This window comes from Athene noctua, chromosome 15 (assembly GCF_965140245.1).
Source record: "Athene noctua chromosome 15, bAthNoc1.hap1.1, whole genome shotgun sequence".
Taxonomy (NCBI): Eukaryota; Metazoa; Chordata; class Aves; order Strigiformes; family Strigidae; genus Athene; species Athene noctua.
Window position 1 is genome coordinate 10,792,127 of NC_134051.1, and position 243,793 is coordinate 11,035,919.

Here is a 243,793-nt window from a genome sequence, read left to right on the forward strand (position 1 = left end):
AAGGACTCAGTTTTACAGGAGGAAAATCTCCATCAATATACACTTAACTTGGGTTCTTTAATGACTAAGACAAGAGAGGGGCTCAGTTTGACCCCAGCAAAACAACTTTCCAACACAAGGCAAAAAAAGCAACTGTAATTCTCTGCCTTGAAACTCCCTAAACTCAGGACTAGTCTCATGGCATGGAGGGAGAAGAATATGCTTTGGGTGCTACTGTGCTTCAGAAGTCCCAGACCTGCTACAACAGCCTCTCTGGGTTTCTTCCCACAACAAAAAGAGATTAACACTTCATTATTCTTCTGAATTACCTTGACACCTGACAGGCTAAAAATTTACAGAGGTTAGTCCGAAATGTTCTGCTCAGGATGCAAAAATAGTAACCAAAGGTTTGATTGTCTAATTGAATGAGTGAGTGTGAGTGGATGGTTGCACCCCACCCTACAGGCAATAATTCAGACTATCCAAGAAGCTCTTCAGATTCTGAGGTTCTGAAATACATACAAAACCACTTGGAAACTGATGCTAACGTGGTCCCTGGTACATCTGTAAAGGGCACCATAAGGTATCCACAACAGACATTTGTCACAAAGAACTTTTTCCCCTCATCATATAGTCCTATGGAAGAGCCCTTAACTTCACCTATAAATTAGATGAACCTGAGTAGGATCCCAGCTCCCAGAGGTATGTCCAGTGGGACAAGGAAGAATTAAGTTCAGAAGATCTGCTCTACATAGCTCATCAACAGAACATGATCAGTCTAGGAGGAAAATCCAGATGTAATTCTAGGTTAGGTACCTCTGATCTGGTTCAACATGTGCAATTAAAATGGGCACTACTATATCTCTGGTTTTGCTAGTCTTATAGATACCATCTCTGTTCTGATCACCATTCTGAGGGTCAAATTTGGTCTTCCAAGGACGTAAGTGTGCCTACTGCACAGGAATACGGACCATGCTGGAAAGACACCTCCTGCACCCCTAATAGACACTGGAAGGATATATCCAGAACTTTCTGCTTCGCGGTAATCTGTTGTTTTTCATCCCAAGAAAGGCATAAGCATAGCAACTGTTCATCTCAATGTGCTCCCAGACTGGTAGCTTTCCTTTCAATGGCATTCAATGCTAAATGATTCACCCAATTCTAGGAAAAGAAGCTGTCAGCGTCCTATCAAATGTTCAGGACAATGCACACTTTGCCCCAAATATTTATCTTTTTCTCACTCAGGTTTTCTTTATCTGTCCCAAATGAAGTCTTACAAACTTTTAAAAGACTGCTCCTTTAGCCGAGGAGAGCTTGTCAGACTCTTGTCCATCCCTTGAGAGATATTTTGAAAATGAAGCATCTTAGACACAAAGGAACCCATCATCTAGCTACAATTAGATTCTCCATCCAGCTCCTAAGAAATTCCTGTACACCATTCCTTGCTTTCCATACATTTCAACAAGCCCTTTTATTTGATTTTCAGAGAGAAGCTGGGACATGAGCTAATCAATGCTATGCTCAAGGTAAAAGCATCAGACAGCTAATCTATATAAACTACTGAAAATAGCATGGATGCTTCCTAGCATCAGTGGCAGTGAGCTGTTTGGATATGTCACATGAGAGTAGTTGAGGAAAAAAAAAAAAAACACAAAACAAGACAACCATCTCTGAATATGAAGCCTGGCCATCACCTAAAGAAACGGTTTGTGTCACCAGGGTGACAGAGGGTGCTATAGGCTGTCCTGCAATGGACAACTTTTCCCGGGAAGTTCAAGCACCCCTGAGGTAGAAAACATCTTCACACATTTCCTCTGTCAGTCTTAAACCAACAAGAGCCGGAAATCCCATGATGGCATCTCCTGGCATAAGGCTGATCACCTCCTGTAACCTCAGTCTCGCCCTTAAAGCAGCGTTCACAACTTCCCAAAATAGAGCATGTGAGCAGATGTTTGGGAGAAAAGTAAGCAAACATCTGTTCTGTTAGAAATGTAAATCCTTCATACCCACCCCCTGCCGCTCTGCAGCTTGGCACCAACCCACCCTCAACTCCTGCAGCACGTGGGCAGACACAGGGAACAGCCCAAGGCCCAGGGCACAGCAAACAGCTCCACACTGGATTTTAGGTAATGCACAGCATTAGGCAAAGTTCAATATTGCTAATGCAGACCCAGGCTAGCATCCATCTCATAGGATCTAAGCAAATGCATTTGGGGTTAGCTGGATGTCCTACGTATGTTACCAAAAGGACTTTTGCAAGAAAAGGAGATAAACCATTTGATCGTATGATGCCACGTGCACACGTGAACCATGCATGTACATGTGATTTGCTCAGTTTTTTGGGATGTGAAAAGCTGAACAAGTGCAAGAAGTCACGGGAGTGCCAGAAGGAAAATCCTAGCTGTTACTTTAATTGAAAGTGTGCTTGTTTGCTATGTTCTCTGCTGGCAGCTCGAGCATTTTAAATAAAACATGACCAGTAATTTATTTAGCAAGCAAGTCTTTGAAAAGTTCTTTTTCACAGCTTTTACTAATTTATGCCACACAAGATTAACCCTCCTTTCCCTCTACATGTCTGTGTGCTTGAAGTGACTGGGGTAAGATCCATATTAAATATTGCTCTAAAGTACATTAGGGCACCTTTCTAGTTCTGTTCCAGCCACTTGACTCCCTCAAAGAGCTTCAGAAAAAATACGATCCAGCCAAGGATTCACCCACCCCCTTGTTCCCAAGATTCAATTTGATTCTTATACCAGTCAGTGCTTTTTCTTCAGGAATATACATTATTCATTCTACATATTATAGTGCTGATCAAGTGACTGTAGAGCACAGACACCTCTACACAATCAGTACAGCTCCAGCTGTATATCTGAAATAAGGTGAAAGATTTTATGCTGTATACATGAAGTATTTACACATGCACAGACACAAAGCACGTGCCAGTATCAGATAACCCACCACACTAAAGGACAGAGTTCCTGTGGTTACTTGGAAACATTCCTGTGGAGTTTAGCCATAGCTCTGTGGGTGGGTTTGCACTGCCAGAGTAATTTAAAGTAGATATTGAATCTCAGTTTCAGTCGCTCCCTCTTCCCACACGTGGGGAAGTGTGTGCATACTTCCATGTACACAATTTTGTGTGTGTACTTACATGTATATATGTATAAAATGTGTTCATACAAGTATACACACAGAGAATGTTTACATACACATAAATTTTCCCTGAAAAAAAAAATTGTGAGAAACAAATTAAAAAAAAAAAGCCACAACACACCACAACATACTGTAAGTCCAAAGTAGTCAGTTTATCCTTCCTCCAATGGCACCAATGTCCAAGGTAATGACCACAATTGACCAGCAATTTCTTTGGCATTTACAGCCTGGTTCATCTTCCAATTTTATATTCTATCCTGCCTATATTATTATCTAAATATACGTAGCCTCTCTTGTGCTGAGGAGGAACCTTAATATTTTGAAAAATTTATGATAATTTTATGCAATAATAGGGTTAAGTCATTACAGCTTAACCTTACTGAAACTAAAGAGATGCATACTTTATTTGTGTGCTCAAGCCTTGATGTAACAGCAGCAGTTGTTTACAGCTTCAGAAAGTTAATTTTAATCACAGTAGTTTTTCACCTCTTTAGTAGAACTTACAATATCATGCTTTCTTTGACCAAAATCTCAAGTTTGGTCAGCTAGTGTCAAAGTGTCAAATGGATGATCAAAGTACATATGCATGTATATATGTATATATATACACACACACAATATATGTTTGTAAGGGTTATATACTATAAAATACTATTTTTGTTTATATAGTTATACAGTCATATTTTAAATTGTGTCTCACTTTTCATAGCACTTCTTTTCAGATCATATTTTGGGAATGTGCAAGAGCTGATTATTTGGATTTGTGTTTGTTGTAGCATATTTTATAGAAATAGTAGAAGGAGGTTGTAAATAAATTTAAAATAGCAATTTATAAAATTATAAACAACAATGTGGTTGAAAGCGAGAACTGCCACTGAGAAGAGCTCATCAAGATCTGGAGTCACCTCCCACCTCTCATGTCAGTGCAGACCATGGTAGTCACGTCAAGAAAAGCAACCTTCTAAATAAATTTTAGGCAGAGTTCAAATTAAGTAGAGAAGTGTAAAGACCTGAACTGAAATTCACTGAGCCCTAAGTCTTAACGCAAATAGACCATCTCTCATACACAAATTCCTATTTTGTTGGGAAAAGTCAATTTGTTTAAGCCAATTTCAAAGGAGTATGGATCTCATTAAAATGCTTTTTAGCCCATAAACACTCTAAACTTTTCAGGCTTTGTGTAAAAGATGCATAGTTATGAACACTGCATTTCTTAACCATGCTCTTTCTGATACTTCTCTTCTGTGAACAGAGAGCCAGTTTGTGTACAGACACAGCACAGCCAATTGCTGCTACAAGTCATTTCAATATAAGGGAGCTTAACTGGAGGAAAATCAGGTCTGGGGATGTTCAAGTAAAGTATCAAATCCACACAGACCAGCTGGTGAGAACAGCACATGAATGCTTTCTTGGACTGTAGCAAAGTTTAAAACTATCATTAAGAAATTAATTATATTTAAAAAACAGTTTGATAGCCAAAGACAGTATGGGTTTTCAGAATAACATAAGTTAACGTGTCACTCAAATCATGTCTTGATGAAACCAAGAAGCAATTTTAGGACCTAAACCAACTAAAAGGAAGCTTAGTTCTCACTGCAGAGATGTCTTTGAGCTTCCCAGTACACAAACAGGCTGTACAGCCGCCTAGCTGAGAATACATAACATAGGTCAGCCCTTCATGAACAGGAGCTGCTAACAAGCCAGCTCAGCCAGGTGCTTAACTAGAAAAAGCACAACTGCTCCATCTGAATTAAGCCTGCTCTTGGAAAGCTTTGGTCATCTTCCATTTGAGGATGCATTAAGTCCCTCTCACTCTGCAGCACTCCTAGGACAACATCTACATGTGTCCAACAGCTCACTGGCTCTGACCACACTCCCAGTTCTCACCATTTGAGTCTGTGCTACAGCTACATCTTTTCCAAATAGGATAAGCAGCACTGAGCCATGGTGAAATACATTTTCAGCAAACTGCACTCGATTATTAGCCTGGGTGTCAGCGTGAAACATTATTTCTCTTTAAAAAAAATAAAAGTCTTTATTAGCAAACACAAGCTGCTAAATATTTAAGGCAGAGTTACATGATCTATTGCTTAACGTAAAGGGCAAAGAGAAAGCAGTACACTAATCTGTTGAACACACAGCTTGGTTCAGCTTAAAGGATCACTGAGTAACAATCAAGATACAGCAGAGCCGGGCACTGGTTATTCCACAGCACAACAGAGACCATATTTAACAGTAATGAAACAACAAGGAGGCCCATCATTTCTGTGGCTTCAATAGCTATTTGTGAGATAGTGGTTGGGGAGAACAGGGTTCACCTGTACTTGGAAAAAGTTGTGCAAAGCCTGATTTAGGAAAGATTAAATCTCACTGTAATCTCCCCAGCCTAGCCAGCTGCAACTCCACTGAAGTCTTTATAGCTGTGTAGCATAAAACTAGCACAGAGATCAGCAGTAAGGACTGCATTTATAAATTATGATGGAAAGAGGAGTTAAGAAAAATATCATCCATCTCTTCTGAAGAATCTGTTTCTAAAATCAGGTGGGTTTTATACTGTAAAGTAGTTATCAACTCAAAACGCTATATTTAAAATGCAGTGTTATTTTAGACATACTTTGTTTGTGGAGTTGGTGGGGATGGAATAAGAAGGGAGAAATTCTTGGATCTGTACACCCGCAGACATTTAAGTGCCCGAAATATACACTACTTTCTCTTATTTGATTCCATGGCAGCAACCATTCCTTCTCCACAGCTACTGCGTTCAGAGGCAGCAAAATCCCTTGGTTCCCTCCAAGCATCCAGCCCCCACACTTGTACTGCTGATACCCAGAAAATAAACCTACTTCATTGTGCCCATATTGATTTTGTAGAACTAGAACATCCTTGGGAAACAGAGTCTACAACTCGAATAAAGATGATCTGATTAACTCTGCAATTGTACTTATTGCTACTAGACCCCTTTTTTCTTCTTAGCGGTGTTATTGATTTAGAGTTTATAGCAACTTAAATGTAACAACAAGACATGGTGTGCACAGAGATAAAGCAATGAAAGAAACATTCACTTTTAACAAGGAGGACAAAATAATACTTCTCCGAACGTATAAATGAAGATAGCACAGCTGTTAAGTGTTTGTCAAGTATCTTCTTGTATAACCCAGGGATGCATATACTTGATAGAGGGCCAAAGAACAGACAGTAGCTTTCACCTCATAGAGCAACACGTCCCTCCCTGAACGTGCTTCTGTGTTCCCCAAGATGGGTGGCTAGTCCTGGTTCTGCTAGGCCTGGCAGGCAGGCAGGAGGCAACAACTGCCTGTAGACTGAGGAAAAGGGCCTTAGCTTGGACACCAGAGTCCTCCCAGATTTACACCGGCACAGAGAATACAGGTCAGTCACCTTCCCTATGCCATAAACAAGATTTGTAGAAAATCTGAGACTTCACAAATAAATGCACATGTAAGAAAAACATACCATATTTAGCAGTCAACACTAGTATTATTGACCCTTGAATTTTTATTTTTCAAACAAATACACACAATAGCACTTTAACACAACTGCCTCTGGAATAAGGGATAACAACCTGATAGTATACATTGTGCGCATAGGAAATGCAGCAGAAAACCACCAGTTCTCCTTGATGGAGACATTCTGCAGAGTAATTACTCTAAATAGAACTTGCATTGCTTTGCAGAGCAAAAATCCAGGTTGGGTCTTCTAGGAAAAAAAAAAAAAAAAAATCACCCGACCTGATTTACTTTCTTCTCACCCTCATACTGTTGCAATTCGTAAAGAAAAACATAAAAGCCACAAAAAACCACACCTTGGAAATTATGCATTTATCCTAACAAAATACCAGCCTCCAGCCCAGCTCTACAGTTAAGGACATGATAAAGTGCCTGAATTAGGCTGGGGCTATTTACTAGAGATGCAACATAATCCTTCTATTTCAACTCCCATGAAATACAAAGGTAACATGTATAACACAAGAGTTTAAAAAAAATGAGGTTCAGAGACATATTAAAGAGGAATTCAATGCTAAACTCTGAGCTTGATGCAGAATGTCAAGAACTACCTATTTATAGGGAAATTGTATATGCTTTATTGAACAGTCTAAGAGATCCAACCCCTAAATAAAGTGGGGAAACAAATAAAAGAGAGAAACTAAGAGTGAACAGGTATTGATCAGCTCTAGGGAAAGAGCTGGGAGGAAAGACCACACACATACATTAGGCTGCTGAAGACTACTGGGATTTCAATTTTAAGGTATTTATTGTACCACTTTGTAGTTTCAATTAAAGTCCATGTTAAATGAATTAAGAGTCGGGGAAATGACAGATTTCCAGAAGTCAATGTCTACAGGGAAGTATCAGCAAATGACTATGTTCCCCATGGATTCATACCAGACCTGGCATACTCACCACTGTCATTTATGATAATGAAATAAATATATATTCTACTAGCAATGAACTTACAGACAACACAAAGGACATCACAGTAGTAAATAAGGATGGAAAGAGGCCAATAGAGTGGCAAGGATGGCTTAATAGATTGGGCTGTTTCCAACAAAATAGGCTTCAATAGAGCCAAGACACAAAGCTATATGTCTAGGAATAGCAGGCATTCAGTATGAGAAACTACATCCTCGAAAGCAAACTGAATAAAGGATTTGGACAACATAAAGAACAAGCAATTTGTTAGGCATTCCCAGTGGCAAAGCTATTTAATATCATCCCTGAATATATGAATCCAAGAACAGCATCAGGGAGCAGAGATAATATTTGACTTCTCTACAGGGTATTGGCAATAACCAATTCCTGCTTCAGACCCGATGCTGAAAGACTCATGGTAGCAGAGAAAAAAAACACAAAAGTGTTAAGGGCTGCAAGAAATACCCCAAATTGCTCCAAGTTGTTTATGCAACAGGCAGGTTTACTTGAAATGAAGAAAGATATCTAGGAGATAAGCATGACAAGGACCAACTAGTGAAATCTGAAATCAGACAAAATCAAATCAGGAAAAAAAAGCATTCTGTCTTAATCCTGAGAGAACTGACTGGAACACACTGCAAAGGGAAACGTGGATTCAGTGCCTGCTGACATCTTCAGACCACTTTCTAGGGAATCCATTTTACAGAGCAGATTACAGGCTCAGTAGAGAAATAACTGGGATGTGTAAGGGTCCACAGAACTCATTACTTGGTACATGTTTCAAGTTGAGAATTGCAATTTACTTTTCTTTGGTAACTGTTGGGAATAAGGAGTTCTTATATTCCTGTGCTACAGTTTTCAAGAGTACACAGTGTGCAATAAGGAACGTAGCCCTTCAAACTCCTTCCTCTGCCTATAATGGCTCAAATCCAGCCCACCTAATGTTAGGTGCCTTCCGCGTTGCCAAAGTTAAGAACACACTCAGAATTGCCAATCTCAGGAAAAGAAAAGTTGTTTCCAACTAACAGTTCAAATCTTAAAGACATCTGCAGCACATCTCCTTTCCACTCATTAAGGACAGTTTCTACAATGACTACGTTATTAACTTAGAACCCTTTAGAAGAACTACTTCTAATGCTAACTACCTGCAGGGGACTAAAAGGATGCCTCACCGTGCCCCAGGCCACCGGGCCACACTTGGACCAGGCTGGTCACCTTGCTAAGATTTCTGAAGCTGCAGCTTTTTTCTAAAGCTTTTTTTTTAAAGTGAAGTCAAATACTTCAATTTCGTTTTTAACCCTTGTGTAATGACATTTTTTCCTCCATAGTGCACCCCTCTGCATTATTAATTTCAACACAAGACAGTGTCTGCTATTAAAAATTTCATAATAAATAAATATTATTGCCAAGTGCTGATGAGCAGATGTTAAGCAGCATTTAAAGATCACAGGACCAAGGTAGGTCAAGTTATTTTAGTTCTCTCTGGAATCTAGAAAGCCCTTTTAAGCTGATTTTAAGACAAACCTGATTGCCTGCTTTCATTACTAGAAATTCACCATATCTAATCCCCTTGTTTTATGTAGCAGAGCATGCTGAGTGACACATGAGTGTTTCTCTTCGTTCAGTTTAATCAACCAGCTGCAGTTGCATTCAATCACCTTTACTGGAGAATGAGCCTTTACTCACTATGGCTTCATCTAGAGGATAAATTGGTATGCACAAGGAGACCAGGACTGCCAACAACTGTACCGCAATGTTGATTCAGACCCATAATAATAGTCTGTTTGCATCAGTGACCCAGGATACACACAAACAGTTTGTGTAAGCCGGAAAATAATGGGCAATAATGCAAACTAATTCAGCTTGAAGCTGAACGTAGCAGTACACTATCTGAATGCCAGGTTTTTTTGGTGGAGCATCTGATTAAAGCTAGTAAGAACTCACTTTAGCTTTATGAGCCTGTTTCTCCTGTCCCTAGTCAGAGGGCAGAGAGGGGGCACCCTCTAAAGGACGACTGAGCAAAGCAGCCAGCAAACATACTGGATACAGCTCTCTGCGGGATGCCCAAAACACACATCCTTCCAGTCTGGAAGCTGACTTTTGTGACCTGTGCCAAAAATCTCAGTTTCAGGTGGACTGCATGTCCATGTCCTGAGCATGTCCTGCTCAAGGACTCTTACTGAATTCCTCCTTCCTGCTTTTAGTCTGCATGTAGCTTCCTCCTAGTTTAAGTTCTTACCACCTGCTGTGGTTAAAGACTGTAATGACACATCTAGCTCAAATAGGAAGGGAAGGAAGAAGCAGAAATGGGCACTACTATCATCATTTTTGTACCAGGAGGAAGTATTGAGGTCTTTTAGAGGCACAAAACCTTTGAACATTCAAATCCAAAGGAGATGTTACACTGAGATTTGGAAACTTCACCCACTTGCTCTAATGGAAGCAATCAAGAATCGCAATGAAGTTTCCCTTTACCCATCCTCAATGTGTTTTAGAGGAAGACAGACATCAAACCCAAATTGTATGCATTAAAGTACAACGTCTGCAAAATTTGTGACAGCAAAATATAGAGCAAACCAGAGCTTAATGGCTCTATTCAAGTATTTTTTATCACTTAAGGAGATGTTTCAGAAACACAGCTGAACTCAGAGGCATGGGCTTTGATTTCTTTCTCCCACCCTTCCAATTCAGAAAATAATTTAAATTCCATGAGTGCCAAATTGACCTTGCATTCTCCTCTGCTTGCCTGCTAATTAGAGTTTAACAAGTGGTGCTTCCAGCCCTTTATAGCACAACCAGAACAGAAACTGATGTAAATGTGAACTGATAGGATCAGAGAGCTTTACCCTACCATCAATTTCTACATAAATCCAGATGGGACATCAATGGGAGTTCTGCAGACAGGGGATGGCCCAAAGCCAAGATGAAAGCAGCACTAATAAATCTTACTGTGGTCATGTTGTTCTGTTACACTTCCATCCTTTTTGAGGCTTTAAAATAATACAGCAATTCCCATCTGGGACAAGGCCCAGAATGCAATTTCATTCTCTTCTAATGCTTTCAGCTGACAAGACTGTCAACAGGCAAGTTTCAGTCAGTGAAGCCAACACAGCTTCAGTGAGCCAGGAACATTTACATCTTCAGAGCTAAAGTATGCATTAGAAAATACAATATGCCTTTAGCGTAGCTCTTAATTAAATCGATTTGCAGTTGTCATTTCAGCATTGATAGTGCAACATACTACAGTGATTCTTCTAGGAAGAAAGCAAAGTGCTCTAAAAATCTCCCACCAGTCTTGATTTTCTGCTTCAGCTGGATTTGCAAAGTCCTATCTGGAATTCACCCTCCTTGTTACACAATATCCATGTAGACTGTTCTTAGAGGTATAATTTGTTTAAGCAAAGATTTATGGGCTTTTGGTTTGAATTTATATTTTCCAAAGCCAAAAAAGCATACAGAAATGTTTTAATAATGTCTGAAATGCTGCTCAGAACACAGTCAAATAACAAAAAGCTCATGTAACTAGATTTGTGCCATGCACTATTATAACAGCATTGTTAAACCAAGAAGATGCAAAGGTATCAAAGGGATGCTGAGGAAGCGCCATAGCAAGGTTTCAGAATCAAGTTGTGTCTGTCAGCTCTTTGAGAGGCACAACGTATATACAATTGTCACCAACAGCCTTTTATGCTTAGGAGGGAAAGGAGAAGGCAGTGCTATAGAACAGTTTCCAGAGAGTTTTTTCCCCCACATCAACAAGCCCTTACTGGAAGTTAAAAAAACCTGGGATACATTATGTTGCATATTGCACAGACTCCAGTGAATAGGGGCGCTAGATCCAAAGTCCATTAAAGCTGATGGATGGTTCCCAAAGCTTTAGTAGATTCCTGATCAGCCCATCATACAGTTTCCTAACTTTCTAAACTGTAGCATACACCTTCTGCTAGTTCCAGCTGGTCTTTAGTAATGAATAATCATTTCTCTATACCACTAAAAAAGTAGTAATAGCTGAAGAGTCTTTATTGCTAACATAGCCTCAGAAGCACACGAGAACCATTTGCAAATCTGACACGGGTTTCTACAGCAACCTGTTTTCACCTTGGCATTTAATTCAGCTGCTCTAGAGTACTTCTGGCTGCATGTGGAAAAAGAAATTACTGTATTTCTGGTAATGAAAAGGGATTTCATACACACCCCACAGGACAGTGGGATGAAAATGAGCATGTCTGAAGCCAGTTGATGTAGTCCAGTCTCCTGAAACACAAACTTGACTTTAGGCAAAGTCTGAGGGCAAGATGGTTCTTTCTGTATCTACAGTGATCACAACAGACATTATTTCTAACTTCTACTGCTGAATTCAAAGACAAGTTTCCCCTCACCACACATATTGCAATGGCCACATTTTCCTTCCACTTCTCCCCTTAAGTGGTTTATGCTATTTCACCCTCCTCTCTGTCCTCCTTCAAGTGCAAAAAGTCTGCTACAATGAACAGGGAAAAATAACAACACAGAGAACTGCCCTTCTCAGCTCAATAAATGCCATAGAAATTTACATCCTTCAACTGAAAAACAAGGATAGGAATGACCAGCCTTTGAATTCAAGTACTGAATGGAAAACCAGAATGCAATCCAAGAGATGTTAGTAGGATTCTATTACTTATTACAATAAAGGTGGATTATTTTTACTTTTAGTCCCCACCCTCAGCTGCAGGGAACTTGCCTCCAAGGGCTGGTGCAGGGGGGAAACAAAGAAATCTTCAACACAACCCACCCACCAAAGAGGCTGCCCCAAGATTTACTGTGACAAGCATCATGAAGTTTCCCACAGAAACAATCAAGGAAGGAAGCAAAGTTAATATTTTAATGAAAACAATAAATCAATGACCTTATCTTCTGAAATGGTTTGATATAAGTTCTTATATATGATAGCTTTGCCATATCAGAAAAGGGACCTGCTCATCTAGCAGTCATATTTATTGTGCTTGGCAAATGCTAATGCATTCCCCCTTTTAACACATATAACCCATCTCTAAAGACTTATCTTCTCACTGTGTCCTCAAAATTACTGAGTGAAAATTAAAAAAATAAAATAAGCACATAAACTCCAGTGATTCAGAGTAACCCACTCCAGCTCGTGCTTTTAAAAATAGCTTCAAAGTCACACCAGATTTTTTTGTTTCATTTTTACCATTTATACCAGCATGCTCAGACTTGTCTCAAAGTTTCTTATTCTTCTCCCATTCAAGCCTAGGGAAATTTTGCCTTCGGTGTAATCAGAAGAGGAAATTCAGTCATATTCATTTCTCCAGGGTAAAGTAACCAGAAAGACATTAAAGGGCATAGCCTAGTGCGGGCATAACTACACATGTCTGCAAAGTCATTTTACAGTGATCCTTATACAAATTCTGCCCATGGTGCAGTACAAAACAGATCTCACTAAATTTCTGGGACCTAAACACCACCAGTGCTAATTCAGCTCACAGATTTGATCAGGTTTAGAAGATTAAAATCATGACTACTGCCCTCAACAGGTCATCCTTGCAGCATGCTGTATCTTCATCACTTGAAAATCCCAGCCTCGGTCTCCAGAAACGAGAAGCTAGCACCTTACCCCTAAACCATCAGACAGCAACGTGATGTTTAAGAATCATATATCAGCCCCTCCCACTTCCCAAAGGTTGTAAAATTTGGCCCTTGAAGTTTGTGCAGGTGTCAGGCTGTGGTGGAGATCTGCATTCAGCCCCGTCCCCATCAGCGGAGCCGTGCTTCATTTGCACTGACGCAGCTGAGGAAGCCTGTACTCTTCAACAGGCTGCTCTGTTTTGTACATCCTACATCCACTTGTGCGCACAAAGCCCCGCCGGCCTTCAGGCAATTCCCAGAACAAATAGGCTGGTATCTATTTTCAGCAATAGCCACTGTTGTTGCTTGGACTCACGTCAAGGCAGTATTTTTCTTATGTTTTTTCCAAATCCCAAGTGCAGGGAAAAAAGAAAGACATTATCTGCTATGTAATTTGAACAAACTGATGTGCTAGGTCTTAAATTAACAAGCGAGAGCTGCATTTTGTCCCAAATACTTTGTTTAAAGCTCTTCCAAGCTGACCTATGCAGTCAGTGGTGGCTGAGTAACCATAGCAGCATATTTGAACAATGCCAAATACTTGTGAACAGACACACTAAAATTCAAGAGGTGGAACACACTGAGCATGGATCTTGGTAAAAAGCAGAACAGCCACTGGAAAAAGTACTGGAGCTGCTGATGAGCATGAGAGTGATTAGATCTGCTGTTTACTGAGACCCAAATGAAAGTAACAATGGGGGAGCAAAAGTGCTAGTACAGCCTCAGAGCTAAGATGACAGCGCAGACCGAACCAGCTCTGGAAACCACCTCAATTGTCTGGGTATCTGTGGCCAACATAGTTACCCAACTAGCAAGTTCTGATCACTTCCTTGTAAAAGCATTGCAGGTGCTAGTTTTCCACTTAAGAAGAGCCCCCAACAGGCCAGAAGACCAAAGCACACACTGACAGTTGTTTTTCCGTTACATTAAATAATACTTGATGCAGAGAGGTATTTACCTACTGCAATTATCCCTGGAGCTGAAAGTAGCTCCAAGACCTTAGAAGCTTTGAAAAAGCTAATTAATGCACTGCAATAAATAATTTGATCTCTTAGGAGGATATATACTCTCCACACAGTAAGAAAGAGCTTTCTTTAATGGAAAAAAGGATGATTTGCCAAGGCACATCTGTATTTTATTATAGGTGTTTATCAGCCATTTATAATTTGCCATAAAGAAAGGAAAAAAAAGAGAAACCTTAGACTAAAACACAGCACATTCCTGTGAGCTATACCATCCCTGGAAAGCAAATCTAGGTCTGTCCTGTTTTGTCAGACACAAATATCTCCTGCAGGGAATTCTCACATGAAATTAAGAGACAGGGCAGATAATTTCTCCCAGATCCTTTTGCAGTTGCAGAGATAGAAGGAGGACAATCTCTTTCCAGTTCTGCACCAGAGAGGAGGTAACTGCCTGCTCTCTGCCCTCTGAAACAGGAGGAAAACAAATTGCTTGCTGTTGCAGAAAAAAAATAGCTATGGCTGGGATCACAGCATGATGGCATGGCAGGCTTCCTACTGTGTATCATCAGTGAACACCAATTATAATTTCTAAAAAAGGGGGAAGTTATAAACCACCAGGCGGTTTTAGCATACTCTTTTTAACACATAAGGTTGCCCTTTAAAATAGGTCGGATTTTGTCTGGTGAGGTTAGGAGAGCAATCTTCTGTTGTGGAGATAAGCCTAGGTGACCAACTCTGTTGCAGTAGCATAGGGATCTTAAGTTACTCCTAAGCTGGTTTAAGTGTTTTGAAAGATATAATGTAAAAAAGCATCTAGTACCTTAAAAACCACCTAAACCCTCCTAAGAAATAGTCATTCAGTTCACTTTCTGAATCCTTATTCTTAATGAGCACTCCAGAACTGCTCATGGGAACAGCTTCGTGATCTAAAAACCAGGGCAAAACTCTTGCAGACATCTTTTAGCACAGAAGAAAAGCACACAACGTGCCACAGGCGCTCGAGACAGCCCTTTGTGAAGTAAGCTCTGCTCCCTGTGATACAGTACAAGCTGACCGGTAGCACGGGAACAAGTGGGTACCGCAGAGGAGACTGCTCGGCATCCTTCACATGGCGGGAGCACCCGGGAACAGCACAGCCAGGAGCAAAACTGCTTGGACAGACACGTGCTGGGAACCACCTCAGGTGAAACGCCAAAGCATCTTTAATAAATAAAACTACTTCTCTCAGTGGCATCAAGCCATCAGGGAGCTTCTGTATTTGAAGCTTTGCCAAAAAAATCAGCCCAGCCCTCCTTTAGAGAAAGAAACAGACCTTTGAACTCCTTGTGCAAATTTATACTTTTCTAAGTGCAGCCTTTTAGAAACAGCTATAGCCAGGGGTGCAATTAATTCCATTCTTTCCAGGAGATTTTTAGCTCTGTGAAACTCATGCATTATTTAAGCTTCACAGCTAAACCATGAACATTATCAAGGTCCAGCTTTTTCTCTGTGCACACACACACAAAGGCACCCCCAGATTTTGGTGAAAGATATCTGCAAAACTCCCAGATTCCCTGGCTACCAAGAGACCTTTCATTTCATTTCTGCAGTGAGTTTGATGGTACCTGACCCTCTCCATCAGCAGGGTCCTTGCTGTGCTCAGCCTCATATTCCTACAGTGGCATCAAGAGGACATCATCTGTGGTAAAAGCTTCAGCCAGGCCATCTGCTCATGTATTGGCACTCCTAGCAAGATTTGGGTCCCCACAAGTATGATACAGCAGATCTTTCCTCCCAACCTGAGTAACTGAAATCAGCTGGATGAAGAATCCTCATACACAGAAAAAGGTAGCAGAGAAGAAATAAGGGGTTTTTTAGAACAACAGTTATCTTGATTGAAAAAGAGACAGCTTTAAACACCAAATACAAAGCATCAGCTTTGCTACTGGCCTGCCTTTCACCTTCAAGAAAGTCCTGAGGGAAACCAGCTCTCTGGAGCAAAACAGAATCAGCTTCTCCTTGGCAGTCTCACGTATTCAAACACAGAGGAAGTGTGTATAAAAATGAGGATAGAGCTTTACTAAAAAGAATTTCTGTGGTCTTTCTTGCATTTATGAGACCTAAACAGTTCAACAAGCAAACACCACCCAGCAGAAAGTCACCTGCAAGACAGAGTCAGTCTCCCTCTGACGACGGGATCCCAGAGGCACAGAAGTGATCCTCCCCTCGGCAACTCCCAGCTCTAGTTAAAACAGTGAGGGTGTAGCTAAAGCCTTCAAGCAAATACCAAACATATGATATGATCTAAAGTTTCTAATGGCCAGCAAGTTAGTAAAAAAACCTTGACCTTGAAGAAATATAATCTGGATTTAAACATACCAAATGCTAGATCCCTTGTTGCTCAACAGCCATTAAATGCATTAAATATATACAAACAGAACAGTGCAACACAGAAGCTGACTGAACAGTCCTCACACCCAAGAAGTCATCTGGGGACCTAGCCAGTTCACAGCTCCCAGGAGGCTGGCTGACTTGTTAGGATCACTGATACCGCTTTTAGGAGTCCTAGCTCTGTCTGTTTTTAAACAGACAGATTTTCTAGAAATCTGCATTACTGCATGTTCCAAGTGCTGTAGCTGTCAGTCAGCTTTCCATAAGTTATTACTTCTGTGTATTCAGAGCAGTTTGGGAACTGAAGGTTGTCTTGTCACTTCCACGCTCCATAAACAGTATAGATGCTGGAATATGGTAATATTTACTCCTGTTTTGCCATCTGCTTATATATGCACATAAAACATGTGACTCCCAGAATGTGGAGCAGGAGAATAACAGCCGTAGCTTTTCATCACAAGATAAAGGTACAAAAATCAATACACATCTTTTCTTTTTAATGGAAAAGGTACTATTGCATGAAAGAAAGAAGTATATATATATATAGAGAGAGAGAGAGAGTAAAGAATAAAACCACCACCTTTTCAACAGAATATGTATTCCTTACCTTTGGCTTTTACTAAAGATTTGGTGTCTAAAAAAACCCACCCAAACCCCTCCCCCCAAATCCCTAGCATCTTGGTTATGTAATCAGCAAAAAACAAACCCAGAAACAGAGAACTAAGTTGTTTAGAAGAAAAGATTCACCCCAGCTCTAGGTCAGGTTACAACAGGATGAACGTCCCCAAACACCCTCTCATCTGAGCACCTTGACATACCTTAGAAAAAAAACAACTTTTAGTATTGATTTCCACAGTGAAAAGAACTTCTGCCACACTTCCCCCTCACAGAGCCTGAGCAGCACCCAAAGAAAAAAGCAGCCAACCACGCAGCAGACCAGCCTCACAGCTCCAGACCAGGTGTCCCCACTGTGCACAAAACAAAGGGATTACAGCCCGCACCCACAAACACCTCCCCATGTAGGTGGGGATTCTTACTCTGGTGTTTATTGTTAAAGTCAGTGCTAAAGACAGACCTAAGATTGACACCGTGTTTAAATAACTCTAAATAAAAGATCAACATGGCCAAAGTGTAAATGAACAAATAAATGAAGCCAAATACTTAGTGTTTAAAATGATAGATGGCTCCCAGGCATTGGGGAATGGGTCTGAGACAGCTTCACCCTTGCACCTGTTAAGAACAGAGTGAAATATGCAAAAACTATTTCCTGAAAGAGCAGAGTGCAGCACAGACACCTAGACTTCAGTTCCTTCAGTTCATTTTGAAAAAAGCTGATAGAGTGAATTGACTGGAGGGCTGATACCTCTGTTGGTCTCCAGCCCACATGAGGTGAGAATTTTGCACTTCTCCGCTCTTAGGACACAGATTCTTGGATAGTGAGGGCTTTTTGGTTTGTGGGGGATTTTTTTCCCTGGAATAGGGAAAGTACTGTTGTGGGTCAGAGGGGCAGTGTCTGCTTTAAGACACATCAGAATAGGAACATCTGATATCACATTGTGTGCTGTTTCACAGAAACATCAAACTCTTCCTGGCCAGAGGAGGATGTCAGAGCTGGATAAACACTTCTGTCCCAGCTGGCTGTTTTATTACAGAGAGCACTATCAACTTGTTAGTTCACCAAGCAGAGCACATGGTTTACTGTCAGACTCCATGGATGCTGCACTTTTCAACTTGCAGAGGTGTAGTGCCTCTGCTATCACATTTCAACTGGTTCTTCCATTGCTGAACAGTTCTTTTCACCCTGGTTTGGGATACTTAAATCACCTACTACTACTTTCACCCAGAAGGGCTCATAAGCTTTCAGTTTCTCACAAGTGAAAAAAATAACTATGAACATATGTTCTGTGTCCCATCCCACTCCCATTAAACAGCCATACCCCAGGCCCTGCCATAGACCAGCACCAAGGAGATCTTCAGACACTCCACCACATCCAAATGCAGGGACCCTCTTCCCAGTTAAGGTTACACACAGACCAAAGCCCCTCATGGTAGAAGATTGTGATTTAAGACATTAGGGAATAAAGATAACTTCTTACAGGACTGTACTTCTCTCAGTCTAGAGAGACAGTAGCTGAACTCCTAGCAGCCATGAAAAACAAGATTCAGTGTCTTGTGCAACTATAAAGGAATTAAAAGACTCATTTTACAGTGCATTTTAATTAAAAGTTCATTATAAGAATTTTCTTTTAAGAACAGCATACTACATATTAATGGAAATGTGTAACTTTATCCTACAAATGGGACTGTCACCATATTATTCTTACAATTCAAACATATGAAAAATAAAATATGATATTTAGCTTTATAAATTCCCCCTCCCCCCTCTTTAAATCCTTTTTCTTTTAAATAACAAAAGTATTAACTCTTTCCCAGTACAGTGCATTTGCTATCTGCGAGCCACGAACCAAGTAGTCACATCAATGCCAAGGAAACATTGCAACATTGTGTGCAAAATATCAAGAGAAAATAATAAAAAAATATAGTAGTCAGCCCAGTGCTTACAGAAGAGACAGTCAACAAGAATTGAAAAAACCAGCACATTTTCATATTACATAGGACCATTATAACATAGAAAACAGTGCAGAAGACTTATGCTGGAAAAATATATAGCTATTCTCAGCAAGCAGAAACTGAACTTTGGCACTTGCTCATAAAAAGGCCTTTCAAAGCAAAACAAAATGGAAATTCACTTAATCACAGCTTGTATATTTAAAAAAAAAAAGACATTGACTAAAGCAAGAGAAACAATAGAGAAAAGTTTACAAGCCAGGTCACTACGAATTCAGTACATTCAGCCTACAGAAAATACAAATACAGTCTTTCATCCATCCACCTACGCTGGGATCCTGGCTAGCAAAAGACAGGCTTTAGGACAGAACCTTACCTGGAACATCTCTATTTCAGTGGAGCTATGCTTATTACACAATCCCCTTTCTTCAAATTGAACTACAATAGCATGGCTCAAATACATTGCCTCCTTACAATAAAATAAGGCTTTCTAATTGCAAATTAAAAAGCAAGACCCTTGCACTCAGACAGTGGCTGTTCTGTTCTACCCATTGTTGCACCATAACCACTGTAGTGTAAGGATTAACAGATTTCTTTTAAAAGGGTTAAAAAAGAATGGCTTCAATTCAAAGGGGAGATGATAGACTGGAAGGAAAGATTCACATTTAGCCTGTTAATCTTAGTGCTTTGTCAGCACTGCACATGATCAAAAGGAGACCTATAGTTAACATGTGCACAGCTGTTCCCCCTCCCTGCCAGAAGTGCTGATGTACTGAACTCGGGCCTAACCAACAGGCTGCTGTAGGCCAAAGCATATTTTTGGATCAGGCCATAAGAAAGCAAGGGCTGCTCTAGCCAAGAAGTGCTTCTTTTCATTGTCAGGCTCAATGCCCCAAACTAGCAGCTATCTTTGCACCAAGGCAGTTTACTAATTTTTTTTTTATTCTTTTAAGGAGTTAAGATTGGGGAAGGGCAGAGAGAAAAGTAAGTGCTTTAGATTGCACAGAATATTGTCCTACTAAAGGGGGCACTTGAATGGGAAGTGATTGCAGCTATAAATCTAGCAGACGCTCTTCACATGTCTCCACAGGCCATTTAGTAGCACCTCCAAACACATCAACGTTGTTATCAACCCAGGGTATGATGTTGCCAGGCATGTTGGTAGAGCAGTTAGCAATATTCATGATGTCTTCAGCTTTTAAGACCCTGTCCCATATATTGAACTGGCTCATCTCCCCAACGAAGGCTTGAGTTGCATCAAATCTTCCTCCTACTGTGTCCTTTAGGCACACAAGAGTTAGGATTAGATGGGAAGGTTATTGCAGCATTTTTTTCTTCAAACTTGAAGACCCTCCCCCCCAGCCACACTGATAGAAGGAGGTACAGAGCTAGGTCAGAGACAAACAACTTCACGTTTCTAGAAGGGCTACCTTGAGCAAGATGTTCTGTGTAACAGTTAAAAGCCCCAATCTGAAATGTGTCAAAACAATTCAAAGCAAACAGCAGTGACTGTGTACCATCACAAAGGCCATACATAACTAACCCTGCCCCAAGCACTAGAGCAGGAAGGCAGCTTTACATACTGAGGCTACTTTAGGAGCCGTTTTGCAAGCCTGGCACAGGACATCTTCAGCAAGAACCACAGAGATGTGTAAGATTACTCCAAAAGCTTTATGGCTATAGATTATACTGTACTGCAGTCTTTGACCAATAACCTGCAGGGCCTGTAAGATGTGATCTTCAGATCCAAATACACAGGCTTCTTCTGGTTGTACCAAATGACTAACTCAAACCACTATAGCATAAGCCTAGAAGTATTTGCTTTCTCCGTCCATTACTCAAGGACAGCAATCACACATTTTGTGCGGGCACACTAACATGACACTGATAGCACAGGATAGAACCAGGCACAGTACAGGCAAATGGCGTGAAAGAGTTACAGAAAACCTTCCAGTCACTTAACAGTGAGCTGGAGCATCTGCTATGCAGAGCGTATTAGGATTCTAAATTCACCATTCTGTCATTTATGTGACAGATAAAGTATCTGCTCAAATCAGTGTCGGGACAAAACTAATTTTTAATTGCCCCATTGTGAACCTGGGAATCCTGGAGAAAGGCTATTTCCTCATTACAAATTTTTTTTTTTTTTTAGTATAACCATACAAAGAGCAGGTAGAGAAAAAAATGTGACGATAAGCCACACAATTCATAGGCAATAGCTTAATGAGATGTCAACTAGAAGAGCAAGATTCAAAATCCTTTGGGGTTTTTGTGTTTGGGTTTTTTGGTTTTTTTTTTTCAATATTCAGAAAGGACTTATCCTTAATCTCATGAATGCCTTCTGTTGGAAGTACCAGTATTCAAACTTTATTATTATAGCATTTGCAGTAGGAGAGTTATTTACCTACATCTTTAATGAGAAACCAAATGTCTGATTCAGAGTTTGTCCCTTTGACTTCAGACTCATCTTTAAAGCAGACATCCAACTCCGAATGAATGACAGACTCCACTATTCTAAAAATATGTTGCATACCTGAAAAGCTGCAGAATTGAGTCTGGAGGTAGTTCTCCATAGCGGGCCAAATTATAAGAGACCCTGATATACCCACAAGCATTCCAGTGCCCACAGTTGTTGGTTCCCTCACCCCCAGACACCACACTCCTTGGTCTGTTCTGGGGCTCAAGGACTAACATCTTGCACCTCTTGGGATAAAGAGGAAAGGAACAGAGAAACCCAGTACACTGTTAAGGGAGACAGTGAACTTGGCTTCAGGTAAAAAAAACTAATTAGAATGAATCAAAGCAATTATAGTCAGTTTGCTTTCAGCAAGCTCCTTTTTGACAGCTCATACAACAGCACTGGCCAATTCTGTCCTTTTCTGTAACTCCAGTGGCCACATGGCTAGTTACCAGCAATCTAGCTCAAAGGCTTTAATTTAAGGCATTATTCACATCACTGACAAAGCACACTGTAGCATTAAGAGTGGGAATAGGAATAGCTGCAACATGAATATTCTGAATATTTAATAAATGAAACAAAATATACAAATGTGTGATTGCATTAAGTATTTGTTGCTTTGTTTTAGTCTTTCTGATACTGTGTATGCAACAGGACCAAGCATTTAACAAAGAAATTTTCTTACAGCTGTTATTTGTTTGGGGCATTTAGATTTTTTTTTTTTTTAAAAAACCCTGGAACACACTGTCATTCACTCACCTGTTCCTGACCCAGGATCAAGACACCTCCAGGTTTAATTGGGTGCCAAGGAGCAAGATTCTCCCCAGTGCCAAGCTTCTCTCCATCCTGAAAAGCCTCCCACATTCCATCTCTGGTTGTCCATGTTATACAGATGTGATGCCATTTTCCGTCACTGATGAAGAGAGGGAGCTGGGCAACCTACAAAAAAAAAAAAAAGAATAACGCACATTGCAAACCCAAGTCTACCAGTTCAAGTACAACAGTTTAAAAGGGACAGTATTTACACCGTCCCCAGAAGCAAAAATTTCAGCAGCAGAAATTAGTCTACATTTTTCTACTTTGTCCCAGCTCTCCTGTATTCAGGAATACAGTCATGCTTTTTATCCTCTATGTGAGCCTTTGCTTCATCTAGAATCAAGTGACACAAGTACCAGAGTCTAAGCTGCTATCAGTGCACTGATCCTGCATACTGATCTGTGGCATTTGTTGTTTAAGTCTCAGCATTTAGTCCTAACTTTCCATCCAGGGCTCATGTTAAGTTTCTCTTAAAATCTGGGCACCATTTGCAGTAACAACTCTGACAAATGGATCTGATGCTTCTAGTAAAACTTGTGGAAAACTTTTACATAGGGCTCCAAAAAAGGAAGAATTATGCTCCTTTAGGAATTTGATCTGTAAACTTACTCAAGTCAACATAAAGACACAAATGCAGTGGGCTATGGAGCAGCTGTGATGTGGGAGAAAGAAAAGCCTTATAGAATATTAATAGTACTGACATAATATTGAAGAGAAAAAGTTATTGCTAAAGATAAGCAGACTCAAGTTTCCTTCTCTTTCACAAAACATTAAAAATAATCAGCTTCCCACTTTTATTGATTTGGGAGCATGATAGGACTGTTAAAAGTCCTTAACTAGCCACATGATTGAACCACCCAAGTTGTGTTGTAGATCTGTAAACACCAAATTCCTCAGAGAGCAGTGAGTTACTAGGAAACCTAGCTGAAGGTGAGGAGAAAGGAAGCATTTATAATCTATTTTAATGCCAGGTTTCAATGGGTTTTGTTTTCCTCAAGGTTCATTCTGAAGCTTGTCAGAAACCATCAGTGGGTATGAAGTACTGACACAATTGTTACTGTTTGTATCTGAAGTCTGAAAAAATGGTATTTAAACTGATGTTCAGTCACTATGCACAACAAAACCAGCCTCAATTACATGCCTTTTGCTCTCCGTTTTCTGCAAAATTAATTTTAACCCATCTGAACTTCTAGGATTAGAAAGATAGAAACACTGCAACTGGCTTAGATCTCACAGGTTTTGCAATAGCATGGCTTCAAATACTGCTTCTGTTTCATAAAACAGCAAGAAGCCAAGATCTCCTTGTAAATTCCAAGGACATGCATAAGTGTGTGCACATCTAGGTGTCATGCTGCTTTGTTTCAACACAAAAATACATGTACCATTTGACTTTGTTTTGAGTACTTTTATGAACTTGCAACAAACAGATGGACAACAGACCAGTAGACACCAACATCTCAAAGGGCCAGAGCTGGCTTCTCTCAGAGAGAATGGAAGACTTACTACAGAGGTAACAAGAGTTCAGGCCTTATCTTGATTACGTAGACAATAAAAACAAGTTAGTGGATTCTCACCTTATCATTAATTAGCAGTTCTATTGGATTATTCCCCCATTCTATGAGGACAATTTCATTAGCCTGCCCAGGAACAGCATATGAGAACGGAGTACCAATTCCAGGAGAAGCACTTGATCTCAACCACAAGCATACAGTAAAAGCATACAGCTCTGGCAGAGTCTTCTTGATCTTCCCATATAAGTAGTTTGTGCGAAGAGGAAGAGAGACTTTGAATTCGTCAGGTGACTTAAATGCACTGTTACCTAGAATTACATTGAGGAAGAAAAACCCTTAACATTAAACAAAACAACCGATTTGCAATTCAGGTTAAGAAACAATATAATTGATACTGAGAATCTCTGGAATTTTAATCACTTTAGAGAAGTACACACCAAAAAATATTGAAGTGGTATTGCTGAATGTTGATTTTGCAGCACAGAAAAATACAACTAGATCGTATACACATCGTGCTAATTACTTAGTTTATTTTTTCTGCTCATTTAGAGCAAAAGACTAGATACCAGACAACTAATGAGAGGCTGATAAGTATTTTCTTTCTTCATTGCTTAGTTCATGGCTGGAGGCCTGAGTATTTCAAACAATTCAAACTGTTTTAAAAGATATTTACTGTTGCTAAACATGGATTCTCTGGCATGTTCATTATTAAAGCACAGTGCTTTAAAACCAGTATTTTTTTCCTACTACTGCTACGCACAGAGCTATCTCCAGCATCTCCATTTTACAGATACCAGGCTGAGAAACAGGTTGATGCTCATTTTGTGTGGCCACTCTGAAATAAGAAAATTATGACATATTCCAGAAAGCAGAGTTAAATTCAGTAGAACTGGTTTCTGTCCCACAGACAAATCAGGAGGAGATCTGAACAAAAACATGAAGCTGAAGCTCAAAGTGACCTGAAGAAAAATGCAATATAGAGTTATGAACTATGAAAACATTAGACATTTGGTTTGATATAAAAGCAGAAATTATTTAGCTTTTTCTAAAACATGTGATAAAACCAGTGAGATACTCCAGAGATGTTTATGAAATTGAGAACTATTAAGACCAAAAGTTTCTAAAGTTGCAATACTCTGTATTACATAGTTTGTGTATACTTCTGATATCTGCTTACAAGTAATTTTCTAGAACTAAATATTAAGAAGAGAGATCCCACACTGTGCCACAAAATGAAACCCCACAGTTCTGTAGTAGTGTCACCCTCAACCTTTTAGCAACCTGTTCTGAGTCCCACTCATTTCCGTTACTCACATTCCTCAAACAAATTCAATCCCCCTGCCAAAATTCACACTCCAATCCAAATGAAGAGCTGCTGTCACAAAAGGTTGCCACAATTCTCATATGTAATTTTTAAACCATTGGCATTCCCTCAGTTCCCATTCTCAGAAGCAAAGTGTTTTGACTGCATTTTTCACAAAACGAGGGGGTGGAAGAAGAAAATGCTTGTGTGATGCTTTGCATCTATCTTGAGGAACTTACAGACCAAAACCTGAAATATTCTAAATTCTAAGCAAAAAAACCCCAGGGTCTTAAGGCTAATGTTGAGCAACCTCTACCAGTCTAGCACAACCAATCTCACATACAAAAAAAAGAAACATACTCCATTAAGAGCATTATTCACCCTGTGAAGGTGCTTAAGGAAGCAGTAACATGCTGGAAAAGAACAACAAAAAAAAATCTTTTTTATATTTTTCAGTTTGTTGTTATGACTTGAAATCATCCACAACAAATGATAACAAGAACCTCTTGCCCTGGGCAATGGGCACATACACAGATAAAATAATCCTTTTCCTAAAGAATCTGAACTCTTTTTAGACAAAAGGGACAAGAAATACCATTATTCTCTTTTAGAGACAGAGAAAATAGATGTAGACATAGCAAGTGACCTGTTCACATCTCCAAAGCAGGTATCACATTAAGATCCAGGCACTATTAGTTGCAGAGTCATTCCTCTACCCAGTCCTGCTTTTTAATGCATCATCTACTGCTGTCAATAGAGACAACGAGTGAAGGAATTAGCAGAAGACTTTGGCAATCACAACAGTTGTACAAACTTCAAACCCTTCTGCCCCATTGGTAACTAAGGACAGCTGTAACAACTACAGAGAAAAAAAAAATCCAAAGTTCATAGTGTCACATTATAAAGTTTTTTTTCCTCCATTCATTTAGTCTCAGGAAAACAAGGAGCTTATGACACTCTAGGTAGCTGTCAGGAAGATGCTAAACAATATGGCATTTAAAATAAAAGCACAATAGAAATACTATTTTCAAAAGAGGTCAGATCACTTCAAGTATTGTCTGTATTTAATCTACAAAATCACCAAGTCCTCAGATCATTATTACCCTCACTTTGATGTGACAAGAGTAACCAAAGGCATAGAACAGTTAAGCTGCACTGTAATAGAGAACAAATTACACAACTAAAAGAGCATCTGTGTCTTGGTTCCTGGCCCAAATTCTTCACTTTCCTGGAGACTTAAGACAGTCCTCTCTCCCCACACACACAAAAAAGGTGGGAACGGGCTATTTTTAACCTAAGTAAATTACACATTCTTCTCCCACCATTCCCCTTTTCTTTCTGATGGCTTGCTGATATGAGTCACATCTTTCAGAGACAAGGACTAGCAATATTTGCCACAGAAGACATTAACAGGCCACTAATGCTCCAGAACTTTAGTTGCAGTTTAGGCTTTATCTTGGCTCTCATGAAATACTAAAGGACAGAGCCAGCAGAAGATCTCTTCTTTCTTCTTCCCTTTACTCTTCCTTCACACTTTGTAAATGAAAAAAATAAAATATTACACAAATGGATCCATTAGCCTGTATTTTAAAATTCATGAGATGCGTATGTTTGCACCATTTTGAAAGCATGTCCATTAAACTGCTTTTAAGCAGAGAGCCTATTCACCTTGGAAAATCATTTAAAGACTGGGCAGTGATATTCACTGCTACTCTAGCCCTACACAGTTCACTCTGTAGGTGTACATAGTCAATAAATAGTTCTGTTCTTTAGCTCACTTCCATGGGCATTTGAAATTCAAATAAACAGACTCTACTCAAGCAGAGAGATCTCTAATAATTAATCTAAGTATCTGAATAAATGACTAGGATAAAGAGAGTGTCCCCCAGTGGCACCATGTCTAATACACTGTAAACTCTGAAGGCTATACACTTGGGACAGGACACAATTCAAGTATCTGCACTTACCCAAAGTTATAACCAGAACCAAAGGAAAGACCACCAGCAATACTTCCAAAGCAGCAGGAAATGGTTTTGGTATAAAATACCATTCATTACACCAGAGGCAGCTGTGCTCATTAAATTTAGCCCATATGATTTTCAGTCCAAAGAAAGGCAGCTCTTCTCAGATGCATACCTGACATTATCTAGGCATTTACCTGACACCAATGTCATACTTGTTCCTAATTCTGTTTGCCTCCTTATAGATCTTTCCATCCCACAAACTCCAAGAGCTTCATCCTAACCACCCACATATGCCAAATTAAGAGACAGCAAGACAGAGCCATGCAGAAGCCTGTCAAGCAGGAAGGCTGTGACAAAAGGAAAAAGGGAATCCAAGTATTGGCACTGTCACCTATTATTTAGCCCAGTACCTTAACTGTCTTTCCCTCTGGACACACATTTAGACTACTGCACTAGAAGGAAGACAAACAAAATTAATCAGCGTAGGGTAGCATTTAGATTCTGTGCAGATTACCTTTTTCTAATTCAGACACTCTTTCTAGCAATGCATTCAAGGCAGTCTCTGTCTTCTGCCGATGGGCCGACGTCTCGTTATGAAGCAAAGACTTTTCATCCTCAAGCTCAGCCACTTTGCTCAGGAGTTGGCGTTCCAGGTCTCCAAGCCTCCGTTGAAGCATCTCTCGAAGGTCACTAGGCAGTGCTGCATACGAGACGTTGGCTCGGAGTTGGTGCTTTAGGGAAAATGAAAAGAAAAAACCTGTCATTTCTACAACACAATCCGTGAAATGTGGATTGCTCCAGATTCAAATAGTAGAATGCAAGATCACCGAGTTCTCCAGCAAGTACAAAAGAGGCATTTGTTTTTAGTGCTTGTCATGTCCAGTGCTTCTATCAACACTGTAGCTAAACATGTCCTGAAACAAAAGGGTGCTTTTGTTAGAGGCTTCAGTGTTTTGTATGAAGGAATCTTCATACATTTAAGTTGAATACAATAAATGTAGGGAGCCAGGTCTGATGCCCTTCCATTAGTATGGGTACATGTTGCACATTAGTCAATTTTTGCTTTACTTACTACAAATGACATTGCCAGTGTAAGTAAATAGAAAAACTATTATCTCTTTTTAAATAGAAAATTAAGCTAGTCCAAAAGCAAATTTACCAAACAAAAGTTTCCTCAGTTTTGATTTGTAGATAAGGAAGTAGATGTTCTTTAGCTCAACTGTAAGTATCAGCCAATGAAAGTATTTTTATTTAAACTGGAAGAAAAAAAAAGGCCCCCACTCTCTCAAATATAGTATCTTTAAGGATACTAAAACCCCAACAGTTCCACCTACTATAATATCCTAATGGAGTTTCTTTTCTACAATCCTAAGAAAATTATTCAAAAAGACGGCAACAGTAATAGAAGGATGTTACACTACTAGATCATTCCAAACTGTACTTGAAAAATAGTCCAGAGTGTTTAGACCTCACAGAATAACCTTTAAGGAGCTACTCGCCATCCTCACATCATCACTGACCAGAGGACAGCAGGAGGACGTGCATGTAGCTCTCAGGGTGTGGAAAACAAAACAACATCCAGCATGATTCCTGTGGGAATACGCTCTATAAAAATATTTCCATGAGTGCCACTCAACCATGGGCACTGTCCAAAGGCTCATGGAAATCACTTATCAGTGGGCTCGGACCAAATCCCCTTTTTACTCGCAGGCATAGAGAATCAGGTTCGGTTTATTCTACGTCAGCTCTAAATACATCATCTTAGCTTCACAAACTGCCCAACACAATCTCATCGTTACCACATTTCAGCACCATATGCCAAGGACTTACTGCCCAAGACGTCAGCTTTATACCTCAAACCCCATGAAGTCACATTCCTAGAGAGATTTAAACATATTAATACGGAGACTAAGCTGGCGACAAGCAGGAAAACCACTATCTTCCCCCACGCAGTGGGAGAATACATTCAGAGAAGCTCATCAGGGTTTTTTAGCATAAAAGCAAACAGATAAATAATCACGAGAACAAGACAAGCCAACCAAGCAACTCACTCCCAGGGCTCGGGTTGGATTTATCTCCGTAAAGACTAAGTTGTGTCCAAAGCCCCCGTTACACGTTAAGTCGTTCCAAGTTTCCAGGAGGGCGGGTAGGGAGCCTGGCCCACCCCACGCCCCGGCCCTACCTCCAGGCTCTCCAGCCGGTCCTTCAGGGTCTGCATGGTGCGGCTCAGCTGGTCGATGACCTGCGCCGGGTCCCGCGGCAGGTCGCCCATAGTGTCCTTGCCCTTGCCCAGCTCCTTTTTCCACGTCCCCGTGGCGGACCTGCCGTCGGCGCCCTCGCAGCGGCTCAGCTTGCCGGTGAGCTCCCGGATGGCCTCCCGCTGGCTCCCGATGGTCTCCTTCTGCTGCAGGACGGTCTCCCGCAGCTGCAGCACCGTGGCTTTCAGCTCCTCCTCGGGGGCCAGCGCGCCGCCCTGCATGGGCACCGGGGGCAGCGGGCAGCCCGCGCCGGCGGCGTCCAGCGGCAGCGAGGTGCAGACGAAGCGGCTCCCCGGCGGGCTCTCCTGGTCCCCCGCCGCCGCCCCCCGACCGCCCGCGGCTACGGCGAGCAGGAGCCCGGCGACCACGGGCAACATCCCGGCTGGCGGCGAGCGGGGCGACGGCTGGGGCGAGGGGGACGCCGGGGCGGGGACGGAGCCGCCGCCGCGCTGAGAGGGGCCGGTCCCGCCGCCCCGTCCCGTCCCGCCCGGGGCCGTCCCCTCGCACTTCCCGCGCCGCTCGCGCGCCGGCCCCCGGCCCGCGGCTTTTATCGGCAGGGCGGGCGCGTGGGGGCGGGGCGGCCGGCTCGCGCCGCGCGCGCTGATTGGCTGCGGCCGGCGCTGACGCCGCGCGGTGCCGGGGGCTGAAGGCGGGCGGGGGGGATCGGGACCGGGACCGGCCGCGGGCAGCGCCGGGCGGAGGCGGGTGATGCGGCCCCGAGGGCAGCCCGGCAGGTCTCCGGGACATCCTGAAGCGGCCTCGGCCCGCCGTGCGGCCGGGGGCCCGGAGGCGCCAGGGCCGGAGCTGCGCGGCCTCCCCGGGCAGCCGGTGCCTGTGGCGCGGAAAAGCCCGGCCCTGGGTCCGGCCCGGACCTCTGGGGCTGCAGCCGACACCCGCTGCCCCGCGGCCGCCCGCCCGCCGAACCCCGCTGACCTCCGCTGCCTGGTTCGCTCCGGCTTGTCGGGGTCTTCCTCGTATTGGGGCGGCGGGGGGGGGCAAAACTGGGCACCGCACCCCGATGTGACACAGGGCACCCACCGGCTCTGGACCATCCCGCTACGCTCCCGCAGCCCGGCAGGCCGCGGGCCTGGTGCTCTTTGACCAAAAGACATTGCCCTCAGGAAAACGAGACACGGTGCAAGTTACAGACCAGCGTCCAAATTTGGGGGGGGGGGGGGGACGGGGGACGGAACACGACGACAGGGACATTTTAAGAAGAAGCTTCAGAAATTTTTGTAGAGTACCACGAGACTACTGTTGGTCCCGGAGACCATTATGGTTTTAGCTATATTGTTTGTGATATCCAGTAGTATTAATGCTGAGCACAATAAATTTATAATCCATGAAGTCTTGTGTATTTTTCCAAGGGCCATACAAACATCAGCTGACAGTTCTTGCAAACTTCTTATGGATATGCAATGAAAACTGTTACCTCTACTGGAAAAATAAAGGAACAATTTCCTTATGCATCAGCAGAGGCTGCTCTTAGGACTCTAAAACCTTTCAACAGAAAGCTTATATATGGAAATTAAAGACATTTTACCATAGGGTGAGTAGCTCTTACTATGAAATACATAACTTTTTCAATAATAATTAATAAAAAGCAATAAAGAATACATAATTTAAAAGATTTTTAGCCTTTTTTCAGTCAACATGGGAATCACTTTGTTACAGAATGAGCTAGCAAGTTTCAAGGAGTGTGTACCACAGTGACAGATAAATCTGATCGTTTCATGAGGTCCAGTGTATTTGTTCAACTCCTCTAGCAGTGTCCTGGTTGAAAATCATGTTAGGCAAAGCTGACTGCAGCCACTGCTAAGGCACACAAGTGAGAGATGCAGCTCATGTTGCTTATTCAAGGGGAGAGAACACAGAACGGACAGAGTTCAATAAGCAACCAGAAGCTCCAATTTCTGTCTGAACTCCTTTTGCCTAGAAACCAGGTCTCAAGAGACTCTCTCAAGAGACTGTACTACTTCCTGGTGCAATGAAAAAGAAGTACCCGCTCGCGTACAGAGGCTTTGATTCCTGGTTAGACATTTAACTCCCACTGAAATGATTTCACTGATTAAAATTCTGGGTGCTGCAATGAGGAGGACCATGCAAGTACATTAGGAACATCTCTTCTGTCAACACACTGTCTTACCAGTACACATAAATCCAGAAATATTAAAGCCTACATGCAATAACGTACCAAAATTTTTTGCTCTACATGTAAGATTTTTCTGTCACATCTGTATCACACTGTAGCTCATTTCTCCTGAATATCATGTGAAGCAGTATGAAAAAACTCAATAACTGTAAAATGCTGGGTTTGCCTGTCTTTTAAGGCCTGTCACCCTACTGTAGGACAACAGTAGACTATTGCTTTTATACAGCTTGATTCCATTCTCTGTAATATGAATTGTGATGGTACCCTATGAAAATAACCTCACATTACTTAAAAATAAACTTCAAAACTCTGATCCTGATTTTAAAACCCACTTTACAATTCAGAGCTGTTCCCAAACAGATTTTGACGCAATACATGACAGTGATAAAGGCATTGCTTCTTTTTAAATTCAAGCAATGTATAGCTTGAAGGTTTTGCTTAATTACAGATAGATTTGTGTCATAATCTCTTATTCAGGCAAACTGAGAAGTAATACAAGCAGCAGCAAGCAATAAACATCTGACTTCCAAAGTTCTGTAAGGTATGTGGTGGTAAATTGCTCATGACAACTAAAGTATTGTCCTTTATTACTATACTGTTTCTTTTTGACAGGGGAGGTCAGTAAAACAGGAAAAAATCCCAACAAAGACACTCAGAACTGTCAGTTACTGCACAGTGGGGGCATAAATGTGGAGGAAGGGTGGACTGACTTGGAGAAAGGCAGGTATTATCCATTGTCCTTAACATCCTTAGTATTTTTCTATGGTACTTCAGTGCTTTTTTAAAAAAAACCAAAACCAACAAACCAAAACAACATAAACTACTCCACTTTACCCCACTTCCAGATACTGAGACCAAAATTTGATGCATGTAATAATTTATTGAAACACTGTTTGTGACTGTAGCCAGTGGTTTTTCATGTTGAAGGCCCTATCAGTCTTCATTTTGAGTGACTAGCATGCATCAGTACAGTAACATATATAATAAATCGTGAATCGTTAAAAAATTGAGAAACTCTTTAATTTTTACACCAATACATTACATGATAAGGCATAAGCAAGCTGAATACTTGGTAACTTGAGATGTTTAAAAAAGAAGGGTTTTTTCCTTATGACCAAGATAAACAGTTCATTAGGTACAGTGACTATATTTCACTGTAGCATAAAAGTTGATTGGGGTAGAGGGGGAAGCCCAGCGAGTACAAATAACCTACTATTGCATTTGAGAGATTTTTTAAACTTCCTAGCTCTGTGGCTGTCAGGCAGCCTAGCATCTCTGCAGCCCACAGAATGGATTTTTAATTTTTAATTTAACTTTGACAGTTTCTACTGCCTTCAAAAGAGCTTTATTCTCTTTGGAAACACCATTTGCATGCTAGCTGCTATCTGTCTTTATCTTTGATGCACAACTGTAATATCTAATACTGGAACTTCAGAATGTATGTAAAATGCATTGGATTCTCAATAATACAAAGTTTTTCTGTTTAGGATGAAGGATCTCCTGGAATTCAGGAGATCTGACACAAAACTTTGCTAATGCACTTCTGTCTGGCCACTAACTACTAACACAATCTTTCAAAAACTTCTAAATAAATTAGGAGACTGTGCCTCAATTTTAAAGCGTAGCTTAAGAACATGAAAGGCAGTGTGCAAATGACTTTAGATGAAAGCTAGTCTTCTTAATTTTTTTAATACTTTGATTTTGTTCCACTCATTATTGTCCAGATGTTCAGTGAAATATTGGCCTAAATATCTGAAAGGCTCAACTTAACCTAGACCTACAGATGCAGGATTAGATCCTTTTTATAGGTCACTTAGAAATTCAGGTCTTATTGCAATGGAAGTTAGGCATTTAACTGCCTAGTGAAATTTTCAAAAGTGCTAACTGTCCAACTTTTTCAGTAAGTACATAAATTTTACAGCCTGGCCCTAGGGACATTTGAAAAAGTAATCTTTTAATTTCTCTACACCTCATTTCTCTGTTTATAAAATGAACATATTATTCCCTTTCCTCTCTAGCCTTACTCATATTACAAACTCTCACCAGGGCAGAAATTGTCTATTCCTGTATGTCTGTGCATCGCAATGGGACATAGTCACCTGATGCTTACTATTTGTATCAGGGTAGTGCTTATATTAACTAGGTTATACTTGTTTATTTACTCCATTTGCTTCTAAGAAAATGCTATTTGGGCTGCCATTTACAGCTCCCAGAAGTTTAAAAAAAATAATAATTTCAATAATTCCTTAAGCATGTATCACTTTGCCAAAAAAGACCAATTTCACTTGTATCGTAACAAGTCTAGCAGAACTATAGAACTATTCACCAGCAACGAAGCCTGAAATTATGAACGTCGTTCAGTCTCCTACTTAGCATTGTTTGCTGAAGTAATCTGATATGAACAAACTCTTTACATAATCTTTAACATCTACTTCTGACTGCATAAAAGTTTCCTGGCTACTGATTAAAGATGTGCCACAAAACTGAAATTTTTAAGCATGTTTCAAGAAACTTGGTATCTGGCAAGTGTTAGTACCAGGAAATTGAAGGGGGGGGGGGGGGGGGGGGGGGAGGCAATTAGCCAATTACAGGAAAAGAAACATGAAAACTGTTTGCCTACAGAAGTTAAGTCACAGCATGCAGGGATATTGCAGCATGAGGATTTTGTTCAACATACTTTAGATGTTCTTATTATTCCCATCTTATATAGCTTTTATGGATAAAATACAGATAGAATATTAGAAGGAAACAACTGTTGAGACATACTCCCTTTTTCTTTCTGTATCCTACGCTGTTCTGTGATAATCTTACATTTAAAATGTACTCCCTTTCAAGTCAACAGGATTTTTGCCATTGATCTGAATAAATTCAGGATTTCAGTAGATCATGATACATTTCTGAGAATTGTTAATTAGGATGATCTTCCTTCTAGGAGAAGGAAAATAGAACTTACTGTAGAGGTACTCACTGTAAAAAATGTAACTTTGTCAGAACGATTCACTGCAGGAACTTTCAAAGAACATCAGATACTTAAAAAAAGAGTTTACTGCCTCCAGCATTCCCATATGCTGCTGGTGACTAAAGGGCAGGAATAGGAGACTTTTCCAGGAATACACACAGGCAAGCAAGCAAAACAGCAGGTCAGCCACGGCAGGACCTGTTATCTTTCTTGTACTCCACAGGCATTTAGCCCAAAATGCCAGGCTTAGAAATACATTTGAGAAGTGAAATGGTTAGTTGCATGGAGAACAGGCCCCAAGACCTTCACCTTTATTACTCAGTTCTTATTAATGCATATCTCCCTGAAGTTGGAAGAATTTTGCCCAATTCCAAGTGCAATACAAAACAGAGAATTTGGCTAGAGATATGCAAAATACATGTCAAAATAATTTAAAGTCTGCATATATATAAAATATATTGCAATGCATCAAGTGCTTTTACATGTTCAGAACTGGATATTTATTGCTCAAGTTTCTTTCCAAAACACTTAGTCCACTTAGATTTGGTGGTTTTGCAAAATAAGATGCTACTGTGAAAAGACCTAATATTGCACTTTTTTCTGTAGTAAGTGAGATGCATTTCGTCTCTGCTAACTCCATTAGCACCACTTCCCACACAGACTACGGCTTTCAGTGCAGTAACTGTGATACACAGTTATTAAACTCCATTGCAGGTGTCTCAGTGCTTTGCAAAGGCGGAGGATAAATTACCTCCTCTTATATCTCTGAACACTGCAGTATGGATAATTATTAGAGTCCACATTTGGGCCTGCTTTGGTGAGTTTCTAGAGTCAACAAGCTTATGGAAGACCCTTGAAATCCCTTCAGTCCTACAAACTTTAAAATCCATTAGCAGGTGAATAGTTTCCCTGTTATTGGCCAGGAAATTGTGTCCTTTGAGCAGATGGTTGACTGTCATTACGGTATTGGAAAGCTCTTTCCTTCTTTCTATGATATAGTTACCTAAACCACAAATACATGTTTGTATCAGTCATTTGTATTACTGCATGTGTGTACTAGATGCAAGCACACACTCACATATGTATGTTAAATTAAATGTATTTTTGAAGTCACCATGCCAGAAATACACACTCAAATTTAGAGCTAGAATTCACAGAATAGAAGGTAATGTACCCGCCTTGTGACAAAGAAAGAAAGAAAAGAATACATGAGAGATTAGAAATCCAGGACAAAGGCAGAAAAACTTTCAGTGCCTTTCCATTAGAGACCATTACTATAGGAGAAGCTCAGTCTTTCACGTTGGTGAGTTAGTTTTTCAATTCTGTCAGAAATGGAGTGATAACCTCGAGTTCTCCCTACAGGGATTTCCCTCCCCCTTTCACCATTTTTGTGTCTCATTCTGTGGCTGATAATTAGAAATGCTATTATGTCTTGACCCATATGACATGTGAAATGCCAAAGCACCTGGTGTTCTGAGATGATGTTAAGTCACCTCAATAGGTTTCATCTCAAGTTCTAATGAGTGTGACAAAGTAATGATCCATGGAGACGCTCCATAGAGTTCTGGTAGGCCAAGAAAAAAAACAGTCATTGTCTGTGGAGATAGTTTTTGCAAGAAGCTAGAATGTGCACAGATGGAAGAAGATTGATGCAAGAAAATTACAAAATAAAGGGTTATATAATTTTAGCTAAGGATTCTGCACCAGGTATGTTTCAGACAAAACACCTGAGGCCAGGCTGTAGATTTGACAGTGAATCTGGAGATTAGTTTATTTACACTGACAGTTAGATTGTGAAGTACTTTGACCTTACAGTAATCACAGTAGCTCCGCTATTGACCTGTGTAGGGTATTTCATCCCCTGGCTCTGGTAAGGTTATTTGCACTTGAAGTTACTTGTGTGTGAGAAGAGTTAACCAGCCCAAATCTTTGCAAATTATAATTGTCAAAAATGCATTTACTTATCATTGTACTAACTAACTCCAACTGGCCAGGCTGTAATAATATTTTCAGGGGGGTAGATAAAATTACCCCCCTGAAAATAAAATAATAAAATTACTTGACTTTAATGCTTATAACAGATTTACCTTACCCTTGCTGGCACTTGCCCAGTTCCATTTTGACTTAACCTGTCATCTTAAATGATGAAAAGATAACAAGGTCTTTGGGGAAGTGACAGTCCATTTTCTATGTGCTTCATAGTACCCAGTTAACTCCCCACTAACATCAAATACAAATAGTCAGTATTGCAATGGTATTAGCCCCATCTATATTTTCATTATCCAAGATCTGAATTCACTGGTAATTTTATATATAATTGCTTTGCTCAGTATCTTTCACGCAGTATGCCATCATGAAATGATGTCACAGACTAAATTTCTTTCTTTGCAGACCGATAGATGTTCATTAGAAAACATATACCAAAATAGCAGTAATGCAGTGTAAAAATTTTCAATACTTTGAGTTTAAGTGGTTAACAATATTTTAATATTATGAAATGAAGGGCATTAAGGTAATTCATTTGTGGAAAAGATCCAGCTTCAACATTTTCATTCTATACTGCATATCAAAAATTTGCAATTGCAAATTACATAGATTGCATTTTCAAGTAAAATGGAAAATATTTTGCCCATAAATCCTTAATCTTCAGCCTTTGAAAAATATCCTGGACTACAAAAGCACATGTTCTACATCCTTGCTGTGCCTCAGCCAGTCTGAACAAAGGTCTAATGAGTTTGCGAATAGTGTGAAAAAATCACTGATTCTCTGACTACCTGACTGTAGAGCAGGAAAAAATCCTATTTGTCTAGATTTGATTGAAACTTGAATTAACTCTCAGTGCCCACACAAACCGGAAAAAAAGGATTAAAGGCCATAGAGATATTAACAGTAGGCATGTTGTACATCTGCTTTGACAGATGATTTTCACACTTCACAGGTTTAACTAAAGATCACTTTTGCAGCAGTTCTTATGAAGCTAAACCCCTTCTAAATAAAATGATTAAAAATCAACTGAGGATTAAAGCATCAAAATCTAAGCTCTCATAAGACTATCCAAAATATTAATAGTAATGATAAACAAAGATAGAGCACTTACAAATTTTCAAAATAATTAGGTATCTATACATCAGAATCTAATCAATCTGTCAGAGCCTTATTTTTCCATTTATTTCGCTACTCCGTGAATCATTAAGCACACACCAAACTAATTTTTGTATGTGATTATGGAAGTACAATATGATTTCATAGGCTGTTAAAACTGTAAGGATGAGACTGAGAGAATCACCTTAGGTTCTTTCTGCTTGTAAAATGACTGCAACCAGATACCTTCCAAAAATTATGACTTGACACGCAAGCTTATGTATGATGCTGGTTAAGTCTGGATCAATGGCACAGAATTCAATACAGAGCCATTGAGCTACCACAGTCAGATAAGTCAAGGAATTTCTTTTCTGTTGTTTGATCTGATAAAGGGCTTAGTGTCAGAGCTGTTTAAGGAAATGCTACAAATCCAAAAGTGAAGTTCAAATCCTGATCCTGGGTTGTGTGCCAAAGACCACACTCAGTCAGAGCAGTCGTAGAAGAGTACTTCACTGTTTGAGCTGGGAAGACAAAGGCACCAGGCACAGTAGTGTGCCACAAGTTACAGATGTGCCTAGCTTGATGTGCCATCACCATGCTGTGAGGAGATGAGTGAAATTTTTAAAATCAGGAGGAGATTTTGGAATCTCTTGCCTAATATATGAAGAAATGGCAAATAGTTATTTTTCTGCAAGAATATTTTTAACCTTTTTGTGCCACAAACATTAGGCTGCAATAATATTTAGTAATTTGCATCCAGATTTAATTTTTAGTGTTGTCCTGTCATACTTACATAAAATATTGTTTATGAATGAAAGCCCCTAAAGGGAATATTCTAAAAATAACGGGAAAAGCAAAGAGAATATTCTTGTCTGACTTACTTGCCACTGTGCTACAACTCAGAGTTCTGGTTTATAACACACTGCATTGGGCTTAATCACCAAGCCTGTTCCTCCATTTTCCAAGCTAGAAGATAAGAGCTAATGCAACAGTGATGAAACTAATTGCTGGGAAAACTAAACATCTTCTCTTTTGATGATTAAGGAACTCTTGTTAGAGGTTGTAATATTTCTGCTTAGTCAGAAAGATAGTTCAAGTGTAGAATTAGTTATTGGTAATTATTTTTTTCTTTTTCTCCTAGACAGTTTTGATAGAAGCTTTTGATGCTCAGGAGCTGCAAAGATAAACTAAAACAGAATGAGCACAAACGTAAGCACTGCTCCAGAGCAAGGCAGAGGGAGGAAGCTCTTGTGAGTGAGGTTCATTACAAAATCTGATCTGCTCCACAATTTCCCTCCAATTGCAGTAAAGGCAAGATTTGTATATCATTGCTGACAGCAGCACTGGGACTCTTGAATAAATGGCTTGATATCTATAGTAAGTGTAACTTTGATACAAAAAGGATTACTGAGTAACAACCAGAGGGCTTCAGATTATGACAAATAGATTATTCCAGTAAGAACCACTTAAAATGTAACTGCCATCAAGACTTTTTATCTACAGCACAGTTCTTCGTGGCTGCTAAGAAGTTTGGGCAAAATTTATGAGATGTTTAACCACACAGAGGAAATATCACAGCTCAAAATTCAGTCTTAACAGGTGTACACTCACAGTTCAACATTATTCTCCTGAGCTACAGTTTTCATTATTGCAGATGTTTCTTTTCAGTTTGATCAAAAATAACGAGTACTGCCAAATGGGAATGTTCAGAGGAACTCCATAAAAACGGGAGGTGTATTTGTCTCTGAACTGTATTCATCAAACTCAGTGCACACACACACATGTCCCTGAGTTACTATGCCATAAGCCGCCACCCCACAGGATAGGCTAGGGTTGGCCTAGTCTAAGGCCAACTCTGCAATACTTGTACCTAAACTGACATCACAGCTTAGATCTTTTAGTGAAATACATTGTTTTATAATGTGGTTTATTTGCCTAGTGTTATTCATTCAGAAGCACTCCAGTCTTCTAAAAATAACTCAGTATATTGTACATATTTCTCAACAGACACTGAATGAACTTAAACATACATCATAAGAAAAGCAGGGTAGCTCAACTGGGCAAGAAGAAGAGTCCCTAATTTGTCTGAAGCTAGCCTGGAGTATGTGGAAGCACTTGTTGGGAGAGGTTTAAAAATTCAAGTACTATTTAAAAATCACACGAGAAAATTATTTTGGAATAATCTGTTTCACAGTATACAAGCTGATGTATCCTAGATGCATTACTGAACTGTCAGAAAGTACTGAACGTACTGCAGTGGCAGCCTCTAATTAATCCACTGAGTACCATTAATCCAACTGCCGATGTGTGTGTATTGCTTGCATAACAAATACTTTGGAAGCAGCAGCACCTTGCGTTTCAGCATAATGATGTGACTGTATGAGATAACCTGATATCATTTTAATAGGGTATGTTTATATTTGAAAGCCAATATACATCACACTAAGGAGTAATGTGCATATTTTGCACATTAGCTTTCTGGAGAACTATTTTCCACATTTAATTGAAACCTCTTTATACTTCTGTTAATTTGTTAACTCTTCTATATACAAGTCTTATCTGGAATGCTCTACTCATTATTTCTTTCCTCCTGAGCATTCAATGGTCTCATGCCGTATCATTTATCTGTCAACTCTCCTCACCATCACCAATTTATCTGTGGGTCATTTTTAGAATTTTCTTCCAAATTTTTAGCATCATAAATTTGACTCATCTGACTTAATTCTTCAAAGATATGTTTTCTTTTTCATGTTGAAAGGACGAAATTTATAACATCAAATCTTCCATGTGGATGCTGTATCTTATGGAGACTATTGTTGTGCTTACAAAGGTTATGCTGTGATTTTTTTTTTTGGTGAACATTCCCACTCATAAATCCTGTTGTCTAGAATATTTATAGAAAGCAAATGCAAGAGGCAACAGCATGGCTAAAATAAATTCAGTTCAACATTCAAACAGTCGCAAAACACATTTGTTTAAAGTCTACTCAGCTGCATGTGAGATTTCTGAAGCATGTTAAATTTCTTTAGAGTGAAGTCACTACACTTCATTGTTTAAATCACAAATTTTAATTATTTCCCTTATTGAAGCAATATTTCAATAATCTAACCAGTCCAAATACGTCCCTGATTAAAGCTGTACCAATAACACTTCTGTGTGCTATGTTTGAATAATCTGTAAGCATATTAAGACATTATCTTATGTGGCATTAGTAATGTATTATGCACATAGATGAAAGTTGCAAATGTTTCAGCCTCATCAATGAAGGCACAAAGGAGCAGTTGTGCTATAACTACATGGTCTCAGCCAGATGTAACTCCTTGGGCTAAAAGACGAAAAAGCCCACAATGTATTCCAAGTATTAATTCTCAAGTCTATTGCTGTAGGGTTTGAGTGCATCCAGGAAATAATTTCCTGAACCAGAATTAAAGGGCAACAAATAAGATCTATCAAGGAGTCCTTGTTTGGATGCAAAAATACATTTTACCCTTCAATTTCAATTAAAATTATTCCCTTGAGGACCCCAGCTTAAGAGGGATTCTTGTTGCTTTGAAAAATCAGTTTTACAAGAAAATCAAATGCTCAAAAAGTAAGCTCAAAAAATCATGAATGTATGTCATTTATGGGAGACCAGATCCTTTTATCATTTACACTTGTGTCAGGATGAGAAACTACTTTGTCAACAGCTTTATACCAGTTCTGAAGAAGCACAAAGTGAAACTAATATAACACACTAAATTTCAGTATAAAAATATAACCCTCTTTGCCTTGAACACTGTTGCGATTCCACATAATCTGCAGGATTTTGTAGTGGAATTAATTTAACTGTACATAATAATTCAGTAATAACTGTACATAAGAAAGCATTTTGACTTGCTACTTTGTTTTTCAGTAAGCATAGCTCCATTGACTTCATTTTCAGCAGTCAGTTCACTAACTTTCCTCTGTAAAATGAATGGATGGTTTTGTTTGCTTTGGTTTTGTCTGCAGAGCTAAATAATCAGTCTCTTATACCCCTGTGGATAAAATCAAAGTCCTCTCTAGTCAACAAGAGGGTGATTAGGGCTTTGAGCATGCAGATAAGCTTATTACAGCAGACATGGAATCTGTTCCCAGTAACAGCTGAGAATCTGCTCATGCACTTACAACACTTGATAGGTGTTCATCTAATCTGTTGCCAAGGACTGAAGCCAAGTGTAGATCAGACATTTCCCTATTATTTAAAACTTTAGGTACATATTAGTAATCTAATTACTATCTACTTAATGGCCCTGGAACAGCCTATTTGTCTATGCAAAAGATGTCTGCATAAAAGAAAATCTAGCAGTTTTCCTTTAAAAATATTTAAAGAAATTAAATCCTTCAATTGCCAAACGTGGCTGATCTCCAAAGGTCAGTAAGGATCCTGGTTCTGCCTCTGGCTCTGTACTGCGTTAATAATGTGTTCTTGCAGCTCTGTCCTAGGAAGCCTGCTCAAAAGTTATCCTTCCACAGACTTGTTTTGATAGCTTTAAAAAAAATTACATTTTAATGTATTTACTAAAAGTATATTCCAAAATATCTGGAGACAGACAAAAGAAAATGTGCATGAAAACTGTCCTTGATGGCTCTTTTCTTTCAAAGACTGAAAAATGTGTACAATTATAATTCCCCATGGAGCTACAGAAAGCTAATGACTGAGACACATCAGACTGTATTTTAAAATAAGTATCCAGAGTGTGAAGAAAATCCAGAAAGGGAAAGAATACAAACTTTGAGAATGAACTATCCAGTGTGCAAGCACATCTCAGAAAGCAGTCAAGTAACATCTACTTTTGAATGGTCAAATGGTAGGAATTCACAGAGAGCCAGCAAGTAATTCAGTTACCTGGAGAAGTAGTCTTAACGTAGAGAGGTACGTGCTATCCCGGGGGATAATTGGGAAGTGACTCAACTACACTTCTCCACTATTAGTTTTTCATTCTCTAACTGCAGGAAATATGATAAGAACTATGATGTCCAGATTACTGACATCACAAAAAATAGCATCCATGCAGTAGCATCAAAAAAGTTGCCAAGGTCTATTAAGTGTGTTGAACAGAGTACTATATTCCCTAATACCCACCAATTTTCTAGCTGTTTGGGCTGTGCAGGATAGCCTGTTACATATGCCCTGTATATCACTGTATGACTAAACAATATCTGTCTTAACCATGCCATTTTTAAGCTAAATTCCTACAACTATAAGCACTCACTCCCTTGTATATTGTACTGATATAAAACAAGATTTACAGATCCTACATTAGATTTCCAAATATGCCTCTGAGATACCCTCATAGCATTTAAAAGGTGTTTTTTCACTGTACACATATTAGCATATTATGAAATAAATAATTAGCATATCAAATGCTGGAGATCAATTAGCTGTCAACGCACCAGTCTAGACAGCAGCACCCGACACTTGTAATAAAATCAAAGCCAAGCTGGCCAAATGCTGCTGCTCACTCAGTATGGCTTCTCAGAACAGAAGCAGTAATGTTCATTCATTGCCCTCTGCACCAACTGTGCAGAAGCTGATTATCATCTGCTTCCGTTTTACTGCTATTGTTGAGCCAAATTGTAAATGAGTTCACAAATTCAGCGACTATTCTTTTAGTGTCTATGTCTATTGAGTGTGTGTTTTTATTTCACAATTACCACTTGGTTCCAGTGACTCCTGCACTTACTCTTGAGCTCTCCTCAGATACAGCTAACTATTTTTCCAGGCCTCCCCATGGTGGAAAACAGAAAGGTCCTGTAGAGCGCGAGGGGTGCACTCCTGGTGCACAATACAGTTCAGCTGCAAAACTTCTGCTGTGTCAAGACTCTTTGAGGGTTTGAAGGAGTCTGAAGAGGATTTAACTCCTGATGATGAAACAGGGCCAGAACACTGCACTGCACAAAGTAGAGATCAAACACATTTGCCCTCAAAAGAAGCGTAAGAAATTGTGAGAGCTGCAATGCCTTGGAGAGCTGAGAATGAACAGCCTGAGGCAATACATGTCCAGCGAGTAGCAAATACAGCAAAACAGCAGCTAAGCACCTCATTCTGCAGTCTAAGTATGACCAATTTCTCATGAGATTTTCCTATACCTAAAAAAGAGAAGGAAGCCTTTTCTTTTAAAGGAAAATTAATCAAATCAGAGATCAAATCTCTACTCTGAATTCACCATACAGTTGTATATCAAATGCTTTCTGACAGCTAAGATTTTTCATTCATCACTGGAACTTTGCCTTCGTTGAAAAAAGTCTTGCATTTTTGCCTTAATCACACCTCCAGTGATACAGATGGCTTAAATAACCATTTACTTCCCTGGGACAATAATCTTTAATGTGCCACTATAAAATTTCTATCTGCAGATACTATTTAATACAGAAGCATATTATATGACTGTGCATTCAGGAAACGAAGGCGACTGTCTCTGACTGGAATTTCATCCATGTGTTAAAGCAGACAAATTCAGGAAAGAAACTGCAGACAGTGGTTCAGCAATAGATTCATTCACATTAAAAAAGGGAAAACTCTGCAAAAGCTTAAGCTTGGTATGACTTGGTTACTTTGACTCCCACAAAATATTCTCCAACACACAGCATTTTTCTCTTACCTCTTTTCACTTCATCCGAAGAACAAATGCAGTTCAGCACAGAAACTTATCATTGGTTTTATATGCTTTGTTCTGAGCTACATCTCAACAGGATGCTGACAGAAAGGAAATAACTAGTTTCTAGTCCTCAGCTGGAACTTCTTTCTGAAAAGACTAGTCATACAAGTTGACTACTTTGAGAAAATAACTCTGTTTTCACCCTTAATTAAAACGTGCAATGCCCATGTTTTTATTTTTGTATGGTGCAGACCCACCATACCATCTTACCTGAATGCCCTATATGTATATATTCAGTATTATGTACTGATACCACCACTATGAAATATAGAGATGAGTTAATGCTGCCATTGACTAACTCTCAGATCTATGCAAAGAAAGTCCACTACAACAGTTGCCAAGAAAATCCAAGATTAACTCAGCCTTTGCTCCTAAGATTTCACTTTGTGGTTTTCTGATAGGCATTACCTTTTCCACTGTTAGAAAAGTCAGTGTTTGCCTCCTAAGTGATAGCTTGAACCTTATCAAGATTCATGCCATGATTTTCAAAGTAATTTATGAAGGATAGCTAATTTATATTTTTGTGACAAAAATATACTAAAATGAACCTTATAAATTAAGGAAGCAAAACTGGAGTGGATGAAGGACTTCCAAAGGAATGGAAGTCAGTGCCACAACACATCCTCAATTATTTGTATGGTTAGAAATGTTGGGGGGTGGAGGGAAGGCATGAATTTTGATTTCACTTACTAATGTCATTAGTGTGGATCTAATGTACTACTTATAACTCAGGTAAGATAAATTCACAGACATTATCCTAGTAAGAAAATACATAAATATATTCATAATTTAGACATTTTGAACAAAATCATCTATTACTTGTCAAGAACTGAGAAACTCCCAAACATCTGTACTGAAATACAGAATACTACAAATTGCTAAGAATTCCCTGAACATTCATTTGTTTAATTTTCAGCACATGATGATTTTATATAATTACTAGCATAAAACAACAGTTAGGAACACAAAGACCTTCACAGAGTCTAGCAGAAAGCATAGTACTTTAAATGTAATCCATTTAAACACCACCCCCCCCCAAATACTGGCATCATTTCACAAACGTAAAGCACTCTGTACAGCTGGAAGAAGCATTTATTATTTATACTCTGGATGCTCTTCATTCACATCTACCAACATGTTTACCATTTGGAATGAAGATGAATTAACAAGGCAACAGCCAAAGATAATATTTTTTTCCTCTGATAAACTTCAATCCAGTAATATTCAGGCTAGCCATTCACATTCTTTCTCCCTAGTGACTGCCAGAGATTTGAGAGGCTTATTAAGATATGCTTGGATCAGGTAGATGCTATGTCACACTATAATTTCTGGATTTGGATATCTATCTGAGGTTAAATGCTGGAAATACATTTAAGCTTGCCAAGGCAGGTTGGTGTCATGAATAATGTATTGCATTCTACAACAGCGAAGCCACCATAAAGCCTTTTACTTCTATCCATTTAGCTGCTGGTCCAGCATACAGAGCATGGATTTTTCATACAAAAACCTGCCTGGGGGTTTTGGATGTGGACACATGGCAAGTAACCATTCAGAGCACCATTCTGTCTAAGTCAACAGTATAAAAAGTTATCAAACTTGCAGAAAACCACACAGTTGTTTTACAGTCTGCCTGCATAATTTGTATTATGTTATACTTTTATCAGACACAGCAATAAAATATGTGCACTGCAACTATGGATGTACTCAGATGCGCAGAAAGTAACATTTCAACAAATCACTGAGAACCATTCAACTGTCTCTCAGTGGAGATAATGGCTGCTGAAAAGCACTTGTCAACCTAACTAGTTTGTCTTCACCTTATTTCACACTGTAAAAACACAAATTCTGCTGTGACCCTTAAGACAGTACTGGAATACCCCAACTTCTATAAAATAAGTTTATACAATCTGGAACTATTTCTGCATATACATCTCAAACTACAACCAAAACAGCTTTGCCACAGTTGCCTCCCAACCAGTGATGACCCTCTGCTTCACAGCCATTTCACTTTTGACCTTAAAGCTCCCTGAACACTTAGAGCTTCTCCTCTGTGCACAGCTCTAACTACCCACTCTGAGCAGTTCTAAAATCTACTTTGCTGAGGGGTCTAATCTCAGAGTATGTCCAAGACATCCTGTAGCCAGGATAATACAGAGTTGGTAAGATTTTTCTTCTAAGATACAAGTGTTTATGTTGATATGTGTATTTTAATAATAACCTGGAGATTAGAAAACTCTTCCACATAGTGGAAGACCTAATAGATTCAATTTCCTCATTAGCCCAAGAGGCTGCAAACCGCATCTCCCACCATCCCAGGAAAATCTTCCAGGCTGTGACTGTTTTGGAGAGCAGGCAGCCTCCTCCTTTCAAGTACAGCAATTGCTCTGCTGCACAGGAAGGATGCAGGATTCAAAGATGAAAGTGACAAAGCAAACATAATGCTATTATTCATATAAATTATTAAATAGAAATCTAAAACTATTTTACCATTGGTTATTTATCATGCACAGCCAAACTATGTGCCAGTTAGTATCAGCTGGAGGAACAAAGCAACTATCTCACAACTAATAACATTGCCAGAGCCAATACTCAGTCCCAGTTTCAGCTAACACTATATGATCAAATTCCTGTCAACAGATACTAATGAAGAGATCCTACTAATGGTGTTGAAGCTTCTAACTTGACAGCAATCTGCCTCCACAAAACCAAAATGCATATACAAAACATGCTGAGTGGGTATGAGAAAGTATCTGTTTACTGATTACTACTGAATAAATTAAAAAAAAGTAATTGCTCTGTCATGTTCTAGTTTTGATGTACTTCAGAAAAAAAAATTTCACCCTTCAGGCAGGGAGAAAAAAACGATTTAATAAGGTATGGTTTCCCCGAATCTGATAAACACAATCCCAAAGCATGTCTTAAAGTCAGAGCCTGTACTTTACAGATATCTATGCTCCTGGCAAAACACCAAATTACACTTAGCTGGAAAGCAAAATCTACACTGGGCATCAGGGACTAACTTAAAGATGTCACTGAAATACTTCCGAAGGGGAAAAAAAAAAAAAAAAAAGAGAGAGAACACCATGTTTGGCTTCATTAGTGCTCAGAAACAATTACCTTCCATCACATAAACAGTGGATGAAAAAGACTGTCTCTAAATATAATATGCCATCAGAAGGTGTCTGTAGTTCACACTGTCTATCTAAAAGGGCTCAAGGTGCAGGAAAATGGAGCTCTTTCCACAGCCATTACTCTCTCACTGATGCAGGCAGGGAAGAAATAGCCCAGGGGAAGAGCTGGTGGACCTCAATCCCATCAGCAGCACGCCATTACCAGCAGACAAGCTATAACGAAGAAGCAACCTGTAACACTGCATAGGCTCAGTGCAGATTGGTCTGCTCTGCAAAAAACAGTGAGCTAGCAAAGAACTGCAACTGTGAGAGACAAGTTTGCATCTTCCTCCTGCTTCTGGCATAGCAAATCTGTGTGTAGCACCATGCCTCAGAGCTGATCGGCCAGCTGGTACTTGGAACGGTCTCCCCTGGCACACCAATCGTACTCCCCTCCATGCACATGGACTTTCCTTCCTCACACACTATGTCTGTTTATATGCAAACACAGATATGCATTCACTAGAACAGAAAACCTAGCTTAAACAGATGCGATGCACTTCAGATAAAAATGGTGCAGTCCAATTAATTGAAAAAAGAGGCTCATCCTGATTCTGTTCACAGTTCACACCATATCAAGGTAAGGCAGTTCACAACATTAAGATCACACACAGCTTTACATACTTAATCCAGGCTAAGAGTGAACTGTCACTGAAAAGGTGGTCCTGTGCTGCCCTTGCCCCATGCACAACCATCCCCCAGATGCTGCAGAGTCACCTCCTGCAAAGGATGCAAGAGCAATGTACAGATAAAGATGGAAAATGGGAGAGAATGGTTTGAAAGCAGCTTGCAGTTACATCACACTAAATGTAACACTGAGCTGCGTTCCTAAAACCTTGGTGAAGCCTTGCATATACTTTACAGACCTTTTAGCATTTGCTTTATTAGTACATAGTAACAAAAAACCCAAGCCATTTTAAATTGGGAATTATAATAGATGTGACTTCCTTCCAAATTGCTTATAAATACTGTCCTTAAAACCGTAAGGATCAACTCAGTAAAAATCACAGGGTATGACTTATGATCTCACAAACTAAGCAGGATCATCCTGCTTAGTTCATAGATGTGTAGAAGACCACAGAAGAAAATAAATCACAGGGCTGTAAAAACTCTGTCAGTGAAGTATTGCTCTTCCCTCTGTCAGATCCACACATCTGCTGGCACATCGAGTTCAAGTCCTTATACATACCACAGGAGCTTTTACTGGACTTAACTGTGTTACGCTCATGATCTTGAAGCAGTTCTTAGGTGAGCTGTTAGGGGAAAGCACATGGACATACACATGTGTGAAGACAGTCTTCTTTTATTGATAAATAAACCAAATTTAAAAAAAAAAAAAAAAAGGTCAACTTTGGCACTGAATTGGGTTTCCTAGACTCTAGCCCAGCAAGCCAGCAAGTATAAAGAAAAAGCACTGGATATTCTAGAATCCTTGAGTATAAAAGAAAGGTGTACATTCACATTAGGATGGATGTAAGCATTTTGACAGAAGCTGAGTGATCAATACACATCAATATATAGCTGGATCCCAAGGACAGAGGTAAAGAGACAGCATCTGGTTGGCTAACTGGGGGGCTTTAGGAGTTAATGTTTAAGCTGGGGAATAAGTTATGAGCCAAAGTTTTCTAAAATATGGACAATGGAGGGAAGTACCCATGTTAAAAGACTAAAGTTTAAGTAAGAATGCTTTAAACTGGAAATAACTATATAAAAACAGGACAACAAGTCAGAACATGGACAGCACTTTCTTTAGATAATGTTAAAAAGAGATAAGCCCTTAATAAAGCTGAAATAGTAAACAACAAACAAGAATCAATTTAAACTCCTCTGTCTGATTTAAGTAATACTACCTCAAGTTCTTTATACTGCATTATGCAAACTTCTTTCCATTGAGCTGACAAATCAGATTAAATGTTTCAAAGCATTTCCCAAGCTGAAACTGAGGTCATGAACAAGATTATTCTCTACAAAAATGACTATTGCATTACAATAAGTCAAAGCAATGCAGTGTGGGTATGAACAAGCATATATATTCACTAATGTTGGATCAAAATATTAATGTTAGGATGGATGTTGATTCAAGGTTTCCAACAATCCAATTTTATTATATCTTTGTGAAAAACTCCGTGTCTCAAAACCTAGTAAAACTTTCTAGGGTACAAACCCAAAAGCTGTCCCAGGGAGGACTCTGCAGAAGATTATTTTTTCAATATTAGATGTCTCCTGCATTTCGCTGTGCAAGAAGTGAACATGGAGTAGAGAGCTGGAAAAAGTATTCTTAAAACATGCAATCCCTCTATGGGACTTCTGACACTAGTACAAGTTACAAGTACACTAGTACAAGTCTTCTTGTCAGGGGACAAAAGGTTCAACACTAGAATAGCTTCAGAATCATGGGCTGTGACTGTCATTTAAAGCTGCCTTCCACACCCTCTCGGGAGAACTGAGCAGAGTTCACAGTGGGACATTGAGGGTCCCACTGCAGCTGTGCTCAAGTCTGGCACGATAATTGATGCCAAGGTTTTAGCAGCTGTATGTATACTATTTCTCACCAGTGAAGCAAGGTAGTTGATTTTCCAACTCAAGGATTTTTTACTCATCTATAGGAAAGAATACAATAAGTAAGGAACCTTAACACATGTTAAAAAAAAAGACTGGGAAATCTAGGGAAGCTGCATATTCTAGGGAAGCCATCAATGACTCACTTATGTAGGGAGGTCTGTATCTCTGGGTGTTTCAAACTCTGGCTTCAAGCACTGTTGATAATCTAGAAGCACAAGTATATGTTTCTTCCCAGTCTTCTCCAGAGTTTCTTTTCATTGCCTACAAAAAGGCACCCTGACAATTATGGCAACATAAACCTCCAGCATTAATATTAAAAACCTGTTAACCATTAGTATTCAAATCTATTCAAAAGGGAAAGAAACAGCTCATAATGCTCTGACAGCCCAGCTGAATAGGTATGCTTTGCTGCATTTAAAAAAAGTCACAAGATTGTTATGGTACCTCCAAAGAAGTGCCAGGTTCCAAAAGCTCTATTGGCAACCCCCCACCAATGATTGTTTCCTAGTCAAATTTACTAATGCCAAATCCAATTCAATTCTCTCTGCTGTTGCAGAATGCCATCAGGAGACAGATAGCATCTCAGACATGTCTCAAGATATATTTTTTTCCTGTTTATTCAATTTCAGAAAACAGATATACTTCCTTTAGAATAAATCTGTCTTGGAAAAATCCATAGGACTAGAAGAATTTCATTGTTTTGTCAATACTTCAAAAGAATAAATAGTGTGACTCGTACTGCTATGAGTCATCTACCTCAATATTGATTTCAAGAAACATCATGCAATATCTGATTAAAGATTATTACTTACTCTTAAAGGATTAATTATTTTTTATAGTACTCAACAGGTTTTGGGGGAAGATAAGTCTTGTCAGATCAAATACTCCCACCAACAAATGACAGAAACTGTTAACAACATATTTCTGAACATGTTTTAAGCTTTCAACTCAATACCACACAAGTTTCTGATTCTGAGAGACAGGAATACTCAGAAGTTATATGGCAATATCAAATTGGAAAATACTTTCTTGATACCACATTTCTTAATAAGTAATTCTCAACTATTTAGGGTGAAAAGCTACCTAGAGGACTGATTCTGAGCCCATGACATAATGTGTTCTTTTACTACAAATACAGAATTCAATCTGATAATGTTAATAAAAGGAATAAGGATGCATAGAAAAAGTGAACAGTAACACAACAATACAGTTTGCTTGGTAAACTAGACTCAAACAGTTCTTCTAAACAGCCAAAACCAAGGCTTGCAACGTCAAAATTAAATACTCTAATCCTGACTCTTAAAAGGGCCTAAAGAATCGTCAACAATATACGAGGTACCAGTTTGCAAGTTGAACCAATAGCTGAAATTTATGATCTGTGGTTTTGTAGAGAAGCATATTAGATGGTCATTATTCTAAATGTAAAATCTATAAGTAACAAGTGCTACAGAAATCATTTGTGCTATTTCCCTCATGTAATCTTACAATATATTACATCAATCATACTGCTGCTGCTGCACTATTGACAGATTTGTAAATTGGAGTTTGTTCTTTACTGTGTTTGCAATTCTAACTTTGATACCTGAAGCATATCAGGAAAAAATCTATGGCAGACAGCTATGGGCTTGTCAAATTTCTCACATTTGATTTAAAACAAAGCTGCAGTGGGTTTGATCAATGACGTACTATGCTGATCCTGGACACAATTATTAACAACATCACTAGCATTTATATAAATAAACTTTCACAATCTTCCAAGTAAAATTACAAACCTGTAGTAACAGAAACTTACAGGAGCCAAGTCAATGTCAGCTTACTTCACTGTATTTTATGGCTACACAGAGCTCACATATCACTTCTTTGTAAACACTCTGTTGGCCTTGATGCAGTGTGGCTTCTCACAGTACAAAAATAAAAACCATTTTTAATTATCACAATGAGAGGCAGAAGTAAGGAAAAACAATGCTATTTGTTAAACCTTCCCGAATTATTTTTTTATTATTTTTTACTCAGTAAAGAACAACATAAAAACTAAGTATAACTATTACTATTATTCAGTTTTAAGATTACCAAAGAAGAAAATGTTGCAGAATTTGTGTGTTTGAAGAAAGGATATACAGCTCTTTCCTGACACATTTATGGCATAAATAGAAACAGACTAGAAGACCAAGCTCTTTAATTTGCAACTGTAAAACAGAGATGGATTGAAGAAATAGGGGGGGGAAAAAGCACTTTCAAACCCTGAAGATTGTGCTTTGGAAGCGTCTTTCTGGTAATATTTCATATTATAGTAGATACTTGGAACTGATACAAAGCAAGTCTGTTCTTTTTCCTGGACGCAGGATACAATGTACAGCCGTGATGTTTAAAAAGCAGATCAGAGTATTCTCATCTTCCATTTTAGAAAAAGGCTAAAGGGATTTGCTTGCCTCCAGTGGAATCTCCACTTTTTCTAATTCTATTAACAGAGCTCTGCCAGAAATTATATATAACATAAACTCGGTTATGAGGGGTAAACATTTGTCTTTGTAATAATGCAGCGTACACAACGTGCCAGGTATTTTCAAAGCGTTTTCGCAGGCACATCACTTCTACCAAATTCCACCTCACCCTTTTTTCTGATTCTGTATGTTTCTCAGGATCAAAGACAAACCATAACTATTTTTTGCATAGTACACAAAAATGTTCACTCAGGAGCTCTGCTGAAGGTTATAAAAGAGTATCTTTGTTAAGGGCAAAAACAAACAGTCTGTTCGGTTCCTTTCTTTTCTCTGTAACTGGATTATAATGGTTAATTTTGTTAAGAACTGATTTCTAAAATAGTGGCATTATCACTGTCACAGGATGAACAAAGTACAAGGTAGAAGATACTGTCAGTAAGGCTCGGTATACTCTGTAGAGCTTGGAAACACGAATAATAATTGAGTAATGCTTTCTGGGACAGAGCAACATGTACTTACCAACAACTGGAATCAGTGAAGTTTTGCAGCATATTTTATACACCCACTTTTGCTGAAGGGTATTTAAAAAATGCTTCTACCAAGTTTTAAAAAGAAATAGCTTAAATTCTGAGTTTACAGCAAAAGATTTGAAGAGTACCATAGCACACTTCACACCGATATCAATGACAAATGTTTAAATCCCACTGAATTCCAGAAAATACTGAAGCATTTCTTTCATTTGAGCTGTTTAAAAGCACACATAAAAGGCATGTAAAAAGCATATAGGAGATTCTTAAATGGTTTCCTGACAAAGGAAATGATCTTCAACTCAGAAATAAGAACTAAATTCCAGAATAGGTGTAATTATACATTGAATGTGAAATTTTAACCTAAAAAAGAAACCATTTTCAATCTGTAAACAAGAAAAATGATCCAATCCAATTGCAAGGCATTACAAAAAATTAGACAAAAAGGAATCCAAAGTTTAAAAAGATGAAATGATCACAAAAAAACATTTGTCCAAGGGTATTCTCATACAATGAGAAGCAATATTTCGAACTATTATAGATAAGTAAGAACAGGATGAGGTTTTACTAGAACAAGTATGTTGAATGCTAACTCCTAGCAACAAAATTATTGAACAGTATCCTGTAACACTTATATTTTTGCCAGGATCAGTTGGGATCTTCAAGCAGCTCTGTACTACTACCCTTACTTTCAATTAGTGAACTAAACACAGAAAATTAGGTGAAATGCCAAACCACTCAGGAGAGCCAGGACTAGTGACCTTGGTTTTAGCTTAGTAACCAAACCCTTAATTAAGCTGCCTTCCAACATTTCTTATAAAGGAGTAACAAAGGGCTTTAAGAGGCTTCTGATATTCAGCCTCTCTGGTCAGAGTTCATTAACACAACAGCTTTTATTTTTAGAAGTAGGAACATCTGGTAATAGGCTTAATAATACAAAGTATCTCACAAAAATACTGTATTTTTATTGCATGTTGGTAACCAGTACTAACACTGATACTAGAAAACATTCCTTCTTTACACATTGCTTTTTCTTCTTGTATTTCCACTTCTTTATTATCACAAATTACCATAATTCTAGAAAGCATTGATTCCTAAACTAAAATCAGTATCATATACTATAGTAAAAAAAAAGTCCCTGGCAATTGAATAAAAATTGAGTTTTAAGAGTCTACACTGCAATTATTATGGAAAAATTTTTATTCCTAAAAACAGCGGCCCTAAGATTTTTTTAAATTCCAAAATCCTGTAATTAGGTTATGTTCAACTGATTATTTTGATTGATAAGGAAACAGTAACCCATGAAACTATTAATCTCATGAACTAAAAAAAAAAAAACACTCAAAAAAACTGTATGGCATTAATCTCATGAAGAGATTCTAAATTATACATTTTATTATCCTACGGAGATTTATACTCCCATTATCTCTTACACCCACATAAGATAAAGCAAGTGTAAATCTGTCTTTCCCCATGCAGGGAATTTCTTAATGCTGTATTAGAGAGATGATTATTCTATCCTCACATTTCATAACACTGTTTTCTTAACAACCAGAAGCACTCTCATTTAATATTAAGACAGATGTTTTGACTGAGAGAGACTACAGATATGTGCTGAAACTAAAAATGAAAAACCCGCATGAATAAATATTGAACTGCACATTAATCCTTATTCTAAGGGTGATTTTCCACCCCCAAACAAGATGCTTGGCCAAGATTTCCTTTAAGTATTTGCAGCAGCCAAAGGGAGTACATTTTAATGCAACTTTTATAAATTGCATTTACACAAATTGCAAAGCATCTAATTCTTTCTCCTTCTATAAACTGTACATAGGGTAGGCCCATCACATCTGTGCCAATTTACACTCCTGTAAACAACAGAAGTAGAGGCTGATTACATCTAAATTCAGGCACTATTTTTAACAATGCAAATGGTAGATAAGAAATTTTTATAAATATGTCAAATTTGTGTTCAATATATTTTCCTGTATCATCCCACAGTATGACATACATCACCAATTCAGCTGTGATGGGGCTTCTGACTGAAAAGTTAGCTGCCATCCATTTGCATGTGGTAACTACTTGCGCAAACTATTAAAAAATTTCATCAGTCACGATGTTCCCTGGAGAACAAAGTGGTGCCTCGGGTAGATACAGTCAAGACTTCTGGGTCATTAAGATTAAATTAATACTGTGACTTAGAGATTTAATGGGTAAACCAGTTTAACCATTAGAAAATAATATGAAGAACTCCTAATAAATTCTGTATTGGTATTGGAAATAGTTGTAGGAATATTATAATAAAACCACAATTTTCATAATTTGAAACATGCTAGGTTTCTTTCAATATCACTAAAAGGGCATTCTTTGTTCCATAACACTTGATAAATTCACAAATTGCATAGTAACTGAAATGTAATTAATGGAGATGTATTGCAACATGGTTATACGTGCCATTTTAGAAATGTACATTACAGGTTTTTTATATGAACTAACATTTTCATGCAAGAGAGCAGAGTTTAATGAATTGCAAAACCATGTACTTGAAGCAGCACTAACACACCTTAGAGAATACTCTCATCCTGATGCTTGAGAAGGTTTGCATACAAAACAGCACTCCTCAAAAATGAAAACATAAAACTCTGGCTTCTCAAGTAAAAATTATAATTCACAGACTGAATTTTTCCTTGAAGCTGAGATGTACCCTATATAGCTAGGAGAAGAGGGGGCACATTCCCTCTATTAATCCCACAGCCTTCTCAGACCCAGCACAATAAAGGACAGTTTAGGGATGCTCCACATTATGCCAGCCCCCCCGGTCATTCTAGCAGTTTATAATCACCTGTGCCCAACAATACTCTAGCCAAATGCTTTTCAGTACCTCTCCAACCAAGTAATCCCCTGTGCTAGTGCTATGTCTCCCCAGGATAGCTTTCCACAGGGAAATCCCCAACCATCTGGTTAGCTCAGCTTTCAACTAGCTTTGATCCAACAAAGTGGCTCAAAGCAGTAAGGGAAAAAGAAAAAAAAACAAAACAAAACTATGCCTTTCAGTATTTTGCATATATTGAACCAGATTCTGATCCTAGCTTGACTAATGTAAATCCAGAAGAGCTTCACCAAGGACAAGGATGCAGGTCAGGGAACATTATTTTGCTGTTCTGTCCAAACAGCTGGTTTTTAAGTAAACAAAGAAAATACCACCACTGTGCAAAAGATACTCAGCTTTTATAAATCAGTGTAGCTTCACAGAAGTCAGCTGGGTTATGAAAACTTACATCCAACTACAGATTTTCTCTAGTATGTAATGAATAGCGTTGTGTTTGCTCCCTTGGGTCTCAGCACAGGCACTGTATGAATACAACTGGATTTTTTTTCCAAAATGAGTATCAACACATTTTCTCCTGAGTCACATATTCTTAGCTTCTACACACTGCACATTGTCAAGATGACTAAAAAAAAGCTTTAAAAAGTAATTAAATGGGTTTTTTTCAATAAAAAACATCAATGATACGATTTTCTTATACAACTTGGAAATCTCACTGCATTTTATTGCCATTTATTGCACCAGAATGCTAAAAAAGCAATTTGCTGTAGAAAATAGATCTCAGGATAATACACACTACTGAATAACATGAAGAGGAAACTCTGAGACAGAACAAACAGCACCTCTGAAAAGGCCACACAAAATGATGTGATAAAACTGATTTTAGTCATGAATTATAAGGAACAAGATACCAATAAAGTTATGATGAAAAAAACAAGAGTCTGAACAGATGTAACTAGCTGTGATCTTGGAACCAAAGTTGTTCTTACATTAATTTTATGGATTGAAATTTATGTACAAATATTTGGATTTCAGAAGAGAAAATAGACTAAGATCTCCTCCATTAATAAGCAGGATACACTACATCACAGAGTCCTGAAGTTGGAAGCCTGTTTTTCAAAGAAAGTAAGGTCATACCTGGATGCCAAAACCCATCACTTTATTATGTTTTCATAGAAGAAATGAGAACGAATCTTTTCAAAGCATACACAATACATAATTTGCAAATTTCAAGAAAAAGTATACATGCTAACAAGTCCAGATATTTCTGTGTATATTATTGCATTGTCTCATGAAAAAAACTTCTAAGCAGACAAGAAAGGCACCTATTCAATTTCAGAAAATGTACACATAGTCTATCTTGAAAAGTATTATTGACTTGTAAAGTCAAGTATGCATAAGTTAGAAAGCATCAGAATTAGATGTTTGTGTTTACTCCATTTAGCAAATTTTTGTGTATATGCTGAAACCCTGGGTTGTTACCTTGCTTTTCACATGATCTCAAACAGCCATTCCTCATTGTTAGGCCTGCTGCAGTAATGTGAAGGGTATCTCTTTAATACAGAAAACGTCTGATTCTTAAAGGCTTATTTCTGCTGCATGGAAGCCATTACTGAAATGTCAGTCAAATCCAGGGGGATCATGATTACTCATATTAAATCCTGCTTGAAAGTCTGTAGATCTTTGTGGTTTACTAACACTGCTTACAACAGGCGAGTGGTCAGTGCAGGGGACAACCCTACCTTGTTCCTAGTAAAGTCATCTGCCAGCCCATTAATACATACTACTCGTGAGTCACAGAGTGACGTAGATAAATGGTCTCAGTAGACCTGGAGACAGACTAGCTAAAAGAAAGTAAGTTTTTCAACCAACTCTAACCAGCAATGCTTCCTTCAGAAAATTTAAAATGTAAGTGCAGTTTTTGTTAATGTCAGACCAAGCACAGCATTGTCTTGAGGAAACAGATCTTTGAAGTTAAGATTTAGAACAGCAGCTCTAGTAATTCACCAAGGAGAAGGATACCATTCACAGAAATAAACTGAACAGTTTCATCTATAGTCAAGAATTAAAAAGGGAAAAATAGAATTAGTTTTCTTATTTCTTTTCCTTTTTAAATAATCTAAATCTGAATAAGAACTTTACTTAATGTAAATGTTTACTTAAGGCCTTTCCTCTGCTTTTGCTTTTGGTACAATTTCTATTTATATAAACAGATTATAAGATAAATTGCAGCAGGAGACATCTCTCTAAATACAGAACATTAGGAATTCTAATGTAGAAAATTTGGGCTAAACTACCATCACTTGTATTTGTAAAAATATACAATAGCTCAACTAATTTCAAAAAACAACACTGAAATTACAGTGGTATCAACTAGTAATAAAATTAGGCTTGATATGGTTAAGAGCATAATGTTGCTAGAGGCAAAAAATACAACTAGAAATTCACAGCAGACATTTTCTTAGAATACTTACCACGTTCTAGTTGGAAACTGTAGTGGAGATGTTTGTTTTCTTCAAGAAATTAGGAACAGTTGGAAGCAAAGGAGGCAGTAGAGCACTTGAATAGAGAACTGGCCCAGACCTCTGAATTCATTGGTTTTCCTTCCAGCCATATCGTTAGCTTTCCAGGTGACCTTGGATAAATTGCTGCTTTTCTCTCTGTCTCAATCTTCTCATCTGCAAATAGGTACAACAATCCTTTGTAAAGCCCTTTTTTTAAATCCACAGACAGAAAGCACTGTAAGAATTATCCTTTCCCACCACTAACGAGTGTTCACAATAGAATGGAGCCTACAAGATCTTCTAAGCAATGTTTTCATGCTCTTAATTTATGTTTAAGTTTCTTAATGCATTTCTGACCTATAATCATGTGTGTTATTTTAAAAGATATATGACCACAATTTATGATACTTAATGATTAAGGAATACTAATATGGTTCTGCGAAACCATATGCAACATACCTCAGTGCCACCTGGCACACCTGGGTCTCCATATTTGATTGCAAAATAAGCAATAAACCCACATTAAATAGCTAAAGCAGAATGGCAGTTATCAAATAAAACATCTACATAAATATTTAGAATATATACCACAACCACAAGGGCTTTTTATTCTACCTTGTCCACCATGCAGTGATCAAATATACATAATTTTATCTAGTAAGCAATACATTTTGCTGAAATTACCAGAATATACTCATAGATTTGAAAATCCACATTAAAATGGCAAAATGCAAGAAAAAAAAGCCCAGATTGTACAAAATGCATCACCTAATTTATAAACACAGATGTTTAAATAGAGTATACAAATACTGGAGATTGAGAGCAGTGTACTGCCAAGTCTTTCAGGCAGTCTCTAAGTAAGCTAGATTCAGAGAGGGTAATGATCGATGAGAGCTGGCAGTGGGATGGTTGCACAGCAGCTCTGCTCAAACATCTGTAACCTGTGGCCAGGAAACCAAGCTGGGATTCCCCTGAAGTTTCCATACTAGTAGAGTTGAGCATGTGCAGGTCATCCTATGTAATCTTCACTGCCATCTCCACAGTGCAGAGACCAGCAAATTAATCTTTCCTTTCCTTTTCCAAACATTCCTCATTGTTCAGTCTGATCTACAAAGTTCTACTTTCAGTGTTTCTAATAATAAAAATCAAATTTTGGTCATTTATGCCTAAATATTAATTTGTTTAGCCACATCCTTTGAAAGTAAAGTCTACAATACCATTTAAAAGGCATTTATTCTTAATGTTTCTCTTCTTTTTAATTGTTCTGAGAAAACAAAATGGATGCAGGAAGGAATGCTCTCTAAAATACCCAGAGTTGTAAAACAATTCTGCAAGGTGTCCTGACTGCACTGCAAACAAACTGAAACAAGAGACATCACCCCAGAAAAACCCAATACATGAAGAAGAGAGAAAAGTAATTTTAAGCTGCTCAAGTTTTTAAGCACCCAGTGGGCTGTAGCAGCAGAATTGTTTAAAGCAGCCATATACCTGCTGAGATGCTTAAAATGTGAAAATAAAAAGATTTCCCCTTTTATTAGCATAGGCAAGTAAAATATTCTGCTCCCTAATGATTTGGCAGTTTTGCAAAGTAATTATCATCCTGTGAGGTTAGGAGATAGAATGAAAAAGCAGATGACCACCCAATACTCAATTTTCAGTGATTTGTTTCAAGAATTAGAATGTAACGGTATTTTCTATTTTAAAACTAAAAATGTACTCTCACAACATCTGAAGTAAACAGCATGTTACCAATATATCCATTCTGAACTTTGGGGGTCTTGATTCTGCTTTTAGTGACTCTAGTTACTTAATTTGTTCTACATTTATTCAGCGCTGGAGTCTACATCATTAATTTCAGTTCCATGATTATAATTTTGAATACTGCATGGAGTATCTTCATGGAAAGACAGACCTAAAAAAACTTCAAGGTTGCTGCAATTGTTTAAGACCCAAGAAAGCAGGTTTGTAACTCATGATCAGAACCAAAAAGAATACTAGCTTTTGTAAAAATAGGGAGAAGGTCAGAAATATCCCATTACGATTTGGAAGAGATTATAGGATCATATGCTTAGGTGAACTAACATTATTGAGCATCTTCTATCAGGACCATTTATGCTGTGCTCTTTTTTGCTTGGAAGTCCAATTATAGATGCTGTTGATTTGTAAAGTCTAGGCAGAAAGTTACAGACTGTTTTTGGCACAGAACCACCGAACTTGGAACATTCTCTGACCCAAATTTCTTAATTTTCTCCTCTCAGCATGAAGCCCATTTCCTCCCCAGAATTTTGCATGAAATGGATTTGGACTGGAGGCCAAAGTCGTGATAGCTGATGGTGGTTAAGTCATCTTACTGCATTTGTTAAAAATAGGGTTGAAGGATATCTGTTCACACAACTAACAGTTGTCATTTTGACATAACACTTTTTATGATGTGAAAGTGCTCACAGAATTGGGCAACACTTCATTTTTAATATGTACAGAATCAAGAGATACTTTAATTTCTTCTTTTAAAGGATGAAAACTTTAAAGTAGTTGTAAAAAGCACTAAAAAGTAATTTTATTCTCTTTTAAAAGTGCTTTCAAAGAGGGTGTTAACAGCTGATTTATTTTATTCCTCCTACATTCGTCTGTTTGTCTTCATCATTACACTTTAAGGAAAAGCTGTTCCACTGTTTTAACTTGTGGGCTGTTATTTTTTTTTTAGACTGACTCGCGTTGTCACATCCAGTTTCTCTGTAAATCACTCCATAAGGCTCTGCACCTTTCATGAGTTAGTTCTGCTACTGTTATCTGTAAAGACTGTATCAGGACAATGATTCTGCTCGTCTCATTTAAACTGTTGTACCATGTGTCAGTGATATGGTTCCAAAATACATTTTAAGCTTTGTATCCTAGATAAATACCCTCACATGTGTGTATTCACAGCAGCAGCTGCTTCAAGAATTACTGCTGTGTTGGGCACCCAGAAGTATTCAGCCTTAGACAGGAGTGTCAGTGATAAATATTTCCTACTTATTTGTATTTCCTACTTATTTGATGTGAAATTTGCTGCCACTTCTACCACCCATCAACAGGTAAGCCAAGCAGTTTTAAAACATCCATTTTCACATGCCCTCCTATCTTCTGCTATACGGGACTGACTCCACGAAGAAGCATTATTAGCCTTCTGTTAGGCAAAAGAAAACAACGCAGAATTCAGGAGAGCCACTCTGCCTGAAAATGGAAGCAACTAAGTTGAATGGAAAAGCCCACAGCAGCCATTCAGTTATAAGAATATCTTTTCAGTGATACACTAGCTGAATCAAGTTAAAGAACTTACTGATTTTAGTAAGTTTTACAAGTACACTGGTATTGCTGTGAAGAGCATCCTACTTAGAATGCAGTTCTTACTGTGTTACTTCATTTGATTCAGTTCTACTTTTGAAATAAGATAATGTTGGAGTGTTATCACAAATATGTCACTGATTTTACTGCCTCTAAGCATTAAAAAAACCCTGCTTTCTAAGTGGGATGGAAGACATTGTCAAGAATTAATAATTTGGATTCACTTCTTCACTCTAACAGAAAAACTATGCTATATTCGTCATATGACGTCTCTTTGCCTTAGTTTTCAAGCTGTGAAAGAAACAAGAAGTTTCTGCATTTACCACACAGTACTACTGGAAGGCTTTATTAATTCTGACCTTGTTTTTTCATTCCTTAAAATAAGTATCATTTCTACGAGCCCCATTAATTCTAGTGAAAATTCTCAGGTGGACTTCTATAGCTCTTCATGCAGGACATAGAATATTTTTTTATTAAGAATCAGCAGTTGCTTTCCCTCCTTCAATGCTTTTTCTAATTAAAAGTACATTAGCTACTTGAGAGCACCAGAAATAAAATTATGTTCTCCTCAAGTTATATTTCTTACCTGCCCTTTTTAAAGGGGAGAAAACCCATCTTTCATTTAAGTTAGTTGGAGCCCTGGCAGCAGAAACAGAAATTTTCCTTTCTGCACTATACTTAAAAACATACACAAGTTCCCTTTTCTTTTTCCTTTAGCCTGAGGCTTCCAGTATGCAGAAACCTGCTACCTAAAATGAAACTTATACATTTAATAAGAATTCAAGGCTGTCTGAAGAGAATTGGCTCTTTTATTAACTACATAAGTCTGAAACTCAGTTAAGATACTGTTCTGAGTTCTGTAAATATAAGTCTATATTTCACCATGGACATGTTCAGTGACTTAACAGCAATATAAACAGGGTAATCCCCAAATGAACATGGCATCTTCTTCTCAGTGCAATCATATCCATCCCAGTTACTGGATACTTGGCCTTACTATACTTTATTTCTTAAAATGTTCTAGCAGGATTTTTTGGGTGTTTTTTTTAAATGGGAAAATAAACTTGCAAAGAATAAGCAGCATGTGAATACCAAAGTTGTTTTTTATACTACATACAACATTCCAATTTCTATATAGACAGTGTTGGTGCAATACATTGTTTTGGTTATGAACAGAGTTACATTTCTGTGCCGCCTAAAAAAAAAAACCTCACTGAAAGAGACTGAAAAGGGAAAGAAATTCCTCCCCTGCCTACACTGTGGTGCCATAATGGTTCCATAGCAGGTTATCATGCAGATGCCACATCTTATTACAGCAATCCTATCTTCATTTAAAAAAACAAAACAAAACAAAAGAGAAACTTCTTAAGCCTAATGCTTCAGACAGCTGTTGCCATTGACAAAATATTTTTGGGTGCAAATATTGAACAATTCTTAAATCTAAAAACCGCCTCACATGGTTCTCCTCAGAAACTCAGGGAAAAATACATATTCTTTTCTAGACATACTGGAGTGGCAATACTTCCCTAGGGAAAAGCTCTGAATCTGTCTGAATCTGGAAAAGATGTGACACCTTGACCCACAGCCAGAGACTGTGTATGTGGAGGACCAGCAGCATGGAAGCAGTGTGTTGGAAAGATAGAACGTGCAACCACTGGCACAAGCACTTTACCAGCTCTGGCTGTTTCTGCAGCCTCCATGGAGAACATCTCCTTCTCACTGGCCAGCTTTACATACCCATTGATGATTGCAAATGGCGACGCTGATGGAAAGAGGCAGCACCTCCCAGTTCCAAGTACTCATTTCCATCCCTGTGCCTCTAATCTCCCTTAAAGCTGACACAAATATCTGTAGCAGTGAAACACAGCCACGTGACAGATTATGACTAATGATCTGAGTCTGCTCCCTGATCCAATTTGCCACCTGAACATTGTACCGTGCCACCAGGGACAGAGAGGCGAGAGCATGGGATTTCACAGCCAGAAGTTAACACATGGCTGTGGCCTTCAGTAGTAATGCTGGTTTAATTTGCACAGCACTAGAACTAGACATTAGAATTAGCAAGGAGAGAAACTGAGCCTAAGACTGATTTGACCCTCGTGACTTGAACAGGCACAAAAATTACTTCCATAGAGTCTAAAGATAAAAAAGATACAACATAAGCTCTACACAGCAAATAAAAAGGGTATAAACAGGGACCACACAACATGGAAAACATTTGTGGGCCTAAGATTCACAGTGTTAAAGGACAAAGACTGTAAAAACCACAAGAACATATGTTTCCTACTGAATATGTACAAATAACTGCAAAACACAGACCCGTAAAGAGGAATATCAAAGGATTTCAATTAAAGATAGAAAGGATTTATTGCTTCCATAATTTTACAACAAAGTTATCAAAGACAATGTGTAAGAACAAAAACTGTAAAACATTTTAATGCTTCTGAAAACAGATAAGAGAGGAAACCTTTTTCTCCCAGATAGTATTAAAACATGTAACAGTAAGCAGTCTATATTAATCCTCTGGTTGCAAAGCAAGCTGGTCATGTATTATTTGGGAGTGAATGACAGATTTAGCTGTACTGGTGAAACAAAGTATAAAAACAACAAACTCCATCAAAATTATGTGAAAAGGCAACCAGTCATGTAAGATGGCATCAAACCCTTGCTCTAAAAACTGTTCCCAATTTTTTCAAATATCCAGAGAGAACCAAAAATAGAGACTGAACTTATTCATTATAAGGCTCCGGAACTATAGCCAAAATTAACTGAGTGACTAAGCATACTTTTCTTGCCAGCAATGATAGGAAAAAAAAAAAAAAAAGGACATCCTTTATCAATCATGAGTTGAGAATAGTTATTATTAACACAGAACTCAAGTGATCATTGGCCTCTCTCTAAAATACAGAATTTTTCATATTAACAGGTGATAAGCATTTGACAAGGTGAGCAATCTTACTGGAGCCCAAGTATAAATGGATCCTGAACTGCAAGGACACAAGAAGTCTGCTGAAGAGTTGTAGAGAGCAGAAGTTTTCTCCAAGACTTTTACACAGTAGGTAGGGATTGATAAAGCAATGAAGAACATGTCAATAATGTCAGAATCATCAACAAACACAACAAGCAGACTATTACTTCTTCAGTAGACAGTAAATCAATGTATATACAAGGCTGCATGATTTAGGGGTCACATTATCAAAGGTGCTATTATGCTCACCTAAAGGATTGGGAATTTCGGAATATAACGTGGCAACAGAATTACATGAACATAGAGGAAATTTCCCAATATTTGTTCATAACTGTATGCTTTGGCTTTCCTTTTTAAACCCATCATCATGTAACTGGGATTGTTTCACTCTTCAGTTTAATTAATTTCTTATGTATAGATGAAATACATTCTGCTGCTTAAAATATATAAATTCGCATGTACTAAATATCAACAGATAAAATCCATTAAAAGTTTCTACAAAATTATGACATACTCCATATAATTTCAATTATATATGCACCCACAGCATACATACTCTTAAGACTTAAAGAAAGTAATGTCATGTCTACAGATTAGCCTGAACCCAATACAGATTCTGAAAAACCTCCTCCTGGATTTAAATCCAAACTCTGCAACTCCTGAAGTAAACTATGCCAAAATGCTCAGCCTTTACATAAGATTCCAAACATTAAATTGAACATGCAGTCCCATCTTAGCATTATTACTAATCTCTTGTGAAATTCAGTTTCAAAAACTAAAGTAAGAATAACCCCAAACAATTTGAAAACGCTTTATTTTAAGCCAATCTTACGATTTTGGGAGGTCTGTCTTGCTTCAGAATGCCTGAGACTAGCAGTACTATACTTGGACCTCACATTAGTGTTTTGATGATAAACACTACCAGTGCAAGCACTATGCATTATCCAACAATATTGCATCAGATGGAAAAACTGAGCTGGCACTTAAGTTCTTAGCTTAATGCCAGAAAAGAGTTATAGCTCCTGTCCTAGATTTTGCAAACATAAATCTGTAATTTTTCCTCAGCCAAATTTCTATAAATGTTTAGAAATTTCTTACTGAATGTATGATTTTGCATGAGAATTTTTTTAAACGGTCATTATTTTTTTCATCGTAGAAACATCCAAATCTACTCCTTCCTTTTAGAGCTGTTGCTTTTGCGAGATGTTTAAATGTACTGTTGTTATTTCTATTAATCATCTATGCTCCCTCATGTTATCTATAGATGAATCAGATCAGCAGCATAGCTTCTTCCCACTCTACTTACAAACTGGAAAGCTCTTCTTTCCCTGGTGTTTTGGATTTGAATGTTCCACCAAATGAAAATACATTTTGAAATTACTTAGTTTTTCATTGGCAGTGTAATATACAGAGGTTTTTTGCATAGAAATGTCTTCAAAGACCTGAAGACAACCAAAAATTGATTTTTCTACTGTGTATATCACTGTAGGTTTAATAACATTCATTCCCAAATAATGACCTTTTAACTTTCTTTATCATGGCTCTTCTTTCCCCTATTGTCACTGTGGTATCAGTTCTGCTTTATTTCTATAGACTGTGTTTCATACTAGTAGATTAAATATATTAAATATGAAAGAGTGTAACAAAACATGGGCAGTAATATAAAATTTCCATACTTTGCCCTTTTTAGATTTGCCATTAATTATTTTCATATAAATAAGCAATAGGTAGAGAAAAACCTAGAGGAGATATATAACTTAGAAATGCAAACAAGAAATCAAAGGAAATACATAAGCAAATGTCTGGTTTTGGGGTGTTTTTTTTAAACAACAAGGTTATATAATTTCATTATTTATGTTTGGCTGTGGTAATTTTCCAATTCTACAAATTTTGCTCCTTTTCAGGGATATTTTTAAAAGCTGAAAGAGCCAAATGGCAAATAACCATGTACATAATGGCTACGCATATGTATATGTAATACAAACATTTCCTTGTGAAATCTGACGGGACATTTTAGTCATGTCAAATTTGTTTCAGTTCACTTAAAAACACTTTTCTCATTGTATAAATATCTAATGTAGCAAGCAGCAACAAGCATCATAAATGAGAAAGCACAAGGCTAAATACTATCTAAATGTCTTTATATTGTTTTTTTTCAAGGTAAGAATACCACAGACAAGATTTTAAATTGGATTTGCCTTTGCTCTCCAGAGGACCTACACTATATACAAGTAGAGAACTTAGAAAAGACTTGGGGTCAAATCTGCAACTATTTAGTTGTAAGCGCTCTTACTGCAGATACTTGATAGCAGCTACAATATACAGATTATACCAGAATTTTCATCATAACACACAGGTCTCTGACTCTTGCAGGTGATACCCTGTGCTTACCATCTGCAGCAGAGTTAAACAAGGCTGAAAAATACTGATATTCATCAGGCGGCCTGAAATTTCCCAGTCTTGGTTTCAGTTCAGGGTTGTTATTTTTAAGCATTCAGAGATATGAATTCAGCCATCTCTTCATTATGGAAAGTAAAAAATGATGCTTGTAAGGCTGTACCCTGCTCATGCAGCTTGACATTTTGGAACTTGCACATATTTATGGAAATAGCCTCCCCAAGCTTGGTTAAATCCAATACAACTCACAAATTTGTTCTCCAGCAAGACTAAAAAAATATAGGCACCTAAATTCAATCAACACCCATGTTTTGATCACCAAAACTCAGACAGGTTCAGAAGCATTTCAGTGCCTTCTCCTAGCTAATTACAATTCAGAAATTATATGTAAAGATGCTGCCACTCTGCCTACATCTCTGCAGAAGCCAAATACAGCAAGTTCCCTTCATAATGAAACTAGCTAGGAAGGGAAAGATGTTGGTTGCACTCCCAGATTCCTGGATTATTTGTGTTTCCTGACTAGTCGTGATAGTTTTGGCTGGGACAGAGTTAATTTTCTTCATAGTAGTTAGCATGGGGCTGTGTTTTGGATTTGTGCTGAAAACAGTGCTGATAACACAGGGATGGTGTTACTGCTGAGCAGGGCTAACACACGGTCAAGGCCTTTTCTGCTTCTCTCACCACCCCACCAGCGAGGGGCTGGGGGTACACAAGGAGTCGGGAGGGGACACAGCCAGGACAGCTGACCCCAACTGACCCCAACTGGGGAGATCCCACACCATTTGGCATCACGCTCAGCATGTAAAGCTGGGGGAAGGAGGAGGAAGGGGGGGACGTCTGGAGTGACAGCGTTTGTCTTCCCAAGTCACCGTTACACGTCACGGAGCCCGGCTGTCCTGGGGATGGCTGAGTGATGGGGAGTGGTGAATGAATTCCTTGTTTTGCTTTACTTGTGTGCAGCTTTTGCTTTACCTATTAAACTGTCTTTAGTTCAACCCCTGAGTTTTCTTGTTTACTCTTCTGATTCTCTCGCCCATCCCACTGCAGGGAGTGAGCGAGCGGCTGTGTGGGGCTTAGTTGCCGGCTGGGGTTAAACCACGACACCAGTGAACTCCCTGCACACGTAACTCCTGAATAAATAGATTGCAGAATCAAGTCCTTCTGTTCAGGCCTTCCTTCTGGGCCCATTTTGCATTGTAGCCCAGCTTCAGTAGACTGATAACCTCTGGCTGCTCACCACACTGCCCACAGTCTGCGACTGCAACATCCCTCATCTGGATCTAAGTTTTGCTCATTTTGGGAGCTTTGAAACAGCCTATTACTGTAACTAGTTATCATCACTGAATACCATAAATATAATTTTCAGAACAGACCTATTTTTCTGGTTCAAAGATTATGCCAATCTGCATTTAAAGCTTTTACCAGTGAGGTGATACACTTTCTGTTTAGCTTTGAAAGTCTACAGACTGAAAGGTCTAATGTCCCTTTGTCCACCCAGGAGCCAAGAACTGAGCCCATGACTGAAAGGAGAGACCTCCGCTAATTTCACAGGTCTGGTGTCAGAGCAATAAGCTTTGGAAAACCCATGATCTCAATATAGTTTGGATTTTTTTTTTCCTTTTGTGGAAAAAAATCTCCAAAATCTACATTAACATCTGAACCTTTACTTTTAAATCTACGAGCCAGATACCAGGTTGCTAAACTGTTCTTTGTGAATGGGACTTTGTGTTTGTACCAAGCAACTCGAATCTGGCATGGGCTCCAGCACCTGGAATGCTTTACAGAACCACTTTAATCAATGATAAATAATCAAGAAGTGCAAGAATACAGCCCAAACAATTTTAAAATATTTATGCCTTTCTAGCACTTTTTACTATAATCCCTACTTACATAATCAAAACATTGTTTCTCAAAAAATCCAATATAATATCATGTACTTTTCTTAAGGACTAATTTAGAACTGCACACACTGAAGTGATTTATATTTTAATTCCCATGCACTCATCTAAATTGAATTTAATCTGCCATCTTATTACCAAGTTCTATTACATTCTTCTGGAGCTCTCAGTAATCTTTTCTAATATTGCCTAATTTAAATAAATTTATGATATTACCACGTATTGACATCCTGCTTTTTACCATTACTCTAGGCAGGTAACATAGTAAAATATCAGTTAGTGTACAATGAGCCAAACAACCCCAACCTTTGACTGCTTTCTAGTCCTTCCCAGTCAGAGATCTTTCTCTTTATTTTTCCTACCTCTTCATCCATTCTTCAAGACTGGCAAAACTTTCCCCCTGCCTTAGTTGCTCCAATTTTCCTTAATAATTTTAACAAAAAACTTTCAAATGTCTAAATATATTATAGCTCTCAGATTGTTTTTATTCTATGTTACATTAAATCCGTCAAGAATTTGCAGCAGTTGAAAAGATGTCATTTAACTTTATAGAAGCTGTGTGTATTTGTCCTTTGAATTACTTTATATAATATCACTCATAAATACATATATAACAGATTTTTGTTATCTTTTATGATCTGCTCAACTGCTTTACTGGCTCTGAACAATTCTTCATATTCTTCTAAGACAAACTGCTATCTTTTAGAAGAATGACTACAGACCTGAGTACCCGTCAATCTGGCACAGACACAACTGGTAATAGAAGTTACGGTCTTGCTATAACTGTTACTCTGAAAAGTCCTCTAAGACTTTCACCAAAACTTTCACTAGAAGTTTATCACAATATAGATTTTAAGCCTAATTTCTTCATTTTTTCCCTCCTTTCTCTTTTCTCAATTTTGCTCCCAGCAGAGTAAGTACTATCCTCCCGAGTCAAACCAAATGAATGAAATGTCTTCTAACGTTTCTATAATGTCTTGAAGAACAGTTTTATTCTCCTTAACATGCTTCTTTCATCCTTGCTATGACTTGATGAGCAAACAGTCTTCATATCATGACTGAGCTCAGGCTCCACTCGCTACTCTTGAAACAGAAACAAATTTAAATAAGCCTATTGGGCCTGTTTTTGAAACAACTAAAACCTGTGGAGTTACTCTAAAATTGCACTGTTGAAGTGAGAACCAACTGCCTTCTACTGCCATTTTTAATTAATATATCTTAAAGTTATCTTAAAATGACAAATTTTCCTTAGCTAGAACACAGCTTATGTCAACATTATATAAAAAAAGCCTCTAAAAGCAGATCACTGATATAGTTATTACTGTGGTTATTGGTTAACACTTTAATGAACAGAATAATGCTGGTACAGAGCTTTAAAGATGAAAAATAACTTCATTTGTAGAATATTGAGGCAAGAAATATTTTATACGTATCTGGAAAAAGTCTTATTTAAAGATTACCTGATTGAGAAGGATAAAAATACTAGCAATTCAGAGATAAACTGTAGGTAACACCATATGCAAAATGTTATTTTATTCTGCTAGACATTAGATGGCTTGATAAAAGCCAAAGGTATTGTAGGTTAGTAAAGGAAAAAATCATGTTAGTACAGAAGGATAGCAATCCAAAACATATGCAGCTTCTTCTATACATAACAGAAAAATTTTCTTTTGAATCATAACTGTGAAGATTTTAACCATTACTAAACATGAGAGATGATCCCACATAAATAGAATAAATTATAAAAGATCAAGAACTTACAAGTTCCTTTTCTTGTTCTTGACTTTGCAGTAAACTTTGTATGAGTTGTGTAAGTTGCTTAAAATAAGCTTTAAATTTCCTGTCTTCAAAAAGGCCTTCAGAGGCCTAAAAAAGGTTTTTACTGAAAACATCTGCATTTGTAGTTAAGAGATACTACAGAAGTGTAAAGAATCACTTTACTGTTTCCGTCAGTGATAGTGGAATTAATACAAGTAAATGGATTAGGAACAAAGCTATCCTACAAATTCCTATGAGAGAGGACAACAGTTTTCTTACCTAAAATATAGACTTTGAATTAATTACATTATACTCTTACTAGTAGTTATAAGAGTTTTGGCCCAAAGAACAACTGTATTACCTGCCTCAAAAGGTCTCTGTTGATGTGGCAACACACTGTCATTAACTGAAATACAAAAATATCATCAAATAAATCCAATGCTACTATAACAGATCATGCTGGATTTTCAAAACGTTCAAATGAAATTGCAAATAAATATGGAAAGGCAAAAATCCTATCTTCCTGGGAAACACTGTGCCTGCTGTACAGATAAGATTCTTCCATAACACAGGACAGATGCCTACACATGCTGGTCAGCACTGAAAAACACATTTACTTGGCTTTATATACTATAAAAGCCTGTCAGAGGAATGATTCCTCAGAACAACAAATATGACAGATGCTATACTCATTATTCTAAGATTGAGTAAGCAGAAAAGAGAAAAGGGTGCTGTTCTACAAAACAGGCTACAATAAGGGAGAAAGGATGCAATAAAGGACTCAGGAACATACAACCTAAGCATAGCTACCTTTTAGGGGTGACCTATGTCCATATAAAAAATAGAGGGAAAGTCAGACCCCCCCCAAAACAGCATGCAGAACAGCAATATGCTAAGCACAGAGATGCCTAAAGTCAAGACTTGAAGCAGTTGCCTAGATCAAAGCACTGGAATCCCTGGTGCAATCCCTGTCTCAGTAAGGGGGCTGCAAAACACTGCAGCTGCAACCGTATTTATAATAAGAACATGACATTACATGGTATTAAATGAAGAACAGATATAGAAGTTAAAGATACTCAGGTATTTCTCTCATACTTTCAAAGAACTGCCATCACCTAAATTCTGCTAGGTTTCTTTCAACAAAATTTGAAAAAAGGGCTATATACATTCTTCCAAAAAAAGCTGGAAAAACTGTGCTCATTCCACTTTCAGATGTACAGCAGAGCCAGAGCCAGGTTCAAGTCCTGCCTCGAGGTGAAGTAACTCAAAGCTATAGTTGACATCTCTCATGAGAAATTTTTTATGCTCAATTAGAGTATTAACTGTTTCTGTATTTCATGTAAAACAGTTACTGGATTAGCATTAAGTAACTAGACAAAATATAGAAACAGCTCTAGTAATAAGGTCTAGATTCAAAGACTCTCCACTCACAGCTGACTTTGTGAATCCCTAGAATATTACAATCTAGTTCATCCCATCCTTATGTTCAGTAATAACAAATCTCAAATATTTTTCATGGATAGGGCACACTTCTGACCACAAGAACTGCAACTTCAGGTGTCCTAAAGTTGAGGCCTCAGAAAGTTTTAAGATCACAATTTTAGACAGGAGAGCCTACACTATAGCTAAATTTACTCAGCTTAGACTCTTTTTTGGCTCTGACATTATATTACTGAATAACTGAAATGCATTAACTGTCATTTTATAACACATTCAAAATAAATGTCATCTCTAGACTTCATATCATTTGCAGACTAGAGTTCCTCAAAGTTAGTGGCAGTTGTGACACTTGGCACACTAAAAGATGGCTGGTAAATGGGGGCTGAATTTGCACTTATTTGTCTTCCCTCATCTTCTCTCTTGAAAATACTCAAGGTCAATGTTTGGGCGTATTGTAAAGAAGACAGATACCTGTAGAGAAATGTTTCCCTTGGAATTCCTAAAAATACATGATAAAGAAAATAACAGTGAACATTCTTTGAATGTAAATTCAAAAATGTATTTCAGTTCTGTAAGTTAATCAGACTTAAACCTCCATGGGAAACTTGCAACACTGTTCTCAGTTTAAATGCTTCCCAACAATTTACAGCTTCATTTTGCAAACTTTTCCCCAAACCACACTCCCCTGAATTTACATGACCTAGAAGGCTATGCGTACAACAGCTGCCCAAAGCATGTGAAGAAGAGGTTTAATACGTTGATGAGAAATAGTGCGGTAAAAATCAGCAGCAGTTCCTGAAGAAATAAAAAATAATGTATTATCATTGTAAGTATATTCGGGTAGATTAAGTGTCACGTATGTTCCAGTGCCCAGTCACTTCCAAAAAGCAATGCAGAGCACAGGTGAAGCTCTGAGCAGGAAGCCACCTTGAGCTAACCCATGGGAAAGAGTACGGCACCGAGACTCAGGTGGGATCAGACCATCTCAATACAGTATCTTCTAGAAATAAACCACAGAGTATATGTTTACTATGTTATTTTCCTGCACTCTAGATGCTATCTCACCCTCAAATGCCACCTACACATTTTAATCTACATCATGCCAAAACTTACGCATGTGTTTATTCTTACACAAATATTTACACTTTATTATAAAGAGACTGAAAAATAAGAATAAGAGATGTAAGCAGGTTACAGTGAATGTGATCTAACCACGTGTAGGCCTAGACCCCTTCCTCCTGCTTTCTTGCAACAACACTTGGAATGTGTCAGTCAGAGCCACTGATTCAGAAAGTACAGCAGCCAAATTCCGTATCCTGACACAACTGCAAGACAAAACAGCATCCTGAAGAAAGGCTCCAGGTGTCCACGACTAGGAGCTATATCATAAGTACCTATCTTTGCCAAATCAGAACAATCTGCCTCTGACTTTAGACTTGATTCCATAGGAAGCAGACTTCACTACATGTACAAGCACAGAAGTAAGCACTGCAAAAGAAGTAAGTGCGTTTAGAGATTAAGGACCTCCTAGTTAAACGAACAGTGAATTGTCAGCTTTGGCAAACAACAGGAAATAACGTATATACATTATCACGTTATTTTCAATGTTTTCAATGTATAGTGCAAAAATACTAGCATATCTCTTATCTTACACAAATAGTATTTTACACAAATATCCAAGTTGCATACTACTTTTAAACTGCAATTCCGTGTGTCAGAAGGTCTATCCATTTCAGTTCTAGATAAAATTAAAGCTCCTCCTCTTTATTCAGATGAAAGTTACCTTAGTAATGCATCACTACTTTCTACATTTTAGATCAACATTGGCTATCAATTTTGTCCTTACATTTGCACATCTCTCTATGACCAGGAATGTTAACTAGCATTAGGTTTCTCTGACCTAAAACCTATCATTTGCATCAAGGTGAGAAAAGTATTAGGGAGGGGGACAGACGGAATGACGCAAAAGCTACTTAAAAGATGAACAAAACTTATTAGTTTCTCGCACTTTGTGTAGATCTGCTAAATTGATTCGAGCTGTGAAACTGTCGTAGCATACAATTTGTTCAAAATCTCTGTTATATGGAGACTAGGTAAAGAGGAAGTGTGAATCAACAACATACTCTATCGCTTAATCTATTTTTCATTTTCCTCTCTGAGCCAAAGCATAAAAATGTATGATGTTGGAGTAAATGCCAATGCTGTTAGCTTCAGTACATTTTACTTATGAAGTACATAGGATTGCCATAGGAAGGCAATTCTGCCAACAGATCAACAAGCTTGGAGGATCTTTGTTCCCTCCCAGCAAGCAGAAGCAGAGCCAGTATAGGCTGAATTTTCCTAACTGACCCCAAGGAAAAGTTAATTCTAAAAGACGAGTTTTGCACTTAGATACTGTTTCAGTTCATGAAACCACCAAAACTGAATCAAACTCTCAGTGCTGAATGAACGCTGTGAAGGAAGTGGGCCCCTGCACCCTGAAATCTACACATACACCACACTGCTGGAAAAATTTTTTCTCTTCATGTCCCTCTCTCATATGCAGTCAGCGTTCAATTTCCAGTACAATACAGTTGTTATATAAATGTCTAAGTACAGAGAGAAAGCGATATAGCAGGAATCATGAAGATGGATGAATATTAGGATGTGGTCCTTAAACATATGTTTTGCAGTAAAAAGGAGAATATCAGCTGTATTTTCACTACAGATTTTGGGGGTTAAAATGCCTGTTTCCATAGCGAAACAAGACAAAAAGGCAAAAATTAACTAAAAATCAGGAACTGATAATTCTGTTCCCAGCCAAACAGAACTGTATCCAGCAAAAAATTTCTGATGTAACATAAAATGTTTCAAAATATTTATTTCAGATTTTTTCTTGTTTTAAACAATATGGAGAAATACAAACATAAGAAGATCTTGTTTCATTATAATAAATGACATCTAAGAAACTTCAGGACTAAAAAAAAAAATAATCTGTTTTTTTCAAAAATTAAACTATCTCTCACATAAAAGTTTGATTTCAACTAATTAGCCTTTTTAACAAACAAACAAAAAGTACTCAGAGAAAGAATTAACTGTTCCAGGTATCAGTAGCTTATACACAATTGGCAGTCATTTGATGGCTTTCTTGGCCAGGATACAGGGAACTTCATATATATCCACTAGCTGGTGAGTGTTACAGGCAGCTCTTCTGGAATTGCACTTTCATGATCGTTCCTTCAACAAAAGACTGAATTTCATTACCTGCTTCATCACTAGTTGTATTTGGCTATTATTCTCACTTTCTTTGCAATAACTGTACTTAAGCTGAACAAACTTGCGTTCCCCAGGAGCAACTTCTGCTACCAGTCAGTCAATAAATTAAGTTCCTGTCTCATTTCAGAAACCCTGTGTGACAGCACAGTATTTATAACTGCAATCCAGAAGTCTGCATTTATATACAGTACTAACACTATTGCACTGACCTCTGATGATTACTTTTAATTTATATACAGGTTAGTCCTTTTTCACCTTCTGGTCTTGTTTAAGAATGTAACACCACAGTTACCTTTACAAAATTGGAATCAACTGTTAATTAGTATTCCATTTAATGGAGATGAAAGCCAAAGCATTCTAAGAGGATAGCACACAATGCATTCTGACTAAGAGGATACTACACTTATTACATTACATTAAGCTATATATAACTGCATCAAATGGAATATTTAAGCATTTTAACTTGAGCATTTTATGCGTTAGTAATTCATTTAATTATTTTCTCTAGAGAACAAGTGGTATAACATCATGCTGATGCATGGGGAGTTACATGAATAAATCTTCAGGCAGCAGGATAGGATCAGATACCCAAGAGCCTCACTTAAACCAATAAAAGCAGGAGGAAGTAGTGAGAAGGATGCTGTTTCCAGCTTATTTCACACCAATGTACAGCAGGTACACAAATCATGCTGGAGACCTAGTTGCCTTAATAAAAATATAACTCAAATTGTTCACACTTGCATAAAAATAAAGAGCTACCTATCTATCTTACTTTCTTACTTAAAATGTATCTGCTAGCCCTGCTGCTTCATGATAATCATGTTTTAAACAAATTGAGCTATTTAGGTCACATTATATTTCTACATGGTCATTCTCAGAAAACAGGTGAGAATGAATCAGTAGAAAGAGTGAAAAGACATAAACGAGAAACTTCACTAACAATTCCCTGCAGATAAATAATGTGTCATGATTCTCCAACACATAACCTCACTAACTCAGCTAAACCAGCCCCTCTCTAAAAAATTTTCTGTACTGTGGCCTATTTTTATAGCTCTGAATTTGATATGGGAAATACTACATCTGCAATCAATGAGTGCAGAGAGAAACTGAGATGGGAAAGAGCCATAAAATGAGCAGGAAAGGCAAGGAGAAAGGGAACATAATGTTAAAGATCTGAAAAGGGGGAACAGGACTTCTGTTAGTTTGTATGTGGTTTTTTATTTTAGACAATATTTTAATTTTATTGTATTGGTAAATAGTACCTGTAGGTAGGGCAGGAGAAACTGAAAATTAAAGAAATAGAATAAGAGGCTGACTCAAAATTGGCAAAGAAAAAGCTCAGAATTTGAAAGGTACCTGATCCCAGCTGCATCTGATACTACAGGCTGGGTGGCAGCCAGGGAGCTCCATCTTCAGACCTCAAACTCCATGGCAGCTGTGGTAAAATCTAGCTCACAGTGTGAGTCAGACCAGCATTAACATCAAACAGAATTCAAGCTACAGTGTTGCCCTAATTCATATGCTGCTATTTTCTTGGTGGACTGTGCTGATAGCTGAGACTAACTCAGAAGCAGAAACAAATTTCCAACTCTTGTTTTGTTCAGGAATTTCAACAGATTGGACACATTGGAGAAAAGTTTATATTAAGCTGCTATGGTAGTTGTCTGTTACCTAGGGATTCCTCCTGTCTTAAGTGGAAATCCTACCTAGCCACTTTGTCTGCCTTTTCAACTACTTTGTGTTGCTGCTGAAGAAGAGATGTGATTTTGGCCACATTGTCTAGAAACGTAAGAGCTAACAAAATATTACACATTTTTACATTAACCCATTAACATTACACAAACAGCACAAACTGTTGGCTGCATTTAACAAGCTGAATATTTCTGAATATTTTGGGAAAAATATCCAGCTGCTAGCTGGTGAATCACCATAGCATAATGTTCATTTCTCTAAAAAGTTATCCATCAATGTAAGCAACGCGTGATTTTAAATTCCCAATTACACAGCCCACTTGACTTGGTCATTTTGACACCATTCCTGATATGATGTTAGGTAGTTGCCATAGTTCTCTTGAAGTCTTGGAAAATTCCCCACAATGAAAGAAAATAGAAATAAATTAACGATCCTTTTTTCCCTCCTTACCTGCAGTTATTCCAGTAATTAGTTTCATTGTTGCTGCTAATGAAGGTGTTCAAGATCTCCTTGTCCATTTGCTACTGTGCTGCCTATCTTTCACCCTTTTGTTTTCTGTGAGTACAGATTTTGGTCCTTGACTGTCAAGGATGCTTTTATTCTTTTTATAAGCATTGTTCCATTATGAATACATAGCCGACCATAATAAACACAGATTTCAGCCCTCCCTTCAGCAGTCCTTGTAATGTTGTCATTGTTACACATTGTTACAGCTCTTACCTTACTTCCCTTTATAATTTGCAACATCCTTTTTTGCCAAAAGAGCCATCCACGGGATATAGATGGGCATAAACTAGTCACACTCCCCACAGCTCTCACAGTAAAGTGGTCCTGCTGCTGAAAGGCTATGGGCTTATACAATAAAGTTTGGGGAAAAGACGTTGTAGATACTCTCCCTATAAGCTTCCCCTGCAGTGCTGAATTACTACTTGTGTTGATATTTTCAGCAGCAGTATTAATTCTACACACATCTCATCCCTTCAAAATTTCCAGAAAAATCAACAAAACAGGTTAATACTTGAAGTGTTACTTGAAGTGTTAGCCATGAAGTTGAGAATTAAAATGGACTAGAGGTATAGGACTTCATGAAAGAAAGCCCTATCCCCAGTTCCTCACAGTGTGGATTTTGAAGGATTCAGAAATTGAAGATAGATGAACCATCTGTTCTGTCAAGTGGGGGAGGAAGGGGACTTAGTATACTGATCTGGAATAAGCTCCCAGTAAACTATTACATCGTCTCTGGGTATTCCAAAAAAGGGGACAATCATAATTGTCTTTTTTTAATTCATTACTATGTATGGTAATACTTTTGTTTCATCCTTGAGTCTTAGTCTGTAAATGCTATATACAGAACACCCAAAACTAGAACCAGGTCACTCTGACGACTTTTCACACTTAAAAGTATAAAACTGATGTCAGATCCCTGAACTTCTGAAAATTTCAGATCCAAAGTGATACCTGAATTTTGCAGCTTACGGCCCTTTTCTCTATTGTAAAAAGGGGGTTTGAGTTGTTTTTCGTTGTTGTTCTTTGGATTTAGTTGCTAAGCAGTATTACAATAGTAACGATGTGGGCAGAGAGATAAAACTTTATATAAGGCTTTAGCTGCAAAGTATGTATATTCCTTGATACTAATGAAAAACAGCTTCACAAAGAAATTCCATCTCCATACATAGCACAACCGATTGATGAAAAGCAGACAATAAAAATGTGGCATGTACAACAGCTATCTCCTGATTTTTTTTAAGAGTCAAAGAAGGAGGAAATAGTATCAATTTGTTTCACAAATCCTACCAGTATAAGAGTGTCTGAGGAACTGTTTTTTCTCTTAGAAGTTCGCATTACTCAAAGTTTAACACAAATCACAAGAATAAAAATGAAAGCTGGGCTTCACAAGAATAAAAATGAAAGCTGGGCTTCACTGAAATAAATCAAAAACTCTCATTGATTCTATTTCAAGCAAAATTTTGTCCAAAACTTAACAGAAAGACATGAATCTCACAGACAAGTTTGGTCAAAAGAAGATCTACATGCCTTCTTCCCTAGTTTGGACAAGCAGTTTTGTACAGACTTTCTATATGAAAAAAGAGCTTCAAAATTTAACACATTATTCATTTAGAAACACCTGAAGTTAATGAGAACCTCGATATTTGATTCGGTGAATTCTAGGAGGTTTTTTTCCCCTCACCTTTAAAATTAAATTAGAGCTGCCCCCTGAGAAAAGCTCATTGCAAGGACCCACCTTAAAGGCCAAACATGTACAACCACACTGGATGTAGCTGCCTCCACTCAGCACACCGCTGGAATGCTGGGGAGCTAAATCCGCCCTCAGACTCTCACACCCCTGGTGCCAAGGCCCAGGGCATGTACCACGTGCCTGCAGTATCATTCCATGCAAATGCCACTCAGGCAAGCTACAACACAGTCCTCAGATTAGTTCAGACTCTTTGAACTGAAAAACACAAAACAAAGCAATGGTTAAGGGTTTACAGCCCTTCGGGTGGAGCCCAGCCGTGACCGAAACCAAGTGTTGGCCAGCATGGCTGCAGTCGGTATGCCCTAGAGCAAACCCAGCAGGAACCAGGTGGATTTGAGCCATCCCACACCACTTTGCCTTGAAGCTAGGAATCACTCCTTGTGATACAGCCCACATTTTTACTTTCAGATGAGAAAGCTGAGCAGAAACGATGAACATCAGGCCAAACTCTTTCAGCAAATCCATAGGAACTGTACTACTTCAATGAAGACAGTTAATCAGGAGCTGAAAAGCCACCCGTAATCACTCTAACTTCCCTAATCATGCTATTTTCCTCATCTCACCATGACTGGAAGCGAGGGAGTTTGACCCTTGGAGCTCCCACCTTTCAGACAGCCAGATTAATCATCCTCTCCATCAAAACCTCCAAGACTGCCTTTGCCAGCCTGATCTAATCATCATCTTCCCATCTTTGCAGAACAGCCCACTGCCTCCAACCATCTCCCTTCTCAGGAGGTTTACAAGCTAGATGCAAGACCTCAAGTGGAGACTGTCAGCATCCACTTTGGAGTCTGCTATGGAGACACACTCAGCACACACCACCAGGCTGGACGCACGCTTCTGAGAGGCATGATTATAAATATCCATCAGAGGTTGCACAGACTGCTCCCAAGATTTGCGTTGTTGAGCATCAACTATCCCTGCCCATACATTTTCTAGAAAGCATTACTAGTATTGCCATTAGCTAGTGGGCGTCTAGAAACAAGGAGTGGGCAGGCACAGCCTTGTTATGTTCTACAGCAGCTTCCTGGAACAGCAACTGAACATAAGAGGAGAAGGAAGGCTCATAAGGAGTCGATACAAAGAAACCTCAGTATGGTTCAATCCAAAAATACCCATGTATGGTTTTGGAATCATCATATTTTTATTACCAAAAAAAAAAAAAAAGGATTGCTTTTTTGGTATCAGTACAGCTTCTAAAAAATGCTCACAACTAAATGATAAATTACAGGAAGAATGTAATGGCATTTTCTTTGAATTTTGTATTATTAATACAATCTTCCCTGAACGTTTTTCTAGTAATTCCTCATTACATTAAGGCTGCATAAAAGAGAGGGGTTAATGAGCTACAAGTTTCTTTTCAATATGGAAATGCAGTTCTAGGATTTTTGCCATGTTTAAAGTACAATCAAATGACCAGTATTATATACTTATTCTATCTTTTTCTAGCTGCAAAAAGGAAGAGGTAAGGACAGCCTCAAAATTTATGTTTGAGTTTATGAAAATACTCACAGAAATACTACTTTACACCTGGTGCATGTTTAGTTCCCAGCCCAGCAGTAGTATCACATTCCAGTTGAGGTCTTTACCTTCTACCCCATAACAAACATGGATAATTCTTACTCTGCTTATAGTATGCAATCTATTGGTATTACTGAGATCAACAATGTGCAGATGCTATGTTTAGCTGCAGTACTCTACCCTCAGCCTCAGGCAAAACCAGTTTATCCATCTGGAACAGAGTACACGTGTTCTTAGTTAATCCCCAGTTGACAAATTACAAAAGGGAGAATAACAAATATGTAGTTATTTAAAATACTGTGTTTTTGGCATGAGTCACCTCACGAAACCCTGGAACCTAAATGGATTAGGAGTTTCTAACAAGAGTTCTACCGGGATGTCAGCTTGCTACTAGTGCTGACTTACAAAATAAAGTTCCAGATCCCGAGGCGTATTTAGATTTCAATAACATGAACATCCTAACAGCACTTACACTCTTGAGAAAAAATTCCAAGGCTGTGTATGAGCAATATAAAGGCTGTTCCATTTGTTTACCACTAATATCTATCTTGTTACATTATAAAGCACTTTGAGAAAGCCTTGAGCATAAAGATTATGCAACTTTATTTTGTTCCATCATGCATAGCTTGCTTGCCATCTAGTGGACACAGTCTATAAATTCAAGTAAACATATCCAGTAAGAAATGAGCAGTCACAAAATGTGTGGGTATAACAGTTTTGAATTAAGTATTTCAATTAGCAGCAGAAAGAGATCAGCATTGATAAAAGCACTGCCTATTAGATTTCCTTGAACGCTAAATTTTGTCTAAATCCTAGGCAATCTCAAAACAAAACCCTTTTAAAAATGCATTCTTCTATACCCCACATTATTTCCAATCTCAAAAAATAAACCACAATTAAAAAACCAAATTATAATTCATCTTATAATATTGACAAAATAAGTTGCAACATGAGGCAACTGAGACACATAATACAAGCCTTGAAAGCATTCAATCTCCAAGACTAAATCATCATTCCATTTTTAGTCTACAGAAAAAAAAGAGTTCATAAAAAACATTTTGTACCTCCTTGATTTCCCTCCCTCCCCAAAGTACAGTGAATTACTTATATGTTTAAATTAAACATTTGATTAAATGTCTTCCTTGATCAGAAATCTCAGTACTGAACTGATCTGTGGGTCTGAGTTACAGCTCATTTGCTCTGAAACTAGCTCAGGACAATGAATGGCAGGGAACAAAATGATTTTGTGCTTGCTTGCATCAGTTTAAACATGGAGTAAATCCATTTAACTAACCAGAGATGAATCAGACCAAAAGGTTCAGTAAGCCTTCAAAAGTTTTATATACTTCTTTCAAATGGCACTTTGTGTGAGTTTTAGTGTGCTTTTCTACTGTCAGCTTGAAGTGGATTAAAATACTTGAAAAATTCCTTGTAAGTGTCCACAGAGAACAAAAAAATATGTATCCATCGCAAAAACAAGCTGATAAGAGTCACTTTAATTTCCTGTTCAGAAAATTTTATTCTGACTCTCAATGTTGTTTGACATCACTAAATAACATGTTGTGTACATTTTTATTTTCTTAATCAAGTTAAACGTCTGCTAATGACCACAGGGAATGAAACAGGCTGGCTATATCACGCATATGCAATTGCTGTTTAGCCACAATTTATGTAATTAGTTACAGTCATATTAAACTGTTTAAAACACATGTTAAAGATCTAATGATGAGCTGACAGTAATGGGTCATTACAGCATGCTTAAGCCGTTGCCAAAGAATATTTGAAAATACCACTGACACACAAATAGGACACTTACAGAAAACATACATCAAAATATTACTGATTTTAAAGACATCTATTTACTCAAAGGAATATTTCTGAGTACTTACTTTTTCAAAAGATGTATCAAAAATACCATTTTCTCGTTACAATTTCAATTCTATAAAACTGGCAATGCATGGGGAAATATTTCTTGTTGCCACTCGTGTTTCAAAGCTTAAATGCAAAAAGGAGAACTGGCCTTCTGTATAGAATAAAAATAAGCACTTATTCTGAGTTAGGCCCTCAACAGCAGTTTTTTTAGCAAATCTCTGTGATTCTGCCTTTGGCCAACATGGAATCAACTGCAGGATTCAGACCCTGAGCGTGCACTTCACAGGCACACACACAGGAGAGGTTCAGATATATTCGGCCTCAGCTCCAGGCCAGTCCTTGCGCCTGGGTGCTCCTGTTAGCTGTGTACCTGTGAAAGCCAGAACCATCTTACCCACTGCAAGGACAGGAACAGGAGATGCTGAAGTCCAAATCATCTCCTAAACTGCCAGTGTCAAGGGGGTCTGTTGGAGATTACGCATAACCACAGGCCTACAAATATTTCTGTTGGACATGAGGAAAGGGCAACGTGAGGCAGAATGACAGGTAGTGAGAAGGAGAGGATTTTCACCTTCTCAACAGGCAACGTGTTACAGTCTAATATCAAAGCTGTAGTTACAATATGGAGGAAGCCTGTTAAGGATAGGCAACCCAGTTGGATGGGTAACATACCTCAGGGCACAGCCCCACATAAAACATAACAAATATTGCCTCCTACAACACTGTAGAGGATTTTCTTACTTGCTGAGTTACAGGTTGTTTCAAATACAACTGTTTCAGTTCTGTTCTTCAACTTTTGTTTCCTGGAGACTTTCAAAATACAACTGGACAAAGCCCTGAGCAACCCAATGATGAAATTAACCCTACTCTGATGGGAGACAGGACCAGGTAAACTACGACACTGCCAGGTTCCCTCTAACTTGAATTATACTTAAGATGCAGTTACTGCTTGAGATGCAGTACAAAGATAGAGTCAACAGACATAATTATACCACAGGATGGGTTCACCACCAAAGTAAGAATATGTCCTTCTTCATCTTTTCTGGCCAATGAAATAATGTATGTTAGGAGTCAAAAAAGGTAATCAGATTAGTTTTAGTTCCAATCAATTCAGAGAGCATACGCGATTAGTGGTCACAGCTAGATTCCTGCTCTGAACTCCTCCCCAGGGCAGTCAGCAAGTACTCTTCCGAGCCTTAAGAAACAATACCAAAATGCACAACCTGGAGTACTCAAATACTGCAGCACCCAAAATTCAGTGCTATAGATGAATACGATAAAAGAGAAACTTCTAAATAAAAAGAATGTATCACATATTAGTATGTTTATCATAAATGCTCACAGTAGTAGGTAAGCAACAGAGCATAAAGATGTACTCATTAAAAGTTTCAGGTTTGCAAGCGACTAAATATTCCATCCTGATCAGACAAAACACTATGGTATGATACTAGAGGACTGCTACACACACATTTAAATTAAGATCATCCTTAAGTAACTGGCAAAAATGAGATCTCGTCCAACCGTTCTACATTCATGTTGTTTGCACACATCAGGATTAATTCCAGCTAAGTCAGTAATTTAACACTAATCTTAACACAATGTAAGATCAAAAATCTCCTATTAAGAGAACACAATATTTGCATTTATATTACAAGCTCAAGCAGACATTTTTTCTGAGTGAATTTGAAAATTTATGATTTATAGCAAAGGTCTGGATGCTTGCAAATTAAGAATTGGATTTGCCTGTCACATTTCAAGTTTTTCAGTCACATGGTAAAACACAGTAAAACACTAAACTAGAACAGAGCAGTACTACTAATTATTATGATTGATACATAAAACAATTCTAACATCACAGTAGAAAATAATACAGAAAATGCTTCCAAATGCTGTATACACTTGTAAGAGTCACAAGATTTGGGAAAAACAATACAAAACTGTGGTGGCAAAGCAAAATTTGAATGTATAAAAATTGTTTTTACACTATTGTTTTTATACTAGCACCTAACTTCAACAATAAACCAGGTTGTTGCTTTTTTCTTTAATAAACACACAATCTAATCTCATAATGGTTCTGTAAATTATTACTTCTATCATAATACTCATTTCTGAAATTTGAAGAAAGCATTGTTAATTCTTTAAAAGAGAGGTCTATCTGTTAACATTTTTTCCTATGTTGTCTCAACTGTTTATGGTCATTTTTAAACTGTACATAGATGAATTAATAGAAGCAATCATTACACCAAAATACAGATTCTTCCTTGCTAACTTTATTTCCCACTTAGGTATTCTTTAAAAACTGCTTTTTCTTCTTTTTTTTTTTTCTCCATTACCTCACAATTGTATTACTGATTTCAAACTTTATCTTCCTCTTTTTAATAGTTACAGCACTAAAAACTTAGGAAAGATTATGTAAAAATTCTAAAAATTGTGTATACGTGCAGACAGCAGAAATTAATACCAAAGGTCAAGAAGAACACAATATGAAGTTCAACAGACCTTTAAAAATATTTACATCTGCTTAAAAAGTAAAGACCTTTAGAAATGTATATTTTGAAATGCTGAGCATCCCCACAAATAAAGTATCATAACTTTCTTAAACAATTCTGCCTACATTAATTATCCATATTGTTTCTTTATGCTTTGCATATTTCAATAATACTTACATTGCCATTTACTGTGACTGAATTTAGCATAGGAATAATACACCCCCTACTACACAATATACTCCCAGCTCCTTTAACAGGAGTCAGGAAAGGAAAAGTCCTTTTCTGCATCTTCCTTTGGGTACCTGCTCCCCAAATTTGAATGCCAGCCTGCTAGGGAGGAACATCCTTTTCACAATATTGGCATATGGTAACACAAAAGCAGTTGTACCCAGGCACAGTCTGTTTCCGGATTTGTAAAAAAACTCTTCAGACAAAAGACTTGGGAATAAACAGTGTGCTGCTTCATCCCATGATCAGGCAAGCAGCCACATCATATTCAAGAGGACTGTCTGTATGAACAAACACTGCTCAGTGGGAACATAAATTGCAGACTTGGGCCCAAAATAATTCACTATACTTATATATGACATTATAAATTGGTTTATTACAGAAAGGCAATTAATACCATAAATACTAGAAGTCTGGAAAGACTTTACCTGAGAGTATGAAGTCTCATAAAACTCCCTCTCTGCCCAGCATTTTAGCTGTATTCAAGATAACACTATAAGTGCCCACTTTTTTCCCAGAAGGTAGATTGTAGTTCTAAAGGTATAAACACCTCCACGTGCTTGAATGAAAACATTTTTACAGCTCTCGAAACCTGATAACAACCTCCTCCCACACCAGAGTCCAACATCTAGGGTTCTGTTCCAAGTCCAGGTTTTGTTGCTTTCCTGCCATGATTTTATTGCTGCAATAAAGTGGAGAGGGAGCAACCAAGAGAAGGATGTCCAGTCTGCAAGGATGTTGACTACACCTCACACACTCAATACCTAGCGTTGCGTCTGAGTTTTAAATACCCAAGATTATGAAATTCCCACAAAGTCCTTCAAGATAGTGTTGGTATTACATTATCAGAAAGATATGCCAATTAGCATACTTTAAATTAATCTCACAATCTCTGGACAATTTATGGTCCACAGAAATTTATAGCTTACTCCTGCCTTCCTCCCCCCCCCCCCCCCCCAGGCTTTCTGAGTCACATCACAGAAGAAAGATGACTGGGGGCAGTTTTATTAGTGTATTTTTCAAATAAATAGAAAAGCACGTAGCACGATGCTGTGGTGGTGCACTGGACCAGGACTAAAAGACACTTCTGTCCTTGCCTGAGGTCCTGAGGAAACCCCCACACCTCTCCCTCACGTGGGGCTGCCGTGGAAAGGCGACCAGGGCCCAGCCTCACCAGCACCGCTAGGGCTACACTAATTAATTCTGACGGGCTAATTAATTAATTAATTCTTACAGGACCCTCACTTAATTGCTGGGAGGAAGAGTTTACCTCCTACTTCGCTGGGCACTCAGAGCCGAGCTGCCTCCTGAGAGGGCCGCCACCCGGCGCGGGCTGCGCTTCGGCCCCGGGGGGCTCCGCGGAGGCCTGGGGGCAGGAGAAGGAGGCGGCGGCGGCTCAGGTAGAGGCGGCGCGGGCCGCCCGCCCTCCGCGCTGAGGTGAGGCGATCCCCGCCCGCCCAGCCAGTCCTGCCGCGTCAGGCAGCCGCGGCCCCGCAGGCCCCGCCCCGGCGGCGCTGCCCGGCTGGTTCCACAAGTTTTTGACAGCTTCGTAGCGGCGGAGGGGGCAGCCGAGCCTGCGGTGGCGGCGCTGGGCTGGGGCCGAGGCGCTCTCCCGGGGACGAAGCTCTTCCCAGCGGCCGCCTCCCCGCCGGCACCATGTCTCGGGACCCCGAGGAGGTGAACAAGCTGACGGAGAGCACTTACAAAGTGAGTACGGGCCGGGGAGGGGGCTGCGCGCCGCCGCCTCCCCTGAGGACACGGCGGCCACCTTTGCCCCCGCTGGCCGGCACCGGAGGCGGCTGAGGCGGGGGCCGCTGGCCGCCTCCCCACAGGCGCGGCCGGCGGGGGGGCTCAGGGCAGCCGCGGCTCCTCACGCAGAAACCGAACAAACTTTTTTTTTTTTTCTTCCCTCGTTTCCTCCCTCGTGAGCGATCTCGCCCGTCCCAGTGTGTCAGAGACTGCTCGGTGCTCGCTTGTAAATAACGCGAAAGGGTGCGGGGGGGCGGCAGCGGCGAGGCCCGGCTCCCCCCGCCGCTCGGCGCGGCGCTGGCCGAGGCGGGTCGCGCCCCAGCGGCCCCATCCCGCGGCCGGAGCCCTCCCCCGGGAGGCGCCGGGGCTCGGCCGCAGCCCCCGCGGGCGGGCGGGCACACCGCGGCCCCGACCGCGCGGTTGGGCCGCTGGGCGCGACAGCGCCGGGACAAGGCAGGCTCTAGGACTGGCGTCTCCTTCTCTGGCAGGCTCGGTTCTCCAGCGAGCCGGAATTCCCTCGGTGTGTTTTGATGACAAGGTGGTTTGGAGATCTTGGTGCTTGTGGCCCTCGGCTTGAACCGTTTCTGCATATAGGCCAGAGCCTACACAGGGCTTAACGCTGAATTAAGTTGCTTGTCTGTGTCCCAAGCTGATAATCATGTTTATGATGGTACACCCCAGCACTGCCTCAAAGCACCGACCACTGAGGGTAGCCTAATTTATGTAGGTAGACTTTTAAACTGTCCAGAATGCCTTCTTATTTGTAGAATTAAGACTATTTTGCATATGAGCACTTGTTTTGAACTTTTTCTCCCTATAGACTCAGCCGTTTCAAAACACACCAATTCTAACTGGGCAAAAGTCCCATAATTGTACTTCTGATTGAATAGCAGTGGTAGTGTTAGATCTGTAATCTTCGTTCTGAACAGTGTGTTGTACTAGAGAAAGCACTTAAATTTGCAAATGCATTTAATCATGCAAATGAACTCACAGCTGCAATACATATGCAGCTCTGAGCCCAAAGGAAAGCTTTCTGGGATTTGTTCTATTTTACTGTTTACTAAATCTTACTGGTTTACTATTGTATGTTTTCATATTTATGAAGGTTGTTGTTATAATTTAAAGGTCTTTAAAAACCACTTACTGGAGGATTTTGCTGTTAGTTTTGTTTTTCTCCAACATTCTTAAGTCTAGTTCTTCAGTTAGTCCAGTTATATTGGTGTCATGTTGTATTTGCTGTTTTGTTTCTTTGGACTTTGCAAAACTACTGAGAAAAATGAGTTGACTTGGCTATAAATTTTGTCCCCTAGAATTGGTGCCGGTCATCTGAAATGGTCTGGTAACTTTTGATATCAGTTACATTCATGGTAAGGCCATAAGCAAACATAAATTCCTCTCTTTCAGAAGAGCAGCCTGTAAATGCAGGCTCGCAGAAGAGAAACCTGGGAAGTTGACTGTTCAGGGCTGTGCTGACAAAGGAATGTCGTACCCTGTCTATTGACTTCCAGAGTGTAGCTAAAACACTTTTACAGGGGAGGGGGACGAAAATCTCCTGTGTGTTTTAATGGATATAATACAAAATGGACTTTAAAAGAATGATAGACCTCTAAATAAACAAAACCTTCCTTGTTACTCAGTACTTATTTCCTGGGAAAGTTTACACTTCATTAAAACTAATTCAAAGGGATACTTAAGACTGAAACAACCAGCAAAAACACAGTAATACAAAGTCAAGGTTGACAGTGTGATGAAATGTCTTCTATGTGGGTATTTCCAGAGGTCTGGTATGTCGCATCACATAGCTAGTACTCACAGGCCTGGAAACCCTCCTGCCCTCATTTAAAAACTGAAACTTTATCCAGATAAGGTATAAAGGCTGCTTCAGATAGAGAATGGGTTCTGGGTCTGCTTTAAAGCAGTTATTCCTATATCAGAGTTTAAATCTTGAAATAGTTCTTTACTACTTAAGGGCAGAGAGCACTAGCCTGTGTATTCAGCATTTGCTGTGACTGTAATCACAGCTCCCTCATCTAAAACAAATGAACACCTCTTTGTTCTGTGCTTTAGTCTGCACAGTGAGCATGCTCTCCTTTGTTTAACAATGTTCATGTAACTTCTACTCTTGCTGTGTGCCATCTTAGCAATACGGCGCTTAAAACACTGTGCTGGTATTGATAAAATCAGGAGCAATGTTTGTGTTTCTCCTACCAAGAAGAAAGGCTTGGCCTGGGAAAATCATTTCAGTAAAGTGTGGTGATGGCATCTGTGTGCTTCAGGACCAAACACAGGCTTTTGACTTCTCAAAAAAAAAAAAAGACAACTTCTAGGTGACAGGGAAAAATAGTAGAAAATGAAATTGAATGCCTTGCTCGTCTGTTCTCTCTTTTTCTTACAGTGCTAATCCATTGGATTTATTAAATACGTAGTAACCTGTGTTATACAAAGCTTCAGAATATACTTACAGAAGTCATTAGGTAGCTCAGTAATGCCCTTGTATTTTTATCTAGTTCATCCTTCTTGTTGGCAACAACATCGGAAAGTGAATATCTCAACATTTTTTAGCCAACCTGACTAAATAAACAACATAATCCACAAATACGTGTATGTGTGCATACACAAAAATCAAGGCTGACATTTACTCTTTATGTAATACCTGAAGAATCACTTCAATGCATGATACGAATGGCACGTGCAAAATGAAGCCTAAGGGTGTGGGAGCCTATGACTAAAGAGGGCCACAGCCTCCCTTTTACCAAGGAACTGCTGAGAGGTTCACTGGTATGACATTGCCCTGCCCTTGTACCTCACTGCAGGGATGTGGCATGCTGGGGGGCGCACTGTGTGAGCCCCTCACACACAGTCAGTCCGTAACCCCAGGAAAGTTGTTACTTGTCGGTGTCTCACCACAGCTCATACGGTTTCATTTTTATCTGCTGTGTATGGGGGAAGACTATTTGGTGTCCAGCTATGATACACACAATGCAGGGGAAAGGGGACAAAACAGGAAAGTACTGAGTTACAGACCTGTCATTCTGCCGATATGGTCTAAGGGCTGGGCAGGCAGCTCGCATATTACTCCTGTGGTTTGAGGTTTCCGGAGCTCTGGATAATACTGTCATAGCTGTAATTCATTGGTGTTGGTAATCTTGGATTTGAAAAGTATTTTTCTCTGTATTCAAGTAAACCTTACCCAGAAATTTGGATTATTAACCAAAGTATAATTAAAAAAAAAAAAAAAACAAACAAAAAAACGCAAACAAAACCCACAAACCCCAAAACCCCAGCTTTGTTCAATGGAGTGCTGTGTTCTCTGGAGGGGCGTGTGTTCCCTACAGGGGCATTCTGAATTATTTTAGTAGGCTGTATTGTTTTATCATGGAAAAATATTTGATAAATTCAGTTTAAAGCCTAAATCCCATGTTTCTGTATTTTAAAAAGACTTGCAATTAGATTAAACTACCAGACATTCACCAAAATTAAAATTCACCCATGGTCTTAGCACATGCTGCAGTAAGGGTGGCTTGCATCCCTGAAATATAAATCTAACCTGGGGGAAGAGGAGCCTTTGGGAGTTTGGGTGTGTATAAAGTCCAGTTCTATTTTAGTGCAAATTATCTCTTTTGACCTTATTTAGAGTTATGCCTACTTAGACTCTATCCTGGATCATGTGTTCATAACCTGAAAAAGTTTGTATTTGAAACACGGTGATGGGTGATTTATTAATGTTTCCCTTAAACAAGAGATGTTCCATCAAGCTGACTAATAATTAGTCATAAAAATCAGTCTTTTTGAATACACACTGGCATCCTGATTTATTTTTTTCCATTCTGTTAAGCAAACTTACAACTGAGACAGCTTAATGTGAGATTTGTTGAGGGTTTAATCTTGCCCTTCTGAAAACTGTACTGTAGATTTCAAAAGTTAAAGGAGGAGATGAAATACAATAATGTACAAAATGCTTCCAGCGCAGTATGATTTACTTCCTATGTGGCTTTTCAAATATTCTCAAGTGGGTTCTCAGACATAGTGTAACACTAAAGACTTTTTCAAAAAATTTAATTTTACCATTTTCCAAATTGAGGAATAACAATTTAAACTAAATTATTAGTAGCTATACAAAGGTTGTTTATAAATAACTATGGTGATGGTAATATGAGTAATGTTAGACATCAAGATCTATTTTTCTGTACTAGTTCTATGACTTCAGATTTCTACCCAAATACATTGTTATCCACTCTTACAAAATGCCTGCAGGATGTAAACTTGAAACTACAGGGAGTCTATGCATTGTTCAGTTGTATTCATACCTGCTGAGCTATTGTTCTGTGAGGTGTGTCTTTAAGCAAAAAGCAAAGCTGAGCATTTACAGGAAGGCACTTTTACAATGGCTGTCATTTGTTTTGAAGATTAACGTTGTTTATATGACTATCAGGAACTGAACTGCGGAAGATATAATACCTATACGCAAATGGAAATACAAGGCTTGTTCCTCTTCAGTCAGCTCCTTGCTACCAGGCTGGTTAACTCACATTGGTTTCGTGTGGTGAAAAGGTACACAGTGACTCTTATACCAGATTATATGAGGAGTTAATGACTTGAATGACCAGAATAGGTTTCTTATGCTTTTTCTTGGAAGGTCACTTTTGCCAATTCTAAAATTCTCTGCATAAAAAGATGTTTTCTAGCTGCCTCTTTTGAAAGTGTTTCCCTTTATTTCCATTCATCCTAAATAATAGAAAGCTGTAGGATCTGATCATGTGCCTCCTCTTCTCTTCTAGTTAATTATTCTGTTCATGAGAGGTAGTGTGTCACTAGAATATAGGACACTAGATCAACAATTAGGAGGCTGAGTTTGGGTCCCTCACTGTACAGGCAAGTGATGTGTTGTGAACCACTTTCTCTCTTCTTTTTTTTTTTTCCACTTTGTGATGTCTGGATTAAGACAAAAGTTTTTTTCCCATGTCTTCGTACAGCATGTCAGATAATGAGTTTGTGATATTTTCTGAGTATCTTGACAACTTTAAATTAGTGGTTCCCTTGATCAGAAATTCATTTTTGTTCTTCTGTCTCTGCTTTTTTTAGAAGTTTTGAGATCTGGCTTTAATGTATGACTTGCAGTTTTGTACTGGTGTTCAGTCCCACTCATTTTCATGACCTTTTCCTTAGACTGCAAGTAAGAGAAGCTATAAAACTGTAAGACATCATAAGAAAAAATAGCTATATGAATTGATTTCTGAGTGGCTCTTTTCCCCTGTAACTTCTGAAGCTGAACAAAATACCACAATCATTTTAACTGATATGAAATGTCTTGGAAATATCAAATTTATAGCTGATCCTGAAGAGGGAGTTGTGTGTGACAGTCTCCCTTTTCTGAAAAAGTGCTCTAGATATTTCTTCCTGGACAGTACTTCAAAGACAGAAACAGTGGTTAACGCTATAAAAAGAGCACTAGAAGCACGGCCAGGTTTTTGTTTGCTTTGAGAATCTAGTCTTCAGTAGAAAGAAAAAAAAACCCCACCATATCATGCTTCTTTCTAATGTTGGAGAGGAAAATCATGTAAGAATTATTTCGTTCGATTATGTTGGAGGTGGGGGGAAGGGGGAAGCTAAGTCTTTCTTTCTATCAAACATAAAACCTTACCAGGAAAGTGGATGAGCCTTGCACAGTGCCGTGAGGAACAGCTAACCATACCCTGTGTTAAACCAAGAAAATTCCAAAGGGGAATTTCCATTGCAAAGGTTTTTGCTGCTCCTTGGGCGTTCACGTCTAGAGACTGGTGCAGACGCTTCTGCTAACAATCAACTACTGTGGCAGCTCAGAGACTGAAAAGCTTCCAGAGACTGCTTGGTCTAATGGCGAAGAGATCCATTAGTTGTACGCCTTCCAGCTACTGAAGGCACTGAGCTATAAATTGTTTCTTCATCTTTCCCAGCAGTTTTAAATGTGTTGAGTAGATGTGATGTAGTGGAACTCTTCCTCAGGGTTCTCTGTTTCAGCGGACCCGTTGTGTTTCCACAGCATGGTCTGTATCTGCTATACTTGAATACCTGATACGTATCAAGTTGGCTAATGAAAATAAAGAGCTGTGGGGTCTGGCTTCAGAGAGGGGGGCTGCTGAGGGCATGTTCTTATTGACTTCCTCCTAAATGGAAACAACTCATGACACAGGTGCAATTACTGTTTTCCGTTTCAAATTTGAATTAGAAGATGTTGAGAACTGGAATCTTAACCCCTGAATCCTTAAGACAGACATGCCAAAAAATCAGTATTTCAAGACCTATAATTATCATGTTACTGTTGGAATTTTTGGGTAGGTGGCAGTAAGGGTTTTACTCTAAGTTCTTGTTGTGAGGAGCAGAGTAAGCAGGGACAGGATCTGCCTTTCAAGGAAATTGTTTTCAGTATAGGGTGGCACTTCAAGGTGGCATTGGGATTCTTAGCTGCCATGGATACACACAGTCTCTGTTATGAACACATTTCTTCAGAATACAGGACTCTATCCTAACACAATTGCCTAATTCACCTTTTTTTTTTTTTTCTTATGATTCACTGACTCCAAGTATGGCAACAGAAATCATCTTTAGTACACTGCTGAGAAGAAATGGCAAAAAGTTGCAATAGGAAGCGACAGCTTGACTCTTGGAACAAAAGCCTCACACTTACAATACCTTCTGCTACGGTGAGGGCAACAGTGGCACAGCAGCAACACTTAGTAAATTAGTGTTGGGACAGGAGGAGGGATGTTCCCAGACACTAGAGCTTGAAAATCCATACTGTTAAATTGTTAGAATAGCCCTTGGCATTCTTGGCACAACTTGAAACACACTTTCCTAAATGATTTCTGGATGTGGTTTGTGAGTAGACACAAATCAAGGGCCTGGGGACAATAGGTAGTTTGCTTGCAGTGATCGTGTTTGGGTGGTTAAGAGTTTAGTGGTATAGACCAGAAAATAATCCCAGTTGTACTTAATCCATGCAAACAAAGGCAGTGGGGCTAGATATTATTATTTTGTATCTGGTTTTGATGTCATATATACTATACCAGTATCAGAACTTGAGTTTTATACGTGTTTTAACATCTGTATTTTTTTACTTGATATGACTGTTAAAGTGTTATTGGTGAAATCTGGAGTTAATTATTTTCTCCATTTCTTAAACCAACTGGAATTCAGGTATAACACTATATTTGAAAAATAATAATAAAGTTCTGTCTGACCTTGCCTGAAAATAAGACAAATGTGGTAGTATTCCTGTTCTTTCTGCGTCCATGTATGTACTAAATATAAATATTTTCATTCTGTTAGTAGTAAAAAGCTTAATATTATTTCATCTTGTGTCTTCTAATTCCTGTAAACAGAAAGTGTCTGTTTTGAATTCCTTGAAGTTGAAAGTTCTGCTGTGTGAACAGTATCTAGAAAGATGTGAGTTGTCATAAAATATTGTCATAAAAATAGTAAGAATAACAGAATGGTCTCTTCAGGTATCTCATGATCTTCTGTTCATGATGATGACATTTTAGAGTGATGTCTCTATAGTTGTGTTAGGAAGATTCTAGGAAAAGGTCTAGAATCTGCAGAAACTTTAAAGGTTCTCAGGGCTTGTATTAGATTTATTTTTAAAAGAAAATATTCATTAACAAATTGTTCCTGAGACATGGCAGTTGGTGTTATATGAAATTGTATTTTTTATGGAAGAGAGAAAAGGATTAGAAATGTTGTGGTTACTTGACTATTAAATGACTGAACTCATACAGCAAATTCTAGAATACTAGTTCAGAGGTAGTTAATCACAAGTGTACAAAGGGGTTTTGTTAAACAAACATGCTGTGTCTTTAATTCGGATAGCGATTCTACCTGAAGAAATCAAGAAGCTGCCAAGTGAAGCTCAGAGGGCTCTTTCAAACGTAGTGTTGTTCAAAGGTGAATTGCAACATCCAATATTTTGGAATACCTCTATTTATGCTACATGTGTTTGAGACATCTTAAAGGGCATGATTCTGAGGAGTGAATAATTTACTGCATTTATATCAGCATGTCAGCTTTTTTCTTTTTTTCAGTGTTCATAACAAGATAAAAGTAACTGGAATATTGACTGGCCTTGGGGGGTAGGGCTGGGGGGAGAAGAGTTACTGTCTTTGAAAAGAGGAAAATTGAAGCTTTCCTGTGAGCAGGGCCAGCTCAACCTTGGTGGGTGATTTTCATTTCTGGAGTGGGCAAAAGCTGCTTCGCTCTTTTTTTTCACTGCCTCAGTTCTGGGCAAATTCAAATTTGGATTCATGCTTCATGGCTTAATTTGCTTTCTACTTTTTGCAAAGACTTGAAACTTTTCTGTTTAATGGTGTAGCTATTTTCTTGCACTGTGAAACTGCCAGTCACAGTTTCTACCACTTCATCAGTTTATAGAATCTGCTAGGTATGAGAGTAGTCATGCTTGGAGCTGCTGGATTTCAGATTCTGGTTGTTTCAGCCAGTAATTGTATTTAACAGCCAAAGCAGCTGCACTGGGTTTTTTTTTCCTCCTATTTAAATAAGGTCATCATTTTTGTTTTCTTCCTGAAAGAACTATGGCTTCACACAATAAAATGCAGCATTTCCAAACAAAACTATTAAAAAACCCCAACTGATTTCTCAAAATGCTATCTGTAACCTAGAAAAGATTAATAAAGTGCTTAGTCTTCCCTTAATCAGATACCTGATGAGTGTCTCTTTTTTCTTTTTTTCAGCACGGGTGGGAGAAGAACTCAAATCCTGAACTATTGTCAGAAAGTTTTTGTTATTGTCTGACTTTATAAAACAACTAGTGGATAAAGTTTTTTCACTCATTTCACTGTCACTTACCATAAAAGAATGATCTATGTCAATTTTGATCACATAATTGACATCCTTTTGTCTTATAAACAGCCAGATTCCTTTTTTACTCATATTGAAATAGTTTACCTTTTTTCTTGTTTGTTTGACATTAAATGCTCAGTTTCTTCTCCCTTCCATCCTTTACTCTCCCCTTCCTCCCAAGTCTTCTATCTTTCATCCATACACAGTCTCTTCAGGTGTATGCTGTACATATGAAACTTAAGACTAGACCTAAGTGACACTGAGATAAATATCTTCATCCACTGTTGAATTGCCTTGTTTATAACACAAATTTTGTTTTCTCTTCTAGAATGTTATGGAACAGTTCAATCCAGGACTGAGGAATTTAATAAATCTGGGGAAGAATTATGAAAAAGCTGTTAATGGTAAGTCTCTTAGGTCCTAACTTTAGAAAGAATGTTTCATTTTCATTTAAATATACATATTGGCTATAAGAGTTGGAAATGAAGCTTATACACATGTTGAACTTCGGATGTGTGTTAATTGGGAAAAAACCCTAAGAAAAAAGTGCTAACACCCAAACACATGTACCTTCTCTTTTTTTTTTACTGTCCTGCAGAAGTTGCATCCCAGACACTTAGGCACAGAGCTACTGCAAAATAAACTGAACATAAAGTGTAAATAACCCACATTAGAATAATAATACAAATGGAAAAAAAAGATATGTAAATTAGTCTCTTTTTTGTTTCCCCTGAAAATGTCTTCCAAATATATTTCACATTCTTAGATCTGTTCCTGCTCACCTATACATATCACTACCTAAGTTACCCTGTGAACAGAACAACTTGAATGAATGAGAGTTCCAGGAGCAGATTAATCTTTTTCTTGTCCTGATGGTATCTTTTTAATAGAGTCAAAATTAGAATGAATAAATTTGAATCTAAGGACCCAGTCTCAAACTTTTTATAATGTGGTTGTTTACTTCCATTATTGATTTCAGAAACTATTTAAGAATGGGATTCCGAGATGGGGCTCTAGATTCCCAAAGTTTATATTGTAGGACCTGTTAGAGCTTGCACCTATGCAGACCTGTTGAGCTGCTTGATACTATATTAAAGCAATGTAAAATCTCTCTAATTTTGCTTCATTCACGTCTGTTGCATATCTTTCCCCTACATGTAATCTAGTACTCTGAGAAATGTGATACTGTCATAGTAGTGCATAGCCAAATAGACATTGAAATCTCTCTTCATGCAAATTTTAGACCAGGCTTGAGAAAAGATTAAAACAAAGCCTGCTAGAGATGGAAATAGGGAAATGTTAACTTATTTGCAGTAATGTCTAACCTGATGGGTTAACATTGTGGTTACCTAATGCCTAACCTTAGGGATTATAGGTAGTACCAGAAGTAATAAATGTGTTCATATTTGGCTAAAAGACATTTATACTAGTTTCTGAGGGTTCTGCTTTTCACATACTTTAATATCGATACGTTACATTGTGCTTCTTTTAATTTAGTTTGTCATCAGTAATTCACAGTATAACTGCACGGCAACACTGGAGAGGCTGATAGGTTTTGTGTTCTAGCAAGTTTGCCTTTTAAGACATGCTTTGTCAGCCAATCTAGCACGAATGCTTAATTTCAAATGAATAAATGTTTACAATGTTGCAACCACTGTTGAGAAACTACATTAAAGTCATCTTTAGACTCTCATAAATTGTTAATCTTTTCTCCATAAATCCTGAGTGGTATAAATAGATCTGTAACAAGGAGTAAATACTCTGTTGCTAAACAAATACTTTGCAGCTTTCCAAACAAGTCGGAGTAGTCTGACAAGGAACATAAAACTTACAAGCACTTCTGATAGGTTTGTAATGTGTTATTATACGTTTTGAGGATAAAAGGTTAAAACTCCTTTTCTGTAGAAGTTACTAGCCATGCTACTGGTGAAGAGACTATACAAGTGGAGTTCTTGATTTAGATAGGAGAAATCACACACTTTCTTCTGTGTTTTTTTTTTAGTGCCTGCTTTAGGAAAAAAGATAGACTTGGGGTTATCTTGAGAAAACATTAGATAGGAAGAGTTGGAATAGCTTAAAAATCTTTGCATACAGGTGGCATACTGTTCCATCAGTATAATTCTTCTGTTCAGAAGGTTTGAATATAGAGTACCTGTGAGACGCAGCTTACATAGAAATTTCTCTTGTCTAATGCACAGAGCTTCAAAAAGAATCTGTTTCATTTGGAAGGGTTTTAGACTTCTCAGTGAATATGCTGTTAGGCAACCAAATGTGTCACCTTTGCTAGTAAAAACTATAAAACACAGACCTAAAATACTATATAGTATTTTAGCCCATAATTGGCAATTGCAAATTACATTCCTCTCAGAAAAATTTATTTAAAGTCAACAGTGAGAGCCTGCTTGGCTTCTACTTTAGGTTAAAAATATACTACTACAAAAAAATAATGAATACCTACTTCAATCAGTATTTTTCACCGATTTTTACAATAAAACCTTGCCATATGTCCTTGTTACTTTCCTTTGTGGTGTGCAGATCAGTTCTAGATGCTGTGAAGATGCAAGGCAACCATTGTAGATCTTCTACATATGTAAAATGTTTCTCACTACTGGCCCCCCTGCAGTTTGAATCTTGATGTTTCCGTGTTCATACTAGCAAAACTGGCTTTGCTGTTTAAATTGGCTATAACCAGGGAATGATTAACTGAGAATAACTGAAACCTCAGTGATCTATATTAAGAGCTTATTGGTTCCTGTAAAACTGTAATTGAACTGTAAACAATAAAAGGGGGGCAGCTGTCTGGGTGGGGGTATATTAAACCTTCAGGTTTCTTCTTGAACTGTATATGCACTTGTTGCCTGGAGGTTTTCATCGCTTAAAAGTACTTGGAATACAGATTTCTCTGCCATCCTGAGTTCAGTGACGAATCCTGGAGTGTCAAAATAACTGTACAGAAATTGTATATATCAATGCTGATTTTCCATGTCTGTCCAAGAAACCAGACATCTTCCAACATTTAAGATCACTAAGTTGCTGAGCAATGTAATTTTTAATGTCAGGAACATTGATGGTATGTTGAAAATTGAGAAAAGAATGCCAAATGAGTCATCTCCATAACCTGAACATCATCTTTCAGAGACTTAGTTTTTGAAGTTTTAGCATTTATGGCCTAAAATTTCCTTAAAGTGGAAAAGCTGGTGTTTATATGTAAGATCCTCAAATTTCAGTGTACTGTTTTCGTAAGAAATGATGTTTGTCATTGCAATATATGATGACTGTACAGCGTTATCCATAATTGTAATTTTTAGAAGTGGCTGTATCAGATGTGTTGAACCTTTCACATTTCACTTGTAAATATGTCACACTTGGTGAACTGTATTTAACCATAGCTTTTTTTTTTTTGAAGTAAATTACTCTTTCAGCCAGTTTAAACAGTAAATGATGACTTGCTTTTGAAGGGCTCCATCCATGTCCCTTGTTGCAAACTGTCAGTCCATTGTCTCATGGCCAGTAGCCATTTCTCAGATCAGTGGTCTGGCTGTCCAATACAGGGCAGAGAGACTTTGGCATTTCTAATAAGTTTGGGATTCAGTTCTTTTTTCCAACAATTTTATCTGTTTTCCAACAGTTTTTCTAACACCTTTTTTTTCCCCACCCACCAGCTATGGTAGTGGCTGGAAGAGCATATTATGATAGCCTTGCAAAGATTGGGGATATATCAGCCGATTCTCCAGTTTCTAAAGAACTAGGTAAGTGAAATCTCTTTTTTTTAAAAAAAAAACAAAACTACTTCAAAATATAAACTATAAGTAGAGAAGGATTGGAAGAAGTATGCTTTACTCTTAAATAATGCATGAATGGAAGGCACTAGATTCCCTTAAGGTATGTTATTTCTCAAGACACTTAAAAGGTGATTGTCAAAACACTGTTTTTCACTTTTATGAATATATTTCCGCTTATGCATTCAAAAACATGTGTTAAGTGGTTTTTTTTCCATATTTATTTATTATAGAATTATGTGTAGTTTGAGTTTTAGTAGAGATGAATGTTGAAATATTTCTGCAACAGGATATTGGTATGAGGAGTCCTAGTGTATGACAACAGTTCTAAACTGAAATTATTCTCTTGGGTATGAGTTCCATTACGAAGAGTGAAGTTCTACTTCACTGTATTTGATTGAGTCTATCACTAAAAGTTCTCAGATGCATTAATTTTCTAGTTGAGCTTTTGAAAGAGAAACTGTAGAGTCAAAGATGTACTGCATTTACATTAATGTAAAATTAATCCAAGTTCTGTACTTTCAAAAATTCACAAATTATTTTCAGGAAAGATTGTCATCAGCACTGTGTTTCGTACTCCTTTGGCTAGCATTGACATGATACTGCTCAACCTACAAAAGTGAAATTATCAAAGTACTTGTAATATTTCTGACAAAAGGTTCGAACATTGCTACAAAACAGTGTGAACTATACTGTAAAGAGCAAACGCTTGTTTAAAGCCTTCATTCGCTTTTTGACAAAAATAACTTGATAAACTGTCTTGTCTCTGAACTTTTGATTATGGGCAATGTAGGATTCTTTCAGTGATGTAACATGCATCTGCTCCTGTAAGTCACAATAGTATGTTAATTCAGGTGATTAAAAAGAATGGTTTTAGTAAATGTTTTTTAATGATTCTGCTGAAATAGAATTGAGGGGAAAGATTCTTCTTGAATAGTGGCTGCTGGTGTCTATGTGCCTGCATACATTTTTATGATCTGTTCTAAAACTACTTGTGAGTATTAACATTATGTTTTGAAGGTTGGGAGCGGCAGAACAGCAAACAGTACAAAGCAAACAGTCCTAATGTAGTTGCTTTTTTTTGTTTGCTTTGCAGGTTGTTTACAGAAAGCACAGTTGCTGGTTTCAAACTATAGAACAAAAGTATGAGAAAGTTTAAAAGTAACCATGCAGAGTCTTATAAAAATCAACAAATGCATAATTACAATTTTTCAAATCAAGCGGTTGGTCAAGTGCATAGAAGTAATCCGTTTATTGACCTTTGTATGACTGGGATATTATCTGCTTGTTTGAAAATATTCCCAAGCTGACTTCAGAAAATAACTGTTTTTCCCTAATATTGGGGATAACACAGAATTGTGACTGAAAATAACTTTTTCACTGTGAGTTCTTCCCTGCAACTATAAACCTTTTCCTAGCTTTAATGTATTGAGAAAACATGGCCTTCTTCAGGGTCAGGCCTGTAACACTGCTTTCTGTTAATCTTCTACTTAAACTGTTACTGCAGAAAAATCTTTTCTTCTTAAGGAAAAGAGAAACTCTGGATTTTTTCCAGTATACTCTCTGATAGAATACTAAATTTAGAGATAAGGAAAGTCAGTAAACATTGGAAAAGGCAGGATAATGTGGTTAGGAGTCTGTGAGAGACAATTTGCATTTTCTTGAAAAAGTCTTAATATTTCTGAAGCTGGGCTACAATACTGAACTACTTAGCAAACAAATATGATATGCCCCAGACATCTCTGAAAGTATCCTTGCTTAAAGAGGAAAAAAAAATTACTGCACCTTTTAGTATTTTAAAAATACAAAGATGCATTCTGAGCAGTATTGGATGTGGAAAGACTAGGTTAAACTCCTGTGATTTCCTCATTTGTGGACCCTATTAACCTCAGTGCAGTTACTGTAGGCACAGCCCACTGTGGAATTGTCTTCTGTGAGTTTCTTTAGACCTGCCAAAAGACATGTTACTGACCACTGACAGCTCTATCATGCATAATACTTCTGTTATCTTTGCCAAAAAAAAGAGGTCAGGAGTCATCAGTTAAGTTTTGTGATATGTCTGTGAACTACTTTTCTAGAATGTATTCTCTTGAGCATCAAGTGAGCTGACACACTAGCTTGTTTTATAAGAGCAATAGTCTAAAGGTGACTGGCAAAGAAGCAGAGAGGAGTGATTTCCATAATTTTATGTGTGTGTTATCTGGGATATTTTTGTAACTTGTTTAAAATTATATTTTAAGGCCTTATCCTCTATTAACAGAAATCAATAGCAACATTCCCACAGATGTCAGGAGGAGATCATTATAATTTTTTAATACTTAAGATATTATCCTGGCTCTTCACAGTGAATTAAGTAAACCATCAATGACCAAGTTCTAAAACATTTTTGAGTGCTTTAATATTTGAGCATAATTTGAGATACTGTGATCTGGATTTCCAGTGTTTAGGTCTTTGGACAACCAGAATATGTTAATGTTTTCATCTGAGTAATAAAAAAAATTTAAACATCTAAAGTAAATGTTTAAAGTAATGCTTGAAACCAGTCTGTTTAAAAACAAACAAGCACCTCCCCTCCATGGTTTACCAGTTTAACCACAGTCAGGACAATTGACTTATGGATAGCAAGACTTCATAGTAGTCACAAATCCATGGTGCTGTTTTTTTACTGCATTGTATCATTTACAGCAGAAACAAAAGGAAAGCATATCTGCCAATTGATTATCTTTTGACTCAAATGTACATGCCTCCTCCATCAGTTTTGTTTCACCCATCAGCCACTAGGTACTTTTCCCCTCTTGCCCCCTTTGTCCAGTAGTTAGTATATCAGGCTGTAACCTTTGCAGATAAAGTTCATATTAAAATCATTTTTTTGAATAATGAACAGGTGAATGAAGCAGGAAACAACGTTTCAGATCTTTCCTGTGGCAACTTCACCATTAGTAGTGGCAGATGGAAAATAATGTTTTATTCTAAATTAAGTCTTGTTGCGTTAAACTTAGTTAGTTGTGAAAGGACTGCAAGGCTCAGATGGCTAAAACACAATATTCTTTAGAATTTATGAAGAATCTTTACTGCAGTATTGCACTGAGTCATTTTACAGTTCAAACCCAAACCTGCTGGGTGACCTAGAGCGTATTTACTGCCAAGTGTGATGTAAAGATTTGTCAAACACAGTCAATCCTTCCTTCTCATAAGGAAATGCAGAACATGGTCTTCCTGTAATGACAGAGTAAAATGGATACTAACCCTACAGCAGGGTAGAAACAGAAATGGAAAAGAAATAGCAAAGAAAATTTCATAAAGTAGAGTGTAAAATGCATAGATGGCAGAGTTTGGGGCACGAAATCAAGTAAAAATGCCAGAAAGTGCTTTCTTCTGTCAAATGACATTGGAGCAGAAGAGAAAGAAACAGACATCTGGATATTCCAGCTGATTCAGAGCTGTTGTATTAAGTATCTGTATCTTTCAAGTCTGGTTGAAGTTCTCTGGATTATTTTAATACAGAATAATATGAGTAAGTTGAGGAAATAAAGAACACACTACATTCATAATACAATCCTTATGAATAAGGTACAAATTGATTTAGGTAAACATTCTTTAACTTTTTATTTCCTTAAATTTCTAAGTTTGTAGCCCTTCAGACTTGAGTACAAGCATTTAGGAACATAACCTGAATTTATGTGGTTTAATTTATTCTGCAATATGGAATTTGCATATCTTTCCTAGGCATCTTTTGGAGAACCCACTAGGAAGAAAAGACAGGAAACAAGAAACTGCACATTTAAAAATGTTAAGATTTCACACTTCAATTTCAGCATACCACATCAGCACAGTAAAATCTTGGGTTTTAATAATGCACTAAAAATAAATTCATGTAGATACTATACCACTGATACAGTGTTAAAGTAGTAACTTTAATGTTGTGTTGCTAATCTTTTTTTGTCTTGCTCCAAATATGGGTTTATGAGGCTTTGTCTTACTGAATTTTAGTGCTTATAATTTTAATAAACTCTTTCTGGTAGCACAGGTTGTCTTTGCAACCTTCACTTATTCAAGGAATTGGGCTCACTCATTGAATACTACTTCTCATATCTTCCCAACTAACCTCTTTAGCACCTGCCAGCTATTGTAGGTACAATTAATTTATTATATTGTGGGTGTAAAGTCCCGGGTTGTTGTGTGGCAACTGTATCTATAGCAGCTGCCCACAACTATATTATGGGTATGTACCTAGATCTTATTGCTCAAGAACTAATAAATGTAAATTATTCATTGCTTCTCAAAATATGAAAAGTCCAATTGTAAGAAGAATATTACATTGTGTGGTCTTGACCAATGGAACTAAACTCCAGAAGTTCAGCATGTTAAAAGGAAAATCATAGATCAATCTCTTTCCTAATCTAACCAAGACTGATTATTTAAAGATTACTCTGTGTTACAGGCTTATTGTTTTCATAGTCTTATTCTGTTAAAACTTATCTGGAAACAGGTGTGCAAAAGCTTATGCTCATCTATAGTCTGAAATGTAAGAATTTGGAAAAATTTTGGGTTCTTTACAAGAAAAATATTCTGGTTAAAAAATCACTACAGGTGATCTAGAAAAGCAAGTGCTGGACTAAAAGATTGCTCTGGGTTGTGGTAGTCACAAGATAGGGAGAGGTGGGTAGGTAGAAAAAAAAATAAAATTTGTAATGATGTGCATAGTAAGTGGAATTCTTGCCCGACACAGGAAGAGCCCTGAACTTGATATTCTTCTCAGGAACAAAAGAAAGGACTGTGCTTTGAGTCTAAAAGTATTTGAATGTATTCACAAAATGGAGGTTGCTCATCAAGTGGTGAAACTTTAAAACTCTTCACAACTTTGTCATGCTTTTTCAAATACAAAATCTCACATGTGAAGTGATATAGTAATACATGTAGTAATATAGTAATACTACCATGTGGATAGCTGAGGGCAGGCATTATTTATATGCATGTTTCTTTGGGGAGCCCTTATACTATTCTGCAGTTAGCCAAATGTCTGTAGTTATTGGGGTAACCGCATAATAGTTTGAGAGTCAAGGTTGATAAACCATCAGTTAGTTAAGAGAATAAGCTAATGATTAGTGAACAGGCTAGCAATTTATCCAATTGTTAGCATTTTTATGAATCTGTATGAGTAAGCTAGTAAGTCAGAACTTTTGAGTAACATCTAACAGGATAACAGAGATCCTTTGGTAACTAGCTGCTTTTAAAGCAAACTAATAATTAACAGTTTAATCATGTAAATTTAATACTAATGTAATCAGTAGTTCAATCCTTAGGGTTCTGATTTTTTTTTGTGATAACCATTTTATGTTTGCAACTAAGAAATCCTGTGGACTTCTCTCTCCTCACTTCTATTTGCTGAAATAAAGTTTCTGATATAGAAAAATATTTAAAGTGGCCAACTTGTATAGAAAAAGTTTTGGAACAGAATTGGAAAAGTTTAATTTTTTTAAAAAGAACATATCTCCTTGCTGAAATTTCTAATCAGACTGTAATGTAAGGCAATACCATCTTTTTAAAATGCTATCTTGCAAGTATTTGTCATTCAAAACTGTTTATTTCCTTCCTGATTAAGCAAAATTGCCACTTGAGCAGGTACTTTTCAAAGCTAGAGCTCTCTTACTCTATGATAGTAATGAGTGACACTTAAGTGCTATTGAGAAAGCCAAGCAGAATAAGACAAAATCCTATCGTTTAGGATCAAAGTAGCTAGTTGCACTTCAACATTAAAAAAACCAAAAAAAAACCAAAAAAAAACCCCACAAAAAAACAAAAAACAAACAAACAAAAAAAAAAAAACAACGAGGGAGAGGGGCAGGCAGGCAGGCAGAGTTGCTGGCTTGCTTTAGCATATAAATTGACCGACCTTTTCAGCTGGAATCCTATTTCATTTGTTTTAGAAAGATGACACCTACCACCCTTCCTTCCACCGGCTCATTTAAACTAGAGAGATCTGTCTTCTTGTCACATCTTGCTTACTGCCTTGGTGTCCTCCCTTCTATAGTGGAAATGTTCTGCTTTTGAAATAGATTATGTTGGAGAGAAAGGCAAGTGAAGTGTGCCAGCAACTACAGAACCTCTTTAGCACCTCATCTGGTGGAAACTTCTGGGAAACTAGCTTAGAGGCTGCAGTTTAAGTAGTTAGTATGTCAAGCCAGCTTTTCCTATGGAGCATTAATAAACTGCTCTTCTACTATATTTATAACGAGATTGCATTGGAAGAAGCCACTCCATTCTCTGCTTGTGAAAGGAAAGTACACAGAGACCTATTTTAAAAAGGAAATACAAAGTACTCGTGTCTTTTCAGGAGAGAAGTTTTCTGTCTTCTAATCTTACAATAACATTCTGGGCTTGTGCTATATAGGCCTCCAGTCTGCCACAGAAAGATGGAAGGAGATGAGCCAGCCTTTCTAGATACATTTATACTGATGAAACCAGTAACTGGATTAGTGGAAACTTTCTGCTATTTATAGTTCTACTTTTCAAGGTCATTTATAAGGTTAAAACAATCATACTGACAACTTTATTTTCCTCTAGAATCAGTACTGTGGCTTTTGATGTTCAGTATTCTGCATGTAATCTTTTGATAAAAGTCTGCTGGAAGAAAGAAAAACTTCAGTCTCAGATTCTTAAGTATGAACAACTTAACTCTGCATCTAATAATTTGCCTGGCCATCTATTGCGGAGCTATTGGAAGCTGTATATGTTCACTGATTTATAAATCAATTTAACTATTCAGATACTCATAAATACGTGCCCTGTCAGTGGCCTAGCGAAAGCTCATGCAAGTTAGTGTACATGAAGAGTGGAGAATACTTAGCACTGTGCTATTAATAAACCAAAAAGAAAAGCAAGAGAAACCTGTTACCATGTTGATATCCAGAACCATAATTAACAAACAGAAATAATCAGTGAAGAAGGTTGCCACAAAACATGTCCTGGATAATGAGTGGTCATGTGGTGTCATACAGTGAAGCTGAACAAATAGTCATTGGCTTGAGATCTTTTGGTGATTGTTGCTCCTAAGATCTATAATTTTTCCCTGCTAAAATATAAAATGTTACTACCAAGAAACGGATTGAATGAGGTGTGGGTTTGTTATTAAGCATAAAGAATGTAAATGCTTAAAAATCGATATTGCAGCTTGTTCTTATTGGACTACCCCAAAAAAAGCTGCTTCTGTATATAATCATGTTGTTGTAACTTCTGTTATGAAAACTTCCAGATAAGGTACAAATTTCTGTTTCTAGAAATGGCTGGAGGGAGGAATAGAATATGAAAGACTCTTTGAATATGTGAATATGAGGTTCTTCAGGAACAACTGCAGTAGCACCAATGGAAGAAGACATTTATAGGACTCTGATATTTTTCCAGTTATTTTTTCAGATTAAATTCTAGATAATTGGTCATATTATTCAGTCAATTTCAGTATTATTTTTTTTACAGCAACCTGTGAACTGAAGCTGATTCTCCTGATTTTAGTCAGTTATAAGGGTTTAACACTCTTACAGTATATAGCCCTGAATTTCTCAGGGCAGTTAACAGTTCACGGGTAGCATTGGCAGTACTTATGCTGCATCGTTACGGTGTTAGGGTTGTAGCGTGGTAGCTTAGACCAGGGTTGTGCCTCTGTACCTGCTGCTGTAAGAACACCTCCTTGGGCACGATGACTCTGGAGTTTAGCACAGAACATCCATAATGACACATGTGGTCACACACCTTCAAGGGAAAAATTAGATATTCAGAACACCTACAGTGAGTGTGTACTTGATATCTTCATGCTGTGCCTTAAAGGCCTGAGAAAACACCACGAGGGGCATCCTTTAAGATTATCTGACTATATTGGAACAGATGAATTTCACATGAGTCTCATAGGTAGCGAAGACATTTTTCATCTTGCAGTGGAAGCCCTGGAGAGGATGCTCCAAACTTCACCTGTGTGTACATGCAATATGTTGTAGATCGTGGCTAGTATGTCTGTCTAGAAAAGAGTAATTTGGAAGTGTGAGAACTGGCATTCTGCGTGCATGGCAGGTGTGTGTTCTTCAGCAGCTTTCAACTTGCCCAGCATAGTACAATCACAAGGTGCTGGGGTTAGTACAGCAGGCAGGAGGCCGTTCTCCCTCAGCTGACGCTTAGCAATGAAGAGTTTTAATTCACTGTCACCCCCACGTATGTCTGTTGGCAAAGAAATAAGCCTGAGAGCCTGTGTAAAGAACATATGCTTAATTCTTTTCAGTGAGAGAAATAGGTGGAAAATAGAAAGTAAATGACAACATTGTGAAGAAAGTGACATCATATATGTCACTAGCTTGTAAATCCTTTAAGGTCTGACTATATTTTGTATGTACAGTCAGGTCTTCCTGATGAATTATTCCTAAGCAAAAACCCCAGTATGTCATGTGTTACTAACATTCCGAAGACAAGGGGGCCAAAACCAGTTGTTTTGGACTTCTGAGAAGACTTCTATCAAAACTTTCAGCTCAATTTAGGTGTGGATTTTTTTTTTTTGGACAGTGCCAGGACTCTGAAATTTGGTGGCAGTTCCAAAATGCTGTAATAAAAATTGCTGTGAGTCCTTGCATTTTATTGAATTTCATGTAACATTTATAATAAACATTTATCCTCTAGTACTGGAAACCTGTAAAGAATTTCAGTTTTTGCTGTTTAGCATGATTTGTTTGTCCAGTCCTGCTGAAAAACAGATTAGCTCTATTGTACAATCTTCCCTAACTAATCTGCCTAAAACCAGCAGAGCTTCATACAGGCAAGTTCAGGCTTGTGGTTGTATTGTAACTTACTTTCTTTGCACCTGACTTGTGTAAGGATTACAAGTCACTTGTTTAACACCACTGCGGCTGAAGTATGAAAAGCTATTGTATGTAAGGCTTTCAAGGCCCTATGAAAGATCAGTCTCTGAAATACATACCTTAATATATTGTGGTTTTATGTTTGGGTAAAAAAAATAAATGCCTGCAGCAGTCTTTGTATATATTGGTAATGGAGTAACAGGTGGAGAAACAAGTTTGCCATTTTTCATGCATTATTTATGTGGCGTATGTTTTTCCTTTCCTTTTTTTAACATTAAAATTTAGTTACTATACTTACCAATCATCTGAAATAAGATGTGTATTTCATGTTAATTAACATCTGTTCAGTGATATAGTAGGTTTAAAAAAATTCTAATCTCTGAATTTTTTTGACTAAGATCAAAGCAACTTGGGAGAAAGGGGAATTAGACTAGCAGACTGAACTTTGCTAAAACTGTAATCAAGTCACATTCCTCTTTAAAATATAATGTAAGCTAATACTTTTGTTCCGTTTAAAATTGTAAAACAGGAGCATCACACCAAGAACAAACTTGGAGTAACTGGAAGTTGGAATGGTCTTGATAATTTCTTAAGTATTGTCTCTTGTAAAGTCTTATGGGGGAATAGCTATTTTATGAACAGTTCATGGCCCACTCTACAGCATGTAGTGCGTGGTATGAATTTAGTAGTACTTTTTAAAATCCCTTGTGTCAAGCTAAAAGAATTTGGCATTAATTTTAGTCAAGTATATTTTAAAAGCAAGTTGATCTTGGGTTTAACTGAATATGGCTTTTTTGTAAACAGTCGTAGACTTTCTACGGTATAAAGAGCTGAGGAGTTCTTTGTATCTTTCCATACTTAAATATTCCAAAGTTTTAAAGAAAAGTCATAATTTTAATTCAAGTAATTTTAATTGTCTTATGTACTGGGAAAGTACTTCATTATGCAGTCTTACACTATTTATTTTTCCCCACATGACCATCAGCAAAGTTTTAGGACAAGGAAAAGATTACTACAGAATTTTGATCCTGAGCTACAAAAGCAAACTGTATCATAAATAAGAGGTGCTAGGCTACTACAGTAGAAGTGAACTGTGATCTATCCCTTCACTGTTTGTCTAATTATGAAATGGGAAAAGGATTTTTGAATAGCAGGTTTCTTTGATTATATTCCTCATGCTGAGAGCAATTGTAACCTAACAGGGGAGTGTTAAAGAGCATTGCCAAGTATGCATTCTAACAAATTTTATTCCAAATAATACACAGCTAAGCTGCTGAGAATTGGTGGTTAGTTTTTTTGTTTTTCCCTTTAGAGATGTAAATTAATTCTGGTTAAAATCCCAGCCATCATCATAAAGCTGGTCCTGAATGCATTTTTCCAGCCACTTCCACAACATAATAAGCGTGTGACTGGAAGACAGAGGTCCTTGAGAAGGTGGTGGCCACGGCTGAGCTGTTGCCACCAGTGCAATTTATCCAGTTAGCTGTATGCTCCTGCCTGGCTCCAAGAAGCTTGTTAGGAGAGAGGATGACTGAGAAAATAGCAGTGGTAGCCTGTTACTAGCCACCTTTATTTTCTAATTTTTTTCTCTGATGTTATTTGGCTCCAGTGCAGAGGGAACAGGCTGTCAGTGAGATATAGATACGTATTTGTATGTATGTTATATGTGCATTCGAACTTGTACATATCCAAATTAAGCAAATATTTTGGGAAGCACAAACTTGGCACTTGCTGTAAAAGTAAAACAATGAAAGGTCCTCTTTTTCCAACAGAAGAAAGTATGTTGTACCTAGAAAGTAGTCTCTGCTGATTAAAACAGCTGTGGAGTCCTGTTAAAGTATGCGGGTATGATATAGCTGGAAAGAAATTATTTGACTGGAAAAAAAAAGGCCATAGTCTTTCCCCCCCCCCCCCCCCCCCCCCCGCTTGATTTTTAACTTAAAGCAGATGAAGTTTTGACTGTGGTCAAACATATATAAAAGCCTCTGTGCATGCACTAGAATTTTTATTTTTTTTTCACTGGAGAGCCATGTGAGGAACACAGGCAGAGAAGCCCTATGAGGAGGAGAAAGTACTGTGAGTTCATCACCACCTAACACGACAGGTGCCCAACTCACAAAATTAGCAACAGTGTCTTCTACAATCCTATTTGTTGCTTACTGGTTTTGTCTGGACATGGAGGCAAGATACTTAGAGTCTTCCAAAATTCGTAAGACCCTGCATACCTCTTTCTCCTCTATATCAATGAGACCATAAAATAGCTAAAAAGATTTTAAATATTTAGGAGTAATGGAACTTGTGAAAAAAGTGGTAAAACTGAGCTATGGAGAAATGGAAACTTCTTACTGAGCATTAAATGAGTTTCAGATAGTTACTTGAAATATTGTGAGCTAACTTTAGATGAGAAATGATGCTTTGAAAGCAACTTCATATAAAATGCTTACATAAAGGGGAGCTGAAAGCATGAGACTATTTTTGTACGTTAAATGAATAATTGCTGCAGTTTATTTTGTATGGGAGCCTAACGTAAACAACTTTGACAACACATGCTATTAACAGGACTATATTTTTATATCTAGATATCTTTAACTGTATAGCACTTTAATTTTTACATGTCCAATAGCATCATAATGTTCACTTTCATTTGGTATGGTTCATAATATCACCATTGGATTTTATTTTACTGGACTAGTACATGAATACACAGATTTCAACTATTGTGCTGTGGAGGTTTTTTCACTTCCTTTAACCCATGTTTAATCTGTTTTAATTAACATACTTGCTTGTTATATTGCCAAAACATATCTGTTCTTCACAGCCTGAGTGAGAACTCCACATATTTTAAAATAAAAATTGATCTGAGAATGCCATTTAGAATGTGAAGTTCTCTTTGCTTCGATTTTTGTTTTATTTACAGATTATTTTTTTTAGTTTATTTGCTCTTCTAGTAAAACAGAACTCAGTATTTGGAGGTGCCGCTTCAGGGCATCTAGCATGTATAGTGAACTTAAAATACTTTATTATACTCTGAAATCTCTTCCCCTTTTCTCTGTTGAAGGTTTTATTCCTTTTTTTTTATTCTTCACCTTTGGCAGTCACCTTCATAAAATGACATTTCATGTATCAATGCCGTTTTGTAAAATGAACTACAGAGAGATTTACTCCTTGCTTCTTACTTCATGTTCGTTCATGCAGTAAGGAAAGGCAGACTTGACCTAGTCCTATTGATTTATGTGCATATTGGTATTAATTCTACAGATTGTGGGTTTTCTAAAGCATTCTAGACAAATTGTATTAGAAATAAAGTACAGTTAGAGCTTGGGAAGTTTTACATTACTTTGTCCTTCTTTATGATTTTATTCTTTCACGTTAAATTCCATGAAGACTTTTGGCCTTTAAAGGATCTGTTGTACAAATAAATCCTTCCTATAACAGAACGGTACATTTAATGCATTTGAGGCTTAACAGATGTTTTGTTCAATCATTTATTTGTTATACTGTATTTCTTCTATTTTATTACCTTTCAGGAGCTACTGGCTTCAAAGCACTTTGTTTCTAACTTTCCCTTGTTATATGTGCCTTTCTTCTGGGCAAAGGGTAGCTTGGAAGAAAGAGCATCCTGACAGAAATGGCATCTAATAATATACTTGAACTATATTGTCTCCAAGTGTAGCTTTGACTCAGCCTTTCATTCTCTTGTTTAATGTAAATAATTGCATGGTTTCATCTCCAAGACATGAAGTTACTAGACCTGCCCTGAATGCAAAATAGGACAACAGGAGATAAATGATATAATTAAGCACTTTGCTCCCAGACATCTAAGTCTGTCTTTCATTTAAGAGACTTGAAATTTTTCAAGAGTGACCTCCTCTAAATAAAACAAAATTGAAGTATATTTCAAGTAAGGTGATGCAATTAATACTTCTAATGTAGCTATTTAGTATTTTACAAGTTTAAGCGATTTTGTTAGTAGCTGTTAATATTTTTCTATGACAGAACTCTGTTGAGTTCAATTTTTGTTTCTAACGTGAACTAATTTTTCTAGTCTTCTGTTCATAGGTCAACATAAACTAAAAAGATAAATAACCAGTATGATCACCCAGTGCAAACAGTGAGGTTGAAATGTAACTGCTGCACAAGTTCTGTATTCTGGCATTACAATGAGTATACCTGTTAGAAATTGCTTTTCTTGTTCATCTACTGTGAAAACAGTCTTTTAAGGATGTCATCTTGCTTGTGGGATGCTGTGTATGGGGAAATAACTTAGACATTTTGGGTTAGTGATTATTTTTGTCTTTGGTAACAAACCAACAGCATTAATGGAATTCTAGTCTGTCCTCTTTTCTCAATAGAAAATATAGAGACAACAAACAGCCTTGGTTAAGCTTAAAAATATTCCACAAATTTCTGAAGTTTCAGCTTAAAAGATCTTCCTGTCTGTGTGTTGAACCTATTTCAAACTAAAATAAATTTACTGTGGAACTTGGTGTTACTCTTCCTGGTCATACTTTGAATTACAGCTGTATTACAAAGCATGGTTTCAAAAATCATGCACGGGAAATATTTGTGTTATTTTTAAGTTATCTAAGACATTTGATATGTTCCCCCCCCAATCCCTATCTGAAAGAGTTTCTTCTCTTTCCTGTACTGCACTTGTAAGGTAATAGAAAATAACACAACAAGTATCTATAAACATTTACAACTACATTTTTGTTTTCTAAAATAAATGTGGGAATATTTAATATACCCCTACTCTTTTAGTCACAAAGATTTCATGTTCAGGGTGTGGAGGAATGGAAAGCAGAAAAAAGTATCTTTGAAAGGCAGGTGTTTTAATAGTTATGCTTATCAAGACCGGTGGTTTTGGTTTATTAATTTATTGCATAATATGATGCCTAAACTGGTTCAGGTTTATAGTATGTCAGCCACAAATTGGACTAGTGGTCTGTTATCATGCAATCTACTCATGTCACTATGTTTGATAGGTGTGAGGTTTTCCAGTAAATGATGAAAAGGTTAATATGTGGTTGTTGTCTTACAAGCTCTCATATATAAAACCTGATCATGAGCAGCTTTAATACACAGCAAAATTATTTTTACTTGAGGTGAAAAATACATATTTGTCTTTAGGTAGTTTTCTCTGCTTTTTTAGAAGTTACATAATTACTGAACATTAGAGCCTGGCTTTGAGTTATGCTGTTGTTAATTCAGAGTAACCAATTGTCTAGAGCTATTCTATAATTCACCATTGTAAATAAAATCAAAATATAATGAAGTCATTAAGTTTCTATTCTACTTGAACACTGTTACATATAAGCTAGGAGTTGTTTTGGTTTTCCTGAATTACATAAACTTGTCTCCTTGTATAAATCTTATTTGGGAGGCACATCAAAAAGTGGCTAACCTATTATCTTAAAGTGGCAGTAAAAACCCATGGTATATGTTCACTGTAAAAACATTCTCTGTTTAATCAAAGAGAAGAATCTGACCTATAATGTAAACTATAATTTAAATCTTAATAGGTTAGAGTGCGCTTACTATGAGTTCTTTTCAAAATGTTGATTCAAAACATGAAAGAGGAAATTAAATGGGTGAGCCAGTACATGCAGTGTCTGTGGGTTACCAGTGGCAGTAAGGAGATTCCAGCATAAAGTGGTTTTTTGCGCACAGGGAGCCTTTGGTTGAGAGAAAAAGAAAATGCAGTTAGAGATACAGTCACTGATATCTAAAAATACTATTTAAGTGTTCTAGAACACTCTAAAATAAACTTGTAAAATAATCCAGCACAAACCATCTAGAAGGAAGTATAGTTTTTAAAGTTCTCTTCATTTCAGGACATGTTTTGGCAGTATCCTTTGTAATAAAGATGAAAAAACCTGTTTCTAACCAAGCATTCAAAGACTAAAGATTTGAAGGCTGCAGTCAGTTCAAGTGCTGTGTGAGACAAAAATAACAACCTCCGAGCGTCAGGTTTTCCATTCTTGACACACCAGGTGAATGGGTTGTTTTATTGAGCGTTTACACTGTGGTGGCAGGGCAGGCCAGAGGAAGGGAGTGTGAAAGAGCGATGCGAGAGCTGAGTCAATACCCGACGTTGTTAGATGTCTGTCAGTACTTGGAACGCTGGGGTTGGCGGCGTTGGCGTTGCCAAGTATTAGTTAAGTGTGCTGCTTTGGCAGCAGATTCTCAGAATGTACTTTTCACAAAGAGGGAGAGTAAGTTCATTTTAGAAAGAACAAAAATCCATAAGGGCAATTATTTTGAGGGCCGTTTCAACACACCCTGAATTTCTATAACTTCCGAAATAGCTCTCTAGTCTGTGTGGTTAAAACCAAGCTTTGTAATTTTATTAGTATTTCTTGACTATTTTTTTCCTGATTTAACTATTTTCCATTTTAAGTTGCAGGTAAGTGTTTACAAAACTCTTCTATTTTAAAAGGCCATTATGGTCTAATATGTATCTTTACAGCTGAGTGTGGTGGAACAGAAATGCTATGGAGTGTGTACACTTCTACAGCCTTAAAATAACAGTGGCTTACTCATGTCTGTTACTTCAAGTGTTTGTGTAACTACATTGTATTTACTTTTCTATTGCACATGAGCAACTAATGACTATAGCACCTCTCACTTCTCATAGTATTTATATTTCTGTAGTCCCCAGCAACTTTATAAACAAAACCAGCATAGCACTCTGTAGGCTGTACAGAAGGACTCAGAAAAACAGTATCTATATCAAATAAACACTGCATCCCTCTCTCTTTCCTATCTACCGTCCTGAGTGAGAATTCCTTTTTCTTGCTAATCAAGGGGTTGACTGTTTTCACTGTGTTTTGATTCCTTCTGCCATGTCTCCTCTAGCCTGGTGTGCAAAGAGACATAGAGGTGGGTCTGGGGCATGAAAAGGGATCCCTGAAAAGCCAGGAGACAGACATGTTTTTTTCTTCCTGAACTGCTTCATCTTTCCCCTTGGACAATAATACAGACCCCCATTTTACATTATTTAAAGATCTGCTGTGTCATACTGCTTCACAGGACACTTCTCACTTCAGAGACTCTAAAATTTTGAGATATCCTAACTTGAGAATGACAGATAAAAAGGGAGAAAGGTGGTAATACATACCCAGGCACTATGGGAATGCGTCTGCGTTATACAGGAAGGTTACCAGATCACCAGCATTATTATGGGGAGACAGGTTTTGATGGCTGGGGAGATGTTGAGAAGGGAGAAGATAGAAGGATCTCATGATAAGTTCTGTAATTCATTTTACACAAATTTTTTATTTATCTGTACCTTTTGGGAGCTTTTGTGTGCACCTGAAGTTGCTGAAGCATTATAGTAAGTCTTGGCTGACTGACCCAGGAGGTGTTCTCAAAGAATATGGATAGTAGAACAGATTTGTAAAGCAGCGTGTTGAACAGTTAATGTGTCCTTTTCTCTTTTCCCTTTGAAAAAAGGAAACAGAATCAGTTAAGATAACAAATAGGAGGTGTCACCCAGAGCAGTCCCTTGCAGGGACTCTGCTGGTGATAAGTAATCAGAATTACAGAACTGTGTGTAGCTTTGTAAGGCCTGCCTGTACATTAGGACAGCACTATTGCAGGCTTAACACTGCAGGCACCTGTATGGCAAATACTTCACGATGGGATAACGGCAGGGTTGACTGAGGAATAGATGGGTTACTGGAGGGGGCATGCCAGTGAACCAGCTGCAGAACTGAACCTGCTGCTCATGCTGTGGGAATGAAGTGATAGTAAAATACATCTCTAGTCGAGACTTTCAGATGTGACACAGTTTGGGAATCTGATCGCAGCCCAGGCACTTCTGGTTTTTTGTACTAGCTCCTGGTTGAGACCTGGTAACTATCTACAGGTCTGATTTGGGTGAAGTGAAACTGGGTGCTTCAGGACACTTCCAACGACTCCTCTCAGCAGTTATGTTGCAATCTCCTGGCTGAGACTGGCACACACGCAGCGTGTGGTGCCAGCACAAAGGAGGGAGTGGGGCTGGTGTGGCCATCTGGATCCACAGCAGGGTGATGTGGCTGTCTGCGCACAGGGCAGGACTGCGGCAGGCACAGTTTACATTGGTTTGCACACAGAACCACACCCAAAGGATTGAGGTATTTTTTCCTCTATATCCTCCTAAAGCAAAGTGAAGCAGTTCAGTTTTTAAGTGCTTGCCTTTAAAAGTAAGCTGTGTAACTGTGTGCTGGGAGACAGCAGAGCATAGTAGGCATGTTTAGGATCTGCTGAGAAATCTGCTTTTTGGCTGTTAGTTAATGCCATACAGTCAGGCTGTAATTGCTGATAAAACAGCACAGAAAATTAATCAGCATATGTATTGGATCTGTCTTAGCAGGTGTGCTGTGAATGAATGTGAAAGGTTACTTTGTTAATTCCGAAGGTGCAGTTAGTTAATAAACATTAACATTTAATTTTGAGACTAAAAAATGAATAGCAACTATTTGGATAGTAACAACTATCTCTAGTTCTTGTGTACTGTTCTCTGAGTTGGCAAGAAAGGAGGCTCTTACTAAATCAATATGAGCTATTCTGGAGAGAAAAAACTATTTATTTTGTCTGGCACTCCGTGTTCCTTTTGCATAATAATGCATGATTAATTAGTCTTCTGTCACTTAAGAGCTTCTTGGTTTGTCTGTGGCCAGATCTAGTTAGTTATTTAAACTGCTATGATGAGGAACAGTGAGAAATTTCATATCCCTCTTAAATGTATTCCAGTTAATGAATATATTGGTTAAACTATTTTATTACCGCTCTTAGTTAACTAACTTCAGAACTTTATGAAAGAAACAAATGTGGTTGTATATTTATCAACAGGCCAAGTTCTGGTAGAAATTTCAAGAACACACAAGAAACTTAATGACAGTCTAGAGGAGAGTGTAAGTTAAACAATTCCTTTTTTAATGTATTTTCCGTTTGAAATGATAAATTACTTTTGCCAATTTTTAATAACCATTCATTTGCTTTTCAAGTTCAAAAAATTTCATAAAGAAATTATATCTGAACTGGAGAAGAAAACAGACCTGGATGTAAAATATATGAATGTAAGTACATTCAATTCTAAAAGTCATATTTTATCTATTTCTAGTCAAAGAACTTTTCAGAAATTTTTCCCTAACAGTTAGTTAATGGATATGTTAGAACCGAGCTTTAGATACATAAACACGGCAAAAATTTTCATGCTTGTTTTGAGTTAGAGGGAACCAATGCATGACTTAATAGCATTTTTAAACTGAAGTCGAGAAAGGTGAAACTCAATTTGATGTGTATTAGCAATATCTTGCAGATTATGGTAATGATTTTTAGTCACTTACCCACGTACATGGCCGAGTGCATTATGAGATGTTTTAAATGCTTTGATTGCAGGCAACTTTAAAGAGGTACCAAACTGAACACAGAAGCAAATTAGATTCTTTAGAGAAGTCTCAGGCTGAGCTGAAAAAAATCAGAAGGAAAAGCCAAGGAGCACGAAATGTAATGAAATATGAACATAAAGAAATGGAGGTCAGTGTACTGTCTCTTACTTGTTTCTTTCTTTGTATGAGAACTGGTCAACAGAAAATGTTAAGCTATTACAGGTCACATGAGAGTCTGTTTTAAAATTTGACTTCTGAACCTTACCCCAATTTTTGTATACGCAGTGTTATTAGTTACTACACATAATGCCTCCAAGTTGTTTGGCAACAGTTAAACTCTACAATTTCAAAGAACATGCATTTTTGGTTCCTCAAAGTTGGTTTATATTAAAGGCACTCCTAGAGTATGTATTCCAGTTGAAATTCAGTGGCAGACTGTTCTGTACATATTCAGAGAGTTCTGCTTTAGTTTCTAGGTTTCATCCCTTGACCACTGCTTGATTATTTTTTTAAGTACCTCTGTAAGGACACCTTTATGCAGAGGTTTACACAGGGGGTCAGCTGTGCTATGCAAATTCAGTAGTAATTTGCTATGAATTAATTTCCCAGAGTAGGCAAATGCCAACATCTGTAATCACTTATTACCTCTGCTACTGATCTTGAAACAGCGTTGCCATCTTGAGGTGAAATAAGAAATGGCAAGGCAATGAAAACTTAAATTAGGAAGTCATATTCTGATTGTCAGGTATCTCTCAGAAGATACCTGCCATTGGTATCTTTACTTGCACAATACTTTAACCTTATGCTAGCTTATATATATTTTCCCTCATATTTTTCTATTTGAATTTTCTTTTCAAAGAAAGCTTTGTTTATAACAAGGTATAGTAAAAATAAATACTACTAGCTCCTGTTTCTTACTACCTGTCTTTTAACCTGCATTCATAACAGGTGGGTTTTTAAGGTAATGGACTGAGAATCCAGAGATTAGCATTTAATCACAGCATTTAATTTAGCCATGAATCCTCATAACCTCAGACAAATATAGTTTAGTCTTTTTAGTAACTCATCTTCCCCTCTCTAAAATGAGGCAGAGATTCATCATAGTTTTGTGAGGGTGAATGTAACTGCTATGGAGCAGATGAAGGTAATTAGTCTAATTAGAACACCTGTGGCCTCAAAACTGCTCAGCACAGTTGCTTTGATGTCATTCTTATTTACTGCAGCATTTTATTTAGGTCTAAAAGACTTCCTTGTTTTGTTTCACTTCTGCCACCCACTATATAGATTTTTGATTGCCTGTAATGAGAATATACATTTACCTGATGAGATTAGGGAGGTTAGGTGTGTGCATGAAAAGAGGCAACCTTGGAAGTGGAGCCACCCTATCCCACCCACCTTTCCAAAAACTTTTTCTAAGGCTTTTGGAGTTTGCTTCAGTAATTGGATGTAGTGGCAAATAAAACTTATGAGACTGTATATTTATTTTTTTTTCTTTTTTTCCTTAGTATTTGGAAACCGTGAGCTCTCGACAGAGTGATATTCAGAGATTTATTGCAGAAGGCTGCAGAGAAGCTCTCCTTGAAGAAAAAAGAAGATTCTGTTTTCTGGTTGACAAGCATTGCAGCTTTACCCAGCACATGCACTTCTATCACGTTCAGGTCAGTGGTGTGAGTGTAAACAGAAATGAAACTCCTAAAGTCTAATCATGTAGGAGATCTTCAGTATTTCCTGTGGTATGGAGATCAGACTGCTGTGAATAGCCAAGATAGCACTTAAGAACACTGCAGTGCCAGACAGGTGTTGTGATCTGTTCACAGAAAATGTTTACAATGCAATATTCCCTTAAATGTATTGTAGCAGCAATAAAGGGTTACTGTGACTTTTTAAAAAATCTTATATTAAGAAAAAATATATGGACTGATCCGGTATTTCCATTATCTGACCCTGGAAAAGGACACTCTTTCTGCAACATATTACGTGTTTCAGAGAGGTATTACTTAAAAAAAATCCTTGAAGAGACTTCCATATTGCTAGTGTTGTTATTTTGTTATAATGAAAATTAACCACTAGATTTGTGTGATTTTATGGAATAGAGTATCTTTGACAAATACCTTTTAAACTTGAATGCAGTGTGCGGACTTCCTAAAATCCAAGCTGCCTGGGTGGCAGGAAATCTGTAGCGATGCCACCAAAGTGCCCGAAAAAGTCAGAATGATGATAGATGAAATAAGGACACCTGGTTCCACTCCGATATCAGGAACTCCACAGCCTTCACCAATGATAGAGAGAAATACCATGGTATGTTCTTTGAGGTTAAAGGTTCTCTCTTGAATGGGAGTGGCTGCACCAGCTGCTTTTGTGCTGAAGCATTTGGGATGGAGTCTGTAACGTACCTTGGTTGGACTATACGGGTTGGGTATGAAAGCAACAGCGTTACACTAAAGCTTTGCTGCTGGAAGAATACACAGTGCAGTAGGCAGAAGCACAGATCCACGCAAGGCTCAGTTTTCAGTCAGGTGCCTGGGACTCTTTTCTACAGAGCCCAGCATCAGGACTACTTTTGTTCTAACCAATTTACTTCCTACGTTCTTATCTGCAAGTAATAGTAATTATGGAATCAGTAGTTCAATATAAACTTTAACAAAATGTTATTTTCTATTTTCTTTCCTTCTTCCTTCTTCCCTCCATGATTCTTATTAGCATATTAGAGTACAGGTTAAATTCTAAATTCTGCCTATTTGTATGTTGTGTCACCATTACTTATTGAATTTCTAAATGATATCAGTAAACTTCTAAATAAATCTGGAGATTATCTAGGTGTAACTGCACTATTTGTGGGGGAAAAAGGCTATCACAGCATTCCCAATAACAAACGTTTATTGAGGGACAGAAGCCTCTTACAAACTATTCTATGAGCAGTTTCACAGGAACATGAGGACTTTCTGATGGGTGTAAATATGTATCATTTGGGCATATTTAAGAATTGCTTTCTAGAATTTAATGTTGCAAATAAGTTATAAGTGTCTCCTCAGTATTGTGATACTGTTGTTTTTGTGACTCTAGATTGGAAATATTTATCCACATCATGAAAATGCATCGAAGGTGCCCCCTGCCCCTACAGGTAGGGCGTACACTAGTCCACTTGTCGATATGTTTAATAATCCTGCAACGGTTCCAAAGACATCTTCTGAAAAACTGAGTAATTCAGCAGGTGGGTGTTATGTTGTTGCAAACTATGTAAGTGTAAATCACAGAATCATTCAGGTTGGAAAAGACCCTTGGGATCATCGAGTCCAACCATCAGCCCGACTCTACAAAGTTCTTCCCTACACCACATCCCCCAACCTCTCATCCAAACGACCTTAAACACACCCAGGGATGGGGACTCCACCCCCTCCCTGGGCAGCCTATTCCACTCTCTGACCACTCTTTCTGTGAAAATTTTTTTCGTAATGTCCAGTCTGAACCTCCCCTGTTGCAGTTTAAAGCCATTATGACGTACTACAGTGTTTGAAATTATCTTAGGACTTCTTGACTACTATGATGATGTGAATTTCAGGATGTATAGAGAGTAAAAAAATGGTCTTTACAAAGTATTTATGTAAGTTACCTAACTGAAGAAATGTGTTACAAGAAGAGTTGTTTGCAGCAGAATGCAGGACAAGATAGGTAGATTCTATTTTAACCACTTCCTGGCTGTCCTGATTAACCCAGCCTAACTGCTCTTATGAATTCAAATCTTACCAGAAGAATACATTCCCTAATTTTGAACAAGATACAGCCAAGTGATTATTTCACTGCATACAAATAACCATAAACTAGTTTTACAGTCTTGTTTTGGTTTCCTTTAAGGTCATGTAGCAGCTAGGGAAGAATGCACATGGGATAAAATGAGCACAGTCTTTTATTTCTCTCCTGAAATGTAAAATCCTATTAAGATTTGTTTTCTAAATTTCTAATATATTGATTTTTTTTTTTTCTCTGCTGTAGGGAAGGAAGGGAAAGAACTAGGCCTAGATCACGACATAAGAAATGTGGAACTCTTCAATGTGATAATAGCAATTGCAGCATTTCTTCCTTAAAAACACATTTAACAATATACTGTACTGGTCAAATAAAATATTATTTTAAGACCTCCTTTAAGGTGTTTTCTGGTAAACATCTGGTGTCTGCAAAGTGCCAGGTATCTGCAACTCTCATAGCTTCAGCTGAAGTTGAGTGCTAGGCACATTTGACAACGAAATCTTGGACTCTGTACAGAGTTATGCTTTTTTAGAATGGAAAATTTTCAAAGGTCTCTCACGGCTGTGAACATTTAGCATTTTTCATGCCAAAAGAGGAAAGAAGTAGCAAGTTAAAACTTACATAACTTTTTGTCTGTTGGTTCAACTTCATTGTGATGGGGGTGTGTGTATATAAATGCACATGCTATTGAGAACTGCATGGTGATGAAGAATATTGGCAGATAACTGAGAGGTGTCTAAGTGGAGACCAAAGCACTACAAAGTTTCAGAATTTGATTTGCACTTGACTATTCCTTTATCTACTTTTTCCTGTCAGACTACTAATTGTATCTAATTGTATTGGTGTGGGGCTAATTTTTCTTTTTTCTTTTTGACAGAGAATTCCGATGATGCCAGTTTATCACGTTCAACTTCTGTTGCCACAGGACTAAATATAATGAAAAGGCAAAAAGTAAAGACAATCTTCCCACATACTGCTGGAAGTAACAAGACGCTGCTCAGCTTTGCACAGGGGGATATCATCACACTTCTTGTAGCTGAAGAAAAGGATGGTTGGCTTTATGGGGAACATGACTCCACTAAAGTGTAAGATAATCAATATATTACCCAATCTAAACATGAAAGAAAAATGTCTCATCAGATTTTTTTAGGAAATATTAGTAAATGTTTTCCCACCTTTTTTGCTGGTTGTTATTGACTGGGGACTTGGAGTCTTTCTGTAAGTTAAATCACTGCACTTATTTTGGGGAGATTTTATATATAGAATTTTGTATCATCAGAAATCACATCTTTAAAAGTTAAATCTCAGTTCACCAAGTCTACTGCTTTGTCCACTGTTGTCTTTTGAAAGATCTTTCCAATTTTACACAATATGAAAAACTTTCCCATTACAGAAAAGGATGGTTCCCATCATCATATACTAGACCACTAGAAGAACCAGCAGAGGAAAAAGCCTTTGTCCTAACGCCAAGGTAACATTTTGGGTGGGGCTTGCAGAAATGCCCAAATCTTCTCCTAACATTTATTAAAAATGCTGTTTTTCTGCTCATGATGTTGTTCAGTAACATATACAGTAAATACTTTCTAACAGTCTGTGGTATGATGCTTTGATTACATTAACATGTTTTAATGGTTTACACGAAGACCCAAGAACTAGCTTCACCCCAACTTTGAATCCCACAGACTTCAAAGGGATTGTGTGCCTTTATTAACCTTCAGCTCAAGTTCAGTGCTTTCCTGGGGCTAAAGGTAAGCAAGAGGAGATGTATTATAACCACTGAAACTGTTACTTGTTGCATTCTGTCTTGCAGCCCTGCACCAATCCGAAGTATTAGTTCTGTAAATCTTGTGGAAAAAGGTGATGTTGTCCTCCCACCACCAGACTATCTGGGGTCTTTGCCTACAGATAAAAGAATGGAGCCTTCCAAAGGTACTGCTGTTAAAACACCAACCGACAGACCCGAACATGCAGGTCTGGTAAGTAATCAATACCATGAATCCAAATGTTCTGCCCTGCTTGCTTTTCTTGACCTACTTAGCTGAGCTCTTAAATGACACCCTGGAATATTCTACCTTAGCTACTTGCACTTGATTTCAGCAGCCCCTCGATGCCGCTGTCTTCAGGAGTACTGTATGGTTTTGGCACTTCAATCCATCTGTAGTAATGGGAAGGGAGAAGAATTGTTCAGGAGTATAACTAAGAGTACTAGGAAATTTACTCTGCATAGCAAACTTCTTGGGAATGGAATCTGTAAAACATGAAAAAGGAATTCTCACGGAAAGTAGTGCAAATCTATCACCCTAAGTGATTTCAGAGGTAGAGGGGTACAGGGGACTTAAAGCAGCTTAAACTGTGTATTCAGGAATGCTTTACACAACCCCATGAAAGTTAGTGTTGGTTTTGTGGATGTTGCTGAGGGATGTATGTACTAATATCTATATTCAGCAGAACCACAGCTGAGTAGAAATACATTTTTATGAATAGCTAATGGTATATAAAGCTAGTATTTCTGCTATTAAGTCAGCATTCAAACTGATTCAAAATTAAGGTTAATCTGACCAAATTAAGCAATTACTGTTCTCTTTCTTGCTGCATGTTTAAATATTTTGCTGATGTATATCTAATGGTGATAAATGTTTCTGAGACTTTCTTCAAAAAGCCTCTTGAGGCAGAGATCACATTTTGATGGCGAAAGACTTTGAGATATATACACACACATATAAAAAAAGTTGTCACTGGTAAAATTGAGACACTGTACCAAAGAAAGATGCAAAGTTCCATTAGTAGGTACTATAGCAAACTTCTCAAGTCAGGAATCCTATACTTGGCTGCCAGTAGCTAAAAACTTTTACATTTTGTTACTTATTGGCATGACTAAAATATTTTGTATATCAATATAACATCTGAACAAACTTTGGGTTGTCCTTGTGACAGACATTTCTGCTTTCTAAGTAATCTGTTGAATCATACAGTAGAAATTGAAGTGGCCTTTGTTAATTTGTACTTTATGGAAGTAAAATAAACTAAAAGTTTAAAAGCACAAACTGGAAGTTGGTTGCATCACATTTTCACTAATGGTGAAAGAGTCTGTTTAAGGTTAAAGGATGACAGAATAGTTTTAACAGTACTCCTGTAAAATGGAAGAGCACTGGGAAACAATGGTTGTCCTTAAAGAAGCCGCCTCTCCTGCTGTTTCATTTCAGTCTACTATTAGGATGTCAGGTATTGCTACAACACTTTTCTTGGGTCATTAGGCATTGGAGGTGTTTAACAGGTCTTTGTTGTATTGACAAGCAAAGAGAATGAACTGTGTTTAATTAAAAACACTGAGTAACAAACACATAACTTCTAATACCTTACTAACTCTAGAAAAAAACTACCATTGGAAAAACACAAGCATGACACAAATTACATAAACTGTCAGTAACATCTGAATTTTAAACTCTTATCTGCATATCAGAAGCATGGAAAAAGACAGTTTTAACAAATGGGAAGAAAGGAAATTACATTTTCTTTCTTGAGCAAATAGTGTAACTTCAAAGAAGTCACTGTGGTAATCACATCATAGACTTGTATCTAGTTTTTAAAAGAACAGGTCACCTCAACTTTACAAATACAGAAAATGTGAAAAATTGCTGGAGGTTCAGCTATACGGGCCTTTTGGAAATGTTCCCTCCAGTTGTACTTGGCTTTGTAAAGCCACTCCACAGCTATTTCAGAAGATCAGTTATAGATACAACCCAGGCACACACTTCTGCTAACTACTGCCAATATATCTCTTGCAGATGCAGAATTTGAAAGAAAAAAGTATCTTTTCTCTGGCAGGGAGGGGAAAAAAGGCTAGTGCTTTCCATTACAGAAAAATCTGTCTTGCTTAACATGTATGAAGAACTAGAAGCAGAGCTAAGTCTTTCATAACAAAAAGGATGAAAGTTGCTTGACAGGGACTTGTAAAGCTCTATTCTCAGATTTTTACCCCATTTAGACTAGACTGGCAATGTTTGGGGTTATTAATTTTTTTAATCTAAATATTCCTATTAAAATATCTCTTTTTGTCAGAACAGTCTAAGATTAGCATATATATATTTGAATATAGCATGTTTGAATCCACATTCAAGTGGTTTTATTTATGAGTATCTGGTGGAGGAAGTATAGAATTTGTGCAGTGATGTTGTCTTTCCAGGACAGTGTTTTTCTATGAGAAATAAAGCTTTCGAATGCATGGAACTAATATCAAGAAATAAGATTAAATTTAATCTTTCAGTCACTTTCTAATCAAGTATCTGGGAACTAAAAGGATTGTGAAGACAAGCATCTGTATTGACACATTTGCAGTTTCCATTTTTGGACAAAGAAGCAGTGAGCCTTAAGAATCACATAATATCAGATTTATATGTTGGTTCACTTAGGCTCAGGCTAGCTGCTGAGACCTACAGGATCAACATGTCCTTCCATGTATTTATGTTCACAATAGTTAAAAGATCTATCAGCCTGTGGAAGTTGCCAAGCAAGCAGTACAGTGAGTTCTTTGCCCTGTGACAAGGTGACTTAGTGTAGAGATTAAAAATTATTGAATCCATTGAGTTGTCTCAGTATCACTGTACTGTGCTACTTTAACCTGGCTAACTGTCCTCAGCAGGCTCTCGAGTAGTCACCTTAAGGGTTGTTTTGTTTGTCCTGTGGCATTAGTTCAGGGTTTTAGGAATAAATTTAAGGCTTGTGGGTTAACATTTGTGTTGAACTGCAAAACCAAGAAGAATGGCAGACATTGGACACTTGAGGTTCATCTGGACCCGGTGATCATGAGGTCCCTTCCAACCTGGAATTCTAGGGTTCCTTTGATCATTTAGTTAACAGACTAGGACAGAATTCTAATTAGAACAGTATATTCTCTCTGGAGGCCAGAAAGGGAACTTACAGCTGCTTAGAAGTAGAAAAGAAATATATATTTTTTGCAATCCTAAATTGCCACAGAGAAAACAGATTAAAAAAAAAAAAGGAATTCTGGAGTGTAAAATAATGATTACTCTTGTTGAGGTACCCCGTAACTCATAGCAACTATGTTGTTCCTGTGACCCCATGGTGGTTCTTACCTGTTACCATACAAAATAAGGACGAGAACAGTAGAGGAGAGTTACTGCACTTGCACCCAGGTGTTTCGTTCCGAAGTCACTATTTACTCCCATTCTTCTGGAAAGCTGCAGAGCTTCCTTGTCTTTCCTGCTTCCATGCAAGTCACAATCCCGCCCCCGTAAGGCTTTGGAAGTAAGCTCAACAATATATCAGGCTGCTTTGTACACTTGTACAGAATTTACATACATGTGAAACAGTATGCTTACAGTGTCTTTTATGCAGGAGCAGGAAATATTCATTGAGGCATTTTATTTTTGTTTCAGAATACACAGAAACAATAGCTCGGGATTTCAAGAAGGGAAGATGAGGAATGGTTCCTGCAAGTTCAGTTGTTCGTGCTGTGCTGTGTTACATAGGACAGCACTAGGCAGAGCAGTATCGACTGAAAAAAGGCTTAGTAGTTGATGGAGCTTTGGGGGTTGGTGTTCAGTAAGAAGTAGCGTGTAATTCAGGCATTTGTTCATTCTAATTAAAGGGCTAATTAGGCCTAATTCTAAGGCCTAAGTCTGTCTGTGACTGATGTACATGAGCAGTTTCACTGGAATCACAAGTCAAGCACGTGCTTAAGAATCATGCTGAGTTAGGTCCTAAATAAATAGAGATTTCTTCACCTGCAGCATGCTATTGTGAATATGGTAGAGAGGGACTGCTGGTACAGTAGGCGGTGTACCTGAGCCAGAAAGGCTTACAGGCCTTTGTTCAGCACTGACATTTTAACTAGTAAAACAAAAATGGCCACATAGACTGAATAATTAGTACAAGTCAAGCTCCTACATAAAAGGTGACTGCATATTCCTGCTTTTACATGCAAGAATGTGTACTCAAATCTTCACTTTGAACTTTACCTGGCATCTATTAGAAGCAATGCAATTAGTCTGCAGTTTGAAATATGTCATTATGATTATTACTAAAAGTTGGGGGGAAGTAGAAATGAACTGTTTGCCAAAATTTCCATGTAGTGCAAGCGGCTGGCGGAGGGTAATACTTTGCAACAGTTTCCATTTAATGGCACCTGAAAGAAGGCCTCCTGCAGCAGCAGTGAGCCAGGGGTTAGGTGAGCTTTGCCAGCAGGAGGAGGAACACTTCTGCACGCAAGTACAGTGTGAAGTGCAGCTATAAACCCAAGTCTTTTCAGATTGTACACTTAGACATGGCAGTTTCATTACAGTGAAATATTAGCAACAGCTATGCAAAATTATTCCTCCTTTTGTATCACTCCTGTACAAACAAGGCAAATCATATATGTACACACCATCGGCTGTTTTCTTGCCTTTTCTATTCACCACCACTATTAGTAAGTCACAGGTGCTACCTGAACTTGTAGTTTGTAAATCAACAATAGCTAAACACAGGCTGTGTAAAAAAACTCTACATAATACTGATCAGAAATCTGCCTTCACTTCAGGCCGTTAGTTTAAGTATGTCACTATGCTGGCTGCTGCCTTTAACTTCATGATTTTACAGTTACATGAAGATACACTGACTGTGTTCACTCTAAGGTCTGCTCCAAGCCTAGTCCTGGCCTCTGGCTGTGACAACTAGCAGTTTATAAATGATGCTGTAGAAACACTATGATATGTTACTTGTGCTGCAGGTAGTTCTGTTCTTTTTCTTTTGATGACTGTTGCAGTGACATTTCATTTTATATTTTCATCTATGAAATGCCCAGCTAGACATCAGGTGACCACTGATCTTAAACCTGGGAGGGGGTTGGGTGGTTACCACACAAAAAAATCCAAACCAACTAATGCTAACACCATTTTTTAACTTTCTAATTTTGATGTTCTAATTTTCCCCTCTACAACTACCTCTCAACAGTTCAGCTGAACCACATGATTATTCTAAATAGCTAAATATTTTAGTCTGCTTGAATGAGTCTCTTAGCAGGGTTGTGAGATCACCTGTAGCATGCTTTTGTAAATCTACATGAGTATCTTCTTCTTTTACAGAAACCTGACATGAATGGCATTATAAAGCCACCTTTTCTAAGGTATGTTTTCTAAAGCTTTTAAACTAATTCAGTTGTGATGATTTTTATATTGGCTGCTTATTGTATTGATTGTGAGGGGAAAATAAGGATGTTTTTCCCAAATTACTGTGACCTTTCCTAGGTATTGGTAAAACGTTATGGCTAAAATTGGTTGTGGTTTTCTCAAGGGTGGCATCAGGTAAAATACATTGCATAGGCCCTTCTCAGAAACAACATGTGTATCTCCAATAGTCTGACAGGGAGCAGGACTTAAACTATGTCTTTGAGAGTTAAAAGCAAATCTTTGGAGACTGGGAGCTGTTAAAGTCTAAATCTAACTGGACATTAATTTCCCAAATATCACAAAGGGAGCCTTCACATGTAAGCTTAAAAATTCAAGTTAAAGTAAGAGTTGCCCAGAATCCTTTAGTCTAAAACCATAACTTAGTCTTCAAACAACTTGGATGAAGAAACTGCATGGATTAAATTTGGTTTTGTATTGCGGCAAGCCACCTAGTAACTTTGTGCATTTCTTTTCAGTGGAGAAAATCCTTTTGCAACTGTGAAACTCAGACCAACTGTAACAAATGACAGATCAGCACCAATTATTCGATGAATATATGGTCCATACACATGTACTTCCTCCTCATAAACACCATTTTCAGTAATGACAATTACTATCTAAACTTGTTTGGAAAATTTATTTAAATGTAATTACTGTACAATAGAATCATACTGGAATGAATTTTTTTTTAACCTATAATTTCTAATGAGGTAGCTGCTTTGTGCTAATATTTGAGCACTTTGGCTTGATTCTACAGTATGCCTTTCTGGTAGTAGAAATTGTGAAAATACTGGAGATAGTCTGGATATTCTAGTAAACCAGTGTAACAGGTCACAAATCTGAATCTTTTGGCATTCATTATTTGGAAACTGCAATGGTAAGTTCTAGAATATAAGCCTGCATATGCCACTTACTAAAGAAGATGATGATTTTTTTTTTTCCAAATAGAACAATGTAACAACTGCCTTATTACAGAATAGAGAACTGCCTGTATAAAGTGATTGTATGTTAAGAAAGACACTCTAGGTTATAAATAAATATTTATCCTTTAAGAATAGACAACTTGTAATGCTTTGCTTAATGTTCAGATATAAATTTAAGTGTTAACATAGACCTATTTTAAGTCTAATGTTGTACTGTCAACACATTATTCAAAGATAACGTTCTTTAAAACACATTGTCAAACTTTAGTTTTATAAAAAGTCATAATAAAAGTGCCATGATTTTTTTCTCAAATTCTAATATAAAAAGCTGCCTTTGAAGTTACTCCACTACTGCAGTCTTCCACAAAAGAAAAACAGATTAACTTTGAAAATTTTTGGTTAAGGAACCTAGTACTGGCATAAATACTGGCATAGTGTCTCATTTAGGTGAAATAGTTTTTAATTCAAGTCACAAGTAGAGCTTTACAGTTTATCTCAGGCCCCAATTTTCTAAATCCAATGGTGCTACCTTGTCTGAAAGACTTTCCCCACAGCAATAATCATGCCTCTTCACTCTGCCTCAGCATTGGGTGCTTTAGCACTGTGCTGGTCAGGTGCCATCTCCTACCTGCTCTATGAACTCTCATGGCTAGTGCCAATCCTTACCCTGAGTCATTCTACCTTACATGTGTACATGCTTCCTACATTTTGTTGTGCCTGCTTCTACTACTATAAACAGTGAATTCATGTCATGTGAATTGCCTTTTGGTTACTTAATATCAAAAAATAGTATATGAGCATGTGATGTCTGTAAGTGCCTCCTCCTCTCACACTGCCTTTCAAGTTCAAGCCCGAGGACACTTTGTGTAAATACCCTTCATCCCATTTTGAATCACCAGCTTTTCAGGAGTAACTTACACCTGAGCCCATTTTCTAAAGCATGTTAGAGGCAAGTCAACCTCAACTCTATATAGGCTTTCAGTAATTCAGTATCAGCATTAAATAACCTAAAATGCAAAAACCCTTACTTAGGGCAGTGCCACAGCCTCTCTAAAATTTCTGCCAGTCAGATGTTATTGTTGTCTGTGAATTCAGACCAGCTGTAGCTGTTAGGCCACTACTCCTGCAGCCCCAGGACATCACGTGTGGCCCTATAAACAAAACCTTTGCTAATTAAAATAGAGCTCTTACTGTTTGTTATTACTAGTGCCTTCGGGAGACAGAGAGGGGCCATTAGCACAGTGGCAGCACATACAGCACTTGCAACACTTTCCTCAAAATCAGCTGCTGTGCTCAAGCAAGTACAGCCTTAAACCATGTTGTCTTTTTATCATAAGGATTCTGGCAAATATTTATCCTTCTTTGTAGCTAGGATTACTAACTCCACTTTCAGAGTACATGTTATCAGACATGTTAGTCACATACTTAATAATCCAGCCACAAATTGAGGATTGCAAAAGGAAAAGCAGTTTTATTTAGTTTTCAACAGGTGCCACTAAACATGGAAAACAAGTTGGGTTTTCATGTTTTGCAATGCACATGCTCATAAAAGATTAAGTTTAAATTACATGCAAGAGACTAAATTTCTTCACACTTTACAAAACAGGTCTGAAGCAAATAAAATGATTGTACATGACATTTACATTAGAAAGAGTATGCTAACAGTTGTAGCTTCCATAAGCACGTCCACGTTCATCCCCTCAGCCAAAAGCTGCCCCACAATTAGGGCATCTTCTCTGCCTCAGTGCAAGACAGAACAGAATCCCAATTGGAAAGAATACAATGGCACACAAAACACCAAGACAGGTGAAGGTGTCCTCCAACACGCCAACCCTGTAAAAATGGAAAACAGACTTAGTCAAGGACACCCCCACATTTGCCCCAAAGTTAGCACTTTGTGATCTGGCAGTCACTGAAAACCACACCATTTCATATAGCAAGATAAAGTACAAAGGTCTGGGGTTGGTTTTCTCCCTTGAAGAGGCCTTTATTTCATAGCTTGCAGCAGAAGGTTTCAAATTATACCACTTAAACGGGAAATTTGCAAGTGATCAGACTGTAGGTAGGTCTAAAAGGCTTAATTCAAACTAGCCCTTTAGTTCCAGAGAGCAGCCTTTTCTCTATCACTGCAATCCAGGACTGGCCCTTAGAACAAAACCACCACCACACCTCTGAGTGCTTGTCTCAACTCCAAATATTGGTTAAAGCAAGTACACCCAAGCACACACACAGGTGTATCACCTGCTGTACAGGGGAACAAGTCACATGCTCTCTCAATTTGGAAAAAGCTTTTAACATGACAGCCTGTGCCTCTGCAGCCACCTCTGGTCCCTAAAAAAAGCTGAAAGTCATGGCTCTTCTGTATTCTTGCATCCTACCTCAACTAGCCTTGTCAAGTAACTGTAGGAATAAAAGATCACACATTCAGGAATAAGCAAGTATCAACCCTGAGCCCTTGCTGGCCCTTCTTGGGGTCAAGCTCTTGTGTACGAGTGAGGATAGAGTTTTCTGGAACTAAACCACAGTGTCACTGAAGTCTACTCCCATAAAATGAAAAGCAGCCTGCTTTTAAAATAGTTTACTGGCTCCTCTGGAATGATACAGCGCTGAAGATTTAACTGCATGGGTGTTGTTATACTGGTTTATCACACACCAAACAATCCCATTTCTCATTTTTTTAGGTCTTTTACAACAGGCAGCAGTCAGTCACACTTGTGTCATATCCTTTGCCTACCTCATTTACTCAAGTATCCTGGGGTGAACACTCTCAGCTCAGTCAACATCGTGTCCCACAGTATATGTGCACTAGCACTCTTTCAGAAAAAAATAATCCTTGCTTTCTGAATGTCTTGATCTGATGATTGGGTACTTTTTCTCAGCTGCTTCTTAAGAGGAAGGTTTGAATGGACAGAGTTGTGCAACACTGGTTAAGGGCTTCTGGTGAAACATCCAGCTCATGCTTTCACTAAGCAAGTTAAAACCACTGCAGACAGCAACATGCAAATAGGTTTGTTTCTGTACATTACTTAAAATTAATACACAACTTGGCACTGGCTGGTTCCTGGAGTTGCCAGCACGTTCTCTTAGATGTGCTGGCATTTTTCTTCAGAGCGCACAAGTCAATATAATTAACGTGCAAAGGGCTGGGTGCACAGGGTGTTTAGGGCTCTGACCAATTCAGCAGGATAAGGAGGACTTAAAAGACATTCTAACTGTAGCTTTACAGTGAAAGAGTACTTTGAATGTCAGCATTTTGTTGTGGAAGGTGCCAATTAGAGTGTGTAGAGGACAATGCTAACTACTTGCAGTCAGACTTCCTAAGTCACCAGAATACTCAGAGGTGCAGCACTGGTGTCATAAGCTGTTTAACAAGTTTATTTCTGGTAGCTAGAAAAGTCCAAGGGCCAAACACGCATCACTATTAAAATAACCCTCAGTAGGTGTTTCTGGTTTCTACTTCCAAAGACTGCTGTCCCTTTAGAGCTGTAGGAGAACCTACTATTGATATCAGCTGAGTCCCAGCTGAATGACCACCCTACATGAGAAACAGCAGAAATTTACCTGAATTTCAGTCCCTGAGTTCTTTCTGAAGTGCTGTATCTAAACATCCCCCAAAATGAAGAAAAACAGTAAAACTTGACTTAAGAAATTTGAGCAGCTATACTTTTAGTCAAAATGTGGTGTTTAGCAAAACACTTGCATAAGATGTGTCCTTCTAGATTCCCTGGTACAGTGGGTCAACAGAAATAGAGCTAAGTGACCCTGAAATACATGCTACAAGCAAGGTGCCAAGGCCAACAAGTTTTTGTTTCCCTGCTGAGCAGTCCCAGACAACTTCTTGTACATGTAAACAGAGTGAAAGAAGGAAGATGCAGGCTCACAGATCATTTCCTTACTGCAGTTGGCTCTCACATTACACCTTGATTAAACTTAGGAATCATTCCCCTTCCCCTCAGCCATCATAAGCCGAAGGCTTTCTGAAGTGTTCTTGATACTCTGCTGCTTACACAACTTCATGTTTAGCCTAAGCTTTCAACATCAATCCCCTCCTTTTGATTAACTTTATTTCTGTTTACAGAGTTCTTCTGATAGAAGTCAACTTTATATTTGGTATAAAGGTATTGTCAGGGTACAGTTGATCCCAGCAGTAGTTTTCTAATTTCATATCCTCAAGTGATGCTCCTTTAAGGCAGCAAGTTAAAAGATGTAGACTAATGCTCAAATCACCATACAGATACTAGTCTCAGCACAAAGTGTCCCACAGCTTAGACTTTTGTAGCCTCTGCTGTTCATTGCAGCTGCTCCTACATACTGAGCATAACATAAGCCCTCGGTTCCCTTAAGTCAGGCGTGTGCATACCAGAGCTCCATCTATCAGTGCAAGCACTTTATCTTGCCACAACAATGTAAGATTACTCTTGAACACTGACATCTGTGCATCCAGAGAGATAAGAACAATGAGAAAGTAGCTCTGCAGAAATGTTCTGCTTTTATAACAAACTCTCCAGGACTTCAGATCCTACCATTTTTCCCAGAGCTGAACATCGTTTGCAGAGCTTGTTTCAGTGGTGTAGGTACCACCTTTTTTCCCCACAGCTCCAAAGCATTTCAGAAAAGCCTCCTCAAGCATGTAAGAGTTTCACCTCTCTCTCCAGTACCTTTTAGCTCCTATTCCCACACCTCTCTATCACCAAGTCACAAATCCAGTATCAACAGTGGCCTAAAATTAAACTTAGAAAGTATCCATGGTACTGACCAAATTCATAAAACCACCTTTCTCCAGGATGGAATTGCCATATTCAGCACATGTTGTAAAGGACAATGGTTCTGGCATGTCACCCACAGATACTACTGTTAGTACTAGAAGTACTAAAAAAGCTAGTATTTACCGAGTACTTTGTACAATCGTTGTGGTATCTGTAGTATCTTTTTCTCCAACTGAAGCAGAAGTGATGTTTAAGGAATCAAGCATAAGGTAACTTTTTGGAACTTTTAGATTTCTTTACACCTCCAAAGGGATATGACACCTCAGCAATCAGACTGTCATCCCAGGCAGTGGGTCCAGCTTACTGGGGTTTTGTATTCAATTCAAATTACTGATTCTTGCCACAATGAGTTGCTGACAACACACAGAATCCCACTTTCATTTCTGCTATTTCTACTACAAGTTTTAATACTAAGCATTGACAGAAGACACACTCAGCAGCAGCAAGAGCAAGGTTCTTGGAAACAGCACTACAGCTTGTCTTTGTGATGCAGTTTACCAGAGCTCTCCTCTGTAGGTCAGGTTTGGCGAGCCTATGTCTGTCCAGCTGACACTGCACGTGTTCCTGGTGGGGATGAAGGGAGTTGTGAGTGCCGTCACCTAGCCTTTACACTTCTGCTGGCTTCATGACAGGTACATCCAGTGGGTTTACGAGGGTCAGAGAGAAAGGCTTCACGTACCCCCACCTGGCATGCAACACATTCCTACCTCTGCAGGGAAAGTGCTGACAAACGACGCTACACGCCAGCAGACGAGAAGGAGCCAGGCCATTTCTGCTGCAGAGCTGAAACTCGCCCCTGTCTTGGCACATTAGGCACTGACTCACAGTACTTGCCCTGCATCACCTCAGCAAACAGCACTCAGAGAAACTACAGGCACTAGATTTGCTCAGCTTGGTTAACATTTCTTTTTAGTCTGTGTCTGGTGTTCTGCTACAAAGAACTTTAACCCAGGGTTCCCATCAGCCCACAGGAGCAGAGTCTGCTTCCCCTCCCCTCTCACCACAGAGCACTCCCCAGCAAAGCAAAATACCGGTGGGGAGAACAGTCAGAGGGGATAGTGCTGCCAGGGAAAGAAATATGGAACAAGTTATTGGAAAATTATGAACCGAACAGCAGTCACTGTCAGTACTAGAAAGAAGGCCAATATCATACAGGGGTATATCATGAAGTAAACTTTCCCCATATACTCTGGATTATTAACGCTTCATACATTAATGCTCTCATACCATTGATTTCATTCGCTAGGGAAAAGGTATGCTACTAGAAGAGCCATCTCCTGGGAAGAATCTGCTAATAGGACTGAAACACAAAGCTATTCAAAACCGTTTTGATAGCCAGACTGGTTACAGGTACAGTGATGGAAAGGACACAAATGTTCAACCAAAACTGGCAAGCCTGAACACAGAAGTTGCATATGGCAATTTGTACTTGTGGAAACACATGAAATGCTGAGCACCCTCAGACCAAATAAAAATCAGCAGTAGAAGCTCTGGAGGTGAGGCCTCTCCTTTTCCCTCCTCCACAGGTTAACTCCGTAACATACTGCACGTTCCGAGAGGCTCGGACACAGCCTAGATGCTTCTGAGTACTTAAAGATTCAGGCAGTTTTCAGTACTACAGATCCATCCAAGAAAGGCAAAGTCCCTTTTCCAGGCATTTCAATGACACCAAAAATAACATTACTTTGGAAAATGCATACTAAGTGCAGTACACGGCACGTTAAGCCTATTGTATTTCTTGCCTTGTTTTGCTCTTACACTAATGCCATCTTTTTCATTCACGCACACTGAGCATTCCCCTCCTGCAGGCATTCAACTCTCGCTTTGTTAGTTTTTAAATCTTCTCCTTGTCTCTCAGTAATTCCATATTGACTTCCTGCCCTGAACTTCACCTTAAGTAAGCCAGTGTGTTTAGAGTATAAACAGCCTAATTTTTGTCTGACCTTAAAGAATAAACACACTAATTAAACATCAGAGGGGGATCAATCAGGACACCTCTGGTCAGCCCCGAGTAGCTGCAAACCCAAGCATAGATGACTGCTGTCTAACCCATTACAATCAACCCTCTTAATCTTGCAAGGCCCAAGACTATTGGTCAGCAGATGTCCCTGACACTTTCAAAAGAATTTATTTTAAAATCCCTTCCCCCTAAACAGAGTTATTCAGTAAGTGTTTTGTGGTAAAGCAAAATGTCAATTAAAAACAAACAAAACAAAAAAAAAGGAAAAAATATCACCATCCATATTCAACACTAGACCCGGGTAAAGGGACGGCGAGGGACACAGAAGCCGCAGGCAGCAGGGCTGGGTCAGTGACAGGGGAGAGCAGGGGCAGCAGCGGCAGGCAGCAGGCCCTGTCAGCCCGAGCTCGAAGGCTCACCGGAGCCAGACCTGCCTGACCTCCACCACAGCACACCTGTTACTTCAGAGCCACTTCCTAGCACATCTACAGCACTGTGATTACTACTACAGCGTTAGCTACACAAACACTTTTTGGCTTCTGTTGATTTGTGTCACCACCTAATTTTAGACCAACACTTATCCAATCGATGCTTAGCCAGTTACTAAATTTAGAGGGAGAAAAAAAAATACTTTTTACAAGGGAGACTATGAATATTTTAGGTTTTGCTTGTGTGTTTTACCTGAGCTGCAGAGTAATTAGAGACTCCATACTCAAACTGTAGATTCACTAATGCAACCAAACATAAGTTTTGTTCTACAGCATAAACCACATAAAAGCTGATTATAACTGCACCACTCCCACTCTAAAAATAAAGTGGAAAGGTTTATTTATACTGCAAGCAGCATCTTGGATTTAAGCTATAACTGCAGCTGCCAACTCCATAAAGGTCGGTCAATTATTCCCACTGACAAGTACTTAAAACCAAATTACTTTTCACACAATCCCCTTCCTCAAAGTAAGTCCTAAAACATTACTACCTTAAGTCAAATGCTCAGGATCAGAGGGCTGATAGTGAGATCTGCAAACACAGCATCTGTACAATTTAGCATGTGCATTTTTAGACTTAACACTACATCACAGTATTTAAACATGAGCTTATCAGCATTTTTCATCCCTTACAAATAAAGTTGAAGGGTCATCCCAGGTAGTCACAGTTTGGTTGTAGACAAGCTCTGCAGGAGCTGAAAAGAAACTGCACTTAACAAGACTGCTGCCTTCTCCACAGATACCCCCTCACTGATCAAGCAAGTGGAATTTTCAAGTCAGTATCCCACCTCTCCTGCCACTGAGGTGGGTTGAGTCTCTAGATGTCAATGGAAGCATCAGGCCAGTGATGAGCACAGACTTTGGAAGCTGCACACTAAATCTTTGATTTGGAACATGAAAACAAACGTAGATAGCTTTTCTTTGTGTCTGTCCTAGTTAATGCAACAGCAGCTAGGTTAAGCATGTTTAAATTTCACCTGCAAGCAGCAGAAAAAAAATAATTGACAAGTATATATGCAACTACTGAGTACACACGGGATGTTTACAGTTTTCATTCCTATGAAGAGAGGTGCCAGCTCCTCTAGCCTCAGCTTGAAGGCATACGGAATGGTTGTTGATCCATATCCACAGAAAGGAGCCCAAATCTGTACATAGCCCCTGGCTTGTCCTCTTCAACACAAGCTGTACATATATGTAAATGCAATTATCCTTGAAAGTTACCTTCAAGTAAGAGACAGTACTTGCACCTTTGCCTGAACTTCTTTAGGCCCCACTTCCTACGCAGAGGGCTGGCTGCAGAGCCAGAGAAACTCTGGCAATGGGAACAGGCTGTGTCTAGCTGTTATCTTTCTTGAAATGCCTACAAATCACCAGGCTTCTCTAATGCAGTAGCACCACTGCTTTAATGCCAGTTCTGAGAACACGCTAATTAAGCATCAAGCTTCATGCTTCACACCAGCAGCCCAGCCTCACAAATGAGGCTAAGTAAGCATGCCAGTTGAAATTCTCTGTAGATGGTGGACATCTATCCATGACAACTAGACTGAGATCCAGTGTGTTTTTTCTCACTCATCTGCATATACAGCCAAATCAGTATCACCTCTGGTTACCAACAAACAAGGCCTGTTTCCTCCTCTCACTCAGAACAACTCATTACTACAAAGAAATCCTAATTATCAGAATACAGACACCAAGATAAATGGTGACACTAATAAAAAAATGCTATCACCTCAGGCCCAGTGACAGACTGCACGTTAGGGACCAGATTATCATTTTTATACAGTCCCATTAGGGAATACATTCCTGCTGTATCTTATTAATCGCATAAAGTCTCATTTATTAGAAAAATGTGTTTTGATTATTATCCACAAATCAGTTCAGAGCAGTAGAACACAAATCCTCAGAAACAGCAAGAGCTATGCTGATCTCACTTGGGACCCTGTTAACAGGCTTACCACCTCCCTTCCTCTGGGATTAGGTAACAGCCTTCCCGCTAAGCAGCTGCCTGCCTCTGCTGTTAGGCTGGGGGGAAAAAAGTTACAGCTATCCTAGTCAGTAATTCCAAATGGCAGACTCATGGCATCTGCTCAAGTCTGCTGGATCAAGGCCTCCTTCTTTGCAATCACGTGCCTAAGTCGTTGCTGAAATTCATGCCCTAACTGCTCCAGCCGCTGAATTTCAGCACAGCAGGGATGAACGCCCCAGTCTGCCGGAACAGCAGACGGTTACAGAAACCTCCAAACTGTAGTATAAGGGGTGACGCTGATTCCCAGCATAGGGTGATCATCTTTGTGACAAAAAAGTGTCAGGAGCTGCTGTACTATTATAGCTATTCCTCTTTATAGCACTCTTGAAAAGGTATTTCAAAGTTGGCTTCACTCACAAGATGCAGAAGGATCTCTAGCATGTCAGCCAGCTCTTAGAAACCAAAAATCCGCAGGTTTTCCTCAGAATATCAGACATGCTCTCTAAATAACTTGGTTGGGTGGTTTTTTTTTAATTCCTTGCATATTTAACTGGTACACATTATGAAATTATATTGAGAATATTTACATAAAGTTTAAAGATAGTTGTTGTGAATAACTATATAAAACCCTATATCCTGAATGGCCTTCTATCAAACCACACACAGCATTTGTGACTGAAATAACCTAAGTAAAACCAGAAGACTGAAATTTTGAAGGACTTAATCACCTAAGTTTAATTCTCTCAGGAGACATGCACTTAACTGAAGAAACAAAATTTCAACAAAAACCTGAGAACTTAATACTCTGTCAAGTCAAAAGACCAGAAAAAACAAAAACCAAACCCATCACCCAAAAAAACCCGAAACAAAAAAAAAAACACCAAAAAACTGTGGCAGGGAAAAGGCTTTAAGAGATCTGAGAATAAATACAGTTTTAATCAAAATTGTCTCATCTTCCAGCGTTATTGTAAGATGGGACCCACTACAATACTTCTCAAGTAGATGTTTTGTAACTGTCAGAAAAGAAAGCCCCCACAATGCAGCAGCATTATGTCCTTTCCCTCACCCCTTCTTGCAAGCAACTGAATACTTGTTAAACAGGAAAATAAAAAGCCAACAGGGCCCATCACACACTCTGTCCCAGATTTTGAAAGAACCAGCTTTTGCAAGCATCAGATCAAGAGAATGTTTTCACAATTTTTAAAGGCTTCTTTCTTCTCTTAAGTAATAGGAAAGCAAACATTCCTTGCAGTTTGTTCTACCCAACAACGCAAGATGGAGAAAGAGAAAATGAAAGTGACCCACAAGAGAAGCAGCCAGACTGCATTCTCCAAGCTAAAAAGAGAATTACATGGCTGGTCCTCTGCAGTGGCTGTAATGACTCAATCTGTACTTGGAAACATAGAATAGTTTAAAAGCAGGACTTGGCCAATCCATAGATGTCAACTACAAGCAACAGAGCTGACAAGATTCTGCAACTCAGTTTAATTCTCTGTACATCAGGGGTGGGAAAACTCACACTAAGACAGCAGGACTACAACCACCCAAGATTAATAATGCATGGAAGTATGGAATATACATTAATACTTAAGTCTGTAATTAGAAAGCAACACTGACCAGTGATGAGTTAGGATGATCTGACTAACGAATAACTCTAGGCAAGAAGCACAGCTTGCAAGACAGGAGAATCATCCCTCAGATGCAGCAATGCTTCAGAGATAGAAAAAAATGCAGCCACATAGTGACCATGGGCATACTACCTACTTGTAGAGAGGCTACTTTTGGAGATAATTTGTACTTTCTATTTCATACCACAAAGCAAGCCTAAAGAGCAACGGTACTGTAGCTACTTCATTAATTCCGAGATCATTCATGGCTGCAATAAAATAAACTCCTACCCAAAGAACAGACCAATACTGCATATTTCTCCTGAACAGCATACATTAAGTTGGAAACGGTTTTGATTTCAATTGGCAACATTCATAAATGCAATAGTGCAAACAACTGGTTTGTATTTCTGATGGTAGAAATCCTCTCAGTGGGCTTTAGCCTACTCTATCAGTTACATTATTCTACAGCCACAAAAAAGGCTTCTTCCTCATGACCTGAAGCAGATGGACTTCTCTAATGATCATGCACAGCATCAAATCAGAAGAGCAACAGGACGGCTGACCTGGCAGTTTAATAACAAAGTTTTTTATGTACCATTAATAGCTTTTTATGTTTATCAATGCTCTTTCAACAACGTTTCTGTTCAGTGTTGTATTCAGAGCGTAGCTGCATGTCATTCTTTATAAAACAGGTTTCCAGGCCAAGGAAGTCAGCTATAACTATGTTTAAGGTCTTGACAAGTTGAAGAGGATTATGAGCTCTTTCTTCAAGAGAAGCAGCCAGTGTAACCTTCCAGAACATGAACCCTGACCCTTCAAGTTCCCATTAATATTTGTAATATTATGCTTCCCACCCAGCTTTCCTGTCCTTTCTCTTGAAATACTAGACTATCAATTCCTTAACTAGTCAAAACATGAGCAATCTGAGATTTTTCCCTCCTACCCCGACACTTTGACTGTTCCTCTAAAGACAATTAGGAAAAAACATAGTGATAGACTGCTATGGCACACCATTACTAGATACAGTCACTTGTTCTTGGGATTCCCTGATAAGAAGTATTTCAGAAGTGCTGAGAGGAGTCCTACAGTTTAAGCAGAGTGGGATTATGCCTCATAATAAACATGTCATAGTTCTCCTCACAACTTTTTTTTTCACAGCCTAAAACAAAACCTGAGGATCCAAGAGTAATGGTTTTGTGGAGGGTATTTTGCTTTAGGAAAAAGTCTGCAATGTAACGGAGCACTGGGTACCTCCAGCAGAGCAAGTCTGATGACTTCAGAAAACTATTCAAGTGAGGTCACTTAAAAACACCTTAAAAAAAGCTACCTCATTTTCCTGAATTTGGCTGAAGTATACTTGCAAATGACTGTTTCAAAGGTCTCTCCTAGAACATCCCAAGAAAACTTCCAGAAAAAAAAAAAATCCTAATAAGCAGCAGCAAGAGTCTACTATTCTTAAATTATTGCAGAGACCAGCTCCATATGTTTTGAGATTTATTGAGTTTAGGTCCAGAAGGCCTGTATAAACACACTGCCTGCCTTTTACCAAACAACCCTCCTGTCTTCTGGCTGAGCTAAAGCATAAGCAGGTGGCAGGATCTACCACATCCTCTGAACTGCTCAGTAGTTACTTTGCCCTCACTGTTTAAAACACAGAACTTCTAGATCAATAGCTATAACTGGTACAGGTTTTTCAGCCTGAACTAGTGGCACTTCAGCCGGCACCTGTTTTTACATAGCACCACAAGATACTTATTTGAATCCTCCTTTGAAAGCAGGTCCTCTCAGACAAACACCAATTCTAACAAAACCAAAAGGCATCTGGGGTACAGCCTCTGCCACTGTGACAACCTCCATGCCGTTCATCACGCTCAAACCTGGTATCATTTCAGCTACTTCAGCAAGTCTGTTTCCTACACATTTGAAATGGGTAAGCAAGGGCTCAGACTTATAGAATATTAAGTGCCTCCTCGCAAGACACCACAAGGGTAACTCCCATAAATTTTAACAGAAGGGGAATGATTCTGCACTTGAGTCAGAGCTGGCCAGGCACACCAGCTGCAATCTGGCTGCCCTCACCCATCAGTTAATATCCTGGGATGAGAAGAAATGAGAAGTGCAAAGGGACTACAGCTGACTTGCAGCACTAATGTGGAAACAGAGTGCCTCCTTCCCTTTTTTTACGGCTGTCGATTTCTGAGGTGGGAGTTCTTTTGTTGCAATTCCAGCTAATAGCTGACCACTTTTTCTGGTTTTCACCACTTTCATCAGATTAACGCTTTGAATCTAATCTTTTAATCTCCCTGTTCTTCTGCAGTAAAAGGGCTTTTAAAGTAAGAGATCTTTTAAAGCCTTAAGATACCGATGTTTTAAACCAATACTGACAATCTCCCTGTCTGGTTTTGCACAGCCTGGATGTTGGCAATGGGGACACACACCACAGCAGCGGAAGCCCTTCCACAAGACTGCCAGATAACCAGAAGTGACTAAGGTCAAAGATTAAAGTTTCACAATAAAATCATGCTACTCACTATCACTGGGCATAAACACATCAGAAAAGACTTCCTGTCATCCTCTCCCACAAGCTCTGACCCTTCACATCTGTGACTGAACTGCCTTTTCATTAAAACACCGCTTACTGATCTTCCTCCATCATAAAGAAGATACATATTTACATATATAAAGTCTATTGTATTAATCATAGCAGTTGTCACAAGCCCATTAGGATAAGCTCATACTACATAAATTAAAGCACTCCGCTGCTCACTTTAGTGCTTTTTCAATTAATTCGATTCTAATACACACACACAAACTATTGAAAACCAAGGAACTATATGGATACCTGTAATTTAAAAAATAAAACCCATGACTGAGTTTATTTCTCAACGAGAGAGCGATTTTACCTGCAGGCAGGACAGCCACCAACTACTACTACAGAAGTGGTGGTGGCAGGCTGTTGAATAATGGTGTATGTGCTCGAATAGTTTGGCTGTGATGTCGGTGGAGGAACAGCATACCCTAAAATAAGAAAAAAACCTCAATCCACCACACATAAAGCACAGAGAATAATGACAATAATTAAAAAGTATGGAAACAGAACATAAAAAAAAAAGAAATGTAGTCTTGAGTAATTTAAGAAGCTCTATTAAAATCAGAGTTGGAACACGCAGCACATCTAATAGCAAAGCCACTCCATAAACCCAAGTACCTAGCACAATTTAACCATCTAAAAAGGCCACTGAGCTAATAATTAACTTTGAGAATTTGTTTCAATGCTGTTTGAGCACCAGGGAAAAACAGTTTAAACAAAAAATGACCACAGCTTTCACTTCTGGATGTTATGTATCAGGTATGTCCCGCTCCAGTGGACAAACTAGTTGAAACAGAACTGGTTTCCAGCTTTACTTCCACATATTAGGTTTATAACTGGAAAGAAAGGTAGGAGTGATAGGATGCAAATAGAAAGGAAGCAGGTCACATAGCACAGAAAAAACCCCCAACCTTTCAGAAAACCCATGTTGTTAGCTAGTGAATGTGTCATTTTAACAGCTGTAGTTAGAAAACACAAGCTTTTAACTACTGCATTAACATTAAAATTTTTTTTTAAATGCTTTTTAAAGGGATGGTTAGATGTATGCAGTGTAATCATACAGTCAAGGTAAAGTTTGCCCAGGTATAATCCATTTTGATCTTCTCTTCCAGGGCACAGCTCTCAAATTTTCTTGAATCAAGTTATGCGTCTGTAAGTCCACCACCCTCACTACTTAAAGTTAATTAAACTGAAAGCAATCAGTAATATTTGTGTTGTAGGAAAATAAGCTCCAAGTTATTATCAGGAAATCTATCTATGGCCTCAAGATTCAGCCCAATGCTTGATGACTGCGGTCTGTGTGTGCTGTGTATTTTTTTTTTTTTTGTAACTTTCGAAGCATTCCCTTAACTCTACAGTCTGACAGACCACTTCTTCTTTGGTGGAGGTTAGTATTAATTCAGTTAACAAAAGTACTGTATCTACTCACCTGCTTAAGTCTCTCCAAGACTACTGAAGTGTATCAGAAAAAACAAACATTAACCAGAATACAGTGAAGTGCGTGCAAAGAAAAGTGCAAGTTTGGGGTCTGTTTTACTGCTAGTACAGCTGTGCCTCTTTGCTATTGTTTTGAGGCGGAAAACCCACACATCCGAGGGATGCATGCAAACTCCGTCGGTATTTTGGGGAAGGCAAAACACAAACATGACGTTACACCTCGGAGGCACCCAAGGAGCGAGGGGGGAGGGAGGAGGCTCATTTGAACACCTGGATCCCCCGCGCACCCTCCTCCCTGCGCTGGTTTTAGGCGTGAAAACCGAGGGGATCCGACGGCCTGGCTCCCGAGGGAAGCCCCGCGCAGGAGAGGCTCAAGAGTTTGCCCCGCTCCGGCCGGGCAGCCCCTCTGCGGCGCAGGCCACGGCCCTTCTCCAGGGCCTGCGGCCCCCGGGGCACCGCCAGCGCCGCTCCCCCGCAGTCACCGGCTGGGGGGCGGGGGGGAGCCTCCCTAGAGCCGCCCCCCGGCCCAGGGAAGGGGGGTGCGGGGCGCCAGCTCCCCTCCGCACGCCAGGGGGGGGGCCCTGGCTGCCCAGTCCCCCCCTCCCCCCGAGTCGGCGGCCGGCGCCTACCCCGCCGCCCCAGACCCACCTGCGGCAGCCGCGGCGCCCGGGTAGGGGTAGGGCGGGGGCGGCTGGAAGCCGGGCTGCGGGGCGGGGATGGCGCCGTAGTTGCTCTGCCCGTAGTCGTAGCCCGCGCCCTGGGCGGCGGGGCTGTAGGCGGGCGGCCGCTCCTGCAGCAGGGGCTTGTTGTCCATGCTGGGGGGCGGCGGCGCGGCCAGCCCGCGGAGCCGAGCGGAGCGGCGGCGGCGAGCGCCGGGCGGGCGAGGAGGAAGCGGCGCCCTCCCCTCGGCGCCCAACTTGCGGGCGCCGCCCCTCCGCCCCGCCCGGGGGCGCCGGAGCTCAGCGGCGGCGCGAGCGCCCCGGCGGCGGCGCCCCGCGCACTCGGGGCCGGGCGCGAGGCGGCGGCGGCGCGGGAGCGGCTGAGCGGCCCCTGGCGCGCGGGCGGCCCCTCCCGCCCCGCGCCGGGCGGCCCCGCCCGCTGCGCGCGCGGCCGGTCACAAGACTGCGGCCACGTGACGCCGCTCCCCGGCGGCGCGGGGTGACTCGCCGAGCGGCGCAGGGAGCCTCGGCCTTAAAGGGGCCGCGCCGCCTCCCCGCGCGCCCCGACACCCCCCGCAGCCCCCCCCTTCCCCCCGGCTTCGGACGGCAGCGGGGTCCGCGAGCGCTCCTCGTGTGCCGAGCGAGAGCGGCCGCCGGCGGGACGCGCTGCTGCGCGCTAACTGCCGGGCCTGCCGGTCGTGTTTTAATTAAGCCGGTGATGGATTGTTAAGGTGCTCGCCGACACCCTCTGCAGCGTCGCTTCCCTTCAGGTGCGCCTCCCCCGAAATGCCGTCCTGCTCCCAGCCCTCCCTTGGCCCCAGCCGACAGGACGGCCCGGGCGGAGCCGCCCAGGCCGTTAACCTGCCCCATCCCTCCTGCCGCGATCCCTTCTGCCCCAGCGAGCACGCCAAGAGCCGCTCTGAACCATGCAGCAGGCAAATGGCTTCAGCTGAGCTCTGGGAAGATGGAAAGGTTGGGAGAGTGTCAGTGTGTGTGTGTGTGTGTGTGTGTATACATATATGTTCATATATCCTGTGTGTTTGCCTTTACACAGAACCCCCAGCCTGAGGAAAAAGCGAAAATCGGCAGGAAATAGCGCTGTGTTCTGCAGTGACTTCTGCAAACTCTGACATCCCCGCTGGGAAGAGACACACACGAGCATTAACAGAAAACAGAGTTCAGCGAGTGGTGGCACAGGAAGAGAAAGTTTCTGAAAAGAGGTTGATAAAAAATCAGAAGAAAACCCACATGGTTCAAAGAAAGACTAAAGTTAACACTGAAGGAAGGAAGAGGAAAGCAAGGGCCATGCTGCTTTCTCCTGTACAACAAACTAAAGGAACGAGTTGAACAGCGGCTTCACCAAGCTCCGCTGCTTCTGAAATCCAAGTTCTCAAGGTCTGGTCAGCTCAGGCTAGGTGCTGAAAGGATTTTAAATGTCTTTTATCACAGTTAAAACTCTGGCCTCCTCCCTCTACACCTTCATCCCTTGGGCTGTCTGATTCACCAAATCTTTCTGGTTTTGAAATACACTCAGGTTTATCCTTCGCTGCAGGTGCCAGCACGGCCCCTAGTGCCATGGCAAACACGGAGTGACTCCCGCGTCTGACAGCGCTCCTGCGCAGAGGGGGAGGTTTAGCCCCATTTCAGAGGAAGGGAGAAAAAAGGAAAGAGAGAAAACAATTTGCCTCAAAATCAAACAAATTCTTGAAACAGAGAGGGACACACACCACATGACCCAAAATCCAAGCCAGTGCCAGCATCACATGATGGTGAGAGGATCCCTGGCCTCTTGCTTCCCATCGCCTCCCTACGGTTGCAGTGACATTTAAAGACCGCTCCTGCTCAGAAAGCTTTTGTTTAACTGTAGCGGTATAAATATTACATGAAAGAAAAATCTTAAAAGCACAAGTGCAACGCAGTACTTCCTCATTAGGGGAAAGATACTTCCCTAAAATGAATGTCAAGTGACAAGGAAAAATCCCCCTTTTAAAGAAGTGAGATTTGGGAGAGTGTGAAAGAGACCACAGTCAGGAAGCCACATGAACAAACCATCTCCGGCAGCATGAGGATGATGGCAAAACAGTGAAACAGGATTTAAAATATCTTGACTCTGCTTTGAACAGAGAAAAATCCCGTAATAACAGGAGGTTTAAACACTTAATTTTGTTGCGCTCTAGCCTTGCCTAGGTCAGGGATGTGTCCCGGTCACAGGGGTACACCTCCCCTAACTGCATTTTCAGTACAAACCGTGGCTTTGCTGCGGTACACTGCAGGTTGTATTTAGACAGCTACAGTTACGGGCAAAACTGAGGGAAACCTACACAGCCAACAAGGGCTAGCAACCTTAACCACATGGGACCTGTTTCACTGAAGGTAACTCCTTCCTCCTGAGTCACACAGTAACCACAAGACTGAAGGGCAGAAGTAGGAAAGGATATCTGAATGTTTTCTTTCTCTTTTGCAAGGCCTCGATGCCCCGTTCAGGGAAGACCTCTGGTTCACCCTTCACAGCCCACAGACTGGAAGTGAGGTTCATGTTAACCCATGGCCCCAGGATTATACAGCAAACCCACTGTTCAAATAGACAGCAAAATGAAAATTGGTTTACATTTACCTGTAGGTTCCTGCAGAACCTTTCTCTCGTGAGCTCCTTGCAGGATGGAAGTCTCTATTGCAACAACAGCAACTGAACAAAGCAGGGCTCAGCACTGGACACCCAAAGCAAGCAAGAGTTTTCATAAGGCATCAATTCATTCTTTCTTTTTACATCAAATTACAGATGTAGCAGAGTCAGCGTGGTCGTTAGCTGGGTACAGACCACAAAAAAGTTACACACTGCCAGTGGTATGGAGAGCGTTCACTGGGTTCAGGTGTAAGGCCTCCTTAGAGTAAGCATAAGAAAATTGTACTAGCTGTAAACGACTTATGTGAACTTACTGCATCATCAATCATTCATGCTGATATCCTGTAGGAATGCAGGACTGGGGTTCAAAATCCAAACTGTGAGAGAAATCCCAGAAAATTCTCCTTAAATTCTACTGCAATCCAGTTCCCATGGAAAACAACAAAAGTCTTGTTTCCACCTGCTTAAAATGGCAAGTTGATTGAATACATGTCCAATCTATCAGTCACAACTGCTACCAGTCTTGCACAATTAATTTCTTAGGATCGAAATGGTACTTGGTCTTTATAAAGATGTTTTATTGCAATGATGAAATCATCAAAACGCTACTAGGGAGCAAAAATTCAGCGTCCAGGTAGGCACCAGTCTGCAGAAGGGACCAAACCACAGCAGCCTTGAGCCAAGTGTCCCTGGGGCTCAGAAGGGAACAACCCAGACGGGATGGTTTTGCCTCACACAGTCATCGTTCTGGAGAATTTAATGTGTACATCAACCCTCTGCACCACAACCCTCTGCACATTAAAACCATCTGAACCTACAGGCCACAGAACAAGAGCAAGGCAGACGTACTCTCTTTAACCAGAAACTCGAAACTCCTCAGGCTGGATTCACACTGGGTCTGCCAGTTCCCTTTGAAAAAGGCCTGAAATGAAAGACGGCTGCTTTTCCACCCTCCTTTACTGGGCCTTTGAGATACACAGAGATCTGAGATACTCTTTGTTTGCAAATCTCTTTCTTGTTTGGTTATTTGAGTAGGCGGGCAAGAAGTTCTTGCCTATCTTCTTAATTTTCTGACTCACTTCAGAATGAACTGGAATGGGATGGCAAAAAATGAGATTTATAAGCGCGCCCTTTCAAAGGGAGGTGTTTGTTCTGTGGCAGGGCGAGGCACAGCGGTGACAGCGGCCCCTCCGGTGTCCTGGGAGGGGCGGCTACTCCTGTGCTTCTGCTCCGAGCTGCGGCAGCGAAGGCCGCCCCCGTCCCCCACCGCGGGGAAGGCGTTTAGGACGCACGGCGTAGGCGCAGCTTCAGAGAGACGCCGCTCCCCCGCGCTCGGACTGCGGGCACGGCCCGCTCCCGCAGGGCGCTCCGCCCGCCAGAGCCGCTCTCCCCGGGGCTCGCCGAGCCGCGGGCCCGGGCCCAGCCCCGCACCGCTCCCGCCCCCCGCGCGGCCCGGCCCCCGCGCGCCGTGACGCGGCGGCGCAGGCGGTGGGAGCGCGGCGCCCTCCGCCGGCCGCCGCCCCCGCGGGGCCGCCCCGCCCAGCCCAGCCGCGGCGCGGCGGCGGCTCCTTCCGCCGGGAGCGGCGCCGGGCGGCGAGGAGAGGCGCGGCCGGCGGGAGGCAGGTGAGGGGCGAGCCCTGCGGGGTGCCGGGCTGGGGCAGGGCCGTTCGCTGCCCGCCGTCCCGCGGCGCGGCGCGGCTGGAGATGGGGCCGCCGCCGGGCCCGGCGCGGCGCCCGCCGCGTCCCCGTGCCCGCCCCCCGCTCCCCCGGCGGCTCCGGGGCCGCGGGAGGAGTGAGCGGGGCCGCGGGGAGGTGCCGCAGTGCCCCCGGGGAAGGCGGGCGAGGGGCTGCGGGGCGCTCCCGGGCAGCGGGTTTGCCCCGCTGCCGCCCCCCGCCCGCCGCTGGCTGCCCCCTTCCTCCGGGGGCGGCCGCCATGCCGGCCGGGGCCGGTCCCGCGGCGGCAGCCCCCGGCCCCGCGGGGCTCCTAAGCCGATCCGGCCTTAATGCCCGGCTGGGCAAGCGGCGGGCGCCCTCCGCTGTCCGCGCCTCGGCGCGTTCCCAGGCGCGGCTGACGCTCTGTTAAGTTTGCGAAGCGCTTTGCGCGCCCCGCGGTGTGAAGCGGAGCGGTCCTGGCCCGCGGGAGTGCGGGGTAGGCGGGGGGGTCATTCCGCAGGGAGCTGAAGGGTTTTATCTTGGGGCGCGGCAAGTCCCGTGGTGGGGCACCTACACCAGGTCCTGCCGCCGCCTGACGGCTGGAGCACGTCCCCTCTCCCCGGAGGAACTTCATTATTTTTGTAATACGCAAGGAGTTGGGGTATTTTTCTCCAATTCTGTAGCAATTAGTGTTATGCCAGGCAGCCGGAAATTTTAATTAGCAGCATACCATCTTCATTTGAGTGGTTTTGGTTCTATCAGATATTAGTGGCTGAGGGATGAGGAAGAATTTAGCAGGTGCGGATCTGATCTGTTCCAGGCCCCTGGGAATACCAGGCCACTTCTGCATTGCACAGGAGCCACAAGCACTGAGCATCCTTCAAAATCAAGCAACACCTGTCTTCATCTTCTGTAGCACAACCAGTGCAAAGGGGCCTAAATTGAATTCTTAAAAGTAGTTTATAATCCCAAATGCATTTGGGGTTTTCCCGTGATTCTACAAACACTCTGTCTCAAAAGTTCCAAAGAAATGATATGCAGAAACTCTCATTTATCTTGGCTGCTTGAGTATTTTAATCCAGTTGCATCTACCTGGATTAATTTAATTCTGTCCCATCTATATTTTTCCTAACTTCATCATCTTTGGAACTTTCACTACCTGTTTCTGAACTGTTACAGCTACTTTTCTGCCTGCCTGGACTGTCACTCCGGGTACAGCCCTTCATTTGTATATTTTCCCACCTTTAACCCACCCAAGCATCACTTCTCTGTACTACCTGGCTAAGCAGATACCGTCATTGCATTTTCTGTACTGTTTCCTTTACTCCACACTCACTAGCATTCTGGTCGTTTAAGATTAAATGCATAATATTTTCCTCTGCTATAAAGACTGTTCTGCAGCATTTTACATGCTAATACTGAAAGGCTTGTTTTCATGGCTGCCTCTATCCCAGTGTTACACACATAATTTTCACCTTATCTTCGTTTCGTTCCATTCCATTTTTTCCATATTATGTCCTTCTGTACTATCCTACTTGACTAATGTAGAAAGGCAGAATATAAAGAAGATAAATGGCTGGTCCAAGAGCAAATAAAGGCAGTAATACATGCCTTCATGCTCCCAGCAACAACAAAAAGAAAAGTCAAAACTAGAGGCTTCATAATTATGCTGCCACAACTAATAGGAGAATTTTGCTCATGACCTCCTGGCTTTACTTCTATGCTGCAATGAATTTTCTCACTGTTACCTGTTATTCACTTGGTGATCCAGGTTTTTAGGTACTTAGCAGCAGCAGCTGTAGGAATCAAAGCATTCTGAAACATCCTCCCTGGGATCCCATGTGAATTTACTGTGCTGCTCTTTCACACTGACCTGGCTGTTTCCAGATTCTCCACAGTTTCAGCTCCTCCATTCAAATACACCGTACAAGGTAGTTCCTCTGTACTGCTGCTTATTCTGTCAGTGAGCAGGCAGGCAAGTCTCCTTAGGCTCTTGTGTTGAAAGCACAGCAGCTTTTTGACAAGGCAGCAGCAGTGTTCCACGCAGTGTTCCAAGCAGGGATTCTTCTTTTCTTTCATTGTGTTGGATCCGAGTCCTCTTTTCTACCCTTCCCCTCCTGGTCCCCCACTGCATTGTTAATAGAACTGGAGGCAAAGTTCAAAATACTCATCAGTAGTTCTGACTGTCAGACAGACAGAACAACTGAAATTTGTTCAGTTTAATGGCACCCAGAAGGCCAAGTGACAGAAATCTGGTGGCCTTTATTGACTTCTGAGAGGACGGGTGTACACCTACCTCACATAAAACACTGACCCCTCCATGAAGGGTAGGGCTGCAGTGCCCAGAAAATGGCAGATTATTAAATGATAAAACTGGAGTGGAACTCAACCAGGTTTCTGCTTTATGTATACTTAAACAAATGTCACCCCTACGTATAGTAAATACAGATCAGATCCCAAAGTGGTCACCAGAATGCTTTGGAAGGAGGTTTCCTGGCAACAGTAGGTAATATGGCCATGGATTAAAACTAGATGTGTGCCTATGGCAAAGCTTCCTTTCACATCTTTTCTTCTGTACCTGTGTAGCTATGTTGGCATACACCAAGAGGAGGCTGAGAAGGAGATACCATGGATTTGTGGAATTGAGATGAGCAGGGTGTGTAGCACCACCAGCATTATCAGGTCTTGAGAGTGGAGAGTTCTGCTATAAAATGGTCTGTGCTACTTCATCTCAGTTCGGTGCTGACTTCTGTCCTCAGCCTGCCAAAGCTGGCCTGTTAATGTGGTGAGCTCTTGTAGGATGGACAGTAGTGTGCCAGTAGCAAGGTCTTTCACATTGTTTTTCAGAACCATCTAAGAGGTGTAAATAGTCCACAGCTCTTGACTGAAAGAGTTCTGGCTGCCAGCTCTTTCTAAAAGCTCATTCTTTATATCTTTATTTAATTTGACTGATGATGGCTCAGAGCAGGACTGATCTACAGTAGGCTCAAGATCTATTTTTTAAAACCGTAATTTCCTTAATACCTCCTTTTTGCCTTTCAGACATGGCCATGCCCAGTTCCCTTTTGTGGGCTGTTGACATTTTTGGGAGGGTTTACACCCTCTCTACTGTTGGCCAGTACTGGGAGCTCTGTAAGGACACACAGCTGGAATTCAAACGGGTCTCTGCCGTCAAACAGTGCTGCTGGGGAATAGCCTGTGATCATAAAGTATACACCTACGTGTTCTCAGGTGACGTTCCTATTAGATACCAGGAAGAAACCTATGAGAATCAGGTATGATGTGTTACGGGCACCTCTTATCACACTGCCACATATTTGTCAGAAAGGAGTGATAGCAAATCCATACATCAGTTGTCTCTGCATGTTTGTCTCACAGGAAGATTGTTTGGTTTTATTTGTTTTCATTTTTTACCTGATGTTTTCCTTTCCTTAGTGACAAATACACAGTCCTCTCCAGAAAATGTTCCAGGCAATAGAGATACATATCAGAAACATATTACTCTTAAGAAAATGCTATTTTCCAGCGTTTCAAAGGCTTCTCTAATAAAGGCATAACTCTCCATTAAATGTTTCCAACTTTTTTGCATAGAACTGTTAAGATGATTTTGCCTACGTGATGTATTTAAAAAAAAAAAGTCTTTAAAATAGTATTTTCAAGGGAATATCCATTTGGGTTTTAAATTAACCAAAAGGTATTTGTGAGAGAAAACGGAAGGATTTCGTTGAGTACGTTTCTCTGATTTCTAATGGGATACATATAAGTTGAGAAATGTAACTTATTTGTGTGGGTAAAAATACAACAAATTAATTTTACACGCTATTTAACATTGATACAGCTTTCCAGCCATTTAAGAATGTGCATTTTGTTATGTAAATGTGTTCCTTAAAAATGCAAAACTTTAGATTTTATTTTGTTATTTTAAAACTTTTGGTTTGTTTGTTCTAGGCTATGAAAAAATGGAAAACAACATACTAGAAAGCACAAAAGGAAATATTCTGCAAGAGCTGACAATGACAATTAAATAGTTTGCAAATAACGTGCAAAGCAATTTAGCCAGATTCCTAGTAAAAATAAGTAATATTTTGCATAAAAATTATAGGATTTTGAACCACTCATTTTCCACACGCCCTCAGATCTAAGACAGTATTACATGACAAATTTTCTATTTCTCTAGTAGGTAATAGTGTGGGGAAAAAAAATTAAAATCACAGCTGCATTGGTGAAAACCCGAGCAAGATATTTGTTCTGTAACTGATTAAAGCCTGATTTGGAAAACAACCCCTCCTGGTATAACGTAAGATACAGGGAAGATTTACTGAGATAGTTATCTTGACATAGTTTCTGGCACAGAAGCTATGCTATTTTTCTAGTACAGGCAAGTTACTAATCGTCTTTCTCATGGGGAGTAGATTAGAGATCCCAAGGCTATCTAGACAGCATTATCCTAATGCTGCAGTGTCATGGTGCCATACATCACCAAAGAAAAAAGCACTGTTAGTAGTAAAATACATCAGATGTTCCTATTTAAGTAGCTGAAAATGACTTGGTTGGGACTAGCTCTGCAGTCAACCCTTCTTTGATACTTGAAAAAGCTTCCCCCATATGTTAGGTAGTGGCTTACAGTGTGAACACTTTCTCATTCACCCCAGGAATTTATTCCTCTTTTACTGCAGAAAATAAGAAATGTATCATTTACGACTGTAGATGTCCAATGAGATTATGTGATCTCAATTAAATGTTTTATTTATTATTTCTGGCAGCGCTGGAATCCAGTTGCTGGCTTTTGTGAGAAATTACTGCCCAGTGACCGCTGGCAGTGGAGTGATGTGAGCGGGCTAAAACATCAGCAGCTCGATAGTTTCACACTGCCTTCACCACACTGGGAGTGGGAGTCTGACTGGTATGTGGATGAAAATATTGGAGGGGAACCAACAGAGAAAGGGGTAGGTGAACAATACCAAAAAGAGGTCTATTCTGGGGATCTTTAGTCTGTAAAATAAAAGGCACTTTTATAGACATGTAAAAGTCTGTAAAAATAAAAGGCACTTAACTTCCCATACCTACTTCTTTCTGGTAATTAGCTCAACTATAATACAACACAAAGAAGGATCTTGTTTGAAGGCTTTTGAAGTCTATAGGAGCTTCTGTAGAAGTTTTTCTCTTTTTATCAGGCCATGAAATGGTGGCAACTAAATGCCATTGTTATTTAAGATCTTTACTAAGAAGAAACTAAAATGCTTTACTGTGTCTTGTTTGTTCTGTGTATATCCTGCAGAGGAATTTGGACATGAGTCACAAATCATTCATGGAATTAGCTGATCTGTTAATCGGGGCTGTTGAGACATGCACAGTAACTCGTACTGTATTTGTAGGAGTGACTTTTGTGCAGAATTGCTCCAAGTTATTGTTTCAAGCTTTCACTTGGTCCTGATTTTTCATACAAGAAAACCTCTGTTTGCAGGGCTGGACTTATGCCATAGACTTCCCCAGCACCTACACAAAAGATAAGAAGTGGAATTCTTGTGTGAGACGCAGGAGGTGGATCAGATACAGGAGATATAAATCACGGGACGTTTGGGCGAAGGTTTGGGATATCTTTTCAATATTAAATAAACTGGTTTTCTGAAATAATTATAAATGCAGGGAAAGCCATTTATCACTGCTTTGTAGGCTGGACCAGGATTCCTTGACTTCCAGCTTATAATTCTTGCAAGCATAAATGGAAGGCTGGGATTTTTCGTAGAAACCTGTGGCAATAAGGTGCCAAATCTCGTAGTAATGCAGCTTATCTCCTTTGCAAATTTCAAACCAATCTTTTAACTTCCTTTGGTTGGTTGACAAAGTACTGTCTTTCAAAGTGGCACCTAACATCATTCATCAGCTGTGTCCTTTATCTGTATGAATAACTATTCTTTAATACTTGTTCCATTCTAAAGAATGTACAAGAATTGTAATGTCATGTTCCAGCTTTCCAATTCAAAGAACATCTCTATGCACTGTTCTGTAAGTAAAAATTTCCTTTAGTTAGGGGATGAAACACAGACTTCTTCGTGCTGCTTTGGCAGTGTTTCCCCTCTCTCTGCACATAACAGCCTTGAATGCGAGGAAGAATCTCCATAATCTCCTTGCTCAGCCACTGCAGTAAGCGATACATAAACCAACCTGCAAGAAACAAGTTAGGCCACCAGCCAGATCACCTGTCTATTTGCAGTGCCTCCACTTCTCAATCTTCCTTCTTTTTGCTTCAGATCGTATCCCAAGATAATGCAGATAAGTTGCCAGACCCTTTCAATGACATCTCGGTTGGAGGATGGGAAATCACCAGTGAGCCTCCTGGCCGTTTATCAGTATGGGCAGTTTCTTTACAAGGAAGGGTACGTGCGTGTTGCCTCAGTTTTCTAGTATAAATTACTACTGAAAAGGAATTAACTGCTTTTAAAGCAAGGCAGGTTTGTTACTGTCTGACGTTGGTTAGGAAATGTGCTGTTTGTGCATCTGGCAGAAAATGTAAAAGCTGCTTTGGGACTACATTATGTAACAGCTTGTGTTGTAAATGGAAAGGCTTAGTATCTCATAGGGTTGCTGTTTATGGAAGCCTTAAACCTCTATAAACAGGTGAATCTTAAAAACTTGGGCTGAGTAGTGCCTCAAATCCTGAAAAATGTCCAGAATGCAGACTGGGACTGGTAACAAAAGAACAAGCCCTAAGGTTCTTGCAAAGCATTGTGCTACATCCCTGGTGGAGAGTCAGGAATGATTCAAGAAAGAGTTTACAAAATGGTTTTCTAAGACCTGTTGATCAGAAATGGTAACCTGACTTGGCCATGTGGAATCCAGCTCTGAAATGTTTTCAGTTTATTTTCTATCAAAAACTATGTATCTTCCTTCTTTTGTTGTATTTAGGCCTACCATAAGGTCTCTCCTCTTTTGCTCAGTGCTGTAAAGATTTGATTCTTGCTTTCCTTTCTTCATCCTCACAGCATGTATCTGACATTCCTTTGTCTCTAGACAATTTCTAACTTGTGGTCTCACAGGGAAGAATGTAATACTTTTAACAGATAACCTGAGATTTCAGTCACACCTGACACTGCCTGGAGAGGCAAGCAATCTTGTTTAAATTTAAAATAAAATTTGCTATGCCTCATACTTCCCAGTCGTAAGTGACAAGCATCCCACTCCACAGGCGCTCTTGACTGACATTGTAAAATGCTTTTACTTCCCAAGTAAAAGTCCCCAGAGAAATAAATTATTTCTAAAATTGAGGATTTAGCACTCGTCAGTCATGTTTTGGAGCACTCACATGACTGCTGCAGGATGCTTTCTATGTTTGACCTTCCTGTTTTGACCGTGACCTATAAAAAAGTGCACAGACAGTAGGACCAAGGCTAGCAAATGGACTGGATGTCACTGAGGGCTGCACAGAGAATGGAATTTTTCACCCAGATTGTGGCAAGCTCTGCTCAGTGAAAGTGAGGTCAGGCTATCATCTAACAGTAACATTTTTGTGTTATATATTTGTTCATTCTTGGTTTATATAACATGCCCTGAAATACACTGAAGTGTTTTTGAATGTTGAAATATACACAGAACTTGTAGCAATAGGTTACTGTACCCAGTGCAGATTCACTTCCATGATAAAAGCTAGTCTGTAGAAAAACCTCCTCCCTTAATACATAAGGAAATAGTCTTCAACTGCTTAATCAACATTTAAAAAAAAATATCTTTAAAGGTCAGAGTGCATACATTGCATAAAAAACCCCTGATGTTAAAGGAGGACTGTTCTTTCCAGTTTGACTTCATGTTTGTTTCAATGGTTTCATTGTTGTAGTGATATTTTTCTAAGTTTTATTTGTTTTTTTTAAACTTGTCTAGGTATGGTACAGAGAAAATGTCTGCCATCACAATCCAGAAGGTTCCATATGGTCCTTAATCAGCACTCCTGGTGAAGTTGTACAGATCAGCTGTGGACCATACGACCTCCTTTGGGCAACTCTTTGGGAAGGGCAAGCTATTGTGAGAGAAGGAATTGATAGGAATAACCCTCAAGGTAAAGTTTGTTAAATTTAGCTGGAAACCGCTTTTCTTTGTATAGTGTTGAATAAGAAACTAACCTATGATGTCTTCTGGGTTTTGTTTTTTGCAGGAATATTTTGGAGTATTGTGGATTCTCCAAGCTCTGAAAATGGAATTATGCACGTCTCTGTGGGTGTTGATGTGGTGTGGTGTGTTACAAAGGATAGAAAAGTAAGCGGTCTTATGCTCTGGTGCCATTATTTTTATCTATGCTTTTCTGTATGATCCTATTTTTTTATCTTCCTATTGTAATTGTTCCCACTTCATCAGCCTTTTAATGTAGTTTTTTTTGATTCATTGACATATCTGTTCTGTGTATGTGTGATTACTTTCTTCCTGGTGTTTTAACTTAGAATCATAGAATATCTCAAGTTGGAAGGGACCCATAAGGATCATCGAGTCCAACTCCCTGCTCCTCTCAGGAAGTCTTGGAAGTCTTGAAGAATGTACTAGAGTCTAGCTCTAGTGCTGGCTGCAATCAAATCCCTTCTCACTGAATTCAAAAACAAAGATGAATTCTGTGCATGTATAGCAGTTTTAAGTAATTGAGTTGCTTTGGTTTAATGAGTTACTACTTGTCAGCTGAGCCATGGTAACAGACTGTGTCCAGCCTGCTCCATCTGCCAAATAAAACCACCATAATAAATGTAGATAAGCTGGCATGTTTTTCTTCAGATCTGCGACAAGATAGTCAAGTACATTCTGTTATGTGATTCAACCAACAACTCCTAAAGTAGCTGCTTGCCACTATATGACTATATGCTAAATACAGATGGAAATTTTTCCAGGTACCCAGCCCACAGACACTTTTGGATTGGTAAAACCAATCTAAGGAGAGACAATTTAAAGAGCTGTACCACTGAAAAGATCCCTCCGACAGTTCCCTCTAAGGTTTAAACACAAGAACACTATTTAGAAGCGCATTCAGATTGACCAAAAATAGCCTACAGTTGACATGTAATAGAAAGTATTTTTCCAATGACAGAGAAACTTATCTCTGTCACAGAAAGTTGTAACAAAACGTCTCCTTGGGGGCTGTTCTGGCTGAAGTTGGTCACAAGGACACAGAGTCTGGATACTGTTAAGAGAATTGTTTTATCTTTACCTGATAAAGAAAAAGAACCAAGGAGGTAAGAGACTTCTTAAGGCAATGTGGCAAGTCATTATTAGAGATTAAGACTAATCCACTAAAGAAACTAAATTCCAGCTGTCTGCTTGCTAATGCAGAAGGAGCAAAATTTAGACTTGTTGCTGTTGCTGTTGTAGGTGTGGTTTAGAAGAGGAGTGAACTCACATAATCCTCGTGGAACAAGCTGGATTGAAATGGTTGGAGAAATGATGATGGTAACTGTAGGCTTAAATAACCAGGTAAGACAGCTGTATACCAATGATGAGGATATTTATGTTTCCCTTTGTACAGGCAGTACTCACACGTGTTGAGGACTGTCAGCAGTGCCATATGGGCAGCCAAATGAGAGATCCATGTGCTTGAACTGCTAGCAGGGAATTGTGGCTGAATTCTTCACCAGGAGATGAACAGTAGCATGTCTCTTGTATGGCACATTCAGGTGCAAATAGTTTTCTCTTGATGGTAGAGAATTTTATACTGCATCTACAGTATCAGCATTAAGGAAGAACATGAAAAATGCTGTTTCCAGCAGATTTTTGTGCTGTGTTTTCCACCACTTTTTTGTAGGTGGTATCTACCTGTGTTCCATGCCATTTCCTTCACCAAACCCTTCCCTTCCCTAGGTTTGGGGAATCGGCTGCGATGACAGAGCAATTTATTTTCGTCAAGGTGTCACACCAAGTGAGCTCAGTGGGAAGACGTGGAAGGCAATTGTATCTGGCCGAGAGAGTGACAGATCTCAGACTGGGAGCTCAATAAGTCTGCTCAGGTACTTAGTAAAACTCCTGCTTGTGATTTGTACCCCAAGAGTTTCAATGCTAGGAGATACTTCTTTACATTTAAATGGTACAGACAGGGAGGAAGGCATCTCCGATCATTTTGTATTCCAAAAAGCCTTTGCGTTTTCTGCCTTGGAAATTAATAAGCAGCAGTTGTTGCACTCAGAGTAGAAACTGAAGCTCCCACTTTGGAATTCACTGCATGCTTTACTATCACTATCTGGAACTAGTCTCTAATAAGAGAAAATGTTACCTGTGAAATATCAGGAAGGAGTGTCAACCCTACTAAGGAATCATCCTTCTCTTGAGTGTGACTGTACATTTCCTTTCCTAGAGAGATTCAATCAGTAACTCCCTGCTGACTGCTGGCCTCCTGGCTGTGCAAGATGACAGTCAAGCTGGGGGTGCTGCAGAAGCTATTTGTTTGAATCAGAGTGTGCTCTGAGTAGAAGCCCTCTCTATCTAAGACAAAAATCATGAAGTTAATAATGGGCTTCAGAAAATCCTATTCATTATTTCGTATCCAGAAGATGTGATGTCGCTTCAGTGTTTTCCTGAAAGTTATAGGCAGCCAACACCACCAGTTGTTTTAAAAGATGAATGAAATACCTTCCTGTGTTTCAGATTTACTGGACTGGCCTGCTAGATTTGTGTTAGACTCTTCCCTCGATGATAGAGTTTGGCCTTCAGAAAAGAAGTCTGCTGTTTCTCTCCTAAAGCTGAAACACTATGTTTACTTCTGTATGTCTGTGGTCTCATTTATGCTGCTTTGAATGACAGTTGATTAATTATCTATTTGTCCTTCAGTGCTAGCTGTTTCTTTACTGATGATATTCAGAACCAAACACACGCGATCATTCAGGGAGATGCAGATAATTGCTCTGATACAGAGCTTCCAAGTGTACCCGTGAACCTTGCCAACACACCCCCGATGGGAGCTGCAGCCAGCAGCGGTGGTAACGGCCCAGGCAACCAGGCAGCAGAAATACGGGCAAATTTGACTGTGGATCCTCTGGACTCTGATCAAGGAGAAGCCACTGTTGCTTCAACTAGTGATGAGAAAGCTAACGTTGAAATGTGTAAATCTACAAACCCAAATCCTTCTGCAGAACTGCAGTGGACAAACATTGACTTGAAGGAGGCCCAAAAGCATCCAGTCCTCTCCGTCAGCACCTTTGCAGAAACATCCAGCCTGTCCTCCTTTGGCGTGTTCTCGGTGGGAGCTGAGGAACAGTACGGAGCCGATGAGCACCCGCTGTGGGCCTGGGTGTCAGGGGGAGGCTGTCTTGTAGATCTACACAGCCCACTGAAATGGTTCACTGCTCTGTCAGGTACTATCCAGTCTCCACAACAGACCCAGATTCTCAAGCACAGTTCAATATGCTCTAAGAAAAACGTTCATTTGGGTTTTTTGAACAAAATTATGGCACAAAACTTCTGATAACCCATTTGCTCTTACTGCAGTTTGGTAATATGCACCATGTTTGAGAATAGTGCTGGATGTATTTAGCTGTAAAACACTTTGGGATTGAGATAGATAAATGTAGAAGTGATATTTTCTCTTGAGTTTCTGTAAGAATTTTGTAAAATAATCTGTGCTGGGTCTACATCTCATTTTTAATTGCACTGAAACGGCAACTTCAGGCAAAACCCATAGTATCGCTGAATAGTAGCTGAAAATAGTAAAAAGGGCTCTCCTGAGAGAGATGCAGATGCCACAAATAACTGCCTCGCTCCTACCGTTCCTACTGAGACAAAGGTAGGGTAGAGAAATTACTCAGAGGCACTGTGAATGGGAGCCCAGCTGATAGCTAGATGGGCTTGGAATTTAGATTCTTGACAGACGGTGGAATATAACAATATTTTCAAAATAAGCCATGAATTGTGGCATCCCAGTATTCATTAATAACAGTGTAACTCTTGATGCATTGTATTAACCTAATTATCTTGCAGTTCAGTGACAAAACTCCCAACAAAAGTTACAGCTTCGAAAGATTCTATATAATCCAGTGATCCCAGTTCTGTGCATCACTGACGAAGTTTGGCTGTAATACATCAATTCCAAAGCATAATAATTAGAAAAATTATGTTAGACCAGGTTGATTCAGTCCAGTGTTCAAAGCAGCATCATGTTTTACCTTTCACAGAACTGTATTCAAAGCTCACTGGAGTTTATTGGTTTGGGTTCTGTTCCAGGCTTGTCATCCTCTGTGCAATCTCTGTCCCTGTCTATCACTCCAGCACAGACAGCAGCGTGGCGAAAGCAGATTTTTCAGCAGCTCAGTGAAAGGACAAAGCGGGAACTGGAGAATTTTAGGCACTACGAACAGGCTATTGAGCAGGTAAGCAGTGAGGACACATCTTTTATCTACTAAACACTTAGATCTATCAATACTGGGCATCAATAATACATTTCTGACTTACTGATCTGAACTTGCTGTCAGCTCTATATTCTTGTTTTTATTTCTGTCTATAACAGCTTTCCTGGGTTATCACTGTTTGAGCTCCCTGTGGGAAACTAGCAGCTTATCAAACACAGAGCAGCAATCTTTATCTAAAAACATTAGCTGATAGTTTTGTATAGGAGCAGATGAAGCATTGGTCAGCATTATTTGAGTATACTGAAACCTCAACTCCACAGAGAAACATTTGGAACAGTGGAATATTGTATGAATTATTCTACCACAAGATGAGTCTTCTTAATTGAAACAGTGACTCAAGTAGGTGAACTTTCTGCGGTAATTAAGGGATTAATGCAACTCACATAAATAAAGCCGTGATGCAAATGTCAATAGCAGTACTTAAATAGCAGCACTTTTGTTTAATGTTCCCTTTGTTCTGACTCCTTGGCTCTTTTCAGATTCATTCACATTTTTGGTCCCTTCATTGCTAATTGCCAAATGACATCTGGAATTCATTTGATTAAAAACACTTGGAGTCCAGGGGTTCAATCAAGTTCAAAAAGATTATGTCAGAAGCCTTTAACAGAACAGAAGTTGTGTTATAACAAGGAGCACACTAGAGTCAGTTAGTATCTGTGTGCTGTTGTATTCTTGCAGAGGTAAAATGTTAATGTCCACATGCTATTTCAGTGCCTTTCTATGCAGTTTGATCAATTTTCATTTTGTCTTCAGCTTCCTGAACACTCTTATACTCTGTGTCAGAATTAACTGATATGATACAGACTAACTTGCAGCAGAGACTTCTCGTGGTCACAAAAAACAGTACTTGGGAGAAAAAAGAAGAGTCATGCAGTTTCCTTACTCCTGTAAATTTGTGTTTGCATTGCAGTCAGTTTGGGTTAAAACTGGGACCTTGCAATGGTGGAGGAATTGGAAGCCTCACAAATGGATAGATGTTCGAGTTGCTCTTGAGCAGTTCACTGGAAGCGATGGAATGCGTGACAGCATCCTGTTCATCTACTACATGTATCATGAGGAAAAAAAGGTGTGTTCAGGTTGAGACCCTTGAGAGACCCTTGCATTTGGCAAAGGAAAACCCTTGAAGGGAAAACAGTTTTCTTAAGGGAGGTAAATTATGGTTTGCAATTGCTCCAAGTTTTAGGAAGCAACTCAAATGTAGCCCAGGGTACTAGCAAATGGCAAGCTTTTCTAAGCTGTAGCTTTGTTAATGCCATGTCGGAAATACCCAGTCAGCAATCATCCACACTGCTTTAACCATCAGCTTTGCGCTAACTAGGAATTCTTTTGGAAGTTCAAAATGTTCTTGACTGTGAAGAAAGAGCCAAGCTTGGCTGGCCAGGGTCTTCATAAATAGGGTTAATGCATACGAGCAATAGGAATCAGAGGTAGTGCTGGACTGGAAGTTGAGCCCCGTTCCTTCTGCACCAAGAATTGATTCTCTGCTCTCCTTGGCAGGAACGCCTTATTCATTGTCCTGAAGTGCAGAAATGCTGGCTCTGAGGAAGGTCTGTCCGAGTTTGCCTTAGTCACAATTTTTTTTTCCTCTTGTCTTAGTATATCCACGTGTTTCTGAACGAAGTCACTATTATAGTTGAAGTTCTGAATGAAGCCAAACACTCCTTCGCACTGTATACACCTGAAAAGACGAAGCAGCGATGGCCGATCCGCCTGGCAGCCGCAACAGAGCAAGAAATGCATGACTGGGTAATTCTGTGAATTTTTCATTTCAAGCTGGCAATATCTGAAATAAAATATAAAAGCTCTGAAATCTCAGCATTACATTTACAGTATCTAGGTAGTTTAGTTATTTTTGCAGTTTAGGTCTGTCTAAACCTGCGACACATGAGGCTTCCCATCTCCTCTGGAGTTCGCACACTTTCTGATGCTGTAGTTATCCACAGTAAAACCGATACTTTTTTCCTTCCGTTCCTATCTCTGGATACAGATTACGCTACAAATGAGTTAGGAGTATAATTCAGTTAGTATATTCTTCTGCATTGGTAAAACTGTTGCCTATTGTCGCTGTTAAACAGTCTTATGTATAGGCAGGCATATATACCATGGAAAAGCAATGTAGAACTGTAAGACTTCATCATGATCAGATACTGCAAACCACATTGGTTTCAGTGATTGTGTTAATAATTTCTAAAACACTGAATTCCAGTGCCTTTGAGAAAAACCTGCTAATTAATTTTGCTGATTTTCAAGAACCTGGAAAGGTAAAACTTCATTTTGTAATACTGAAACATCTATGGAAATGTTTGTTCTCACTGTAAAAGGAAGCTTTTTGTTCTCTGCTTCTTGTTTTGTAGCTGTCTTTGCTGAACATGTCCTGTTGTGAAAGCAGACGGATTCAAGGCGCTCCTTCTCACCATGCCATTTGGTCAGTTACTTGTAAAGGAGACATCTTTGTTAGTGAGCCAAGTCCTGACCTGGAGGCCGGACCACACCTGATGCCATGTGATCAAATGTAAGAGGTTTCAGAAGCTGTTCTTTCTGCATGGGGTGCCAGCCAGCAAAGACTGTCTTTCGTGTCAAGTCAGTGGCTTTGATGATCTGTTGGAGTGTACAGTATACTGCACGTGTCTGTCAGTGACAAGGTTCAGGGCTGACTTCATAAGTACATCTGAAGCAATTTACCAAATCATATTTCAGTTCTTAGGTGCTGGAGCTATTCATGTGATCTCAAAAGACTTTCTCATCAAGATCCCATTTTTTTGTGATTGCATCTTTCATGTCAATAATTATTTAAATTAAGAGATGGCCTAGACTAAAAGTAAACCTAATCACTGTAACTGTCATGTGATTTGAGCTTTCAGTTGTATCTGAGTCAGGAAATCTGAAATTCTCAGTCCTCCACTGTCACAACAGTCCAGGAGGAGCTCTTTTACAGTTTCTATTCAAACTGTGACAATATAGTACTGCAAACTCTTCAAGCAAAGAAATACCAGCCTCAGAACTGGTGAGGTAAAGACCAATCTTCAATTTAAAAAACACTCCCAGTTTCAAGTTACTGGCACTAAGTGTCTTTGAATAATACCTGCGATACCCTTTAGTGCTTTTTCCTTTAGGACACCTTCAACGTCTGGCAAATCACGGCGCTGATGTGCTCTTGCATCTTATTTGGGGGGAATCTGTAACCTAGATGATTTCCTGCCATTCTGATAACTAAAATACTCTTCTGCCATGTTTTTTATTTTCCCCATTCTTCCCCAGAAAAGTACCATGGCCAACTGGGTGTGTAAAGCCCCAGAAAAGGATTAACCTGCAAAGATTAGGTGAATAGGAAGAATTAAAGCCCTTGTTTTTACCAAGCTCCATAGCAAATATATAAATAATATATATAAAAGCAATTCCTAGGTTTTAAAAACATGAAGTTAAATCTGAGGCAGTTGGTGGCTACTAAGATGTAAAGACTCTAGCAAGATCATCCTAACTAGTGTTTAAAAACAATATACGTGTGTGTATGTGTGTATATATATATATATATATATAAACCCACAAGCTATAAAATTAAAAGAAATTTAAATACTTCAAAGCCTGAAAATTCCAAGTGGAAGCAGGCAGGTTCCTTCCAGCTGCCTTTTCAGTAGTTGTTCAGCAGGAAATGCTTTCAGCTGGCAACTGCCTTCACTTATGGATTACACAGAGGTTGAACTAACGAGCATATAAAGATTGTTGAGTTGTAGGAGGGAAAAGTGTACATTCCTGATGGAGGTGGTGTAGAGTAAATGTAAGATGTTGTCCTTTTTCTGGCAGGTTTTGGCGTCAAGTTGGAGGTCATCTTCGACTGATAGAGTGCAATAACCGAGGCATAGTGTGGGGCATAGGATATGATCACACAGCTTGGGTTTATACTGGTGGTTACGGAGGTGGCTTCATTCAAGGTATGGACAATCGGTCTACTGTGGTGTGCACGCTGCTTCTTTTCCTGACTGGGTCAGCTATTCAAGCTATTTCAGCTGTCCTTCCTTTAGCCTAACCTACACGTAGGGTTATACAGTGAACAGGCCACATGGGAAGGAATTGGTATTGCAGTACTATATTTTCAGCTTAAGAGTAAGAAATAGGATAATCAGCAATATTACTGTGGCTACTGGAATTTAAAATGTAGTGTCCTTAAGGTTTAACTTTACTATAATCCAAATCATTTATTTCTTACAGGACTGGCCAGTAGTGCTGATAACATTTATATGCAGTCAGATGTGAAATGTGTTTACATCTATGAAAACCAACGGTGGAACCCAGTCACTGGATATAGCAGCAGGTTATTTACTTAATTTATTGTATTTATTTATTGTAAGTTTTTACTACTGTCAAATGTGAACAAATGTGTTCTACCTTTTCAGAATCGTTATTACAGTTATTCTATCTTCAGTCTCCTCCAATATTTATTGTTAACCCAAGATGGAAGGAGCAATGTTTCTCAATTTTCTAGATTTGCATTTGTAGCAAAACAGTAGAGATTTTTGTTTTGTGAGTGCACAGAGTGTGCCTGCTTGCAACATCTTTCATTATTAAGGCCATACAGCAGTTCTTATTAGCATCTATATATTCATATACATACTGTGCCAAATACTCTGGGTCCTTGAATAGTATATTTGAACAGAAGTATTGACAAAGCATTCACATATATGGGTGTCTATGCCAGAGAAACTTAGGTTTCGCCTTCTAATTTTAAATAGTAGTGAGGAATATCACTCTATAGAGAAAAGTTTGCATGACCCTCAAGTTTGGTGTAACTGGAAGCAATTGTACAGATTCTTTCCCACTACCCTCACCACTCACATGGTACTTCTAAATACACGGATTAATGGTAGAGGACTGATTCGTGTATGAAAGTAGGAAGTGCTATGAATAGGGTTTTCTTCCCTTACCTTTTAAATTTGCAGTTGTAAATGACCTTGCATTCCTTGTACCTTGCTTCACCACAGAGGTCTGCCCACGGACAGATACATGTGGAGTGATGCTTCTGGCCTGCAGGAATGTACAAAAATCAACACCAAACCTCCTTCTCCACAGTGGTCTTGGGTAAATTTTGTCTTTTTGCGAAGAAGGCAAGGCTTAGCGAGTGGGATACAAGACTTGGGCTCAAATGACCCAGATTTTCTTCCTGGATTTATTGTAGTATTTAACTTTGGTTTCCCCATTTATACAATTGCAATAGGCTTCCATAGTCGAAAGAACCATTGAGTGGGAATTTTTGTTTAGTGGACTTAGACTTCTGTTTCAAATCATTTCTCTTCAACCAAATTAAAAAGACTTGGGAACCTCTGTATGAATTTATATTAATAAGTATTAGAAGTATTATATACTTAATAGTATTAGAAGGTTTCTACCAACACTACACTCTAAAAGGTGAAGGGGAAATAGCAGAAGAGGTTATTTTTATTAGCCATTAGGTGTTGGTTGTGCTTGTTATTCTTACTGTCTCCTTTTGACAATAGGTATCCGATTGGTATATTGATTTTAATACTTCAGGCGGAACCGATCGGGAAGGCTGGCAGTACGCCGCAGACTTTCCAGCGTAAGGAGATATCTTTTGCCTAGAATTCTAACAGGCAAATGCCTTAAGTCCTCATTTCTTCTTGTTTGCTATTTTGTCTATTATCTGTGCTTTACCAGGGACAAGCATGCTTTGATTTCTCCATTTGTATGGGGATACCAACACTGAAATTTGGTGGGGGGGTAGGGCAGCAAGGTGTGCTTAGCAAACTGTAGTTTCAAGCATTTTAAGGTCAGCAGGCACATCTAGTGGGCAGATACATAGACAGTGCTCTCAGGTGGGCGCTGACACTGGAGATGCTCTGACATCCTCGTGAACACCTCTTCAAATCTGTTTTTGTAGGTCCTACCATGGTCACAAGACAATGAAAGACTTTGTCAGACGGAGGCGCTGGGCAAGGTGAGGAACTAAGATATAAATGTTTTTAACTTAAATGCTAACTGTTCTCTTAAAGTCCCCTGTAGTTACGAGGGGAAGAGTCATCACGCAGTCAACAAAAGCAGTAGTGAAGAAACTTGCAATAAGTAACCCATCTCCAATAGAAAAGCTGATGATCTTTAGCATTATGGATTTAATTTTAAACCTTTACAGGTAGACACCCTATTTGATTTTGTGGGATCCATAGATAAAAGTCAGCCAGTTACTCTCTGTATCTGATTTTCCTTATGGTAAATTGTTCAGGAATAGTAGAGTCTAGGTATATTATTACATGCAAAGTCACTTGTAACAATGGTAATATGTCTTTTATATTCATAGTTTTAATAGATGAATTCCACACACTGCATACTAGGCAATAGATAATCCCATTGAAGTCACAGTACACTATATTCAGGTGAAACCTGGAAAACTGCCACTATATTCTAGTCTGTTCTGTTAAACAGGGAAAGTCTGTGCATTCACTGTTTTTACAGCTTTTCTATGCTTTCTATACTAGAGTATTTAACAGCCATGCTAATAAATTGCTGTGAACTTTCAGTTACACATTGTTCTGTTTGTCATTGAGACTCCCGGGCTAGTGTTTTGGCCCTTGTACGAAAATCTTTGAAGGTCCTGAAGCATCAAACTGTTGCTCCAGGATGTGCAACAACACAACCAACATCAAATCAATCAAAATGGTGACCTGAAATCAAAGAAGCAACTTAAGAAATATCTTCAAGGCTAAACATTTCCTCTGGTTTAACTATCAGTTGAAAATTGAAAAAAAATAGGGAACAGCTCCAGGCTGGATCCAGTTTTTCAGAAGTGAAGAAAGGAGAACTGTCCTGAGATTTTTAGGATATTCTTCATACACAGAAATTGCTGTTAGGATGACAGAATCTAAAATAGTTTCTGTAATAGACAGCACTACTTCCTTGCAGTTTCCACAGAAAAAAATAGACAAATTCCCAGAATGATCTACCTCCAACTCTTTCATTTAGAGCTGTCTTATCTCTGCCTATCTCAGGATGCTACATAACTTTCTAACAGGCTCCACCAAAAAAATACTTGTAAAATGACTCCCTTAACCAAAACAGAGGAAGGAACAAACTGGGTGTGGAGTTCTCTCTGCAAGGGGATTCTCAGCTTGGGGTCAAATATTCATTATTCAGCTGTGTGAATAAAACTCACCCCATGAGTTTTAGAGAGCTAGGGAGCAGTGTAGCACAAGATACAGACTTCTTGGGTGGCCTTGGTTTTAGAAAGTAACTGTTTTTAAAAACAAAGGCTTTGAGAAATCAGTAATATGGCAAAATTCAAAACCTGATACAAAACATCATTGATTGTTGTAAACCGTTTTCAAATTAAAAATACTAACACTTATTGTTACCTAATTACTCAAAAAAGTTCAGGATTGTTTGTACTGAAGTCAACAACAGACTGGGAAACAAATTCAGTTATAGAAGGTACATACTTCTGACACGTTTGGTGTTTTTTTGCTTCAGAAAATGTAGGATAGTCACCAACGGGCCATGGCTGGAAGTGCCTCCTGTTACCCTGTGGGACATCTCCATAATCCCCAGTTCAGGTTCAGATGCAGATGACAAAGAAGCAGTAGCACTGTGGGCAATCAGTGACAAAGGAGACGTGCTCTGCAGGCTTGGAGTGACACAGCAAAATCCAGCGGTAAGACACCCTGTTTATTTTTGCTGCCTGATTAATACATTTAATGTAGTTATGCAAGTACATACACACATGCAGTGTCCTCTCTTAAAGCACCTTGTTATTTTTTTCTCTTTTATGTCCCAGATTTCAAAGTCCTTGTCCATCAACTGTAACACAGTTTTCTGCCCTCATTTCTTGCCATAGCACTTCTCTTGCACAGTCTGCCTTAGCTTGTGCCACATCACTTTCAGCAGCCTCTCTCAGTCCCTGTAAATCTTCTTGTGAGTGAAGCACTTCACTTCCCCTTCCTGCACTGATAGCTTCGTTGTTTTGGGGTTTTTTTCAGTTGTTGATGTGTATCCCGTTTAAATGAACTGCTGAGGGAAAGAATTTCTCTGAAGTATGGTCCCAATCTGTTGATACCAGTAGGAGTTTTTGTCCATTGACTTTTCTGGGCCTGGAACTGCTTATTTAAGACAGGTGGGCCTGGACGAACCTACAGATTTGACTTGTTTTTATGGACTGGGACAGAAATAATGAACGAATGTCTGGTAAAGTATGCAGAAAGGAACAAACAGTCCCAGTAACTTCAACAGGAATACTTATCTCCTACTAATAGACACATGCCAAAACGGCAAATTAGGGTTGATATGCACTGGTCTTAAGCCATATTTACAACAGGGGAAAAAAAATTTAACAATATTCTTTAATGTAATTTGGAGAAAAACTGCAAGAATTTAAAAATTTATAGGAATGATTTTTTTTTTCCTTCCTGTTCATTTAGTTGAAATAGCACAGAACTGTAAGGCACTGCAACAGCAAGAACTGGAATACTGTGTCTGGAATCTAAAGCCTTATACCAGTTGATTTTTGTGATATTGTTTTGTGTAATTAAAACTAAGGGACTATTAAAAACAAAAAGGCTGTAGCCCAGCTATTGAGAGACATGTAGGTGACTAAATTCAACAGAAAAGGCCAACATAGCTGTTTTTAAAGAGTTGTATATCCAGATACCTTTGAAGATCAGGGACCTTGTTTCTGTTCAGTTGTAAAGTTGTGTAAGAATTATTCTTCAGAATCTTTTTCACTATCTAGGGTTCTTCCCATTTGGCAGTAATAAGTGATACTTTGTTGTAGAGTTTCTAATCATTGCTTCACAATTAATCTTCCATGATTTGTTAGGGAACATCCTGGCTGCATGTGGGAACAGATCAGCCCTTCATTTCTGTGTCAATTGGAGCATTTTACCAAGTGTGGGCTATTGCTAGAGATGGTTCTGCCTTCTATCGGGGTTCAGTGTCTCCAAAAAAACCTGCAGGTAAGTACTTGTACTTTTTTAGTACAGTCTTCATCTTACACATTGTGTAAGCCTGACTACACTGGCATGTCTGAAAATGACAGATCTGTTTAGCTGTGCAAAACAGTGCATATGAATAATACGTTAATTATAGCAGTTAATTTGCTCTTCACTTGCGGGACTCAAAGTGTTTGTTTCTGAAAACAAGCTAGTAAAAATATATTATATGTAATTTCATTCACAGCTTTCTTGCACAGCTATGTATTTCAACTGCAGACATTTCCAAGACTTCTCATACATAATTCTGTTTTCTCAATGTTTTACCCAAGTATTTCTAACTTTTAGGTGACTGTTGGTACCATATTCCTTCACCTCAAAAACAAAAGCTGAAACAAGTCTCAGTAGGACGAACATCTGTGTTTGTGTTGGATAAAAATGGTAAGGATTCTTAAAAATTATTTATCAATATTACAAAAACTAAATTAGTATACATCAGATTGATTTAAAAAGGCGAGGCTAATTCAGAGCTTCAGTGGACAGATTACTATTGCTCCAAGAGGACTAATATTTCATATTCAGAGAGATGGAGGATGGAGTAGGCGGCCTGCTTCATTACTGGTTTTGAAGACTTGGGTTTTGTTATATCTGATAGTGCCCTGGGTAGCAACAATCCAGCATCTATGCTGTTACTTGGGGGGGCGGGGGGGGGTTGGGTGAAGAGAGATATGAATCTCAAAGAAGACAATTGCATGGAAGGACTTGTCTGAAACCCTAGAACATGTGAAACTGAAGAATACTTCCCATTGCAAATCATTGCAAGTTAAATAATGAAGCATCTTTTTGAAAAAGAAACAAGCCTTTAACACCAGTCTCCTTCAGAGATCTTAACTTCGTTTGGTTTACTTCTCTACTGCATAGTTCTTTATATGAATATACTTCCCCAATAAATTTTACAAAATAAAGTACTTGCTGGTTTCCAGAAAAGTTGTAAAGAACACCTATAAAAATACAAATTCCAAAGTATTGTCCTTCCCTGTAACACATTAGTCAAAACGACAGTGCTTTCTACAGAACACAGCAGGTATTAACTACTGATTTGTTCTGTTGTTCACTAGCACTTTATACAAAGCAGACATCCCAAGCTGTAACCAGGGCTATTTATTTTATAGGCAATCTTTGGTACCGGCAGGGTATCACACCAAGCTACCCTCAAGGGTCTACATGGGATCATGTTTCAAATAATATCCGTAAAATATCTGTAGGGCCCCTGGACCAGGTGTGTATTAAGCTTCCTTGTATCTCATTAGTTTATTAAAAATTACGCTTAACATACTTTTGTAGTAAAGTTAAATGTTCTTCAGAATTATTTTTGTTTAACTTTATTCCACAAGGTGATTGTCTCAATGCTGGAATCCTGATAGCAAGACAGAAATCATGCCAATGAAACAGTGATACAGCCAGCCCTTTGCTGTAAAAAGCCTCATTATATTTTTTTCTTTTTTTTAACAAGGCTATTTTATATATTTAATTTCTTTCCTGCCAAGTCTTACTGTCTGGCAGTGTTTTAACTGTAACGCTAGTATCTAGCTGTTTGTTTGGGGGTGTCTCGGACTAGATTAGAGCAGTTTTGGCCTGTTCAAAAATCAAGACAAATTTCTGAAAGTGATCAAACAGACCTAGAATTCTCATGTCTGGAAAGAGCAGCATGAAGAGCACATTTTATTGCCTCTCTTTGCTTTCTTGAGGTCTGGGTGATAGCTGATAAAGTGCAAGGAAGTCATAGTCTGAGCTGTGGGACTGTCTGCCATCGGACTGGTGTTCAGCCAATGATGCCTAAAGGCCTCTCATGGGATTATGGTATTGGGGTAAGTGCTGGGGGGAAAAATACTGCCTAAAAGTTGTGTATCCAAGTACCCATGGGAAAAGAAAGTTCCATCCTACTCCAGCTGGCCAGCTTTCTAAAGCTCACATATACCTACGAGAAATTAACCTTTGTTCTTCAGTTTTAGGTTCCTTTTTTTAAGTTAATATAATGGGTTATGCAATTATAGCTGGGAAATAATTTATTTGTATTTAACACTTACTCATTTTAAATAGAAAGTTATAATGGAAAAGTCAGTAAAGTAAGTACTGGTTTTAAACGATTCCTTCCAGGTCTGTGTCTGCTTATCCTTCGTTGTTGTTCCCTGTATTACCCTCAGTGTTTTGAGAAAGGCTATTTCAAGGTTTTGGCCCATTTAAGTTGGTGGAAAACCTGCAGTGGCTCTGTTATGAACACCTGACTCTACTAATCTCAGTTCCCTCTAACAAAAATAATCCTGGAGTTGACTACCTATATACCTCCCTGTCAGGGAGGTATGTTGTGTCACGTTTTGTTTTGTTTTACAAGGAGCCTTTTCTCTGATTCAGCCCAGAGCAGGATTACTTTCCACATGAAAAAATAGTATAAAACTAGTAGTGTACATAAAGCATCACATCAGATACTGTAATTGCAGGGTGATGGCTCTCCTTTTATATTTTGTTATCAATCTTTTACAGGGTGGATGGGAGCACATTACAGTCAGAGGAAATGCAACTGAAGCATCTAGGGTGTCTGTGCATGACACTTCTGAGGAAAACCCTGCAGTATCAAAGGATTTAGAAGATGAGGAGAGTAAAGGGAAAACAGAACAGTAAACCCCCTCTGATGGTCAGTGAAAGTCAAGAATTGGACAGAAATGCTGTTAATTGTTGTCACCATCTACATGTTGCAAACAAGCAGTAGTCAATATAATTTAAAAAGAAACTAAATGTCTATTGCCTGGAGAGAAAAACATGTCCTTTTTGTTCTACTAAGATATCTTTCTGAACTGGAATTTGCAATGGGGTGTTTTAAATACTGATTTCTTTTACTACATCACGTGTAAAATGTGGCTTGATAGAGCTAATAGTTTTGTCAAAGCAGGCAAGCTTTTTAGCCACAGTGTATTTCTGACCCTTTACCATAGCTGCTATACAACCATACAAATGTGAATATCTTTGCAGATGGTCATTACATTTACTTATTTATGAATATTACAGTTCCCTTCCCTACATTTCTCTCATATTTAGATTCATATTTGAGCAGAGATGAAGATGTCATACCAATTTAAATTAATTAAAGGCAAACATAACTGGTCCTAATTTTACAAGTATTTTTACATGCACATAACTGCTTATGAGAGTCCTGGTAAGCATGTAGCTTGGGTTATGCTGTTTTTGCTCCCATCAGTGAAATTAAATTCTATACAACTCAGCTTAAGGTGCAGTAAGGGCCAATTTTTGCTATCTTTGCTCACAATGAGTAGTACTTTAATCAACAAGTGGAACCACTGGCTTCAGTGAGACTATGTGGAGAGCACGGTCCTATTCAGTCTGACTAAGAGTGACAAAGTTGCATTCTAAATTGTTAGTCCAAATGGTGGTAGCTCATGGTTGTCTCCATCTAACTGCAGTACAGAGATGCCTACCTAGTGAGGTTGGAAGGCACCAGACACTGGAGGAGTTTGGCTGTGTTCCTGATCATTGTAAATCATGCTTTCATAGCGTAAAAGACAAGAGGAGGTCTCTAAGATTCTGACTTCATAGTGGTAGGAATTCAGAACAACTTTACTGGTTGTCAGTGGAGTTTGCCAACGTACACTCATGTGGGTTCAGAATGAAGCTCTGCTCTTTGTTTTTAGTAAGGGATGAATTCATCCCTTCTTCCAACAAAAACCCCACTTCTTATTCTCAAAATTAGTTTTTTTTCCTGTCTTACAATAATTGGACCATGACATGAAATTATTATTTGAAATCCAGTCCTTGGGAAGTGCGGAAAAAGCCTCTCCTGATAGCTTCAGGAAGGCACAACGTTTTTTCCCTGGCAGCAGTTTACATTAATTTTTCCTCTGTGTGTGTGACTGTATATGGAGTTATTTTTATATGATGAGCAGTGTGGTGTGTCTCAGTACTGTATTTGTAGAAGTAAAACTTACATGTGCACGTATTTAAAGAATATATTTGGTATTTTAATGCCAAGAAAAGCACTGTTTCCCAGTCCAAATGTGAATGAAGATTGAAGATGCTCTACAGTTTTAAAAACACCTGTTGATTTCTGGTTTATACATACATTGTGGGAGTACCCTAAATAACGTTTGCATTAATTACTGTAATATGTTTTGCATAACTTGCACAGTATCCTGTCCAAATAAATTATTATATGTATTTTTAGAGAATTATTAGGATTGTATTTTCTCTGCATCGTATCAAATATTTTTTCTTTTAATAGTGTTTATATATCCAACAATCAAACTGATTTCATACAATAAGCTTTATAATGTACCTTTGCATTTTTCCCTACGTTGCCAAGTTTCACTTACTTTACTGTAAAAAGGTGAGTTTAAGTGAACAAAAGATAAATTATGTTTGAGTACTAAATGTTTGCCTTCTGAAACTATTATTTAGAAAATTTAAAAATACAATGTCATTGTTGTGGCTAGTTGAATTAAGGAAAAGTGACTTTAAATTGAAGCAGTTTTGAAAAATAAATGTAATTTATCAGAAAAAAATGCTTATGAAATCCCTTTTGACATGTCCAAGAAAGCAGCACTTCATAGCAAATAACCATTGTGACACTAGTAGTTGTCATTCCATTAAAATGCGTATGTTCTGTGCCTGACTACTCCTTGGGGGTTGACAAGTAACCTTCACTTGTCTTTTCTGCTACTGTTTTTATAGCTAAATATTACATGCCATTTTGGGCTTAGTATTTGAAATGCCTGTTTGCAGGAAGTCCTGTCAAAAATACATTGCCGCAAGCATTTAACTCTCCATTTATAACAGTTAGTATCAGTATAATGGATTCTTAAAGTGATGTGCAATTCTTTATCCATTACACTGTTCAAATAGTTTTTTCAACTCATTGCTTTGCTTCCTCTACCGAAGTAACCAAACAGCCCTTCAAACATGGCTATCCCACAAAGAGATTTAGTAGCTGCACACTCAGATCTCCCTTATCATGCACTGGTCTAGCAAACTAACGGCCTTTAAAGACTCCTACAAAAAATGATGTTTAGCTAAAAGTGCTTAGTCATCATTTACCGCATGAGACAAAGAAGCACAGCCTTTAGGCTGAAGCCATCTAGTCAACCCCCCGTACCGCTGATACGGTCAGGCTGCTCCAAGCCGCGTCCAGCCGACCCCTGAACACCTCAGGGCGGGCCGTTCCGCTGGTGTCCGAGGCCGCCGCGGGGCAGGGCCTCCGCGCAGCCCACACCTGGCAGCAGCGCCCCTGCGCAGGGCGGAGGCCCGGGATGTGACCCAGCGCCAGGTATCCCGCCCGCAGCGCCTCAGCGCAAGCTCCGCGCTGTCCCCCGCGGAGCTGCCGGGCCTCTCCGGGCCCTGCCGCTGTGTCCCTCCCAGCGGCGGCTGCAGGCCCGGGGCTGCCGGGGGAGCCGCAGCGGGGAACCGCGGTCCCGCCCGCCCAGCCGCCTCAGGAGCGGCGCCGCCGCCCGGCTGCTCTCGCAAGAGGACGAACCCGCCAAAGCGCCTCACGGCCGCCGCCCCTCGGCCCCCTCGTCCGCTCCACAGCGCCCACCGCTCCCGGCGACGCTTCCCCTGCCGGGTCCCTCCCGGCCCCGCCGCTCGCCACGGCCCGGGCAGCCCCCGCGCGATCGGGACAGTGCCCGGGGCCGCCGAGGGTCAGTCCCCGCCGAGGGCCGGATCATCTCCCCAGCGGGGCAAGGGCACGTCCCGCACTTGAAACGGCTACGCGACCCTGCCCGGGGCTGCTGCTAACGTGTAAAGTACGTCAAACTGCAGGTACCGCAGCACCGCCCTTCGGTACCCACATCCTTCTAGTGCACACACACGGCCCCCAGCCCGCCTCAGCGCTGAGCTGCCGGCACCGCCAGCGTGGTGCCCCCAGCCCTGTGCCCAGCCGGGGGTTACAGCCAAGTGGAGCCCAGGCCCACTGCAGGCAGCTGCTCCTGCTCCCTTACACCTGCTGCCATCGCACCTACAGGTCGGGCTGGTGTTACCACGAGCCCCTCAGGCCCTGTTTGCATTGCCCTACATACTGAGAAATGACTAAATAACATTCAGCATACTTTTACCTGAAGAGATGCTAAGTAGAACAACTGAAAGAAAATGCCTTGGTGGTACTGATTCCTTCCATTATAATCAGACCACATATAAACACATCAAGGGCTTCACCAACAGGAGCAGCTGTTGAATGAATAAGATACAGCACTGTTATGGCAAGTCAAATCTAGAACAGACCGCATGATAACTTTCATTAACATTTGAGTACTACCAGGGCTAATCACAGCTATTTCAGTGTGAAAACAGTTTGAGAACTAAGAAAAGCCCAAGATGAGGCAAGATCCAAAGAATTTCTGTCTCTGGATGAGACACCAGAGTCTACCTTTGCTATCCACGCCACAGAGCAAGAGCCACCGCCCAGCGTAGCACTGCAGGGATGGGGCAGGAAGGGCGGTAGCACCGGGGCTCCATCGGCAGCACGGGCCCAGCTGAGGGCACCTCAGCTCGTTCTTCAGAAGAAGAAAGGAGTGATCCTCAGTGACACTTTTTACAGTAAGATGGGAAATCGAAAAAAAAAAAAGAAAAAAGAAAAAGCAACTCATTTTCTTCTTTGAAGAGTTCCTGCTTCATTTATTGTGTTTGTAATACCAGAACCTAGCACTAAGCCAGAAAGAATCCTGATCACATTACAGGCTTCAATAGCAAATAATTTATCACTATAGATCTTTTTACTGATCACTAAGATCACTAACTTATGAATATACTAAAGCATTTTTATCATAGTTTTGGCAAAAATGTAATTTTTCCCTTATTATTTGCATTACAATGGCACCTAGAGACCCAGTAAAGAAAACCTCCATGAGGCTGGATGCTCTGGAAACATAGACCAGAAAACGTCCTTACTCTAGAGAGCTTACAATCTAAAATAGCTTTGTAGATGTTTATATTAACAAGTACTTTAAAAGCTGTCATGCTTTGCAAGGTTCAGAACTATCAGAACAGATCCAAAACATTCAAGATAAATATTCAGATTTGGTGGCCAATTTCCCATACGTGCCACTTCACTCATCAAATTAGCCAAATGTTGTCATCAATTTTAATTTCCTCCATAGCAGGATAGAGAATAACAGAGTCACTGAAAGGTTGGTGAGCAATGCTACAGCCAAGATTCTCAACAAGCTTGAATGAACTGGGGTGACATAGGCCTTAAATGCTCAACTCACAACCCTTTCAGAGAGGGTAATTTTCAGAAATTACTAATCTTTACTTTCAAGTCACCTACAGTGTTACAGGATAGGTTTCCAGACCCTGATGCACCACACAAAGATATGCATTAAGCTCTGAAAAATTCTTATCATATAAGGTAATTTTTTTATGTGCTGTAAAACTATAACGATGAGTGTCACCTGTCTGTCTTTTTAAGAAAAAATAGAGGATAGCCAGAGGCAAAAAGAATCACTTAAAACATCTATGTACTGACATGTATTATCAGGCAAGAAGGAAAAAGAATGACAGTAGTAGCTAGCTGTAGGTGTTCTGGCTGAAGCTATAAATTTATGTGGAATACTTCTGTAGATGTTCCTCATGATCATCATCCCCATGTTGCTGTTGATAATGCTGGTACATCTTGGACCCCCAGGCTCCCCCCATCCCTTCTGCTGCTGGAAAGTGTCCGTTGGACATATTGAGTATAATGGAGGTCAAGGATTTAATGTAATTTTTGGCTAGTGTGAGAGTCTCTATTTTGGAAAGTTTATTCTCTGCTCTCACATGAGGGATCACCTCCCGCAATGCCTGGAACGCGTTGTTGAGCTTGTGCATTCTCTGCCTCTCCCGCTCATTGCTTTCCAGTCTCCTCAAATGCCTGTCCTTATTGCTCCAAGGATGCTTGGCTCTGGCTGGGGTGACCTTGCTGCTCTCCTTGTTTCCCCCATTCCTCCTTTCCTTGTGACGCAAACATTTCACCAGTTCTTTCTTTCTCATTGCTGGCTCCTCAGAAAATGCTTCTTTGTCAGCAGTATGCCTTTGCTTCTTTCGTTTGGTTTTAGTCTTCATGTTTTAATTATCCATGTGCTGTAAAAACATGACACCAATATCTTTAACTGTTGCACAGTTCCATGCTGAACAAATGATCTGATGCAGATTTGGTAAGTTTATTACTTGTTCACTACTGGAAAACCATCACTGGCTCTCAATTCAGTGGTTTGCTTTACAAGTTGGGAATGTTATTAGTCAAAGTGACCCGTACAGATGAACAGAGGAGAAAATCCTTTTTTTATAGAACAAGAGATCCTCCTTCAGCAGGAAGGAAGATGTTGCAGAAGGAGCAGAGGCAAAGTGAATGGAACAATTGAAAAAAAGATTCCGTGAATCACCTACTAGTGTCCTCACATACGGTAAGTCAAAGGAAAAAACAAGACACCTCTCTACTTTCTTGTAAGTAGGCCTCCAAGTAGAGGCATTTCTCTCACTGCACATAAGAGAAAATGGCCTCCAAGCTGATCCCGTCCTTCCTGTGCGAAAAGTGAACCATAACTCAAAAAATACCAGGAGTACAATGTTCAGTTAGGCTCGGTAACGCATTGCAGCTGTTTTTTGATCTCACACGCTTCTGTTTTCTCTCAGTTCTAGTTATCACAAGTTATAATAAAAAACATACGCCACCTCACTGCACATATGCAGGTTTATGTGTGGGGTATTAGACAGAACCCTCAGGCTCTTCCTCAAAGTAATTTCTCCTTGAACTCCCTTGTAATTGCTCTCTGTAGAAATAGGTTTCCACTGTATTTATGAGCAGTCCACTAGAGGGAACCATGACACACTAACTCATATAGAAGCTCAAACCCCTAGCTAGCAACGTGTTTTCACCCACAGCATTTCTGCATTCTGAGCTAGTCCCCACTACACACACAAAAAAAAGCGCTTTCGTCTTCTAACAACAACCATGTAACAGTGGGGCTTAATTGGAGTTTCTGCCCCAGTTGTTCAACAGCAGCAGTATTTATTCTCCAGGTTATCCAAAAAGACACAGCAATATTCCTTCCTCACATGTTAGCAAGGCAGATGAGAGCATTGAAATTTTACCCTGCCTCAGCCCAGATTCTGTGCCAACACTACATCTGAAGACAGCAGCCTCACAGCAACCCTGCCTCTATCACCAATGATCAATGTTACTGAGACTCCATTCTCAAAATGCTTCCTTCCACTTTCTTCTAGTTCATCTAGTTACAGAAAGGTTTGATCTTAAGAAAAAATATCTTTTTATGCTGATAGTATTACATATGAGCAGTTGGTGAGCCAATTAAAAACAAACCCTAGCCACAGGTGTTGGACTGTGCTAGCATAGGACGTTAACCTTAGCTGGAGCAGGTGGTGAGCAATTCCTGGGCATGCTGCCGTAAATATCACTTCCTCTCTCGTTTCTTTAGAGACATCTTCAGCTGCTCAGCATTCACCATGACTCACTTCTCTGCCTTGTGAGGGCATCCTGGACATCCCCAGGTTCCTTGCTACCAGAAAGGCAACTTTGCCAGAAGGGACAGGAATTCACAAAGCAGTTTGGTTAGGGTAACACCCAGGGACAAATGCTAAGAGAAAGACAGCTCCAAAGAGCTTGTGTTGTGGGAGCCTAGAAGAAATGCTAGACACACACAGGTATCTTAAGCAAGAAAATAGGAATAAATCCAAGCATTGGGTTTGTTCTGAACTGTAACTCACTTGACAGAAAAGACGTAACTGCAGGACAGAAAAGTAAAGGTGGACATATAGGAGACCAGTCAACCTCCTCCCTCCCGTGCAAAAAGCACTGCTGGGGAGAGCACAAAAGTAAGCAGCTGCTATCTGAAAGTAGAACAGCCTGCGGAACTTGGTGAAGAGGAGGTTCGTGGAGGCAGCCAGCAGAGAAAGCTGGAAGAAAATCCAAGAGAAAGGAAGCTTCAGCAAACTGTGGGAGCAAAGTAGTATTTGAAACTTCAGGCTGGGGGAAAGCAAGTGGGATCACATGGGGTAAGAGGGTGCTTAGCTGGCCAAGGTTCACTTTCTGACAGCCACACACTGCTGTGACCCCGAGAAACTGCCTGACGGAGCCACAGCCAGGCTGCCGCGACCCCCAGGGCGGTGGCATGGGCAGGCAAGGAAGAAGTGGAGATGGAGCGGGCATCAGGCATGACAGACTGGCGTGGCCAAGAGAAACCAAAGCGAGAGCAGCCAAATAAAACCCAATTCTTCACCCTCTGCAGCCATCCATCGGGGCTGGTGTCCGTCCTCTGTGACTTACCGCCGCCACCAGCTGCCGAGAAGGTGCCTAGGGCCTGAGGGGCGACACAGCGGGGACCTGAGGGAAGCCAGGAGGAGCAGCAGGAGGGTCAGCGGGGGCAGCAGGGGCGCTGCTCGTCCCCTGGGTCGAGGCAGGGTCTGTCAGCGGCAGCCCGCGAGGGAACCAGGACCCGCCTCAGGCCGAGGGCAGCCCCGGAGACCAAGCGGGGCAGCGCGGCCAGGAGCCCGCAGCCCCGCCACCAGGCGGAGGGCCGCCCCGCTGCCGCGCGCCCGCCGCGACACGTCGCTTTAGCGGCGGGGGCGGGCCCGGGCGCGAGCTCCGCGCCTCAGCCCGCGGCCCCCGGCGGGGAGCGGCGGGAGGGGCACCCCCGCACCGGCACATCGGGGCGAAGCGCCGGGGCCGGGCCCAGGAGCCCGGCGGGAGCCCGGGACAGCCGGGACTGCCACTACCCCGTCACCCCCCGGGAGGGCGCAGCAGCCAGCACGAGGCTCCGGGGCTCTGGATGGTCACGGGGCTCTCGGTGACCACAAAATGGCGGGGGGGTGTCAGCGCTGCCAGCCGGCACTGCGGCACTGCGAGTATGGAGGCGCTGGCACCGGGCTGCGGGACGCTACACCAGGCTGGTCAAGGGCACTACAGGAGGCGTGAGTCCAGCGGGTGGAGTGTCCTCGGGTGGAGGAGGATAAAGCCTGGCTCAACTCTGCTCTGCCAAGGATGCCTGCAAGCAGTTGCTGCTAATTGCTCTAAGGGGCCTCAGACAAGGACGGAATTTTTGCAACTGTGATGGTACATCCTGGGGAGGGCAGAGAAACCAGCGGACGCCTGTGGGAGTCAAAGATCAGAAAGCTGAGAAACTTTACAGACAAAGCAGTAAGCCAAGTTGAGACCTTAGATGAAACAAAGACTCAGAGTTTATGGAAAGGACACTAGGAGACACCTCTTCAGCAGCCACTTAGGGACGAACAAAAACCCCCATGGAATGCCCTCAGAGACCCTTCCCCAAATTTTAGTACACCTGAGCAATGTATTAACATATGCACTAGTTTCCCTGGAAATAAGCAGGTACTTCTCAGAAGTTACAGCAATATTCATTTCTTGTACTGTCTTTGTGTTTCAGTGTGCACATTAGGTAGAATGATCCCCTGTGCACCCAGCAATGAAGCATGCCAGCCTTCTAAAACTTTGAACTAAGTCTGAGGGAGTTCTTTTGAGACCAAATTTACGGTAATACCAAGGGCTGTGCAAGGTATCATTCCATCTGTGGAAAGAAGGCCCACAGACAAAGGACCTGATCCCTTGCAAGAAGGCTGCTGAAGAAGATTGCAAGCACTCAAATTCTTTGATAATAGGTTTTATATAAGATGACCAATTTAGTGCATGAGATCTTTTAAACCTGTTCTCAATAACGACCAGAGTCTTGGTCAAGTTTCAGCCCAGTAGTTACATTTTACCTAATGAAGTTAAGTCATCTTGATACCAGTTTCTCATTCCCAGGTCTGAACAGCTGCCAGGACTCAGAAAAACTGCAATATGATGTGGGTACTTCCACAACAGCTGCCATGAACTACTGACATTGCTGCCATGTGTCATCAACACCTTAATGGTTAACAAGTTAAGAGGAAAAACCAGCACTCTCCTCCTGCCTGTGTCCAGGAGGAAATAGTCTTAATCTCATGTGAAAGAAGCTACCAAAACATTTACCTGGTGATCTTAGGTCCATTCAGCACATGCACTTAGATTAAAAAAAAACCCAAACCAACCCACCACAAAAAAAATCAGACAAGAAAATCATGTTCTAGAAACAAATTCAGTGAATACTAAGAAAATTAACCTGTTTTCTAGAGGGTACTCACAAATTTTGAAAAATCCATTCTTCCTACAGATGCTTAATTCTCAGATTAAAAGCAATACTCAGGTTTTAGAATTACACTGTATTTCAAGTATTGCTTCTCTTTTGACTGTGTGCACACATTACCTGAAGTTCATACAAGAATGACACTAGAAAAAATTAAAGGTGACTACACTATTTAGTGTAGACTTATCTGCTAGGACTGTAGCTTTGAGCTTTTGGTACTTTCTCAACCTCTGGACACTAACAAATATATCTTACAGTAGAAATATACTGTGGACCTGATCCATTGCTGGCATCTGTTTAAGAATGAACAAACAGACAAGGAGATTATAAATATATAACTGTATTTTATTTTTAATATTAAATATTTTTAAATTACAAGCAGTTTCTTGAATCACACTATGCATGATAATCAATATACAGTAGAAATTACAATTTAAAAATGTACACAATTTAAAGACATTTTGACCTGAAATTTCATTAACTATGATATATTGCCATAAACCTCATACCTGTATTAAATTACAATAGGAAAACCTCATACCTATGATTTTGTTACATAGTTTCTCATTTACAAATAGAATTAAACATTATATATACACACACACATCAGTACCATTTATCATTTAAGTTACACCTACATCTGTGCAAGTTCAAACAATTTCATAAACAAAACTAACTGTAAGTCATATTCAAGTTTCTGAAAAACAGGCTGCTGGTATTACAAATACTTATTTTCAATAAGTTTATATGATGTTTGACTCTCCTCTAGATTTTTTCCAGTCTTGTACCAAAACCATTAACATACAATGATATTTCTGTATGACTTAAAGCTGAAGTAATTTTGTACACTCCATTCTTATTTAAGGCTATTTCTTATAAGGCTAATATACTTGGATTCCACCTTTCACCAACTCCAACAAAAATAGCCATGTCACTAACACCTGACAATGCTGACATTTTAGCATAGTGCTTAATCATAAAAAAAAGTCTTTCTACCAACGAGCCTCCTCATGAAAAAGATTGAGTACTACATAAAAATCTGCTAAAAATACTGATAAAAAGAATGAGGCTTAAATGGCTTTCATTAGTGCATCAATAAGGATATGAAAAAATGTTTAATCTGTTCATTTCCATGAAAATGGCAGTTTCCATAAATGCAGTTATACACACAACATATCTGCAGCTTGGGGATTTGGGAGAGTACAGGTGTTCCCATTAAAACTGGACACTCTTCTTGCTCTGTTGGCTTCTCACTACAGATCCTCATTTTTAAACAAGCTTCCTCAGGTGGGAGAAATCAGATCTTTTAAATAACTTTAGTAGCCAAATTGAGACAATGCCTTCATTATTCAAATAATCAAGGTATTCTACTAGAGAAGGAATTAAAATGTAACCAGTCCTCATAATAAACCATTGAAAATAGATACATGTATTTCTAAAACAAAACCATGCTCATGTAGCTAGTGCAAGAAATTACATATAGTTTAATGACTGATTTCTAACAAATCCCCTTATTATAATGTAACATGTTGGAATTACTGATTCATTTTCATTGTGCCACTGACTGCTAAGCAGATATTCAAATATTGCTAGTAGTTGATCAGATTTTTAACTATAAATTTTTCCAAAAAGACCTTTTGTATTATTGCAATCCAGCCTACTGGATTACTGAAATTAAAATTCATGTTTAATTGAGGTTCGTCAACTTTAAATATTTCTTTCTCTTCATTGTACAGCTAAAAAGGACATTACCTTACTTAATATCATCCACATCCCTGATTGTTTTGGAAAAAAGTGCTCCTTTGGCAATTCATTAGCAATCACTCCATTTGGACAAAGGAGTAAACTTTCACTTCCTATGTAAGATTTTCTTTAAACCCAGGTAAAGAATAGAAAATAATCTTAGACTTCCATCAAGCAAATGGAATTCCTGATGTGCAAGATGAACATCTGATTTTCCAGAATTACAAGAAAGAAAATGCACAACCAATTTGTAACATTCTGGAGTATAAACTTCTGTTTAACCTTGGACTATATTTTAAAGTCAAATGATTGAAAGCTAAGGCTGAACTCCAGGTCTGATGGATTTTTCACCACACAAGGCAGATAAGCCCACACATTCCTCGCAGACCATTATGGAGTTTCATTCTTACTATGGTGAGAATCACAGAAGACAGATGAGATGCCTTAAATCTAGCCATATCAAGGAGTTTAGTGTGGGAATTATGGAATTTCTAAGCAATAATTTGTATAAGGTCTATTAACTATATTTTAAAATACTGAGTAGCGGCACACAGCTTCCTTAAACGCTCTACAGTATATACTGTAAGCCTAAGAACTACTTGGCTTTGCCTCTTAAACCATGTTTTGGGAGAAGTCCATGAAATACTCAGTTCCTCACTTATACTGAAGAACAGTTCTGATTTAAGTCTGAACCTGAGTGCCTCATCAGAAAAAGTTATCCCAACAATACATTGGCAACTTTAAATAACATTATAACTAAATCACATTCCCTTTTGATCGGTATGGAAACCATTCTGGTTAAGGGCTAAACAATGCTGGAAAAAGCAGCAATTAACATACTCCTGTCATTTTAAAATATACTTAAAATCAAAACGTATATAGAGGTATACAAAACCAAAAACTTTACACATCTGAAAATATCTAGTCCTCCCATACTTCACGTGATGAAAATTCTCTGGTGACTGGATCTGAACACAGAGCACCTGGACCACCATTATACTGAAGCACTGCCAAAAGAGCCACTAAAACAGAGTACTTAGTATTTTAGTGTCCTGAAATACAAAGCCAGGTTAACTGCTCCTATCAGTATTTCCTACACATCCACAGCTGCATAAGGCATTCCAAGAGGTCAGGGATTTGCTTCTCAGCTGAACTCACTTTGGAGTAATAATTAAGGATTTTTTTTTTTTTTTTTTCCCCCCAAGCAGTTTAAAGGATTACTAGCACAAATGCATGGTAGAATATGAAGGTTAAAACCACTCACGATATATTCCCTTCCCTACAGTCAGCTTCAGAGTAAACTTTATATTATACTGCATCTTTTGGTCAGTATGCATTTCAGGACATACCATGGAGCCTTGCAGACATCTTAAAATATGTCTGGCCTTATAAAGGGTGCAAAATTGGGCATTAACCATTAATCTAATTCTTAATTGTCATGACATCACTGAGAGGTAGATTTACCACAGGCCTCTGAATGGCAGCCCCAATCTGCAGTCAGCAGAAGAGTGAGCTTCAAAATTCACAGAATGTACAACTTAAGGGCCAAGTGCGCCCAAATCCAGTCTATTGAAATTAGTCTTTCTATAAGATTCATAAATTCCACGATTTTGTACAGCCAATTTTTCCTCTTCTCTCTCCAAGGCAGAAATTGTAGTAAAAACTGGAAGGCCCTTAATTATGATATAGTCAGATGCTATTACAGTTTAAGCAGTCAGTAGGATCATATTCAGGAAATGAGACATTATCTCTTTCATCTAAAAATTCCAGAGTATATCACATTCTTTTCCAGTTTCCTATAAAACATGAACACTAACAATCAACCTATAACCATTATAATTTAGAAATGGTACTGAATATAAGATTTCAGCAAGTCTAACATAACACTCAGAAGTTATGTATGTTTTACAAGTACCGTGCATAGCAAAGGCTACAAAAAGGACAAATTAAACTGGATAACTGGGCCAATTCAACTTGTCTTATTTTTCTTGAAAGATTTAAGATTTTGATTCTGTACATCATCAGGAAAGAAAAGGAAGAGTAATCCATAGTGCAATTGTAATAAGCAAAGTAATATGTAGTGATATCTTTTTGAATAAATATGGCTCACTACTGATCAACTATCATTCATACAGTTTCAGCAACACAGCCACCTGTTGCACAGGACAGTTATACACAATTCTACAACAGGTGTATGTTCAAATAGATAATGAACTACATGGAAAAATATAAAAAGAATATTATACAATCTCATACATAAACCAGACTGTAGTGTAATTGCTTTACTTGTGTCTTAAGTTATCTGAAAAATACTTCAAGTACTTGAAAACAGCGGCAGAATCATCTTTCAATGAAAAGCAAAATTGCACTGATTTAAAAATACATTACAAAGTTAAATACACATTCAAATTAATGTCCTGATTTAACATTGCTTTCAGTGTTTACTTTCATTTCCTAGTACTTCTTGATTACCTGTGTTACTCCAGGAGGATCCAGAGTTTAGGTAAAGAAGTTTCTGACACAAAGTCTGTGTGTTTCATACATGTAGTCCGAAGAAGTTTTAATTCATTTAATCTTTTTCTCCATCTTCACTGCTTCCTATTAGTAGAGAAAAGGTCAAAAGGTACAGTGAGATTCTTCAGCACAACTCTCACTTCTGTGCAAGACTTCCTAGAACTTGGCATTCTGCTGTTTCACACTTCCAAGTTTGGGTTAATCTTTCCCTACAGCTTTCACCTACTGTAAACATTTGGTACATTTATACACAGACATCTGCTTAAATCGCACAGTTCAATGTCACTTCTTAGGACACATAAGGCAACGTACAATCTCCAAAATAATCTCTCTTATCTGTAAGTTACTAAGCAGCAAACATTATCTAATCAATAAGCACAATACAAGAACAATACAACTCTCTATAACACTGATTACGTATGTATAGACATTAACCATTAGCAAGGCTCAGCAACCAGTAAAATCTATTTTTAATAATGCAACATTTTATCAAGATTAATAATATGCTGAACTGATTCAAGCCTGCTTATTTTTACTTCTCTTAATTCTCAAAAATGTATCAAAGTTTAAAAAAGCTTTTTGTTAGACAAGAAAGCTTCTGTTAATAAATACTGCTAGTACTCAGTAATGCTATGAACAGATTGTTTGGCTCTAACAGGAACTATCCTACTCACAGCTCTAGAAAACATGCTGCAATTCTTGAATGTCAAGAAAGTACTTTCTAAAAAGCAATATGAAAAGAAATCAAACTGTAAAATAAGCTTAAAAAACAATGGCAGAAGCATTATATTCCTAGCATCCTCATCCTGTGCAACGAAAATAAAATTGTGACTTTTGACAGTGCAATAATGAGAATTATTCAACTGCCATAGTGTGGCAGCTATACAGAAGTGCTTAAGGACTGCAAAGATGTCATTTAGACAAATACAGCACTAGGTTTTTGAACAGAAAGATTGTGAGCTTGTCCTGTAAGTGTTCCATAGATATTCAACCACAAATTTGTAGCAACTTGGATGTAAATAATCTCATTCTAAATGGAAAGCTATGTCTTAACTGAAATACAAGACCATGCACAAATTTCATAGTGTTAAAAATGCACTTCTAAATTATTTAAAATAGAGTAAGATTTGTCATATCTGTGACGTATCTTTGCATAAAGTTCTTAATTTGTAGTTTAAAAATAATTATTATAACTTACTTACCTCCTTGCTCTATATCTGAATCTGTAAGATGTGTGAGAGAAAAGCTTGCCATGTTTGCAGGAGAGATAGAGAATCTGGAATAAGGGGATGGATGTGACCAGTTCTGATCGAGGGCCCGGGAAGGCGGAGGTGGAGAGAAGTACTTTGATGACTGAAGAGGTGGTTTAGAACTAATAAGACTATTAGCTGCCTTTGATATAAAAGATGGCTCTGGAGAAGAGAAGTCATCATCCCATTCAAAACCCCCACCTTGCGGAAAGAAAAAAGAGGCAGTTTAAAGTAAAGTCATATACAGTTTTAAAAGCAAGCCCCTCGAAGACAGCATTAACCCAAAACAAAACTTGTAACTTCTCTGTTCTAGTCCTGGGGGTCACAAAGGTTTATCACCCATAGTTTGGTTCCCTCTCAAAATACCCCAGACACATCAACATATAAACAAGGAGTATTTACATCACAAGCTTTGATAATCAGTAAGGCTAGGATCTCAGCCTAGCCAAAGTGTATGCTTAGGATGCGAAACTGAAGCCAGTATGGTAGAGTGAATTCACAAATCACATATAATTTAAATAACATTTCATTAAAGACTACACATAAAACAGTCTCAGCCCCTGCTGGGTATAAATATACTCCAGTACCTTCTTCATCTGTCGAGCTTTCCGAATTTGCAAATCTATTTAAGTAACTAAAACTCGAAGATGGAACGGGAGTGCTGCGAGAGCCTTCCCCGTTCAAGTCTGTTGCACGGTTTCCCAGCTCCTTAGTCGGTGTTTCCTAAGGCAAACAAAATAACTTATTTGACTCTCCTGTACTCACAATGTACCCATGCATATAGATAGATGCAAGCATGCCAAAAATACGCTCCCCCACCCCCGCCTATGGAAATAAATGGTCTGTCAACTCTTAAGTTAGCACCACACACCAAAACTTTGAGTTATAGATTAAGCATATGCATGTACTTCTATTTCTAAAGAAAACTGTATCAGATCTATGCTAAAATCCACACAGGAAATGACTGTTTAAATATTACAATATAAAAAGGTTTCATATTTCTAGGAACAAAGCTAAAACATCTTCCAATTGAAAACAGTTCCCTTATCAGCCTGACACAGGTAGGTTTTTTCCCTCTTTAATAAAGCCTTATCCCATATCCCAACTTCTATTTTTGGGGGGGTTTTATATATGTATTTTTATATTTATTTATTTATTTACCCCTTAATCATGCTTCAGGACAAAAAAACAGACTTTGTATGACCAGTATTTGAAGCAGCCAATATTTTATCAGTTACTGTAATAAGAGTTCAAGAACTAAGAGCAGTTTAAACACAGCTAAGTTTTTTCCTTCCCCTCTGACAAAAGGATTACTATTCTACAGACTGCCTAAACAGAAATATATCACCTATGTTTTCTATTCCAAAACACAGTTATCTCTAATATTTATATGCGTCATCATAAGCAACATTTCCAAAGCTTGACAATGTGACTGTTCTTTTGAACTCACTGTACTAGTTTAGTTGCTATAATGTTAAAATACAATCCCTCTGTATCAAGTTACAGAAGTTAAAAATGGATAAAGCAGATAGGGAAACAAAGGTAATGCTGAATTTTATAAACAGATCAGTATTTCACTGAACTTGAATTAATAAAAAGTAGCATTACCATCTAAATACTGTTCTCAGGTTTGATTATGGTTTAATGTAAATTTACCTTCATGCTACCTAACACAAAATTCAGAGTGGGGTTGTGGTTTGGGTTTTTTGTTTCTGTTTTTTTTCTTTCTTTTTTTCTTTTGTAAAGGCATTTGAGCTTAAACTCAAAGTCCTCCAACTCATTAAACAGATAAACTGTTTCTACAAAGTTACAACAAAATTCTGTTAGAATAGATTAATGAAACCTGGTCCATAACGATGTTGTCTCATATATTCAAATTAAATACAGCTTATAAACATCAGAAAGACATCACAAAAAAGACGTTTCATTCAGCACATGCAGTCAAGGGTCCAAAAGCAACAGAGATTCAGGATTTGGCAGCCAACCCTGCCCAAAGCCAAATCCTCCTTCACTTCAAATTAGTGCCGCTATTGTGCCAGCAGCACACAATTGCACCTAGCCAAGAAAAAAAAGGGTTTTTTCTTTACATATAAAGAAAAAGTAACCCACATCACAAACAAGAGCTAACCCTGCCAAAACAAGAAAGGTGATCTGGTAACAATGTGTCCACAAGTATTATTAAGCTATTCTGCCACGTTGTGTAAAAAACCCCCAAACCAACAAAAACTTTATTTAATAATTAAAAAAAGATACCTGATCAAACAAATAGACTGTCACATCATCAAAGAACGTTACAGCCTTCTTCTCATTTTGCCAGTGCTCATGCTGCCTTTCATCAAGAGGTTTTGGAAGTTTTAACAAGCTTCTCAGATGTTTTCCATCATCCTTGTCAGTAAGTATCTCGGGTACTTGATGAACAGTTTCATCTTCACTGTCAGAACTCAGACTATGCATATGAAAAGTCCTCATGTCATCCTCAGAATCACTGTTTTCATCCTCCTCATCCGCATCATCACCATCTTCTAAATCAAGCATTCCGGAAACATCGAGTTTGCCAAGGTATTTTCCTTCAATATCTGGCTCTTTCAGTTTTTGTCCTTCAGTGTGATAGAAGGACTTCTCACTGTTACTCAAATCTAAAGGACTGTGTATGTTATGCAGAGATTTCAAGTCTCTGTGTGAAAGAAGTTCTGAAGTATTAGTGCCAACACAAGAGACAGTTTTATGGGAAGTCTCAGATAGTTTTATTTCATCCTGTAGGTTACTTTCCATTGATACTTCCAGGGAATTCAGAGTTGCCTCAGACCACTCATCAGGACACTCCTGCATCCTTACATCCATCTCTTGGATCTCTAAGTTGTGATTTAGTTCTAATTTTGTATTTTCATTACTGGTATCCTGGTAATTCCTTACATCACATTTTTGCTGTCTCTCTTCAAAACTGTAATCCTCTTCTGTACTATTCTCTCCCCTGTTTGAAGAAACAACACACATCGTCTCTCTTGACAGATTTACAGTCTCTTCAGTTCTTTTATCTGGCTCCGAATCATTATCAGAGAAATAGGCAGAGTCTCTATAGGAGTTTTGATTTCCACCCAGAAAAACCTTTGGGCTTATTTCAAAATTGCTGTTCACTGCATCTAAACAAGCTGCTGCTTCTGAAACAATTATGACTGGATTAGAAGGTAAAGCACTGACATTGCTCTCACTGACAACACAGAGAGGAGTATCTACACTAGAAGTATCCTCAACAGTGATATGAGAAGTCCATTCTGGGGATTCCAGGTTCTCTGTTTCATAGCCACTGTCAGCAGGTCTATCGGGTGGCAAAAGTTTCTGAGGACTTTGAGCCTGTAAAGATTCTAAAACCTCATTTACATCTAAAGAATCCAAAGAATCGGGCGTCTCTAAGGCTTGTTCCACAGTTTGTATAGGAGATGGGCTGTCTTCCAAAAGACTATCCTGACTTGTACAGTCTGAAGTAGCAACAGAAATTAAGGTCACCTCTTCTGGAACATCCTTACAGTTCTCAAAATTCTTTGATGTTTCTTGCCTTTCTTCCAATAAACATTCATCTTTTTTTAATATAGGAGACTTATCTTGCAAGTTTCTTTTTGCATCTTCCTGATCACCACATTTTTCTCTATTAAAAGCTACTACATCAGACTTGAAAAGAATTCCCTGTTTTATTTGTGCATCACACTCATCTGTTTCAACAGCAACACCATAATATGGATTGTTTCCAACATTATTATTTTTGGCATTATTGGATAACTCTTCTTGACAGAGAATATCAATATTACAGGACACAACTTCATTGACTTCCACATTTAATAATTCTTCCTCATCCTTCAAATAAGAAATATTTGCATGTTTATCACATGACCTATGTGCTGCAGATGGACTAGAGGATGCCTGCATCTCTACAGCAGTCGAAGACTGAGAATTTGGATCTTTATTCATTGTCACTGGGTTAAAATTTTCGTCTTTCACTGTTCTAAGATTTTCATGTATTAAAGAAAAGACCTGTGCATTTTCAGCCAGCACAGGCTCAGGCTCTACAGAGTTTCTATTTGACGTTTCCAATACACTTTTTAGAACACCTTCTGGCTTTTGCCCATAATCACTGCTGGTTTTGTTAGACAATAACCCCGTTAATAAGTTTTTCTCTTGAAGAAATAAGAAGTTATCAGAAAGTTCCTCTAAAGTTACCAAGTCAGACTGGTTAGAGATGTTTTCACATAAGGAAACGGTTTCCTTTTCAGAAGCATGACTAGAATACTCCTTCTCAGAAAGGCCTACTGCCTTTCTAGCATCTGTGTCTGAGTTTAAAACAGCTGGTTTAAAGTCTTTAGGAATTTCATTTGTTTCAACAAAACTAAGTATTTTTCTGTTTGTCAATTCTTCTGATCTGTCAATGTCATTAAACATATTCTGGAAAGGACTTTCTGGACTGCTGGTTGCAGGCAAAAATTCCTCTTTAGTATCAGTATTGTAGTGGAAGAAGTCCCCGTCAGTGCTAGATTCTTCAACATCAAGATCCCTGAGAACCGTGAAATGAGAACTTTTTTCTTGCACAGCTTCTTGATGATCAACTTCTGTAGTTAGCACAACTGATTGGTTATCAAAATTCATGCTGCAGCCACTTCCTTTTTCCTCTAATTGGATATAGTAGTCATTTCCAACAGAAAGCTTATGTGCATCAAACACAGGTAACACTCCAGGGACAGCAAGTGATGCTTCTTGACCACTTCCATCCTGTGCTCCCGACCCTTGCTCTGAAAGCGACCTCTCAAAAACCTCCACCGGAAAGAAAATACTTGTGTATGTCATCGCTTCATCAGGATTCACATGACCACATTCATCAAAATGATCATGTTTAGCTGCCTCCCAGATATATTCAAAGCTGAGACCCTGGCTTGTTTCAGTTACAGTAAGAACTTCCTCCATCTCATGGCCAAGTCTATCTCCTGTGAAATGATCTAAGATTGGAAATGCAGAATTATTTGTTTCTCTATTTGAGGTGTTTGGTTTAAGAGCATTCCACTGCTGTTCAAAATCAATCTCCGAGTCCCTTTGGCTTTGCATGCGAAGGTAAGTTAAAAGTCTATGCACTTCTTCTGCTGTTGGTCTCTTTTCTGGAGGTAGCCAGCAGAACTGCAGAACTTCATACCTATACAAATAAGAAACATGTTTCAGTAGGTTTCATACTGAAAAGGAGTTTATAAGATTCAGATATCTAACAAACTAAGGAGCAACAATTAATATCATTGGCAGGAATTCCCATCTATAGCAATTCCTTTTACTCCCTTTAGGGGTTCTTTCCCAGGAACATGATTCCATGTCACAATTTAAGTATATTCAAGAGACCTCAGTAATTTGAGAAGCTTTCAGCAACTTTAAGAATGAATAAAAACATTTAAAGTTTACCATCTATCAGAGTATGGCTGCTCCAGACGTGGCTTGAAGAGTTTAACCTGCTTCTCCTTTATGACATGGGTTAGGACTTCCCTGTCAGAAAAGTCTGAGTAAGGCTGAGCAGCATTCTCAAACAGCTCCCATAATGTTACACCCAGGGACCTGAAAAAGAGCAAACGACTCTGCATTCCAAGAACTATTTTGAAGTTGCTTTCCTAAGAAAGTAAGGATAGTGCAAAGCATAAATGGCAAGAAGAAACAAGTATCACTCTCCCATTGGTTCTATACTAACTTCAGAACCTGTTAACTCATTTTGTTTGACAGAATGCTAGAAGCCTCAAAAATAAAGTTGCTTGAAGGCAATGACTACGAAGGTAACACCAATTAAGGCAACAAAATATAAGAGGCTGCAAATGATTCAATTATGGAAGAAACCCCCACAAATTAAAAAACCAGAAAATGCCTATTTAGAGAAGGAAGACAAAAAAACCTTATGGTTAGTCCAACAGTAGGAAAAGCTTTCACCATAAATTGCAGTTATGGGTCTAACTGCTAGAAAACTAATCTTTGTTTCACTTTTCATAAAATTACTTGGTTTTAAGCTGCAGTACTCAGAAGCCACCTCTTTGCTCAGTGCTGTATACATACATACATGTATACTGCATACAACACTAATCACATTTCCAGTGATTAGAGTTGATGCTGATCTTTGGGTAACCCTTCCTTGCTCAAAATGCAAAGTAACTGACTCTGCATTACAGTAGAGTAATTTACATTGGAAGGGAAGTAATCTAGTCCAAGTCCGTTCAAAGCAACTCTGTATAAGAGGCACTAAAATTCAAGTTGGCAACCTTACAACCCTGGCTGCTTCTAGTTTAGATGAACAATATGATCTGAGGAAGCCTGCTTGAAGAGTGCAAGGAAATCAGTATTTAGATAACTTCTATCTATCCCACTTGATTTCTGCAACCCGACCTTTAAATTAGCAAAGAAAACCTAGTCTACTATTTAACAACCTTAGAATATAAAAGTAGGAATTTAACTACAATGTCTTCAAAATTCTTAGCCTAAACCTCAATTTCCATTATGCAAATTTCTGAGGAACTGAAAATTGAAGTGATTTCAAAAAAGTTCATCTTCAAGATTTTCACCAGCCATTATCTATAAGCTCTTTGGTAGCAGGGACAATTAGTTGCAGCCCTCATATGCTGCAGCAAGAAATTAAGATGCTACAGTTCTACCAATGGAACTTGATCGGGCTCTAGTGGTATCAACTTTTTATGTCATTCACAGCTGTTACATTACTGGAAAAACCATTTACCATTTCCTTCCTTTATAAACATTTGAAGGCATTTGGCAAATACACAGTAATGACTTTTATTAGTATAAACACCTTTTCTTCTGCATGTTTTTCTTCTAAATGTTTTTTCTTAATCTAACTGTTCTCTCAACAGATTTCTATGCATCCTCCCAAAGCAAGATACAGTTTCAGGTTTGTAGAGATCAACATACTGTACATTCAATGAAATAAAAAAAAGTTTTATTTACTTTTTCATCAGGCCAATATTCAATTTAACTATAAATATTATTTACTCCTTTGTGAAAATATGTTCACAAATCTCTTGAAGTGATTTTAAAGTCTACTACATACCATATGTTGCTGTATTTATTTTGCTCTGCTGATAACAGTCTGTCTTGAAAACTTGTTACTAACTCAGGTGCAGTCCATCGGAGAGGAAAAAGTTTCTTCTCATCTGTCTCAATATAATCTTCCTAAATTATTGATAAAAGAAAACAAAGACAGACTGAACAAACATTGGATCAACTTCCACAAGTTGACAGTCTTTTCCTTAATATGGTTTTATGTGATCCCTATGCAAAAAGTTAGAACTAAAAAAATTAATCCCATTTTCCCCAAGTAGCAGAGAATAATGCTATAGGAAAGGCATTCACAGTTCATTACATACTAGAAATAGCGAATGCCAACTTCTTGTTTAAGGTTGGTACTCAGAAAGCATTTTTAATTAATGCCTTGAATTCTTTGCTTTCTTGATATATTTAAATACTATGCACATTTTCATTAAGAAATTTGACTTTTTCCTTTCTTAAAACATTAAAATGAATTTGTGCATTTTTTAGGACTACTGTAAATAGAACCTAAAAAAAAAAAATCAGATTTAACCAGAAGCTTCCTTCTACAGCATAAATTCCACTCAACCCTAGAAAGATCATCGATTCTGTTACATGAGCTTGCTACAGTTATTTGGCAGTTCAAGTCCATTATTCACAAAAAGGACAATCTAGTATCAGTTTATAACTTTAAAGTATGCTTGTTATAACCTTAGGCCCCAAATACTTAAAAAAAAAAAAGCAGTACATGACTAGATTAACTTACCTTAAACCTACTGAATCCTATACCATAATCTCCTACTTTGACATTTAAATCGGATGTAAGAAAGCAATTTCGTAAGGCCAAGTCACTGAAAAAGCAAGCAAATAAATAATGAGACCAAACCAAGAAGTTTTCAGTGCAAATACAGACAAGTGGGTTAAACACTTGTGACAAGTGACACTTCTTAGAACATTCAGGCCACAGTTTAAAGTATCAAATGAAAAGCTAACAAAATTCTTAAAAAAAGCACCAAAAAAAAGAAGTTATGCACAGTTCTAGCAAGTACAGGCCATAATAGCAGATCAACAATATGACACAGTAGTGCTGAAGAGTCAACATCCACACTATATATACTTCAACAGTTTTGTTCACATGACCTGTAGTCCAATCCCATAGACGTAAATCCTACTAAAGGCTGAAGCAAGCTAGGTGCAAGAAAGGTGTGCTCCTGAAGTAACCTTTCTGATTTGCTCTGAACGAAATTAAACCAGTCCATGCACTCCAAAAGACCAACTCATAATGCAAACCCACGCACAGTAACTGGGGAGATAAATTTCAAAAGTACTACTTTGATCCAAACTACGTGTTAAGATAATGAAAATGTAAGCAACAAGAGAACTAAGTTTTAGAACCTATACAAGCCAACAATTGATTCCCTGTCTCACTGGAATATGCAGACATGGTAGTTCTATGTAAACACTCATCACTTTCAGAAAACACAAACACTGATAGGGCCTCTCCTTACAATAAACTTATCGGACAAGATTTGTTTTGTGGCCTGAAGTATATGATTGCCCTTAGGCCCTCCCACATTTTCAAAACAGAATCAATTTAGAGCCACACAATCACAACACAATCTGTGTTCTGGAATCCAAAGAAAACATAGTGAGAAGGCAATTGCATGTAAAGATTTTATACAAAACCCCCAGACTATTATACTGTCCTTTCCAAACAAGTTCAAAATGTAGTAACTTCTCCAGAACAGTGAAGTATAGTCTTAAGCATTCAAACTACACACAGAATTTATATGCAATTATTTAATTCTAATAATAATCTTATCATGCAGATTACTTTGGCTATTCACATGCTTGAGTGATGTAGGTCCCTCTCCAGATAACAGCTATCACTCCATGTCTTGCATTTTAATTGTCATAAGCAAAATCTATCAACAATTCAGATCAGGTTTAAATACTTAATTCACTATATGATACTAAGCAACTAATAATACCTTATACCTATAGTTAAGTTCCTCTAAATAACAAACCCATACATTACACATGAACTAGAACTACAGAGAGTATTCAAAAAAGACCATCAGGAAAAGTAATGTATTCCATAGAAGTTTAACAAACAACTCAAAAAGCCTTTGAATACCCACAGAAGTTGTTTCCAGTTCCCACCATACACCAGCCCACAAGTACTTATAAGTCAGCAGTGCTGCTGCAGTAATACCAAGAAGCTGTTTTAGGAAACTCATTGTACAGACTCAGAACTTTATGCAAGTTTAACGAAGCTGCATGCTTACTACAGAACTGTAGTTTGTGGAGCTCTTTGCTGTCACAGCTATCTCAAATGTTTTGCTTCTCAGTTTCACAGAAGGGTACCAGGCAATTATGTGCACTGACTGCACTGGAAAAACTCTACCATTGCTTGTGTGGCTTAAAAAAAGTCTGAAATACAAATGGTCTGAAAGCCACACAGTTTCCCTCCTTCAGAGACAGAAGAACATGTTTTTCTTTCCAGAGGCATAGAACTACACAGGTCAAAAACACATCTGAAGTATGCTCCAAAGCTTGCCAACTTGTTTTATACTATTTACTTAAATATCCTGGAAGAGAAAGTATAATTTTGGCTGCTTGAATTTACCACTAACAACAAAATCACTGATGCTGGAGCTTTACCACTTACTCTGACAGCATCAGGATAGTGTTGCTAGAAGTAAACATTTATAGTGAGAATCCTGCTGATCCACAGAATAATTATTTATCAAATTTAACTGTATTTCACTGAAAAGGTATTGTTGAATTTAATACCTACAGAGCCATGCTGCTGCAATACAAGAAACAGTGATCACTCAGTTTGACAGATACACTTGGCACTACCTTCATGTCATTTGAAACTGTTCAACAGGTTAAAAGAGTAGCTCTTCCCATCAGACACCAGCTGAGTTCAGGCTTTGGAGTTTTCTTGGGGTTTTGCTGTTGTACACCTGCACCTTTTCAGACTTCAGTTTGATAGTTCAGCTTCTCCCTGAACACAAGGTCTCTGTTTTCTCTAAAGTAGCAAGATGTGCATTGATAAGCTCTAGCACAAGTTCCTAACTTGCGGAAAGGGATGATGCCAGTGATGTTTCTACAGCAAAGAACATACTGACTCGATATAAAACCAAAATAAACTATCTTGTGATACCCAAGGTTTCATCAGGTAAGCCATGTTTGGGGAGCAAGTATTCTGTAGTATTTTAGTCATGACAAGTCTAAGGTTGATATCTTCTAATTCCTTGAATGTTTCATGAATACTTTTTTCCTTTTAAAACTAGGGCCATGCTTTCATTACTGATTGCATTAAAGAAATAAAGCATTTTCCCCACCAATTAAAATTGTTTTCCCATTATGATTTCTTCTAAATCTGACTACCTTCATTACTGAAGATTAGAAGGTTACATGAACCATAATTCAGTGAGAGAATACCTGCTTCAATCAGATTTTTTCATCTGAAGTCAGCTTCTCCCCTACTGCATTAGAAAAGTAGCATTATATTTTTTTTCCCATTGTTAGTTACAAATATAACAGACCATGAAACACAAGTTTTAAATTCCTATAATCTATTAAAAATACACAGCGGGTTAAGACTCATTCTCACAAAATTCTAACATCCCTCCCCTCACAATAAACAAACCAAACTTAACTTGGCCAAGAATTAATCAAACAACTACATCTTCTGGATTGGCTTAGCAATAGGTTGTGTTCTGTGGGCTGCAAACTTAAAAATGTAAGTGATCAGCTTTCAGCCGGGTGGGAGCTTAACACCACACCGCTGCAGTTGAATTAGCACCTTCATAAGCATCACAACTTCATGACTTAGAATACGTTGTTAGATAGAAGTTTGTTAAAACACTAGCTTCAATACACAGATTTTAATGAAAATATTTCCATGAATTTTAGAGTGCATCATAACTAAAAGTAATTAATCTGGAAAACATACCTATGCACAAAATTATGTTTATGCATTACAGCAAGTCCAGCAGCAATCTCACACGCCATTCTCTGTAGCAGCATTATTTGTGAATCTCCTTTGATGTGTTCCTGCTCATTGCAGATATAAGTTTTTAGGTCACCCTGCAAAAGAAGTTGAAAATACTTATCAGCCTTGTATGCTGGCTGAATCTGAAAAATATTTAATGAAGAACCAACTACCACATAACTTATTAACCAGATTTGTCTTAATAAAAAAAAATATCTCCTCAAGTTTCCAGTCCCCATAAGGATTCTTACAGAAGTCATCTAAGGCATACAGTATTGTCCTTTTAAGGGTTTTTTAATCACATCATTTAGTAATTAACATCCTACATCAGACTGCCACATAAAACCTGTCACACAATAATACTTCGCATTAAAAAACAGAATTTGATGAGCTTCTGTTTTTAAACAAGTTTTCAAGTGTTCCAAAACAGCAAAGCTGACTGTCTGGAATGTACAAGGAGATAGAAGGGAGAGACTAGAGAAAAGGGTTTCAGACATTGCCAGCTCACCAGAGCTTTAGATATAAAAAGCATGGTAATACATCCCACTCCAGTCAAAGAATTCAGATGATGGCAGCAGTTTTACTGAACCTAGGCAAAGCTGAGCAACAGACACATAATTAATGAGCCCACAGAAGTACTCCAAACATTACTAAAAAAAAGAACAGCTTTGAAATATAGGGAGAATAACTGAAAGTTGTCTAACATTCAGGATAAGGAAGACTATAGTAAGTGAATCCAAGCAAGGGAAGAGAACAAGTTTCTCATGCCATTATTGTTCCTTACTTTCACAGTTGGACTTCTAACCTAACACTCCTATATTTTTCTTATTTAAAATGCAGACTTTCTGTAAATTTAGCAAATTATTTCAGAGGATACTTTTGTTTTGAGACTGCACAATATAGTACATCACAACTTCTTTCACCACTGTAGCATTCTGAGCTCTAACTGTCCATGTCCATTGTCTGCCTGAATCTTGGGCCAGGAAGGAGACCGAAGGGAAGTCCTGAGCTGGACCAGACAAGAAGGCAGTCCTTGCACTGGCTAAAAAGCACTCTGATGTTCAGAAAAGACTGAAAAGCACTAAATTTCCTGTTCCTCTGGCGCCCATGTACCTTACAGAGCTATAAACGAAGCATCTCGTTCCTCCTTAACATAGTTAATCGAGGGTGACAATTTACAACTCTATTAGTTCAAGCAGCAGATGTCTGTGTGCTGCATTCAAATCTAACAGAGCAGTGATAGCTAAGGTGACAGTCACAAACCTGTGTTATAATTAATAAAATAAGAAGCAAGAGACAGTCTACTTAAAAGCAGACACTACTCCTATGTAAAACAACTTCATTTTAATTTTTTTAAATATAGATTCTAGAGTACACACAAGCAGCTATTCTTCCTTTATCTGCTCTTTATGTACTACTTATGCTGCAAGTAGCTATACCACCTTGGGGGAAAGCATGCATAACTACTAATACTGTTTAATGTTACAGAAGCCTTCATTACATTCTTTTTACCCTGTTTTTAGCTACTAATTAAGTAACATTTATGTATTTGCATCCTACAGAATTACATTTTAAAAAATGTTTCCCCAAAGAGTCTTCTGACTTACAATTACAGCTTTAATATCATACCGTATACATATGTATATATGCATAAACATTACATACACACACACCCCCCTTTGTACCTTGAAAGAACAGACTTACTAGAGCAGGGTTCCAAAAACTATGAAACTAACAGTGTCCATAACAAACACAGATGCCTAATTGTGCAGCCTAACAAATAAAAAAAATACCAAGCTTAACTGACTCTAGGTGGCAGCAAGCGCCTGAAGAAAGTCAAACTCTCCAAAATTGTCATTCATTAAAACAGCAACTGGTTACTTAGGGTTTGTCTCAGGTGGATTAAGTTCCTAGGATGCCTGAAACGCACTAAGGAATTGCTTTTTAATTTTTAAATGCATTAGTAACAGCAATGCTGTGTGGCATCCCTTATTTACTAAATTATTCATGTAGGCACACATTCTTGCAGGAAATACAACTTTTATTAAATCCAGCACCTTGAAACATACTGGTTCCATTTTCCCATTCTATTCTAATTCGGCTACAATCAAGGTTAAAAATACAAAACTTTCTCTTTTTTATTGCTTTAAAATGACACGGCTTATACCGATCTGGGGGAACCAATGAATACACTCAAGTGCTGAACTGACATCTGGAGGGACCTGGACAGGCTGGAAGAAGGGTCCAACAGGAACCTCATGAAATTCCAGAAGGATAAATGCAAGTCCTGCACCTGGGAAGGAAAAGCTCCTTGCAGCAATACAGACTGAGGACTGACCAGCTGGGCAGCAGCTCTGCAGGAAGAGAGCTGGGGATCTCGGTAGACAGCAGGCTGAACATCAACCACCTGTGTGCCCTGGAACAAAGACTGCAAGCAGCCTTCTGGACTGCCTAAACAGGACCAGAGCCAGCAGACCAAGGGAAGGGATTATTCCCTTCTACTCAGCACTTGTTAGACCACATTTAGATCCTGTGTCCAGTATCAGCTGCCCCAGAACAAGACAGAAAACAGATTGGAACAAGTTCAGCACAGGGACATGACAGTCAGGAGGGCAGAGCATTTCACTATTGGGAAAGGCTGAGAGGGAACTGGGCTCATTCAGCCTGGAGAAAAGGTGACTTTGGGAGCACCCGATAGCAGCTGTCCAGTATGTGTGAAGTTATCAAAGACTGAGCCAGACTCTACGGTGCGGTGCATGGAGAGAGGACAAGAGACAACAGGCCTGAGTTAAAACACAAGAAATTCAGATTGAGTACAAGGAAAACTGTTTTCCACATGAGGACACTGCAGCAGAGGCACATGTTGCTCAGAACTGTGCCATTTCCACCCTTGGATGTTTTCAAGATCCAAATGGACAAAGCCCTGAGAAATCTGGTCTGACCACAGGTTGACACTGCTTTGCGTAGGAGGTTGGAGTGGAGACCTCCTGAGCTCCTTGCTAGCCTGAATTAGCCTGTGATGTTTCCCTACCTACAAGCAGACAGTACCAATACATCAATACTATTCCCATACTATTTTATGAGCCACAAAATGGCCCTTTATCACACAGATTTTTTAACACAGTAAATATCAAAGGTTATACATATATGAATAAATATAGTTTTGTAATTTAAAGTTCTGCAAAATTCACTGTGCAAACGCCTAAATATAAAAAGCTCCATAGTCATGCTAGAAGAAGGCTCCACTTTCTCTCCAGCTTCCTCTGACACTCTGCCTCTTCCCTCCTCCTCTTCTAGGACTCCACGAAGAACTAAATTTCACCTTTTCTCCCATCCTTTTCAGTTCTAGTCAGGATCAGTTCAGCCATCTTTGTAAGTAAGTCTTAATATGCTTTTTCTCTGTAACAGCCAGAAGCCAGGGGCATATTTACATGCAGTACTCTGCTTTTCTTGTTCGTGCAAATTCTGCATTTGGTTCACATGAACACCCAAACAAATAGCTGAAATGACTTTTTAAACCAGTATGTACTGATGATGGGATTTTAGAAGTGTAAAGAGGTTAACAAATTATGTCTTCTGAACACTTTCTACCAAGTCAGAAAGCTACCTGCCAAGTCACACAATACCACATAATTGCCCCCTTTGAATTTCAGACAACTGAAAATACTACTCCTACCCCACACTCCAAGGTTGATTTGCCATGTAAGTACCTACAGCCACTACCATTAAAATGCCTGAAACTGGTGTATGGTATACAGCACCTATACTACCAGAAGGTTGTTTAGGCATAAGTGTAACAAACATTAAACAGTTCTGAGAGCATAAAGAGTCTTTGAACCCAACAGATCTGGTTTCTGAAGCTGTCATGACCTGTCAACGCCCTCCTCCTTTTTTTTAAACCATATACCACCGATATATCTACTAATTGCCTCATATCAATATTTACTATGATTATTAAACAGATTTGTTCACTCTTTGGTTAAGAAGTTTTCATTGCAAAGATTCTTTTTTGATTTGAAGATAATGTTTTCAAGTGGCAGTAACTGGAAGACCACCAAGCAAAAGAAAGAACCAACCACTGCAGGCAGGCACCTTCCGCTAACAGCAACATCCCTAAAGCAAGCTAGAGGGCATTCCAGGCAAATACTGCATCCTGCTGATCTCATCTGCTCCGGGAATTGCAAGACTTGAAGAAGAATTTCTGTAAGAATTTGATAGGCAAATCAGCCTCACAATATACATGCTACTTCCACATTTGAATAACTTTCCTTTACTCATAAATTATGTCAATCCATTAGAGGGTTTGCTGTGCTGACAAAATGCTGGCCACACATGGCTGAGTAATATATTAAAGTTAATAAGCCAGCTACCACTATTTTTAACCTGGCATCATTCTACAATGTTTAACAGTGAACAGTTAACTATTCATAGCAGACTGCACCAACATACTAAGCAAACTAATATGGGTGGGGTTGGTGGGGGTGTAAGAACTTAGTGAGCATTTCTTTTTATATTTACCAATCTTTAAACAATTTTAACACAAAGGAAAATTAGGCTTTAAAAGCTTAAATCACTCGTGCAACTGACCTCTCCTGCTTCTTACCCAGCCCTGCAAAGCAAGAGACACACAGCAGCTTGGATTACATTATAAAATAGGCTAAGCATTAGCAAATGCAGTTACTGCATATATAACCAAGCAATCTCGAGTAACAGAAATGTGTAAGTAGTTTATACAGCCAAGAAAACAAATCAGTTAGCCTGCATGACATTCAGCACTGCTACCACGACAGTTAGCTCTGGTATCTCTGTGCCAGTTTCCAGTGCCTCTGATCAAGACCTTTCAGTGCCAAGAAGCCTGGGAACTGATAACCCAACAGGGCTGTCTCAGCAGCTATACAAGGTCAAGTGACCCTAAAAAGGCTACAAATCTTAGTAAGAGAAGTTGCAAAAAGGGGACATGCTGTGCTAAGTTACGAATTTGATGGCGTGCAAAGAAAACAGCCACTCTACCCTCTAGAGTGTGTTGGTCAGAATAGCCACATTACTTAATAGAGCAAACTTGCAAAATGAGGTCTACATTGCTGAAAGAGCCTCAGAAGAACTTGTCATCTGAAGATATTTAAATTTCCTATCCAACACAGTTGACGTATTTGTCACCTTTTTTCTTAACCATCAAATTCTTAATAAAGTAAGTACAAGGGATTAAAACAAATTTATTCTTTGCTGTATAAACAGACACAATACCAGTAACACAAGGTAAAGAGCTTTTAGCATAGCATTATACTACTGCTAGCAAAACACGTACACATTTCTCATCCTTCCCATCTGAACAATATATAGTCACCACAGACACTAGAACCTTTAGTCAACTACTTCAACCGCATCTGCCCCATGTTCTTTCTGCTGAAGAATAAGACTCTTCCATGTTCTGAAATCACCTCCATACCCCCAATTTACTCCATTTCAGAAAAAAAAATAAAAAATAAAAGAAGCTATCAGCTTTCAAAATCACTTACTAAAAGCCTGAAAAAATCCAAGTAACTGCCATCCAGCCACAGTGATAAAAAGCAGCTTCTAGAATACCAGCCTACTGACACTCCACTAAAAACCTGTCTACTATAAAAAGCTATCTAGCCATACCTTCTATTCCAAATGGTGCCGTCTGGCTTCCTTCACATTTCTCCCTTCTTCATGTCTCTCCTCTCCCCTCACTCCAATACTGCTACCTCCCACACTAGGCCCTGGGACTACAACAGGAATTAGTGACATACAGCCATACTGAGCTAACTTACTGCACTCATCTCAATCTCTGCATAAAAGCGTTCAAGCGAACACCGTTTTGTCTGCCTAGCCCCTGTATATCTGAACACAATGAATAAAATACTATGATGTCTAGGAGATACTCAGCTCCACCAAGTAAGAACTCTTTACGTGAGCCAGACTGTTAGTATGAAAGTCATGATTAACTCACTATAATTTTCTAAAAACAAGTTTTAGTTCACTTGGAATAGAAATCAGCACAGATATTTATTTTCCATTCCAAAGAAATTACCTAACCACATTCAAATTTATAAAACTACCACTGTGGCTGTCAAGCTTACTGCCCCCAGCTGAAGTAAAAAAATCTATTTTATCCCCTTAAGTAAAATCCTTTCCAGACTACTCTGCAGGATCATGACAATTTCTGGCATTAATCACCAGGCATCAAACAAAAATATTAATTTTTTCCTGTATACTTAAAGTAGGGCAATCTTTAACTACTTAAAAACATGGCAACAATTAAATCTGATTTGGATATGTATCTATTAGACTCTATAAAATTCAATTCTCTTTCAAAGTTCCTTTTAAAGAACCTCCAGTTTGAGTAGCAGGTTTAAAAATCAGTAAGTAGTATTCTATTTCTACATATTGAAAAACTATAAAAAACATTATCTGGCTAACCTTAGGCACCTACTTTTTAATTCTTAGCAAAAAAGAAACATTTCATTTTGATCAGTCATTTTAAGAGTTCAGGCATTTCTTCCATTTAGTGAAGAATGATTTTATCAGCACTTCTGCCTCATTAATTTACCACAGCTCATAAGTTTGAGCAGAAGAGCAGTGATGAAAAATAGTTATTTAAGGTCATAGTTTAACTGATGTTTCTCAAGAAAACTCAAAAAGTTCATGTTAACTCTTATTTAAAGTGCTTGAGGCAACCGATGTCAACTAAAACCATATTTGCACACCTGAGTTTAAAGGAAAATTCTGTAGTAGTGAACCTGGTAAAAAAAGGATCTTACTGAATTTTATAAATGTAAGCTATTTTACTTCTGAAAGACTTATTTCTTAATATGTGCACTTCTGAGTTCATTTCTGTATTGACGTTTTGCAAGGAACCCTGCTTTAAACGCTACCTAAACTTTAAAAGTAGCTATTTAGCCAATGTTTAGATAGCCACCTGGAGTTCCAGGTTGGTTTGTTTTCTGAAGATGTGTTATGCTACAATAAAACAATTCTGGTCTTTCCAGACCATGGATGAATCACCATATCCAAATTTTAATCTCCAAAGATTCTCTGTATACTGGACATAGTTCAAAGTTTCTCACCACATTCATGTAAGTTCCAACACATGCCCAGGAATGCAGTGGCTGAGCAAGGTTTTTGTGCAACCATCCCTCCCATCTTCAGTGGCCTTTGTGACACTAACAGCAGAGCAGAAAGCAGTGAGAACACTTCGCTGTGCTCTTAGCATTTCTTTTGGTGCTCAGGAAGCACAAGGCAGCACTTGCTTGGGGCAGGTGGGGAAGTGAAAGAAAGGAAGGATAAGAAAGTAGGGAAAAGAACAATATAGTAACAGTAAGGATCAGGAAGTGGGATGATACTGAAAATTCTAGCTATTACAATACACATTACTGATTCTGCAGGTGAGCCCACCATTGCATTTTAGCCCAAAGCTGCACAGCATGGGTAAAATCTGGGCAGTCTGGAGGGAGAGAGGCAGAAGAGAAGAAATTCTTTGCTCAGTTTTCCTCAGTCAACATTTTCATAGACATGGTAATAAAAGCACACTAAGACTGCAAAGATAAAAAACAGAATTTAGGATGTGATGTGAGCATGTGCCTGCGATAGTGGACTGCAATAAAAAGCTTCCTTCTATGACCTCCTTTCCCCTCCAAGCTCACTGTTACATGATGTAGGCAGGCTTGAAAGAGACTAGTAATTCCATTATTAAAGAAAAAACAGCTATTTTCCTCTTCAGAACATTCCACAAGCACCTAGATTTTACATGACGAATTCAAAAGAATATAAACAAGACATGGTCTGTCTCTAAACAAAAAAAGTCTGTCTTCCTAAATTCTGGTTATTCAAAAAAACTTCCCAGAAAGATAAAGAATCATTTCATGAGTGAAGGACAGTAAATACACTACATACAATTTACACCAATGGAAAAACAACTTCAGCCTTTTGAGTAAGTGCACTTACCAAGTCACAGAACTCAAAAACTAAGAGATAAGGAATGGCTTCCACACATTGCCCAATACACTGGAGAACGTTTGGGTGCTGAAGAATGCTGAAGTGAAAAAATACAGTTAAAGGCAGAAAGATCATATTATACATTATTTGCAATTAACGCAACACACTGAAATCCCTATCACAAGTTTCAACACCTAACACTGGTGGGGGGCAGGGGGTGGGGAGGGGGGGTACATCACAAACAGAAGGTGAAAGTATCCAAAGGCACAGATTTCCATTTACACCCTTCTATCTCCTTTGTATTGCTGCAGCATATCAAAAGCAGCTGAAAGTCAGAGGATCTCAAAACCACAAAAGCCAGCACTGCCACAAGAAAGTCACACCCATCCTCCCACCATCCCTTATACCTAAAATTAGCACATGCAACTGGTTCGCAAACTACACCAAGGAACCAATCTGGCTAAAAGCTAAACCTTTTTTTAGCCAGGTTAGCTCCCAGCCAGATAAGTTACTTTTTCTAATTTGCTTCAAAAACACTTATGCCAATGTAGCAGAAGGCATGAGAGTTCTTCTTCTGACAACTGCCAACAATTTAAGCCTAAATACAAATATAACTAGGACATTAGGAAGCATTAAGAATAGAGAGCTCTCTGACCACTTGTAGCATAGTCAGGCAAGGTAAACCACACTGAGGTATGTCTAGTTAACTACAACATGCCCCTCTCATCATCTACAACAGCCATTAACTTGTGACAGTTAGCTCTTCAGAGAATTCTCACTATTCCCAAAACAAAGGAAGAGAAATTACACTCCCTTTAATATAACAAATTCCTTTCTAGTTTACAAAGACTCAACCCCTAGAAGTGAGTATTCTTCAAGCATAACACAAGAGGAGGAGAACACTAAACAATCCTTTTTTATTGGCATTTCTCAGTTGTAGAGTACTACTGGACTGAAGTTAGTGTAATTCTGGTTTGGGGTTTTTTTGTCCACAAGCATCCTTGCAAGCTATCTGAACAAAATTTGGTTTTATCACTATGCTGCATTTAAATTTTTGAAAAAAGAGAACCTGAAAGAAATTAAGCTGGTAACAATGTGTTGCCAGTTCCTCTGCTTCTAACAAGACAAGTATATGGCTTTAACCTTATTTCTCAGAGGCAATTAGGCATAAGGTTAGTTTGCAAAACCAGGAGTTTGTTCCAAACAGCTGTAGAAGAAAATCTGATAAACCAAAACAATTGTGTTTCCCAGTCATGAATAATAACTACCAAACACATTTAAGCAAAAAGCTTATTTTTATTTCTAAGCAAACCCAAATTTTGCTCACTTTGGATTGTCTGTTTTTCACTTTTTAAAGACAAGCATTTCGGTTATAAGGGAGAGCAAATAGGGACAACACCACGGAACAAAAGATATGTTCATAATTCATACGCAGTATTATGAAGTGTGTAAGTTAACCAAGCTGTGAAACGTCACTTACTAATAGGGTTCTCCATTTCTTAAAAACTGTTCTTGCTCCTTGGGACCTGCACTTGCCTTCAACTCCTTCACTATTACCCTTGCTACGCTAGTGCCTGTGTAGATCTCTCCAAGCAGAACCTGAAAGAAGATAATCATTGTGTCTTTAATCAGAGGGAAAAAAATTTTTGAGTTTCTCTGCAAAGAAAAATAAGAGCTAAAAACATACTGTAAGAAAGTTTTTCTGGCTTTTTTGCCAATGCATGCAGAGCTTTGATAATTAAACGCCCATACTTAATAAACCTTGACAAGTGACCTATATATCAACTTTCAAAACACATGTTTTCTAGTAAAGACCACTTATTTACTTAAGATTTTTTCCTAGAAAGAATTGATAATCACAGGAATGTATTAATTCAAATCCACATAAATGAAATATCTACCTAATAAGTAACTCTGGTAAGAAGCTTCATGTAAATTAAAGAAGCACTGATTAGTGCTGTTATTACAGCTATAAAGCGCAGGTAAGGAAACATCTAATTTCAATGTCAGTTTTTCTTATGCTCTTGCTTTTTTCTCTTTTTAAGAGTACCATTTTAAGGGAAATACAGTACCTTAGTCAGACTCAAGCTGCAGGACAATATCAAAAGATAACTCCTCACCTTTCCAAACCAGCCATTTCCAATTTCCTGGATGTAGTTTAGACTCTGACGTGCAACTTGAGACTTTGATCCATCTGTCACACACAATGAAACAAATGTAACATGTATCAAACCGCTCAGATGGCCAAATTCATCCACTTTGAGGCAATAATGCAAGCAATCCTACAGTATTTATTCCCAATCATGTGCATACGTTCAGATCAAGCAACAAACCCCAGACATCGATGAAGTATGAAGATAATGTTGTGACAATAGCACTCAAATGAAACTTTTCTCAACTCCAGCTTTTAAACCATACTAGAATACACCCCCTACAAAAACACTGAGATTCTCATTACCAGAAGTAAACTTCTGATTTTTAACACATTCAGCAAGAAAACAAGAAGGCCAAGTTCTAATTCCAATATAAAAGTGTATCATACCCTGTAGCTGGGTAGAGCAGTTAACCTACTTACAAAAGTTTCCTATGTAAATAAAAGTAGAAAACTCAAGACAATACTCATTGCTTGTAGATCTTAACATTTATAGTTATACAGAGAGTTACCATTTTAAGATAAAGGGTTTGACTACTTTATTCTTCAGCCTAACTGCCCTACTTATAGTTACCATCTGGAAGGAGGACATTTTCTGACTAAAAATACTTTACATAAAGAGTCCAGAGAGGGAAAGTATAGAAAACAAGACCCAGATCTCAGCAAAGGATGGACAGTAACAATGGCAGACTCTGCACTACAGAAGAGATTCAGCAGTGTTTATTCTTCTGCTGCCTAATTGGTTAGGAACACTAATAAATGCACACAAAAACTTTCCATCATTCCTGCTTGTCTGACAGAGACTTCTAGCCCACATTTGTATTTCCATAAGCCACATTCACAGCAGTATTATTTTACCGGAATAGCTACAGCTCTACAATATACTGTCAATGTGCTCCTAAGCACAGAGAAACCTGTATCCATACCACTACATTTTTACCAGTGTACCTTATTCAAGCATACTTCTTACTTCTGGCAAAATAACTTCTAGTGACAGAAGGTATAGTTTAAACAATTATGGCAATGTAGAATAGCTGACAAAATTTTTCACAGATAATTTTCCCTCACTCATTAAAACACTGAGGAATAACATTTCTTTTGTATTAAAGGCACACTGACAGTTTCTTGAAATTTGTAGGTACAGAAATTTTGCTAGAACCTGAATATCTAATGATGAAGCAAGACAAGCCATGTATGTAAAAATTATGTGTGAAGTAGTATAAGAACAACTACTTTATACCAAATTATGCTTGTAAAATTAAAGATGCTTAAGTTTCCTTTTACAAAAATTGTATTTTGAAGAACACATTCCAAAAAACCTTTCACACGTGGAAAAGAAATGTAATGCTCTGTCTTACCAATACCATATTTACAGCATGAAAACTTTATGGTGACATTAAGAAATCCATGCAGCTGCAACAGCAGCACTGCTGTCAAGTGAGAGATTCACTCTTGCTTGCATTGAAGGCTAATGCACAAAATCCAACGACAACTTAGCCAGGAAGAAAATCACTAAAAAGCAGAAGTCACTCATGTCATGTCCTAGAGTACTTCAAACCCTTCATGTATATAGAGGTTTAATGGAAGTACTCTGGAAACGCTTAAGCTAGTCTCATTCTCATAAGCTACCTTACATGGCACCCTGCCATAAATTAACATTTTTGAAGTAATATCCCACATTTTATCCTATATCCTATATATTTACTCAGTTTGTGTAAGTTTGTAACAACTCATTTGTTACAGTAAAGTCAAATATAATCAGCTACACCCCACTTTTGACACTAAAATTGTCTACTTTTGATTTTATTTGAAAAACAGTATTTTACCTGTACGAGATGGAAACTGGGAAGGAGTTGGTAAAGCAATATTTGGAACGGAAAGAGTAAACACTTCTGCTGGAGACTGAACAGATGGGGTGTCTTCTGCTGGAGGTGTAAAATCTATTTCATCATCGAAGTTATCTTCAAATTCCTGAAAAAAAAAATATTAGTAAACAAGCTGATCTTTAAGATTAGCACTAATAAATTTCTTATAGCTTGAGTGAGCAGTGTTAAGGAGACTTAATTTGTTACTGATTTAAAGAAATTAACTTATCAAGTATTGCTTTTAAAAAAAGGGGGGGGAGGGTGTTTGTTTCCTTTTTGCTTGTTTGTTTGGGGTGTTTGTTTTTGCCTTTTTTTTTTTTTTTTTTTTACTTTAAATGCTATCCACAGCTTCGAATGAATTACCATGAACTGCTGAAGCCAATTATTCTCTATTCAGAAATGAAAACAAACCTCAATTTTAGGAACATCAATAACTAATGTTGCAAAATTAACAGTTCTCTGATAACAATTTCCCCCCAAGAGTTTTGGTAAAGTGGATATGTATCTTCAGCATTCTTATTCAAACAGGAGCATCTTAAACCCTATCAGCAGACTAAGAGAAACAAAATAAAAGAATAACACAGAAAAAAACCCAAAAAGGTTCTTTACAGCAAAATTGTCTCAAGGGTATACTTTTCTTACTGATCCTGCTAGCTAGTAATGATTTTGAAAAGACACTGAAGATCCTTACTGCAGCATGGACCAAGTATTTAAAATAAATGGTTGCAGCAAGACTTCACAGCATGTAGAAATACAGTTGCTGGCTATTTCAAAAGAGAGAACGTACAGTGACACTGAAGTGTCAATAACTGCAGAGTATTAGCACAAATAATCAAGTATTCTGGATATCAGAATGCAGCTAAGAATACCACTTGTATATACATTTGTAACTTCAGATGCTTACCTTGAAATCTATCTCAGGGTCTTTACAGCAGGAGACACAGTTGGCAAGCAGTATTACCAGTACTACTAGAGTACATACAGATAGAATCACAAAAGATGAAGAAACTTCAGCTGTAGCTACTTCTCCTAAAAACAAACATATATGCATTATTATATAAATGCAATTAGCATTTTAAGAAGTTCCTTCAAAATATATTATCCATCTGCATTAATTTAAAAGACTTTGAACATTCAACTCTGTGGATATGATAAAAAAAGAAGAGGAAACTGGATAAAAGTACAAACTGGCAAAATATATCCATGTTCTACCACCTACCTGCATCATTCTGGACTTATCTGATACAAGCTAAGAGGCCACAGTCAGCACGATTTACTGAAGTAGATGATGAACAGTGATAGTGCCAAGCCTCAGGATTCTGTTCAAGTCAACAAATTTATATAGATATTTAAACACGGATATTAGAAATCTGATCTTTTTGAAGACATTTCTTGTGAGCTAACACACCTGTCCTGAGAGAAGGCAGGTAGAAGAAATCCTCAATTAACTTGTGTACAAATTGAAAATATACTACTATAAGACAGTACTGTCTCTTTCAATAAATGTATTCATGACAGTCTGCCAAATACACAAGTTGCTTTCACAAGTGCAATGGATTTAATCAGCTCCACCTCAATTTCTGTTTCTTGTGATTCATTAGGCAATTTGTCTCCATTTTAAGAATTTTAGACATGATCCCTAACCATTTTGCAAATACACTTCCAAATAATTTTCCAGGATGTTATATATAAACATTCTACAATACATTTTCTATGATTAAGTCAGGTTGTTATTATTACTCACAAAGGATCAAAAGCCTCAAATGGCATTTTATAAAAATGTTAGGTTTAATTCCCCTGGCAAAGACTTATTTTCATCCCTGTTTTCATCTTAAATTGAGAACAAAGATACATAGTTCCCTAGGAGACCACAGCACACATCTTCAGGGTCTGTTTTTGTTGTTTCGTTTTAAACGAGTACTGCCACGAGGGCTGGAAGCACAGTTAGACCACATCCAATTCAAATATATTTAGATATGACATCAGTGTTGCAGTTTGACAATGTCAGGTGACTTGGACTGACAGGATTTTATGGGAACATCCAAGTATCAATGGGAACATCTGACAACATAATATAGTATAAATGAAGCCTCAACAATAAAGAAAATCAGAAGCTGATCACTAGTTAAGGGACATACAAACTTCTCCACCTATCTCTTAAACCTTCAAAAAACCGACAAGTAATTAAGAGGTTTCCAGAAAAACCTACAGCTTTTCATCATGCTCCACAGAATAATTACTTATTTTAATTACACGTAAATTGCAAATTGACATAATCAAAATACTGCTTTAAAGAGTGCTACCATATTTTCAGAAGATGACATTTTCTGTAGAATTAGGAATATTATCTAAACAACAATAAAAGTTAACCAAAAAAGGAAGGTTTTCAAACAAGTGATACTGTCTCTGGTTTCCACAATAGCTCTGGCATTCTAACCTCTTAAGAGAACATGAATACTGCATTTGTAGATATTACGTACTGTTCAAATGCAGATCAACCACGATATAAGGCTATTCACCACCTTTTAGCCAAAATTCTGAAAAGAAATCTCTGAAGAGGGCTCTCAATAGAACAAATTATATTCATTCAAATCAAGTCCTCCACATAACAACCATGTATTTTCCCATTTGTAAGCATCAAAAGAAAAAAGGGGAAGGTAACAGCTGATTTATGTTTACTTCTTTCAGATTTTCAGTAACCTTACTAGACTGAAAATTACCTAAACCACAGATACAAGTGTTTTGTGAAGTCATTAGCCAAATTACTGTAACAAACACACACACAGGTAATATAGCTTTAGATAAAATTTAAGAGATCCCTTTGAACTTCTACCTGAAACCAAATAATAAAAGGTAGCTTTACTACCAAAAAAGTAAGCATTACGAGGTATTACTAATTAAAAATATTAAAGACATTTTTCTAAAACCATTCCACCTAACTTCCAAACAACTTCCTCACCTTCACCACCAACTTCACTGAAAAGAGAACTCACCACAGACTATCTACTGAACAGATCCAAGTTTTCCCTGACTAAACACCCAGGAACGCATCACCACAAGTACAATATATATTCCTCCCAGTAGATTAACACTCCTGAACCCCCAAGAATGTTTCATCCAGTGTACCAGATGCATCTGGGAGAGTTAGCCAAGCAAAAGTAGATCACTGCACAATGAACTCGGGCACCAACAGCATGTTTTATTATTCACAGAACTCATTACTAGCATGACTTAAAACAATGCTATTCAGAGGCTAACCGCAGACCAGATCCTTAAGAGGGAGGTATAAAGCTGTCAAGTATGTAACACTCACAGAATCTATCAAACTTTTATTTTGGGTTTAGGGTACACTATAATGTCTCCTTTTTAATGCCCACATAGCTAACGAATTTCACAGTGTCTTCCTGTTCCCCACAGGAGATTAGCATTATCACTTCTCATTAGCATCCTCCCCTGTTCCAAATACCGTATCTTCTTCTAGATGGTCTTTTTGAACAGCCTCAACCAAATCTTCGAGCAATTCTTCAACAGTTGCTTTACTGCTTTCAACCTTACTGCTTCTTTCCAAGACCTGACAAGGGGCCGTGCATCCAAATGAACATCTATTGTAATTATATTAGCTGGTCTAGTAGAAGATGTTATCTCTACACCTACAAACTTCTCACCATTGCCCTTAGACTATCACAACTACACTAAACATGACCACAACATGTATTTACATTAACGTTATCATGCACACTCCAACTTAGAATCCCACTTCTGACATCCCAGAAGTTACAAGTTATGACAGCAAATCCAGCTAGGAGGATTCAAGCTCCAATGGTCTTAGGCCAATTTTCTGGTTTATTTAACTCAAAATGAGACATAATGAGAACAACCATAAGCTGCATTTACTGTTAATGTTAGATAAAATGCACATATATTTGGCTATTTTTTCATATGAAAAAGACAACTTTTTTTTAATTCCTTCTGTAAAGAAAATTACACATTTATCAAGCCTAAAAATCTAAGGCTTTATGCAAATCACACTCTTCTCAATAATGTAACCGTGTCCTAGAATGAATACAGAAAAAACCCGTTGTTGTTGTTGTTGTTCATTATGTTACTTCCTAACCTTACAGACCTTTTATAATTCCCAAGAAAAGAAACTGTGTGAATTAACAGTAATTTATTGGAGAAAGTATTGAAGTTTTAAAAAAATAGGAAAGCAAAGATCACCTTTGAAAAGGCAGCTAGCCATTAACAGTTCATTAAGAAGATGGAAATCATCTAAACTTCCAAAAGCACAAGGCAAATTACACACACAAAGTTATAAAAAGATGCTTTAATACAAGAAAAACACCAATTATCACGGGCAAGTTTCTGCAGCACTTATAGAATGACTCATACAAGAGCTACTTACTAAGAATTAAAGAATCCATCTCTATTTGGATAAACTTTGAAGTCTCTCACATAGTCATTAATAAGTGATATCTTTTAATTTGCACTTTAAAAAAAAGAATGTAAAATTAAGTATAAAATGATGGCAACCTGTAATTGGACTAAAATTTATTATGTGAAGTTATTTTAATAACTTGCATAAATACATATTCAGGATGGAAGTCACTGAGTAAGTATTGGAACTGGTGTTTGACAAAGTGTTGAAAAATCTGCTGCAGTATAACCTCTTCTGCACTTTTCAACGCTTTCCATAGAACGATTAATTCACTGGAGCTTTGTAAAATGACTTGGAATTGAAAAGGTAAATGTTTAATACCCCCTTTTGTTTGTAAATTGTGAAAGTATGAAGAAACAACACCTATTTATTATAAGAGCCTGACTGAAAAAGCAACCAGAAAGAAATCCATTCAATTAAACAGAGGACCATTTTATATAGTCATTATAAAAGCCAGTTTTCTTTAATAAAAAACCCTGTTAAAATACATTATAAATTTAATTAATTTTAATCTAAACCTAGATAAAATCCAATAAATATCAATTTCATACGGAATGCAGAAGTTAAGAATCTTAACATATCCTAAAAGTAGAGAACTTAATAAATGTACCTAAGCATATCTTCTCAGCTTAAAAACCTATCCTATATTTAATGTAACCCTAGGCGGTAACAACCTACCACAACTTACTATCTATCCAAAAGTCAGAATCTGTTCTTTAGGAAAGGAACTGCAAAAGAGATTAAAAAAATACTGTATATAAAATGCCAACAATATAAGGCTTCCTATCAGTTAATACAGTCTAGACTACCTTGGTCTGGTATATCCAAACTACTTAAGCATGAGGATGAGGCCTGGATTATATCACTACTATATTAAAATAAGCAGGAGATGCAGTGTGTCTGTGTTACTATACATGTTACTGCGAGGTTAACACAACATTAACTCCTTACAAAGAACTCTGTGCTAGTAAATGTTCCATCTCAAAATGGTATCTAGATGGTCCCAAATTATCAACACAGAAAATAAGGTCTTTTTTTCAAAGCCTCACAGTATTAAATACTAATTCTATGCTGTTATTTACTCAGTTCTTAACAGTATGGTATCATAAACAATCCAAGGCTCTGGCTGAGGTAGGTATTTCATTAATAGCTATTGAAGCAGATTCTTCAGCACATCTGAAGACTGCCATTTCATAAGCAAGTTTTACACTGATGTCTAAGTTTGAGCACAGCACACCTGAAGTCAAACCCTGTACACAGGCAAGTACGTAAACATGCTCACTGAAGAAACAATGATGAGAAATTATGCTGGCATTCTTTGGATCAAGTATAGACACGAGAATGTACACTTCAGTATGTATTAGAATGTTTCCAGGGGTGGAAAAAATGATATTTTCATACAAAGCATATTTCAAAACAACTTATATATGTCAGGATTCTCTATACCCTCCTAAGTTTCTTTCAAGTCTACTTTCTTCATAAGGTAGTTCACCAACTACCAAATCCAACACCTAAGCAAACACAAGTTTGTTTCTCACTACAACCAGCTTCCTTCTCTATTCAATTTCCCAGTCTACTCACAATACTCTCAAACACCCACAATATGTCATCCACCTGTGACATCCTTCACTACCATTAATTAGGAGCAACAAGCATGTCAGCTAGCCAAATGGTCCATCCGGGTTCACTTGCCAACCAACAGCACCACTCCAAACAATAGAGGACCAGGCACAACTGCCTGTCCATATGAGGGAAGGTAGGCTTGCCTGTCTTCTACTATCAGATTATAAAAGGCCATCACACTTGAACTCTGACTCTCTCAAATTTCATTCATTGTGATTAATCACATTATTATGGTCTCAACCTTCAGGAAATTGGGCTAAAAAATGCACACCATCACACAGTTCTAAGCTTGGAGAAAAAAAGTGTACATGACAGACATTACTGAGTACAGTAATAAAAGACATTCACTACTGCGATAAAGGTAGTGCAAGGCCCAGATAAATTAAGCGTTATTAGGGCACAGTAAGCTTCAAGGGAGCATCTGATTTTAAGCTTTCAGCACAGTAGTTGCTATGCGACAACAGTCCCACTGCATAAGCAAGAGCCTCTTTTCTTTCAAGAGCAGCTATATAAATGACAGTACTGCACTAATAGCTATAACTATTTCCAGCACAAATCTAGCATGACAGCAGTCACTTAAACTGTCTCTTGGACACCGTCAAATTATATGATCATGAACTGAGATGCTATTTTATGACACCAAGGTGCAACAGAGCAGCCTTTAAAATACTAATGAATGACCAAGCTTAACTTTGCTCCCTAGCTACTTCCGTGGTATCTTTCATAAACTTGATCAGTTTACTTACTCCACATTTAATGGATATTAATGTAACAAGATTAAAAAGTGTAATATCCCTCTAATTTATGGTGGGTTTGATAAATATGATTTTAAAAGCTATCCTGACTTTCCTAAATAATGATGTCATTCTCTTCTATTCTAGCAATTAAGTGGGAAAGCATTCTCCGCAAGTCAGATTCAGATCATTATCTTTTCCTCACAAAGGCTTTCTCCTGCATTTATTTACTACCTGAAATCTTCAGAGGTTTGCTAGTAATAGGCTCAAAACCAATACAGATAAATTCTGAAGGCCTAAGGTAACAGGTAGAATACTAAACAAAAGCCTATTCAAAACAATTTTAGACACATCTACTGTGTATATCCGATTTGTACGACAAGGTAAAGCACAACATGCATTGCAACTCCCATATTTCACCAAAAAAACCCAACTCAAGAGCACATTCCATTAGTGCATTCCTGTCATCTCAATTTTTTCCTGCTATGCTCCATTTAACAATCGAGCCAAACAGCATCATTTTTGAAAATAAGTTTCAGCAGAAGTGCGTGCAGTACCATCATTTGGTTGTGCAACGCTATATTACAATAGGCTTTACAACACTGCGACAGAACTGCATTCAAATCACTAACCACCTTCAACTAAGATACAACACAAGCAAACAAAAACTTAACACAAGTTCTGAAGGAGTGTTATTTGCACTTCAGACATTCTTTTGGGAATAAAAAGAAGAGAATTTTCAGGTAAGAGGCTCTCCAAATTCCAGTCAGACCTTTGAACAACCACTTACCAGTACAGCAGGACAAAACATTTCCAAGATCTCAGATGACTTTCATTGACTTAATGTCCTCAACAGAATGCCAGCACCTTAAAGAAATCTAAAACTGTTTCCAAATGCCCAACGTATTTCAAGCAGAGACTGGAAATATTCCTCCATTGAGCAAATCCCTAAGAAGAGATATATATAATAGTCCTTAAGGGGCTTTAATGACGTTCTCAGTTTATACCTGAACTTCTCAGCTTTCAGATTTTTAGTACTTATTGCTATTCAAAGAAAACACAAATATTTAAAATTTTAAAACTATAATAAGGAACAAACTATTCAAAATTTTATTAATTGAAGAGAGTTACCTCAAAAGTCTATCCTCTCATTACATTATTACTACCCTTGTATTAGATAACGCAAAGTGTGCATAACTAACAGAAATAACCTTCAGTATGGATATTACAAATTTATCTTGATGCAAAAGCTCTTTATCACCTAGTTTTATTTTCCCTTCTTCCTTACAATGTGGAAAATCCTTACTGCTAGATACAGTCTCAAGAAAAAAACTCTTAAGGACTTAAAGCTACAGCTGTCCAAGTTATTGGTGCACACTTGCATTTAATATTTCTGAATACAAGAAGCAGCAATTAACAGTCTGCCAATAAAACTATTCCTTGCCTAAATCGGAATTGTGTTACATGGCCTAAATCAAAGTCTCACACTTAGGAAGATGTAAGATGACAAGACTTTCCGCAGTAGCAGACAAAACTCCACAAAACCAGAAGTCACCTACAGGTTACTCTGTTACTATATTCTTCTAGATAGAAATGGAGACATTTCACCCTTCTACTCAACTTGTCAAACACAGTCCTTAACTTAGCCTAGAACTCTATTATTTAAGTCCCTTGTGGGGGAGGTGGGTGGAATGAAAGGCCGATACATGTGCACAGACAATTCTTTTGAAAAAGCAATGGCTTTTCTTCTTTACAGTAGTTAATCATCAGAAATAAGGGTAACGAAGACAGCGAGTGGCAATTTCCTACAGTTCTTCCCCATAAAGCAATAAAAAACCTCTGACACACTCCTCCAGCCCACCTTGTGTCCTAGAGTTCTACAGTGACAAAAGCCAGTTTCACAGATGTATTTTGTGAAAACATGACCCTGAAATCACTACTGCCCTATGCAACAAGTTACAATACCTTCAAGAAGAAATCTTAGCTGTTTCATATCACAACTGGATGTGTAATTCTGTATGACAACAATGCTTGGCAATTTATTTCAGTCCTCCCATTTGTCCTTAAAAAGAAGTAGTTTATGCTGCAATCTAAGCCAACACTTTTTCAAACTGTTTTGTTTCATGCTCCCCCTAAATACTTTTACACTGTGTTTCAAACTAGCTTCTACAGCTGCATAAGTCCACTTTATACACTTTGGGTGGCACAGGTTACATATCCTAAGGCAAGACTATCTGGGGGGATGCTGGATTCTCATGTAGTACAGCACCCTCAGAACAACACACTACAATCCTCATTTTTTTTCTGAACACTTGTCCTGGACTGAGTGTTGGCTGAACAGTTAGTAACTTGTAAAACTGTGAGCTGGGATTAGTTTTACATTTCTGTCCTGATTCTATTACCCTACAAGTCTTCCCAGTAATGTCAGAGAATTACTCACACAACAGCATACTGCTCAATTTTAATAAGGACTAAATATAGGCTAGTACTTCAAGTGTTTACAGAGTGAGATCTGTTTGAAGTTTCAGTGTTAGAATCTCATGTTTGCACAAAGGCATCTTAAGACAAGGTAAAAAATATACATGTTAAATAATTATGTACCCTATGCCTTCATGGCAGTATTTCTGGAAAATCTGGGTAGCATTATTATCTTGCAAAGGCACCATCTGATTCTTAAGAGAGAGTGTGTGTGTGTATATATATATATATATGTAAAAATTCTGCTGAGCATACTTCATTCTATACTGCTAGATGCTGCTTTTGACAATTAATTCCTGCTCAAGTACAGTATGTTTTCATCTGCTATACCATTTCTCCAACAGTCAGGCACAGAAGTTGTAGATTATTTTTTTTTTTAAACAGGGTAGACCACAGTCATTCAAGCAGTACGAGAAGATTACACATCATGGTATCCTAAACCATTAGAAGTACCTGCAGAAACCAAAACAACAGTATCTGTTTCTCCCACCATTTGACAGGAATACGACCTATTAATATATACTGATTTTGAAGAGACTAATTTCTTTTGGTTCATGTGAATGACATCCATACATGCAACCTTCACGTGATGGGATTTTCTAGAATCTTGATTTTACAGTAGATGTATTTCCAACTCTGATGTACAACTGGGTTAAGAAACGTAGGAAAGTTAGAAGGAGCATTTTGCCGAAAGAGCTTGTCCAGCTCTATTTCTCATCCCTATTCGTAACCGAAGGATCCTAGCAAGAACAGGCCATAAAATGAATGACTGATGTTGAAGAACTGGATCAGGTCTACCTGATGAAAGCTTAAAAGCCAGCACTCAAAAGTCTACTGTTAAAATTTTCTACACTTCTTTCATACCAAAGCCACCTTAGGGTGTAAAGGTAGTCCTAAAAAAAAGTCATGTCACTTAAAGTCACTGCAGTGATGTTTCCTTACCACTAAGGAAACTTTTGCAAGTGTAGTAGTGTTAGACAAGGTGTGTTACTTTGTACCAGCATCTCACACTGAAAATCCCACAGAAGACAATTCACTGACATAACTTGTTTCACACCATCACCCTGCCCGAGGTGGCACAATACCTTGCTACAGGTTGTGCTTAAACTATGCATGTAGACTGGAACAGCTATCCTGATACACTTTGTACATTTCTGATTATAAAAGTGTCTACAAAATGTTTCTAGTAGCACTGAAGTTGCTCAAGACCTTTCATAACAGCAGTACAGTAAGAACAAAGAGTTCATAGAGAGCAATAAAAGCACTGAAGCTATTGCAAATTGTATCCAGAACCTATCAAGCTTCAGATACTAGGCGCACACACCAAACAGAAAGGCAGACCCAAAGTAAAGTCTAAGGAAGACTCCAGTACTCCATGTTCTGCCCTTCTGCTGCAGAACTGGAGAGAGAACTACAACTTTTGTAGCCTCTGGCATTATACTGACTGTGGGTCCCTTTACCCTGTGCAGGTAAACCAAGCATGGATAGTGACTGAAACCAGACTATGGTAACGCCCAGAAAATTACTTCTATTCAGATTTGCCTGACAGTAGCCCCCCAAAACATAATTTTGTCTTCTGTGCTTTTTTTCAAATGGAATGCCAGATCTCACTACGTAATACAAACTTTTTGGTTTTTTACAGGATCTGGGGCAAAACCAGCACTAACTAATGAGCCATTTCAAACCAATGATCTGTGCCTGATGATATGACAAAATACCTTTAGACTGTCTCTGATCAGTACTATCTTAATATGTTGCAATGATACTGGAGGAATTACTAAATACACCCAAGCATTCAAGATGTGAGAAATTACCTCCTCCTGCAAGGACTGCTTTAGTTGTACCAAAGTCCAGACACTTTACAGCCAGGGGCAGAGAAAGTAGACCAAGCCTGTGAACAAAGCCTTGCATGGAACATCCCTCCAGGCCAAAGAGTCAGGGTTGGCTTCTTACCTCAGAGTCACAAACTCACAGATAGAAACAAAAGATAAAAGACAACTTAGCAGCTCTAGCTCTACAATTATTAGGTGTCTGGGACAGAAGCTAGAAAAAGACATATAGGGAGAAGTAGACGAGTTTAATGCTTGAAAGGAGGAGGGAAGATAGACCACTCCCAAGAAAAGTATATACCATTAATTAAAACCCCCACTTTACAAGCAAGATTTTTCTTAACTTCAAGTGATCCAAGTCACTGACTTACATATGCTTAGAAAATTGCTTTTCTTACTATGTGCAAGTGTCAGACATTTTACATTGTACCAAACCACAGGCCACAACCACAACTGGACCCGAGGTTGACAGAACTCCAAGTAGAACACCAAGCCAAAGCAACAATTTTCCCAAGAGCCTATACATATATGCTACAGAGCGCATCTTAATAAATCAAAAGGTGACTTCATCTCTAAGTTTTAACTTGTCATCTATGGCTAGCTGACTATACTAAATACAGCTGCATGAACACCTAGATGGATGTCTCTAGATAGTATACATCAATTTCTAAGTGTCTTTTCCTGGACTGTACATGACTAAGCTCATCAGCAAGGACTCACTGCTGTGACATTCAACTGGTCCATTCAGTCCCCAAGACTGAGGTTCTCAACACAATCAGAGCAAGCATGTAGGCACCAGCCCAGATGTTTCAGTTTAAATGAACAGACTGCACAATTCATCCCAAATGTAAAACTGAACACACCTGCCAAAAATGCTACCATCTATTCAAGTTTTACGGGAAAATAAGAAAATTTTTGAGACTCTGTTACTTTGTATTTGCAAAGCGCACAGAGATGGTTGAAATACTTTGTCTGACATTAAATACACAGCCTTGATTCAGATTCTCAGCTTTCTTGGAGAGGCAGCTGAATTAAGGTCAAGTATGGAAATCCAAGTCAGAAGAACAGAAAGAGATCCTGAATGTAAATGTAAAGCTTTAGCACAGTAAAGCAGACATGTCAGTTTATAACTATGTTTGGCTGCAAAATACTGCTGCTAAAGAGTAGTTCCCAATGCCCTTACTTCAGCCACACAGTACTGAAAGTGGAAGTCATCTCAGTCTGATGTGTTCAGGTAAAATCACCAAGACTCCACAGGCTCAAAACAACTGCAGCACTTCATTCTATGAACTCCTTTCCAGTAGACCTGCCCCAGCTCTCACCTCCAGTATAAAGTGAAACCTTAAATTCAGAACTATCACAGCACATATCAGTATCCTCCTTTTCCATTCACAGAATAAATTAAATCTAAGTTGGTCAAAGTATTTTTAGCTAGTAGCATCTTCAGCATCGTTTTTCCTATAGTAATTGCTATGAACCCTACCAGGGGAACAGTTAAAGTCTTATTTCCTTTACCTCCTCTCCTTATTGTTAAAAGGAAAAAAAAAAAAAAAAGTTAAGAAATATAACCTCAAAAATGCAAGACAAATATAGAACACAACATCAATGCATACCTTCATCTACAAACACTATGAAGCCATACTTAAAAAGAGTGGCAGTCATCTTGATCAAGGCCCTGGGAACTTGACAGTTCCCCAGCCACAGTCTGGCATACTTTCACAGCAGGTCCAAAAAATGGAGCATTTTTGAACAAGGAATCCAATCTAGTCTTGCTAGAACCTGCCCATCACCACTTCCTGCTTTCCAGCTTCCTCCCCAAAATAAAAGTTAATTTATTATGGGTATATTCTGTGAACTATTGCACAAAGTTCACTACAACAACTACAGACACCTGCCTTCTTTTTTTGCGTATTCCCTATTCCCACCTTTCCTGTAACAAGCTCAGAGCAACCACACATCAAAATGTTTCTCCATTGTCAAAAAAGCAACCATTCTTCCTAGGTGAAGAATTTGGATCCTGAAATAATTCTGAAAGCAGTTACTGATTATTTTATGAAAAGCCCATTAAATTCTTCCCAAGTTTACAACTCGTATGTATCAGACCAAGTGCTACAGTGAACTGCAAAAACTGCCAAGGCCCAGAATGGAGCCCATCAGAGACTGCCATCCCAATACAAGAAATCAAAGCCACCTGTCATGGGATATATGAGAGAGAAATTCACAGTATGGCTAAAGCTGGTTTTAAAGACAATTCATGATTCTTAAAGCAGCACAATAGTCACAGGTTTGTCTTCCAGACAGGTTATAAAATTTGCCTCGTATGACAGAGAAGGTACAAGACAAAACAGTCTCATTGTCATCCACTGGTAAGCTATTCAAAGGAAGAAAACCAAAAAGAAAGTCCTTGTAGCTTTCTAACTGGTTACTGCTGTTGTGATGATGGTGCAGGCTAAAAATCTGTTGCACACAAAGCCATCTGTGCACATTATTTCATTCAGTAGGAAGTCTTCCCAGGAAAAGTGATGCCAGTGAAACTGAAAAAGGTTCCTCTTGAGGCCCTAAAGGTTCAAATACTAAATATCTGCCAATAGAATAATCCAAGTATGTTGCTTCTTACTATATGGGTAAAGATACAGTGGAAAGCAGCAATTCCCTGGAGTTCATGGTTTTTCATGACAGAATTTGGCAGTTTGCTGAACTTTAGATAACATCCCATGCATACACACTATGGCCTAAATTATAAACAAAACCAATATATAAATTTACAATATCTCATTAGTATGAGTACAATTGTTACAACATCACTTTTCTTAGCAGTACTGCACTTAGCATGCCTGATATGGCCTTTTAAAAAAGCAAAATTAAAAACACCCCAAACACTTTAATACAATCAATCTCTTGCATTTTGTCCAATCAGCTTTTCATTCCAAGAATGCAGCTTTTTACCAGTTTCATATTATGTTTGGATCTCCCAGCTTTGTCAGATACATAGCATAGTCCTTACAGCAAAGAGGAATTTTTGTTTAAAAAAACCCACAGAATGCTGACACTCTGACATCTACCCTTAAACAGAAAAATTAATCACATTTCAGGAAAAGTAAGACACAGAAAGTCAGAAAAGACCTCCACACAGAACCGATTCTGCTGTCTTATCTTATAGCTTGATGACAAGTTAATATTATTTGGACAAACTTCAAGTATTTCATAAATGATAAAACTATAATTTAGTCTCAAAGGAAATACAGAGTTGATTGACTGTTTTCTCTTTTTCAGAAGTTTACTTTTATAGAAAGGAAGACCTCAAAGAAGGCTGATGGAGGGAGCAACTTATGAACACTTCTGAAATGTTCCTGGGAATAAAAAAAACTGGGAAAGAGGCATAGATCCAAAAATAAAGGAAGTATGGGTTCCACTTCCAGTTTTGGTACTTTCCATGGAACAACAGCCAAATTACCCAATCTCGGTGCTTCAGATCTCTCCCTCCCCACCACACCTCCTCCTTCTCTCTGCACATATTGTCTATTTCAGCTGTTCAACTCTTCATAGCTAGAAATGAATCTCAGCACACATTCAAACCAAACCTAACAAAATTCTGTCTCAATACAGTGTTATGTGCACAAGCCCCAATGAAATACAGAAAAGCTCCAACACGCCTAAATCAAAGAGATGTTTGCTACCTATCGGTACTAATAAATCTCTAATCAGTAACTCATATGATTGAGAAGACATGTTTAGTTTGTACTTTTAAGACAAACAGGAAAAGCAAGAAAATCGAAGGAAGTTCGCATTACCTAACATAAGAGAGAAATAAACGTGAACTACATGACTATTTAGAGAGACTGGGCCGGGGGGGCCGCGGGGGGAATCAGATTAATCTGACCGGAAAGGAGGGAAGCGCCGTCTGCCCTGAAGAGCCTCCACCCAGGAACGGGAGTCCCGGTGATTCACCCATCAGAAAAAGACAAATCACGCCGAGGTCTGTGTAGGCTAGAACAGTAGCCACTACAGAAAGAACGTATGCGGGCAAACGTACAGAGGGAGCCGGCGCGTAGGTCAGTCAGAAGAGACCGAGATGTCCGCAGCGGGATGCCGCTCCACGGCACAAGCACAAGACGTGACCGACAGGCCGGGAGCCGCAGCCCACCGTGCCGGGGAGCCCCGGCCCCCGCCGTGCCCTTCCCGACGCTCCGGTGAGGGGAGAGCGCCGAGCGCGGCGCGGGGCCGAGCCCCGCTCGTAGCACGGGGGAGGGACGGGGGGCTGGACACCCGCAGTGCCCCCGCTCCACCGCCACCGCGCCCCCGGAGCCCCGGGCCCCCACCGCCGCCGCCCTGCTCCCAGGCTGCCCCTCGCAGGCCCCACCGCGGAGCCGCCTTCCCCCCCCGCTCCCAGCCCCGCGCCACGCCGCCGCCTCCCGCGTCTCACCTGCACCTGCTCGCGGAAGCGGAGCCGCCCCGCCGCTCCCCAGGAGAAGCGACAGCAGGAGGACGAGCCCGAGCGGGCGCCGGAGTCCGAAGGGCAGCGGGCCGCCCCCCCGCCGCCCGGCAGCCCCGCCGAGCCCCCCGCGCTGCTGCATGTCCTCCGCTCCCGGCCCGAGGCTCGGCGCCGAACGAGGGGCTCGAGGTTCTCAGCGTCTCCGGCGAGCCCCCGCGGCAGCCGCTGCCCCCCGCCTCCGCGGCGCGGCTGCCCGCGGCATCGGACCCCGCCGCCCCGCTCCCCTCACAGCACCCCGCCAGCCCCTGCGGACGCCGCCGCCGCCATCTTCCGGGCTACCTGACCGGGAGGGGGTGGAGCGCGGTACTGATTGACAGCCCAATGCGCCAATCAACCCGCACCTCACGCTGAGGAGGCGGGATCAGTGGCTGGGACGGAGCTAATCCGTGACTGACAGCCAGGCCGGCCAGTCGCTCCGCAGAGGGCGAGTTAGGGCGAGCGAAGGCTGCGGCGCGAGAACGGCGGAGCGCGTTTGCTAATCGAGCCGCACTCCGAGAGACGGGAGGAGGGCGGAGTTTCCGTCGGATTGAAGGCGCGCTCCGCCAACCGGCTGGCGGCGCTGTTCCCGGGGGCGGGAGCAGGAGGCGGGGCTTGGCTGAGCCCGTGCGCACACAGGCGGGAGTAGCCGGAACGGCGCCACCTGGGGGCGCGGCGCCCCGCCGCAGTGCCCGCGCTCGGCGCGCCCTGTGCCCCCCGGACGGCCGAGTGCCGGCGGGCCCCTCCCTACACACAGCCCGCCAGCGGGGCCGTCCCCGCACGGCGGAGCACAGGCCCGAACCTCTGCCGTGGCGCCTCCGAGACCACGGCGGTGTCCTGCTCCTCCAGGCCATGCTGGGCCTGGGGCCCCCCCCCGGGGACTGGGCCGGCGCGGGGCCATGGCCGAGCGCTCCGCCCGGGCAGCCCCTGCTCAGCTGTGCCCCTCTGCGTACCCCCAGCTCCGCGCTGGGCCAGAGGCCGAGCGAGGAAACTCGAGAGAAACGGTAAACGGCCGAACGCAGTTCCCTCGCAGAAGCCCTGGAGCCCTCCGGCAGAGCCTCCCCGCGCCGGGCGGGCGGGAGCGGGCCCGCGGCTGCCCCCCGCTATCCCTTCCACCTCCCTCGGGCTGTGCCCGGGCTGTTCGCGCTCCTCTGCAGAAGAGGCGTATCGGGAGTCTCAAGTCAGACACAGAGGTGGGCATGAACTACCCTCTGCAGCCGGTGTGTTTCCAGGGCTGGAAATGACCTTGTTAAATTCATGATAAAAGCAGGATTCAGAAATAATTATTATTCTGGTTTAGGTTTGTAATTCCGATTGATTTAGCGTACATGAAAATGAGGTGGCTGTTTTAAGTAGCATAAATGGAAGTGTTAATCCTAAGGAATCAGGGAGTCTATGCAGGGAGGAAATAGGGAAATCCCATACAACTAACAAACTAGATTTCAATTTTCCAAATAATTTAGCAGAAAGGCTAATTATGTCAAGATTATATAATGACTTTGGGATGGCAGATTGTCCAAAGAAATATACAATGAGTGCACCCCTGGGACTTCATGAAAGGAAAAGTTTTGTGCTCGAAGTAGTACTTGGAATATGATGTCCAGGAAGACACAAAGCTAAATCTCTCTCTGTCACTAAGAATTTTTTCCTAGGATAATATTTCTCCTACCGTGGGGACGTACTTAAAATCAAACTACTTTCCTCTTTCCGAGTCTGTGTCTACTCCCAGATATCCTCACTAATTGTACTACCAAATGACCCATATTTTTTGAAATGTTCTAATTAGTTTTTCTTCCAAGGGAAATATTTTACTTGAATGATATGGAAGACAATCTCCTCTTTTGTTGTTTTAGTAAACTATTATTAATGCATAACACTGATTATTGTGAATTTTTTTTTCAATCAATATAAACCAATAAACAGTCCCAAATAATTCCTTGTCTGCCTGTCTGTAGATTTTATGGACTGCGAAAGCAAAATGTGGTCCTTTCCCTTTAAACTCAGTGATACGTAATATGCAATATGTAACACTATTTTTTTTCATGTACAAAGAGTACCCATATCAATTTAAATAGCTCTTTACGGATGTGAAACTGCATGAAGCCAGGTCTTTCTCATGTTTACTATAAATATCCAGTGGAAACTTCATGATTAGTCCTTTATTCTTCACTCTCTCATTATGTCCCTCCACTGAGTACAGACACCGGGGCTGGGGTCTCTGAATGTAAATGCGTCTCCTTCTAGTTGACATCATAGCCACATTTTTTAATGATGGTTATTCAAACTACACTGTACTTCTGTGATATAAGTACATGGGCAAATCTAGTGTACCTATCACTACAGTCTCTAGGGTCTAAGGTACTTCTGAGATCTGTCACTGATCACGCAAATTCCATACATAAATAATTTTGAGGTTCACAGCAGCTACAGACATAAAATTTAAAACTTCACTTGTAGCCTCTCAGCAGGTTTACAATGTAAGGGTGTTCTCATTTCAATAGTGAAAACAATTCATTTCATTTTAAACACAGCAGACTGCTTTATTTCCCAACCCACCCTATCATAATTGAATGTTAGGCCTTTGATGTAATTTGCTGATAAAACATCATGTTGTAATACCATCTGGGAAGCTATGGCAGCATATCATTAGAAGGACTTGTTAGAGCACTATTCTATAATGATGGTACACTTGAGGTTAGCTGTGAATTAGTCACTGGTAGAAGCTAAATAACCAAACCTTCCAATCCTTTGTTCTAAATGTTAGTCACAGTTACTCCCTATCTTCAAATGCACCATGAACATCACAAAAAACCAAAGACGGAAAGCCTCATCTCCTGTCTGCCATCACTGAGAATGTTACGATTCACCCATTTGCAATTTCTGCAGTTAAACATTTGCAGTGACTATATGAGACTAATGGGATGAGCAACCTAATAGCAAGTAGTCCAAAAGGTACTTAAAAAGAAAATATATTTACTTAAACAAAACTCTTCCTGTACACAAAATGGGACGTATTATCACATATCACAGCCTCATGTTTCTTGATTATGTGCTGTTATCATTGCCAAATTACTGAAGCTGCTGTTCCGTGTGGGAGGTGTTAAAACCTTTTTTTAGAGACAGATAATTGGATCAACTAAAGGATGTTGATGGTTTTATTTTCAGTTGGTTTTCTTCAATACTTTTTATAACATTATTGGTGCAGAAGGAATATTGTCTAGCAGACTGAGCAAGTTGCCAGAGGGGTGTTAAAGGTCTTCAATGTAACTGTGAATAAAGCCCCAAAAGATTCACAATTTGCTTACTACAAAACAGAGTATCACTGAGCATCAGGAACAGAGCTGATTACAGAACCAAGGTCTTTATTCCAGGTCACTTTTAAGCAGAAAGATTAGTTTCCATACAGATGAATGTTGAGACACACACCCTGCTGTCCCTTCCCCAAAAAGAAAAATGTCTCATCCTTTCATATATAACCTTTTCTCTCCCTGTCACTGTTGTCTTTCTATATTTAACAAAATTATTTGCTCCTCCACCTGATAGAGACAAAATAAGTATCACTGATTTTAACCTCCACTTTCAGTCATAAGTGACCTACCTAAAGTGTTTTTATATAACGGGAATCATTTTTCTCAGTTCTAATACTACAGCATCCAAAATTATTTTATTCCTCCCAAGGAAAATTGGCTACAGAAAACTGGGTTTAAAACTATCTTTAAAGGAAAACTGCTTATTTGAGTCAAATGTTTTCCTCTTAGTATCTGTCACTCTAAGATGGGCTTAGAATGGAACACTCTGATTTCTTCCCACGAATGATTAAGCTTGCACATGGAGAAACAAACTCTGAAAAATATGGTGGGGCATATTTTGAATCACTAGTAGAAAATTCAGTTTATATTCATTTTATGATGTGTTAAATAAAGATCTAGCAGCTCCTGTTAATCCATTCCTTGTAAATGCATTAAGGAATTACATTCTTCTCGGGAAATATTTCATATTTGGATTTGCATCTGCCACTAATGTCCTGGAAAATTTAGTCCAGATTTCATTTCTGTTGACTCAGGAATACCTACTGTATTTTGATGGGCCTGATCTGGAAGGGCATTACCTACTTTGGCTTCAAACAGGTGTACTTTGTAGAGGTTTTAACATTAAGATATGAAGATGGATCATAACTGTCTGTCTCTCTTATTCAATTCATTTTAATTTATTTGCTTTATTGAATCAAATTCATTTCACTTTAGTCCACTGAACCATGGAAAAATGGAGTTAATCAAAAGAATGAATTTTTGTGAAAGAGCATTTAAGTACTCCCTCAAAAAGGCATAGGAAGTGCCAACATCAGTATAAATTTCTTCTCAGCAGGATTCCATCCTGGCTTACAAGAAATACAGTCATGAGTGGGCAAATTTCTTTCCCCACATATTACTCTCTGATGATGTTGCCAGCCAAAATGCCAAATCATGCCGATTTTGAACCTGCTTTTTATGCCACTGACAGCTGTCTAATGCTGGACTTAAAGACACATCCGTGGTGACAGATCTGTATCTTAAAGCTTCCTACAGAACCTTCCACCAAAATTTCAAGAAATTATATGTGTCTATTCTCTCTAAAGGTAATAGGAGATTTAACTAAGTAATTTCCATTAACACAAAAGGAAATGCAAAGTGATGATTTCTGTGTAAAGAAGCAGTTGTAAAACTTTCATAGCTACATTAGAAATTCCTTGCCACCCTCTCCTATTTATTTTTAGCAAACGCTAAACTGTGTGCTGTATTAAATTTTGCTCCAAGTGCAGCAAAGCAGTACTGAATATAGTGAGAAACTATTAAACCAAATTAATGTCTAATGCAGTACTGGTCTAAATATACATTATGTGTGTGTCAAGGGAAAAAGAAAAAAGGCAAACCAGAAAGAATATTCTCACAAACAGACCAAGTAAGACACAACAGATCAGACAACGAGGTTTCAATTCATGCTTTCCTCATGCAATACTTTGATTTAAGGCAATAGTTGTGGAAGCTACTCAGCAACTCTCAAACTTGTCCTGTCTGAGACTACTCAAATAAGCAACTGTTACTGCTTAAGGCTTCATGTGTTTTTACACTGTAGGTGTAATATGACAAGAACAGCACTCCGGCAAAGGAATAGTTCAACAACATTTCAGCCTAAGTGTAAGGGTCTAGTAAAACTACCTACAAGTTATAGAACCAGTGCTTCTTTGAAAACAAACAAACAATCTACAGGCTGCAGTGAATGGTCCTGTAATTAGCCAAGTAGCTTGATGGTGTAACCTCTGTTCACACACTCTCTGTTTCTGGACCTCTAGATCAGCAGGAATGCCTTCATCACAAATCCTTTCAATAAAGAAAAGCAAACATTTGAGCAAAAGATATAATAATATGATTTTCATGTCTCTAAAAAGTAATCCTAATACTAAATTTTACTAAATATTATAAATCACCACTTGAATGTGTCACCTGATGAAAGAGAAAAATTGAGTTATTTAGATCTGTGTTTTGAGTCCTATCAAACAGGGTATTCTTGATCAACCTGCCTATAAATGTAATACTTCCCATTTCCATACCACTTTATACCTAACTTTATAATTAAGGAAAACCCTCATAGAAGTACTAGTTCTCATTAACACTGAGCAAGCCAAAGTTCAGGGAAGATTAAAGGACAATTTTTTACACATGTAAGCACTCCCCTCTCATTTTAAGTATCTTCAATAACCTGATCCTAAGTAACTGCTCCAAAATTAAACTAGAAATTGATCCTAAGTAACTACTCCAAAATTAATCTAGAAATTATCTTAGACCACTTGCATTCACCTTCAACAGTCTTTCATTGGCTTCCACACTTAGTTTTAGTAAAAGTATAAACAAAGACTTCAGGCTAAGACCACTCTGTGTATGGAGGGGAAGCAGCCCAATTTGGAAATAATTTGCAATACTGCCAAAAGGAATTTTTAAAAGAAGCACTTGCATCTAGAGGCCAGATCCAGAAAGGGGTAAATAAAACAGCGAAGTAAGCTGCTAACAGAGAACTGGTGTTGTGATGCTTTCAGCTAAAGTGCACACTTGGAAGAAAAACCCAAAGATTCAAGATTTAAAGGAAGGTGCAGTTCCTTGAAGTACTGTAAAGGAAGAAAGGATCTACCTTGTATGGAAATGCTGATGCTTTGCAATCTTACTTATATTAATGAATGTTGCCTTCCAGAGCACTGAATTTTCAACATGACCAATTAGGCAGAGAAGTATTGAGGTGAATCAAGACAAATTAAGCAGGATCAGGAAGAATCTTGTCAACTGAGCAAGGAGCACAAACCAGTATATCCAGCACATGTACACTGGAAAACATAATTTTTGATACTTTCATTTATTTTTAATAGCTATGGGTTCAAAAGACAGAATTCTGAACAAGAACCGTTTATCAAAGGCAGTAATTAAACATAAATTTCTGCACTATTTGGTAATCAGAACAGGAAAAAGTATAAAGTACCTCAATGAAAATTTGTTACAGAGAAAGCAATGAAAACCCATGAGCAAAGGCTATGCTGCAGACAAGGAACAACTCACTAAAACCAAATTGCAGACAGATTTTTAAAACCTTGGCACTATTAAGGACAGTGTCTTTTTAAAAAAGATTACTTATTAATTTTAACTGGTTACTTACAAAAACCAAACAGACCTGAAATATGTCGCTTATTTTCCTTATCTGTGCAGTCTGAGAGTCTAAAGATCGTCCAAGAATCAAAGGCCTCCTCTCTTCCACAGTCCCTTCATCTTTTAAATAAAACTAATCCAGCAGAAACTGGTTTGCAAAATTATTTAAAAGTTTGGAGTCTTACAGGTGAAGTTTCTTCACTAGTAGGATTATGAAATAGAGACAGATAAAAATATAGTGAAAATTTAAGCAAGGATCATATAACAACTATTTTTTCACTTCCAATACTAACAATTTAATGAGCTCAACTCGCCGTGTGGGATATTCTGCTCCCCCCCCCCTTGTTACAGCATCATAGGACTATTGCATGTTTGCATGTCCTTTAACTGTGCACTATACAAAGAAGTAGTGCTGCTTATGTGATTGATATTACTCATGTGTGCAAGTATATGCAGAAATATGTCTCATATTTTTACTGATGAACTCTAGAAAAACTCAGGGAATGATCCTATCTTGTAAAGAACAGTAGCTACCCGAGCATAAAAGACATTTTTCAAAATGCTCACCTCTTTGCTACTTTTCAAAGTTTTGACTAAACTGAAAAGGTCTAATTTCATTCAATAAATGTCAGTAGTTATAATTTTCTTCTCCAATCCAGGAAAGGAAAAATTCATCCAAATAAAAAATGCATTTATCTTTATGGAGAATTGGTGTTTTCTATTGCTATCGAAGTAATGTAAAAACCAATAAATACCCCTTAGTAGGATGTTTATGATATATGAGACAACATAGAATCTAAATAACTTCTGAACAGTACCAAGGGGTTTGATGATAAATTGTTCACTATTTATGAATCTCGTGAATCAACCTCCATATACACTGAGTAATTAGGAAGAAGTGGTGGCTGACAAGTTGCATTTTTTCTTCATAGTTTCCAAATGTCAATTACTTGAACATGAAAGAAATTCAGTCTAAAGAGTCAAAGCTAATCAAAATCCAAGGCCTGTAGGATGTTCAGCAAGAGGATCGCCTATTTAGATCTGTACACAATACCAAAAGGATGTGCTGTTTCAGTGCTGTAAACTCCACGGGGTACATTGACTATCACTGTAAATTGAGAAAAAACAACCATAACAGATTAAACTAGGTGTGGAAACAGTTAACAGCACCTTTGCCAAAATTTTAATTCCTCTGCAAGTACATGCTACCAGTGCTAAGTAATTTTAACTATCCAAATGTTTTTAGAACACGGCAGGTGACATGCCTACTCCAAGACATTAGAAAATGTTAAAATCACATCTACTTGAGACTTACTTTTAATGCAGAAACAGACTAGGAATTTTAAATATAAGGGGAAAAAATAACAACTTTATGTCATAATGTACCATGTGAACTTAAGTATGATTTCCTCTTATGTTATGAGCATGTGCCATCAGCAAATGGCTGGAAAGCTGCCTAATAAGCTGACAACTCCTGAATTAACCTTGTGTGAACACAGCTCAGGTTATCTATTTATAAAGTCATACCACAGGTGTTGCCTACAGTGGGATATTACAATAAGGAGCAGTTAACAGAGCTATTCTCATTTTGATGTGACACAGGTGCTCAGTTGTGCCTTATCAGTCTTTCCAGCTAGTGCTCTCAATTAGAAATTTGGGGAGCCTGACATCTGGCACAGGAAGACAACAGAAATAAACATCACCATTTCCCAGGGGTCATGGATTAAACATGGCTTGCACCTGCTCTGTTTACTGCTGAGCTGGTAAAAGCATTATCACTTTTACCCTTTCATTGGCTAAATTTTACAGCTTAACCATCCAACACAGTATGGACCACTTTTTAATTTAACCCAGATACAATCTTCATACAACACAAACCTCTGGAAACATTTTTGTCAGACGTGTATCAAAAATGCCGACTCACTGAATGTAGGTAACAGAAAATATTATTTTTATCAAGCAAATTAACATGACTCATATTACATTCCTACACATTAAATATTCCTATCTTATACAAAAATCTTGCATTACTCTTTGTGCATAAGCAGAAACATCAGTGTATCATGTCTGGTTTTTTCCTCTGTCTAGTATTTGATTACAGCTGTTAGAGATCAGGATGGTTACAAGAGCTTTCCTCTTCACTGGCAGTGTTGAACAATTAGCTGGTCCCACCACTGGGAATGGCCTTGTACGCATGTCCTTGCTGCGATGTGCTTTGCTCCAGCTGGCAAACACAAGCCTGGCAACAATCTGTTAGCATCCTCCATGGTGAGCTAGATTCCCTGCCTGGGCAGACCCACTGGAGAGGGAATATCCATGCTGAGGATTCCTGGTCTCATCTACTGGGAGTCTCATCCTGTAAAGGAGGTACTAATAGGAGAGAAAGTGGAGAAGGAAGTCGTCTACAACAACAAGGTGATCACTGAAAGGCAAGAGATCCTGTCTGTACCCCACCATCACCTGCCACTGCCTCCCACGGAGATGTGAACAGCAGCAGTTACAGCTTGAACCCGGGCTGACCTTCTCTGTAGCCTCTGGTGCTGTGGCACTTAGGCAGGTGCCTCAATTAATGTACACAGTTCTCCTTATAGTTAAACTCTGAGTGAGAAACACATAGGAGCTCTGCCATGGATTGGTTTAATGTCCAAAGAGCTCACTAGTCTATGTTGCTTCTCATATGTGCTCTAACTGCTTTTCTGCTCTGTCATTCCTGTCCTTGTCTGAAATACAGTTTTGTCCACCACTGAGAAATTAAGTACATCTCCAGATGGCTCTGAATATTTGCTTCCTTTAAGCAGAGTTTTATACTGCTGTACAGAATTGCAAGACATAACAGACATAACTTTCTCATATCAGAGAAAGTACGCTTAGTGCTGTAAAATGAAAACACAATGTTCAGCCCACTGTTAAATAGGCTAAAAGCTAAGTAAGACACAGATATGAAGGTCGCTGTTTGGAACACAACACGTACCTAATAACTATGGATTTGCTGACCCTGATTTGAAGGAGTCTTGCATTTAAGGCTTTATAGATATATATAGATCATCCACGCAGAGGAAGAATATCCATTACATTCAGGGGACCAATAATTTAGTTGTACACTGAAAATGTACTGACAACAAAAACTGAAACTGTGTGGCTTTTTTATTTTATGCTACTGCGTAACAAGCAATTAGCATATGCTCTTGTGATAATTGCAAATTAAAATATGCAATTGGTCATGCATTTTGTTTATGTAATTTTGAGTACAATTCATCATCTGGCCCAGGAAATACTGGGAACAGCTATCATTTATAGTCATGTTTATTTACACCACTCTGGAAAAGAAAGAGACTCTTATACTGGGTCTGATTGTTTTCTGCATGATCAGTGTAGAGAGATCTTGGCATAAACGAGACATAGTCAAATGGATTTGAAGCAGAACAGGCATTCATGTGTTCTCTGACTACTACATTATTATTGATATGCTTTTGCTTTTTGCCTCACGTTACTACATTTGGCAAAAGAGCTCAGGCTCCTGCCCAGTCTTACAAAAAATAAATTACTGAGGAAGGATGGAAAAGGAATTCCACAGATAGATTTGCATGTGATAGACATAGATAAGAATGTATATAAAATCCCAGAGAAACAATGTCTATACTAGTGCTACAAATTCTGTAAGCCTTTAAACTGCTAGCAGAACACCTCTTTGATTTTGCACTTTTTTCAACTGCTACAGACTTCAATAGCAGTTCCGGCCATTCACAGAACGAAGGGTCAGTCCCTAAGAGACTGATAAGATATTGTAGAAATCACTAGAAAGGAAGAAATACACCCACTTAGGGCTTACTCTCCTAAAAAAGGAGGAATGCTAGGAAGAAAATAGTGTCTTTCAAAATGGAACTACAAGAAGCAGAAATTAGGGATCTGCCTTCTATTGTGGCTATGTTTAGAAGCACAATATGACCCTGTTTATGCAAGGGTCCCAGCTCAAATTAGTTGAGGAAACCCCCATTCCCAAAACTAGGAAAAGAAGATGTAACTTGCATTCACTTAAGACTCCTTTCAGACTTGCTCATCATTCATTATACAGATTTGTAGATGCTGAAAAATGAGTTCCTAACTGGGAAATTAGAGGGAGCACACTAAGAGTGAAATAAACAGTATGGGAATGAGATGAGAACCTAAGGAAAATTTTATATCGCATTTCCCAAAAGTGAGCTTCTGTCAGAAAGATGATCATGATTGCATTAACAAGCCCCCTAGCTGTTCCCAGCAACATGACTTTCAGCAGCCTTTGATACACATAATGACAACTTTTCAGTATTAAATCTTAATTTGTTGTGAGTAGAATTTCCTTGATTTTTCTCTCCGCTGACTCCGATGCAATTAATTCCCCTGACAATGCTGCTTATAAAACCAGATAAGTCAAGTTAAAGCAGTTAATAACAAATATGTGGCCCACGCATTTTTTTTCCCCTGCCTGCCATTTCCTAGGCATATCTTTATGTAGAAACAATGACTCTTCTTGAAAATACTATATAGTTCATGTGATAAGGGGCTGAAATTCTTGATTGTACATACATCTACATTAATGACCTTAAGAAGAAAATTGCTGCAAGTCAGAACTTTATGTAGTTTTCAGAAATGAGAGTTGGATCTAGGTCAAAACTGAAGCTTTAAATAAATAACACAGACTTCAGGGAAATTGAGGTCTAGACTGTGCAGCTGTGGTTCTGTAAACAGGAATGATTATTCTGTATTTTCACTGGTATGTAATTCACATTACAATACAGTTTTGAACAAACAAATATGTGATCACTTATGAAATATTTTTCCTAACTCCTAATGAATCTATGGTGAAACAAAATAATAGGCTAGGCTGTTGGGATCTTCCCTGTTGCTCAACCCTCAAGCAAACATCCCCTGGAAACTCACATTATGTATCTTCTGATTATAGAACAAGATGTGAGATACTGCATAAGGCTTCTCTATCCCCCAAGTCAGTCGAGTCTCTGAACTCTGATTCTGCAGTCAGAAGAACTTCAGCTATGTGTCCCAATGTTGACTCATGCATCTTATAGGATCACAATCCTGATTTGGTAATACTGCCTGAAAGAGTTAAAATCAGAGTGAAAGTTGCCATTGCAAAGTTTTTTGTCAAAAACATAATGTGAATACAATGCTTTGAAAAGACCTGGATTGATGCTGTAGACTATAAATAGCTGAACTGGTAACTGCCTACTGAGAAGGCACCAAAAATATTTGTTTTTCCAAACCATTGAGGCATCCCTAATTGGACCTGGGATATATATTGGGAGTTATGTACTATTAAAATACAAACAGTATTAATGATAGGACTATTAGTACTATCATAAATTTGCACTGGTATCTATAAGAAACATGATACATAGATGTAGTTGTGCCCATACAATAATTAATGTTTCAGGTTTGTTTTGTCATCTCTCTTAAGCTGTCACACGTACTGCTACATGTACAAAACACGACCTGCGTTGGAGCTGAAAGATGATGTTCAGAAACAGAGCACACAATTGCCCAATTTTCTTCATCACCATTTTTGGTAGTATTTGCAGTGACATACTGCCTAAGAGCTGACATCATGGACAAAATCATACCTGTGCAGTGGACCTTACAATCCAAGTAGCACTATATAGACTGCATGGAAATACTTATGAATCACGCAAGCTGGATCTGCTCACCAACCCTAGGTAAGACTTATGTTCACTTTCATCTAAAACTACAGGCACAGGATCAAGTGTTTATTTCAGCTGTCATTTCCCACCTGTAATTCTTCCCCCATGTGAAACAGCTCTCCTGTCTCACCCACCTTTCAGCAGAGGCATGCAAAGAGAACTGACAACAGACAGCATACCAGCCTCTGCTCCAAACTCTTGCATGCAAATCTGTTGACTTCAACTGAGTTGCAATGGGAAAAAGATGTTTCAGTTCTTAATGAAGTTAGGCAGAAGACAAAACAAGGACTTCAGTCATGCTGCAGATCTCTTAGCAGCTGGCCACTCCTGAGGATAAGGAAGGATGCTGGCTTTGTCCTAGTCTAGATGGATTCCATCACTTCCTCCAGCTGACCATTTCATATCTATATCACCTCCAATCTCATTCACCGAAGGTATAAATTCCCCTTTGGCTGTCCCAGCCAGAAACAAGCTTAGGATAACACTGTGTGATGTAATGAATGTTAGTAACTACCAAATTAACTCGATATTCAGTTCTCCTCAACTCATTCTGTGCCCTTGTGACTGTGCTGCTGTTGTCTTCATTCTAGATGTTTCACTCTTAGAGCCTCATGCAGACTATCTGGTGCCTTGCTAAGAAGACAAAAACTTCAGATAGTTTCCTGCCATTCAGCTATATAAAGCATATAAAATTTATTACCAGCAGGTCGAAAGTTCTTTACAAATCATTCTATGATTTTAGAAACACTATTGCACTGGTGGTACGTCTTTAAACCATACTGTCCTTTTGCAAGTAGTCAGTCCCCAAACTCCTCAAAAGACATGACTCTGACCAAACATCTGTTCAAAATGTATTCTGAGCATCAAACAGAGCCAGTGGGGCATTCTAATACTAAACTTTCTGTTCTTATCCTTTCTATCGAGAAATTACCTCCTAATATACTTTGAGAACGACTAATGAAGACCTACTAAAGCCATCTGCAGCTATAACGTCAGGTAAGTGCCAATACTTTCTGTAAGTAACATATGACAATGGAAAGGTATGAGAACAACAGTAGTGAAACATAGTCAAAGAGTGTTACCAGATAACAGGCAGGAGAGTTACTGTATTTGAATTCATAACTTTGTAGCTAAAGAAAACTGTTCTTGCTACATGGAGAAATGCAGAAGTCCTGACCAGAGCTGCTAAATTGTAAACATTGTGAAACTGCTGGGATGCTGCTGCTGGCACTTATCTTTGAAGAGGAGTTGAGCTATTTTTGATCTGATGGAATGGTTTGAAGATGAGTCAGATAGAAAATTATTACTCTTTCTCCAATTCACTGAACCTTTTGCTGCTTTCCCCCTTTCTAATTTAATTTTACATCTCTGAAAAATTAAGCATGATGCATTGCAGCCAGTAGTAGCAGATGAAAGGGAAACATAACTTGAACCACACAGCAGAAATCTCATCGAGATTCAGGAGACAAGAATACCTCTTTTGCCTCACTGCCATGCTTTCCCTTCAGGCTCCAGCTACAATGCATGCAGCCCTTAGCTATTATCCAACGTAGAAATGCACAATATTTACTTTCTGAAAACAGTTGCTCCTGACCTTACAATGGCAATTCTTCATTGTGTAAACATCTGAAAAATGCTTTGCATCATCCAGCTCTGTCTGGAGGCACTCCCAACGACAGCAGCTGGGTGTGTGCAGCCACAAGTGACTGGGGTGAGAAGAACTTCAGCAATGTCGTTTGTCAACAGGTCCTTCAGTTTTTGTTTGATGTTGCACTCATTGCCAAGAAGCAAATCTCTGGTGGATTCAGGGGATCAGGTAAGTTGTGGTTAATTTCTCCCCCGGCCCCTGGCTCTGCTGAAATTTATAATCTCAGTGAATGCCTTCATGATGAGGCTAAAAGAATTTCTCCGAAGAAGTAAAGAACAAATAAGAGATAGAGATGACTCGTTAGCTCAAATAGATCTCTCTGTAGGAAGTGCTCTGACTATTCTCATTTGCTCTGGATGCCAGAAAAAATACTGAAAAAATTATATCCACAGGCTAACAAATCAATAAGCATGAAAAAGAGTGTTTCTGTGCTCTAACTTCACATTAATACTTCTCTCTGATAACCCTGAGTGGGTAGTCAGGGCCTGAGGACCTATGGAGTCAGGGCGTTCAGACAGCCACTAAATTATGAAATGTCAATTTAAGACCATCTTTGACTGTGAAAAGAATTCAGTTACCAGCTGACCACTGGCAGTACACAGCTTCTCTTCTGCATGCCTCAGATGGAACATGCCCCATCTCTTTTGAAAATTGTCTTGCATAGATAGAATGGCAATGCCAAAGGCAATATTAGAAACCAGAAGCAACAAGGTCTTTATAGAACTCTGCTGGAGCATGGAGATGCCTCCTGCACTTCAGCTGGGGACAGAATATTCCCACTAATGCATTACATAAGGATCTTCTTAGGAAAGACACAAGCAAGGGAGGAAAGGTATCACTGAACATTAAGTGTAAAGATGGCTAAGTGTAAAGAAATCTGTGATCACATTGATGAAATAGATTCTGTTTGGGTGGAAATTACTGGGACAAGAGATGACACTAACTGCCCCAGAAGGATAGTGCTGAGGATCTTTTACAGAGTCCTTCCTCTATTCAAACTTGGATATAAATTATAAAGGATGTAAAATGACAGAAAATAATAAACACAATTCTTTGTTTATGTAAGACCTTAATTTCCCAGACATAAAGCAGAAAATAAATGTCACCAGTGACAGCAGAGCTCCATCAAAGGCATAGGGATGGTAAAAGATGTTTTTCTTCAATGATCTATTAACAAACAAGAGATGGTGTTAACTTCAGAGTGAGCAAAAAGGAATTTTGCTTTGATTTACATGAAGCCAATGACAGATGGGAATGATACATAAAGGAATCAGTAGGTTAACAGAAATCACAATATCTTAGGAGAAACAAACTGTATTTCTTAATGCAAAAAACAGAGGGATGCATACAATCTCTTCCCTAACTAACTGAAATGACTGGTATGTGAAATTACAAGTGAAAGCAGCCAGTGTTTAATGAATTTGAATGAAAGCTTGCCTAGGACTAGAGTGTAGCAAATATAATATTTATATTCTAAAAAGTATTGTTAGTATATATATTCTAAAATGTGGGGTTTAAAAATTCAGTATAATGCTAAGTCTTAGAACAAATTTTGAAGTAAAGAACAATTAATTGTAGGGAGGCAAACAGAATGTGAGAAAAAATACATGGTTTACCAAAGTAGAGGATGTCAGACTGAGCTAGCATGTTTTGAGTAAGGTAATTGTCTTTTTAGAACTGAATAATGCAGTGAACTCTGTCTGTTGAAGTTGAAACAGACCACTTGACACAGTGCTCTATAGGAAATCGTTACTGAAAGTGGAGATGATAGGGACTAATACAAAAGCAATGTGAACAAGGAGCAACAGGTTATAATAAAAAAGGAGTTATAAGAATGGAGCAAATTACCCGACAGTGTTCCCCAGGGATCAGTCTTTGGAGCAACACCGTTTAATGTATACTTCCATGAATTAGGAATAATGATCAGGCCCAACCTCAAAGGTTTGCATGTGATACAAAGCTGGGAGGTATAAGGTATTGCCAATACTGAGGAGGATCAGTTCATCACACAGGAATTAGAAGACCTTCTTGCCTGCAGTGATAGAAATTTAATAATGTGAACTGCAAAATCGTGTTCTTAGGATTCATCATCTGAAAGCAACAGAGGAGGAAAAAGATCCAAGTGTTCTGATAGACTGTCAGTACGCCAGAGCTGCCAGTACGACACAGCTGTGGAAACAGATAATGTAATGTTCAGATGGGTTAGGTGACATTTTTAGTAGAGAAGGAAATATTGGGACTTATAGACAAGGCACTGGCAAGATTTTGTGTGAAATATTTATACAATTCCAGTCAACAGTGTTGAGAAATATTAGCTTAAACTGGAATCAGTGCAAACTGGCTGTTAGAACAATTACAGAAATATCACTTAGGGAGAGATAAAAAGAGCATGGTTTGCTCAGTATGAGAGTGGAGAAACAATATGCAAGTCCTTTATAAATAGATTTTGAGATAAACAACATGGAAAAAGAACTAAGTTAAAGGTTAACATGACTGTGAGATCAAATTTTTATAATCTGATCAGCAGTATGTTTAGACTGAAAACTAAAGAAAACCTTTCTAACTATTCAAGGAGATCACACATTGGCATGATCTTTCAAAGAGAGCAGTAAGGGCAAGGAATGTAAATATTCTTGAGATGGAACTTGATATACTCAAGAAGAGTTG

General features: G+C 39.1%; 6 protein-coding genes across 6 annotated transcripts; 2 read left to right on the plus strand and 4 right to left on the minus strand.

The window, feature by feature from the left end:
• Positions 1 to 18,727: 18,727 nt before the first annotated feature.
• Positions 18,728 to 29,899, minus strand: NPTX2 (neuronal pentraxin 2). The gene is made up of 5 exons (XM_074919532.1): positions 29,316 to 29,899; positions 27,648 to 27,864; positions 23,930 to 24,174; positions 22,299 to 22,478; positions 18,728 to 20,361 (listed from the first exon to the last, which is right to left on the minus strand). Exons 1-5 carry the CDS (start codon positions 29,766 to 29,768, stop codon positions 20,134 to 20,136), a joined length of 1,323 nt encoding a protein of 440 aa, XP_074775633.1. The 5' UTR covers positions 29,769 to 29,899; the 3' UTR covers positions 18,728 to 20,133.
• Positions 29,900 to 86,918: 57,019 nt separating this feature from the next.
• BAIAP2L1 (BAR/IMD domain containing adaptor protein 2 like 1) lies at positions 86,919 to 130,968 on the plus strand. The gene is made up of 14 exons (XM_074919600.1): positions 86,919 to 87,100; positions 96,303 to 96,378; positions 99,637 to 99,723; positions 117,429 to 117,490; positions 117,584 to 117,655; positions 117,978 to 118,115; positions 119,473 to 119,625; positions 120,098 to 120,265; positions 121,031 to 121,178; positions 122,589 to 122,796; positions 123,105 to 123,182; positions 123,522 to 123,687; positions 128,794 to 128,834; positions 129,354 to 130,968. The coding sequence occupies exons 1-14, from the start codon at positions 87,050 to 87,052 to the stop codon at positions 129,427 to 129,429; spliced, it is 1,524 nt and encodes a 507-aa protein (XP_074775701.1). The 5' UTR covers positions 86,919 to 87,049; the 3' UTR covers positions 129,430 to 130,968.
• A 276-nt stretch (positions 130,969 to 131,244) lies between these two features.
• On the minus strand, positions 131,245 to 145,598 carry BRI3 (brain protein I3). The gene is made up of 3 exons (XM_074919450.1): positions 145,266 to 145,598; positions 143,494 to 143,608; positions 131,245 to 131,633 (listed from the first exon to the last, which is right to left on the minus strand). Exons 1-3 carry the CDS (start codon positions 145,429 to 145,431, stop codon positions 131,501 to 131,503), a joined length of 414 nt encoding a protein of 137 aa, XP_074775551.1. The 5' UTR covers positions 145,432 to 145,598; the 3' UTR covers positions 131,245 to 131,500.
• A 3,830-nt stretch (positions 145,599 to 149,428) lies between these two features.
• On the plus strand, positions 149,429 to 175,305 carry TECPR1 (tectonin beta-propeller repeat containing 1). Its single transcript, XM_074919393.1, has 25 exons — positions 149,429 to 149,522; positions 152,595 to 152,827; positions 154,316 to 154,498; positions 155,017 to 155,139; positions 155,804 to 155,929; positions 157,428 to 157,602; positions 157,699 to 157,799; positions 158,895 to 158,996; positions 159,381 to 159,526; positions 160,344 to 160,867; positions 161,733 to 161,878; positions 162,828 to 162,983; positions 163,514 to 163,663; positions 164,272 to 164,429; positions 165,719 to 165,846; positions 166,124 to 166,226; positions 166,894 to 166,990; positions 167,407 to 167,486; positions 167,808 to 167,864; positions 169,388 to 169,568; positions 170,730 to 170,865; positions 171,190 to 171,282; positions 172,014 to 172,120; positions 172,590 to 172,709; positions 173,383 to 175,305. Exons 2-25 carry the CDS (start codon positions 152,597 to 152,599, stop codon positions 173,518 to 173,520), a joined length of 3,561 nt encoding a protein of 1,186 aa, XP_074775494.1. The 5' UTR covers positions 149,429 to 149,522; positions 152,595 to 152,596; the 3' UTR covers positions 173,521 to 175,305.
• A 2,290-nt stretch (positions 175,306 to 177,595) lies between these two features.
• Positions 177,596 to 181,402, minus strand: BHLHA15 (basic helix-loop-helix family member a15). Its single transcript, XM_074919426.1, has 2 exons — positions 181,163 to 181,402; positions 177,596 to 178,959 (listed from the first exon to the last, which is right to left on the minus strand). The coding sequence occupies exon 2, from the start codon at positions 178,939 to 178,941 to the stop codon at positions 178,441 to 178,443; it is 501 nt and encodes a 166-aa protein (XP_074775527.1). The 5' UTR covers positions 178,942 to 178,959; positions 181,163 to 181,402; the 3' UTR covers positions 177,596 to 178,440.
• A 1,949-nt stretch (positions 181,403 to 183,351) lies between these two features.
• Positions 183,352 to 227,398, minus strand: LMTK2 (lemur tyrosine kinase 2). The gene is made up of 14 exons (XM_074919125.1): positions 227,073 to 227,398; positions 212,455 to 212,579; positions 211,512 to 211,656; positions 209,654 to 209,727; positions 209,014 to 209,132; positions 207,543 to 207,630; positions 199,539 to 199,672; positions 196,338 to 196,422; positions 195,594 to 195,715; positions 193,955 to 194,104; positions 190,778 to 193,697; positions 189,112 to 189,247; positions 188,477 to 188,725; positions 183,352 to 187,358 (listed from the first exon to the last, which is right to left on the minus strand). Exons 1-14 carry the CDS (start codon positions 227,221 to 227,223, stop codon positions 187,330 to 187,332), a joined length of 4,527 nt encoding a protein of 1,508 aa, XP_074775226.1. The 5' UTR covers positions 227,224 to 227,398; the 3' UTR covers positions 183,352 to 187,329.
• Positions 227,399 to 243,793: the final 16,395 nt, after the last annotated feature.

Coding starts and splice junctions, on each gene's coding strand:
- NPTX2 (XM_074919532.1), bottom strand. CDS start 29,768: ATGTTGCCCGTGGTCGCCGGGCTCCTGCTCGCCGTAGCCGCGGGCGGT. Junction 27,865..29,315: donor ACCGGCTGGAGAGCCTGGAG/GTAGGGCCGGGG, acceptor TTTTCCCTAAAG/CACCAACTCCGAGCCAACGT. Junction 24,175..27,647: donor AGTGTCTGAATTAGAAAAAG/GTAATCTGCACA, acceptor ATGTAATTCTAG/GTAACAGTGCATTTAAGTCA.
- BAIAP2L1 (XM_074919600.1), top strand. CDS start 87,050: ATGTCTCGGGACCCCGAGGAGGTGAACAAGCTGACGGAGAGCACTTAC. Junction 120,266..121,030: donor TGATAGAGAGAAATACCATG/GTATGTTCTTTG, acceptor TTGTGACTCTAG/ATTGGAAATATTTATCCACA. Junction 123,688..128,793: donor GACCCGAACATGCAGGTCTG/GTAAGTAATCAA, acceptor CTTCTTTTACAG/AAACCTGACATGAATGGCAT.
- BRI3 (XM_074919450.1), bottom strand. CDS start 145,431: ATGGACAACAAGCCCCTGCTGCAGGAGCGGCCGCCCGCCTACAGCCCC. Junction 143,609..145,265: donor GGGCGCCGCGGCTGCCGCAG/GTGGGTCTGGGG, acceptor TTCTTATTTTAG/GGTATGCTGTTCCTCCACCG. Junction 131,634..143,493: donor GGTGGCTGTCCTGCCTGCAG/GTAAAATCGCTC, acceptor CCATTTTTACAG/GGTTGGCGTGTTGGAGGACA.
- TECPR1 (XM_074919393.1), top strand. CDS start 152,597: ATGGCCATGCCCAGTTCCCTTTTGTGGGCTGTTGACATTTTTGGGAGG. Junction 154,499..155,016: donor GGGAACCAACAGAGAAAGGG/GTAGGTGAACAA, acceptor CTCTGTTTGCAG/GGCTGGACTTATGCCATAGA. Junction 171,283..172,013: donor GTTTGTGTTGGATAAAAATG/GTAAGGATTCTT, acceptor TTTATTTTATAG/GCAATCTTTGGTACCGGCAG.
- BHLHA15 (XM_074919426.1), bottom strand. CDS start 178,941: ATGAAGACTAAAACCAAACGAAAGAAGCAAAGGCATACTGCTGACAAA.
- LMTK2 (XM_074919125.1), bottom strand. CDS start 227,223: ATGCAGCAGCGCGGGGGGCTCGGCGGGGCTGCCGGGCGGCGGGGGGGC. Junction 194,105..195,593: donor AATAAATACAGCAACATATG/GTATGTAGTAGA, acceptor GCTCTTTTTCAG/GTCCCTGGGTGTAACATTAT. Junction 189,248..190,777: donor CAGTCTATTTGTTTGATCAG/GTATCTTTTTTT, acceptor TGTTTGCCTTAG/GAAACACCGACTAAGGAGCT.